The 243550-nt window shown below is 38.7% G+C and overlaps 7 protein-coding genes, 1 long non-coding RNA gene and 1 pseudogene across 11 annotated transcripts; 1 reads left to right on the top strand and 8 right to left on the bottom strand.

Annotated features, from left to right (window-relative positions):
- Nucleotides 1-31481: 31481 nt before the first annotated feature.
- Nucleotides 31482-51321, top strand: syt10 (synaptotagmin X; the record flags this gene model as incomplete). Of its 3 annotated transcripts, XM_084110741.1 has the most annotated exons (8): nt 31482-31788; nt 33404-33860; nt 38111-38672; nt 42805-42925; nt 45714-45885; nt 46470-46599; nt 48374-48486; nt 50000-51321. In XM_084110741.1, the coding sequence occupies 7 exons, from the start codon at nt 31482-31484 to the stop codon at nt 48443-48445; spliced, it is 1821 nt and encodes a 606-aa protein (XP_083966867.1). In that variant the 3' UTR covers nt 48446-48486; nt 50000-51321. The 3 variants fall into 3 exon arrangements, with proteins under 3 accessions (XP_083966867.1, XP_083966866.1, XP_083966868.1); XM_084110740.1 differs by having other exon boundaries at nt 48374-51321; XM_084110742.1 differs by having other exon boundaries at nt 31531-31803; nt 48374-51321.
- Nucleotides 51322-64658: 13337 nt separating this feature from the next.
- LOC311082005 lies at nt 64659-66692 on the bottom strand. Its single transcript, XR_014606081.1, has 4 exons — nt 66601-66692; nt 66031-66087; nt 65876-65920; nt 64659-65540 (listed from the first exon to the last, which is right to left on the bottom strand). It is a non-coding gene; the product is annotated as an uncharacterized lncRNA (long non-coding RNA).
- A 31-nt stretch (nt 66693-66723) lies between these two features.
- On the bottom strand, nt 66724-69524 carry LOC311082266 (scavenger receptor cysteine-rich type 1 protein M130-like; the record flags this gene model as incomplete). Its single annotated transcript, XM_084112996.1, has 8 exons — nt 66724-66998; nt 67108-67338; nt 67499-67570; nt 67721-68023; nt 68191-68508; nt 68546-68908; nt 69119-69433; nt 69518-69524. 8 exons carry the CDS (start codon nt 69522-69524, stop codon nt 66724-66726), a joined length of 1884 nt encoding a protein of 627 aa, XP_083969122.1.
- Nucleotides 69451-71025, bottom strand: LOC311080727 (scavenger receptor cysteine-rich domain-containing group B protein-like). The gene is made up of 3 exons (XM_084110841.1): nt 70731-71025; nt 69988-70296; nt 69451-69863 (listed from the first exon to the last, which is right to left on the bottom strand). Exons 1-3 carry the CDS (start codon nt 70843-70845, stop codon nt 69547-69549), a joined length of 741 nt encoding a protein of 246 aa, XP_083966967.1. The 5' UTR covers nt 70846-71025; the 3' UTR covers nt 69451-69546.
- A 9509-nt stretch (nt 71026-80534) lies between these two features.
- Nucleotides 80535-130033, bottom strand: LOC311082265 (scavenger receptor cysteine-rich domain-containing protein DMBT1-like; the record flags this gene model as incomplete). The annotated part of the gene is made up of 36 exons (XM_084112995.1): nt 80535-80548; nt 80931-81131; nt 81237-81551; nt 81926-82222; nt 82389-82706; nt 82744-83106; nt 83194-83508; nt 83587-83901; nt 85070-85375; nt 85510-85812; nt 94531-94818; nt 96332-96649; nt 96773-97075; nt 97827-98141; nt 98249-98545; nt 100327-100455; nt 107834-107896; nt 110691-110875; nt 111427-111616; nt 113004-113066; nt 113172-113222; nt 113388-113456; nt 113559-113627; nt 113821-113880; nt 114123-114218; nt 114317-114517; nt 114621-114935; nt 115111-115182; nt 115290-115592; nt 121549-121866; nt 121943-122266; nt 122357-122671; nt 122756-123070; nt 124909-125223; nt 127053-127292; nt 129952-130033. 36 exons carry the CDS (start codon nt 130031-130033, stop codon nt 80535-80537), a joined length of 8043 nt encoding a protein of 2680 aa, XP_083969121.1.
- A 634-nt stretch (nt 130034-130667) lies between these two features.
- LOC311082264 (scavenger receptor cysteine-rich type 1 protein M130-like) lies at nt 130668-146802 on the bottom strand (the record flags this gene model as incomplete). The annotated part of the gene is made up of 15 exons (XM_084112994.1): nt 130668-130681; nt 130780-130839; nt 137697-137897; nt 138002-138316; nt 138488-138571; nt 138658-138960; nt 139429-139746; nt 139784-140146; nt 140255-140569; nt 140945-141259; nt 145000-145194; nt 145270-145329; nt 145973-146108; nt 146337-146384; nt 146797-146802. 15 exons carry the CDS (start codon nt 146800-146802, stop codon nt 130668-130670), a joined length of 2733 nt encoding a protein of 910 aa, XP_083969120.1.
- Nucleotides 146803-162706: 15904 nt separating this feature from the next.
- Nucleotides 162707-170466, bottom strand: LOC311082262 (scavenger receptor cysteine-rich type 1 protein M130-like; the record flags this gene model as incomplete). The annotated part of the gene is made up of 17 exons (XM_084112992.1): nt 162707-162753; nt 162933-162995; nt 163105-163155; nt 163316-163384; nt 163487-163555; nt 163754-163813; nt 164024-164119; nt 164218-164727; nt 164919-164987; nt 165215-165511; nt 165753-166070; nt 166147-166470; nt 166582-166797; nt 166879-166947; nt 167051-167365; nt 169844-170158; nt 170349-170466. The coding sequence occupies 17 exons, from the start codon at nt 170464-170466 to the stop codon at nt 162707-162709; spliced, it is 3006 nt and encodes a 1001-aa protein (XP_083969118.1).
- A 143-nt stretch (nt 170467-170609) lies between these two features.
- LOC311082261 (scavenger receptor cysteine-rich type 1 protein M130-like) lies at nt 170610-219870 on the bottom strand (annotated as a pseudogene). Its single transcript has 23 exons — nt 219566-219870; nt 217591-217775; nt 215250-215367; nt 214853-215167; nt 214437-214760; nt 214043-214360; nt 213589-213885; nt 213330-213407; nt 212853-213167; nt 212549-212749; nt 212355-212450; nt 183639-183698; nt 183389-183457; nt 183218-183286; nt 183013-183063; nt 181803-181866; nt 180718-180844; nt 178616-178663; nt 178221-178362; nt 175513-175707; nt 175246-175282; nt 171688-171748; nt 170610-170651 (listed from the first exon to the last, which is right to left on the bottom strand). The product of its transcript is annotated as a scavenger receptor cysteine-rich type 1 protein M130-like (transcript).
- LOC311081443 (scavenger receptor cysteine-rich type 1 protein M130-like) lies at nt 183885-203963 on the bottom strand (the record flags this gene model as incomplete). Its single annotated transcript, XM_084111980.1, has 16 exons — nt 183885-183988; nt 184085-184285; nt 184399-184713; nt 185186-185488; nt 187653-187970; nt 188008-188370; nt 188459-188773; nt 188880-189185; nt 189329-189643; nt 192140-192177; nt 194171-194549; nt 194716-195012; nt 196453-196767; nt 198086-198227; nt 198468-198515; nt 203865-203963. 16 exons carry the CDS (start codon nt 203961-203963, stop codon nt 183885-183887), a joined length of 3858 nt encoding a protein of 1285 aa, XP_083968106.1.
- Nucleotides 219871-243550: the final 23680 nt, after the last annotated feature.

The raw sequence follows: 243550 nt of genomic DNA, 5'->3' as shown, positions 1-243550 counted from the left end.
AATAAACAAAATTACCTGGACCTTTTCCTAATTAGAGCTTTCCTCCCATTTTGTTAGCTAGGCTATTATGCTCACACAAACAATATTCCTGTTAAATCCATTTTATTTACTAAATGTTTCACTTTATAATAATTTTCATAAATAATTCATTAAAAATCATTCAATGCTAGCAATCAAAAAGTTACTTATAAAAGTAAATGAACATTTGTAACTATTTGAATATATAGTACTACACTGTAATGTTTTGTAATGCTAATGAAAGGTTACAAAAAGTTTCCAAAATTATCTGATATCGACACAAAGTAGTCTATGAGCTCCCGACAAAAAGGTGAACTTCGCCCTCTTGTGGATATTGAAGGAGTTGATAATTTTTACTTTTTTCAATAACAATATGTTCAAAAATATAAAACAGCGTATAGAATACAGTGCCACCACAACCATTTCATACCAAGTTGTTTGATGAGGGAAATCAAATCAATTCATTGTAGCGGAATTAAAAAGTCTTTGTGAGATTATGGTAGGCTACGTAATTTTCCTTATTGCTGCCTTCATTATCACAATATGCTATTATTTTCAAACATTTCACACTAGATGGCAGGCAAATGCAAGCTTTTTACAGTTGAAGTTTGATGAAACAGCTGTTTCTTTCTTTCAACTTTACACATATGTGACTGCTATTGTAATACATTGAAACCATTAGCCTATTTACTATATGATCAATTCATAATAAATAAATTTTTTTGTATTTAATTTATCCATGTGGTAGTTATGTCTTGGATGCTAAAACATGCATCCATGTGGTAGTTATGTCTTGGATGCTAAAACATGACCTTTTCATCACCACTGTTCAAATATTGTTCTTCCCAGACAGACTCATGGTTTTAGGATCTAGAGATTTGATGTTCTCTCTTTGCAGTCTGAATCCAATGATTTATTGTCTTAAGTGAAATTACTTCCCTAACCTGTAATATCTGTTCTGTTTTCTCTGCCTTTTGGATCGAGACACTTCTGTGTCCATGGCAACTAGGCTCAGAGGGAATCATTTTTAGTCCTGGTTCCTCAATGGCACAAACATCGCACTTATTTAGCCCACAGGGACAAGAGTTTGTACCCTGTCTGGGTCAAGTTGTCACTTTCGTAACAGGAGAAAATGGACCGTTAAAGCAAAAAGCTAATGAATCTGGAAAGTACGAATAGGGGACCCATATCTTAGCATTCAAAGTAAATCCCATGTGAATCCCAGCAATTTTGAGTAGGCAGAGGTATTGCTGAATTTAGCCAAAGCGAATACTGTAGAGGCAGATACTTATAAAATCCTCAATAACAAAAAAAGAGACATTTTAAATCCATCTCTGAATGAAACCAGCATCTCAGAGGACTCTCATTACAGCAAACATCCCACATCAAAACTGGAACATAAAGGGCTTTTTATGTAATCATCTTTCTATCCTGGTGTCACAGTCACAGATATGACCTTTGTTTATTTCATTCACTGTGTCTAAGGACACAGCATGTTAATTAACGGGAAGGAGAGCAGCAATCTCTTCCTCTCACCTGGACAACTGCACTGCACTCAACGCATGCAAGAATGTCATTTTCACACAAATAGAACACTTGTCCAATGCATGTGATTAAAAATATATGCATAACATCCATGCAGTGCACGAGAATGGAGTGTGCAGAAGTCAAGTATAAGCAATAACTTATTTATTTGTAAAAAAAAAGAAAAAAAAGAAAAAAGCTATTAATAACAATGTATTTATTTATTTTATTATTATGTTATATTAAATTAAATTCTTCAGTGCTGCTAAAACATCATTCTGGAAACAACAACAAATTTATTTGAGCAAAATAAGCAACATAATTATTTAATTATTCATTTTAATGATCCGGGGTTTTTTTTACAAACCTGTCTTTAAGGGATAGTTCACCCAAAAATGAAAATTCTGTCATCATTTACTGACCCTCATGTTGTTCCAAACCTGTATGAAGTTCTTTCTTCAGCAGAACACAAAAGAAGACATTTTGAAGAATGTCAGAAGCCAAACAGTTGATGGACGCCATTGACTTCCATAGTATTTTTTTTTTTCCATACTATGAAAGTCAATGGGGTCTATCAACTGTTTGGTTACCCATATTCTTCAAAATATATTTTGTATTCTGCAGAAGAAAGACATTCAAGAAGAAGGAGGAAAAAAATTGTCATCAATCATCACCCTCGTGTCATTCCAAATCGTTTGTTCAATGTTTATATATGAATAAAAGCCTATTCAATCTGTTCATCATATAAAGCAATCAAGTCTCTTCAGAAAAATTTGGACTAAACCGTCCAATTCATATGGATGTTTTATGATCTCCTTATGACCCTTTTGAAGCGTCAAAGTGGTAATTGCGTGGACTGTCAATGGAGGGACAGAGATCTCTCATCTAAAATATCTTTTTGTGTTTCGAAGATGAACGAAAGTCTTGCGGGTTTGGAACGAGATAAGGGCGAGTAATTGATGATTTTTTTTTTTTTTTCATTTTTGGGTGAACTGAGCCTTTAATAATAATTCACAAAGACATGAATAAATGGCCGATTTATTCAGCAGAAACGTTCTGTCACCATTTACTCATCCTCATGTCATTCCAAACCTGTATGAATGTGGAACATAAAATATGATTTAAAATGTTGTTTTGGACCTCAATGAAGTTCTTTGTCTAAGTTCAGAATATCTCCTTTTGTGTTCCACAGAAGAAAGAAAGTTTGGTACACCATGAGAGGATGAGGCTATATATAGTGATGCATTGTACACAATCACAGAATGTTCTTTTGTGGGTGAACTTTCCCTTTAAAGCCTTAGCGAACAAAAAATGGAGAAGTCTACAAATAGCCTACCGTAGTATGGAAGGCCCTGCGACTTTCAGTAATTATCTGTGGTTGCTGGAAGCAAGAAACAAGGAGTCCATGGGGGAGCCACTTTGTGACACCTAGTAAAGAAATGGCCATAAAGTCGCTCTTAGTCAGATGGATGAGTTGAATATTGGGCTCCATAAGAGAAACACAGTTAGATTGCTCTTTTTGAGTCAAGCTTTTTCATATCCCAGAGGTTTTCAGGTCCATTATTTATTCATGGTCCTGCACACTTTTGTTTTTCCTCTCTAAATATTCTGTAGAAAGTTCTTAGAAAAAGATGTTTTTAACTCATCAATGTTATTTGTTTGTCGTGAGCGTGATGGAGCCGGAATTGCTGATAATAAAGACCGTGTATTGATGGTCATTCAGAGTAGCACTAAGACTTGTTCCAGCTCTGAATGACTCAAGCAGTGACTCATGCATGGACTTGTTTGCACAGGACTTCACCATGGCAAATGTTAAAGCATCAGTATCTCTCTTTTTTACCATTGGGTGGAAATATCATATTTACTTGTTTACTTTTAAATGAAACTATGGAAATTACTATCAATTAATCATGCAAACTGCTCTATGCAACTTTCACAAAGTAGCCCAACATGGAAAAAAAGAGACGATAATGGCAGTATAAATTATATTCAGTCTCTCAGTTTTCATATTTTATTTTTTTGGAGCTATGCCAAGCTAATAATAATGATATAGACATTGCACATCTCTGTTCTAACAGGTCACCACTGACCAAAATGTAAGCTGAAGGATAATGGCAAAGCAGCTAAAGGTGTTTGGATAATGAAATTGAAAAGCTAATCTCTTAATGCTACATGTATGTACCCTTTCGTCTTACTGATGAAATCGAGACAGAAGTGTCCTTGTACAGTACGTGAAAAGCCATTTTATTCTGGGTGCACACAGAACACCTAGCAACAAATATACCAGACAGAGTTGTCTGTTGATAACAATAATAAACACACACTGATAATGGTTTAAAAGAAAGAAGCTGAAGAAAAAAATCTCTCTCTGTCTGTCTATGTATGTTTATATAAACTCAACCTATAACGTGCATGGATTTTAAAAACAAAAAATTAAATGCACAAAATGTGCATGTGAATTTTTCTTCAAAAACGATATGGTTTCTTAGTGATAACAAGCAATGGCACCGTTTCTCCAGTGTCTTTGGTGTTAATTCCGCTGTTCCTTTTTTCATTTTCTTTGTTCATAAGTCTCCTTGACTTCTTTTGCTCAAAACTGCATAATACTTTTGTGATAATAATGATTTGTCCTTTGAAATAAATGAGGTCGACAGACGGCCTCTCAGACGGTCCATCTCCTCTGCTCCGCTACTCTGTGTAATTACATCATTTCTGATGATGTGAAAGAATAAAGAATAAAACTGTCTATATTCTTATGGAACATAAAGCTGTGGGGGCTGGTGAGATTTATAAGTCTGATCCTTTATTCATTATTCGCTTTAATAACTTTCAATCCGTTTGTCTTGAAGTTGCACTGTAATTAAGTAACGCCTGTCTTATAAGAGAAACTCAAATTAAATGCATGAAATATAATCTGTCCCATGAGCTTTCAAACACAATATGCTGCCAACAGGTCATCTCACTTATCTGCCTAATTGCCACATTGAAAACAAAATAAAAATGAAAAATACATACAATATTGACGAATTAATTAATCCAAGTCGTTTTCATGTAAATGAAAGGAATTCGATATCTTTGTACGGTGGAGTTTTCTGCCTCTACATCTGAGGGGAGTATTCATGCCGTCGGGATGGGCTAAATCAAATCACTCCTCATTTTTATTCAGCCTGAGTTATGCAAACTGACAGATCTGCAAGATAAATAGAATTATGCTTACAGAAGGACTCGCATTAGACCACCTGTTCCCGATATTATATCACTCATTAGATCAGTTGTCCAGCACTCCAACAAATGAGACTCTGATAGAATCTGTAAATCATACTGTCTAAGTGGCTGAAGAGCTGAGGGAAATTTACAGAGGTCTCTTTCACGTGGGTATGGGCTCAGATTTGTTTTTATTTTATAGAATTGTGAAGCATTTATTATAAATGATTTATCCGCGCACATCATTTTCTTTTTAATTCATGTGTCCTAGTAAACTTTCATTAAAATGACTTCCCCTCTCCATCTCTTCTCTGATGACGTGTTTACTGGCGTGAGGGCGAGACAACCTGTCAGTCATGTGAGATCACAGCAATAGCAAACCACAACTCAATTCCCGATGGACATAATCAAGTCCCGCCCTACATTTTTTCTTCTTCAAGAAGCCGTTTCACTCAGACATACGTCACAATATGGAAGTAACAGTTAAAAATGTTTACAGTTACCTTAGGTTTCAGACACAGTTTTGTCATTGATGTTGGAGTCCAATCTGTGTATAGATTTGTCATCAATCATTCACAAGCTTCCAAACAAAATGCCTTCTAACATTTGAATGAGTTACGGTACTGTGCTGATGGTTCTTACTCAACTTTGAATTTGAATGGCATGATTAATTACAGTATCTGTAAAAACAGAGCAGCTTTTAATTCTAGTGTCAGCCTGGAAGCAGGCGATATGGGGGCTCAGTTTGATAAGAAATAGACTTGATAGTGATTTTCTGCAGAGAGTGTTTGTAAGCCTAATCCTCTTTAGACATCCCACATCCTCCTAAAGAAAACAATGTGAACAAAAAAACAACATCCGACATGAGGCTCCTGTGCAAACATTTGTAGTGTTTAATGACCGAAGCTGATTATGTAACAGCGTTGGACGCTGTTTGGCTCAGGTGCTGGTGGGGGGTATGGCAAGGAGACGATTGCCTGTCAGTATTATATAATTACTTTAACCAAGATCATTATATCCTGTTCAAATGCTCATTTGAAGTTGTGTCAACATAGCAACCACCTTGAAGGTTAACCGTTGCATAATGATGGTTCTGGCTCACCTGTAAAGGCCACAGATCCAGCTCGCTGCCGCATGCATATGAGCCAGAAACACTGAAATCATTGAAACCATTACATTTCTACCATCTAAAAGGCTTGGGCACAATCCCAAGTTTAAATATCCAATAACTAATGAGCAGAACTGGGAAAAAACACAGACTAAACAAACCTATCAACAAAAGGCCAATGTAAAAGTATGCAATGTAGTTATGCAACACTGAAATTGCAATATGCAAAAAAGTGCATAAGAAATGCACTGATATTACAAATCTGTCTGTAAATGAAATATCTTGTTCAGTCATGAAACTTTAGAAGGTGCAGGTTGATAGGTCCTTCACATGCATCTACAAGCAATCACATCATTAGGCTACCGCATGGCACAAGCTGATTGGCCTCTGCTGATCCTGCAGCCAATAAGACTGTTTGCTCAACATTTAAATAGTCAGGCTCATTGTTTGCTGTAAGCTATTAGTGCAGTGTGCTATCAGAGTTGTTCTGAAAGCCTCCACCTCCCTCAGCTCCACCTGCCTAGATCTGCTACGGGATTCATGTATGTCCATTTATGCAGCAGCAGCCTATGCTCACAGCAGTGTGTCTGTGTATCTATTAGCAGTAGCAAGTTTATATTTGCTCTGCAGCAGCTGCAATCATCAACAGTAGACCAAATACATTAACACTGTCATTTTAAATAGCATGCTAAAACTATCCCAATAGTTGTTATGAATTAACTATTAATACAAACTATTTTTATAATAAATAAACAATTTTTTTTTTATGTTAGTGACTAATAAATATATGCTATTAAATTCCATAATATTTTGTGTAAAAAATGTAAAGTAAAATACAAAAAATACACAGTTCTGTCATGAAACTCTAGATGGTGCAGGCTGATTGGTCCTTAACTCAATCTGCTTGCAGTCACATCATTCTATATGGCACAGCTGATTGGTTCCTGCTGTATCAGTAGCCAATGAGCTCACTGCTCAACCTTCAAATTCTGGTCAGCATTTTCTGTTAGTTGCAGCATGCTTTCAGAAACCCTCCACCTTCCCCAGCTCCACCTGTATAGATCTGCTACGGGTAATTCACGTATGCTATAATGTACAGAAGCAGCATGTCTTACTTGCTCACAGCAGCGTGTTGTGTGTGTATTGGCAGCAGCAAGTCCTGTACTTGCTCTGCAGCAGCAACAACAATATAACAACAGTTGCAATAACAGAAGTGTAGCGATTCTCTTCCGCCAAGATCAAACATATCAACATTGTCATATCCATTACCATGCCAAACACTCAGAGAGCTGTCATGACAGAAATAGTTTTAAATTATGTGACTTTAGGCATCACATAATTTGAATGTGCACTGTACAGTATGAAAATAGAATTACATACTGAGTTTTGCTAAAGATTACATTAAATTATGTCAGTAGATTATTAGTGTTTCTGCAGATTAACTTTAAGTGAGAGTTAGCACAATTAAATATCCAATAATGATCAATTTTCAAAATCAGCTGATAACAAATAAAAAACGCACTGATACTGGCTAATAATCATCTTACTCCCAATATATTATGCAGGCTTATTGACAATTGTCATTAAATATAAAGGCCTGGTTTCACAGACAGAGTTTAAATTAAAACAGGATTAGGCCTTAGTTCAATTAGGACATTTAAGTAACTTTTATAAACATGCCCTGAAAAAAGTAAGAAAAAAACCCTTACTGAGCCAAAATAATGGCACTATTTTAATAAAAAAAAAAGGAAATTTTTTTATTAAAATTGCTGCCCCTGTCATTGCGGCTCCATTAACAGCACTCATTAATCTCTCCATCCATACATCCGAGATTCCACCGGCTTGGAAAGAAGCGGTGGTGCTTCCACTATATAAGGGCGGTAATCAGGCTGATCTAAATAATTACAGGCCAATTTCAATCCTGCCTTGTGTGTCTAAAATTGTGGAGAAACTTGTCAACAAACAACTTATCAATTATCTGAATGCTTACGATATCATATCCGGGGCACAGTCTGGCTTCCGATCAGGGTATGGTTGTGTCACAGCTACCACTAAAGTACTCAATGATATTACATCTGCGTTAGATACCAAACAACACTGCGCTGCTATATTCATTGACCTTGCAAAAGCTTTTGACTCTGTGGTCCACAACATACTCATTGACAGACTCAGCAGCATTGGTGTCACTGATCACTCACTGGTTTGGTTCACAAATTTTCTCTCACACCGGGTTCAAAGTGTAAGATTAGAAAACCTTGTATCCCACTCTCTCCCGATCATCAGGGGTGTGCCCCAAGGTTCTATCCTTGCTCCAACTCTTTTTTTAATTTATATTAATACCATTCCATCGGCAGCTGGCAATTCTTTCATTCACTTATACGCTGATGATACAGTTCTTTATGCCACAGGTCCCTCCCCTGATGCTGTTCAAGCTACCCTGCAAGAAAGCTTTTACCAACTTCAACAATCCTTTACACAACTCAACCTCAGTCTCAATACCTCCAAAACAAAAATCATGTGGTTTCACCGAAAGGGTACTACGCCTCCACCTGCACTTAACATCACCACCTGTAATGGGGCTATTTTAGAACAAGTCACTACATATAAATATTTGGGCATCTGGTTGGACACATCTCTTACTTATTCTACCCACATATCTAAGCTGCAATCTAAGGTTAAAGCCAAGCTTGGTTTTCTTTACAGAAACCGCTCTTCATTCACCACTTCTGCCAAACTTACTCTTATTCAAATGACCATCCTACCCATTTTAGACTACGGAGACACCATTTACAGGGTTGCTTGCAAATCCACCTTGTCTAAACTTGACACTCTTTATCATTCCGCTATCAGGTTTGCCACAAATGCTCCTTCCAACACACACCACTGCGCTCTTTACACATCTGTCAACTGGTCCTCCCTTCACAATCGCCGTAAAATTCACTGGTTCACTTTCATTTACAAGACCCTTCTTGGCCACTCACCACCTTACTTAGGTCACCTGCTGCAGCCAAAGCCCGTCACTTATGATACCCGGGCTTCACTTTATCTTCAATTAATAATCCCCAAATCCAAAACAGCCATTGGTCTAATAACATTTCAATCTGCTGCCGCTCGGGACTGGAATTCGCTCCAAAATACTCTCAAAATTGATAAGCTAATTTCAACTTCATCATTTAAATCTGTTATTTCACACCTGTTCACGGACACATGCAGCTGTTTCTCTTCATAGTCAAAAATAAAAATAATAAGGAGGAAGAGGGGAGAGGAAAAGGGAAAAAGAGAAGGGAAATGAGAAGGGGGATGTGTTTTTTTTTCTTTTTTTCTTTTTTTTTTTTTTCTTCAGCAAATATTTCTTTGTAGCTCCATTCACCATTTCTATATACATATAGCTGGTCAATGTGGTCTGTTGTCTACTGTGTTGAGTTTTCAATTGTATTTATGTAATTGCTTACCTGTAAGTATCTATAATGTTTTGTACCTTTTAACTCTACTTCCCCTTTCCCTAAGTGGTTATTCCACTTGTCAGGCCGCCATTGTAAATAAGAACTTGTTCTTAATGACTTGCCTGTAAAAATAAAGGTTAAAAAAAAAGAAAAAAAAAAAAAGACATATTTTAAGATATCAGTGCAAGTTTCAGTTAAAACAGCTCAAACATGCAATTTAATCTGGGACTATAGGCTTAAACCTTGTCTGTGAAACCGTGGGATAGAGTAGTTTTAATTATCTTTCGACTATCGCTGATGAGCAATGCTCAATAGCTGAAGATCCTGTTTCAAAGGTATGCTATCCTGTAAAAACATTCTGTGAAATGTATTGCAACTCTTAGAAGGGGCAATTTGCATCTTAAAGGTTAGGATTTGATTTGAAAAGGCAACCCTGAAGGAAATTGGTTTGCTTTGATGCACAAATGATCATTTATGCTTTGAATAAAAAACATCAAATTTGTGATTTTGTGAGGAAGCAGAGAAGATCGTACAAAGAAAGGCATATTATAACGCTTGTTGTGTCCGATGAAAGTTATTTCAACATTCAACATAAACCATCACTTTGCAAAATTTGCCAAATGAATATTTTTAATAAATAATATTTATCTACCCATATGGTTGATCTCAAACAGCTGATAGTACTCAAACGATGAGATGTTCTTGTAAGGGTAAGCAAGTTTGTAATCTCAAAGTCAACCATACCACAAGACAAGACTGTTGTCTAGCAGGAAAAGGTCATCCATGTGCACGATCGTCAGCGGCTATGCTAATACTGTGCCAAATGCTTTGAGGTCTAACCCAACAAGAACTTCATAAAGGTCAGGCTGTGTCTAGACATCCTCAGCATTTCGTCGTCTTAACCAAATGCCAGCAAAACAAACTAATTTTTGATAAAAATTATGACAACATCAAAACATACAAATAAAAAAAGGAAGATGAAAATCAAATTACTCTTTGATCATGCAAGACATCTTCACAAAGCAGATAGTCTTCCTGAGCTCAGGACAGTTTCATAAATCCAAAATTATATAATTTATTGATTTAAGGCGAGACACTACAGGTGAATAGGGTAAATTTTTTAACTAGCAGATATCACCATGAAACTTTCCCAGTTGATTACCTACATTAAGATGAGAAAAAAATGTATTACAAGTTTTCTGTAATTTAATGTTTAAATATGCAAATTAGGCTATATCTAATTAAATATGCGCTAATTTGTATATATTTTAAAAAACGAAATCTGAATATTGGATAAAGCCAGATTAAAAATTATTTTTTCATTGTGTTCACATATTAGATGGGGAAAAAATTACAGAGGGATTTATGGATATCTACTTTTGTTATCCTATAAATCAGAATATACTGTCAATAGCCTTAAAAAAATGATTTTCGCCATGTTTTTTGGAATAAAATGTTATATAAATCAGGCTAGGAATAATATATTTACAAATCCCTCTGTAAATGTCTTCATAATATAACTAGGTACAAGACTGGAAAGTTTGGTGTATATAGGTGCTACTGAAGTGGAGATTTCGGACTTGGAGTATGAGAGAAAGGTCATTTTGAGAAAACGGGCTTTAAATATTTATCATCAGCCAATGAGATTGCGCATTCAGCCCTTTTACTTTCGCGATTGGTTGCTGATAAAAAGGAAATGACCATATTTGGATCCGACAGCATTGTACAGTGAAGAGAGAGCTTTCCAGCCGTGCCTGTGATGACAGAGAGCAGACAGAGATCGCGGATCGGCGGGATGATTTACAACGACAACTTTTGTTGAATTTACGCAAAATCTACAGACGCAAACAGACAAAGTGTAATAAAATAAAGACCTAAATGTGTATTTCGGACCTTTTTTCACCACAGTCTGAAAGAAGACATGTTATTGAAGACAGATATCCAAAAATCTCAAAATTGACCAGTAAAAAAAAATATATGTTTTTGCCTGCCGTGTCTCGCCTTAAAATAAAATAATGCTATTCTAGTCTTCTGGGATATTGGATTGATTGATTGATTGAATGAATGAACAAACGAATGAATGAATAAATGAATGAATCAATCAATCAATCAATGAATCAATGAATGAATGAATGAATGAATGAATGAATCAATCAATCAATCAATCAATCAATCAATCAATGAATCAATCAATCAATACTCTGATTCATTATCTAAATTGCTTAAAAGTTTGTCAGGCATTGCCTTTATACTGCAGTAAATCTATTTAGTAGTGCATGCACAGTACTAGCTGAAACTAATGTCAGGGTTTACTTTCCTACAGTGATCATCAAGTGGAAAGTCACTCATTTCCCAAGCAAATGTTCAAGGCTTTAAGCACTTACATCTGCATATGCAACACAAAGAACCACACTTGATTGAAGAGGAGTGACAGAAGGCTTGAAGTGCTTTTGTTCCATGTGTTACTGAAAATGGTAATGACTTCAACCCTCAGTCTGTCCGCCCTGCACTGTAATCTCTGAAAGTCTGCACCATAACTGTTTGAGGAATATGCTATTGACCTCTGAGTGAATTTCAAAACTTGACCTTAATGGCAAGTTGAAATCTTAAGTGTCTCAGTATACTCAATTATACTTAAGAAATCTCAGTATACAGTATATACACTGTATTCTTTGTATATTTGCGTTGTTGGTAAATACTGTAATTGCAAAGGTCAAGCAGCTGCTTCACTTCAGGAAGCAAGTATTCATTTCTGTTTGGGTAAACTGGCAGACTTCTAAGGTGATGTGCGTTTTTTTTTTATGAAAAATACTTTCTTCTATTCTAGATTAATGCCATTGAAATCATTCTTTACAAATTTGGCTGATCATTGACGCGATCGCGGGCAGCAGCGCAACGTTAATTCTGTGCTAATTGGATCTAATATTTTATGGGTTTTTTTAAATTTGGGTTGCAAATGAGAATCTCTAAAATTATTGACTATATTTTGAGACAAAGGTCTTAATGATTTTCAGTTGTGTTCAAGCTAATTAAAGCAAGTTTTTCAATAACAGAAGAATATGCAAAATGATGGTATTTGGGGTAAAAGCGCACCTGCTGTTGAGGCTAAAGGTATAATAATTAACTTTTCCATTTGTTGATATGACATGGTTACAATCATATAAATATCATACAAGACAAAATATCATTTTGAACAAGAATTAACTTAGACATTGTTAAAACGTATTATTTAGCTAAAATATTTGTATAAATAATGCATGCCTTTTGCCCCATGCTGGTGAGACTTTTACTCCGTGTGTGGGGTAAAAGGCCCATCTTTCCACCTCATATATTTATAAGATTTTAAACCATTTATTAAACAAAATAAACCACTTTTTTATTTTCACACAAACTCTGTTGCTCCCGTGTATGAGGACAGAATGTTTTTCAGGGTTTTCATTATACTCGTCAAGTAAAATGTTTGTTTTAATCATCCATGTAAAAAAAAGTTTTTGTAGCCTTTACAACTTTTACGTTTCAGAACTCTAATTAAGTTTTGTAACTAATTATTAATAATGTTGCTTTGTAGCACACACCATGTCAACCACTGAAAATGGTGGAACATCATTTTGTAAACTGTTTTTCACAGAGGAGAACAAAACCCAGCTTTTTGAAGAAAATAATCCATTTCAAGGCCATTAGAAAGACTTTATTAGCTCTGCAGCGTGCAAGCCGTCCTCCGTTTATGAGGAGAGAGAGCACATAGTGACTGCGCCACTTTGAAACCTTTTCAATATCCCTTCTGTCCTTCATTACTCTTAGAAAAACACTCAAACTGACAGACACCAGGACAAATAGACACGCGCACACAGACACACACACACGCACATTTCTTATCTTTTTTTTTGTTCTTTGTAATCTCTCGCCTGCTCCAAGTCCCCTAACACACACACACACACCTCTTTTACTCTCCATCCTCAGGTGTTTTCTACTTTTTTACACTTGGTTTAATCTTTGAAAGGTAGCAAAGTATGATTTTTGTTAACTCATTTCACACTCTTACACTTTTCTCCTATCTTGCCCTTCTGTGTGAGCGAACAGCTCTAACAAGGAAGGTACCATATTAAGTGCACATTCACAGAACCATTCAGGACCTACTGTGCATCTACAGATAAATCCTGGCAAGACACCTAAACCTGCTGAGTCTTAGACAACATATCCCGAGGACAAAGATGGACGTCCGCTCTTGGTTTTCTAAAGGCAGTTGTGGCCATATTGGCACTCTTGCATTTTTATCAAACAATGCAGCTGATACAACAGCAGTTGGAGGAAGCAAACCCTTTAAATCTTAGAGAAATATTGCATAAATTATTTTGCATTCTTTTCTGCACTTAAATGTGGAATGGATTTAAACAGGGTAAAAAGTGGTAGGTGAAAGCTTAATGAAATCAATAAAAAACACACAAAATGGCTGGGAAATGTGAAAAACGGAAGTTCAAGTCCTATGCTTGTAGATTCCCATGCAGGCCTGCCTCAAACACGCATACAAATACAAAGACAAATAAAGAGAAAACAGCAATTAAATGCTGAAACAGAATCCCCGTTTGGCCTGACCAGATGTTTCTCTGCTGGATGTAAGAATTAAGCGCTCGGATCCATCTTAGAGGTCACTTCCAAAAATCCAATCAGAACTATTACATTTTTACCCATAACAGAATGCACACAGACATCTAAGACACATTGTTTAGACATCAGCAATAAGAAAAAATCTTGTATCTAGAAATTAAAGTTGTCACACCAGAGTAGTTTAAACGTCGAAAGTATATTATCCTGTCACATGTTGTATCATTACACAGTCTCATCTGCCCCCTGCTTCTCTTGTGTTGATATTGTAATGTAGATCTCAGCTGCCGTAATGGGTTTCAAAGACATTTCACATATGAGAACTAGTCTGCTATTAACATCTGACCTCAATCAGCTCTAATAGCTCTGAAGGCTGAACTGAAGCTATGCAACAGAGCAGCTCAATGACCAATTAAAACAAAAGTAGAAACCTATTATGTTAGTTACAGGGGTCCAAAGGGGACAATCCTTGCTCCCATAGACCTGCAAAGGCCAGAATTGGTATCTCTGTGGTATAAAAGTGAATAGACCCCATTTACTGTATATACTTAAATGCAGTCAAATCAGAATGAATTGTCCCCTATATGCCACAAACACATTTCTGCCACCTCTAGCCTCACAAACCGGATGGCTGTTTGTCGAGCAATCAGGAAGTGCTGAGGGAGAGGCAGCCAATCATGGAAGGGCTCTGAGAGGAACCATAGGTTATCCGCAAGACGGTCTCAGCAGTGTGAATTGATTTAAGGGTGGACTGGAGGTTAATTAAAAAGGCGAGACAAGGGCAGAGAAAGGAGAGAGAAGGAAGATGTCTGTGTGTGTGTGTATTTGTGTGACTGACATTATGCTGGCAGGACTATCAGACCGGTTGGCAGTGAGAAGGGTACAAACAGACCTACAAAATATTTGCCCAGGCCCATTCTCTGAATGATTCCTTGAAGGCAGAATATTTGGCTTGAAACTCCTGCTGTAGTTAAAAGTGCTTTGATTTTTTAAATAAAATAAAACTATGCATAATTACTCGCATAATTATTAGGCTTTTTAATAGAGTTTGGCCTTTGTATGTCAGATTAATTGTTAAACATACATTAGCTTTGATCTGATTTTTTATTTAATTAGTTTGTTTGACAACAAAAACAAAAAAGATGCATTGTAAATATAGCAATATAGTTTACTATATGTACAATACACACACACACACGGTTTCTCTATCTTTGTGGGGACTATCCATAGGCGTAATGCTTTTTATACTGTACAAACTGTATATTCTCTCCCCTTACACTAACCCTACCCTTAAACCTATCCATCACACAAAACTTTCTGCATTTTTACATTTTCAAAAAAATAATAATTTAGTATGTTTAATAATCCATTTCCCTTGTGCAAACCACTGCATGGTCCCCACAATGTAGGTGATTTCAGGTTTTACCATACTTGTGGGGACATTTGGTCCACAATGTAATATAAACCTACACACACACACACACACACACACACACACACACACACACACACACACACACACACATATATATACACAATTATTCTTTTTACTTTTTAAACCAAACATGTTTGGTTTGGTAGCTTGATCCATGAAAGAATTAACTTTTACATAGATCCTAAAATGTGAGGAAAGTTATAATGAAACGTTTCTAAGAGCCACGAGCCAAACAAAATAATATTAATAGACACAGAAATATTTCCCTAATACCCGAAGCGTTTTGCTAGATGGCTTAAGACGGACCTGAATCATTAGCATGCGCTTACTTCCTGCTGTTTTAATGAGTTTCAACCAATGAACTGAAAAAGAAAAATGTGTTAAAACCATAACAATCATAATGTATTCTTGTCCAAATGCTTTTTTAAACGCTTTGTGTCATCATTATTTTAAGAAACAAATCACATATTGTTCAGTGCCACTAAATGATGACAATGTGGGGCCAAGAACACAATTGTGAATCTGATCTTGGTTTGAATGGCCTCCTGCTCTTGCCATCTGGCCTTGCGCAGAGGGTTGTAACAGTTAAGATCATGTTGTGTGCACGGGCATTGATTTCAGCTGATAGGATCAATTGAATGAAGCCACTGCCACTTTGTCTTCATCGCAGGAGACCCAGAGGGACAGCTGTGTTTGTGTGTTACTCTACAGTAGAAGCTGGCATTCCCTTTTCCAGCATGTCAGTCAAGCTGAATGTCAACATCTGAATGCGGACGTCTCGTGGTTATTGACTCGGGTATCCTGAGCACACCGGAGCGTAACCTCAGACCTCGATACTTATTACCTGTCAGCCAGCGGCTGCTTTCTTCTTCCATGCTTGATTTCGTTTTATTTGGCCCCTCCGGTCAGCTACTAGACTTCTGTTTCCATTCGTCTTTGTTTTCTTCTGCCACTGAACTCTCTGTAGGGTCACTGGATGTTTAAGCCATCTCAGGGCAGAGAGTCTAACGCTGTGAGAGCTTTTAAGCCAAAGTACTGCAATTAAAGTGCAGATATGCTGCCAGGAGGGATGCATTTTTATTTAATTATGGATTTCAAAAACATTTTTGTGGAAAATCATCTGCATATGCCATTTCACAAATAAGGTAGTTAATGTGATGACGACGTAACAAATGTGATTGGGACTATTAAAGGTAAAGTTTAGCATATATCAAAAGTGACAGTAAAGACTTGAACGTTTTTACAAAATCAACCGTAAATGCTGTAAACTTTTGAAGAATCCTGGAAAAGCGGTTTTACGGTTTCCACAAAAATATTAAGCAGCCAAAAAATTTTCAAATTAGAATGATTTCTGAAGGATCATGTGACACTGAAGACTGGAGTAATGATGCTGAAAATTCAGCTTTGCATCACAAGAATAGATTACATTTTAAAATATTTTCAAATTGAAAACAATTCATTTCAATTGCAATAATATGTCAGAATATTACTGTTTTACTGTATTTTTGATCAAATAAATTCATCTGGTGAGCATAAGATACTTTTTTCAAAATCAAAAATTAAACCATGCATTACTTTTTTTCAAAAAATATTGCTTTACCAGTGCGAAAAAAATTCAAAGAATGCTAAAAAAAAATTTTTTAGTGTTAACTTTTCTGGACAGTATTACGTTTTCGAGGCCAGTTCATGCATACATTTTAGATGTTAGGCCATTTTAATAATAAAAAAAGAAAATATAGCAGTTTTCTTTTAAATTAATATCCATGATTTAATAATTCCCGTGTTTTAAAGTGAAGTGAAACTGGCTTGTAGCTTATGAGGTTAAGCAAGGCTAACTCTGTAGCCACCAATGAAGACATGAGGAAAAACAAGACCCTGGTGATGTCAAATGCATCAAAGCATGTCAAAAGGTATTATGCCGCTTTCCACTTCACATTTCCTGTAACCCATGACACCGACCCTGTCTCTGTCAATCTCGCCGGCGGTGGAGCGCTGGCATGTTTCTTCCTGCTGTGCTTGATCATGATGGCAGATCGCTTATGCAACCCATGATGCACGGCCACGCTGCTGCTACTGCTGCTGTCAGCCAGGAAATCAATTTACATTGTGTTTCTGCTAACTAGCCCGTCATCTCATCGCTGCTGCCTTCATTTTGTGTTCCGTTCAAAAACCTCTTTATTGGCTCCCTTCATTTAGATTCAGACTTGATGCTAAAGATTGTTGTGTAGGTGTATTTGATTTGCTAAACCCAGACATTTTGATTCTCTTGAACCGTTCGACACATTTTGTGTGAAAGAGTCACCACAGGCATTAAAGTGACACCAATCGATCTGAGCGGACCCTGCAAGGGGAATGGCATAGATTTGCCCACCTGCTTGCCGACTGACTCAAAGCAGGTGAGAGAAGCACGCAGCAGGTGAGCAAGAGCGTTGCAAGACCAAACACGCAAATAGAAGTCCTCGCTTGAGTTTAGGAACCTTGTTCATGACATTTATTTGACCCCAGGCAGAGTATTACTGGCCATGGTGACCTTTACTTTGTGGTCTGAAGGATAAGATTTTCATCTTTCATTATGTGGCAGCTCCCCGGTGAGATTGAAACCTCTTTTGACGGAAAAAGAACATGCAGTGTCTGCCCTTTACATGTACTCTATATTTGCATAGAACTTGTATATTGCTAAGCTCCCTGAATAATCAGAAAATCACTGCATTCCCACTTCAAAAAGTTTTACTTCTAAAAAATGTAGTAATACTTTTGACCAATAAGTAAAAAATGATGTACTCACGAGACGAAACCTTGAGTCATCAGTGGCTTTCATTCCATTCCCTCATTCGGTGGCCGCCATTTTGAGATCACATACTAAAATAAACAAAAAAACACTTAGGACAAAATGTTCCTGAATTATCATCTTTTTATCACAACAGCCTCTTACAGGAAGATAATCAGCTTTTTGTAACTTCTTGATAAGAGAAATGGCTTAAATGTAAAAAATAAAATAAAAAATAAAGTCTAAAAGTTCAGTTTTTCAAGTAGATATTTTTTCATATTAATTGTTTTTGTTAATTGAAATAAAGCTGAAATAAAATAAAATATAAATATTAGATGAAAAAATGACGTATTAAACATTGCCTTGGCAGCTTACTGAAATAAAATAAGTTTAAGTTGAACTGCTAAAATTATAAAAAGTAAAACTGAAATAAAAATAGAAAGCTAAATAGAATTTTTTTTTTTTTGGGGGGGGACTAATAAAAATGACAAAAGTACATTAAATTTCTAAAATGAAAATGAAAATATAAAAATAAAAGCTAACTGAAAATATTAACAAATACCATAAGTGAGGAATAACTGACGACGGAATGTTGAATTACTGAAAAATAATGTGTGCCCGAGGTGGTAATGCATTATTTTTTAACAGGCCTGGAGCTACTTCATAGCAAAAAGTTTAAACTTTTTTTTCAATAGTCCACTTTAGACATTCTACTAACTAAGTAACTTTGCAACTATATGCCAACTAATTCTCAATAGAGCTTTAGTAGACTGTTAGGTTAGGGTCAGTAGAATAAGTTGACATGTAGGGGAGCATCACAATAAAGTGTTAGTAGATATTAAGCAGACGGTCTACTAATACTCTAATGACTGCTAGTTGACATGTAGTTGCAAAGTTATTTATAGATAGTAGAATATCTAAAGTGGACTATTGAAATAAAGTGTTACACAATAAAATACTAAATGAACATTTATTTAGGTCAAATCATGATTTAGCCAGCATATTGAGGGTTAGAATACTTTTTTCTCCACCCCCTCAGAGGAAACGTCTGTTTTACATGATCTTGACATAATACACAGATGATCTGCACGATTCACCAGGTGTGTCTGCACCATTCACAGTCCTGCTCTATTATTCATGTCAGTGTTCCGGAGTATTCGGTGCTCAAGGGGAGAAATCAATTAACCTTTAGGGCGATAGGAGAGACACCGCCCAGCTTGAGAAATGGGAATTAATCCAAAGGTTAGAGGGGTGAAACCCTCTGGCACAGTCACCGTCATGCTCTTTCATGTTTGCATGTGTTTGTGATTCATCTGTGTGACAAAAACAAAAATGAGTATCGCAAATCATGCCACTCACTAATTTCTATAATTGCTTTCCCTGTGCTTCATCCACATTGCAACACATCATTAAAACATTTTTTTGATGTTAATATGCAATATGTTTTCTTGTAGGAGCAGAAGCTCTATGCATATTGTTCCTGCACTAGACATAAGGCAGCTTGTAAAGTAAAGCTCAAAAACACCTTGAAAAGAGGCCATTTTCTGCTTGGCTGTAATGAATAACATCTGGCTATGGGTCACCGCCACTGTTTTGAATATTAGAGGGTAGCCAAAAGCCAGGACAAAAGCTGTTTATGTAGGTTGATGCAGGATGTATGCAAAAGCAGTTTTGATCCAATAATGAAGGGAACTCGGAGGAGGAGGCTGGCTGATGGAGAGTAAAACTCTGCTAGACTTGGCATGATAACAAAGAAAGTAGAATGTGACCAAGTTAAACACAAGCCAAATGAGAAGAGACCATGATTGCAGCCACCCAAAAATGTATTATACAATGGCCCCCGCAACTACACTATCAGCAAAATGCAGAAAAACAACTTGTCAAAGGGGCAGAACCTTCAGAGGTACACCTTTGTACCTTATTTACCTCTAAAGGGTGCATATTAATACCTTAAAGGAGTAGTTCACTTTCAAATGAAAATTAGCCCATGATTTACTCACCCTCAAGCCATCATACTGTAGGTGTGTATGACTTTCTTCTTTCAGACGAGTACAATCAAAGTTATATTAAAACATATCCTGGCTCTTCCAAGTTTTATAATTGCAGTGGATTGCAACCAACAGATTGAAGCTCAAAAACTTGCATCCATCCATCGTAAACGAACTCCAAATGGCTCCAGGGGGTTAATAAAGGCCTTCTGAAGCAAAACGATGAGTTTGTGTAAGAAAAATATTAATATTTAAAACTTTATAAAGTAAAATAACTAGCTTCTGGCCAAACGAACATACGGATTCCACTTAAGCGTAAAGCACAACTTTTGCGAGTAATGCGACGTACTGCTGATATTTAAGTTGCGCATTAGGGGAAAGTAGACTGCGTATGGCCGTTTGGCCGGAAGCTAGAATTTTACTTTGTTACGTGTTAAATATGAATATTTTTCTTACACAAACTCACCGGTTTGCTTCAGAAGGCCTTTATTAACCCACAGGAGCCGTTTGGAGTTCGTTTACGATGGATGGATGCAAGTTTTTGAGCTTCAATCTGAGGGTGGTCAGATTGGGCTTGATGGTGAGTAAATCATGGGCTAATTTTCATTTGAAAGTGTTGAAAGTTGAAAGTTAGTATTACCTAGTAGCTGATGTACTACTGTGCACACTTTAGGGGTAGATAAGGTACAAGTCTTTGAGGGTACTGCCCTAGGGACAAGTTGTTGTACACCTAAAAGTATATTTTTTACTGACAGCATATTTGGTCACTCAAGCTATATAATATCTTAATAATAATAAATATGATTTAATATAGCAAACAAACAAATAAATAAATTTGAGCCTGGAATGAAATGCAGAGCTAAACTAATTTGTTGTTTTTATAAAGCTCAGCTTTTAAAGTCTGATTTATATAAAGAACAAAAAATAAGAAAGAAAGATTGAGAGTAGATGAAGAACATCAAAACAAGCTCACCTTTCACTTTAAAACAGTACTATTTTTAAAATAATATAATAAATAATAATGAAGCGTTTTACAATTTTACCATGTTTGGGTTAATTGGAGAGGAGTGCAGTGTGATTATTTAATTGTAGTGCTCTACTGTTAAAGACAGTGCTCTATTGTTAGAGAATTTACAGCCAAATTCTTGTTCAACTTTTTGCCTGCAAATGTTTTTTATATTTTATAAATGCCACAGTTTGATATTTCGTTATGCAATCCAATGACAGTCATTTTTAGTGTGGTTTAAGTGGCTTAAAGAATGGAGCATTCACTAAACTGCACGTAAAAGCTTCACTTTGGAAGCATTGTCACAGCATTTTCATATTTTAAAAATAAAATGGCACTTTTGAACAACAAATGGCTCAAGAAATCTGAAGGCGTTATCCAGCTAGTCTCATTCAGGTTTATTCCGTTTCACTATGAGCTTAAGTGTGTGCTCAGGAGCTCTTGACATTATGCCGGATTTGAGAGGGTAATCATACTGTGGATAAATCAGATTACTTTTTGGCACTTCTAAAATAAAGAACTGATGCATTGAGTAGATGTATCTATGAGAATGAATACTAGAGCCCTGTATTTCCCCTCTGACTCACTTCAGCCAAAGACATGACCATGGAAAGGGTTGCTTTACCCACATAGTTTGATAATTTGATTCACAGTTTAATGAGAACAAATAAAGTTTGGGTTTAGTGGCACACTGACAGAATTAATAAATGCAATTGATATCCTATGAAGGCCTTTAGCATGTGAATAGCATTGTGACAGTTACTGTAGCTTGTCATAAATGTCATAAAATCATTTAATAAGAAAAACCTGACCCTTATTCATGAAACCCACTGGATTTAATTCAACTATCTATAAGAACATAAGAAAGTCAAGATACAGAAAGTCATTGCCTTTGTGTTTAAAGGGGCTATATGTAAGAATTTTCACGTATTAATCGCTTTTTTATAGCCAATGTGTGAACAGCTTGTAAAAAACAAGATCTTCCCCGACTTCTTAGGTTGTCTGTGGAAGCCAGATTGATTTTTCACACACACCTAAGAGACTCTTGTCCGTTCTATGACACATGAAACGAATGCTTATACAATGTTCAGAATAATGCTGAATCGTCAATAGAGAGATAAATGCTTTTTGGGCCCAGATGTACCGTAGTTATGACATGCAGGGTCTAACCAGGTCATGCTAACCAGCAAAACTTTGATCTCTTGGTCTACCCTGAATAAGGTCCATAAGCTGTTAGCATCTTACTGTAAATTGACTACATTTTTGGCAGATATCTGACAAATAGGAGTTTGTTCATTATCTTTTGCACAACACTGAGTATTATCTCTTTTAAAAATGGGATTTAGTGTCAAGCCAGGCACTGTAATATGGGCACGTAATACAAATATTCATATTCAAGCTGTGAAACCAGGTCAGCTTTCAGAAACTAGCCTTATTATAATGCATTGGCTCTGAGCATAGAACAATTCTCTGACTCACAATCTTTGCCATTTTAAGCATGTTTCATGACCCAAATATGATTACTGCTTTATCCGTTGGAGCAATTCATAAACAAGACCCCTTAGAGGGGATGAGGCTGAGAAACAAGAGCTCATGAAATTCAAACTTCATCATCATAATGATTCACAGTGCTGATCCGAATCTCAGAAAACCCTGAATGCCTTTTCAAAGACTAGATAGTGGACTCTATGAAAAAACAAAATCACTCAGTCCTGTCTACAAATAAATATTGTTATAACTATTACATAGTAACAAGGTTTGTTGTGTGTTTTATCACATTACGCTGAGTGTCAAGCTCTTGAGTATCCTCTAATCCACTAAATAGTCCAATTAAAGCAGTGAGAAACTCACTGTCGCTAGAGGAAAGAGAGCAAACACTCCATGCTAAAGTGTTTTTTGGAGTAGCGATCAGAGGCCATTATTGATGTCATGCTGGCTGCCTTTTTCAAGTTTGCAATTCTCAGTCGACACACACTTTTGCAGTTTCTCAGAATGCTCTCCTATTGCAAAACCTCCCCAATGCCGGAGGTAAAGTTAGGACTTCTATCGTATCATTTTCTAATCAGTTCTCACAGTATGCTGTTTTCACCAGACACATTGCATTGAATGCTTTTATGAGGCAATGATGCAGTCTTTCCTGTACATATCATGATCCATCTCTTAAAGTACCGTATTTCAAATTGATTTTCACTTAATTGGAGTATTTGCTTTTTATCTCTCTGTTTTCGCTAGAAACCACTTATGTGTAGATAAAACACTATTGATTTTTTGAGCCTATTATGTAGCACATTTTGATTTAAGAGATTAAGGAAATGCAAAAAACAAGGAACCAAAAGAGTAGGCCTAGCGTTAAAAGTTCAGAATAAGCTAAGTTTTAAGCCAAATATGCATATATATAGAAAGTTGTACCAAACAAGTATAGCTCTAAGCCTCTAGCCAAGTCAAGTCTCAAGTCTATGGGGTCCAAATCCAAGTCAAGTCTCAAGTCTTTGAGGTCCAAGTCCAAGTCAAGTCTATGGGGTCCAAGTCAAGTCTCAAGTCCAGGTCAAGTCTAAAGTCTATGGGGTCCAAGTCAAGTCTCAAGTCCAGGTCAAGTCTAAAGTCTTTGTACAATTTTTAGCAACAGTTATTTCATCTAGTTATGCTCATATAGTAACTGTAAATATCAAAACTGATTACTTCTACTTCAAAATTGTTTAATAAAGCACACAAAGTATTACTTAAATCAATAATTTAAAATTTAAATATAATCATTAAAAACCATACCTTTCTAACATATATGTGTTATTTTATGATGATTGTGATTGTTATTATGATGATGATTATGAATAAGTTTGGGTTTGGGTTTTCTTTACTGGGATATACAGAGAAATATATCACAAAAAAGCTTTAGTCTTTCTCCTTCGATTTCCTTCAGAATGATTACTGTATGTTCCTTGCGCATCTCGATGGCCTCTTTGTATCTGCATGTGCTGTTTCTGCATGAACATGGTGTTTCTGTCAAGGGGCACAGAATGAGAACTTCCTGTCCTAGACGTTTTCTGACTGACATTGTCTGTAAATTGAAAGCCTGGTCCATTTATCTCCTGTCACCAAAAACCTTCAAATTTGACCGGACGTGAGTTCAGAGAAAAAGCGACAGCTGAATACACTGACTGTGGGATCACTATCAGATCCAGATATTATTTTTTTATGTTGCATTCTGCCTGAGTGAGGATTGAGAACTTTACCTGAACTGCTGGTACATTCTGAAATGTACCTATAATTTTATTGTATTGATTTTGTGCTGTTGTGCCACTCTGTCTGACTTGGTAGTGATGTTGTTTTGGTGACCTCCTGACATCCAGATACAAACATCAGTACAGCCATCGATCAGCACGACAGCTTATATGATATTTATACAGTGAACCACTAGATATAATATCATGTCTTAATGCACATGTCCAGTCATAGGTGTGGGCACATATTTGTAGACTGATATGAAAATGTAAATTTTCATTTCTGGACTAGATAGTGTTTATGACATTACTATCATTCTAAAGTGTAATGGTAATACATAATAGTAATAGCAATACAAAAAGTGTATATGTGTTAAGTTTACAATAAATGTAAATTTACATTTATTGTAAATATTATTTAATTTAATATTTAATGTATTAAAAATAGTAATGTTAATATTATTCATATATATATATTTATTTCATGTAAATATTACATTTACATTATACATTAAAATGTAAATATTAATATTATATTTCAGTGTCTTCTTTATTATTATTTTTAACATTTTTTCATAAAGATGTCAACAAAAATGATTTTATGTTTTTGCACTAAGATGTCTAATCACAATAAAAACAAGTATTAAACAAATGTGCATTTTAATGCAACCGGCTACGTTTACTCAATCTTTCTCAGCTTCTGTTTTTTTTTTTTTTTCTTGAAGAATCCATCTCAGTGGGAATGTGTGTACAGATAAACCTGTGTGAGCAAACAGATAACGTTAAACAGGAAACCACAAAAGTCAACCATGATAACAGTCTCTGCACACCTTTGGTCTCCAAAGTATTCAAAAGTGTCTCACTGTCAGGTGTGACAGGGCAGGTAGAAGGAAAAGGTCTGATAACATCGACAGTGGACCCAAAAGGGCAGTGAGCACATAAAGGCTTGCGGTGGAACATGTACAGCTGCTGCCAATGGTTATTCTGGTCACAGATCATCCACAGAGAGTATCAGCACAACACATTACACGCATACAAAGAGAAAAGCTCCAGTGTTTGCTACTGCATCTAAAGACAAGAGCATACTGAATGCTGTGTTATTTTTATTTAGTTATTTTGCACGTGGTTTAGAAATCACGACACACATTATGGTTTTGGAATCCATGTTTCTTCATGTTTTAATGGTTTACAATCATGCTAAATGGAATTATCTGTGAATACTTGTAATTGTCAATTATAAAATGGAATTTTATAGCTTCTAAATGGTCAATACAGTGTTTCAGCTGTGCTAAAACCAATAATATATATGATATAAACAGCTGTGAAAAGAAATTGTATTCACAATAAAGCACAGCCTCTCATACCTAATTTAAAAAATATATATATTTAATGAAATAATAATGAAACAAATGATTGAATAAAGAAAGAAAGAAAGAAAGAAAGAATGAATTTGTTGTTTACATTTATTAATCAATTAGATCAACAGCGTCATCTTTTACCTATTTAGTTACTCCCATAAACTACTTATAAATTAAGATGAATACCTGTTGAACCCACTGTTTCATCCAGATGAGGAAAATAGACAGAAAAAGAGCAGAAAGAGCATTCACTATACAGTACATTTCTTAAACCTCAGTGTTTACGAGAGGGATGTGCAATAGAACATTGTGATCGGAGTGTAAATCCTGATCATTCACAGAACACCATTCACTCCTGTCCAGTGATCTTATATAAGCCCCTCTTATATAACCCAGTGCACCTGATTACATAATGTGTAGAGATAACTTTTAAACAGTCTCAGAACCACCATTAAAACATGCACACCTCTGTCACAGACCTGCTCTCACAATCCTCTATTGAAAGGAAATGACTGGGCTGCTTTACATCCATGAATAGACTCTCTTGGTTGAGATGGTGGGTTGGTATCAGCGGAGAATGAATGAAAATCTCTTTTAATATTTCACCCCCGTAAACTGAGGCTGAGTGAAGGTTTTATGTGGTATGGATTTGTTAGTCATGACTCTAGATGCTGTAAAAGCAACACAACCCTCTGATCTGAATCAAGCTTTGTCAAATGTCTCACTGGTGAATGTTTCAGGTAAATGCTTCTGTCAGATATCTTTCTAAGAGAGCTTAATTAATTCACTCAACACTCAAAAATGTGTTCAAGTCATCACTTTATATAACAAAATATCAAACCATAAGCACCCTTTACTTTAAAGATAGACAACACATGGCATGCCTCCAGGAGCTCTGCTGTTTTCGGGAAAGAATCGGTACAGCGTATCGGTCTTTTACAAATCTGATAAAACTAAAGACTCTTCGGAGATATGGAAGATGCTATACTACTCCATAATAAGTACTCAAGATTAACAGGAGCTTGGCAGAAACTGTGTGTGTTATGTACCCTTTAACTCCTTAATCAAGATGAAGTTGTTACTCTTGATTAGCTTTCTTAAAATTCAGATGCTGCGAGGATAATGACTACACTTGCCAGCAACTTTGAAGACTTCTGTCATCTAAGATATTCAAGAGATGCAAAGCCCGTTTCATACAGAACATGACCCAGTGAATGATTCAATATTCTCTGATTTATTACTGTTTCCAGAGTCATATGAGGACACTATTAAGAGAAACATGTGAGAGCGCAAATAAACAATCAAATTTACAAGCTGTTTCTCCAGCATAATAAATATGGTGATGTTTGCCCTCGAGTCAACGATCTGGACAGCAAGCTGTAAGGATGAGGGTTTAATCTCTCACTGACTGAGAGGGCTGAGAGAGCCGCTGGAGAGTTACTGCTCACAGAATTTTTTTTTTTCCATCATGTTGCCTTTAAGCTTCAAGCTAAGCCACTCCATGAAGGTCTCACTTTGCAACCGACTGGCCACATTAATAACCGATTTATATAAAAGCAGCAAATGGCCAATTTCCCCAAATTTCCCAGTTCCTTCTGTAAATATTTCCGTTAACCTATCAGCTGTAGTGCAGGGTGATTGTCGCTAGTTTAATGTGGCGTGCAGGGCTCGTCCACATCCATTAAGCACACTATAGCAGCTGGTCTGCTCATGATGAGACACTCCTTTCTATCTCTGACCACCGCATTGTACAAAAAGTCGGTGGCGGAGATTAGTGGTGGAGGCTTGGTCTAATTTTAGTTTAATTATAGCCTAGCTAGGCGGTAGGGAAGACCTCCACCAGCAGTCCCCAACCAGTATTGACTGGCGACAGGGTTGCCTTGGCAACGGGGCAATCAAAGAGCAAGGCTGATGAATGGTGAATGTCTGTTTCAGAGGAAAGCATGGGGATGCACACATGCACATGCACAAACACACATGCACACATGTTAAGCCTTGTATGTGTTTTGGGAGACTTGTGAGGGTACTTTATATTGACAACATCACTATATGATGTCTTTGGACATCATTTTAAAACACTGATAAGGATATCTTCAAATTTAATACCTACATCTGTTTTTTTGTTTGTTTTCACAAATCTCCAAAATAGACATTTCCAACATAGTTACTATAAAAAGCATCTTACTGTCATTACAATCACATATTGTTAGAACAATCAAGATATTCCAATACACTGTCAAAGATCAACTATTAAACAACCAGACATGGTTGTAACGGTCTGTATGCGGTTTCCAATTTGCTCTGTTTTGACATTTTAATGTCATTTGTTACCATGGTGATCCTTGAAATGATAGCACCAACAAGAGGATGCAAGAATTGATTTTTATTAGTCAAGCTCTCTCCTTTTGATCAAATCCTCTTGGACAATGGCGGAAGCAGGAACGTGTGTAATGAAAATTTAATATTTGAGTATTTTTCTTTGAAAATGGCTAAACAATTAGTGCACTCAGGTAATTATGTCAATTATGAGAATACTATATTGGCTTCTGTAATGGCTGTGCTGTGCTATCGCATTGGCACATTTGCAATAGTAACTGGCTGGAAGGAACGCTTTTAAATGAATCAGGCAAACATGTTGAACATGCTGATAATGGCATGACCATGAATGATCAAAAGAAACTGAAGGCTGCAGGAATGTCAGCCTTCAAATCATTGTTTCAGGGATACTAATAGCTTACAAGAAGCATATTACCAGCTAGTAGCTATTATACATTTTATTTCAGAAAATAACTGATAGACATGCAGCATGTAATGTTATAGTCCTGTGAAAACCGCCTCTTTTATGAATACTGACTTCCCAGGGGGTGTCCGGAGGGTTAGCCATGCAGAGGTAATCACTCAGAACAGCCCAGTATGAGGCTCTCACTAACCATCTTTTGATGTGCGAGTGTGTGTGTGTGCATGAATATGTGATCTGAAATTTTAGAGCGTGTTTGTGAATGTGCACTTCTCTAGGTTCTCCATTGATAGACAAGCAGCAGATATTCTGAGAGGACAACTAACATGCTTTTACTAATGTATTTACAGTACAGTTTTTCAGGAATGTGCATTCAATGTGTAATTGTCCTTTTTTCACTGAATTAGCAACTGTTAGCTAGGGAAACATAAAAATGTCTAAAAGATCATTGTTAGCTGTTACTTCGGTTTAACAGGGATCACTTCGACAATGATTCTTGGGCAGTGAACCATCTCACAGATGAAGAATTAATTTAACCTTTAAAGGAATGAGAAGTGATGAAGCAAATTATACACGTGGCCCTAGGATAGTGTCTGTTAAGCATGTGATTAAAGGAAAACAACAGCTTGTAATTAGTGTTCCATCAGTTGCAGGAGAAACAAGTACTCGCATTTGATTTGGTTAAAGGTCAGCATGAATTTTTTTTTAACCACACACCAATCTAATCTTTTTCCACCTCTTATACTGTACAACAAAAAACACATCATCACATTTCAACATGCCTTTGCTGTATACTTCGTTCAAACACACAATATTATCTTGCTGCTCATTGGCTACAAACACAAAACCCTAAGAGGAAACGTCCTTGTATCTTAATTATGGAGTATGACTGCACAAAGGAGGTCAGAATATTGGCTGTTTTTGCGGAGATGCGAGCCATGGGAGCATCTGTTCTTAATGGCGTGCCATAGGAACCGTGCCACTGAAATGAATGAAAAACATCATAATATATTTATTTAAGAAATGATTTCAAATGATGGAATTGGCACACACGGCAGAGGCTATGATCCATAAATGCAGAAGACAAATTCCGAGTATAGGTTATCATACTTTGCCTTCACGTCGTGTCACTTCACTTAATAATATTCTATTCTACTATTGAGAACAATGGCCATTATTCTTGACTTGACTACCAATGTGGTGAGACACCTGCCATTATCTATGCTGATAGAATAGTAGTAAGTGGTGCATTTATTGCATTGGCTTGTGCACATTAACATTCATCTGAACTTTATGCAGCACAAGAGTGGCTCTCAGCTTTAAGTACAGCCTGTTATAATTACATTTCAACATGGACAGCCCCTATTGCAAGCACACCGAGGAGAATTCACGAGCAAATAACATGCCACTTAAGCCTGAGAGTAAGTAATGTTTGATGGCAATCTTTTTCATGGTTGTCATTCCTGGAAAGAGACATTCCCAACACACTCATGCACCTCTAAGATACTAGCCCTCGGTTTCACAGACAAGGCTTAAACATAGTCCTAGACTAAAATGCATGCTTGAGCTGTTTTATCTGAAAGCAACTTGCACTGATTTATCTTAAAATATGTCACAAGATGCACACCAGTAATGTTTTTTTTTTCTAAGGCAGGTTTATAAAAGCTACTTAAATGTCCAAACTAAACTAAGGCCTAATCCTGGCTTAATCTAAGACCTGTCTGTGAAATCATGTCAGTTGTGTTGCTTCACTTCCATTCATAAATCCTATCCCATGGGCTCATGGGATAGAAAAGTTTCCATCAAATGCGCACTTCAGAATCTCGCTGGAAGTAGCAGGTCACCCGTGAACTTTTCGCCTATTTTTCCCCCGAATACTATGTATTCAGACATACTACTCTTTTGCTGTACTGTTTTTCGCATACTATATAGAAGGGAAGTATTCGAATTCCATGAACATGAAACAGAAACCAAAACTGAACGTGACAACATTAAATTAATGTTAAAATGTACATTATTTAAATGTTAATTACAAGGAGAAGAAAAAGAACAACAACACCAACAACAATAGACTGTACTGACATGTGTGTGAAGATTTACTAAACTGGTAGCCTAATTAATTCAGTTTTTTTTTTTTTTTATGGGACAAAATAGTAAATCTGCCAAGTCCACATGCTGTGTCAATCAGTGTTTGAGGGAACCCATTAACTTTTCTGTATCTGTATTCAGTCTGCCTACATAATCACTCAGGCAAAACTCTGCGCACCTGTTTAGCATGAGACAAACGCATTCTCTAAAGCCAGTGGTTTCACAGGGCAAAGCCACATGCACATGGGTCTGCATGAGGATGATGCCTCAACTGCTCCCCAGTTTGCGTTTGGTTGTCAAGGAGATTGTCAGACTCCATGAACAGCACTGAGCCAAGTACATAGTGTTCTCTCTTTTATCAGACGAACATTCCCCATCCTCTTTTGTTCTATTAAATTCAGTGTCTACTCATTTTTGACTTGTTTTCTACATCTGACAACACAAGTGTACATTTCTGATAATGGAATGATTAAAGGAAACTATTCCAAAGGAATACCAAAAAACTATTCAGCAAAACTTATTTAAAGAGCTTTAAAAGAAGAATGTGTGCACAGATGTTAAGACAGGTACAGTTAATTATCTGACTGTACCTATTTGATTGATAAACAGATATACAATTTTAAACTGCAAGACGTCATAGAAATTACAATCTTCAAAGAGTATAATATATATATATATATATATATATATATATATATATATATATATATATATATATATATATAAACGATATGTGTGTGTTGTAATTCTTGCAGCCATACAGCTTTACGGATTCACCTCAAGTTTGAAAGCCATGGACAAAAACTGTTGACAATACAACATAGTGTAAGTAGTGTACAGCTCAGTCTCTTTGTCATTTTATGATAAAGCAAATCCATGTTCTACTGTATAAGAACTTTGTTTTTTCATAAATAATGAGAAAGTATGATCCTCCCTCTCCAGACAACGCGTGTCTCCTATTGGGCAGTGTAGATGTGCCCCTACAATGTTCCACTGCGCCAAAGAATCTGGTGCGCCTTTGCGCGGAGGACATGGACTTGAACGCGTCACTCTTTCTCCATTCCCTTACGCATCAGCTGCACTCAGCAGCTTACATGGTGCCCCAATGAACCCTCGCCCTCACGCATCGTCCAACATACAATGGATTAACAGGAAAGACATGAATGTCCGCACAGAGGACGGCGTCAGCCTGTGCCAAAGGGCTCTCCAAATAGTGACGGAGCTGTGCCTCGCGGGGCACGTCGACCGGGAAAAATGCGCGGATATATTTCCTCTGGAGAGCAACATACCAGGTAAAGGAAGTTCAGGTAAATTTAACATAAACGACGCTCTATCATCCTCTCACAAACATATTTTCTCCAGGAACTTTGGTTAGCCAGTTAACGAGAAAACTTTTTCAAAGCACGAGTGCAGGAATCCAGAGCACTGAAAGTTTGAATAGTTCGCTCGCAGTCACAGAAACATTCTTAACATTCATTACATTACCTGAAATCAGCCAGCATAACATCAGGAAACGGTTCTACTTGTAGCGTATCATGCGCAACAAGTTTGAAACTCTGTTCGTTTACTCGCTCGTGAGTTTTCCCGATAAAATCACAGTAAACGGATAACTGTACAACAAACTGAGACGTTAGAATAACGCACACATTTAATCGACAGAAACGTGCATACACATTTTGTTACAACGTTTGTAACTTAGGGATTTTGCTCGTATTTGTTGGCAACAAATTAAAGAAGGGTTACGCTTTATTTTAAGGTGTCCTTTTTAAGTAGTACTGAGTAATAATAATTAGGGCTTACTACTTGTACTTACTATGGTTAGGGTTTATTTTAGGGTTGCATATAATTATGCATACTTTATAGTTATTAATACAATAACTACATGTAACGTGTAACAAGAACACTGTAAAATAAAGTGTTAACGAAAGTGTTTTCTAAAACTTAGCCTATCTGTAAACTGTGCAAATTAGAGCAAGTAACACTAACGCAAACTATGGACATTTTGTGCATGAATTCATTGTGGAAATCGGTTTAAATCTGTCAGTATGTTTTGTTTTACATATGTAATCCAGAGAAAATGAAACAAATACAGAAATACCTATGTCATGGGCTAACAACTTTCAAAACATATCAGACAGTACAGGCTGTGCTATATTGTGTGATAATGGCCTTGAGTGCAGCAGAAGCCAGAAATTAATTACATGAAATGACCACATGCTGATGCAGATGATATGTTATCACTGTACAGTCATCTCAAGGGGGCAGTGGTCATGTATGATATTGATTCCATCCCTGTAGCTCATTTCTTATTGGTTAGTATCACCATTAGCAGTGTGGTGTTAAAACTCACTCCATAATACACTGAACAACTATAATTATGTGTTGCATTGCGCAGTGCATTAGGCAGCTGAAACTCTTGCACGTTGAACACGTGACAGTTCAACAGTGCCATTCATTAGGAGACCTTTTTCAGCATTAACACTGTGACATAATTAATGTTTTTATGCAAAAAAGAAAAAAAAGTTGAATGAGGTTAGTTGAGTGCCTGTGAACTTATACTTTTTATGCTCTATTTTTCATTCTATATTAACTTTGGTTGCATGAAAAGGCGAGCAAAATGACTCTGAACTTAATTCACATTTCAGTCTTCTTTTTCTTATACCTTGCCCTCTCTTTCTTTTCTTTTTCTCTCTCCCTCTTTCTCCTGTTTGTCTGTCATGCATCATTTATTGCTGCTGGTGCTCTCTGTCTGCCCGTCTGTTGTTCATTTATCTCTTTACCTATCCTCGTCTCCTTTTTCCCTCACCCTCTGTTCTTTATGATCTCCTCAACACACTCTATCTCTTTCCAATCTTCACATACTTGCCTCTTTTTCTTTGCTCTCTCTCTTCCTCTTGTTGCCTGTAGACATCTCTGTAAGTCTCCTAGCTGTGGTCGTAGGTTTCTGTGGGCTCGCCCTTTTGGTAGTCTCACTCTTTGTCTTTTGGAAGCTGTGCTGGCCCATTTGGAGAAGCAAGGCGCTCTCGTCCAATGCTGACCGCTGCCCGCCGGGGGTGCTGCCTGAGGCCCCCCCGGCCCAACCTCCACTGTCTCGTTCTGTTTCTCCTCATCCTGAGACCAAGGCAATTGCAATGGTGGGAAGACAGCCATCGCAAGTCCAGCAAGAGGATGAGGACGACAAGAGGAGGAAGGTACCAGAAGTGAAGGTCAATGGCCGCAGCTCGGTTAAGATCCTGGAGGCGGCCATGAAGATCAGCCAGACGTCACCAGATATCCCTGCTGAGGTGCAGCAGGCTCTGCGTGGGTGTCTTACCAAACAGGCCAAAATCCAGAGGCAGACCACTGAACCTACCTCGTCCTCCAGGTGATGCACCAATTACATGATGATTTTCATCTACTTTTGATGCTTGATTGCACGTTGAATGACACTACAGACGAGGGATACTCATTTCATTACTAATACTCGAGTTAACTCATATCTAGTTTAGAAAACAGAACATTTACTTAGTGCTTATGAAGGGCTGCCTTTACTGAATGTTAAACACATACTGAATGATTTGTTATCAGTGTGTGCCTTTAAATGCAGGAAATGACAGAGCAGCTGTTGTTTTTTTTTTTTTTTCATTTATAAAATATCCACATTTATGTTTTTCATGGCCGACTTCCAGCTAGAAATAAATCAACCATATCTAAGCCAAGGCACAGCTACAAAGTAGATTAAGGCCCAATCCCAATTCTATTTTATACCCCTTCGCCTACCCCTTACCCTTGCCCCTTGAAACAGAGTGGCAAAGTGTAGGGGTGAAAATATTCCCCTAAGAAATGGGACACCACTATTACACCGTTACACGTCATTATACGTAGTTGCTAGCGCCTACGTCACAGGAGATGCGCCAATGTTTATCACAAACTTCCAAGATGTCGTCGTCAGCTGTAGTCATCTCAATTGCGTGGGTTACAGCTATTTTTTTTGCATTTTTCTTCTGAAGTTCGCAGAAAACAATGGAGATGACGATATCTTCGACGCCTAAGTATTTTTGGACTTCAGGAAACGTTGCTCATTGTCAGTGCGAAAACGAATGAGCCTCCGGGTTTCCTCAGGTGTCCCTGTTTGATAAAGAACATACAAGACTGGTTGATCATGTTGCAAAAAGCACGAAACTGTGTAAGCACTGTTCGTTTATATCGTGTTCACATATAACCACAAGAAAACAATGCGTTCATAGCAGACGTACGGTAAAAGATAAGCCAATTCCCTGCCGCAATTACATTCACCAGTTATCAGACATGAAAATGTGTTGCGGGACTAACGTTAGCGAACTTCATCGATTTTTTTGCAAACGTTTCTTTGAAGAACATGACCGTAAATAGGAACACCAGATTGAATGTGACATAAAGAAAATTATTATTGGCAGCCATGTTGCCTCTGTAACCGGTGTATGCAGGGACATTTCTCATACCCCTTCGTTTGAAGTGTGGTCCTGAAAAATCTTCGTTTCAAGGGCTATCTGGCCCTTCCCCCTACCCCTACCCCTCCAACCAAAAGAGAATCGAGACAATCCTACCCCTTCACGGGAACGCGCAAAACAGAGGGGTAGGGGAAAGTGAAGGGGTAAGGGGTAGAATTGGGATTGGGCCTAAGCCCCACAAACATGTACAATATAGAGGATTTATATATTTATAAAAACAAAAGAAAAATACAGCGTATATACTATATGTTCCCCAAATTTTAACAATTAATATGCACATTTTAAAAAACAAAACAAAAATGTCCATATTTTAAACTATTAAACATAAATACCATAACATAAATACAATTTACCAATAACAATTAATAATAATAATGTCCAGCATTTCAATTAATGGGAATTATTTAGGGCTTCTAATTCTAATTATTCTATATTTCTGGTGTTACTATTATCACAACTCACTTATTTTCACATATTTACCCCACTGACAGGATTATGGCGCATCTCTTGGTTGTTGCATACGCCCATTAATCACTGCAGCCCACCAATCAGAGCCCTAGTGTCACATTGCCATGGCAACAGCATTAAGTTATCTTAGCAATTAAACAATCAGCTCTTCTTCTCTTTGTTTCGCGTGGCACCGTGTTTAAAGTAAGCAGGGATGTAATTAGTGTTGCCACGCAATAGCACTGACATGCTGCGACTGTTTGTCCGACTGGGGAAAGGAGGAACAGCTGTGCTCAATTCCTCATAGAATCCATTATTGACAAGCTACAGAAATATCATTAAAAAACTTCATTGCAGCGTAACAGATGAGGTGTCTTCATGTTAATGAGTTGCACGGAAAGGCCAAATAAAGCTGCTTAAATGTCAGTGTGAAAGACCGTTTAGGTGTACTTGTTGGCACATTTTCTGTTTTCTTTTTCTATTCTTCCGTCATTCCTCTAATATAACTTCCACTATATCACTTTGGAAGTACATCACTCTGACTTGTCTATTTTCACTCTAAGAAGAAATATAGTAATTAAATAATAAATAGGCTAATATGCCATGAGATGATGGCCTTGATCAAAAGTCTTTAAAAAAGGCTCAAATGTGAAGCTAGTTTCTCTGAAATGGTCATTTCATGGTAGGTTGATCACTAAAGTGAGCTGAACTAGACTGAAGAGAGGATAGTTAAACTGTTGCTAACGAGTTAATGCACTACTAAGAGGTTTTTAAATCATTTAGCTTTCTGGGGAAGAAACTGAGAATGTATGAAATGCTATTAATATTATATAACTTTACGGTTTTACAATGCCTCAAGTGAAGATTTCTTAGAAACGATTTGCAGCCACAACCCATTGGGTGCTGTAATAAAGTGCATTATTTTCCACTTATCAAAGTAATATATCTATTTAAATGCCTTTAGTATTTAAGCTGGAATTCAGGTTCGTTTCTATAGTGCTATATCTCAAAAGCTTTTATTGAAGAATGCACAATTTAACTATGCATGAGCATGTGTTATGATACTCGTGCCTGCAAAAATTAACTGCCTTCTGCTGTAATATGATAAAACACTATTGTTAGATAGCTTACATGAACTAAAACCATGATCAACTGAGCTGAGAGGATAGTTTGTAGTTCAGTGTATTCTGCAACAGGTGACTGGCTAATAAGACTTGAATATTTCCACCTCGTCCTTCATCTTCTGTAATCTCTTATATGGGAGAGTAGAAATACAAATTGTGAATTCTGGCATTGACTCACAGACTCATTCATTACGCTTGGCAAGATATTTCAGAACCACTGCCATCAAATACTGGATTTTGAAAGAAATGCTCTTCAAAACGAAAAGACAGCAGTTAATTACTCTCTCTCTTTAATTTATCATCACATTGTTCTAGGACGTTTGTGCAAATTGCAAGGCGTAATGTGCAGGTGACAGACAGAGTTGGACAAAGTAGAAAGAGAGATAGACAGACTGACAGTGATGATAAGAGACCAAGTGAGAAAAATGGTGGAAAGATTCATTTGGAAAAACATATATATTCATCATAGAATTTAGCTAATTTAAATATCACAAGTCAGTTAAATGATACAATCCATGACTTTTTTTTAACACACTGTTATTGTCATATGTTTGTTGTCATCGTCCTAAAGGTGCTAGTTGCTAGGAAACACCAAGGATAAGTAGAGAACTATGATTTCCTCAGGAGTCAAGACGAGTGTTCAAAATAGGTTTTCTAGTAAAAAAAGAAAAAAGATCCAGGCCTAACTATTGTGATATTCTATTGTGAAGTCTACAAAAAGTTGCTAAAAATGGAATAAAAAGTTTGAAGAGGAACACAACAGACCCTTTTTCCACATTTCCGGGGTTTTCAGAAGCGGGAGTCTTCACAGTCAACTTTATTTAGCGGTGAATGATCGAGAGACGACAGCAAAAATAGAGAGACTGATAACAGCGGTCAGAAGAGAGAATGATGAGAAATTTGCCATCACTCCCTCAGCCGTTGTAGTAAAAGCACCCTTGCAGCAGTTATGGAGGCCTATATTCAATTTAATAAAAATGAATATATGAAAAACTTTACTAGATTTGCAATGTTGGTAACTGTGGAAATGTGTCCTCACAGTGTGTGAAAAGGGTTCATAAAGTTCTTATTGTCCACTCCAGTGCTGAGGAGTAACTATAACTAAAAGAAGCATTGCTACTAACTTAACATTTTTCACTAGTGACATCCTCTCTTGCATATAGTATATGCCCATTAATTTTATTGAGTCACTTAATTTAGATGAATCTGTAAATTATTTAATCAAAAAAAATAATCAAATTGATTCACTGATTCAAGTGCCTCAGTGATATTTTTTTTTATTGTGTTTAATCTGTTTAAATGTAATGCTATCACCCTCATTGATGGATTCATTCAATTCATTCAAAATCCCTCATAAATACTGCTTTGATTAAGTTTTAAATGATATAATCTGATATATTTTTAAATGCATTGTTCTTAGCTACTTTTTGATAGTAGCTTGTATTCTAAGTTTTAAAGAGCAGTTTGACTAGTATAGTTTTAGAGTAATTTCCCCAACACAAGGCGCAAGACCAAACTAAAAAATGTTAATACATTTTTTCACAAGTAACTATAAAAGTTCTCCTTCTTCATAGGCACAATTCTTTCCGCCGCCACCTGCCGCGGCAGATGAATGTGACCAGTGTGGACTTCACCATGGACACTCTACCCGTGCGTCAGTCTTCTACAGTCAGTATCGGCCGCATCAAACCTGAGCTGTACAAGCAGAAGTCTGTGGACTCTGAAGAAGGAAACAAGGAGCCGGTGGAGACGTGCGGAAAGCTGAGCTTTGCCCTCAGCTACGACTATGAGGAACAAGCTCTTATGGTTCGCATTCTAAAGGCCCTGGATCTGCCGGCCAAAGACTTCACAGGCACCTCCGACCCTTACGTGAAGATCTACCTGCTTCCAGACCGCAAAAAGAAGTTTCAGACGAGGGTCCACCGCAAGACACTCAACCCCATGTTCGACGAGGCGTTCCGCTTCCCTGTGGAGTACAGTGAGCTGTGCAATCGCAAGTTGCACTTCAGCGTGTACGACTTTGACCGCTTCACAAGCCATGACATGATTGGTGAGGTGGTGGTTGACAACCTGTTTGAGCTGTCTGACCTTTCCCGTGAAGCTGTGGTTTGGAAGGACATCCTCGCAGCAACTACAGTAAGTTCAGTCCTTGTGCATATAGAAAGCATAGTTCATACTTTCCTCAGATACCTCAATAAGACCAGATTCTGGCAGGGTTGTTCGTCATTCAGAGTTGAATTGAGAGTGCCTTTTAAATGAACTTTCTTTAAAGTCAATTTCTGAATTTGAATTGAATTTGGATTTAAGTTGCAAACTGCAGACTTGAAATTCAAATGTGAACGTAAGGAAATAGAATTGAAATTAATTGAAATTCAAAGAAATTCATATAACGTTAAACTGTAAGCTCTGAATGATGGCTTGACAAGAAGAAAGTCTTGTTTGAAAAGCCTTGGAGGTTTAAGAATGAACGATATAATGATAGAACAGCAGATAGAACGATAGAATGATAGATAGAATGGTAGAACAATAGATAGATAGATCATAGAACGATAGAACAAGAGATAGAACGATAGAACAATGGACAGAACGATAGAACAATAGATAGAATGATAGATAGAATGTTGGATAGAATAGATAGAATGATAGAACAATAGATAGAGCGATAGATAGAACGACAGAACAATAGATAGAATGATAGAATGATAAATAGAACGAAAGAACAATAGATAGAACGATAGAACGAGATAGATAGATAGATAGATAGATAGACAGACAGATAGACAGAACAATATATAGAATGACAGACAGACAGATAGATAGATAGATGGATGGATGGATGGATCAAGGTGGAGGAATACTTCAATACTCATTCCAATTCATCTTCCTATGGGCTAAATATTATGGCTTAAGTGTTACTAGTGCCAACAACTGTCTATTATACCATCGAAAGTACAAGGACAGTTGTATTCACATATGTACTAACTGGTCATATACTTCAAACCAAACAGAAAAATTGACTGCATGAGTGTGAAGATCTCATTAACAGATAGATCGATCTGTTATGTAAAGCCAGGTGTGGGGGAGAGCTCATCTCCAAACTGACTCACCCTTTCAGGGCACCCACATACCCCTTCCAAAAATAGATCCAATTGCCAGTTTCCAGACCCACAGGAAGCATGATTATCAAGCCAGAGCCTTCAAACAACAGGTGTGGAATTGAGTTTGTCCTACCGTCCCACTGACTTCAGAATACAATTAAAAAAATGTTACCGGCACTGCATTTCAGGACTATGACAAAAGAACATTAGCAATTTCCGCCCTTTTTTTAGGTTTCTTAGTCAGATTGGCCCTCGTGGTAATGACACCCACTCATTATGCCTCAGTTAATATATCAGAGCTTATGTAACTGCTTCAGTCATGATATTTATGGGGGATTTTTAAGGATAGCACTTCTTAAAGGGATAGTACACCAAAAAATTAATTATTTACTCACTGTCATTCAAAACCTGTATGACTTTCTTCTGCAGAACAAAGAAGATATTTAAAGAATGTTTCAATTGTATCATAGAATGAAAGTCATTTTTGTGTGAACATTGAGCAGTTTATCTTTACGTTGAGAATATACTTCAAGATATCTGATTGGAGGATAAAGAAAAAAAGGTTTGTGTACTTAGTGAAAAAGATATATCTTTGATTTCTCACAGGACCTGGAACATTAAACCCTAGTTTAAGTGGTAATCTGCACACTTGTTCAATAACTAGACGATCTGTAGAGGTTAAAGGCATTGCCCGTCATACCCACGTCCGTACAGTGATTCAGCTGCATTAAGAATGACGTTCCACCGGCTTCCTGCTGCAAAAATAAAAGTGAATGGTGACAGCATTTCATTTTGTTCACCACAGAGATTCTGTGGTGAGTCATTCCTGTTTGGGAAAAGCAATCTCTTCCTCCTACTTGTTTGACGCAATAGTCTCTTTCAGGCTCATTAATTTGATGATTGTGTTGTTTTCAGCATATTCCTGTTGTGTGGTTGACATATCGGCACCTGTTAAGTTACTTGTGTTTTGCTTTAACATTTGGATCACTCTCATGCTATTTCTTACTATGGCTTTCCCTCATAGCTACAATATAAACATATTGATGTGTAGTGTTGGAACAGCAGTGCGAGTTTTCGACCTGTTGTTCTCAGTTATGAGAGTATCACAACTGCCCTTTAATGACAAAAACCAACATTCAGAACCAGACCAGCTGCTCTAAGGCTCCCGACTGTGCAAAGAAGCTAGTAACTCTCAATTCCTAAAATAGTCAGAGCCATAGATTGCAGGCTTGCTCCGTTACACTTCCGACTGCACACTGAAACCCTCTATTTTATCTTACTCTGACGTTTGGAGGTCTAATTTTATTCTCTGTTTTTGGAGCACATTGCTGCAGTGGTAAGGCCATTCAGATCTGGAGGAGGGGAACTTGGACAGTCAATAAAGGAAGGGTATTATAGCCCCAAAAAGATTTGTGAATTGTTTCGGACACGAACGCCAATAGGAGACGTGACTCCTGAACTAGCCCGTGGCTCTCTGTACTCAGCATTTGTGGTGCGGATAACAAGAGACGTGGAAAGGGAGGATAGGATGTGACAGAGAGGGTTTTGGCATCAGACTACACAGAGGCGGTACCACATCGGGGTTAATCTCGTCAACGAAATGTCTGACAAAAATGTAAAACATAAAAACTGAATAAAGAAATGCGCAACATGACTATGAGAATTAAGGTATACTGTTGATGAAAATATGAGAAAAGACCCACTGCACCACAAGATATTAATATCACACTAAAGAATCTTTTTGAAGAAAAAAATCTAGAATTAATGATATTTTTCAAATGAATCAATGAAAAAAATTTAATAAATGTCAGACATTGAACTGCTTGAGCTAAATCTGAACAGTAAATGTAAAGGTGTGAATGTTTTATTGTCTTTTTTTCAAGATTCATCATCAAGTCCTGAAAAAAATTATAATCACGGTTTCCACTAAAATCTAGTTTTCAAATCTAATAAGAAATTATTCTTGAGCACTAAATCAGCATATTAGAATGATCTCTGAAGAATCACGTGGCACTGAAGAAAATTCATATAAAAATATAATAAAATAGAAAACAGTTATTTAAAATTGCAATATTTCACACTATTACAATATTTATACTGTATTTTGATCAAATGAATGCAACCTCTGATGAGCACAAGACACTTCAAAAACAATACTTGAACAGCAGTGTAAGTGTAGAGTAAAATTGAGTAAAATTAATACATCTGATGAAATATGAATTAAATTTAATTAACGGATATTTTAATCCTTCAGAACACAAACACTATGTTTAAAAAAAGAAACTGTGTAAAAATAATATTGTATGTAATTAATGGTATTGAGAAAAGGGATGTGATTTGGAGGGTACATGTGGTACACCTGAAATTTAAACAGTAACTACAGTACGGCAGTGATTAAGTATGTACGTTTCTCTCTATTACGCAATCTGTTTTTAATCTTTACTTGGACAGATTAATCACTATCTTTAGTTGCCTTTGAAAGAATAATGGCCGTCTTATTCCAGTAGTGAGAGGCTGTAAATACCAAAATACACACTGGCCTTTTAGAATAGTCTTTACCGCCTCTGCAAAGCTAATAAAGGTCAGGGAAGCTAGATTTGTCTCATTCAAAACTGAGAAAAAGAACCAGCCACCCAAAACATACGTCCCACAGTAACACTTCCACACAAACACAGCCGTTATGAAAGTCTTCTTGGAAACAGCTCAATTTCTCAGAAGAGCCATATTTCTGTACACAACTTTGTCAACTTTGCAACTTAGTCACTGTTGTTTTTTCCGCTAAAGTTTTTAAAGGAGATATATATCCACTCTCTAGATCTAATAAAGAGTAGATCAGGTTTAGACCTGATGGGCAAACATTAGTCCAATATTTCACATGCTACGAGTTGTTGCCGGCGAGGCAAACAGAAGTCTATCTGGTCAGTAAATAAGGGTTTTGTTTGAAGTCGTATAAGGGCTCTCTGAAGAGACTCTTAAGAGGAAAATCATATTACAATATTTGCTAAAAGGATGATACCTGCAGATCACTTAATCAATATTTTGTAAAGTTATATGCAGACATTGCTTCAGGCATCTCTTGGCATCATACAGTCAAATCTACTTGTTTTCTATTTGTTTTTATATCTAACTTTCCTTCCTTCCTATCTTCCTTCTTTCCTTCCTTCCTTCAGGAGAGTGTGGATCTGGGTGAAATTATGTACTCCCTTTGCTATCTTCCCACGGCTGGACGCATGACCCTCACCGTTATCAAATGTCGCAATCTAAAAGCAATGGACATAACCGGCTACTCTGGTCAGTGTTAACCCTCATAATCTGTTGAGAACGACTTTACCATCTTAATGTTTGGGGACTTAGAGCAGGGGTGTCCAATCTGGCTCTGATAGAGGGCCAATGTCCTGCAGTTTCTCTCCAACCTACCCCAAAACACACTGTAAAACTGAGATTTGCTGCTTGTTAAATTTACTTAAATGTGATTAAAATGAGTTAAAGCAACACAATTGCTAAACGTGTATTTTCTTAGTTTGGTCCAGTCTACTTTTAAGTTTTGTTAATTTACTTAAAGGTGCAGTATGTAATATTGACAGCTAGTGGTTGAAATGGGTACTGCAGTCCAAATTCAAAATATTAGAGAGTTATTTGCCCCGCCCCCTCAAACTCAAACTCAAAGCTCACGCAGGTTGCCAGATTGAGGATATGCAACAGGAATGAGCGCAATTGACAATGGAAGGTGACAAGTATGACAATGTGAGTTAAGTTGATTTATCCACGTTTTAATTTGCCTCTGGTCATAGAGCTTTTTAGATGGATGCCGAGGCTTTTTAGGTCGGGTAGAATCTGCAATCTATGACCCAGTTTGTTGGCTTCCATGGCTGCAATACGTTGTGTTTTCCGCCAACTGGCAACATGGGGTGTCCAACTACTATTGAGTAAATTGGCAGTGGGTGAGATCTCACGGACCAAAACAAAAACAGCCATTCCAACACGGAAAGCACATTCGAAGTAGAATAACTGGCTGTAGAATTGTTTTTCGGAGAAAAAAGAACATGCACTTAGCATGTTTGCTAAAGAACTGCAAACATATTATGGTATTTGTATGCTTTACTACAGTCTAAAAACTACATACAGCACCTTTACATGAATTAAGTTTCTAATGTATGTTGCTCATCTCAATGTAACAAGTAACTTCCTAATTGTTCATTGCAAACATTTGTTATGCTAGTTACAGAAGCTATTTTAAATGTGCAGTAACTATAAAGAGTCAAGCAACTATCAAGTAATATCCATTTTTATCAGTAATTAGTTGCATGATGTAAATGTATTGATAAGCTTTACCTAATTCCTTTAAGTGTGTCACTTTTATTGAGTATATTCTAGGTTTATTTTTACTGTGCACTTGCCTGCAAGTTTTTATTATGGGGCAAAAGTGTATTTAATTAGGATTGAAGGATATAGTGGACCTCCAGGAGCAGGATTGGACACCCCTGACTTAAATGATGATGAAAATAACTGTAATGCTTTAACCCTTTAGAACCTGAAGCTAAAATAGGTGTTTTTCACATAATTTGATTTTTTGACTGTAAAATTCTAAAACAATGTGCTATCTTCATGTGCAAGGTGTCATCTTTTTCAGAAAAAGGTAAGCTTTCAACAAATTACAGTTATTGACCATTATTGTGTGTGGTGAGTTTGTAAATAGAATTTAAATAGACAAAAATAAAAAAACGAGAATAAATTTACTGATTTTTATTTAGAAAAAAAGCAGAAAAAATCATGAACGAAAGAAACTAACACTTTAAAGTTGAAAAATGAACTATAATACATATATACAAGTCTTTTTTGTGACATTGGGTTGCACAGTTTTCATGTAGGACACTTTTTTTCATACACGCACACATACAAATGCAGGCATTCATAGGCATGCACACGCACGCACTGTATGCTTACATGTAGTTTCTTACGAAAGAAACCAACACTTTAAAGTTGAAAAATGAACTATAATACATATATACAAGTGTTTTTTGTGACATTGAGTTGCACAGTTTTCATTTAGGATACTTTTTTTCATACACACACACATACAAATGCACCCATTCAGGCATGCACACGCACGCACTACATGCTTACATACGTGAAAGAGTAACGGCCATCCGCCTCCCAAATTTCATTAAAAATCATCCCAATCCCCTCTTCTGCTGTCTAACACTTCTTTCGCCATGTATTTGTGCGTTTCTTTTATTATTTTATGCAATCCAAAACACTCTAACCTGCCGCGCGTCGAATCTCTCTGTTCAAATCCTTCCATCCCGCGCGGCTGTCATTTGCCGACGGAAACATGATATTACCGTAATAAGCCGTATATTGGCGAAAAGCGCTCGATGTCTACTTTCAGGAACTATTTAAATTATTTTGATAGTGCAAACGGTTGAAGAGTTACAGTGACATGAATACAGCTTGGTTGGCTGTGTCGTCGACGACACATCCGGTTTTAAAGGGTTAACCACTTTTCTCCTCATGTTATATAGACAAAAAATGTTGAAACTTTAACATTGTATCACAAGGTAGAAAAATGTCACTGGTATCCAATATATTAGTATTTTAAATACTAAAATGTATTGTAGAAAAATACAATAAAATAAATCCAATTAGACTATTGGCAAGAGTTTCCTTCTACAGTGTGTACGTAAATCAGAAAATCTCATGTGAAAATTAAGTGCATTTTGTTTTATGCCTAGGGTCTCTGCAACCCCAAAAAGATGTAACATTTGTCATAGAGGACATATGATGCATGTTATTAAGTTAACATTTTGTACATAATCAGTTTGCATAAGAGGAGGCATCAACCTGACACATCAATGCAAATATGTTATTTTGAGATATTAAAACGCCTGTGGGGTCTGTCAGATCGCAAGCAGAACATAAGGGTTAAGACATCTAAAAAGAAAATACATGTAATTCTTCTATGCATAAAATATTACCAAGGTCTAAAAAAAATTTCGGTTGTGGAATATGATATTATTTTTTGAACAGTTTTGAATCTGAAAAGCTCCAAACTGATTCACTTTGCTTTTTTCCCTCACAGATCCATATGTTAAAGTCTCCCTCATATGTGACGGTCGGAGACTGAAGAAGCGGAAGACAACCACCAAGAAGAACACACTCAACCCCGTCTATAATGAGGCCATCATTTTCGACATCCCACCTGAGAACGTGGAGCAGGTCAGCCTGTCAATCACGGTGATGGATTACGACAGGTCAGTCCCTGCCTTTTAAGATAATATCAAAACAATTACCATTCAAATTCAAAACCTCCATCCATTCATCTTCCAAACCGCTTGTCCTATGTAGGGTCACGGCGATACTAGAGCCTATACCAGTGTAAACTCACAACATGCTGAAGATAAATTATTCTGACATGAAAGATGATGATAAATATAATATTAAGTTAGATAACATGCTTGGCAGTTGTTATTCAAATATTTGCAGCAAACATCTTAATTGAGAACATTCAGTGACAGTCTGATTTTGTAAAACTCTGCTGTGCACCTTTATTAAACCAGACAGATAGCGTCTACGCTGTAATTGAAGACAAATTATGCCATTAAAACATTGTTGAGCCATGAAGAGGTGAAATATATGCTGGTGAATGTGGGAGCATTTATGATCAATCCTGTTGATCAAGTATTACAGTTATTAGTTCCACTGTTTTCCTCAGTCTTTGTTTATCCATTATTTTGCATATGGATCTAAAATGTACATCCTTTTCAGGCTAGCAAGCCACTCACCAATGAACGCCACTTTTTCTAAAACAAAGTCTTGCGATCTGTTTCTCTTTCAGAGTTGGACACAATGAAGTGATAGGGGTGTGCAGGACAGGGCCGGATGCGGAGGGTCTTGGAAGGGACCACTGGAACGAAATGCTAGCTTATCCACGCAAGCCCATCACCCACTGGCATGCACTTTGTGAGGTGAGAGACTAGAAATCCGAGGACAAAGCAGGGCGCAAATTAGGGATGCACCGATACCAGTATCGGTATCGGTCCCGATACTGAGCTCATGTACTCGTACTCGTAAAAATGCTCCGATACCAACAACTGATACCAGGCAGCGTTTGTACACTTGTGTCCAGACAAAGAAACACTGACAACAGAGAGTATAATGGGGATAAAAAAAGAAGGCTGTCTAGTGTCTATGAAGTAAATGTATCTTATTAGTGGAATATTATATTAAATATAGCATCACCTATAGCTGTGGTGTGCGAGCTGATAAGAGAAAAATGTGCAGTGGATTGAGCGCACAGTGTCACAGAGCTGGTCAAGCGCATCTCTTTTTCACAGACGTCAGTGGAAAGTTTGTAGTTCAGTCAGATGTCAATGGCAAAGAAAGTAAAACGAGGCATGTAGCTTATTAACGTTATTAACATTAACTGATAGAGAGAGAGAGAGAGAGAGAGAGAGAGAGAGAGAGAGTGAGAGAGAGAGAGCGCACTTGAGCGCACTTCTGTTGAATGCTCTTGATTGCTGATCATTCACTCAGTACGTGTTATTTGGATTAAAACTAAATTGTATATGTAAGTAAAACATGAACCGTTACCTGATTTATGTATAACGAGTGGTTCCCTACATTATTACTTAAAGGATGTTTGCAGGCCAATAAGTGTCACATACAAGAAGTTCCAACACAAACATCCAAAGCGCGTGCCCCGAAAAACCAACGTATCAGACAGTGCGCTAATACTGAATTGAATTGTCCTTTCCGTCTAGCGCTTGAACGGACTAATTCACACAAAATTAGGTAAAAACTTCTGTCTTCGCAAGTATCCTAGTAAACAAAGTCGGTTATATCTCAAGTGAATGTAGACAGTATATTTAAATGTGGTATGTGCGTTCGGTCTTAAAGAGGCAGCAGTTTAATAAACCTGCTGCTGTGTTTTAATGTTCAAACATTGTTTAATGTTCAATCAAACAAAGGACAAATAAATTACTCACTGGTATTGACTAAATAAAAAGATCCATCTATATTTAATTAATACAGTAATGAAAATGCAGTGTTTTTTCACATTTGACTGATTAGCCTACTGTAGTTTTTGTTGTAGTATCAAAATTGGAATAAATAATTGATATTTCACTTGTGTCTAAACATTTGTACAACTGACCCAATCCTCAACACTGAGCCCTTCTGGAGCAGCTCTAAATATGTGCTGTACTGTTAAATGAAAGAATATGAACAGTGAAAGTAACAGAAGTTCATACAAAGCATTTTAGCAGGCTTTATTAAGCATGAAAATAACTTAGCCAACTAAGTTAACTTAGCCAAATAATACGATTACGATGGTTTCTCTACCAATACATTTAAAATACAGGTATCGGTTACGGTATTGACGAGTACCAAAAATGACAGTATCGGTATCGGACTCGTTCTGGAAAAAGTGGTATCGGTGCATCCCTAGTGCAAATACCACTTGCCCATAAGGAAAGTGATGCAATATTATGCTGTTTTTATGCCATGCAAAATGTAAACATTTGGACTTGCAAGTTTTATTAAATGTTAATGATAAGATAACAACTCCATGTAACAGACCAAAACGCATCTTAATACAAGGTGTAAATAGGGCCAATGTTATGTAGATTGAGCCCTGATGTGGTGCTTTGGGCTCATTCGGATCCATATGCCAAGTGCACTCAAGTCTAATATGTCCCAAACTACTCTTCTGTAATATTTTGGTATCATCTGTCCCTGCAGTGGCCAGGAAGAGCATCCAGTTTTGAGAGTCAACGATCATGTCCATCCCCAAAACCCCCATTGACCCCATAATATCCTGGAATCCACACAATCCTAACTGCAAAACACATTTGGTTTGTATAATTAATACGGTATATTTTTCTCTAGTTATAGCCTGTAATGTTGCATTTTAATTTGAAAAAAGGACTAAACAGTACTGGTATTCCTGCTACAGACACAATCACGTATCCAAATCTCACAATTTCTCTGACATTTTGCTTTTACTGGTGCTGAGTTTATGAGCTCCTAAAACAATAGTTTTCAGGTCATTTTGAAGCTGACAGTGAAATAATGTGAAGCTTCTTGCTGTTTGACAGTATAATGATGCTATGACATGTTACAGACACATGAAATGACAGTACTTATCATTTCATATTCTTGAACGTTTCAGTTACATAATCTCCTGTCTGGTGAAAATATTTGACAAATTTGAGGCAGGGTTAGGAGAGTGAAAAGAAGAGGTGTTTGAATATGATATCAATACATTTTTTGGTATGGAGAAACAATCACGTGAAATCATTTGCTTGTTAATTGATGCTTCTAAAGAATATTTATTTGAATAAAACTGTTGTGGTATACTGATTTAAAGACATTCAAATTGAATCAAACTTAATTAAATGATATATTAATACATATTTAATGATATGCTCATTGAACTTGAACGTTTCAATATGTTAAATAAATGGAAAAGAATCAGTTACTCAGCTGTAATACTGTATATGTACACAGGATAATAAGGTATTGACATATAATAAAAGAGATAGGCCTACTGTAAAGGCACTGAAATCTAGCAGGCAAATGTTTTGGAAGGTCACTAAAAGTTAACCTAAATTTTTCTTCTTTTTTTCTTCTGTTTCTAAATTAAAAACTAAATTATGTTCAAAAGGGGCTTACACAGTAGCCAAAGATGTAGCGTGTTTTGTTGTTGTTTAGAAGGATGGTTATCTCAAGTCAAAGTAGCACAAAATTGTTGTTTATGCCCAATATTATCAACATGCAAGATAATATTTATATCAATTCATATCAAATCTTTTTAAATATATGAAACACTTGCCAAACATCAAATTCTCAAATCTAAAATGAATCAATCATCCCTCTTCCACTCCTGTTCTCCCGTCCTAGAGTTATTGATGTATTATTGGACTGTCGGTGCTTACAGGCAAAAATATATATTTCCTTTACAATGATTTCTGAAACTATACTACTAGCGAGAAACATAATTGTGCCTGAAAAACTACACAAAGTAAATTAAAATGTGATGGTGTCTGGCACTGCACACTGTAAGTAAGTTGTGTGTAATTCTTTTAAGGTGCTATAAATAATCAAATCAAGCTAATATACTACAGTATATGCAGATCCATATTTAGATGACGGTCAAAAGGAAATCAAAGTTGATGGATCATTAATGAAAATTTATTTTTTGAAGATGTTTAGCATTCTTCATAGGGGAATTGTGTATAATGTGTATAAACGTCACATGTATAAATTGGTTCAGGGAAAAAAACGTTATTTTTAACCAAATTAATAACATCTAAAGTAATTAAAGCCACTGAAACTTCCTTCTTTCTTTCAACTGTGAAATAACAGGTGAAGCACTGCCAACCACACAAACTACAGGCTCAACTGATACAATATTCACATGTTGTGGTCATTTAAAAAGAAATGGACACTAGAAATTTGCCTGTTGATTAATAGGTGTTGTAGTCGAGTTTTCTTATGTCAGAGAATTAGTATTCATTGAGTGAAATCATCCAGCATCTATTCAGTCAGTATGCAAATAATATGGTATACCATGGTAATTGCACTCCTAACTTTTTAAAGCTGGTATTCTGAGTGTTTTCTGGTGTGTCCATTAAGTAATAATGCAATCATGGCAATTACACAAACGGCTGTGTACTGTTAACTTTGATTTGCACATGAAGACAGTGCTTCTGCCCCAGAGCTCGGTCAGAGTGATAGAACAAAGATTAAGTATTCTTGTAGCATGCTGATACCAGTACATTAAATATGGTTTAGAAATGTAGAATCCTATTATTTCTGAGAGGTAGTATTTTTATTTTATTTAACTTGCCAGTGCTGGCATGTGTGTACATACTTGAATTCTTTGAATTGTTATCTTGTTGAAGTGCATTTCTATGGATCGTTTGGTGGTTGTTTTGTACTATGGGTTTGTGATCTTGAATAACTTTATACACAATTTGCATATATTGTGTAATGGCTTCTAAAAATTGTACAACTGTTTTGATTAGCACTCAACTTCCTGAGATGATTTCTTGTGGAGCTATTGATGAACTGCTTCTCAGTGATTTTTTGTCATATTTGCACCAGACAACTAAAACGATCGCTATGTATGTTGTTATGATGTGTACAGTTTGTGATAACTTTTGTAAAAAAAATATATATATATATAAAAAAAGGAAGAAAAGAAAAAAATGCAGTAAATATTTGAAATATAATTTTACTGGATGTTTCAAATGTTTTTTAATTAAATAAATTCTGAATTGTTAAAGTGTATTTTACAATGTGTTGTATATTGAAGCTGCTTTATTTGTAGCTTAGAGTGTATGCTAAAAAAAAAAATCGACAGATGTTACATCATTTTGCAACCAGTAGTGGCCTTTGCTCTGTTTCACTCGTTTCACTTGAACGGGCCTCGCAACAGAAGGGGTCTCCGCTTGAGCTCGAAAAACATAATTCTGCGCACACACCAGGGAAAGAAATTAAAGGAGGCTTGGAGCAAAAATGCATAGAAATGAAAAAATAATAAAAAATTCACCAAAATTAACAGAAATGTCCCCAAAATTCAAGATATGAGGACAACAATGTCCCCAAAATTCAAAAGTTCTTGTTTTTAATATTTATGACAGGATATACAGTGCTATGCATAAGTTTAGACACCCATGCTAAAGTTGACTAAAAAGAGGAATAAAAAATCATCTTTTGCAAATTGAACTTAATGCCTTAATTAAAAAAATTTGGAAAAATCCAACCTTTAAGGACACCAATTTTCTTTGTGAATGAATAATGTATCGTAAATAAATAAATGTTCTTCCTTAAAATACAGGGTGCATAAGTCTGGACACCCCTATGTTAAATTCCCGTAGAGGCAGGCAGATTTTTATTTTTAAAGGCCAGTTACTTCATGGATCCAGGATACTATGCATCCTGATAAAGTTCCCTTGGCCTTTGGAATTAAAATAGCCCCACATCATCACATAGCCTTCACCATACATAGAGATTGGCATGGAGTACTTTCCATAAGATCATCTCTCAACTGAAATAAAACCATGCCAATCTCTAGGTATTTATTTATTTACGATACATTATTCATTCACAAAGATTGGTGTCCTTAAAGGTTGGATTTTTCCTAATTTTTTTAATTAAGGCATTAAGTTCAATTTCCAAAAGATGATTTTTTATTCCTCTTTTTAGTCAACTTTAGCATGGGTATCTAAACTTATGCATAGCACTATAGTTTAGCAATACCACACAATCAAGTGTGCTGTTTTCCCGAATATGATTGCAAATGTAATAGGCCTATTAATTTTATATAACAGTTCAATAAACAAGAAGTTAATATTAGATTAATTATATTTCTCAGAATATTGTCGATTTTTGCTCTATTTCACCAACGAAAATAGTTCCAAAAAATCCACAGTAGAGCCATTGCATGTCTCAGAGCAACACATTTCATTGCTGAATGAATCTGAGTTTTTGAACAAATTGGTCTAATGAAAGATTCATAGACTCACAAAAATACTTGTTTTGTCCCTGAATGAATCAGTTTTGAACAAATCATTTGAATGAATGATTCAATGACTCACTTGTTAAGACAACTGGTGTCTCCGAAATGTCTGAGTAGGTACAACATTTGAATTTGAATTAACTTCAAAACCTTTAAAATAGTACATTCTATAGTATGAATATGGGTAGTATAAATGAAATTTGCAAGTAATACATCCACCATGTTGTTTCTGTTATGTGACCTAGTAGAGTCATTAAAGTAATTGCAGTCGCATTGCACACAATCTTTTTTGTCTGTCTTTTTTGTTTCTTTGAAATGGGCCTCTGAATTGCAAATGTGGAAAGTGGTCCATTGAGAATGATACTGTATCTTCAGAGAGAAGATGGAAGAAGCTCTGTGCTGTGCTGTACCAATTTTTCAGACAATTTACTTAATGGCGTCACACTGTTCAGATGTAATTAGGCTTTCTCTGATATTTAATAATTAACGACACAGACAGAGTGGGAAAGAGAAAGAGAGCATGAGAAAGAAAGACCTCAAGCCAATTAAGGAGATGAAAGGTAAGATGTTTGTCAAAGCGCCTCATACTTGATCAGTTTAAAGTGAAAAATGCTTCAACAATATGATGATACAGCCCTACTGTGTTTATGGATTTACTATATTTTTTATATACTATATATAAAATTCTCAACATTTAATGGCTGTGAAGGAGACGTTGTGAACAATTCATGTTCAGATACATGTGTTTGACCCACATCAAGGCCCCATTTAACAAGAGACCAGAGCCAAATGGCTAAAAGAGAAGATAGAAGCACTAGTCAAATTATGCACGTATTGAAGAGTACAACACACAAAAGGAGATGCTGCTGAAAGAGGCCATGCTTTCTATCTTACCTTTGAGTCTCGGACTGCTAAAAGGTGCTTCATCAAAAGCCTGGTGCACCTAAGAAAACCTTGATCTGGCTGACAGACAACTGCCATTTCCTTCATCTCTGTGGATATCAAAGAGTCGTCTGCCTCATCGGTCTGCATCCATTCGGTCTGTTGGAGAAAGAGAAGGTAGAAAAAAACAATTGGTCCTAATGTTGAGCTTACATCTTTGTTTGCATGCATGAGCATTTAACTGTGAAGACCCTACGTTCCCAAGACAAGTTTATTTAACACATTTAGGCTGTTGATCGGCCCATTAAAATAGAAGGAATGGCATAAAATCAGCCGGTCATTATCGCAAATAAACCCTGACAGAGCGAGCAAGTGGGGTTTATTATGTTATGCGAAAATGTTCTTGATTACACTGTTAAATGGATTTGAGCTTTTTTATACAAGTAGAAAATGGCATGAGATTGACCACCTGGGTCAAATTTTAGCATCATTATACAACAATTTAAACACAGAATGCCACAACTGACCAATCACAATCAAGTATCCCATTTTACATTCTAAGAAAAGGTCCAATGTAGCGTGTTAATATGAAGACATTTTCCAAATTGATTTTTCACAGGTATTTTGAAATGTCCATAAACTTAATGTCCTTGCAGAGAATGACTAACCCCTTTTCTGTTATGAAGTTTTTCTTACAGTGTAATAATGCATGATAATCCAGTGTTTTGTATCTTTTGTTACAAGACACCATCAGATTGTGCATTATTTGGTTCCGACTGTATATGCTTTACTATCACTTTGAGCTCATTACTTGTATGACAGAGCCTACATAATGCAAGCTTTTAGCTCAAAGAAAATCCTAAGCTAGAGTACAAAACGTGAGAAATATTGCGGTTTTCATTTTTTCCTCTATAATACAATGCCTCTCTTCCAGCAGGTTTGGAAAGGTGGACACATGATATATCTGATTTTGGCCTACAAACTGATTGAAAAAAAACCCCACAAAAACATCTCCATTAACTGCTACACCTCTCCAGACTGAAAATAGCATAATACCGGTCTGCTAAAAAAAAAACAACAATGACCGAAAAACAAGTAATGTTGAATTCGGAACAACATGCTAGCGTTCTACTCTTACTATTTTTGCTATAGAAAGCTATGGTAAAAGTAGTAAGAGTATAGTATACTAGTATGTGATTGCAAATTCAGCATAAAGTCTCCATCAATTATTCTAACAGCAATCAAGAATAAAGTATTACAGGAAGAGTTTCAGGGCACTGTCATTACAATGCACTCTTGGCTCCCATTATAGGAATGATTGGACATCTGAGTGGAAAAAGCCTGCATGCTGTTTGCATCTTGTAAAATCTACAGTGCATTTAGTCTCCTAAGATAGAGGCTGCAGGGCCAGCGTGTGTGAATGTGTTCACCTTGTCAGTTTAATTGTTGAACCGTCACTCAACAAGGCAACAAGGGTCCATTTGTATCCCCTTAGGCTGACGTCTGACATGTTCTCCATTCTAGCCATTTCTGGAAACTAATGGAAGATGTAGACAATGATTGTGAACTACTTGTGCCTTTGTTGGTTTCTGAGAAACTGGTTTAGAGTGAGAGTGAAAGTGTTAAAATGAATTTTCATCATAAGTCCTAAACTTTTTTCTTATTTGCTCAGTTCTTCAAGGGTTACATAACTCTAAAATGAAAATTTTGTCATCATATACACACACAAAAGAAGATATCTTAAAGAATGATAATTATATCATAGAATTTATTAGTATGTTTACCTAGATTTTATTATCCATTTTTATTGTAATTTTAGGTTTTTTTTCTATTTCTTTTTAGCTTAATTTTTTTTTAATCAAAATTTCAGTTTGAGCGATTTCAAACATTTTTTAAGGCATTTGATTTTTTATTTATTTAACTTTTTCATCTAATATTTAGCTTATGTTATACTTTATTTCAGCTTTATTTCAATTACCAAAAATGTTTTTTTTAATAGTTGTAGTTAACAATAACAACACTGAAGTGGACCCCATTAACTTCGATTTGGACAAAAACACTTCAGCAAACATTCTTCAAAATATCTTCTTTTGTGTTCAACAGAAGAAAGTCAGTCAAAAATGTAAAAAAAAATGGTTTCAACTTAAAAAAGTAAGTGTTCGTGCTGCCTTAAATTTTTAAGTTTAGTCAACTTGAAATGTGAAGTTGTACTAAGTGATAACTTGGATATTTGAGTTGACTAAACTTAAAATATTAAGGCAGCACAAACACTTACTTTTAACATGAGTGTGATTAAATGACAGAATTTCCCTTTTTTAGGTAAACTATCCCCTTAAACTCAATAAAACAATGTTGTTTAGGAGAGAGTCACATATAATAGTTGAATTCACTCTATATCATCAGTCTGAACGGTTTGATTAGTTCACTTAAACACAGAGTGATGACGACTGAAAATCTTCAATTCCTTTTAAAATGAGACATGTACTGTGTTTAGGTAGCACTGAAACACAATCAAGACCTATTTAAATGAGTATTGGGCCTGTAATTATGCTTCTATTGCATCTAATAACACATCAGGTGGTGGTAGTCAGCTGCACTGGTTTGGTGTAGGTATGATGAGGACTTCTCACCAATGTCCTTAATACTGAGGTCAAAAAAAGAAAACTTTCTAATGTGCATGTCTGAACAATTTGTTTGTCAGACTGTACATTTTCAGAGCAAGAAAGAACAGCTTCAGTCCTAATTGGTATTTGAGCAGGTCACAAAGACCTCGCACAAACTTCAGCTGCAACGTTTTGTCTCATATGGTTTGAGTTTCTAATGCTTGTTGTCATATTTATACTCCAATTTGCATTTATCCTTTTCACTTTCAAATTTAAACCTGTAGCCCCTTTCTACAAACATTTAGAGCTCGTTTTTGTTGAGTGAAGTAATCCCTGCACAGGATTTGAGCGGACAGCATTTTAGCTCAGCCGAAAACCTATCCTGTGTTGAATCTGTCACGCTGCCCTGTCTTTGATTTTGAATTAGCGCTGTCCCGATCGGTGTGAGCCAGAGGTTATTCTGTGATATATGAGTGTTGTCATGTTGAGGGGACGTAGTGGACAGGGAGCTCATCTCTCATTATGAGGGTCGTTACAGTCATCCTGTAATGCTTCACAGATATTGTGGTTCATGGATCAATCATGGAGCTGCAGATGATTTTAATGCTGAAAACGTGTGGATGGAATAATAAGCGGAAAGATAGGTAGCAATGCTCTACTCATAACACCCCAAGAGAAAATGCGAACACAATGCTTCCATATGCATGTGACTCAAACACTGCATGTCACCTTCTGTAATCGTCAGCTAAGAGCTGTCATGTCATTTGAAGGTTTAATTATTAGAGGGCATCACACTTCTGCTTCATATATTTCACACATTCTGGTTGAGTATTCACTGTCTGTCAACGTGCCTTATCTGACTGCTTGCCTGCACTGACATTCTCCGTCAAAAATGCATTGAATTTCTCAGGATAAACTGCACATCCTATCTATACGCTTCAATCTATATTTTCAAAACATATGCTCACATAAGCATGAAATGACTAAATAACAGGCATGAAAATTTTTGTCAGTATATTATACAGTATATATATATATATATAGGCCTGGCTGTCATACAAAGAAATTATGCACAACACATGCACAAAACTTATTGCGTAATGCCAAGGAAGGAGAACTCCTTGCATGCAAATGTTTGCATAGTTAAATAAAACCAGTATTCCATAAGATGTAGTTTGCCTTGTTTTTTTGCCAAATCATTTTGTCAGATAGATACTTTAACAAAGTCCAGTGTTTTGTTCTTCCCAATATAACATACTCATAATATTTTGATGGTTTAATCAAACTTGTAGGGTCATTAAAAACAAATATCCCAAATATCTCCTATGGACATCACTTTTTGCCATCTGTATACACATATACGTAATATATTTTATACTGAACGTACAGTATATATAATATATTGAATATATACTAAGCTAATTTTACAAATGAAGATGTATTTTTTTTTTCAATTAATAAAGCTATTAACTGTTTTTTCAAGTATTATTTTTCACTACAGGTTTTACCACTATAGTGATTGCTCAGAGAATCTCTATGACTGTTCTCAATGGAGATTCTGCTGTTTGTTGTAAACAACTTAATCCATTACTGTCTTTATTTTTTGAAACTCTGGCAGGAGCTCTTGCACACATAAAATGCAGCGCCTACTTTCCAAGCCACTGACAGAGGAGCCGGAGGTGGATGTGTATTGATATGAGGAACCAGAAATAGACATTTTGCCCCTTGGATCAGAGAGCAGAAATCATCTTTCATTAGAGCTCTCTTGGCTGATGTCCTTTGACACACAAACGCACATACAAACTCATGAATAAACAAGACGGGTTCATTTGTGTGTGTGTGTGCATGGAGGGCGAAAACAGTTCAAATAGGGATCCAGTGCAAACAAAGGGCATGATCAAATATACTGTATAATGGAATCATCATCTAGCTATTTGAAAATGATCGACATATTAAAATGCAAACTTTTTAAAATCCGTTTTCATAACACTGGCACTAAGGCACATTTTAGAGCAACACCTTGTTCAGATCTTATATAGTTTGTTTGGGGCAATGGGTTTAATGTTGAAATATTCAATATTTTTTCTTATCCCTGCATAATATGCAAAGACATCTATAAGTAGCCATTTGTAGGCTGATTTTGCTGCAAAAAATGGTAAACTGTGGCTCAGTGTTGGTTTGAGCATCCCAACTAGCCTTTATTTTTTAATTACATTTAGTGACACACTTCATTTTTAATGATGTTCTAGTCACTGGTGGTGGTTGATTGATTTAGCATGTGCCCTATCCAGGCTACTTCTCCGGGATTTGTGAAGGCATCCACCGTATGTGTTATGACAGCATCCCTATTACTTACAGAGCTCCAGCTCTAATTCCCCGGAATTATACATTTGACTTTGACTTGCAATCACTTCACGTCGGCAGCACTAAAACCGTTTTTTAATCCAAACACGTTGCATTCATTCAGTCAGTATAGTCTTGGATTTAAGCATGGTTGTCTATTCCCGTTACTGAGTCTAATCTGAGAATGCTAGGTCGTAAACTGCAAGCAAGAACAAAGAAACGTGATGGTGAATTTTAATGATGACATTCATTATGTGATCGATGAAGAGTAAGCCATTATGGTAAATACAGCCCCATGTTTCTCTCCTGCTGTCTGCACACACTGTCCTGCTGTCAGAAGCACATAAATGGGCTATTTGTAATACTAAATGGTTTAACGATACCCTCATATCACGATTTGATACATATCACGAAACTGATTACTGAACTCACCATACAATATTATTGTGATACTCCAAGACATATGATAAAAGGTTAACAAAAAAATGTACTGTTGATTAAAATGCTAAATTTGTGGGTGTACATGAATAGGCTTGGACTTGGTGCCGATAACCTAATGCACAGGACAATGTTGACACCAGAATAAAAATATTCATGATTCTTTAGCTGAAAATACAGAATTATTTTAGACAAATATGCGTGCACTCTGTCACAGACTAGATGCATTTAAAATAATGTAGGCCACTTTTTACTGGTAACATAAGACATTTGGAATTATCAGGACCCACAGATATTCCCCCATTGCATTATATTCAACATTATACATAGTAGTTTAATGTAGTACTGACACTAAAACTCTGAAAACTTGATTTTTTTGTCACTATCCACAATATATATTGTTGCATTTTTGTATTATATATGATAAATTTTTGTATCGATATACAGTATTGTGATATATTGTTACACCCCTACTAAATGGGATGGATGGATGGATACAGAACGACAGACAGACAGATTCTAATGAAAAAAAAAAAATGTAATAAATATTACAATCTTTTTTTTTTTTCACATGTCAATTGCCCAGTGGCGCTCAGTAGCTAAGCTCTGACCATAGGCAATGGTATTTCTATGAATGAATGTTCGGACGCCCACTCCACACATCATGAGTCATTGACTGGGACTTGATGTTCTCAGAGTCAGTGTGGGAGCAGCTAACTGTGCACAGTTAGATCACTGTTTGCGAGACATAACCCAAGTTAGCTCTCACAGACATGCACACCAAAACACACACACCCCCCATTAGACAGATGTACCAGAATTTGAAAAAGCTAACATCGATGCTTGAAATTAAAGTAGCATTTATTCTTGATCAGTGTTGGGAACGTTACTTTAAAAAAGTAATTAGTTATAGTTACTCACTACTTGTTCCAAAAAGTAACTGAGTTAGTAACTGAATTACTCTATAATAAAAGTAACTCGTTACCAGGGAAAGTAACTATTTGCGTTACTGTAAAAAAAAAAAAAAGGTTGTTATATGTCAAAGAATTTGGATTTTTTTGAGCAGTTTTCACAAGTCAGTTGAAATGAGTAGAACAGACAGGTATTTGTACATAACTTTAGATATTTATTGCACGTTGACAGACAGCAAGAGGTTTATCCTGCACTTCAAGCATTATCTTTGTAAGAAAAGTAAACAGTTACACCATATAAAGTGCATTTAACTCTGCAAATTAAATCAACATCTCTCAACTTTTTTTTTTTAAAAGTTTTATTAATAAAGTAAAGGCATTGAACCAGTTTATTTGTAGTGCACTGACTGTGCACATTATATAAGATTAATATATTTGTTTTCCTTAAAATTTTAATTAGCAGTAACTTAAACACTTTGCAGTTTGAATGTCCTGTATAAACAAAATTACGGATTATGTTTTTGTTTCCACTGTTCGATCGCGTCCGCGCCTCACACACACACACACGCACACAAATGTAAACACTTTGCGACTTTTCGATCGCGCCCGCGCCTCTCTCTCTCTCTCTCTCACACTCACACACACACACACACACACACACACACACAAATGTAAACACTTTGCAACTTTTCGATCGCGCCCGCGACACTCTCTCTCTCTCTCTCTCTCTCTCGGTTCAATACGAATACATGTACCGTTCCACCCCTAGTTCTTGCCTTTGACCTCAATGAATTTGAAGTAGTGCTTATATCTTCACCTTGAAAATGTCAACTTTTCATCGGATTGCTCCTGACCATAGACTGCTCCTGAGTCCTGACTCTGTTTAGCTGGTGTATGTGTGTGTGTGTGTGGCGCGTGTGCTGGCATGTGTGTAAAAACACTGGCTCTGATTGGCTACCATGAAACACATGACCCTGCCTTAGCCAATCATAATCGCTTACCTCGTTATTAACCCACCTCCTCACTCGCTGTGCGAGCCAGGGGTGCGTTCGGATTACACAGTTTATTCAATCAATGCATAGTAACGCGCCGCATTTAACGTCCAGTAATGTTAACGGCGTTGTAACGACGGGAAAAGTAATTAGTTAGATTACCCCGTTACTGAAAAAATAACGTCGTTACCTAACGCCGTTCTTTTAAACGGCGTTATTCCAAACACTGTTCTTGATTAATCTTAACATTTGGCTGTTTAAAAGTCTGAAATTATTCATTACATATGTAACTATCATATATATATATATATATATATATATATATTCCATAGCCTCCTTTCTCATCCATCGGTGCATGTGACCCATTGCAACAACACTACAGGCCATCACTTTACCTACTCTGCAAACTCCTAATTTTGTCTCTAATCTCATCTAAATAAAAAAGCTGGTGATTCTGGGGCCTTGAAGTATTTAGCAAATATCTTTAGCATAATATGCCCTAAAGTGAGACTGCTAACCATCTGGCACATAATCATCAGGCTTTTAACAGCATGCAAAACATCTGTGGTCAGAGTTTGATGTCCATTACGGGAAGGCAAAGCTCTACTATTGGCTTGAGTGGTGACAGGCTGGGAATCTGAGAATAAGGACCATCAAGGGGGAGGTAGATTGATGCCCTCATGGTCAGGCTAAAGCTGTTTGATACTGTCGGCTAGACACAGGTCCCATCTCAATTTGGTGAGCAGCGGAGATAAGCCTGCCAGTGGCGTGTGCTGAGCCGGTCCATCCGTAGGTGCCAAATAGAACGATAAGAAGGCCAGTGTGAGCTGGAGGGTTACAGGCATATCTTGCCTGCACTGTAAATTTTAGTATATGGTAGCAATGCGCAAAACAACCTTCCAATATAAGACGGCACAACGAACTCCATTTCCAACTCATACAAACATAGACGCACAATTAAGTCTCTCTGCAAATCACTTTGATCTTTGAAATGTCATAAAATGAACAGCTGTTTATAAATCCTCCATTCATCCATCTATTATTTCATTACAGGCTGGGAAGTTTAATGGAATGTTTAAGCCGCGGGGTGTAAAGATAGTTTTGGAGTTGCTTATTGTGGATTTGGCCTCCTGCGGTCTCTATGGAAACCCCCGTCTGCTTCTGCATTCTCTGTAAGAATTTAATAGGTATACCTGCGTTCCCAGGGTGACCAGACGGCAGACGAAGATGGTGTCAGTCACAGCTGTTCTTTGAGAACACATCCTTTATTGCCGGAGCGCACTCATGATTTAATTGCTTGTGAGTAACACTTCACATTACAATATCATCCAGCTGAATTGCAGTGAATAGACCATCACTGATGTTGTAATAATTTGAGCACAATATCTGTATTGCTCTGGTCTATTGACCACAGCAGAGCAACAATGCCATAGTTGTGAACTTCTTTAGCTGTTTTATAGGACAGCAATTGGAGGAATGTGTAGAATTCAATATTCATTTTTGAATAAAATTAAGTTTTACTTGTACAGCATGATAAAGGATGGATAGAGAGAAAGGAGGATTTAGACATCGCAATCACACATTAGTATTTTGATATGCTCAGTCAGTCACATGTTTCCACCTTGTGATCAAAACATGAATTGCAGCTGAAATTGTGCTGCTGTAACTTCATCTATTCATCTGTAGTCACTTTCAAGCATACAGTACAGGTCAAAGGTTTGGAGAAAAAATGTAATATTGTTAAATATTTTTTGAAATTTAAAATAATGGTTTTCTATTTTAATATACTTTAAAATATCATTTATTTCTGTGATGCAAAGCTGAATTTTCAGCATCATTACTCCAGTCTTCAGTGTCACATGATCCTTTAGAAATAATTCTAGTGTGTTGATTTGATACTCAGTTATTATCAAATTATCAATATTATTTTCTGGAACTTGTTATACTTTTTTCAGGATTCACTGATGAATAAAAAGAACAGCATTTATTCAAAATAGAGATCTTTTCTAACAATATAAATCTTTACCATCACTTTTTATTAATTTAACACATCCTTGCTTAAAAAAATTATTAATTTCTTTCAAAAAAGAAAGTGTATAGCCTATTATTACAAACATTTTTATTTTTTTTATTTTAAATAAATGCTGTTCTTTTTTTCTTTTTTTCTTTCTTTTTTTTGTTGCTTTTTATTCATCAAAGAATCCTGAAAAAAAAAAAGTATCACAGGTTATTTAAAAAAAAAAATTAAGCAGCACAACTTTTTCCAACATTAATAATAAATCAGCATATTAGAATGATTTCTGAAGGATCACGTAACACTGAAGACTGGAGAAATGGCTGATGAAAATTCAGCTTTGCATCACAGAAATAAATTATATTTTAAAGCATATTCAAATAAAAAAAGTTACATTATTTTAAATTGTAATAATATTTCATAACATTACTGTTTTTTCTGTATTTTTTGATCAAATAAATGCAGGCTTGATGAGCATGAGACACATATTTAAAAAATAAATAAAATTGTTTCTAAAACCAAATGTTTGACTGGTACTGTAAAATACTTGTAAATTTCATGTTCATTAAACAAATTAAGGTAAGATAAGGTGGAGGAGTAAATGTAGTATTAATTATTAACAGAACACAAGTAGGCCTACAATAATACAACATTCATTGTGTGATAATGACACAAGACAGGCAACTAAATGTTGCAGTTCAACAGCTTAAAACTGAAATCAGACTAAAAGCAGCATCAATTGAACGGCTTTAACAAACATATGGCAGTTATGACAAAATAAATAAGATCTCAAACCTGTAAGATCCAACTGTATTCATATCTGGAGCACTTTTCTTCAGAGACAATACTTGCGCTGAAACAGGGCAACAAAGGCAGTTATAACCATTTTATTCACAACTATAGTCTCAAAACACTAACATTTAACGTTAGCATGATAAACAAACGTTTTTTAACTTTCTTTCAAACATTTTTTAACTTAGAATTGATTACTAATTAAACTGTCAGAACAGTAATTACTTGAGTTAATATCAGTGTGGTCACGGTCATATAATGCGGTCATTTTGCCTCGTCAACATTTAAATGTTTTGTGTTTAGACAGGATATAACTTACATTTGCTTGTATTGAGCATACACGATGTTATAAATCGTTCGAATATTTGTATCTTCCTAAACAGCTAAGAGTTACTACTTTCTGTCGTCCTCGTCTGCAAACTTAACTCGACCAATCAAATACGCCACATGCGTTTCAGCAATTAAAGGGACCGCAGTCATTTCGATCAAAACTAAAATTAACTATATATTTTTTTAGTTCAAATGAATTCTATTAAAAGTTTGCTGCGTCTGTATTGCGAATATGCTATTGCTAATTCAGACTCAATGTCAGGGTGCAAATGCTGGATGCCCCTTACCCTATTGATCATAATTTGTGAAACTTGCGGGGAAATATGTTATAAAATGATAATGGAAACTCAATCATGGACACACACAAAAATGTTTTAATCAATTATCATTACATTTTAAATATTACAATTGAAGGGATACATATACATCATGCACTGCAATATCGTTGTATTGCCAGAAGATGGCAGTAAAGAAAAGAATATACTCGTTATTTTAGTCTTTAGTTTTTTAAGGGGAACTTCTTTGGGAAATTATGCCTAGACCTCAACACACATTATATATACTGTAATATCCCACTTTACTATTTACTGCACTGCAATTACAAATGACAGAACATGATCAAGTATTAATTTCACAGTTGATACTTGATAATGAGGAAAAGATCTTACATTTCATTTTTGTTGTTGTTGTTGGCTAGACAAAGTCTAAATTATGCAATCATATAGCATCATATAGCGCTATGGTTTTAAGCAATAGGCCATCGTATGACTAACTTTATTGATATAATTTAATTAGTTTTTAGTCGGGGCACTATGCACTACCACATATTGTAATAAAATAAAATAATACATTTTAATGATGGCAGTTGGAATGTAGGCTATTGGATGTGACGTAGCTATGTATACTACACAAAGTTTAACATATTCTCTGCTGGTAGGGTCTTTATTTTTGGTTCGTTGGTCACTTATTTCCACGACAACTGCATTAATTAGCCACACTACATTGTGACAATAGACAGTCCTTTCCTCCAGGACCACGGACAGCGCCCGCTACAATTCAGCTCCAATGTAAAGCGCATTCCGGGAGGAAACACTCGCCATTGGAAGGTACTCAAAATACGACAGAATTAATAAAATGATATTTCATAAACTTTCGAGACAGGAAATCGAGACAGGGATTTTTTTTTTTTTTTTTTTGCATTTCTCCTGGTTATATAAAAAGATTTAGGCAATATTTAAAACATGTTGATTATACACTCCTGGGGGGAAAAAATGGCTAAACACTAAGCTATTAATTGTCTTAACCACAAATCATTGGTCAGGAAATTAGCACAAAATTAAGCAAATGCATTACTGAAAGAGCCATTGCTGTCTCAGAAAAAAAAACATGAACGACAGAATTAAGTTTTTTGGCAGAATATGGGAAGTTGTGTGAAGTGGTGATGCTCCAGAGGCGTTGTCTTCTGAAATCTGGTGAGAAATATAATAATAAATGCATCTCTACCACAGTGAAGCACGGAGGAAGAGACTGTGTCATTGTGTGGGGAGCCTTTTTTTCTGCTGGTATTGGTGAGCTGCTTTACTTTGAAAAGTAATTAATGAAGTACAGGAGAATATTGCAGAATATTGAACCCATATTGAATATTGAACCCTATAGTGATCTGGTCTCAGATTAAACTCTTGATGACATTTTCAACTACTCATGAACTGTTCAAAGCCATTAACATTGAATGGAACAACACAGACTCTTCCTGTAATAAACGGTCTGCAAGTTGGGGAAGGCTATTTCGATGCTAAGTTACTTTTATCTACATTATCTGTGCAAGTCTTGCTAATTTCCTGACCAGTGATTTGTGATTAAAATGGTTAAGACCATTAAAAGACCACTTAATATTTTGCCATTTTTGGCTTGTACCTTTTTTTCTTTCTTTCCAGAAGAGTGTATATTACCTGATATAAAAAAGCACCAGGAAGCAAATAATATGAATACAATTATTATAAGAAAAAAACAGTAGAAGCAGTAATTGTAGGCAGTTCACACACAGTCTTTCTGTTCATTTGGCTCCTCTTCAACATTCTCTGTTAAAAAAGAAATAAAATGAATCTCTGTAAATTTTGCAATATCATCAGAATTTACAGTCTAGACATGCACCAGCTGGTGACTACTTGAGCTGACAGCCAATTAAAATAAGTAAGATGGTGAACAAATTATTTATTTTAGATGAAGTTGGTTGCTGGAGGTGAACATTATAAGATGCATCTGATTGAAACCCCCCTCAGACTCTTCCCTTACAACTCCAACATTTCGTTCACAAGAAATGACATCTTCATAATTCTTCAGCGTTTACTCTAAAGATGTACAGCAGATGTAAATATTTGTCATATCAAAACAAAAACTAGACTGTAAAAATCACCTTCTCTCATGGTTGTGGCATCATCATAGGTCTCATTCGTGCTATCTGTGTCAAAATAAAGAGATAACATCACTGTCTCCAAACAAGCACTAAGTGATATCTGCTCTCCTACTTCATATTTATTTTGAAGTAATAATTTATGGAAAAATTCTCACAATTGAGTATATCAGTGATTGCATTATAGTCCTCTGGAGCCTCTTTATCCATTTCGTCTGCATCAATTAAAAATAAAGCATACCAATAAATCATACACTTAGAAAAGTCAGTTAAAACCAGGCACAATATACTGTGTTAAAATCAGTAAATAAAAAATACTGAATTTTTTTTTTTATATATATATATATATATATATTTCTTACAGCGTAGATCCAGTATAACAACCAAAAAGTTGTTAAATGCTAAACTGCATTCAGAAACTGAGTTTAGAAACGCTGACATGGATGTCTCTCCTCACACCAACACCTGTGCGCGCTCTCACTGACTGCAGCACAAACACAGCGCTGTGGTTTTCACTGCTGAATTCAGTGGTTAACGGCAGGAAGCCTAACAGGATTAACATTTCTTAACTTTAACTGTCAAAAAGACCTGTAGAATCATTAAACGTCAGGATGGTAAAATAAAATAAAATTAACAAATACTTTCATCGCTTTGACTATTCACATCTACAGTATAAATAGTTTTGTCATTATTATTAATAATAATGGTGATCATTTTAGCAGCCTCACCCTTCTGAGTGATGAGACTGTGTCTGGGTCTGTAATGGACCTCCTCATAAACGGCCTCAGTCGTCGTTGTGTGTCTCCTCTTAGAGAGAGCTGTGAGTGTAGACAGACAAACCTGCTGTCAGTTCACAACACATGACTGATCACACACTGAATAACACACAATATGACAGTCTCTGGATCTCTCCTACCTCTCCTCATCACTCTGTTCTGCTGAATCAGTATAAGCAGTGGCACTAAGAGCAGTAAGAGCAAAACTCCCAGTACAACCACAAGCACAGAGACAGACACTGGAGGAGTTTGTGGAGGAGTGACTGATGTTGAGCGCACTGTCTGAGAAACTGGAGGAGAAGCTGTTGTTGTCAATGTTGTTGTGGCAGGAGTAGTGGACACTGACAGATCTGGCAAAACAGACAAAAAATCATGCAAGTTCACAAAGTATTTGCAAAGTATTAGCATTAAACTTATGTAAAATAATTTGAATAATATTGTTCAGTGTTTTGCTCTGACCTGCACAGGTGAGTCCAGCGTGCTCTTTGTGGGAGCAGTCAGTGTGGTTCTTCAGGGAGAGAGGACAGTCCCACAGGTGAATCTCATTCCCTCTGCACTCGACTCTGTTCAGCCACACAACACCTTCACCAGCACCAAAGACTGAATTCCCATCAGCCCTCAGTGCTGCTCCACAACCCAGCTGCCTACAGACCACCTGAGCATCGCTGATGTCCCACAGATCAGCACAGACTGAACCCCACACAGCGTTATGATACACCTCCAGCCTCCCAGAGCACCGGCCCAAACCTCCACTCAGTCTGAGAGGAACATGATCTAAAATGTACGTATCAAACCAGATAGATAATTAGCATATATTATTGCTCTCATTAATAGAACATAACCTACTCACTTGAACACTGTCTCTGGTGAGGAGATGCTGAACATGTCAGACGACTCTGAGGAGACTCATCACTCTGTTTCTCTGAGATTACAAAGTGAAACTCAACAATCCTCCAATTTAGATGAAAACTAAAATAACTTTAACAACGTATGATTATAGTTTACTGTAAAATAAACACTCTAAAATACAAACAAAAATTCATCATGATTAAATCATTAAATTAAGACTTACCAAAGCAAGTGATATTGGCCACCTCATTATCATAACAGTTGTTCTGGCCCCAGGGTAAAGATGGACACTGCCACAATGTTTTGTCATGTTTCCGACATTTAAGATGATCCAACCAATTAGGAGCAGATCTCAGACCCACTGAATAACTGGGTTCACTGCCAGATCTTCCACAGTTCAGCTCTTGACAGATCAGACTCGCTGTGTCTCTGTCCATCTGGTTTACACACACATTACCCCAGGATCCATTGTAGAAAACCTCCACATTCCCTTCACAGCCCTCAGTTAACCTGATCTCTTTAAACTCTAGATAAAAGATGTTAAATTCTATTCAGTTATTTTTATTTTTGTAAATTAACTAAAAAACTATTTGATTCCAAATACTACATTAAAATTATTTTCTTGCTGTATACTGAAATTAGCAGCTGCTGGTAAATTTCTTGCAGTGATTCCTAAAATGTTTGAGACTTTACCTGAGCACACGACTCCTACATCCTCCTTGTGTTGACAGTCATGTTTCCCCCAGCCTGGAGAAGAGCAGTTCCACAGGGACGTCTCATTCCCCTCACACTCCACCTCATCCAGCCATATGGGTCCAGAACCAGGACCAAACCAGGCTGGTACCTGCTGGTTACTGAGGGCCACTCCACACTGCAGCTGTCTGCACACCACATGGGCATCTTTAATATCCCAGGAGTCATCACACACTGTCCCCCATGAGCCGCTGTGAAAAACCTCCAGCCTCCCTGCACAGTCTCCCCCAGAACCCACCAGCCTGATGGACCCGCGACCTGATATTCAGAGAGAGAAAAACACATTATTGATCACTAACAACTGAAGAATCTGCCCAGATGTTGTTGTTCTCACCAAGGCAGGTGATTGACAGCTGTTGTGTGGAGCTGCAGTTGAGAGTTTGTGGAGAGCTGCAGTTCCCCAGATGAGCTTCACTCCCAGAGCACTGGAAGCCCGTCACACACTCATGACTGTGTTCAGGACTGGATGAAGAGGAGCCGGAGAAGTTCAGCACAGAGCCACAGCCCAGCTGTCTGCAGACCACAGAGGATTCAGTGAGACTCCAGGAGTCCAGCAGAACTCTCCTCCAGACCTGATGGATGGAAACTTCCAGCTCCCCCTCACACTGTCTCTCTCCAGACAACCGCACCAGACCGTCATGAACAGCCAGAGAGGAACCTGAAATATGTGGCATTTTATTAACATATTGCAAGTTTGATAATATGCTTTACAATAATAATAAATTTTACATAATAATAAATTCAGAAATTAAGGGTCTGAAATGAACATGTGAAATACAGTACATGGAAAGAAATTAAATATTTTATTTATACTATAAAGTCTTTCAACTGCATGAAATCAATAATTCTTCCAGTTATATGGACTCACCAGAGCAGACGACTCCAACATCTCGTCCATGAGAACATTCAGCTCGACTCCATGAAGTGACGGAACATTCTGAGAGTTTTGTTTCATTCCCGTCACAATCAAACACATCAGCCCAGATTTCACCACTTCCCTCTCCAAACCAGTCTGATCCCACAACAGACACAGCAATCCCACAATTCAGCTGTCTACAGAGGACACTGGCAGCTCTCATATCCCAGCATGCATCACACACTGTGCCCCATTCATTGAGGAACCGAAGCTCCACTCTTCCAGAACAAGAGTCTGAGCTGTTTACCAGTCTGAGATCAGTGTAACCTGCACAAAATGTATTGAAACAAAACAAAAGTTTAAGGATACTTACTGCTCTTTAGAAAAGAGATTTAATCTCTTTATGTTTGCAATACATGTAAAGAGAGGTCAAATATAACTTAACCAGAGCATATTACTCCTACAGCATTGTCATGGGAACAGTGTGTATTTGAAGAGTTGGATGTAGGACAGAACACAAAGTGTGATTCATTTCCTCTGCACTGAATCTCTTGTGTCCACATCTGAGCGTCTCCTTTTCCAAAAGCATCTTCTCCCAGCACCTGTACAGGAGCCCCACAGTCCAGCTCTCTACACACAACCTCTGCATCCTGCTGGTCAAAGGCAGCGTCACACACTGGAACCCACGTCTTTACTTTAAGTATCTCTAATCTCCCAGCGCACAGATGAGATCCATTAATGAGTCTGGGGAGGCGACCTGTGTGTTTAAATTATATAAATAAACAACATTATAACTTTTTCAAAATTAAGATAAGGAAATTAATTCTGTTCAGTTTCTTTTGGTAACAAAACATTTACAGTAGGAAGATTGGACGTCTTACCTGAGCAAATGACTCCAGCATCTTCATCATGACCACAGTTATTTACACCCCATCGTTTTGATTTACAGTTCTTCAATGTTGACTCTGATCCAGTACACTTCACTTGATCCATCCATACTGGACCTGATCCTTGTCCAAAGTGAGCATCACCGACTGCACGCAATGCTTTATCACAGTTAATCTCTCTACACACCACTTCAGCATCAGTCATATCCCAGCCATCATCACACACTGTTCCCCACTGACCTCTATGAAGAACCTCCACTCTACCAGCACAGGGACGGTTACCACCAACCAGCCTCACGTTGCCTGTACACAAGAGTCGTTTATCTATGAAAGTCCATTCATTTTTTTTAAATTATGCTGCTTTTTTGCAGTTCACTTAAATAGTCCTGTGGTGTGAAAATCGTTTGGCATTTTACTCAATATGAAGTCATAGAAACTGCATGTATAATATTAAAACTCATCAAACCTGATGCAGGCCATTTAATGCAATTACAAAAAAAGAAAAAATAATCAGTGAAAATCTAATTTATTGCTTCCATGAGCAAATTCTTTAAAATAAAATAAATCAATATCAGTAAGCGAATATAAACAATATTCTATATAAATGAAACTAAGAGAAATTAAACATTACAAAACTTATTGATAGTACACAGGAAGATCCTTGTGTTAAATATAAAACTGCTTTCATTTAATATGTTGAAAGGAACTGTTTGGCCCTTTAATTCAAGGTAAAATACCTGCACTGGTGAGTGTGATGACTGTGGACATCAGAAAGATTGTCAGACAGCTCTTCATCTTCCTCTTCCTCTGCTCTGCACTTAAGAACAAACTTTTTATCTGCTCTCTTAGCATTTCTGGAGAAAAAGAGACTCTAGTCTGCTCTCGTGAGAAAGATAAAGGTAGAGAGAGGGGAGCATAGGGAGGGGAGGGGCTTCTGACGACCACCAATCACACTCAGAGTTAAACTTCAAGAGAACAGAGACAATGACAAATCAGCCAATAAATCTCCATATATATATCAAGAGAACGCCACTGTTGATGAACGGGACTCCTCCTCCACCTTACAGACACTTTACTGAAGAGACACACACATGATGATAAAGTGCTGACAAAGTCACCCAGCTGTCATGAGAGTGAACGTGGGAAACACTTCAGTGTACATACAGCGCCAGAGTCTGACACCTGCAGAGAAGAGATACAGGCACTGATAACTAACTGCTGACCACAAACACTGAGAAGACAGAGAGACATACAGTATCAAAGCACTATTCCAGAATAACAGTATACAATAATTAAATTTTATTGAACTTTTGCATTTTGTGTGCAAAAAACATTGAAATAAAATGTGTTACAACATTCCCCAATTTCACAATAACAATAATAATAATGTTGGGACTGTCCTCTATCAGAATGTCAAACCAATACAACTTTCCCGCGATCGGTTCTATGAGCTGCCATAGACTCCCAGTCGGAAGAAGGAAGAATAATAATAATAATAATAATAATAATAATAATAAGAAGAAGAAGAACGGCAACGAAAACAATATGTGCCTCCGCACCTTCGGTGCTTGGCCCCTAATAATGGCATAATATCCATGCACATAGTCAGCCTGATTTTAATTGCTAAACAGAAAACATTAAAATAAATTAAAAACAATAAAATTGGACAGAAATATACAACAAATGTATGCATGCTGGGTATGACTGATTGTCAAAAAACCCTCTGCAGGACATAAAGTGAACAACATGCTCTTCTGCTCAGTTCAAAGAGTCATTACATTATTTTGAGGGAAAGATCCTTGATCACAGTTGCTGTTTGTAAACTTATTTCCCAAAGTACATTCCAACGTTCTTTAGCAAAATACTGTATACTGTACATGTTCACCACCAGTATTTAAACATTCAATAGGAATATTATATTTGTATAAGTTGCTGTGACATGTTAAAGACTGGAGCAGTGGAAGTTAAATGGTGAAGCATCTGAAATCATAACAATTATATATAAATGGATTGAATGTTGGGATTTTTTTTTTTTTTTTTTTCACTCAAATTGTCATGTCTATATCATATAAATGTTTTAAAGGAGAAGTTCACTTTCAAAAAAACTTTTGCTGATAATTTACTCACCCCCATGTCATCCAAGATGTCCATGTCTTTCTTTCTTCAGTCGCAAAGAAATTAAGGTTTTTGATGAAAACATTCCAGGATTTCCCCCCATGTAATGGATTCTATTGGGACCCAAACGGTAGAAGGTCCAAATGACAGTTTAAGTGCAGCTTCAAAGGGCTTTAAACGATACCAGACGATGAATAAGGGTCTTATCTAGCGAAACGATCGGTCATTTCCAAAATAAATAAAAAAGTTTAAGTTTTATAAGCACAAACGCTCGCCTTGCTCTGTTCTGTGATGCGCGTTCGTGACGTCACGTAATACGCAATTACGTTGAAAAGGTCACGCTTGACGTGTTTACAAATGTGCGGAAGGAGGACCATATACACATTTTCAAATGTATTTGTGTCAGTTTATCGTTTAAAATGCCCATTTCGTGTGCGTATCCTCGGTGTTTTAATATTAAAAAGCCAAAAAGAACATTTTCTTCAGGACAGAAATTTTTCAAGCGTGACCTTTTCAACGTAATTGCGTATTGCGTGACGTCACGAACGCGCATCACAGAACAGAGCAAGGCGAACATTTGTGCTTATAAAACTTAAACTTTTTTATTTATTTTGGAAATGACCGATCGTTTCGCTAGATAAGACCCTTATTCATCGTCTGGTATCGTTTAAAGCCCTTTGAAGCTGCACTTAAACTGTCATTTGGACCTTCTACCGTTTGGGTCCCAATAGAATCCATTACATGGGGGGAAATCCTGGAATGTTTTCATCAAAAACCTTAATTTCTTTGCGACTGAAGAAAGAAAGACATGGACATCTTGGATGACATGGGGGTGAGTAAATTATCAGCAAAAGTTTTTTTGAAAGTGAACTTCTCCTTTAAGTGCAATGGGATCACAAAAACGTGTTTTGTAAAAAAAACTTCTGTAAAGAGAAGTTTAAACTAAGCATTTTATCCTGACAAACACTGATTACATGTAATTGATTTAGTAAATTCCAATACAAAATATAAGATGTGGTTACATATGGTGGATAGCAGTTAAAACATTTCTGTCAGGACCACTACCGTCAAATATGATTGACAATTAGCATACAGTTTGGATTGGCGGTATGGTTCCGTTCTGGGGGAGAACTCCCTGCGCATCCATGCAGCCTAGCATGGATAAGAGCAGGGAAAGCAGCAATAATCCCCCTTGGGGTAAACCGAACAGAACCAACATTAAAATCTTGGATTAAATATATTTGCAAATTTTTAAGTAAAACATAATTCGATAATTATTCTGATTCAAGGGGAATCAGAATGTCAAATCCTGACTGGGCGAGAGGAGGAGCTGGGGATGGAGGAGGGTAATTAGCTCCTGAGAAACGCGATAGCTGCTGATAATACTGAAGGAGCTTATGGTGATAGGCATCGTATTCCTATAGGTAGATGTGGATCAGCTGAGGGTCAGCTGATGCGAGCTTGACTAACGTGACCTGCCAGAACTAACGCTACCCTTGATATATGCAGCGCCAGGTGCAACGCAAGTGTGTTTTGCTAGCTTCAGCCTGACGCAGTTATCATTTTCATGTCCTGCACCACGTTGTTTAAATAGCAAATGCATTTGTGCCCATTTGTGCGCTAAAACGAGGTGTGTTCAGGCGCATTGCTATTTTGAGGCAACTGAAATAGACTGCGCCATTGACCGACAAAAACCTAGTCTAAAGTCAATGGCGCAATATATTTTTTGTTATTTAAAGAGCACGTTAGTAATGTGCGCCTATAGGCGGGTCCACAACGCACTTCCACTCTGCTTATTACACAGAAAGGGATGCGCAGCAGCACACAAACATGGCAAATATTACAAATAAAAGGATAATAATGTAAAAGATTAATATTGTGTACATAAAGATAAGGAATCCGGCTTGTCCCGTAGATGGTCTGCTTGTGCGTATAACCTCGCTAAATTCTGTCATGTAAATAGAAATCCGCCATGGCGCGAGCGCAATTGGCTTTTAAAGGGAATGGGAGATGAGACTCTGGTTGGTTTATTTCACGTTACGCCCAAAACACACCCATTACTCATTAAAAGAATAGTGACAACCGTTTTAGACCGCACGCACCGACCATTTTTCCATCCTTAAACTAGCAAAAGTGGATTCAGACACGCCTTAAAGGGACACTCCACTTTAAAATGAAAATTCTGTCATCATATACTCACCCTCATGTTGTTTCAAACCTGTATGAATTTCTTTCTTCTGCTGAACAGAAAGGACGATATTTAGAAGAATGTCAGTTATCAGGCAGTTTTTGGTACCATTGACTTCCATAGTAGGAAAAAAAATATACTATGGAAGTCAATGGGACCAGAAACTGTCTGGTTACTGACATTCTTCTAAATATCCTCCTTTCTGTTCAGCAGAAGAAAGAAGTTCATACAGGTTTGAAACAAAATGATGGTGAGTAAATGATGACAGAATTTTCATTTTAAAGTGGAGTATCCCTTTAAGTGAACTTGCGCCTTGTGCTTTAGACCATGCGCTAAGATCGTTAAAATAGGGCCCTTAAACTTTGCAGAAAACTTAAAAGCTTTGAAAGGATTTGAGGCAGTGGGTGTGGTTTCAGTTATAAAGTCCTTCCCTGTTTTCCTGGCTCCTCCCCCACATCGTCATAGTCTGTTATTATAAAACAAAAGCAAAATAATTGATCAATATATGCTTTAAAAAGTATTATAAATGAACACATCAATATTGCCAATCAAGTTAAATGAGCTATCATAATCACAGATATCGATATTATAAAGTGATTATAAAAATTAAATGTAAATTCAGTGTAAGGTAAAAAGGTGTCAGTAACGTACCAAACATGTCACTCATATATTCCCTGAAATTCTTCATATCATCATACTCCTCCTGAACACCCTCTGATATAAATGTGTCCATTATTAATTACATTTGTAATTTAATAATAAACATAAGATTATTTGCCACAATAATTTGAAGACAAACAAACAAACCAAAATATTTTAATTTGAGAGAGTAATTTGAATTCCACACCTGCTTTATCATTGGAGAATTGTCTTACAATGATGACATCATCATAGTTTTCTGGCAAGTCAAAATGGACAAATAGACCAAATTAAATTAAATGCATCCATTAAATGTGCAAGATTTTGGATTTTGAAACAGTGCATATGTATAATTAAAATGCAAATAAATCTATATTGTTAAAACCTGTAGAAATGATAATAAGAAATAAACCTGTATCACGAGATCTCAGTCCAACAGTGATTATATCATCATAATTCTCAGGTGTGATTTGCTGCTCTTCTAAATGAGTTAACAGCAAGGAGGAAATAAACAAAAACTGCTTTAACTATTCAGAGGTCCAATAGTTCATTTAATTTAGTGAAATAAGTCACTGACCTTTATTTGACCCTTCAGTGGTGGTGATGTCATTATAGTAGTCAGGTGCGGCTCCTCCTGCAGAATTTGCTTTAAAAAAAAAAAAAAAAAAAAAAAAAAAAAACCTTTAAGAAATCCTTATCTGAATTATTACGTGCTGAATGGTTTACATAATTTCAACCCAGTTAAGATAACCTGCTAAGTGAGTGTTTTTGTTTGAGTCCTCTAACCTGAAAGAAGCTCATCAGCATCTTCATACCCAGAATGGTGTTCTTCAGAGAGGACACTTCCTATTATGGAGAAGTAGATTCATCAGACACACGTTCACAACCGTAAATCAGCCAATATCTCCACTTCCATCGAATCACAACTCTAATACTGTATCAGTCTTAAATTTTGACAGCAAACTTTTATTTCATTTTTGTCAGTCTAAAAAGGTCATTTGTTTTAGTCATATTTCAGTCACCTGATTTTTTTTAAAGTTTTAGTCGACTAACTTACAGTAGATTTAATCAACTAAAATCTAATGGGTTTGGCAAAATTGTAATGCATCAATTAAGCATCTCTTAAATTTCCACAGTCATCAAAATACTCCTGGAGAAAACATTAATCTGTTAAAATAAATGATATTAAGGTTTGAACGTGCAATGCAGACACAGATTTAACTGCTGTGACATATAACATGTCTTTATTTGTCTTAGAATTAAATAAAACCACTTCTCATAAAGAAACAAGAACATGGTCTTCTTTTTAATTAATGATGCATTCTTTATAACAACTTGCATACAACATACATTCTTTCAAGCAGACATATTTATTTGTATAAATTAAATATAGATTAATCCTTATTAATGCTAAAGTTATTCAGTCAAGAGCATTGAGTGATTTTCTTTTGTTGTTTGATTAACATTAATGACGGACAGCAGCAGCAGGTTATTAGGCTGCTGTCACTTTAAGGCTGAATGCATGAATCCAATACACTGAAACACAGCCGGTATTCTCCAAACTTTTTACTTAAGACATACCCGACAGTGTGTATGTGAATACTCAAGACGGACATTTTAACATAATTTTGTGTGTATTTGTCCGCTCAAGCGCAAAAAGGCGCGAAAGAAAGCACAATTCTCAATACTCGTGCGCTGTGTCTGAGAGACACTTTCGGTGTACGCATAGAAAACCGGACTGAACTGATCTCACTTTCGCATTGTCACCACTGATCTATTCACTGCTTGCTGTGAGTTTAGAATGTATTTTTTAGATTTATCCATATGTCTGGCCTGCTCTTTCTCTAAAAAGTTTAAATTTTTGAACGTTTTATGAGATGTTTAAGTGTATGCCATTGCCAACTTATGTCCCGCTGGATCAGCACATTACAATTCAAATGTGCGCATCTACCACACGACATAAGTTATGACTGGATCTCTTTCCATGTTGTCCCTCTGTAACATTTTTGTCTAATATTTATTAATTGACGAAAATGTCAATAGGTTTTTTGTCATAGTTTTTGTGATTCAGAACTGAATTTTATTTAATAGCTAGGATGCAATTCATGAAAATTGGGCACTTCTGGAAAAGTTTTTGATTTTTGGCAGGGTGTTAGGTATGGGCCTAAGGTTTTCAAAAATCCATGGATACAAGTTGGGGTGGCCCCCCTAGTGGCAGTTATCCATAAAATCCAAATTGGCCCCCGCCGAAAAGAGAAAAGGTTATATCTCAGCTTCCTTTAGTCTTAAATTGTTGTATACTGTAATTTTTTCTGCTTTGTTTGATACAAGGAATCCAATTCTGATATATTCTTCTTATTTTAAGTCCATTTCCATGTTAAATCTATTATCATAGTCATATTTAGCTCAAATAAACTGTCAATATCTCTGAAAAAGTCACATTGAAATATTACTCAGGGCCCTAGACCCATATTTTTACCTCCAAGGTATGCTTTTCTTTGTTGATTGGACAGGTCACTATCACTATAGTGTCAAAAATCACATGTTGTGACCAAAAGGACCTAGCCTGGATGATAAAACTTTATAAATGAAAATAACTGGCTTCCGGTAGCGGTCGACGCGCGTTCACAGAGATGGATGCGTCGTGACGTAGAACGAACGTGACAGCGCAGCCAGAGAGCAGAGCAAAACAAAACTCGACGTTCGTTCTACGTCACGGCGCTTCCTACGCTACGTCCTACGTCATACGCCAGCATCCATCTCTGTGAACGCGCGTCGACCTCTACCGGAAGCCAGTTATTTTCGTTTATAAAGTTTTAAATATGTATATTTTTACGACAAAACCGCACGGATTACCCTCAGAAGGCCTTGGTTTATCCCCCTGGAGCCGGATGGATTACTTTTGTGAAGGATGCATGCTCATTTTGGGACTTGGAGGAGCTGGACCCCATTGCTTCACATTATAACCACTGAAAGATCTAAGACATTTTCTAAAATAACTGAAAATGTGTTCGTCTGAAAAAAGATTGACATATGGATCTCGAACGGCTTGAGGGTGAGTAAATCATGGGTTAAATATCATTTTTGGCCGAACTATCCCTTTAAATTAACACAACTTCAGAACTAGGCTATGCCACAGTGAAAAGTTATATTAGGATTTTCACCATGTTAAGGATCAATATAACATTTTAGTCAAATAACACACACACACAAAAAAAAACAATACATACTTAAACATGTATTTATTCAAAAAAATTATAATTCACTCTTCATCATTATTAGTACAGCCTCCCTCACACTTGCACAATGTGGTACAGCGAAGTCCAGCTCGTTGGCACTTACCGTTGCCCTTACAGGCAACCACACAGCCACAGTTGAGGAGGAGTGAGCATCCCTTGCTGACATCTTCCAGATCTGTCCAATATGGCACCCAGACTTTGGTTCTGTCATTCCATTCCCAACCCCACTCACTGGGGTCTGGAATCTCTGGAGTTTTGGAGAGGGACTGCTTCCAGACAAAAGCTGCAGTGTGCAGGGCACGCTTCCCATGCTGGAGTAAGGCATGCTGGGTCAGGGGGGATTGAATCCAGGGACTTGAGGCCATGAGTGAAAAGAAGCTTCCGGGCTTCATTGACTGACTTGACACCGCAGTTCTTACTATACATGAGTACAGTCCAGCGTTCGAGAACTCGCATGTGCACTGATTCCAGTGTGAGGCTGATTGGGTCTTGGGTGATCACAATGAGGGTGTCGGTGACTTCTGGGTAAGCTGCCCACGCATTCCATGCAGTTTTTTTTTCCAATTCCATACACTGCTGATACAACGTCACATCCTGTGAACGCGTGGAAGAGGGGCAGTGCTGGGCAGTGCTTGGCTTCCCAACATTTCTGAGATGTGGTGGATTGGAATATCTTTATATGCCTTCCCTGATCCAAATCTAATCCACAGCTCTGAGAGACCTAACTCCTGGAACAGATTGATGGCCAGTACAACCACATCACTATCTACTGTCCATAGGTAAGCCTTGGTGTGACCCTGTTCGGCAGCATGACGTAAATGTAGCATCATTTGTGTGTCTGCTTCCTCTTGCTGACATGGTGACAATGCTTATAGATCAGTAGGTTTGTTGCTCAGGACCAAGTTAGCCTTTGTTGTGAGGAGGAGGTACTTTGAGCCAGTTGTGGTCTTCAGAAGTTTGTCACTGATGTACTGATATTCCTGATGTACTGATTTCTATCAGGACCGTTTGGAGTTGGTCTAGCCATGATATATGCAGCGCCACCCTCATTGTGATCACCCAAGACCCAATCCCAAGACCCAATCAGCCTCACACTGGAATCAGTGCACATGCGAGTTCTCGAACGCTGGACTGTACTCATGTATAGTAAGAACTGCGGTGTCAAGTCAGTCAATGAAGCCCGGAAGCTTCTTTTCACTCATGGCCTCAAGTCCCTGGATTCAATCCCCCCGACCCAGCATGCCTTACTCCAGCATGGGAAGCGTGCCCTGCACACTGCAGCTTTTGTCTGGAAGCAGTCCCTCTCCAAAACTCCAGAGATTCCAGACCCCAGTGAGTGGGGTTGGGAATGGAATGACAGAACCAAAGTCTGGGTGCCATATTGGACAGATCTGGAAGATGTCAGCAAGGGATGCTCACTCCTCCTCAACTGTGGCTGTGTGGTTGCCTGTAAGGGCAACGGTAAGTGCCAACGAGCTGGACTTCGCTGTACCACATTGTGCAAGTGTGAGGGAGGCTGTACTAATAATGATGAAGAGTGATTTTTTTTTATTTTATTTTTTTATAAATACATGATGTTTAAGTATGTATTTTTTTTTTTTTGTGTGTTATTTGACTAAAATGTAATATTGATCCTTAACATGGTGAAAAGCCTAATATAACTTTTCACTGTGGCATAGTTCTGAAGTTAATTTAAAGCCTCAACAATGGTCCTTTTGGTCACAACATGTGATTTTTGACACTATAGTGATAGTGACCTGTCCAATCAACAAAGAAAAGCATACCTTGGAGGTAAAAATATGGGTCTAGGGCCCTGAGTAATCAATTCAATGTAATTCAATGTGACTTTTTCAGAGATATTGACAGTTTATTTGAGCTAAATATGACTATGATTAGGGCTGTCACGATGTTAGATTTTTCACACCACGGTTATTGTGGCCAAAAGATTTCACGATATCGATATATCGCAATATCTATAGAATCTATGGGGCGGGGGGGGCGGGGGGGGGCGGGGGGCGGGGGGGGGGGTAAAAATTCTTGTATAATTGACAAAAATAACCAAGGACATAAGTCTCTCAAGATAATCAAGTCTCCGTCTAAACTGGCATCAAATCATGAATTTTAGTTTTGGTGGTTTAATCTTGCGAGGACTCATTTCACATAGTGTATGTGTTGCTTCGAGTTCTGGAGCAAGAAAAACCTGAGTATGTTTGTTTTATTTGCTCACCAAAGCAGTTTTTTTGTCACATTCGGTACATGGGCTGTGTTAATTTTGCTGCTCAGTGAAATAGTTTAAAGAAAAAGCGTAGATTTGTTGTGTTATCTCCTCCCCGCTAATGTCTCTGACCGTGTTGTCGACTCTACTCTGAGCATGCTGAGGAGATAATGGTAGCACAGCGTGGAAGAGTTTAATGCACAACTTCACAAGCCCGCATCTTCTAGCCGCGCACACTCAAAGCAAAGCATCAATAACAAAACTATAACAGCATAGTGAAAACTTTTTAAAATGGGTAAATAAATGTAAAATTTAAATGTTCAATTATATATATTTTCCAGCATTACTTGGGCCCTCCCCCAGCCTGGGCCCAGGTAAGCCCATGCATTAATGTGGCCCTGCCAATAAATAAAGTGATCACACTTTATTGAGCTCCACAAATCAGACACACACATTTACTCACCCCTCTGAGTGAAAAAAATCTGTCCATTAGTGGGTCTGTGATGAAGCTCCTCATAAACAGCCTCAGTCGTCGTCCTACCTCTCCTCATCACTCTGTTCTGCTGAATCAGTATAAGCAGTGGCACTAAGAGCAGTAAGAGTAAAACTCCTAGTATAACCACAAGCACAGAGAGAGACACTGGAGGAGTTTGTGGAGGAGTGACTGATGTTGAGCGCACTGTCTGAGAAACTGGAGGAGAAGCTGATTCTGTTGTGGCAGGAGTAGTGGACACTGACAAATCTGGCAAAACAGACACAAACACATTCAAAATCATGAAATACACAAATAATATTAGCACTAAAAATATTTAAAAATCACTAATATTGCTCAGTGTTTTGCTCTGACCTGCACAGGTGAGTCCAGCGTGCTCTTTGTGGGAGCAGTCAGTGTGGTTCTTCAGGGAGAGAGGACAGTCCCACAGGTGAATCTCATTCCCTCTGCACTCGACTCTGTTCAGCCACACAACACCTTCACCAGCACCAAAGACTGAATTCCCATCAGCCCTCAGTGCTGCTCCACAACCCAGCTGCCTGCAGACCACCTGAGCATCGCTGATGTCCCACAGATCAGCACAGACTGAACCCCACACAGCGTTATGATACACCTCCAGCCTCCCAGAGCACCGGCCCAAACCTCCACTCAGTCTGAGAGGAACATGATCTAAATCACACACAGCAACATCACTGACCAGCAATACATTTACAATGCATTTTATGACTATTTAAAGTTGTGACAAATTATGAATGTGGAATGTGGATTCAGTGTACAAGTGCTCAGATATTAATAATTCAATACTGTGAATAAAGAAAATACATCCTTTTAATTACCGGTATCTTACTTGAACACTGTCTCTGGTGAGGAGATTCTGAGGTAGAACAAGTCAGACGACTCCGAGGAGATTCACCAGTCTGCTCCTCTAAAATTAAAACATTAAAATTTGATTAAATGCTGAATAGAAAAATTATTAATAATAATAATACTGAAACAAACATAATGTTTTCCAACTATATTAATTCAGTTAAATATCTTCTTACCTGAGCAGGTGATCTTGGCCATTTCATTATCACAGTCTTTCTGTCCCCAGGGTGAAGATGGACACTGCCATAGAGTGGAATCATGACGTCGACATTTTAAATAATCAAGCCAATTATGAGACTTCAGTCCCGTTGAATAACTGGGTTCACTGCCAGATCTTCCACAGTTCAGCTCTTGACAGATCAGACTCGCTGTGTCTCTGTCCATCTGGTTGTAACACACATTTCCCCAGGATCCATTGTAGAAAACCTCCACATTCCCTTCACAGCCCTCAGTTAACCTGATCTCTTTAAACTCTATACATGCAAAAGGATGAGAATCAACTTTAACTTTCATCCAACCCCAATACATTTCTACCACTGAATGGTACATATATATGGGTGATTGAAATGAAAACTGAAAAAACATTTTTGATTTTAAATGTTACTGAATAACAGATTTTCACTCTAGTTTACCGTTTACCTGAGCACACGACTCCTACATCCTCCTTGTGTTGACAGTCATGTTTCCCCCAGCCTGGAGAAGAGCAGTTCCACAGGGACGTCTCATTCCCCTCACACTCCACCTCATCCAGCCATATGGGTCCAGAACCACGACCAAACCAGGCTGGTACCTGCTGGTTACTGAGGGCCACTCCACACTGCAGCTGTCTGCACACCACATGGGCATCTTTAATATCCCAGGAGTCATCACACACTGTCCCCCATGAGCCGCTGTGAAAAACCTCCAGCCTCCCTGCACAGTCTCCCCCAGAACCCACCAGCCTGATGGACCCGCGACCTGATATTCAGAGAGAGAAAAACACATTATTGATCACTAACAACTGAAGAATCTGCCCAGATGTTGTTGTTCTCACCAAGGCAGGTGATTGACAGCTGTTGTGTGGAGCTGCAGTTGAGAGTTTGTGGAGAGCTGCAGTTCCCCAGATGAGCTTCACTCCCAGAGCACTGGAAGCCCATCACACACTCATGACTGTGTTCAGGACTGGATGAAGAGGAGCCGGAGAAGTTCAGCACAGAGCCACAGCCCAGCTGTCTGCAGACCACAGAGGATTCAGTGAGACTCCAGGAGTCCAGCAGAACTCTCCTCCAGACCTGATGGATGGAAACTTCCAGCTCCCCCTCACACTGTCTCTCTCCAGACAACCGCACCAGACCGTCATGAACAGCCAGAGAGGAACCTGAGGAGAAGATCTCATGTTTTACTAAAATAAGAATTGTGTTAGAACGTGAAATAGTTCAGTGGTCTCAGTGTCAAATAAGTTTACCAGAGCAGATGACTCCAACATCTCGTCCATGAGAACATTCAGCCCGACTCCATGAAGAGACGGAACATTCTGAGAGTTTTGTTTCATTCCCGTCACAATCAAACACATCAGCCCAGATTTCACCACTTCCCTCTCCAAACCAGTCTGATCCCAGAACAGACACAGCAATCCCACAATTCAGCTGTCTACAGAGGACACTGGCAGCTCTCATATCCCAGCATGCATCACATACTGTGCCCCACTCATTAGGGGACCGAAGCTCCACTCTTCCAGAACAGGAGTCTGAACCGTTCATCAGTTTGGCCTCAGTGTAACCTGAATAAAGAACAGAAGTTTATAATAGTGTATAATGCAGCTGACAGAGAAAAATGAGACAGAATATTGATAATTTACCAGAACAGATCAGTCCCACATTATTCTCACTGGTGCAGTTGTGTTGGTGTGATGGTGATGTTGGACAGAAGTAAGTATGAGACTCATTTCGTCTGCACTGAATCTCTTGTGTCCACATCTGAGCATCTCCTTTTCCAAAAGCATCTTCTCCCAGCACCTGTACAGGAGCCCCACAGTCCAGCTCTCTACACACAACCTCTGCATCCTGCTGGTCAAAGGCAGCGTCACACACTGTGTACCAGGTGTCCCCATGAATCACCTCTAATCTCCCAGAACACAGGTGAGACCCATCAGAAAGTCTGGGATATTTATGATCTGTTAATATTAAATAAAACCATACAAAATAGATTTATTCAGAGTGGCAGGTTTAAGAGTGTGTTTAATAGTAACAACATCTAAATTTAACTAAATAAGGTTTATTATGCCAATTAGTAGGAAATTTAACGTATTGCAAAATACATCCAATTACCAAAATAATAAGAGTGGAATTCACTAAGAATCAACTGTGCATGTTGTTTGAATGATTAGCACAACCACACAGAAAGGTACAAAATCAGTGCTGAAGGCAATTTGCACAGTCCAGTTTGGATCTCATGGGCCGAGTCTGAGTTCTGTATTGTGGCGGATTTGCTGCTGTCATGAAAACTAGGATCTAATGAGTCATGAATTGAGAAATAAAAATGTCCTTGATCTTTTGACATATAAGAGGTCTTTTCACTATAGAAATATCCTGTAAGTTTCAGAACTCAAAACTTCAAAAACAGCTTTTATTAAAACCAAGCTCAGAAAATGATTAGTTTCAGATTTTGTCACATTATTATGTATATACTGATAAAAACATTCAACACATGACGAAAGACCGCCTCTGCAGAAGACCAACGCCTCCACACTGATTCACGCATGTCGTGTAGTAGTAAATGTGAGACAGATGCAAACAAAAACAAAACAATAGAGAAAACTCTGAGGATTACATTTGCAATTACAATTGCATTGCCATCTTTGTGAGCCTAACTTTAAAAAAGTGTGGATGAACTTTATTTTTAACAAAGTTTCAGTCAGATTGAGTCTGTAAAACACTGTGTTTGTTCACTTCATTTTACAGCTGATTCATTTTTAAATAAGACACAGTTTGACCAGCTTCGATGCAGGCTTTTCAGAGAGACTGAAAATAAAAGATGATGCAGTGCCAACTACATTGTATGGTAAAATGGTAATAGTGTGATTTAAACTGCACCGGGCAAACAGCACAGAGTTTTGTGGAAAGCCATCAGTAATGAGCCTTATTTAGACAGAAAGGAGGCATGTTTGCATGGAAAAGAACAACGACTCAATTAAACAAGTCAAAACATAGTGCCATTTTGGCAATGAATGTAACCGTTTAATTAGTTTGTGGATGGTTAGTAAATGAGACGCCGCTTTTTGCACTGATTGCACACGCATATGTGCCGCAACTGTAAGTGTTTTGAAGATCAATCTCACTGACCTGAGCAGATGACTCCAGCATCATTACTATGATCACATGGATCACTTAATGATCCACAGTTCTTCAGTGTAGACTCTGATCCAGTACACATGACACCACTCATCCAGATTGATCCTGATCCTGGTCCAAAATGAGCATCACTCAGAGCATCTACAGGTTCTCCACAGTCCAGCTCTCTACACACCACTGCAGCATCAGCCATATCCCAGTCATCTCCACACACTGTTCCCCACTGACCTCTATGAAGAACCTCCACTCTACCAGCACAGGGACTGTTGCCACCAACCAACCTCACATTCATTACATCTATGAGAGGGTAATAAAATGGAGAGAGAAAAGCATTTATCAAACTTAAAATAATATAATAGTCAAGCTTGTTGCTTTGTGATGGGTTCATATACAGTATGTGTATCATCTCAGTCTTTTAATTCAGCTCTTACCAGCACACACCAGTTCAGCATTGTTATTATGTGAACAGTTGTTTTCATATGATAGTGATTTTGAACAGAAGTGAATCTGAGACTCATTTCCTCTGCACTGAATCTCTTGTGTCCACATCTGAGCATCTCCTTTGCCAAAAGCATCTTCTCCCAGCACCTGTACAGGAGCCCCACAGTCCAGCTCTCTACACACAACCTCTGCATCCTGCTGGTCAAAGGCAGCGTCACACACCGAAACCCACGACTGATCATCAAGTATCTCTAACCTCCCAGAGCAGCGAGAACCGCCAACCAGCCGGACTCCTGAAAGAAGAGAATACACACATAAAAACATTTACTTCCAAGTCTTGAATGTGAAAACCTATCAAAATGAAGTGTTTGAAAGAGGTGGTCAAAAACAGGATAGAAAATAGCTTTTTACTTCTAAATTAGAATGTTTTTTGATGTAAAAATCTTGATAACATAATAAGTGGACCTCAAAGGACATTAGAAATGTTTTAAAAAAATGCAATTCATAACCCCTTCAACACAAATATCTAATTTAAATAAAGATTAATTTACTGTTGTCTTTCAAAGATAATAGTGTGATTTAAACTGCACCGGGCAAAAAGTACAAAAGTTTTGTGAAAAGCCATCAGTAATGAGCCTTATTTAGACAGAAAGGAGGCATGTTTGCATGGATAAGAACAACGACTCAATTAAACATGTTCTGACTCCTATCAGTGTCAGTGCTTTGTTAATGTTATTTAGCGACATCTAGTGGTATTTGGAGTCATTGCGCTTGTAAGGGGATCGTCAACAGGTGTACATGCAGAAAAATGCTCCACCACCAGCGTTATTTGTCTATCCTTGGAATAGATCCATCAGTGAGTATGGTCGCTCAGTCGTTTAGGCAGTTAAAACATGTGTAGACGTTCTACTACTGTAGTTTAAAGGCATTTATTTTCAGTGAAAATCGGGTTAATGCTAATCGTAATGCTAACCGCTAGCTTGGATTTAGCTGGGCTATATATACACAGAGTTAGCAGGCTGTTAAGCCTCATTTATGATTATAACTCATTTGCCTGTGTTTTTATTTAGCCCATTTACTTATGTTCTTTGAGTGAATCATATTGTAATATGTGCTGTGGTTATTATTAGGGGCCAAGCACCGAAGGTGCGGAGGCACCTATTGTATCTGTTCCCGTTCTTATTATTATTCTTCTTCTTCTTCTTCTTCTTCTTCTTCTTCCGCCATGGGAGTCTATGGCAGCCCATAGAACCGATTGCGGGAAAGTTGTTTTGGTTTGACATTCTGATAGAGGACCGTCTCAACATTAAATACACCAATTTTGGTGTTTCTAAGTCATTCCCTCTAGCGCCACCACCTGTCCAAAGTTTCACTTTTATTTTGCTAATAACTTTTGAACCGTAAGGCCAATCAGCGAAATTCTTTTTTCCTCTGATTCCTGAGCTCATGGCGATTCGATTGCACCCTATGACGTCATTTGCCGTCATACAAATATGGCCACCATCTTGAATTTTCAAAAAAAGCTACTTTTTCGAACTCGTCCTAGACGGTTTGTCCGATTTGCACGAAAATTGAACCAGATCATCTTCAGGTAGTGCTGACAAAAAGTTATGGAATTCAAATGGATTCGTCAAACCGTTTTCGATAAACGCACGAATACATTTTACGTAGCGCTAGCAAAAACAGTCGTAAGGCCGTATCTCCGCAACGGTTTATCGTATTCAGACCAAACTTGGTACTTGTACTCACAAGCATGACCTGAGGCTACATGCTGTGTTTCGGCGCAGCGCCACCTACTGGTCCGGAGATATGAAAAATGGCTATTTTTGCTTATAACTTCTGAACAGTTTGTCCAAAAATCATACAATTGGTCTCGTTAGATTCAGAGCAACATGCCGAGTCGACTGATATCCAATTTTGCCATATCGGTCATTTTGGCTGTCGGCCATTTTGAATTTTGTGCTAAAATTCTGTATTTTATGAACGCATGAACGGATTGTTACGAAACGTGGTATGGGTCATCAGCACGATGCCCTGAATGAGCCTGAGAAGTTTCGAAACAGCGCCACCTAGTGGTGAATTTTTTTTTTCAAATGCTTATAACTTTGGGTGTGGTCGACTTATTTTCACGAAACTCATCTTTGTAGACTCCTGAATCGTTGCCGAGTCCTACGATACCAAACATGCTAGGTTTCGCCTTACGGTTTGTGTAGCGTTGTGATTTAGCGCTTAAAAAACATTTGGCTATATCTTTGAAACCGCTAGTCCGATCGAGACGAAACCACCGTCAGAAGTTTGGAAACATAGGTCGATAGCTATACGCCAATGCCCAAATGCGAAAATATTGATGTTTAGGGGTACTAATTTCCAATCAAAGTCATGTGTCAGTCATTTTTTTCGTGTTTTTTCATATAAATGTCTATAACTCCGAAGCGAATTGAGATATTTTCACCAAAATTGACACACATATGTATGGGCTCACTCTGAGGACACGTAAAAAAAATTGTGGGACTGAGCCTCTTGGTGGCGCTATAATTGAACAAAATATGAAATTCCCATTGACTTCAATACAGTTTTGTGAAATAAAATGCTATACTAAACAAATGCATTGGTGTAATATTACGAAACTCAGATTGTGTCATCAGCACCATCCCCTGAAGGCAACCAAAATATTTCAAGACAGCGCCACCTAGTGGTCAAAAGTTATAATAAAATTTCCAAAAAGGCTAATAACTTTTGAATACATCTGGCTATTGAAATGCCACTGGTCTTAATAGATTCCTTGGGTCAAGCCGAGAACATAGATACCAAGTTTTCCTTATTTGGCCAAACTTCCTGTCCGCCATCTTGATTTTCATTCAAAACCTACTTTTTCGAACTCCTCCTAGACCGTTTGTCCGATTTTCACCAAAATCGAATCGTATCATCTCCAGACTGTGCCGACAAAAAGTTATGGATTTCGTGTCGATTGATGAAACCGTTTTCGTATAGCACAGCAGCAAAGTTGAGGCATGATGCCAAAATGACTATTCAGGCTTTATATCTGCAATGCCTCGACATATTGACACAAAACTTTGTATGTGTCACTGTCTCCTTACTCTGACCACACCACATCAATTTCGTAACAGCGCCACCTTTTGGTCAAAAGTGACAATCCATTAAATCATATTTTGAATCACTTTTTACATGATTTTTCAGCCATTTCGCCTAAAATCCTCTTTAAATGTCTTTAATTGCTCATTGTTGCAGTTGGTCTGACACTTTCAGACATGTTGGCATGTCTTGTCGTCTTATTCTGCTTGGCCCCGGTAATTGCTGCTTGCAGCTATATTATTTATGTTGATGTTGCACATATTTGACTGTAACATAGTGTTTATTTTATACTGTATTGCAGTTTTACAAAAAAGAAAACAACCAAGATTTCAGTAAAGAAAACACTCAACCTGGAGTCAAGCCTACTGAGTCTTATTGTTGATGTTCGCTATCTGTCTAACAATACAGTGACGTATCTGCCAGGACAGAATAGTAAAATGATGAACCACACAGCGGGAATAGACAACAAATAACTTTGTTTTTGGGGGGTCCCCTATTTTTAGATAATTGACTTCTGTGTATATGACATTGCATGTTAACAATCCTAGAGCAGGCGTGTATATGATATGGCAGCGCTTGGAAGAGATGTATGGAATCCCAGAGGTTATTGAAAATGCCCTACTGAGAAGACTAGAGACCTTTCCAGTCATCTCTAACAGAGACATACACAAGCTTGTGGAATTAGGTGACTTGCTAAGAGAGCTAGAAGCTGCTAAAGCGGAGGGATACTTGCCTGGACTCGCATATCTAGACACATCAAGGGGTGTTAATCCAATAGTGGAGAAGCTTCCTTTCTCCCTCCGGGACTGCTAGATAGGGCAGGGATCAAAATACAAGGAGGATTTTCATGTCCTCTTCCCACCATTAAGTTTTTTTTGTCAACTTCGTATGTTCCCAGGCAAAGACCCGTAACGACCCCAGTTTTGCATATAGTCTCTCCTCTACCCCAAGCCACGCCAAAGTCGAAAGGTCACCAAAATACCTCCCCAGAACAACAGTGACAGTCAGGAAAACGCCAGTCACTGCTACAACTACCTCTCCACAGGCTAATGCAGCTGTCAATGATAAACCGGATAAGCAGTGTCCCATACATAATAAACCACACCCGCTATCAAAATGTTGTGGGTTTCATGGGAAACATACTTGAAGGAGAATTCAATCTGTTTTCGATGTTGTGCCAGCACCAAGCATATGGCCAAAGATTGCAGGACAACACTTAAATGTAATGAGTGTGAAAGCGACAGACACATATCGGCGATGCATCCTAGAACTGCCCCTTGGTCGCTTGGTGAGCAGCTACAGCACGCTGCTGAGGACGAGCAAAGCGGGGAGTGTGAACCAGGGTGGGAATTATACCGCGGCCACGCGGCCATGGCCGCCGTTGCCCTACACTTTGGCCTTCATGCCCCGTGAAAAAAAAATCATCGTACGGCCACAGTGGCCTGTGTGCCCTGGCCCTGTCCAAGTTCCACCCAAGTAGTCTCTGAACTTCAATTAGTTTGACGATTCGCGCAGGTGCAGTGTCATAATCACATCGATGATCTCACGCATCAAAACAGCAGTGCAAGAAGCATGTAACGTCAGCACCAACAGAAGAACGACACTCTGTTGTCTACACTGGTGCATAGATATATACACTAGATTTCGCCTTGGCTACGGCATTCGTTCATGAACTGCCGTAGCCAAGGCGAAATCTATATGTCTATCTATGCACCAGTCTGCGCACACGTCACACAGCAGGAAGCGCGGGCGCCCTCAGATCACTTGGACGTCGCTGTGTTATAAGAGGTAAAAACGATATAAATACTGTTCGTTTTCTCACACAAACCGCTCGTTTCGTGTCTTAGGCCATCAATGTGTACTTACGATGGGGAATTGTTTTAATTTGGACTCTGTGGATGGCTGCTCTTTGAGACCGTGACCATAGACCTGCATTATATGACTGACAGACAAGAACGGTTTGACCTAAAAATATCAAAATCTATTTGCTAGTAACTTAGATAAGTGCCCTTTTCAGAAAAGGGCCCTATGCAAGGTTCCAGAGGTAACGGCGTCGGCGCACTGAAGCGTTTTTTTTTTTTTTTTAATAGTTCAAAGTTACTATAAGATTTAATGTTATTACCTTGACAAACTATAACTTACATCATTAAAAAGATATAAGACTCACGTTTCAGTATTTGACCACTATTGTATTCTGAGAAATTTATATTGACAGTTATGTCTTAATTTGTGTCAGGAGTTATGAAATGCAAAAATGAGTCGATACCTTTAATATGAATTATGAGCGTCAGACGCTCCCATTTATAAAAAACTCCTGTGCTGTCGTCATGAAAGCGATTCACAAAACAACGTCCCTCACGGCTCTTAGCTCAAAAGTGTGCAGATTTGGAGAAATATTGATATATTCTCAGTTTACATCAGATTTCTATTGACAGGAATAATATTTTATTGAATTTATAGCCAAATGCGTCGATGTAATCATTATGAGCGCTGTATACTGATGTGCTGTTTCAATTCATACCAGCAGCCTGAGGGCGCTCTACTGAACATTATAGTCCATATTTGAAACGCATGAAGAAGAGCGTTCGACAATGCAGGAAATTATTAATTTATTGGCATTTGTGTTGTTTCTGAATGCTTTTATTGGCATTTGTGGTGTTTCTGAATGCTTTTATTGGCATTTATGGTGTTTCTATTGTTGTGTGAGGGTGTATACCTTCTGGATGTAATGGCGCTCTCTCTCTCTCATTAAAAAATGTTTGTTTTTTTTATTAAAAAAGTCATAATCCATGTCTTATTCCAAATTAGGATGTTATGGTATCAATCTGAATGGGAAAACCATCGAATTGTACGATGGCCTTTGTGCCCTGTCATATGGCCTTGGTGCCCCTAAAAAAAAAAAAAAGGTGGAGGCCAAATGGCCTTGCCCCTAAAATTACATAATTCCCACCCTGGTGTGAACCACGAACACCTCCTATAGTCACATCCAAGTGTACAGAAATATGTGGTGGCTCTAACAAGGCCAGATCCTGCTCAAAAATCTGCTTGGTTAATCTGCTTGGCGAGTTATACTTGAGTGGGTGCTCACAAGAATGAAGAAGTTAATGTCTACAAGACACATGTCCTTCAAAATGGACGCTCCTCTTTCCTTGAGCCATGTACCAACAAGATTCACATAAACGAGAGAGAGTACAGGGTCCAGTGCAGCCTAGTCTTCAAACATCATCTAACACCCAGGAGATCTTTCAGGAGACCTTTCGAGATGGGGGAAAGTGTGTTTCAAAAAACACCCGAAGATGAGAAACTAGCCATGTCAGTAGATGATAACAATTTTCTCAGAATAATGGAAAGCGAAGTGTACATGGATGACCAAAATCACTGGGTGGCACCCCTACCTTTTCATTCGCCTCGCAAGCCCCTTACAAATAACAGAGGACAGGCCACCCAGAGACTCTCCACTCTCCAACGCTCATTCAGAAGGAGATCTGAAATGAAAGAGCACTTCTTTGACTTCATACAGAAAGTCCTCGACAACCAGCAGGCAGAACTGGCTCCTCCATTGCAACCAGGGCAAGAATGCTGGTATTTACCTACCTTCGGTGTCTATCACCCGCAGAAGCCTGGGAAAATCAGGGTGGTTTTTAATTCCAGCGCAGTGTTTAAGGGAACGTCATTGAATGACATGCTCCTCAGCGGACCTAACCTCAACAACACTCTAGTTGGAGTCCTACTAAGGTTCAGGAGGGAGAAAATAGCCATCACAGCCGATATTGAACAAATGTTCTATGGGTTCAAGGTCAGAGAGGACCATCGCAATTTCTTGCGATTTCTGTGGCACGAGATAATGATCCTGATAAGGAGATAATTGACTTCTGGATGACGGTACACATGTTCGGGAACAGCCCGTCACCCGCTGTAGCAACGTATGGGCTGAGGAAAGCTGCAGAGCAAGGAGAAAATGAACACGGCAAGGATGTGAAGGATTTCGTCTACAGAAATTTTTACGTTGATGATGGTCTCATCTCAGTGTCAAAGGAGGTTGACGCCATTGATCTCCTGCAATGCACCAGGGCCCTACTAGCTGAGTCCAACTTACGACTTCACAAAATAGCCTCAAATAGTACAAAGGTCATGGAGGCCTTTCCTCCAGAAGAACGAGCAAGTGACTTTAACAATCTAGATTTAGGAGCAGACCCCTTGCCCTCCCAACGCAGTCTGGGTGTGTCACGAGGACACACAGGAAAGTAGGTAGATCCAAATGCAGTATGAAAATAGTTGTTTATTGAAGTGTAATCCATCTCGTAGTCATCCAGGCAAGTGTTCAAAATCCATGATAGCAATCCAAAATACACAAGAAACAAAACAAGAAACAGGTAGAACGCAGACCAGAAGTGTAGTGACAATATATGACGACTCCGTGACAAGGACTAAAACAGACAGGGTATTTATACACAGAAACTAAACAATGTAATGGAAAACAGCTGCTTGCAATGATGAGTGATGAGAACAGACAAAGGATCGTGGGAAATGCAGTTCTAGAATGAATGGTGACAGTAAGGGAGAGAGACCTCTGGTGGACACCCAGGGAAACACAAACCAGACACTGTGACAGGGTGTAAGCTGGGAACTCCAGACTGACAGTTTTACTTTCAGAGTGTTTAGAGATGTGAAATCATTCACTCGGAGAGGCATTCTGTCAACTGTAAATAGTCTTTATGATCCTCTTGGATTTGCTTCCCCCATTACAGTGAAAGGCAAGGCACTTGTAAGAGACCTTTCCTTCGAGCAGTATGAATGGGACACACCTCTTCCAAAGCAGAAAGAGGCACAGTGGAAAGCATGGACTGACTCCTTAACTGAGCTGGAACAAATTCACATCCAGCGAACATACGTTCCAGTCTCCATGTCATGTTGTAAAACTATAGACTTATGCGTTTTCTCAGACGCTTCTACTATGGCAATAGCGGCTGTAGGCTATCTGCGTGTCTTAGACTCTGATGGAAAATGGCATGTAGGGTTTGTAATGGGAAAAACAAAGCTGGCTCCTTACCCCATGCAAACTGTGCCACGCCTGGAGTTGTGCGCCGCAGTCTTGGCTGTTGAACTGGCAGAACTGATCCAATCTGAAATAGATAGGTTCTATACAGACAGTCGTGTCGTGCTGGGCTACATTCACAACAGATCAAGAAGGTTCTATACCTATGTAGCTAACCGAGTAACTCGCATTCGGAGCTCCACCAAACCAACACAGTGGCAGTACATGCAAACCGATGAGAACCCTGCAGACCATGAAACCAGGCCGATTCCAGCGGCTTACCTGGCCTCATCCAGTTGGTTGCTTGGCCCTCAATTTCTCTGCCAGCCAAACACACGTCAAGAGGATGAGGCAGAATCGTTCGAGCTAGTGCAGCCAGATACAGACAAAGACATTCGGCCTGAAGTCACCTCTCTTGCAACCAAAGTCATAGAGCAGTCTCTTGGATCAAAAAGATTCGAAAACTTCTCTACCTGGAAGAGTCTAGTCAGAGGCATGACAAGTCTCATTCATGTAGCAAAGTCATTCTCCGGTGAGATTAAGAATGAAGAATGTAAGGGATGGCATCAATGTCAGCAGCCACACACCACAGAGCTCCAGGCCAAGCCAAGACAAATATCCTCAAGGCAGTGCAAGAGGATGTGTATCAGGAGGAGCTAAAATGTCTAACTCAGGGCATCGCAGTTCACCACCAAGGCCCTCTTGCAAAGATGAATCCTTTCCTTGACGAGAATGAACTGCTTAGAGTGGGAGGGTGAATACACAAAGCAGATCTGGAAGATCAAGAGAAACACCCAGTAATCCTTCCAGCTGGACATCATGTAACCACTCTCTTAGTCAGGCACTATCATGATAAAGTGGCACACCAAGGTCGCTACTTTACCGAGGGTGCTGGAGTCTGGATAGTAGGAGGGAAGAGACTCATATCCAGCATCATATTCAAATGTGTCATCTGTATGAAGTTGAGGGGCAAGCCTGAAGTTCAAAAGATGTCTGATCTGCCCACTGACAGGTTGGCTGTTGACCCGCCTTTCACCCATGTAGGACTTGATGTTTTTGGTCCGTGGAATGTTGAAACCCGGCGGACACGAGGTGGTGCTGCTGAGAGCAAAAGGTGGGCCGACCTCAAGCTTCATCAACGCCTTAAGGCGCTTCCTGTCCATACGGGGACCTGTCAGACACCTCAGGTCAGATAGAGGCACCAATTTTATTGGTGCATGCAGAGAGCTTCAGTTTAACACTGGCGACCCTGAGGTCAAGAACTACTTGCAAGACCAGGGCTGTACATGGACCTTTATGGCACCTCATTCTACACACATGGGAGGAGCTTGGGAGAGATTGATAGGAGTGGTTAGACAAATTCTAGATGCGCTGCTGGCGAAGGATGGAGCTACCAGACTTACCCATGAAGTCCTAACAACTTTGATGGCTGAGGTTATGGCCATTATGAATTCCAGACCACTGGTCCCAATCTCGTATGATGCAGAGATACCTGAAATACTCTCGCCTGCCATGTTACTAACCCAAAAGTCAAGTGTTACTCCCGCTCCCCCAGGGGATTTCAAATTGGACCACCTATGCAAGGGACAGTGGCGCCGGGTCCAGAGCTTGGCGGACTCCTTCTGGAAAAGGTGGAGGCTGGAGTACTTAGCAACTCTTCAGCCGCGGAGAAAGTGGACCAAGGAGAAGCATAATCTCCAGGACGGTGACGTTGTACTGATAAAGTATGTTCAAGCAAGACGCAATCAGTGGCCTCTCGGATTGATAGTTGAGGCCATTCCCAGCTCTGACAGCAGAATCCGCAAGGTTATGGTGAAGACCTTTAGCCAAGGAACAATTAAGGAGTATCTTAGGCCAATTAGTGATGTTGTGTTACTGATACCAAAAGGAAAAGAGTAGATGGTGGTATAACATAATTAAACAAAGCGGGGAGTGTTCTGACTCCTATCAGTGTCAGTGCTTTGTTAATGTTATTTAGTGACATCTAGTGGTATTTGGAGTCATTGCGCTTGTAAAGAGATCGTCAACAGGTGTGCATGCAGACTGAATGCTCCACCACCAGCGTTATTTGTCTATCCTTGGAATAGATCCATCAGTGAGTATGGTCGCTCAGCCGTTTAGGTAGTTAAAACGTGTAGACGTTCTACTACTGTTGTTTAAAGGCATTTATTTTCAGTGAAAATCGGGTTAATGCTAATCGTAATGCTAACCGCTAGCATGGATTTAGCTGGCCTATATATACAGAGTTAGCAGGCTGTTAAGCCTCATTTATGATTATTCATTTGCCTGTGTTTTTATTGTAATATGTGCTGTGGTTATTATATTTATGTTGATGTTGCACATATTTGACTGTAACATAGTGTTTATTTTATACTGTATTGCAGTTTTACAAAAAAGAAAACAACCAAGATTTCAATAAAGAAAACACTCAACCTGGAGTCAAGCCTACTGAGTCTTATTGTTGATGTTCGCTATCTGTCTAACAATACAGTGACGTATCTGCCAGGACAGAATAAAACAAGTCAAAACATAGTGCCATTTTGGCAATGAATGTAACCGTTTAATTAGTTTGTGGATGGTTAGTAAATGAGATGCAGCTTTTTGCACTGATAGCACACGCATATGTGCCACAACTGTTTAGGGAACTGTTTACTGTAAGTGTTTTGAAGATCAATCTCACTGACCTGAGCAGATGACTCCAGCATCTTTACTATGATCACATGGACCACTAAATGATCCACTTAATGATCCACAGTTCTTCAGTGTTGACTCTGATCCAGTACACATGACTCTGCTCATCCAGATTTGTCCTAAACCTGGTCCAAAATGAGCATCACCCAGAGCATCTACAGGTTCTCCACAGTCCAGCTCTCTACACACCACTGCAGCATCAGCCAAATTCCAGCCAGCTCCACACACTGTTCCCCACTGACCTCTATGAAGAACCTCCACTCTACCAGCACACCGACTGCTACCATTTACCAGTCTCACATTCATTACATCTATGAGAGGGTAAAAGAAATGGAGAGAGAAAAGCATTTATCCAACTTGACCAGCGTGTTGCTTTGAGATGGGTTTATATACAGTATTTGTGTATCTTTTTAGTCTTTTAATTCAGATCTTACCAGCACACACCAGTTCAACATTGCTGTCATGAGAACAGTTGTTTTCATATGATAGTGATTTTGAACAGAGGTGAATCTGAGACTCATTTCCTCTGCACTGAATCTCTCGTGTCCACATCTGAGCGTCTCCTTTGCCAAAAGCATCTTCTCCCAGCACCTGTACAGGAGCCCCACAGTCCAGCTCTCTACACACAACCTCTGCATCCTGCTGGTCAAAGGCAGCGTCACACACTGAAACCCACGACTGATCATCAAGTATCTCTAACCTCCCAGAGCAACGAGAACCGCCAACCAGCCGGACTCCTGAAGAAGAGAATACACACACAAAAACACGAGACACTTATTTTATTGGTGGAATTTAAAAAAAGTCAGGCTGTAATAATTGAGAATTTGATGTTTTGTGTTGATTATCTCTGGATTGATTATTGACCATAAACAGTTTACAATTAACTCAGCTTCTCTCATTCATGAGCCTCAGTAATGTTCTTATCCTGCTCAGAGAATTGCAGTAACAATCAGACTCTTCACAATTTACTGGAAATAATGATTTCTTCTTGGATCTCCACTAAATCATTATTTGCAGTAAATTGTGAAGTCTGATTGTTACAACTATTGTCTGTAGCAGTAGGCACATGATCTGAGACCAGCTACTGGTCCATCAAAATCCATCTCTGGGCCAATATGTTGAAAGTACACATAGAAAGAAACATAAACCTATTAATGTTGTCTGGTTCTTTATCAGTTCATGGAACCTGATGCATTAACTAATGTTAGCAAATTGAACCTCATTGTTATGTGTTACAAAACATTAAATATAGGCTATGTTATGTACATTTGGTTTGTTTTAGACCAGGAGATTATTTCTCTCATGAAAAAAAAAAAAAAAAAACTGTTACACTATCTGACAACATAAATCTTTTTGTTGGTCAATCATTAAGCACAATTTATAAAAGCTAAAAGTAAACCAGTTTTAAAATATGGAAGTCAAAACAGATTAAAAAAATTCATTTAAGGCAGGTGACTCATTATTGAGGTTAGGTTTGAAGCAGTTTACCTGAGCAGATGACTCCAGCGTTTCCACTAGGACCACAGCCAGGTCTAAGCCCTAATGATCCCCCACAGTTCTTCAGTGTAGACTCTGATCCAGTACATAACACAATACTCATCCATGTTGGTCCTGATCCTGGTCCAAAATGAGCATCACTCAGAGCATCTACAGGTTCTCCACAGTCCAGCTCTCTACACACCACTGCAGCATCAGCCATATCCCATGTCTCACCACACACTGTTCCCCACTGACCTCTATGAAGAACCTCCACTCTACCAGCACAGCGACTGGTACCATTTACCAGTCTCACATTCACACCATCTAGATATTGAACAGAGAAAATGAGAGACAAACACAAGTAAAGGACAGAAAAAAAAATGAGAGAAAAACAACTTACAGGAAATTTGGAAATTTGGTCAAACCTGCACACACCAGTCCAACATCACTGTCATGTGAACAGTTGTGTTGGTGTGATGGTGATGTTGGACAGAGGTGAATCTGAGACTCATTTCCTCTGCACTGAATCTCTTGTGTCCACATCTGAGCGTCTCCTTTGCCAAAAGCATCTTCTCCCAGCACCTGTACAGGAGCCCCACAGTCCAGCTCTCTACACACAACCTCTGCATCCTGCTGGTCAAAGGCAGCGTCACACACTGAAACCCACGACTGATCATCAAGTATCTCTAACCTCCCAGAGCAGCGAGAACCTCCAACCAGCCGGACTCCTGAAGAAGAGAATACACACATAAAAACATGAGACACTTATTTTATAGGTGGAATAAAATAAAATAAAAAGGCTATAATAGTTGAGAATTTGATGTTTTGCGTTGATGATCTCTGGATTGATTATTGACCATAAACAGTTTACAATTAACTCCTCAGCTTCTCTTATGAGCCTCAGTAATGTTCTTATCCTGCTCAGACAATTGCAGTAACAATCAGACTCTTCACAATTTACTGGAAATAATGATTGATTTCTTCTTGGATCTCCACTAAATCATTATTTCCAGTAAATTGTGAAGTCTGATTGTTACAACTATTGTCTGTAGCAGTAGGCACATGATCTGAGACCAGCTACTCTATTAAAATCCATCTCTGGGCCAATATGTGGAAAGTACACATAGAAAGTAGATTCTATGTAGATCTTCTGTGTTTTTGGGAGGGGAGGAATTGGAGTTGGTAGCCCAGTTCAAGTATCTTGGGATTATACTAGATTAAAAACTCACTTTCAAAAAACACATACAAAAGGTAACCAATGCTATAAAATATAATCTATAAAATTACAAACAGGTCCTACATTACAACAGAGGCTGGTAAATCCTATCTCCATTGTATGATTTTTTCCCACATTGAATACTGCTTCACAGTTTGGTCTTTTGCTGGAGTTACTGCATTAAAACCCATTGATCAACTATATAAAAATGCAGTTAAGGTATTTGACAGGAAACCACAGTCGTTTCACCTTTGACCAATTCTTGAGAAGCATCAACTTCTAAATTTTGAAAATCTTAAAATTTTTAAAAGTAGCTGTCTTATTTATAAATCAATGAATGGAATCGCCCCACCACCCCTGGGGGATTTTATCAAAAAGAGAAATAGCGAGACTAGGACTGGATCATTTACTCGAGGGGATTGTGAAGTAGAAAATCTTCGTTTGCACAAAATGTCCTCTCTATTAAAGGCTGCACAAACTGGAACAGTATGCCAATGCCAACGGAAATTAGAGATAGCCCCAGTTTTGTTTCATTTAAGAAACATCTTAAAAGATGGCTGAATAACAATAAAAAATGTAATCATTAAGTAAGAAGGTAGAATTTGATAGGTAGATTTATTTATACATTTATAATAAGCACTTTGGGATGTCTATGCACTTATGCACTTTAAAAAAATACTACAATAAGAACTCTATAAGGTATCGGACCTTTTAATGTTTTTAAGCTCTATATGTATATTTGTTTATATGTATGTTGTTTGTTTGTTTTTTGGTTTGTAATTGTATATGTCTGGGACTACGGATGGAAATTAGCATTGTGCTAAATCCGGCGTATTTACGTTCAACTTTGTACGTTCATGACTATGCACTGTCCCATCTAAATAAAGAAAGAAAGAAAGAAAAAAAGAAAAAAAAGAAAGTAACATAAACCTATTAATGTTGTCTGGTTCTTTATCAGTTCATGGAACCTGATGCAGTAACTAATGTTAGCAAATTGAACCTCATTGTTATGTGTTACAAAACATTAAATATAGGCTATTGTATGTACATTTGGTTTGTTTTAGACCAGGAGATTATTTCTCTCATGAAAAAAAAAAAAAAAAAAAAACTGTTACACTATCTGACAACATAAATCTTTTTGTTGGTCAACCATTAAGCACAATTTATAAAAGCTAAAAGTAAACCAGTTTTAAAATATGGAAGTCAAAACAGCTTTAAAAAAATCTAATTATGAATAAGAGGTTAATTTAAGGCAGGTGACTCATTAGTGAGGTTAGGTTTGAAGCCGTTTACCTGAGCAGATGACTCCAGCATTTCCACTAGAACCACAGCCAGGTCTAAACTCTAATGATCCCCCACAGTTCTTCAGTGTAGACTCTGATCCAGTACACAACACAATACTCATCCATGTTGGTCCTGATCCTGGTCCAAAATGAGCATCACGCAGAGCATCTACAGGTTCTCCACAGTCCAGCTCTCTACACACCACTGCAGCATCAGCCATATCCCAGAAATCACCACACACTGTTCCCCACTGACCTCTATGAAGAACCTCCACTCTACCAGCACAGCGACTGTGACCATCAACCAACCTCACATTTCCACTGTCTGTACAGTAAATAGAACAGAGAGAAACAAGACATGAAGAAACAAAGGGAAAAACAGAGAAAGAGGGTGACTTCACACTTTTTGCAACAGGTGAATGACAAACAAGAGAGAGCGAGAAATGTCTGTGAACATTCTGTGTCAACTCAACGGTCCTGCCGCCGGCTCTGACTCAACCAGAGGTCCACAGCTAAAAAAAATATTTTGATCTTGATATATTTACTGAGTAATCCACTATTTTGTACAGGGGGGTCAAAATAAGAGGGATCACAATAGAAAGATGGCACCATTATGATTTTTTATTTACACAGAGATTGGAACAAAATAGTGGATTACTCAGTAAATATTCATCCATGGAATTTTATATTTTGACTTTCATCACCATTTAAGTATGTCTTCGTTCAGAAAAAAAAAAATATGAACAAGTTGAAACATTTAATCAAGTATGTTAGAGAAATTAGTTTGATTTGACACGGAATGACCCAAAAGGGAAAGAGCTATTAGAAAAAGAACAGTAAGACAGAAGAAACCACAACACAAAAAAACCACAACACAAAACTTAAATAATTTTTTTTTTTTTTGCCAAAAAAATAAAAAATAATAATAATCTAAATAAACCTACCAGCGGTGATGAGTTTTAGCAGAAATATCAGCATCAAATATCCCCCCATCATCTCCTTCAGCTCTAGTTCATCAGCTCAGAGAACGCAGCACAAGTTTCTCCTCTGCTCCCTCAAACACACTGAAGAAACTGGGAACTGTCAGTCCCCTAAAGAGAGAGAGCAAGCTGCAAAACTTTCCAATCAGGTTCATCATTACCTTATTAGACACAACAGAGGAAATCATCAAACAACTTCAGTGACAAATCAGAGGAGGCATTTCTGATTTACACCATATTTATCTAAAGCGTGTCAGCAGAGAAAAGAACTCCTCCTCCATATCGAGACACTTCAGTGAGGATGCACAGACACACACACACACACACACACACACAGACACACACACCTGCCAGAGGCAAAAAATAGTCACATCATACAGGAGACATTAAAGAGTTCAGAGAGGAAGCAGCCCAGGATATTTACAGCATTAGACCCAAACACCTGCTGATACAGATACTGATAACTGCTTAAAAGTATATAAAGTTTATACATTCTGCATTCAATAAAATGTTAACTGTCAAAAAAAACTGTAAAAAAAAAAAAATCAAAATCACAAGTTTAAACTGTTTAAAAAATATTCACTATCGCATGATATACATAATCACTAGCAAGTACTGTAGGCCTATACAGCAAATCAGCAGCAATGGGTATCTGAGTTAAAGGGGGCAATGCGTTACTCACACACAAGATGGCAGCAAAACACTTCTTATTCTAAAGACAGGCGGACAATGCCCACTTTCACTGCAATGCGATGGCAGTAAAAACACTTAGGCCTATTGCAAAAACGAGAGATACAGTCTTGATGTTTTACGACTCTGTTAACTGCCATAATACAGAAAGTGATAAACCACTGATTTATTAATAATAAATCAAGAGAAGGCATTTTTAAATATCTGCATAATGACAATAGATTTTAAGTAATTAAGGAAAATAAAATCTTCAGCTTATGTCTGTGGACAAACACACACATTACTAGAACCTGTAAGTTGTTATGAAAATGGTTATGCATAAATACATGATAAAAATAAAAATAGTAATAATTATTAAAATAACAATGCAACTATAAGTATTTGAAATACTTAAAAATAAGTATAACATACTTAAAATAAGTATTTGACAATAACAACAGCAACGCAACATTATCAAATATTTTGTGTTCATGATTAAAACATTAATTTGACCCCTATAATTAAATAATTATACATATTATGCATCAATAAATACATTATTAACAACAACAAGTATGTGATGATAACTGGCCCATGATTTAAATAAATAAAAACATTAATTTGACTGTTTGATATAGATTACTTTTAGCCTTTCTGTCATGCTTGATTAAGATTGAATAATCATGGCATTAATTATGTTCTAGTATTGCTAATGAGTGTTGGCCCAAAGAGAGTGAGAGTGGACGATGGGGGATGAGTCGGAGGACATGGCAAAAATTAATAATAGGTGTTTTTCACATTTGCAATTCTATCAACTACAATTTAAGTGAAACATATGATGTTTTTTGTAAATTGACCATATTGCAGCCGTGAAAGAGACCTACAGCAGCAGCAAACAGACTGGAGCAGTTTGAGCTCAGAAAGACTCTTGACAGGATTTCTGAAGACGACACTTTTAGCTCACAATAAATGATTTCAATTCCCATTAAAAGTTTTGAAAGTAACATGCGAGCCATGACATTTAAGACAGGTAAAGTCAAGTCAAATAATCTGTATTAGCGCTTAACAGGTTGTTTCACAGAATTACCGTGATAAACAGGAAATGATGATTCAATGATGCAGTAAAGCAGCTCTAAAAGACAACAGTTCAATGTTGATTTAGTTCGGTTCAATAATTGTGTAAAGTTCATCAGTTATGGAATGAGTTCAGTTCTGATGTCATCATCCAGCTCAGTTCAGACCGATATTGTCAGTGCAGTCAGATCAATAATATTGTTGAATATTACAGTTTTTGACGATTGCTATGACAGATTTTTCAATACTTTTAACAATTTTCCAAAACTCTTAACACAGTTAGCACTACATCCGTCTGTGTAAGCTATACTATTACACATTTCTTGTTGCTTTAACACAAAATGCATACAATTAACACAAATTTAAAATGCTTGAACTTCTTTTACACACAAGCTCAAACAAGAACAAAACAATGGATTTTTACTGCCATATTTACCAATGCTTTAACACTGTATGTCAGAACAGATAACCCCATGTTCTAAACCTAACCTTACAGGCTAAAGTCAAGGTAAACAGCTGCTTATATTGTGAATTGAAACACAAATATATCCCCTGTATTTTATTCTATTCTTACTGAGAAACAGTTGATTGAATTATGCAAATAATTAGAAGATGACTCTTTTTTTTCTTCTTTTTTTTATACTTCTGGTGCTTTTTCTGTTTGTATATTTTGTATTTTCACATTATTCCATTGCTAGTGAGAAACAGCTGATTGAAGTTATGCAAATATGGGACAATGTCGCATTCCACCATTCCCGTCTAGTCACAGCTTGGTTTGACGCCCATCAGAGGATGATGTCTATTTTCCTTGCCCCTTACTTCCTTTTCCTCAACCCCTTTGAGGAGTTTTCTCAGCCTGGAGATGAAAGGTTTTTGACCATAGTCCACAGGACCAAATGTCCCTCCTGTATGCAAAAGATGCTGCATACCAAGACATCACAGCTGAACACTGCCAGGGGTGGATAAGGCATGTTACTGTAAAAGATTCTTCCCAAGATGCCTTGCCAGGGAAGGGAAGATATCAGGTGTGATGTGGATGAGAACATGTGGACAAATGCAGAAGACCGGGCAGATTAGAAGATGGCCTTTTCTGTTTGTATATTTTGTATTTTCACATACAGTACTGTAATACTGTAAATGGCAGCTATATTGCATATTTTTGTTATCTTGCAGAAATGTCCTGTTGCAAATAAAGCCGTTACTGCAGCAATTCTGTCTCTGTCTTCTTTTTTTCACAAACCATACATTCTATAAAGCTACTCTAAGAAGGGTCATTTATTTTGTTGTATTGAATTTCTGCTGCAAAAAACAACAAAACAAAATGCATGCATTTACATTACAAACAAAACAAAAATATAGAGACTTCAAAAAAAAAAAAAAACTGCAGTGCAAAACACAATCTATGATCAATACAATATACTGTCTATTGTATAAGGGCAGACCTGACACACATAAAATAATGCAGTTTCTGTAATTTCAGCTGATGATAGTGTTTTTTTGTCATTGTGTTATGATTGACTAAATGTTCCTGTTGGAAGAGAACATATGTTAGTGTTTTGAATAATTATTTGATTTTGAAACATGTTTGCAGTGTTTTGTTAGACATTGTGTATTGTGTTAGTGTATTATTGTATTTTGAAAATTAGTTTTGGAGTTTAGTTTACAATGTGTGATTTTGAGCATGAAATTAACCGTTTTGCCAATTGTGTGTTTTAGGTGTGTTGGTGCGTTAAGAGTTTAGGAAATTTGTTAAAAGTATTGAAAAAAACTGTCATAGCGATTGTAAAAAACTGTAAGTGTCCCCAACTAAGCAAACCAAAAGGTGACAGTGTCAAGGAACCCAAACTACACTGGTGACAGAAATGGAGAAAGAAAAGTATTGGGGGAAACCAGGCTCAGTCGGGGGAAGAACGAACATGGTGTAGTTATGATTCCAGACTGCACCACAAATCAACCTGTGGATTGATCATTCAGGATATTTTATACAGTTCCTTCTGCTTGAAGTTCGAGTACATCTCACTCACTCACTCACACACACACACACACACACACACACACTTTGTGTTTGAGGACTCTCCATGGACAACGATTTTTATATTGTACAAACTTTACATTCTATCCCCTAACTCATATAAAAACATTCAGCATTTTATATTTTCACACACACAAAAAAATTGCTATTATGATTTAAACTGAATCTTCAATGACTGAAATTATATTACTGTAACTCATCTATATCCACAAGATGGCAGTAAAAGACTGTAAAATTCAACTGAAATGTGCTGGATCTGTCATTAGGGGCCAAGGTCATTTTATCTGTCTATATAAATCAAAGCATTTAAAGTCTCCGACATGTTTAAATACAAACATGCATGAATTGTTTCAAGTTATATTTTGTCAGTGTAATACTTAGACTGCATATGTTTTGAAGTTTTTTGGGGTTTTTTTGAGTTAAGAGAAAACAGTTTTGATAACATAGGAAAATCACAATAGAGATGAAATTAAGTCAACCATATTTAAAAGAATTACAACAAAGACAAACAACAGAATAATCATGATAATGAATCAGATATTCTTAAAAGAGTCTTTAATTAACATTGTTTATATATTCAGAACAATTCAGAAAACGGGAGTAGAAGAGCATTATGATCTCTCAAATAATGAGAAAGATATTTCTCTCTTCAAAAATGCTGTTAGCTTAAATATTCAGTACACACAATTGGTAATATTTAGTCATCTTTTCTGGGTGAGATATGTTATTGCATCCTACAATGTAATGCAGTTGAGTTCTCATTAGGACAGTTGTTTGGAGTAAATGTACAACTTCACAACAACAACACAGACACTGAATATCATGTATGCAAACATCATATTTCAGGTTATTTAGGAATGTTTTCTAACATATATTCAAAAATGTTCAGAAAAATTATTTTTGTATTGTAACTATCATGTTTTATCACTGGAAGAGGAAATAAATGTTTAAATGTCAAAAGATTTAACCCTGACTCTGATTCATAACCCTGAACTGTGGCAATCATGGCAATAAACAATGCTTACAAGAAATTATCAAAGGGAACTCTAAAAGTATCATTTCAAAATGTTGCCAAATATTTCAGGTATTTTATTTAAAAAAAATTTAAATAAAAAAAAATCCAGAAGCTGATATGAACAGTGGCAGTGGGTGTGGCCATCGGGTCAAACAGCTTCTCTGTCATCGTTTGACTCCTCCCCCACATCATCATAGTCTGCATTAAAGGAACACTCCACCGTTTTTTGAAATAGGGCTTATTCACCTTCTTTCCTACATTTAGATAGGTGGGCAAATGCATTTTTGTCTCCGTGCATGCATTGTTTTAGTTTGACAGGGTCGGCGCTAGCTTAGCTTAGCATAATGAATGGAATCCTTAGTTGCCAGCTAGCATGTCCTGAGTAAAAGTGATATAAAAAATAAATAAAAAACACCTAATTACTTCTTGTGGCCTGCGTATTCACAACGAGTACAAATAGCGATGCAGATTAACACTAGGCGACTTCCTAGGCAGATTTTGACTTATATATTAAGGACTATATTAGGGGGAAGCACAGGCGAAGCACTGCTACTTGGACGTGATATCTCTGCGCCCAAGTAGCAGTGCTTCGCCTATGCTTCCCCCTAATATAGTCCCAAGTCAATATCTGCCTAGGAAATCGCCTAGTGTTAATCTGCATCACTATTTGTACTTGTTGTGAATACGCAGGCCACAAGAAGTAATTAGGTGGGGGTTTTTTATTTTTTATATCACTTTTACTCAGGACATGCTAGCTGGCAACAAAGGATTCCATTCATTATGCTAAGCTAAGCTAGCGCCAACCCTGTCAAACTAAAACAATGCATGCACTGAGACAAAAATGCATTTGCCCACCTATCTAAATGTAGGAAAGAAGGTGAATAAGCCCTATTTCAAAAAACGGTGGAGTGTTCCTTTAAAGCAGCACTCAGTAGCTTCGGGATTTCTTCGCTGTATTCTCGCTTTTTGCTCGCAGGTTTCTCTCTAGAGCTCCCCCCACAGCTTCGGAATAGATATTTGACAACACTTGTAAAAACTCGTTGGTGATTCTAAGACACCAGAGGCTATAGATCAACGACATCAAAGCAGATGGGACATTCTTTAAAACGTCTTCTTCATTCGGGTTCGGACAGCGTGAGGGAGAGCAATAATGACAGCATTTTAGCAGATTTGTTTTGGCCGTAAAGCAATTGTTTACATCGCGATACCTGATATCACGCGAGACTTCCTGACGCGGCGGCCGGCGGCCCGCCGGCTCAAAGTTGCAAGTGCGTATTTTCCGCTCACGGGCACCAGGGGGGTGCGAAACGACCACCATTCAACCCGAAATAAGTAAAATAACCATTCCAATGACTCCGAAGCTGTTCAGTTAAGGTAAAAAAAGTTACTTAGTTCACCTTTAAAGAAAGAGCAACAGTTCAATTTTGTGATTGCATCAGTTTTTCAAAATGAGTTTATTTTTAAAATCAGCAAATTACTATTCAAATTATTTTATAATTGTGTCTTTAATATATTCCAAAATATGTATTAAATAATGAGGTATGTTAAAACTTTGACAGTATATATACAGTATATATATATATACAGTGCATATATATGTGTGTGTGTGTGTGTAATAAGATGTAAAATTCAGTTTCAATTCAGTTGTAAACTGATGAAGTGGTAAATTCGTAAATTGTGAATCTTTAACATGAAAGATATTCCAATATATTTAATAAGTGTAGGAATCATAAGACATAAAGCTTACCTAACAAGTTTCTCAAATCTTCAGTGATACTCCACACATCATCATACTCATCCTGATCTCCCTCTTTACACAAAAAAAACAAACAAAACAAAAAACGCATGTTCACTATATCTTGTAGATTAATGTAGATTAAAAATGAAGTTGTGTGACTCACCCATTACACATTGAGAGCACTGTCCATTAATGATGACATCATCATAATCCTCTGGTGTGTCCACTACATACAAACACACACACACACACACACACACACACACACACACACACACACACACACACTCTTAAATACAACATAATATGGGTGGAAAAATTTGTAAATTTATATATATATATACAGTGAGGAAAATAAGTATTTGAACACCCTGCTATTTTGCAAGTTCTCCCACTTGGAAATCATGGAGGGGTCTGAAATTGTCATCGTAGGTGCATGTCCACTGTGAGAGACATAATCTAAAAAAAAATATATATGATTTTTTAACTATTTATTTGTATGATACAGCTGTAAATAAGTATTTGAACACCTGTCTATCAGCTAGAATTCTGACCCTCAAAGACCTGTTAGTCTGCCTTTAAAATGTCCACCTCCACTCCATTTATTATCCTAAATTAGATGCACCTGTTTGAGGTCGTTAGCTGCATAAAGACACCTGTCCACCCCATACAATCAGTAAGAATCCAACTACTAACATGGCCAAGACCAAAGAGCTGTCCAAAGACACTAGAGACAAAATTGTACACCTCCACAAGGCTGGAAAGGGCTACGGGGAAATTGCCAAGCAGCTTGGTGAAAAAAGGTCCACTGTTGGAGCAATCATTAGAAAATGGAAGAAGCTAAACATGACTGTCAATCTCCCTCGGACTGGGGCTCCATGCAAGATCTCACCTCGTGGGGTCTCAAGAAAGGTGAGAAATCAGCCCAGAACTACACGGGAGGAGCTGGTCAATGACCTGAAAAGAGCTGGGACCACCGTTTCCAAGGTTACTGTTGGTAATACACTAAGACGTCATGGTTTGAAATCATGCATGGCACGGAAGGTTCCCCTGCTTAAACCAGCACATGTCAAGGCCCGTCTTAAGTTTGCCAATGACCATTTGGATGATCCAGAGGAGTCATGGGAGAAAGTCATGTGGTCAGATGAGACCAAAATAGAACTTTTTGGTCATAATTCCACTAAACGTGTTTGGAGGAAGAAGAATGATGAGTACCATCCCAAGAACACCATCCTTACTGTGAAGCATGGGGGTGGTAGCATCATGCTTTGGGGGTGTTTTTCTGCATATGGGACAGGGCGACTGCACTGTATTAAGGAGAGGATGACCGGGGCCATGTATTGTGAGATTTTGGGGAACAACCTCCTTCCCTCAGTTAGAGCATTGAAGATGGGTCGAGGCTGGGTCTTCCAACATGACAATGACCCGAAGCACACAGCCAGGATAACCAAGGAGTGGCTCTGTAAGAAGCATATCAAGGTTCTGGCGTGGCCTAGCCAGTCTCCAGACCTAAACCCAATAGAGAATCTTTGGAGGGAGCTCAAACTCCGTGTTTCTCAGCGACAGCCCATAACCTGACTGATCTAGAGAAGATCTGTGTGGAGGAGTGGGCCAAAATCCCTCCTGCAGTGTGTGCAAACCTGGTGAAAAACTACAGGAAACGTTTGACCTCTGTAATTGCAAACAAAGGCTACTGTACCAAATATTAACATTGATTTTCTCAGGTGTTCAAATACTTATTTGCAGCTGTATCATACAAATAAATAGTTAAAAAATCATACATTGTGATTTCTGAATTTTTTTAGATTATGTCTCTCACAGTGGACATGCACCTACGATGACAATTTCATTGTCAAGTGGGAGAACTTGCAAAATAGCAGGGTGTTCAAATACTTATTTTCCTCACTGTATATATATATATATACTCCTTATTAATAGTTAGTAAGGTAGTTGTTAAGTTTAGGTATTAGGAAAAAAACACCTTTTCCAGGATCATAGGTCTGTCCACTAATTACTTCAAGTACTGTGGTGGGGATGCACAATGACTGGTGGGTAAATTTCTGGTGGGTGAAGTTGATGAACCCTTATTCCCTATAGTATTTGCAGTGCCATTCACCAGTTCCCTCTCCAAACCAGTCTGATCCCACAACAGACACAGCAATCCCCCAATTCAGCTGTCTACAGAGGACACTGGCAGCTCTGGCATATCCCAGCATGCATCACACACTGAGCCCCATTTACTGAAGTACTGACGCTCAACTTGACCAGAACAAGAGTCTGAGCTGTTTACCAGTCTGAGATCAGTGTAACCTGGACAAAATGTATTGAAACAAAACAAAAGTTCAAGGACACTTACTGCTCTTATAGAAAAGAGATTGAATCTCTTTATGTTTGCAATACATGTAAATAGAGGTCAAATATGACTTAACCAGAGCATATTACTCCTACAGCATTGTCATGGGAACAGTGTGTATTTGAAGAGTTGGATGTAGGACAGAACACAAAGTGTGATTCATTTCCTCTGCACTGAATCTCTTGTGTCCACATCGGAGCGTCTCCTTTTCCAAAAGCATCTTCTCCCAGCACCTGTACAGGAGCCCCACAGTCCAGCTCTCTACACACAACCTCTGCATCCTGCTGGTCAAAGGCAGCGTCACACACTGAAACCCACTTCTTAATTTGAAGTATCTCTAATCTCCCAGCGCACAGATGAGATCCATTAATGAGTCTGGGGAGGCGACCTGTGTGTTTAAATTATATAAATAAACAACATTATAACTTTTTCAAAATTAAGATAAGGAAATTAATTCTGTTCAGTTTCTTTTGGTAACAAAACATTTACAGTAGGAAGATTGGACAGTCTTACCCGAGCAAATGACTCCAGCATCTTCATCATGACCACAGTTATTTACACCCCATCGTTTTGATTTACAGTTCTTCAGTGTTGACTCTGATCCAGTACACTTCACTTGATCCATCCATACTGGACCTGATCCTTTTCCAAAGTGAGCATCACCAACTGCACGTAATGCTTTATCACAGTCCAGCTCTCTACACACCACTCCAGCAGATTTTATATCCCAGCCATCATCACACACTGTTCCCCACTGACCATGAAGAACCTCCACTCTACCAGCACAGAGACGGTTACCACCAACCAACGTCACGTTGCCTGTACACAAGAGTCGTTTATCTATGAAAGTCCATTCATTTTTTTTAATTATGCTGCTTTTTTACAGTTCACTTAAATAGTCCTGTGGTGTGAAAATCGTTTTGCATTTTACTCAATATGAAGTCATAAAAACTGCATGTATAATATTAAAACACATCAAACCACAAGGCAATTTAATGCAATTACAGAAAAAGAAAAAATAATCAGTGAAAATCTAATTTATTTCTTCCATGAGCAAATTCTTTAAAATAAAATAAATCAATATCAGTAAGTGAATATAAACAATAATCTATATAAATGAAACTAAGAGAAATTAAACATTACAAAACTTATTGATAGGACACAGGAAGATCCTTGTGTTAAATATAAAACTTCTTTCATTTAATATGTTGAAAGGAACTGTTTGGCCCTTTAATTCAAGGTAAAATACCTGCACTGGTGAGTGTGACGACTGTGGACATCAGAAAGATTGTCAGACAGCTCTTCATCTTCCTCTTCCTCTGCTCTGCACTTCAGGACTAACTTTTCATCTGCTCTCTTTACAATTCTGAAGAAAAAGAGACTCTTGTCTGCTCTGGTGAGAAAGATAAAGGTAGAGAGAGGGGAGGGGCTTCTGACGACTGCCAATCACACTCAGAGTTAAACTTCAAGAGAACAGAGACAAGACAAATCAGCCAATAAATCTACATATATATCAAGAGAACGCCACTGTTGATGAACGGGACTCCTCCTCCACCTTACAGACACTTTACTGAGGAGACACACACATGATAAAGTGCTGACAAAGTCACCCAGCTGTCATGAGAGTGAATGTGGGAAACACTTCAGTGTACATACAGCGCCAGAGTCTGACACCTGCAGAGAAGAGATACAAGCACTGATAACTAACTGCTGACCACAAACACTGAGAAGACAGAGAGACATACAGTATCAAAGCACTATTCCAGAATAACAGTATACAATATTTCATTTAATTTTATTGAACTGTTGCATTTTGTGTGCAAAAAACACTGAAAATTTCACAAAAATTTCCCCAATTTCACAATAACAATAATAATAATGGCATAATATCCATGCACATAGTCAGCCTGATTTTAATTGCTAAACAAAAAACATTAAAATCAATTAAAAACAATAAAATTGGACAGAAATATACAACAAATGTATGCATGCTGGGTATGACTGATTGTCAAAAAACCCTCTGCAGGACATAAAGTGAACAACATGCTCTTCTGCTCAGTTCAAAGAGTCATTACATTCTTTTGAGGGAAAGATCCTTGATCACAGCTGCTGTTTGTAAACTTATTTCCCAAAGTACATTCCAACGTTCTTTAGCAAAATATATGCTGTATATGTTCACCATCAGTGGGTCTACATTCAATAGGAATATTATATTTGTATAGTAGTTGCTGTGAAATGTTAAAGACTGGAGCAGTGGAAGTTAAATGGTGAAGCATCTGAAATCATAACAATTATATACAAATGGATTGAATGTTGGGATTTTTTTTTTCTTTTTTTTTTTGTTCTCTCAAATTGCCATGTCTACATCATGTTTCAATGAGATCACAAAAATGTATTTTGTAAAAAAAACTTCTGGAAAGAGAAGTTTAAACTAAGCATTTTTTCCTGTTAAACACTGATTAAATGTAACTGATTAAGTAGATTTCAATGCAAAATATTACATGTGGTTACATATGGTGGATAGCAGTTAAAACGTATTTAGTATCTAAGACACTTAAACTGCAGAAAACTTAAAAGCTTTGAAAAGATTTGATGCAGTGATTGTGGTTTCATTTATAAAGTCCCTCCCTGTTTTCCTGGCTCCTCTTCCACATCATCATAGTCTGTTATTAGAAAATAAGAGCAAATTAATGTATAAATATATGCAACACATCAATATTGACAATCAAGTTAAATGAGCTATCATAATCACAGAAATTGATATTATAAAGCGATTATAAAAATTAAACAAATTCAGTGTAAGGTAAAAAGGTGTCAGTAACATACCAAACATGTCACTCATATATTCCCTGATATTCTTCACATCATCATACTCCTCCTGAACACCATCTGATATAAATGTGTCCATTATTAATTACATGAGTTTAAATGCAACTATAATTTGAAGACAAACAAAAAAACATGAAATTTAAGAGAGTAATTTGAATCCCACACCTGCTTTATCCTTGGATAATTGTCGTACAATGATGACATCATCATAGTTTTCTGGCAAGTCAAAAGAGACAAATAGACAATAATGAAAAATTTAATGCATCCATTAAATGTGCAAAATTTGGGATTTTGAAACAGTGACTATGTATAATTAACTAAACCCTTATTGAATAAAATATAATTGAATAAAACCTGTAGAAATGATAATAAGAAATAAACCTGTATCATGAGATCTCAGTCCAACAGTGATTATATCATCATAATTGTCAGGTGTGATTTGCTGCTCTTCTAAATGAGTTAACAGCAAGGAGGAAATAAACAAAAACTGCTTTTACTGTACAGAGGCCCAATAGTTCATTTAATTTAGTGAAATGAGTTCAAGTCACTGACCTTTATTTGACCCTTCAGTGGTGGTGATGTCATTATAGTAGTCAGGTGCAGCTCCTCCTGCAAAATTCGCTTTAAAAAGAGTAGATGAAAGAAACAAAAGATTCAGTAAATCCTTATCTGAATTATTATGTGCAGAAGAGTTTATATAATTTTAACTCTGTAACCTGCTGAGTGAATATTTTTAATTCATTTAACATCCATTAATTTCTGTATGTAGAAGATAAGATTTGAGTTATGTTGATTTATATTTGAGTCCTCTAACCTGAAAGAAGCTCATCAGCATCTTCATACCCAGAATGCTGTTCTTCAGAAAGGACACTTCCTATTATGGAGAAGTAATTTCCATAATTTTGCCTGAATTTTGGCTGATTTACAATTGTGAACGTGTGTGTCTTCACAATCGTAAATCAATCAAAATCCCCACTTCCTTTGAATCACAACACTGTATATCTTTCAGATAACACACAAAAGTCCCACAAATGGATCTATGTGATTTATTCTACTCTCCGCTATGAATAAAGTGATTATGATCTCCTCAAATCAGACTCTATGACATTTACTCACCTCTCTGAGTGAAGAAACTCTGTCTATTACTGGGTCTGTGATGAATCTCCTCATAAACGGCCTCAGTCGTCGTCCTGTGTCTCCTCTTAGAGAGAGCTGTGAGTGTAGATAGACAAACCTGCTGTCAGTTCACAACACATGACTGATCACACACTGAATAAGACACAATATGACAGTCTCTGGATCTCTCCTACCTCTCCTCATCACTCTGTTCTGCTGAATCAGTATAAGCAGTGGCACTAAGAGCAGTAAGAGCAAAACTCCCAGTACAACCACAAGCACAGAGAGAGACACTGGAGGAGTTTGTGGAGGAGTGACTGATGTTGAGCGCACTGTCTGAGAAACTGGAGGAGAAGCTGATGTTGTTGTGGCAGGAGTAGTGGACACTGACAAATCTGGCAAAACAGACACAAACACATTGGAAAAGCAAATACACACATATTATAAACACTAAAATTATGTAAAAATGACCACAATTGCTCAGTGTTTTCCAGTGACCTGCACAGGTGAGTCCAGCATGCTCTTTGTGGGAGCAGTCAGTGTGGTTCTTCAGGGAGAGAGGACAGTCCCACAGGTGAATCTCATTCCCTCTGCACTCGACTCTGTTCAGCCACACAACACCTTCACCAGCACCAAAGACTGAATTCCCATCAGCCCTCTTTGCTGCTCCACAACCCAGCTGCCTGCAGACCACCTGAGCATCGCTGATGTCCCACAGATCAGCACAGACTGAACCCCACACAGCGTTATGATACACCTCCAGCCTCCCAGAGCACCGGCCCAAACCTCCACTCAGTCTGAGAGGAACATGATCTAAATCACAGACAAGTGGATACATTATTGGCCAACAGAGTTCTGTCAGAACTGAAACACCTACAGTGGGGCATGTCTGTGATTAAATCCTCTTGGTTCCCCAGAACTAAATCACATACATATATCACATATGGCTGTTATGATTTTTATGTTCTTCAAAATCAAATTAACTTACCTGAACACTGTCTCTGATGTGGAGATGTGGAGCATGACAAATAGCTTCTAGGGGACTCATGACTCTCCTGTTCTGTAATCACAAGTTGATTCAATATTATATAGACACATTTTGTTTATATACTCAATAATGTCAACTGATTACTGTATTTTTAGAGATGGAAATTGCATCAGTCTTACCTGAGCAGGTGACCTTGGCCACTTCATCATTATTACAGTAGTTCTGTCCCCAGGGTGAAGATGGACACTGCCACAGATTTGAATCATGTGGTCGACATTTCACTTCATCCAGCCAGTTACGAGCTGATTCAAGCCTTGGTGTAGAATCAGACAAAACACCAGATCTTCCACAGTTCAGTTCTTGACAGATCAGACTCACTGTGTCTCTGTTCATCTGGTTCCAGCACACATTACCCCAGGATCCATTGTAGAAAACCTCAACATTCCCTTCACAGCCCTCGGTTAACCTGATCTCTTTAAACTCTTGATAGAAACATGAACACAAACTCAGATTTTATCCAACCGCATTAATTTCAACCACAAAAACATAACATGACATATACTACATATATGTATATGATGTAAGAGGAATGGCTTGTATATATATGATGGCCAATTGAAGAATAACAAATTTTAAGAATCAATTTCAAATATGCTTCCATACATAACATCATGGTAAAGAATATTGTATTTAGCTTTTAAGGTTAAGATAATGATTCTGCTCAGCAAAGTTGCAATTCCTGTTTTCTCCTGAAAACTCTTAATGGCTCTTGGAGCTTGTGTTTTAGCAAGAGAGTCCTGCCAGTCCTGTACTCGAGTCTCAGCATTTGAATAGATATGCTGAGTGGATTAGGAGTGGCAACACTCTCAGTCTAGAACAGGTTCCTAAACCTGTCTCATCACAAAGTTTTGGTTCCTGCCCCTAAATGTATATAAATTGTAAGAGAACGTTCCCTTAGTCAGACTTTGGTGACTGCAGCTACCGACAGCTCGTGTTCTCAATAAAGAATCCTGCTGAAGAAAGAACCAAGTCTCCTGGTCTTCGATTCTGAGTTTCCAACAGTTTTGGTGCCGTGACCCGGATGGAGAAAAAGGAAACTCAAAGAAATTCAAGCTCAAAGATCTGAATCAACAAAGATCTGACTAAGTTCCAGACTGAATCACCTGAATCCAGATTGAAAACTTCAAGCTCCAAAAAGATCTCAAAGAATGAACTTTTCTGACTGAGTTCCAGACTGAATCTTGAAACTTCAAGCTCAAAGATCTCAACAAAAAATGAACTTTTCTGACTGAGTTCCAGACGAAGTTTTTCTGTACAACCAACGATTCGGCGAGTTTCACTCTATTCAAAAGAACCTTTAAAGACCAGTAAAATTTTGTCATCCTCTGCGCCGTCAGAGAAGAGTTAACAGACAGCTGCAGGGTTTTGTTAACCAAGTTATCCTCTAAAAGTTTGCTTTTAGAGATGAAAGATGTCCTCTGCCAGGCAGGGAAGATTTAGCATTACATGTTAATATTGTTTATCCTCTGCTTTGCCAGGGAAGTGTTTTATCCTCTATAAAGTTAGTGAAGATTTTATCCTCTGCTTTATCAGGGACGGTTAGCAGCATGTGCTAATATTTTGTATCCTTTGCTTTAGGCAGAGAAGGATTAGCTTTATGTGCTAGTTATTTCTGTTTATCCTCTGTTCTTGTCGGCAGGGAAGTTAAGTGTGAAGTGTTGGTAAACTGGAAAGTTTACAAGTGTACCATCTGTTGAACAGATAAGTTTAGTGTTTGTTTGTGTGGTAACAAAGAAATTCACAAAATGTTTAGGAAAAGTGCTAGACTAATTCCCACAACTGAAAAAGGTGGTCTTGCGACTCCTTTATGGACAGACAGTGAGTTCAAGTCATTGTTAGGACAGCACATGTTCTCCATAGTGACCGAGTCGGTCAAATTGGATTTGACCAAGAAATTTGGCATTCATCCAGACAAAGTATGGTCAATTGAAGATTGTAAAAAGAAACTAGGAGCAAGTATTCGCAAGAACAATGTGAAAGCCATTATCTGTTGTCACAGATAATTTAGCTTATCCATTGCACAAGAACAAGCTCAGTTAAAAGAACAGAACAAACAATTGCACACTCAAGTGTCCTGTCTCAAGAAAAAGATGGGCCATAAGGCCTCATCCAAATGTGACTCAGAAAACCAACAGTCAGATGAAAGCTATCCTGATTTACAGTCCTTTGATAGAATAGAGGACAATGTCAATGCTGGATTGATGAAAGATGTAAATGCAGTTGAAGTGTGTGGAGCAAGACAAAAGGCTCAGAGAAGGGGAAAAGGGGTTGATACAGTTCCATCTGCAACCCCCATACTGAAGCTACAAGCAGTCAAAACATCTTTAGGTCCTAAAGATATTGAGAGACTTGTTGAAAGTTTGCCATCAGTGCAAATAAATTTTTCTGAGTTTAGGAGAGAATTGTCCAAAAAGATGCGGAATTCAATGATTTTGAAAGTGCTGTAAACAATTCTGAGTTTCAAAATGCCAGAAAAGATGAATTGAGAGAGGGAGTTCTGAGAGTGTTAAAGAACATTGTTGGACCGAACGTGGACTGGTCGAAGCTCACTAGTTGTGTACAGAAGACGGGTGAAACTGTATGTGAGTACAAAGAAAGATTTTGCCAGACCGCTGCAGCTTACAGCGGAATTGTTGACACTTCAGAGAAGGTGTTAGATGATAATGGTCCCCTAGTTCGAGCATGGTTTGATTGTCTTTTGTCAGAACATAAAAATGCATTGCCTTACTTAGAATTAACATGGTCCAGTAGAACCCTGCAAAACAACTTGGACAGGTTAGCTACTTGGGAAAGAGACTCTGATGTCAAGGCAAGAGTAAAAATTGCAGCAGCATCCTTTAAGGTCAACACAGAGAATCAATTGAAACGCAAATGTCCTAAGAGAGAGGGCAGCTGTAATTACTGTGGTAAACCTGGGCATTGGATGAAAGAGTGTAGGAAAAACAAAAAGAACTTTAAAGAAGTTAACAAGGTTACTCAGCTTCTGCTCAGCCTGCTTGCTACTCTGAAGCAGCCCCTCCCCTCGTGGGGCAACTTGATAATGTGTTAACCATTTGGGCTGTGAGTGCTTAATTTCCCCAGAAACAACAACAAAGATGAAAGACTGATTTTTGTTTAATAGAACAAAAGGAAAGTGACTGTCTCAGCCTTCCTTTGGGGGACCCTGGTTAAGTAGACTCGCAGCCTTAAATGTTATGCCACAGAATATTCCAGTCAGACACCCATCCTCTATTATGATGTCTACTATGACTGATGTTTCACTGGAGAATGGAAATGTGCCAATTTTCTCACACACTGTACAGTTGTTCCCCCCCTACAGGGATAGGATAGGACACAGACCAGTGAGGAGCCCAGGGAAGAACCGAATGCAACAGGCTTCGGGGGCCAATCCTGCGGTGAAGACTCCCTCATAGGCCTTCCCCATCCACTAGTCCCATCCTTACCTCACTGTTCCTTTTAGGTGTCAAATCAATTAAGAAATAGGGAAAGAATGAAACAACAACAGCAGACTCTGAAAACGATACAACCCGTGTTTAAACAAATACTGCTACAACCCTAGTGTTTGAACAAATACTGCTCTGTCGTCTTTTGTTTTCTTTCTTCCTCTGCGCAGATACCACTTGTTGGCTGTTCCGAGATCCATATGCAACGACCGTCTCACCTGCATATGAAGCCACAACCTCAAGAAGACAACTAGACCCACTGCTGAACGAACTATCACAAAAGAAAAAGAAAAATACACAACGCAGAGACTCACCTACGGGAACTTCAGTCATCCATCAGAGAACTTGAACAAAATACAACAAGACATTCTTGATCTTTCAACAAAATTACACCAGATGACTGAAGATAACTTTTCACAGTTCGGAAACCTGTTAGTATCAAATGTGTCAACCACGTCCAGCACAAGGAAATAACAGTTTCAACCAGAAAAGACTATTACTCGTAAGGACTTCACGGACCCTAATTGCATGTTTGTTTCTGTGTCAGCATGCAATTACAGAAAATCAACACAGATCATGCTATGTGCCTGTAACTATCACACGCTACAAGAATGAACTTGCTATGTGCCTGTAACTTACACAAGTTACAAGAATTGTATTTTGTGAGAGTTTTTAAGAACTCTCAAACGGGGGACTGAAGAATAACAAATTTTAAGAATCTATTTCAAATATGCTTCCATACATAACAACACGGAATAAAGAATAAAGAATATTGTATTTAGCTTTTAAGGTTAAGATAATGATTCTGCTCAGCAAAGTTGCAATTCCTGTTTTCTCCTGAAAACTCTTAATGGCTCTTGGAGCTTGTGTTTTAGCAAGAGAGTCCTGCCAGTCCTGTACTCGAGTCTCAGCATTTGAATAGATATGCTGAGTGGATTAGGAGTGGCAACACTCTCAGTCTAGAACAGGTTCCTAAACCTGTCTCATCACAAAGTTTTGGTTCCTGCCCCTAAATGAATATAAATTGTAAGAGAACGTTCCCTTAGTCAGACTTGACTGCAGCTACCGACAGCTCGTGTTCTCAATAAAGAATCCTGCTGAAGAAAGAACCAAGTCTCCTGGTCTTCGATTCTGAGTTTCCAACACAGTCTTCACTGATTTTACATTCCATCAGTAAGAGCAGAATGTGAGGAGGTTGAATTAGCAGAAACATAAAACCTTAAAGGGATACTTCACCTCTGGAAAGATTAGTGTTTATTTAAAATGGGTCATTCATGTAGTAGAAATGTGAAATTATTTTTGAATTTGGAGCCTTCTAGACTGAGAAAAGCCAGAAAATGTATTTTTGGCTCATGTGGATGAAAGACAACAAATCCCAGAACGCACTTGCTTCGCTGCCCTACGAGGCCACTCCCAAGCCACGCTTACCGGTAAGAGAGCGCAGTTAAACAACTAGGCTAGGCAACTAGTTAACTCAAAACTTAAAAGACGCCATTTTATCGTGAGTCTCTGTGACGAGTCTGCCCGGGATTTCGAGATCACCCAAAATGTCCGGGATTCGGCTTTTGCGTTCTACAGTCGCCATTCATTATGTTTACTGTGGCGAGCAGGACGAGGCTGAGGGCGTGAGAGAACGGCACGAGGCCGGTGGTGTGATTACTGATGAGCAACACCTGTGAGACGCACCGGTCTTGTAGGCACATCAACCGAACACTTGTTTAGCATTCATGTAAACACTACATTCTGATTTACCAATGGGAATGAATTCAGTTAGATTGAAACAAAATGTGTGCATGTAAACAATGAATGGCGACTGTAGTAAGCAAAAGCCGAATCCCGGACATTTTGGACGATCTCGACGGTCAGACATGTCCGGGAAAAAGAGGATGGTAACCCCTACTACTAATCTTTCTCCACAGTGCAAGAGCCTGTTAGCTTAGCTTCCAAAAAAAGATGGCTGACATTATTTGTACATTCTGTGAGTGAGATCCCACCCCCTATGGGCGGGTTGAAAACATGCGGAACTAGCTCCTACTACTGGCTGTGGTTTCTAGCCTCTGGCCCAAAAAATCCTCTGATGACGCAAAATGACGATTTTTGCGTCATCGGAGGATTTTTTACAGACAAAAAATACATAAATCTCTAGTCTCAGGGGGATATGAGGGAGGGAAGCACGGTAATTCGAAAATACTACAGGTTTTCTACTGATACAAAGCTTAATGCTAAATGCTAAAAAAAAAGGGTTTTATCCCTTTAAAACATAAAACCACAGCTGCCCAACTCACTGCAGAATTAAATGTGCATCTCAACTCTACTGTTTCCACCAAAACTGTTCATCAGGAACAGTTTTCCTGTGGACAATGTCCTGTGGACATTCCCTACTGTGCTTGATGGGCAAGTCACTGCCAAAGACAACGGAACCATTCTGGAGGACCATGTGCACCTAATGGTTCAAGCATTGAACCCTGAAGCACATTGTGCCATGTTTTAGCATAATAACGCTACACACAGAAAGACTTGTGACAGAATAAATTGATGAACACGAAAGTGAAGTTGAACACAGCCTGAACAACCACCAGATCTAAATATTTTTGAGCCACTTTGGGGTATTTTGGAGGAGCAAGTCAGAAAACGTTTTCCTCCACCAGCATCACATAGTGACTGGTGACATAGTGAGGAATGGCTCAAAATCCCTCTGGCCACTATGAAAGACTTCTATCTGTCATTCCCAAGATGAATTGATGCTGCAAAAGGAGTCCCTACACCATACTAATAAATTATTGTGGTCTCAAACCAGGTGTTTCAGTTCCACTGTAGAACCCCTGTACAGTATGTGTAACTGAAAAATGTTAGATATTCCCTAAAAAGATATTTTAGATTTAAATGAATAACTAAATAACAATTTTTCACAAGTTCACAACACTGAAATGTTCACCTGAGCACACGACTCCTACATCCTCCTTGTGTTGACAGTCATGTTTCCCCCAGCCTGGAGAAGAGCAGTTCCACAGGGACGTCTCATTCCCCTCACACTCCACCTCATCCAGCCATATGGGTCCAGAACCAGGACCAAACCAGGCTGGTACCTGCTGGTTACTGAGGGCCACTCCACACTGCAGCTGTCTGCACACCACATGGGCATCTTTAATATCCCAGGAGTCATCACACACTGTCCCCCATGAGCCGCTGTGAAAAACCTCCAGCCTCCCTGCACAGTCTCCCCCAGAACCCACCAGCCTGATGGACCCGCGACCTGATATTCAGAGAGAGAAAAACACATTATTGATCACTAACAACTGAAGAATCTGCCCAGATGTTGTTGTTCTCACCAAGGCAGGTGATTGACAGCTGTTGTGTGGAGCTGCAGTTGAGAGTTTGTGGAGAGCTGCAGTTCCCCAGATGAGCTTCACTCCCAGAGCACTGGAAGCCCGTCACACACTCATGACTGTGTTCAGGACTGGATGAAGAGGAGCCGGAGAAGTTCAGCACAGAGCCACAGCCCAGCTGTCTGCACACCACAGAGGATTCAGTGAGACTCCAGGAGTCCAGCAGAACTCTCCTCCAGACCTGATGGATGGAAACTTCCAGCTCCCCCTCACACTGTCTCTCTCCAGACAACCGCACCAGACCATCATGAACAGCCAGAGAGGAACCTGAGGAGAAGATCTCGTTTTACTAAAATAAGAATTGCGTTAAAACATAGTGAAAAAGAGCATAATGCTCTCAGTGTCAAATAATTTTACCAGAGCAAATGACTCCCACATCTCGTCTATGAGAACATTCAGCTCGACTCCATGAAGAGACGGAACATTCTGAGAGTTTTGTTTCATTCCCGTCACAATCAAACACATCAACCCAGATTTCACCACTTCCCTCTCCAAACCAGTCTGATCCCACAACAGACACAGCAATCCCACAATTCAGCTGTCTACAGAGGACACTGGCAGCTCTCATATCCCAGCATGCATCACACACTGTGCCCCATTTACTGAAGTACTGAGGCTCCACTCGACCAGAACACGAGTCTGAACCGTTCATGAGTTTAGCATCTGTGTAACCTGAATAAAGAACATAGAGGTTAAAATAAAGTATAATGCAGCTGACAGAGGAGAATGAAGAGAGACAGAATATTGATAATTTACCAGAGCAGATCAGGCCCACATTATAGTCACTGGTACAGCTTTGTTTGTGTGATAATGAAATTGAGCAAAATGAAATATGAGACTCATTTCCTCTGCACTGAATCTCTTGTGTCCACATCTGAGCGTCTCCTTTTCCAAAAGCATCTTCTCCCAGCACCTGTACAGGAGCCCCACAGTCCAGCTCTCTGCACACAACCTCTGCATCCTGCTGGTCAAAGGCAGCGTCACACACTGAAACCCACGACTGATCATCAAGTATCTCTAACCTCCCAGAGCACAGGTGAGATCCATTAACGAGTCTGGAAGCTTGATGACCTGTTAATATTACAGGAATGACAGTGCACAGTAGACAAAAACAAATGCTTGATAGTTAAATACAATAAACATACAAACAGTTTTTCAAACAAACTTTTTTTTATGTCACAACAAATTAATGGGCAATGTTAAATTATTCACCCGAACAGATGACACCGGCATCTGAACTGTGAGTACAGGCATGTACGCCCCATCCTCCTGACCCACAGTTCTTCAGTGTTGACTCTGATCCAGCACATAATATAACATCCATCCAGATTGGTCCTGATCCTTGTCCAAAATGAGCATCACCCAGAGCATCTACAGGTTCTCCACAGTCCAGCTCTCTACACACCACTGCAGCTTCAGTCATATCCCAGGCATGATGACACACTGTTCCCCACTGACCTCTATGAAGAACCTCCACTCTACCAGCACAGCGACTGTTACCACCAACCAACCGCACATTCTTTTTATCTAAGTGAAAGAAAAATACAGATAGAGACTGTGATTGCATCACTGTAAGCACACTAGTTCGCGTATCAGTATATTGTGTGCAAAAATTCTGCACTGGTAAAGCACACTGGCTCACTACACATTTGGACACTGATTTTTCAATTCCCGGTGATATGAGGTGATTGTGTCATAAAACGTCACCACAGGTATTTATTAACAACACACACAACATCTTTCTGACATTTTTTATGCTGATTAAAGTATGTTATGAAATATACTTTGATTGTTGTTATATATATATATATATCTGAAACATTTTAGCCAAATTATAAATATAAATATTTACTACACTGTTCACTACCTATCTACTGATGTTTATACTGACATATAATTAAATAACGATTTGTCTTTTCAAATCTTCTATCGTATGTCATGATGATATTGTGTTGATATTGTGTTGGTTTGTGCAATTTGTTTTGCACCTAACAGAATTTCCATTAAGGAGAACGTAGTGAGCATCTAGTTTTTGGAGTGCATTGTGGGATTTTTAGGGAGTGAACATTCCAGTGAACTTGAAGGATTTTGTGATTGAGACAGACCTTAAAATTGCTGGCTCCTTGGTCAGTGTTCTGACTGTGAAATATGAAGCTGACTGAGATGCATCCCTATTAGTAAAAGGTATGATATTACTATATTCTTTTAACTCACCAGCACAGATCAGCCCCTGGTAATTATCATGTGAACAGCTGTTTTTGTATAAAGATGTTGGACAGAGGTGAATCTGAGACTCATTTCTTCTGCACTGAATCTCTTGTGTCCACATCTGAGCGTCTCCTTTGCCAAAAGCATCTTCTCCCAGCACCTGTACAGGAGCCCCACAGTCCAGCTCTCTACACACAACCTCTGCATCCTGCTGGTCAAAGGCAGCGTCACACACTGAAACCCACGACTGATCATCAAGTATCTCTAACCTCCCAGAGCAACTCGAGTTTCCAATAAGCCTGACACCTGAAGTAGCAAGAGATAAGAAACGTTTCAATTTTGTTTATCTAAAGGTGTGTAATTCTTGTCATTATTGTTCTACCATAAAGCACCACTTATTAATGTGAAAGGAGTAAAACAGTCAAATTACTCAATCTCTCATGTCAATCCATATCATCTGACTTTCTTTTTTATGGAACATAAAAGGGGAATTTTACAAAATATCCTGGTACTCTTTTCAATATAATGAGAGTAAAATAAGAAAAGAAAAAAACATTATGTGCTCTACAGAACAAAGTCATAGAGGTTTGAAAAGACACAAAGTAAATGATGACTGATTTTTCATTTTTGGTTGAACTTTCCCTTTAAAGCAGTTGAAATAGCAGTAATGTAAAAACAGTGCAGGGTTTGGAGCAGTTTACCTGAGCAGATTACTCCTGCATCTTTACTATGATCACATTCATAATTCCCCCAATTTACTGTTCCACAGTTCTTCAGTGTAGATTCTGATCCCGAACATATCTTGCGATTTGTCCAGATTGGTCCTGATCCTGGTCCAAAATGAGCATCACCCAGAGCATCTACAGGTTCTCCACAGTCCAGCTCTCTACACACCACTGCAGCTTCAGTCATATCCCAGTCATCTCCACACACTGTTCCCCACTGACCTCTATGAAGAACCTCCACTCTACCAGCACAGCGACTGTGACCACCAACCAGCCTTACTCTAAAATTGTCTATAAAATAAATAAAGAGGGAGTGAAGACATATGGACAACACGAAAGAATGAGGAAAAAAGTCTCACAATAAGAGAAAAAACCATGATAAAATTAACTAATATTTAGTGTAGAATTTGGGAACAAATTCTACAACGATTTGATTTCAGTTTATTTAAAAAAGGCTCAAACCTGCACACACCAGTCCAACATCATTTTCATATGAACAGTTGTTTTCATGTGATGGTGATGTTGGACAGAGGTGAATCTGAGACTCATTTCCTCTGCACTGAATCTCTTGTGTCCACATCTGAGCGTCTCCTTTGCCAAAAGCATCTTCTCCCAGCACCTGTACAGGAGCCCCACAGTCCAGCTCTCTACACACAACCTCTGCATCCTGCTGGTCAAAGGCAGCGTCACACACTGAAACCCACGACTGATCATCAAGTATCTCTAACCTCCCAGAGCAGCGAGAACCTCCAACCAGCCGGACTTCTGAAAGAACAACACAGGAAAAAACTAAATTTAAAGTTAAAGAACTTCAATAATGAGTCAGTCATATAATCAATATATCAATCAACGAGAAATCATATTTTCCTTAATCTTCTGAAATAAAATATATTTATTATGAAAACATATTATATATGTCAGCAAAACTTTTTCCCAGTCCAAAAGGACTTGAAAGTAACCTACAAAAACAGCTCATATACAAAACAGTGTATAGTTATTTTTACTGTAAAAATCTAAATGCATTACATGACTGGCCACATTTTAACATTTTCATGTCAACAATGTCTATGAATGAATCCTATATCAGGGAATTACATTAGAATGTAGAGTTAGAAACAAGCTTCTACATTTTATTTTTAACAAGGTCTCTGATTATTACAATCTGATCTTAACAGTTTGTGCTGTCAAAAAGAAGCTGGAAAATGGTCACAAAAAAATGAAATTATGACTGCTTTTGGTGCGATTGTTTTGTACATCAAGACAGGATTTTTAGTTTTAGCTTACCTGAACAAATGACTTGAGCGCTCTTATCATGACACACATCAAGATCAATTGGTTGTATGAATCCACATTTCTTAAGTGTAGATTCTGATCCAGTACACATTGCATTTTTCATCCAAAACGGTTTTGATCCCAGTCCAAAATGAGCATCACCCAGAGCATCTACAGGTTCTCCACAGTCCAGCTCTCTACACACAACTGCAGCATCAGCCAAATCCCAACCATCACCACACACTGTTCCCCACCGACCTCTATGAAGAACCTCCACTCTACCAGCACAGCGACTGCTACCATTTACCAGTCTCACATTTATTATGTCTATGAATGTAAGAGAAAAGGTTATTGTAAATTTAAATTGTTATAATAAAATGAAATGTGCTTTGTTGTACTTTGAACTATTACCAGTACACAGCAAACCAATGTTGTGCTCATGTGAACAGTTGTTTTCATCTAATGGTGATGTTGGACAGAGGTGAATCTGAGACTCATTTCCTCTGCACTGAATCTCTTGTGTCCACATCGGAGCGTCTCCTTTGCCAAAAGCATCTTCTCCCAGCACCTGTACAGGAGCCCCACAGTCCAGCTCTCTACACACAACCTCTGCATCCTGCTGGTCAAAGGCAGCGTCACACACTGAAACCCACTTCTTAATTTGAAGTATCTCTAATCTCCCAGCGCACAGATGAGATCCATTAATGAGTCTGGGGAGGCGACCTGTGTGTTTAAATTATATAAATAAACAACATTATAACTTTTTCAAAATTAAGATAAGGAAATTAATTCTGTTCAGTTTCTTTTGGTAACAAAACATTTACAGTAGGAAGATTGGACAGTCTTACCCGAGCAAATGACTCCAGCATCTTCATCATGACCACAGTTATTTACACCCCATCGTTTTGATTTACAGTTCTTCAATGTTGACTCTGATCCAGTACACTTCACTTGATCCATCCATACTGGACCTGATCCTTTTCCAAAGTGAGCATCACCAACTGCACGTAATGCTTTATCACAGTCCAGCTCTCTACACACCACTCTACCAGCACAGGGACGGTTACCACCAACCAGCCTCACGTTGCCTGTACACAAGAGTCGTTTATCTATGAAAGTCCATTCATTTATTTTAATTATGCTGCTTTTTTGCAGTTCACTTAAATAGTCCTGTGGTGTGAAAATCGTTTTGCATTTTACTCAACATGAAGTCATAAAAACTGCATATAATATTAAAACACATCAAACCACAAGGCAATTTAATGCAATTACAGAAAAAGAAAAAATAATCAGTGAAAATCTAATTTATTGCTTCCATGAGCAAATTATTTAAAATAAAATAAATCAATATCAGTAAGCGAATATAAACAATAATCTATATAAGTGAAACTAAGAGAAATTAAACATTACAAAACTTATTGATAGGACACAGGAAGATCCTTGTGTTAAATATAAAACTTCTTTCATTTAATATGTTGAAAGGAACTGTTTGGCCCTTTAATTCAAGGTAAAATACCTGCACTGGTGAGTGTGACGACTGTGGACATCAGAAAGATTGTCAGACAGCTCTTCATCTTCCTCTTCCTCTGCTCTGCACTTCAGTACAAACTTTTCATCTGCTCTCTTTACAATTCTGAAGAAAAAGAGACTCTTGTCTGCTCTGGTGAGAAAGATAAAGGTAGAGAGAGGGGAGGGGCTTCTGACGACCACCAATCACACTCAGAGTTAAACTTCAAGAGAACAGAGACAAGACAAATCAGCCAATAAATCTATATATATATCAAGAGAACGCCACTGTTGATGAACGGGACTCCTCCTCCACCTTACAGACACTTTACTGAAGAGACACACACATGATAAAGTGCTGACAAAGTCACCCAGCTGTCATGAGAGTGAATGTGGGAAACACTTCAGTGTACATACAGCGCCAGAGTCTGACACCTGCAGAGAAGAGATACAAGCACTGATAACTAACTGCTGACCACAAACACTGAGAAGACAGAGAGACATACAGTATCAAAGCACTATTCCAGAATAACAGTATACAATATTTCATTGAATTTTATTGAACTTTTGCACTTTGTGTGCAAAAAACATTGAAATAAAATGTGTTACAACATTCCCCAATTTCACAATAACAATAATAATAATGGCATAATATCCATGCACATAGTCCGCCTGATTTTAATTGCTAAACAGAAAACATTAAAATAAATTAAAAACAATAAAATTGGACAGAAATATACAACAAATGTATGCATGCTGGGTATGACTGATTGTCAAAAAACCCTCTGCAGGACATAAAGTGAACAACATGCTCTTCTGCTCAGTTCAAAGAGTCATTACATTCTTTTGAGGGAAAGATCCTTGATCACAGCTGCTGTTTGTAAACTTATTTCCCAAAGTACATTCCAACGTTCTTTAGCAAAATATATGCTGTATATGTTCATCATCAGTGGGTCAACATTCAATAGGAATATTATATTTTTATAAGTTGCTGTGAAATGTTAAAGACTGGAGCAGTGGAAGTTAAATGGTGAAGCATCTGAAATCATAACAATTATATACAAATGGATTGAATGTTGGGAATTTGTTTTTTTTGTTTTGTTTTTTCACTCAAATTGTCATGTCTACATCATATAAATGTTTCAGTGCAATGGGATCACAAAAACATGTTTTGTAAAAAACTTCTGTAAAGAGAAGTTTAAACTAAGCATTTTATCCTGACAAACACTGATTACATGTGATTTAGTACATTTCAATACAAAATATTACATGTGGTTACATATTGTGGATAGCAGTTAAAACATATTTGCAGCGCCAGGTGCAACGCAAGTGTGTTTTGCTAGTTTCAGCCTGACGCAGTTATCATTTTCATGTCCTGCACCACGTTGTTTAAATAGCAAATGCATTTGCACCCATTTGTGCGCCCATGGGCGTAAAAATTTTGACCTAGTCTAAAGTCAATGGCGCAATATATTTTTTGTTAATTAAAGAGCGCGTTAGTAATGTGCGCCTATAGGCGGGTCCACAACGCACGTCCACTCTGCTTATTACACAAAGGGATGCGCAACAGCACACAAACATAGCAAATATTAAAAATAAAAGGATTATAATGTAAAAGATTAATATTGTGTACATAAAGATAAGGAATCCCGCTTGTCCCGTAGATGGTCTGCTTGTGCGTATAACCTCGCTAAATTCTGTCATGTAAATAGCAATCCGCCATGGCGCGAGCGCAATTGGCTTTTAAAGGGAATGGGAGATGAGACTCTGGTTGGTTTATCTCACGTTACGCCCAAAACACACCCATTACTCATTAAAAGAATAGTGACAACCGTTTTAGGCCGCGTGCACCGACCATTTTTCCCATCGTTAAACTAGCAAAAGTGGATTCAGACACGCCTTAAGTGAACTTGTGCCTTGTGCTTAGATCTTTAAAATAGGGCCCTTAAACTTTGCAGAAAACTTAAAAGCTTTGAAAGGATTTGAGGCAGTGGGTGTGGTTTCAGTTATAAAGTCCCTCCCTGTTTTCCTGGCTCCTCCTCCACATCGTCATAGTCTGTTATTATAAAACAAAAGCAAAATAATTTATCAATATATGCTTTAAAAAGTATTATAAATGAACACATCAATATTGCCAATCAAGTTAAATGAGCTATCATAATCACAGATATCGATATTATAAAGCGATTATAAAAATTAAATGTAAATTCAGTGTAAGGTAAAAAGGTGTCAGTAACATACCAAACATGTCACTCATATATTCCCTGATATTCTTCACATCATCATACTCCTCCTGAACACCCTCTGATATAAATGTGTCCATTATTAATTACATTTGTAATTTAATAATAAACAAGATTATTTGCCACAATAATTTGAAGACAAACAAACAAACCAAAAATGTTTTAATTTAAGAGAGTAATTTGAATTCCACACCTGCTTTATCATTGGAGAATTGTCGTACAATGATGACATCATCATAGTTTTCTGGCAAGTCAAAATGGACAAATAGACCAAATTAAATTAAATGCATCCATTAAATGTGCAAGATTTTGGATTTTGAAACAGTGCATAATTAAAATGCATATAAATCTATATTGTTAAAACCTGTAAATGATAATAAGAAATAAACCTGTATCACGAGATCTCAGTCCAACAGTGATTATATCATCATAATTCTCAGGTGTGATTTGCTGCTCTTCTAAATGAGTTAACAGCAAGGAGGAAATAAACAAAAACTGCTTTAACTATTCAGAGGTCCAATAGTTCATTTAATTTAGTGAAATGAGTTCAAGTCACTGACCTTTATTTGACCCTTCAGTGGTGGTGATGTCATTATAGTAGTCAGGTGCGGCTCCTCCTGCAAAATTCGCTTTAAAAAGAGTAGATGAAAGAAAAATAAATAAAAATAAATAAATCCTTATCTGAATTATTATGTGCAGAAGAGTTTATATAATTTAAACTCCGTAACCTGTTAAGAGAATGTTTTTAATTAATTTAACATCCATTCATTTCTGTATGTAGAAGATAAGACTTGAGTTATATTGATTTATAGTTGAGTCCTCTAACCTGAAAGAAGCTCATCAGCATCTTCATACCCAGAATACTGTTCTTCAGAGAGGACACTTCCTGTTATGGAGAAGTAGATTCATCAGACACAGGTTCACAGGTGTAAATCAACCAAAATCTAACAATATCTCTAACACTGTATCAGTCTTAATTTTGACAGCAAATTTAGATTTAATTTTATTTTAGTCATCTGAATTTTTTAGTTTTAGTCGACTAAATATTAAAAGATTTTAGTTGACTTAACAGTAGATTTAATCAACTAAAATCTAATGGGTTTGGTAAAATTGTAATGCATCAATTAAGCATCTCTTAAATTTCCACACTCATTATAATACTCCTGGAGAAAACATTAATCTGTTAAAATAAGTAACTCCGCTTCGCGTCGTGACCGCATTACCACCGCATTACCACCTCGGGTGTGCATTATTTTTCTAATAATTCAACGGCCTGAAGTCAATTATTCCGCTTATACTACAGTTACCACACCTCGAAACATTGTTCAGATTATGTATTTCAAGACGTTTGTAAAGTTTTTGTCATTAAAATGCTCTTGTATGTAGGACTAATTTCTTACGCATCTAATCCCATGCCTCCGTTGCTAATTCCAAAACGTCATTTTATTTTAGAGATAGTAATGGAGGTTTGAGCCACTGATAGCAGACTAATGCTGGGGACACACGACTAGCTGACACAATCTCTGACTGTTTTCATCGACTGCAGCAGATTTTAAACACCGACTTTGAACACGCTGAACACGCGTTTGGGCATGATCAGTCATAAGTATCAAATTACATTCATAACCGGCCTTAAAGTGTGCCCCCGGCTTTATGCAGTTATTAATGCAGTTATTAGAGAGAGATGTTGCAATAATGAGACAGAAAAGCATGTGCGTCATTATTATTTTTTATTTATTAATTCAATTCGTTTTAATTAATTCGTTCATTCTTTTTTTTTCTATTATTGCTGACAGTAGACTAGCCAAATAAATGAAACACAAAGCCCTTTTAACAAGTAGGCCTATCAATAATTATTTATTTGTTAAATTATCTGCAATAAAAATCCGTGCTGCAGGACTATCCATTTATTTAGCCTACATTCAGTTTAATTTTCTATCGATTATATAGGACTATATACTTTATTTATTAAAATTAAACTGCATGTTTCCATTGATTGTGAAGCTAGACATTGAAAATTGCAGATCAAGCGTATGGGGCTAAATGTTTTTTCTTGTTATGAATTGTATCCTATTTTCCGTTATTACGGTTGACTATGCGAAGTGATATGGAACTGTAATGCGGTCAAGACCTGCCTGGAACTATTTTAGCCGTGCGTTTCCCTGAAAATAATACACACCTTAGAACGTTCGTCAACCAATCAGATTCAAGCATTCAACGGCCCTGTAGTATAAATTATATTAAGGTTTGAACATGCAATGCAGACACAGATTTAACTGCTGTGACATATAACATGTCTTTATTTGTCTTAAAATTAAATAAAACCACTTCTCATAAAGAAACAAGAACATGGTCTTCTTTTTAATTAATGATGCATTCTTTATAACAACTTGCATACAACATACATTCTTTCAAGCAGACATATTTATTGGTATACGTTAAATATAGATTAATCCTTATTAATTCTAAAGTTATTCAGTCAAGAGCACTGAGTGATTTTCTGTTTTTCTTTTGTTGTTTGATTAACATATTAACATTAATGACGGACAGCAACAGCAGGTTATTAGGCTGCTGTCACTTTAAGGCTGAATGCATGAATCCAATACACTGATATACAGCCGGTATTCTCCAAACTTTTCACTTAAGACATACCCGACAGTGTGTATGTGAATACTCAAAACAGACATTTTAACATAATTTTGTGTGTATTTTTCCGCTCAAGCGCAAAAATGCGCGAAAGAAAGCACAATTCTCAATACTCGTGCGCTGTGTCTGAGAGGCACTTTCGGTGTATGCATAGAAAACCGGACTGAACTGAGCTCACTTTCACATTGTCACCACTGATCTATTCACTGCTTGCTGTGAGTTTAGAATGCAATGAGCAATCCAGTCATTTATATAGATCAGTGGTCATCACGCTTTTTTAGATTTATCCATATGTCTGGCCTGCTCTTTCTCTAAAAAGTTGACATTTTTGAACGTTTTATGAGATGTTTAAGTGTATGCCATCGCCAACTTATGTCCCGCCGGATCAGCACGTTACAATTCAAATGTGCGCATCTTCCACACGACATAAGTTCTGACTGGATCTCTTCCCATATTGTCCCTCTGTAACATTTTTGTCTAATATTTAGATTTTCATAATAGTTTTTGTGATTCAGAACTGAATTTTATTTAATAATGACGAAAATTATTTGTCAACAAAATTAACTCTGCAATTAAAATTAGCACCTGTATCATTTTAGATAACACACAAAACTCCCACAAATGGATCCACAAATTATTTATTCTACTGACCACTATGCACAGGGCCGCATGAACACAATCAGAGGCCCTGAAGCTTTAACTCTCAGGAGCCCCACACTGCATGCACACCCATACATTCCTCAAAAATGCATAATATTATCTGTATGTAGACCCATGAGTGTGGATCATTTTTACCTCGAAATTAACAGTGGTTTGGAGCAAAAATGGATAAAAATGCCCTCAAAGCTCAAGATATGGGTGCAAAAAATGCCCCTGAATGAGTTTTCTTGTTCTTGTTTTTTATATTTTTTAGTTACGCAATATCACATCAGCAAGAATGCTGTTTTATCAAATATCAGCATGATTACAAATGTGATATTGACTTTATACAGCAGTTATACAGTTTTGCTCGCAAATGAACATAGTTCCGAACAAAGCCACAGCAGAACCTTTGTGCGTTTCCGAGCAACACAAAGTGGTGTTTTGTTCCTGAAAGAATTCACATTTCGAAAGAATCGGTTGAGCGATTGATTCAATGACCCATACATAAAGTCAGTCACTTGCTCTGTTCATGAATAAATAAGCCGTTTTGAACTAATCGATTTATAAAGGATTCAATGCTGCCCCCTACTGGCGGTTTTAGTTTTATATGCCTGTTTAAAAATATCATTTCTATTTTTCCATCATTTCATATTTCTATATTCAAAATTGTCTACATGTTTATGAATATATATACATTCTTTTAAACTTTTATACACGTGATTTTTTATTGTTTTGGCCTTTTTTTTTTTTTTTTCAAAGACCATGAATTATTCAGCAAAACAGAGAGGGATTAATTTTACTGTCAGTCTTTTATCTTCTTGCATGATTTTTCCACAACAAAACAAAGTCATCACACCATACATCACCGTACTACGGAGCCCGGGAAGTCACCTGTGGGAGAAAAAAAAACAATCCGTGGCGACGGTTTTGCAATCCGTCCGCTCAGTTTATAAACCGTACTCACGAATTCTCAAACTGTTCCCTTGGTTTAACAAATCGTGCCCACGGATTAATAAACCGTACCCACGAGTTTCTAATCCGCGCTCTCAGATTTGTAAACCGTGCCTTCAGTTTTTGCAATATGTACCCACAAATTCATAAACCGTGCCCACGCTTTCGCAATCCGTTCCCACGGGTTTGTAATCTGTACTCACGGATTTGTGGCTCACTCTCATTTTAGAAGAACACGTTGTTAACGAATCTTATTGTATATTGTTTTATTGAATATTAAGTGGAATACATCAGATTGACATACATCTGCATGCTTAGTGATTCTCAATTGTAGCATACGATTTAATATGAATGACGTGCATCAAAATCTTTTGTTTATTTCTGATAATCTTAGCACTTAGCCTGTATTATGACTGATATTTGACGAATTGCAATTATAATAATAGTAATAATAATTATTATAATTATTATTATTTGAGTTAATAACTATAAATGAGTTCACTTAAGACAGTAATATGTTTATCATAAAATAATTTATGAATGCTTTATTTTTAAGCAAAAATTATGCAAAAAATGTAGGCCTATTTTATCCAAAACTGTAAAAGGTTAGGTTATAGCCTATAATAATAAAACATTGATAAATTATTTGATGACAAACATATTACTGTATTACTAAGTGAACTCGTTTATAGTTCATTTATAACTCAAATAATAATAATAATAATTATTATTATTATTATTATTACATTTTAGGCTACATATTTAAAAGACGCTTTTGTCCAAAACTTACAAAAAAATGAACAAAGCAATTCGTCAAATATCAGTCATAATGCAGGTTAGAAAATAATAATAAAGTGCTAAGATTATCACAAATAAACAAAAGATTTTGATGCATGTCATTCATATTAAATCGTATTCCACCCCGCTGTTGAGAATCACTTTAAGCATGCAGACATATGTCAATTTGATGTATTCCACTTAATATTCAATAAAACAATATACAATAAGATTCGTTAACAACGTGTTCTTCTAAAATGAGGGCGAGTCACAAATCCGTGAGTACAGATTACAAACCCGTGGGAACGGATTGCGAAAGCGTGGGCACGGTTTATGAATTTGTGGGTACAGATTGCAAAAACTGAAGGCACGGTTTACAAATCTGAGAGCGCGGATTAGAAACTCGTGGGTACGGTTTATTAATCCGTGGGCACAAATTGTTAAACCGAGGGAACAGTTTGAGAATTCGTGAGTATGGTTTATAAACTGAGCGGACGGATTGCAAAACCGTCGCCACGGATTGTTTGTTTTTTTTCCTACAGGTGACTTCCCGGGCTCCGTACTAACCAAATGTATCTAGCTCTGCTGAATATTAAATCTGCTATTTAAATATATAGTTTTAAGCTATTATGTATCCCTATGAGCCCATGTGTCCCCTGTTTTTTTTCTTGTATAATTGAGAAAAATAACAAAGGACATAAGTCTCTCAAGATGATCAAGTCTCCGTCTAAACTGCCATCAAATCATGAATTTTAGTTTTGGTGGTTTAATCCTGCGAGGACTCATTTCACATAGTGTATGTGTTGCTTCTTTGAGTTCTGGAGCAAGAAAAACCTGAATATGTTTGTTTTATTTGCTCGCCAAAGCCAGTGCCGGCCCGAGCCTTTTGGGGGCCTTAAGCAGAATTTGATTTGGGGGCCCCCTCCCACCACGCGGAGTCACCTGTTTGACGATTATTGACACAAATGTCACGCTATAATGTTACATTATAAATTAATACAATGAGGTTATGTATTAATACAAAATAAATACTTAATAAAAAATAGATAGGCCTACTTAAATAATTTTTTTTAACTTTTTACTCTTTTACTTTTACTCTTTGAAACTTCTGAAAACAAACTGTCACAAAACACATTAAATAAATTATTTGCAAAATATCCTCCAACGTGTTGCAACACTTTGCAGTTTGAATGATGTCTTGTATGAACATGACGGAGAACGTTTTTATGTTTCCACTGATAGATCGCGCCCGCGCCTTACACACACGCGCGCGCGCGCACACACACACACACACATACAACATATTCCAGCATTGTAATCTTGACATCGCAGCCTGTTCAGTATAGCCGTAATAAAATAGTCAACCTAACATATAAAAATTACGCTGCTCTGTTTAAATGATCAGTAATACAATTTGTACCATTCAGCGTAAGCACCGCTCCACTGCGATGTTTCCAAGCACTTTTTTGCGTGTGTGAAGAGGATGCTTTTTTTCCCGTCGATATTGGAACACGAGTGAAGTACAAAGGCTATAATAAAGAATAGTTTACCATCCAAATACATTGCGAATGTTGAAACATTTTGATTCTAATGAGAGAGCTACGTGAGCCCAACGCCGCTTACTTTCACTTTCGCTTTAAATTATTTCGTTTTGGCTTGTTTATAGTTTTTTTTATTTTTTTATTCTTGTTCTGTTCTGAATATTATTAAATTTAAAGGATAAATCATTGATTTAAATGTCAATCATCAATCATTGATCAAATAAAAATTTTGTGACATAGCTTAACATTACCGTGACTTTGCGCACGAATTGTCTATGCACACGAGGTTATGCGCATGACTCAAACACTGGCAGACACAGCAGCAGTTGTAGGCAGGTATATTGATCATGAAATCAGAATTTTCTTGTCTTGAATTAGTCATTAATTCATTCATGTCACTTGTTTAAGTTAATTAATATGTAAAAAAAAAAAAAAAAAAATCTTGAAAAAAAAAAAAAAAAAACTTGATTGGGGGCCCCCTGGTGGCCAGGGTTCGCTTAGTTCGCTTATGCCTTGGGCCGGCTCTGGCCAAAGCAGATTTTTTTGTGACATTCAGTACATGGGCTGTGTTAATTTTAAGGGTATTTTGCTGCTCAGTGAAATAGTTTAAAGAAAAAACGTAGATTTGTTGTGTTATCTCCTCCCCGCTAATGTCTCTGACCGTGTTGTCGACTCTACTCTGAGCATGCTGAGGAGATAATGATAGCATAGCGTGGAAGAGTTCAATGCACAACTTCACAAGCCTGCATCTTCTAGCCGCGCACACTCAAAGCAAAGCATCAATAACAAAACTATAACAGCATAGTCAAAACTTTTTAAAATGGGTAAATAAATGTAAAATTTAAATGTTCAATTATATATATTTTTCCAGCATTACTTGGGCCCTCCCCCGGCCTGGGCCCAGGTAAGCCCATGCATTAATGTGGCCCTGCCAATAAATAAAGTGATTACACTTTTTGAGCTCCACAAATCAGACACACACATTTACTCACCCCTCTGAGTGAAAAAAATCTGTCTATTAGTGGGTCTGTGAAGAAGCTCCTCATAAACGGCCTCAGTCGTCATCCTGTGTCTCCTCTTAGAGAGAGCTGTGAGTGTAGTCAGACAAACCTGCCGTCAGTTCACAACACATGACTGATCACACACTAAATAACATACAATATGACAGTCTCTGGATTTCTACTACCTCTCCTCATCACTCTGTTCTGCTGAATCAGTATAAGCAGTGGCACTAAGAGCAGTAAGAGCAAAACTCCCAGTACAACCACAAGCACAGAGAGAGACACTGGAGGAGTTTGTGGAGGAGTGACTGATGTTGAGCGCACTGTCTGAGAAACTGGAGGAGAAGCTGATGTTGTTGTAGCAGGAGTAGTGGACACTGACAAATCTGGCAAAACACACACAAACACATTCAAAATCATGAAATACAAAAATAATATTAGAAAAAAAATATTTAAAAATGACTAATATTGCTCAGTGTTTTGCTCTGACCTGCACAGGTGAGTCCAGCGTGCTCTTTGTGGGAGCAGTCAGTGTGGTTCTTCAGGGAGAGAGGACAGTCCCACAGGTGAATCTCATTCCCTCTGCACTCGACTCTGTTCAGCCACACAACACCTTCACCAGCACCAAAGACTGAATTCCCATCAGCCCTCAGTGCTGCTCCACAACCCAGCTGCCTGCAGACCACCTGAGCATCGCTGATGTCCCACAGATCAGCACAGACTGAACCCCACACAGCGTTATGATACACCTCCAGCCTCCCAGAGCACCGGCCCAAACCTCCACTCAGTCTGAGAGGAACATGATCTAAATCACAGACAAGTAGACACATTACTGGCCAACAGAGTTCTGTCAGAACAGCGAAACATAGTGTGTGGTGTGATTTTAAATCCTGTTGCATACCCAGAACAAAATCACATACATACATCACATATTGCTGTTATGATTTTTATGTTCTTGTACATCAAATTAACTTACTGTTCACTACAGTAGGAGCCGTACACTGTCTCTGATGTGGAGATGTGGAGCAAGACAAATGAGGGGACTCATGACTCTCCTGTTCTATAATCACAATCACAATATTATATGCACAATTCATAAAAAGGATTACTGCTGTTTTTTAGTGATGGAAATTGCATCAGTCTTACCTGAGCAGGTGATTTGGGCCACTTCATCATTATCACAGTAATTCTGTCCCCAGGGTGAAGATGGACAATGCCACAGATTTGAATCATGTGGTCGACATTTCACTTCATCCAGCCAGTTACGAGCTGATTCCAGTCCTGATGTAGAATCAGACACAACGCCAGATCTTCCACAGTTCAGCTCTTGACAGATCAGACTCGCTGTGTCTCTGTCCATCTTATGGTAACACACATTACCCCAGGATCCATTGTAAAAAACCTCCACATTCCCTTCACAGCCCTCAGTTAACCTGATCTCTTTAAACTCTAGATAGAAGTGGAAAATGAGTACGTTTTAAAAGTGTGGGTTTTATGGATGCATAAATGTGTTTTTAAAGTTGGTAACACTTTACAATAGGGTTCATTAGTTAACATTAGTTAATGTATTAACTAACATGAACTAACAATAAGCAATACATGTGTTACAGTATTTATTCATCTTTGTTAATGTTGGTTAATAAACACAGCTGTTCGTTCGTTGTTTGTTCATGTTAGTTCACAGTGCATTAACTAATGTTAACAAATACAACCTTTGATTTTAATAATGTATTAATGTTGAAATTAATAAATTAATTAATGAATTAATAAATGCTGTAGAAGTATAGTTCATTCTTAGTTTAGGTTAACTAAGGTAGTTAACTAATGTACCTTATTGGAAAGTGTTAACTTGAAGTTTCTTAAAATGTTATATTCATTATAAGTTTAATTTAAACACATATATAGAAGCATGTTTACCTGAGCACACGACTCCTACATCCTCCTTGTGTTGACAGTCATGTTTCCCCCAGCCTGGAGAAGAGCAGTTCCACAGGGACGTCTCATACCCCTCACACTCCACCTCATCCAGCCATATGGGTCCAGAACCAGGACCAAACCAGGCTGGTACCTGCTGGTTACTGAGGGCCACTCCACACTGCAGCTGTCTGCACACCACATGGGCATCTTTAATATCCCAGGAGTCATCACACACTGTCCCCCATGAGCCGCTGTGAAAAACCTCCAGCCTCCCTGCACAGTCTCCCCCAGAACCCACCAGCCTGATGGACCCGCGACCTGATATTCAGAGAGAGAAAAACACATTATTGATCACTAACAACTGAAGAATCTGCCCAGATGTTGTTGTTCTCACCAAGGCAGGTGATTGACAGCTGTTGTGTGGAGCTGCAGTGGAGAGTTTGTGGAGAGCTGCAGTTCCCCAGATGAGCTTCACTCCCAGAGCACTGGAAGCCCGTCACACACTCATGACTGTGTTCAGGACTGGATGAAGAGGAGCCGGAGAAGTTCAGCACAGAGCCACAGCCCAGCTGTCTGCAGACCACAGAGGATTCAGTGAGACTCCAGGAGTCCAGCAGAACTCTCCTCCAGACCTGATGGATGGAAACTTCCAGCTCCCCCTCACACTGTCTCTCTCCAGACAACCGCACCAGACCGTCATGAACAGCCAGAGAGGAATCTGAGGAGAAGATCTCATGTTTTACTAAAATAAGAATATTATAACAGATTAATGATTATAACATGGTGAAAAAGAGCACAATGCTCTGAGTGTCAAATATCATTTTACCAGAGCAAATGACTCCAACATCTCGTCTATGAGAACATTCAGCTCGACTCCATGAAGAGACGGAACATTCTGAGAGTTTTGTTTCATTCCCGTCACAATCAAACACATCAGCCCAGATTTCACCACTTCCCTCTCCAAACCAGTCTGATCCCACAACAGACACAGCAATCCCACAATTCAGCTGTCTACAGAGGACACTGGCAGCTCTCATATCCCAGCATGCATCACACACTGTGCCCCATTCATTGAGAAACCGAAGCTCCACTCTTCCAGAACAAGAGTCTGAGCCATTTACCAGTCTGAGATCAGTGTAACCTGTGCAAAAAACTTTTGTCATTACAAGCACCAAAAAACAACATATCTTGACTGAGAAAAATCTTCTCGTTATGTGTGTGATGTAAAGAGGTCAAATAATTCTTAAAGATGCACTAGCAGTTTGTAGCTGTATGCATTTGTTTTGGTGGGCACCCACAGGCAGAAACATTAATCGGCGCCAATGAATCAGGGTGAGACAAAAACCCGGTTTGGAAGATGGATTTATAATGTAATCATCACTCATTATTTAAATTTAGTTAATTCTGAACAAAAAGTTACATAGTGTACTTTAACTATTCAGTAACAATACAAAAAATAAACAACTTGGGGGAATACATTTTTGTAATATAGACACAGTGAATATTGATTCTTTACCAGAACAGATCAGGCCAACATTATTGTCACTGGTGCAGTTGTGTTTCTGTGATGATGATATTAAACAGAATGAAATCTGAATCTCATTTCCTCTGCACTGAATCTCTCGTGTCCACATCTGAGCGTCTCCTTTGCCAAAAGCTTCTTCTCCCAGCACCTGTACAGGAGCCCCACAGTCCAGCTCTCTACACACAACCTCTGCATCCTGCTGGTCAAAGGCAGCGTCACACACTGAAACCCACGACTGATCATGAAGTATCTCTAACCTCCCAGAGCAAAGATGAGGCCCAGCAGCAAGTCTGGAAGGTTTATGACCTGTTTGTGTTACATGAACAGTAGAAAAAACATATAATACAGAAATAGTGTAACAATACAGATTTGTTAACAAAGTTTTCCACAAAATCATTACTTGTGTAAACATAAATCCATTGGCAACAAGTAGAAAAGCAAGAGTGGAATGCTTTTAAGTCCAGCATTATTTACCTGAACAGATGACCCCGGCATTTGAATGCTGACTACAGACATTTATGCTCCATCCTGACGCCCAGCAGTTCTTCAGTGTTGACTCTGATCCAGCACATAACACACTACTCATCCATATTGGTTCTGATCCTTGTCCAAACTGAGAATCACTCAGAGCATCTACAGGTTCTCCACAGTCCAGCTCTCTACACACCACTGTAGCATCAGTCATATCCCAAAAATTGCCACACACTGTTCCCCACTGACCTCTATGAAGAACCTCCACTCTACCAGCACAGCGACTTCTACCACCAACCAGCCTCACATTCTTTCTATCTAAGTGACAGAAGAATAAAGAGAGAGACTAGGCATTAAGGTAAAAAAACTAAATAATAATAATAATCTCATAATTTTTCTTACCAGCACAGATCAGCCCCTGGTAATTATGTGAACAACTGTTTTTATGAAAAGATGTTGGACAGAAGTGAATCTGAGACTCATTTCCTCTGCACTGAATCTCTTGTGTCCACATCTGAGCGTCTCCTTTGCCAAAAGCATCTTCTCCCAGCACCTGTACAGGAGCCCCACAGTCCAGCTCTCTACACACAACCTCTGCATCCTGCTGGTCAAAGGCAGCGTCACACACTGAAACCCACGACTGATTGTGAAGTATCTCTAACCTCCCAGAGCAACTGGAGTTTCCGATAAGCCTGACACCTGAAGTAGCAAGAGATAAATAACCGTTTTTTGTTTGTTATCTAAATGTCATTCATTTCTACCACACAGAAACATTCATTAATGTAAAAAGGAATCAATGGAAATTAATGAAAAGCTTTATGAAAGGTTCATTTAAATGGATAGTTCATTCAAAAATTTAAACTCTGCCATTATTTACTAATCCATCCATCCGCCAAACTGCTCGTCCTGTGTAGGGTTGCAGGGATGCTGGAGCCTATCACGTCTCAAGGCAAAGGTAGGGAAATACCCATGATGAATGGCAAGCCCATCACAGAACTAACACACACAGACATACACATGCTCACTAATACCTACAGACAATTTACTGTCTCCAATTTACCTATCCTACATGTCAATCCAAATTCATATGACCTTCTTTTCTTCCATGGAACACAAAAAACAAATTTTTGAAGAATATCCTGGCCAGTGTTTTGAACATAATGGAAGCGAGTTAAGACAGGCTATCGAAGCACCAACATGACAAAGAATAATAATAAAGTTTGTTCTGTTGCTCACAAAAAAGCTACTGAATGTGATTTTATAAAACACTGCACAAACCTCATTTACCACTTTATGGTGTTTCTTATTTTGGATCCTTAAAAAAAAAACATCTTTTGTGCTCCACAGAAGAAAGTGATTCTGATTTGGCCTGACTTGAGGGCGAGTAAAATAATGAAATAATTTTCATTTTTGGTGAACTATCCCTTTAAGGCAGGTGGATCTTGAGTAATATAAAAACAGAATTGAGGTTTGGAGCAGCTTACCTGAACAAATGACTCCCACATCATTAGTATGATCACACTGATATAAACCCCATTGTACTGATCCACAGTTCTTCAGAGTAGATTCTGATCCAGTACATAACTTGCGATTTGGCCAGATTGGTCCTGATCCAGATCCAAAAAAAGCATCACCCAGAACATCTACAGGTTCTCCACAGTCCAGCTCTCTACACACCACTGCAGCATCAGCCATATCAAAGTCAATACCACACACTGTTCCCCACTGACCTCTATGAAGAACCTCCACTCTACCAGCACAGCGACTGTGACCACCAACCAGCCTTACTCTCATAATGTCTATAAATGATTAATGAAAATAGTGAGAGATAAGATAAAGATACAAACAAATAGAAAGAAAAAAGTATCACACAATAGGAAAAATATATTATGGAACTAATATGTATTCTAGATTTAGTGGACATTCAATTTAATTTCAGTTTATTAAAAAACAATCCTCTAACCTGCACACACCAGATCAACACTGGTGTTATCAGAACAGTTGTTTTCAAGTGATAGTGATGTTGGGCAGTTGTGAATCTGAGACTCATTTCCGTTGCACTGAATCTCTCGTGTCCACATCTGAGTGTCTCCTTTGCCAAAAGCATCTTCTCCCAGCACCTGTACAGGAGCCCCACAGTCCAGCTCTCTACACACAACCTCTGCATCCTGCTGGTCAAAGGCAGCGTCACACACTGAAACCCACGACTGATCATCAAGTATCTCTAACCTCCCAGAGCAGCGAGAACCTCCAACCAGCCTGACTTCTAAATAAAACAACACAGATCAACAAAATTATGGCTTATTTTAAAAGTATATAGCAGGACAGATTTCCACCTACAAGGCCCTGTCCCGAATGGAGCACTTGAGGTGCATTTGAGGTCTTGCAGAATAGTAATGGCTGCTGCTTGTGAATGCCTGTGAGTTCCACAGGTCTATCTGGGACACAACCTCAGATTTTCATAACTGTACACTGTATTTAGTTTCCTCTTTAACTATATGTGTACGTATATGTAAGTATGTGCTACAGTAAGCAAATCTAGGAAATGTTGTGACAGTTCAAATTAAAATTGTACAATTATAATTAATAGAGTATATCTATTTTATATAAAATTAATTTTAACAGAAGAGAAAGGTAGAAAATATTCATGGAAAATAAAAATAATGACTGCTTCTGACAAGTGTTTTGTATAATAATAATATGAAACTTTTAACTTACCTGAACAAATGACTTGAGCGCTCTTATGAAGACACTCGTCAGGAACATTCAATTTTATGGATCCACATTTCTTAAGTGTAGACTCTGATCCACTACAAATTGCAATTTTCATTAAGACTGGCCTTGATCCCAGTCCAAACTGAGCATCACCCAGAGCATCTACAGGTTCTCCACAGTCCAGCTCTCTACACACCACTGCAGCGTCAGCCAAATCCCAGCCAACTCCACACACTGTTCCCCACTGACCTCTATGAAGAACCTCCACTCTACCAGCACAGCGACTGTGACCACCAACCAGCCTCACATTTCTTATGTCTTGGAATGAAAGAAAGAGAGAAAGGCAATAGAAAAAAAGTGAGTTGACATGTAAAATGTCAAAATAAAATTAAATAAAACTGCTCTGTTACATTTTGAACTCTTACCAGTACACAGCAACCCAATGTTGTGCTCATGTGAACAGTTGTTTTCATCTAACGGGGATGTTGGACAGAGGTGAATCTGAGACTCATTTCCTCTGCACTGAATCTCTTGTGTCCACATCTGAGCGTCTCCTTTGCCAAAAGCATCTTCTCCCAGCACCTGTACAGGAGCCCCACAGTCCAGCTCTCTACACACAACCTCTGCATCCTGCTGGTCAAAGGCAGCGTCACACACTGAAACCCACGACTGATCATCAAGTATCTCTAACCTCCCAGAGCAGCGAGAACCTCCAACCAGCCGGACTTCTAAATAGGACAACATAGATCAACAAAAATGATTTGTTGATTTGCTTTTGAATGACTGAATAATTAAACATTTTAACAATTAAAATCAATGAGAAACCAATAAGGAAGTACAAAACGTTATACATATATTACCTGAGCAGATGACTCCAGCATCTTTACTATGATCACAGTTGTGTTTTTCCCATCCTCCTGATCCACACTTCTCCACTGTTGACTCTGATCCTTTACACATGACATAACTCATCCAGATTGGTCCTGATCCTGGTCCAAAATGAGCATCACCCAGAGCATCTACAGGTTCTCCACAGTCCAGCTCTCTACACACCACTGCAGCATCAGCCAAATCCCAGTCATAGTGACACACTGTTCCCCACTGACCTCTATGAAGAACCTCCACTCTACCAGCACAGCGACTGTGACCACCAACCAACCTCACATTCACATGGACTGATGCTGAGAGAGCTGACACAATGAGAGAAAGATAAAGGGAGAGCGGAAAAGAGGAAGAGAAAAATACATACACAGGGTAAAAAAAGAGACAACAAAGTTGTGTAAATTAATATTTCTTCCTTTTTTTCTCTGTATGGTGCAGTGGACCTGTTTAGCTGTTGACATGATAATGGTGCAATATGGAAGCCATAAGGTGCCATGTATTATTCTTTTTCTTTCTTGGTTTTTCACAAAAATGTTTGATCACAGCTTAATTTTCTTTAGGATCTCAAACTATCAAAAGTAAAAATAAATGGTATGGATGTAACGAAAGCCATTTCTGTACTGTATATACAGTATATATACACTGCTTAATCATAGATAAGTAAATATTTTTAACTTTTGTAAAATTATGTTTGACAAATGCGATTAAATAATTTGCAGCTTACAAGAGAAATTGTGTACAGTTTTTTGTCATGTGAAAATTAAGCAGAGATCTAATAATCTGATGATCTGTAAATAACAAATGCATTCATTATTATTATTATTATTATTATTATTATTATTATATTATCATCTGAGGCACCACATTACAGTCAAACTTAATTTTGAGTTTTTGAACAATACAATACTGAATTTCTGAAAATAACATCACTTTCATTCATTGTCTACTTACCAGCTGTGATAAGTATTATAATTGAATGCCAAGGTGTCAGGCATCTCTCCATCTCTCTCTGCTTGATTAATTCAACATCCAGTACAAGCTTCTCCGCACTGATGATACAGAAGTACAGGCGTCCTCTCTCAGCCCCCTTAATGAGAAAGAAAGAGGTTCAAAACCCTCCAATCACACTCACTGTTACCTTATTAGACAGAACAGAGGAAATCATCAAACAACTTCAGTGACAAATCAGACCAGGCTTTTATGACTTTCTCCATATATATCTAACAGTCAGTGCTGATGAACTCCTCCTCCCCACCCATCAAGACTGAGGGGATGCAGAAACACACACACACACACACGTATTTCACTGACTTACAGGAGACAGGAAACTCTCCAGTTTATTTACAGCATCAAAGCCCAACACCTGCAGAGAAGAGATAAAAGCACTGATAACCAACTGTGAATGTCCTACACACTGTCTATTAATGTATACATTATGTTAGCATGATATTAACATGTAATAAACTCAACTATGTAAAATGGATACTATTGTAAAATGGCATTAAAAACATTAAGTTAATAAATGCTTGCAAGGACACAGTGCAAAAGTTAGCTCTAATTACACAGAGGGGTGGAAAAACTTAATTGTGTGACACCTTCCTTCAGTGTATGTCAAATAATTCCTTTGACTAATGTGAAATTGACCTAATTCCACAAAAGTGGTTTCAGATGGCCCACAAAAACCATAACCATAGTAAAAATAAGCCTGTTGTTCACATTGTGACCAGCAGAGAGAGCCAGTACTACAGTATCTGCCAAAGCACCCTGTACTGTACCCTCATATTTTTCAGTATTTTACAGTTTGGATGAGAGCTTTTTAAGTAATTTCTCTTGTGAAATGGCAAGTATAAAAAAATAAAAATAAAAATAAAAATAAAAGACAGGATTTCTGAAGAAGACACTTTTAGCTCATAACAAATGATATCAATAACCTATAAAAGTTTGGAAGTAATATGCGAGTAATGCCATAAGATTTATAAGCTGTTTCCCTCATGGGAACCAAAAAATGTCCCCACAAGGACAAGGATAAAGGATATTGCATAAATGCATAAATGCATACTTTCATATACATGCAGTAGCTCCCCGTCACAGACCGTTCTTGAGATTTGCATTCGAAGGGGTGTCTTACCAAGATACAGTCCCACCATTTGGACTGGCCCTAGCTCCGTGCACCTTCACGAAATGCGTGGATGCGGCCCTCTCCCGCTGAAATGGATTGGAGTACGCATCCTGAATTACCTTGATGATTAGTTGTTCTTAGCCCAATCGAAAGAGGAGCTATGTGCGCGCAGATCTCTGCTTCTCAGCCATTTGGAAAGTCTGGGGTTCAGGATCAAGCTGAGCAAAAGCTTGCTGTCCCCCAGCCAGCGGATCTCGTTCCTGGGGGTAGTATTCGATTCGTCCCAGATGCCTGGATTTTGCCGGAATGCTCCCTGAAAATTCAGGGACTAGTGGTGTCATTCAAAGTTGGGGACAACCTCCCCCTGAAAATGTTTCAGACCCTACTGGGCCTCATGGAAGTAGCCTCCTCAATATTTCCTTGGGCCTGTTACATATGTGGCAACTACAACACTGGTTGAATGACCACGTCCTACCTCGAGCGTGGCGTGAGGGCTGCCTCACTCTCAGGGTGACCCTCGGCTGTACCAAAGCCCTGGTCCCCTGGAAATCGCTCCATCTGTATCAGTTAGGAGTAGAACTGGGCTCGGTTTCATCATAGGGCGCCCCAACCAGTCTTGGAAAGCATCCGTCACGACTACTTTCCTTCTAGTAGTCGTGATGGTTTCCTCCAAGACTGGTTGGGGAAATTATGGCAGTACTTCTGGCCGGACAGCATGACAGTGGTAGTCTATATAAATCATCAAGGGGGTCTCTGGTCTTGTCCGATAAACAGGCTGGCACACCGCCGCCTTCTGTAGGCACAGTACAATCTTCACTCAGTAAGAGCGATACATGTCCCGGGATCCATGAACATGGGAGCAGATATTCTGATATTTGCATCGAAGGAGAACGCCCACAGCCAAATAGTCTTCCCAAAGAAGAAGGATGTATTTGCCCGCAGGTGGCCCTCTCTGTGCCTTTATGCCTTCCCTCCAGTAGCCCTGCTCCCTCAGGTCATCAACCGAATCAGGGAGGACAGATGCTTGGTTTTACTTGTGGCATCACTAGCAGAACCAGCAGTGGTTCCCGGGAATAGTTCAGCTGCTATCAGCAGCTCCAATCAGCAGCTCTATGGCCAATCCCGCTGAGGAGGGACCTCCTTTCCCAAGCGGAGGGGTCAATTTGGCATCCCCAACCCAAGTTGTGGAGCCTCCATCTGTGGCCTCTCGACGGGAGCCTTCACGTCTCTCCAGGGAGGTCTTGAACACTATCTCTGAGGCTAGGGCATATTCTACAAGGCACTTTTATGCCCAGAAATGGCCTATGTTTTCCGGCTGGTGCTCAGCTCAGAATGTAGATCCTCTGTCTTTTGAGGTCGACCTTCGACCTCTCTCGCTAAAGATCATCCTCCTGCTGGCTCTATTATCAAGCGAGCTGGTGATCTGCAGGCTCTTTCAGTGGACGCCTCCTGTCTTGAGTTTGGACCCAACGACAGTAGGCCCAGATGAGGCTAGTCGTCCGTAGGCCCAGATGAGGCTAAATGCCTAAGGTGCTTTCCACGCCCTTTAGAGCACAAGTCATTTTACTCTCTGCTCTCCCCTCTGCTGAGGGCGAGCAGATGCTACACTCACTTTGCCCAGTTCGGGCCCTTACGGTGTTGAGCGCTCTAGCCAGTTCAGGCAGTCAGAGCAGCTGTTTGTGTGCTTCGGAGGCCACTCAAAGGGGCTGCAAGTTACGAAGCAGAGACTATCCCACTGGATAGTGGATGCAATAGTGCTAGCTTACAAGTCCTTGGACTTGAAGTGCCCTATTGGGGTGAGGGCCCACTCTACCAGGTGAATGGTTTCTTGGGCTTAGTCTAGCGGAGTGTTTATTGCTGATATCTATGCGGTGGCCGGTTGGAGCTGGGAATCTGAAGGATCTGGAGAGATTCTGTATGGAGGAATGGTCTCTGATCTCCTGTCAGGTGTTCTCCAAACTCATCAGGCATTATATGAGAAAACTCAGAGCGGTTATCTTGGCAAAAGGAGGTTGCAAAAAGTGCTTAATAAAAGGGTGCCAATAATTATGGTCAACGTGTTTTTGGAGAAAAACATTTATTTTATAATGTTATTTCGCCCCCAATTTCAATTATTTTACTTAAATGAAAGGTTAGATTTTTGTGATTTTTTTTTGTGAAAGATCAAAATGATAAACAATATAGATTTATTTTTACAGCCATCTTTGATCATATCGTGCCAATAATTCTGACTACAACTATATACACACACCCAACTCACCTACCTCAACAGTTTTCTGCATCCCTCTGCAGTTCCTATTCCTATTTTTTAAATATTTATTTTTGCCGTTTTTACCTTTTTATTATTATAGGAGAGTGAGTAGAAAGCGAAGTGGCAGAGAGAAAGTGGGGGAAGGGATTGGGAAAGGTCCACGAGCCGAAACTCAAACTCAGGTCACCCGAACTGCCCACAAGACTATCAGCGCAGATGATGGAAGATTATTTTCAACTTGACTGCAATGTTTTATTCTCTATCATTCAATGCATATTGCCGAATGAACCTTTATGTCATTGAAGACTAAAATCTTTAAATTAAAATATTTCTTGCATTTATGAAGAAATGGCTCGGCACCCAATGCTCTATCGCAGGGATAGGCAACTCCGGTCCTGGAGGGCCACTGTCCTGCAGAGTTTAGCTCCAACCCTAATTAAACACACCTGAACAAGGCAATCAATGTTTTCAGGATTACTAGATAGATACAGGCAGGTGAGTTTTTATCAGGGCTGAAGCTAAACTCTGCAGGACAGCGGCCCTCCAGGACCGGAGTTGCCTATCCCTGCTCTATCGCCTATTGCCTAAATAGTGTACAGTGTCTTTGGGCAGATTGCTGAGGCACATTGCCAGCAACAGCCATTTTAGGATTGTTTGTGATTTGGTCTTAGTGACTTTAAAGTCCTCTTTACTGAACTTTTCACAGATATGAGCTGGTTTTAGTGCTAAAATGCTTTGTGAATTACATAGAGCAAAAATGTTGTCCTATAATTAGGACTAACATGCTAATTATTTTTAGAGTTTCTCCTAAATGGGCAAGATATGAGCTACTTTTAGCCTTAAGATGTTTTATGAATACGGCCGATGTTTTGTGAATACGGCCCCTGATTTCTTTAAACTCTAGAATTAGATAAAATATGTTAAATTCAATTAAGTTATTTTTATTTTTGTAAATGAACTAAAAAAATAATTTGATTACAAATACTACATTAATATTACTTTCTTGTTGTATATTGAAAGTTGCAGCTGCTGGTAAATTATTTGCAATGATTCTTAAAATGTGTGTGATACCTGTGGTGAACCTCCACTCTACCAGCACAGGAAACGTCACCCCCAACCAACCTCACTTTGCCTGTACACAAGAGTTGTTATCTATGAAAGTTAAATTATGAAAGATCAATTATGCTACTTTTTTTGCAGTTAAATAATCATGTGGTGTGAAAAAGAAAATCACTTTTGCATTTCACTCAATTAATAAATTATAAAAACTGCATGTATAATATGACAACACATCAAAGCACAAGGCAATATAATGCAATTGATTATTTATAAAAAATAATCAGTGAGATTGTGAGAATCTAATTCTTTGCTACCATAAGCTATTTTTTTAATAAAAGAAATAAATATCAGTAAGGAAATACAAACAATAGTGTATATAAATTAAACTAAGAGAAATTTAATATTACACAAGTCATTGATGGTACGCTGTAAGATCCTTATGTTAAATATTAAACTTTCATATAATATGTTGAAAGGAACTGTTTGGCCCTTTAACTGAGGGATAAAATACCTGCACTGGTGAGTGTGACATCAGAAAGATTGTCAGACAGCTCTTCATCTTCCTCTGCTCTGCACTTCAGTACAAACTATTCGGTAACAATTAGTTAATAGTCATGTGCCTCAACAAGTAAAGTCATAACATAATGGTACATTTGCAAATCATTAGCTAATGATTAATTAAAGCAGATAAGTTGAAGTACATTGCTTTGACCAATTGTAGTAATTAACACATTAATTTACACTTTTAGTTTTTAAAATATGTTAAGAAATTAATACATATGACACATTTAATTAATAACAATTCATATATTACTTAATATAATAACCATATAGAATCTTTATTAGTTGCTGATGCAGTAATCCTTAATTAATGGTTTAGTTCTTAATGAGTCATACATTAACAAATGATTATCTGTGCATTAGTTAAGCATGAATTAATGCAGATTAGTGCACCCGTATTGTAAAGTGTTACCAACTTTTCATCAGCTCTCTAGCAATTCTGAAGAAAAAGAGACTGTTGTCTGCTCTGGGGAGAAAGATAAAGGTAGAGAGAGGGGAGGGGCTTCTGACGACCACTAATCATATACAGAGTTAAACTTAGAGAACAGTTACAACAACAAATCAGCCAATAAATCTCCATATATATCAAGAGAATGCCAATATATCTCCATATATATCTAATGCCAATATATCTCCATAAATATCAAGAGAATGCTTCTGTTGATGAACGGTACTCCTCCACCTTTCAGACAATTTACTGAAGATACACACATGATAAACTCACCCAGCTGTCATGACAGTGAGTGTGGGAAACACTTCAGTGTACATACAGCGCCAGAGTCTGACACCTGCAGAGATACAAGCACTGATAACTAACTGCTGACAACAAACACTGAGAAGACAGAAATGCATATCAAAGGTCTATTCCTGAATAAAAGTATATAACATTTCATAGAATTGTATTGAACTTTTGCATTTTGTGTACAGAAAACTGTTTGTTGAAACAAAATTCACAATAATGATAATAATAATAATGACATAATATCCATGCACATAGTCAGTCTGATTTAAATTCCTAAACAGAAAAAAAAAAAAAAAAAAAAAAAAAAATTCACAACAACAGTAAAATTGGACAGAAATATGAAACAAGTACATAAAATGCATGCTGTAGGCACCCCGTGTATGTTTCTCAAAAAACCCTCTGCAGGACATAAAGTGAACAACATGCTCTTCTGCTCAGTTAGAGAGTCATTACATTCTTTTGAGGGAAAGATCCTTGATCACAGCTGCTGTTTGTAAACTTATTTCCCAAAGTACATTCCAACGTTCTTTAGCTAAATATATATTTCCACCATCAGTGGGTCTACATTCAAAAGAAAAATTATATATATATTTTTTTATATTTTTAAGAGGCTGTGAAATATTAAAGACTGGAGCAGTGGAAGTTAAAGCATCTGATATTATAACAATTATAAACAAATTTTTAAAAATGTTTTAGTGCAATGGGATCACAAAAACAATGAGATTTGTATGGAAGCTTGTTTCCGCCACTGAATAATAAATAAATAATAATAATTGCGACAATTTTTTTCTCAGAATTGCGAGATATGAAGTCAGAATTGTGAGAAATAAAGTCGCAATTCTGAGAAATAAAGTCGCAATTGCGAGATATAAAGTCACAATTGCGGGATATAAAGTCACAATTCTGAGAAATAAAGTCGCAATTGCGAGATATAAAGTCGCAATTCTGAGAAATAAAGTCGCAGTTGCGAGATATAAAGTCGCAATTGCGGGATATAAAGTCACAATTCTGAGAAATAAAGTCGCAATTGCGAGATATAAAGTCAGAATTGCACGATATAAAGTCGCAATTGCGTGTTATAAAGTCAGAATTGTGAGATATAAACTATTTTGTGGTAAAAAAAAAAAAAAGTCTGTCTTTTCTCCTTAGAATTGGACTTTATATCTCACAATTGTGAGTTTATATCTCACAATTCTGAGAAAAGATGTCAGAATTGCGAGATATAAAGTCGCAATTGCGTGTTATAAAGTCAGAATTGCGAGATATAAAGTCGCAATTGCGTGTTATAAAGTCAGAATTGCGTGATATAAAGTCGCAATTGCGTTTATATCTCGCAATTCTGACTTTATAACACGCAATTGCGACTTTATTTCACGCAATTCTGACTTTATATCGCAATTCTGACTTTATAACACGCAATTGCGACTTTATTTCACGCAATTCTGACTTTATATCTCGCAATTCTGAGAAATAAAGTCAGAATTGCGAGATGTAAACTCGCAATTGTGAGATAAAAAGTCGCAATTATTATTATTTATTTATTATTCAGTGGCGGAAACAAGCTTCCATAGATTTGTAAAAACCTCTGGAAAGAGAAATTTTAACTTTTTGAAAAAGCCATGAAAGCAAAGCATTTTTTTCAGTCAAAACCTGATTAAACGTAATTGATTTAGTAGATTTCAATACAAAATGTTACATAAAAGATTGGCGAACAGCACTTGTATAGCATCAAAGACACTTAACTCCACAGAAAACGTAAAAGCTTTGAAAGGATTTGAGGCAGTGGGTGTGGTTTCAGTTATAAAGTCCCTCCCTGTTTTCCTGGCTCCTCCTCCACATCATCATAGTCTGTTATTAGAAAACAAGAGCAAATTAATGTATCAAAATATGCTTTAAAAAGTATTATAAATCAATATTATATAACAATATATCAATATTGGCAGTCAAGTTAAATTAGCTATATGATCACAGAAATTTATATTATAAAACGATTATAAAAAACAAAACGTAAATTCAAGGTAAAAGGTGTCAGTAACGTACCAAACATGTCACTCATATATTCCCTGATATTCTTCACATCATCATACTCCTCCTGAACACCCTCTAATATAAATATCTCTATTATTAATTACATGAGTTTATATGCCACTATAATTTGAAGACAGACAAACAAACAAAGAAATCTTTATGAAATTTAAGAGAGTAATTTGAATCCCACACCTGCTTTATCATTGGAGAATTGTCGTACAATGATGACATCATCATAGTTTTCTGGCAAGTCAAAAGAGACAAATAGACAAAATAATGAAAAATTAAATGCATCCATTAAATGTGCAAGATTTTGGATTTTGAAACAGTACATATTATGTATAATTAAAATGCATATAAATCTATATTGTTAAAACCTGTAGAAATGATAATAAGAAATAAACCTGTATCATGAGATCTCAGTCCAACAGTGATTATATCATCATAATTCTCAGGTGTGATTTGCTGCTCTTCTAAATGAGTTAACAGCAAGGAGGAAATAAACAAAAACTGCTTTTACTATTCAGAGGTCCAATAGTTAATTTAATTTAGTGAAATGAGTTCAAGTCACTGACCTTTGTTTGACCCTTCAGTGGTGGTGATGTCATTATAGTAGTCAGGTGCGGCTCCTCCTGCAGAACTTGCTTTAACCCTAAAACCGAATTCTGGACAAATGTGGGCAAAATAATTTTGATTTATTTTTAAAAAATACTTCCCTTGATCTGAGTGGTACAAGACTTGGCTAATTTTCCTAAGTTTGCCTCCTGAACACACAATTTTTTTGACTCAATTCTACAATGTTAAGTGGGTGAAAAAAAAAAAAACTCCTTAATCTTGTATTTGGGTAAAAAATGGGCACCCATAGAAATGAATGGGAAAAACTGTAATTTAGAGCATTCTTCTTGTTTTTTTGTAAAAATAAATCAATAGATCCAATACAATGCATATCTAACATACACACAAATGAAGGGCTGATCCTGTACAACATTCTCATCATGGCAAAAACTCACAATCAAAAAAACATAAGCATAATTTACATAGAAAATATGGTACTTTTTGAAGTAAATAAATTCAAAAATACCCCCAAAATAAAAAAACACACCATAAATGGATAGACAAAATTTTATCGAAGACAGTGATATAACATTTATAATAAATAAAAAATAGGATCACATCTGAGTCCTCTGTGCCCACATTTGTCCACAATTACAGAATTAAGGGCTATAAAGTGAATATGGTTTGAGGGCTAAAAAAAAAAAAAAAAAAAAAGGTTTAATAAATCCTTATCTGAATTATTACGTGCTGGATGGTTTATATAATTTAAACTCAGTTAAGATAACCAGCTAAGAGAATGTTTTTAATTAATTCAACATTCATTCATTTCTGTATGTAGAAGATAAGATTTGAGTTATATTGATTTATAGTTGAGTCCTCTAACCTGAAAGAAGCTCATCAGCATCTTCATACCCAGAATGCTGTACTTCTGAAAGGACACTTCCTATTATTGAGAAGTAGATTCATTAGACACACACGTTCACAATCGAAAATCAGCCAAAATCCCCAAATCCTTTGAATCACAACACTAACCCTGTATCATTTCAGATAACACAACTGGATCTATGTGATTTATTCCACTCTCCGCTATGAATAAAGTGATTATGATCTCCTCAAATCAGACTCTATGACATTTACTCACCCCTCTGAGTGAATATCTGTCTATTAGTGGGTCTGTGATGAAGCTCCTCATAAACGGCCTCAGTCTTCGTCTTGTGTCTCCTCTTAGAGAGAACTGTGAGTGTAGACAGACAAACCTGCTGTCAGTTCACAACACATGACTGATCACACACTGAATAAGACACAATATGACAGTCTCTGGATCTCTGTGGGAGCAGTCAGTGTGGTTCTTCAGGGAGAGAGGACAGTCCCACAGGTGAATCTCATTCCCTCTGCACTCGACTCTGTTCAGCCACACAACACCTTCGCCAGCACCAAAGACTGAATTCCCATCAGCCCTCAGTGCTGCTCCACAACCCAGCTGCCTGCAGACCACCTGAGCATCGCTGATGTCCCACAGATCAGCACAGACTGAACCCCACACAGCGTTATGATACACCTCCAGCCTCCCAGAGCACCGGCCCAAACCTCCACTCAGTCTGAGAGGAAGGCGTTCTAAATTGCACATAGAAGACAACATATTAATATCCAGAAGAGTACTATTCTGGTCACATGACTGTTATGATGTTCTTTGCCATCAAATGAACAAATGCCATCATACCTGAACACTGTCTCTGGTAGGGAGATGTAGACCATGTCAAATAGCTTCGAGGGGATTCAAGACTTTTATGTTCTGGATTCACAAGTTAGAGCATTATAAACATTATTCATTTTTGTTAATGTTTATTAATAAACATGCTAATGTTAACTAATGAAACCTTTTTGTAAAGTGTTACCAAAAAAAGGATGTGTCTCCATAATGCTGACAATTTACAGAGTCTTTACAATGACTGTCTTTTGGCAGTGCCGCAGCTGTCAAGTGTTCAATGTGAGTAGATGACATGAAGCGGCCTGAGTTAAACTACACTGATAACAGGTGGGCGTTAATTTCCCAATACAGTTGCAGATCGCAGGGAAGTTCAGTGGGATTTTTGTCCACAAAATAATAAGCAGCAGTCATCTACCTTATTTGGGGAGTATTTTAACTTATGGTGCTGCAAGCCATGCTCCTTTTGTCTCATCAGTATTTGGCACAGAATATACTCTGAACAGATACACAGAATATACTCTGAACACTGTCTATTAGATATGTTAGTATGACATTAACAAGTAACAAAAAAGCCATTAAAAATGTAAATGTTAACCAAGAGCACAGTGCTAACTAACTGTGAATGTCCTACACACTGTCTATTAATGTATACATCATGTTAGCATGATATTAACACGTAATAAACTCAACTCTATAAAATGGATACTATTGTAAAATGGCATTTAAAAAAATAAGTTAATCAATGCTTGCAAGAGCACATGGCAAAAGTTAGCTCTAATTACACAGAGGGATGAAAAACATCACAAAATTTATTTTGTGACACCTTCCTTCAGTGTATGTCAAATAATTGCTTTGACTAATGTGAAATTGACCTAATTCCACAAAAGTGGTTTCAGATGGCCCACAAAAACCATAACCATAGTAAAGATAAGCATGTTGTTCACATTGTGACCAGCAGAGAGAGCCAGTACTACAGTACATATCTGACAAAGCACCCTGTACTGTACCCTCATATATTGAGTATTTTACAGTTTGGATGAGAGCTTTTTAGGTAATTTCTCTAGTGAAATGGTAGAAATGGAAGTATATAAAAAAAAAAGTTAAAACAAAAAAAGTCAGAATTTCTGAAGAAGACACTTTTAACTCACAACAAATGATATCAATAACCTATAAAAAGTTTGGAAGTAACATGCAAGTGATGCCATTATGATTTATAAGCTGTTTTCCTCATGGGGACCAAAAAATGTCCCCACAAGGACAAGGATACAAAGGATATTGCATAGATGCATACTTTCATATACATGTAGCTCCCCATCACAGACCGTTCTAGAGATTTGCATTCGAAGGGGTGTCTTACCAATACACAGTCCCACCATTTGGACTGACCCAAATGACTGCTCCGTGCACCTTCATGAAATGCGCCCCTCTCCCCCTGAGACGGATGGGAGTACTTCTCCTGAATTACCTCAATGATTGATTGCTCTTAGCCCAATCGAAGGAGGAACTATGCGCGCACAGATCTATGCTCCTCAGCCACTTGAAGAGTCTGGGGTTCAGGATCAAGCAGAGCAAAAACTTGCTGCCCCGTATCCCAGAGCCAGCGCATCTGGCGCTTTCAGGCGAACGCACCCCATCCGAGTTCAAGGTATACACGGCAGCTTTCACAGCGTACCATGCTCCTATAGCTGGCCAGTAAGTTGTAAAGCCCTGCATTTCAGCCCGAGCCCGACAGGCCCCGACTTATTTACGCCCCTAGGGCCGGGCTTCAGGGCAATTTTCATGTCATAGTTTGCACACTGGCCGGGCCTCAGGCCTGTTTTAGGCTAATCCTTCTTTTTATATTTTAGACATTAATTAAAAGAAAATATGAGAAGTTGGCGATGGAAAAACAAACATAGAAAGACATTTTACAACCTATCACACTGACAAATGACTGACACATGACAGTCTGCTCATGCAAACGCACACAGAAAGTTTCCCGGTGGCTTGACCCACGATTCACATTAGACTGGCTCGCTCTGTGTTTAGTGTTGCCGCCAGCAGCAGTAGTAGCGAGTGTGTCTTCAGCGCAGCTGGAAGAGTTATAGAAGAAAGGAGGACTGGATTCAAACCTTCCACTGTGGATGCTGTGCTTTTTCTCCACGATGCTCTGTAAGCGACTGTTCTTAGCCATGTTAGGAGGCTGTCTTGTTGTTTTTCGTTTGATTGGACTTTATTTTCATTAGTCTAACTGTTAGAAACTATTGGAAATAAGAATGGCCATGTTCTGTAGTGAAGACTTGATTTTTGAGGTGAGATAACCTGCATGTTTGTTTTTTATTTTATTTATTTTATTTTATTTGTTTAGATTATATAGCTCATTTTGTTTGCAAGCGCTGTTGCAACTGCGAGCAGCAGAGAAGCCTGCCTCAGCTTTTCAAAAATGTCGTTTTACTGTGGTTGTGATAACAAACGTTTAAACTAACTGTCTGTGTGATATGCTTGAATTGTTTTATATCTATGGATTTTATTGTAGCCAAGTAAAAGTGTTGATTTGAGAGGCTAAATTGATCAAACATGTTTAACTCGCTGTCGGCTGCTTGGTTGTCATAAAAAAAAACAAAAAAACACTTTAGATAAATCTAGGGCCTAGATTTGAGGCCCGTGCAGGACTTTAGTCAGTTGAGAACCACAACCTGGTGGTCAGATTTCTCAGAGGGGCCAGGGGGCTAAATCCGCTTCTGGGACCTGTCCATTGTCTTAAAGGCACTTTGTGGCCCTCCATTTGAGCCACTCACGACAGCCGACCTTCGGCCAGGCTGGTTGGCTCTGGCATCGTTCAAGCGAGTTGGTGAGCTGGCTCTTTCAGTGGACGCGTCTTGTCTCGAGTTTGGGCTCAACGGCAGTAAAGTATAGCATTGTCCATGTGTCCATTGTTGATATCTGTGCGGCGACTGGTTGGTCCTAACCATCCACCTTTGCCAGTTTTTATAACCTAAAAGTCCCTGCTCTACAGGCATGGATTTTGTCTGCCTATTCGCTTCCCACCCTCTGGGGTTTTCTCTAAGTGGCATTATGACCCATGGGCTCAAAACTAAAAAAAATTCAAAAAGAAAATTGCTTTCAGGGCAGCTTAAATAGGCAGTCAGCCCTGCCTGTTTTGGTGGGCTGAAAAGCCATTTGTCTGTGTAGGTGCACAGACGTGAACCAATCAGGCTTCAGTATTCAGAGAAAAACTCAGTTCCCTTTCAAGGGAACTCGAGCTGCGTCGAGAAGCTGTGGGAACGCCTCTGTGTGATTGCGCCATGAAGCACGTATGAAATCAGTCCAATGGCCTGACGGAACGTCATGTGACGTTAATTGGAAACTATAAAGCATACCTGAAACAAATCTCTCTTCAGTGCCCTCGGGGGCCATTCTGCCAACCCCACAACCTCGTGTGCTTTGGGGCGCAGCGGTCTCCAGCAAGTTCTAGTCTTAGTGTCTGACTCGCAGTAGGAGGGTTTAAGAGGGGTCAGTTTGGTTGTTTCCTGCCGGTCATCCGTTTCAGGAAACTGGATTGACTTCTCGAGCTATACTAGAGACCAGTCTCGAGAGGCTGGTTCCTTTAGTAGTCTCAGCCGTAGTCGTCTTGGGATAAGACAGATCTGAGGACAGTCATTATCTCGAAGAAGGCTTCGACAAAGAAGTCCATCTAGTAACGTTTCCTTCGTGGCACAGTGGCACTTCGTGGCATTGCCAGCAACAGCCATTTTATGATTGTTTATGGTTTGGTCTTAGTGACTTAGAAGTCCTCTTGACTACCCCTAACTTTTCAAAGATTTAGGAGCTGGTTTTAGTTCTAAAATGCTTTGTGATTTACTCTCAGAGCAACATTTTGTCCAAAATTTAGGACTAACACGCTAATCATTTTTAAGCGTTTCTCCTAAAAAGTAGGAGCTACTTTTAGCCTAAAGATGTTTTGTGAATACGGCCCCTGATCTCTTTAAACTCTAGAATTAGATAAAAGATGTTAAATTCAATTCAGTTATTTTTACTTTTGTAAATGAACTATAAAACGATTTGATTACATATACTACATTAATATTAATTTCTTGTTGCATATTGAAAGTTGCAGCTGCTGGTAAATTATTTGCAATGATTCTTAAAATGTGTGTGACATTACCTGTGATGAACCTCTACCAGCACAAGGACCATCACCTCCAACCAATCTCACTTTGCCTGTACACAAGAGTCATTTATCTATGAAAGTTAAATTATGAAAGATAAATTATGCTGCTTTTTTTTGCAGTTAAATCACTTTGCATTTCACTCAATTGATAAGATCTAAACACTGCATGCGTAATAACACGTCAAACCACAAGACCATTTAATGCAATTACAAAAAAAATAAGAAATCAGAGAGAATCTACTTTTTTGCTACCATAAGCTATTTTTAAAAATAAAAATATAAATAAATAATTATCAGTATGGAATTACAAACAAAAGTCTATATAAATGAAACTAAGATAACTGTCATTGATGGTACGCTGTAAGATCCTTGTGTTAAATATTAAACTACTTTCATTTAATATGTTGAAAAGAACTGTTTGGCCCTTTAATAGGATAAAATACCTGCACTGGTGAGTGTGACGACTGTGGACATCAGAAAGATTGTCAGACAGCTCTTCATCTTCCTCTTCCTCTGCTCTTCAGGACTAACTTTTCATCTGCTCTCTTACTGTAGCAATTCTGAAGAAAAAGAGACTCTTGTCTGCTCTGGTGAGAAAGATAAAGGTAGAGAGAAGGGAGGGGCTTCTGACGACCACCAATCACACTCAGAGTTAAACTTCAAGAGAACAGAGACAACGACAAATCAGCCAATAAATATCCATATATAATATCAAGAGAACGCTTCTGTTGATGAACGGGACTCCTCCTCCACCTTACAGACACTTTACTGAGGAGACACACACATGATAAACTCACCCAGCTGTCATGAGAGTGAATGTGGGAAACACTTCAGTGTGCATACAGTGGCAAAGTCTGACACCTGCAGAGAAGAGATACAAGCACTGATAACTAACTGCTGACAACAAACACTAAGACAGAGAGGCATATCAAAGTACTACAACAGAATAACAGTATACAATAATTCATAGAACTTTATTGAATTTTGCATTTTGTGTAAAAAAAAAAAAAAAAAACAGTTTGTTGAAAAAGAAATGTTGCAACATTCCCCAATTACACAATATGATAATGATGACATAATATCCATGCACATAGTCAGTCTGAAACAGAAAACATAAAAATAAAATTGACAGAAATATGAAACAAGTATATAAAACATGTAAGCAAGCATGCTGTGTATGTCTGACTGTAAAAAACCCTCTGCAGGACATAAAGTGAACAACATGCTCTTCTGCTCAGTTCAAAGAGTCATTACATTCTTTTGAGGGTAAGATCCTTGATCACAGCTGCTGTTTGTAAACTTATTTCCTAAAGTACATTCCAACGTTTTTTAGCAAAATATATGCTGTATATGTTCACCATCAGTGGGTCTACATTCAATAGGAATATTATATTTTTATAAGTTGCTGTGAAAAGTTAAAGACTGGAGCAGTGGAAGTTAAATGGTGAAGCATCTGAAATCATAACAATTATATACAAACGGATTGAATGTTGGGATTTTTTTGTTCTCTTAAATTGCCATGTCTACATCATGTTTCTACGGTGGCCGAGAGAGCTCAACACGCTGCAACTGAAGAAAACGCATGCAAATAGAAAAAAACACCCGCAAATTAAGAAAACATCTTCATCAGTTTCACAACACACGTGTGCTCCAAATACTCACAACAATCAAATACAGAAACTCGCTGCAAAAGTTCACAACACAACCAAATTCAGAAACGCGCTGCAAATAACACAGACCACAACAGACGAACCCGGCTGGGACGTGCTTATTTTACTGTCTATGCGTGCTTACAGCTCAAAAGTCTACTTTATTTTATTTATTTCATTTTATTTTATTTCTTTTAACTTTTTTTTTTTTTTTTTTTGCAAAATATACAGAGATTACATTTTTATGACATACAACTTGTATACAATACAAAATGTATTAACAATATGTTCATTGTCATCAGAATACAAATGAGAAAAGATCAATGAGCCGAAAGCTAAAATAAATAAAAAAGATAGAGGAAAAAGATCATGAGGGAAAGATATGAATCTATACATCAGTTACACTGTTAAAAAATGTTCATGTTATGTTTAAATTTTCATAAAGAAAAGTTTCATAAGAAATGTTAGATAATGTAGGGTCCAAAGTTTTAAAGTTGAGACACTCACACACAGATATATAACGCATATTTTAAAAGCTTTTTTTGTAAAAAAAAAATATATATATATATTATATAGATCACAAAAATGTGTTTTGAAAAATACTTCAGGAAAGAGAAGTTTAAACTAAGCATTTTTTCCTGTTAAACACAGTATTTAATTACTATTAATTACTATTAATTACTATTACTATTAATTACTATTATTAAATGTAATTAATTAAGTAGATTTCAATGCAAACTATTACATGTGGTTACATGGTATGGTGGATAGCAGTTAAAACGTATTTAGTATCTAAGACACTTAAACTGCAGACCACTTAAAAGCTTTGAAAAGATTTGATGCAGTGATTGTGGTTTCAGTTATTAAGTCCCTCCCTGTTTTCCTGGCTCCTCTTCCACATCATCATAGTCTGTTATTAGAAAATAAGAGCAAATTAATGTATCAATATATGCTTTAAAAAGTATTATAAATGAAAACATCAATATTGACAATCAAGTTAAATGAGCTATTTCACAGAAATTGATATTATAAAGCAATTATAAAAATTAAACAAATTCAGTGTAAGGTAAAAAGGTGTCAGTAACATACCAAACATGTCACTCATATATTCCCTGATATTCTTCACATCATCATACTCCTCCTGAACACCATCTGATATAAATGTGTCCATTATTAATTACATAAGTTAAAATGCAACTATAATTTGAAGACAAACAAACAAAAAAACATTAAATTTAAGAGAGTGATTTGAATCCCACACCTGCTTTATCATTGGAGAATTGTCTTACAATGATGACATCATCATAGTTTTCTGGCAAGTCAAAAGAGACAAATAGACAAAATAATAAATTGCATCCATTAAATGTGCAAAATTTGGGATTTTGAAACAGTGCCTATGTATAATTAACTAAACCCTTATTAAATAAAATGTAATTAAATAAAACCTGTAAAAATTATAATAAGAAATAAACCTGTATCACAAGATCTCAGTCCAACAGTGATTATATCATCATAATTGTCAGGTGTGATTTGCTGCTCTTCTAAATGAGTTAACAGCAAGGAGGAAATAAACAAAAACTGCTTTTACTATTCAGAGGTCCAATAGTTCATTTAATTTAGTGAAATCAGTTAAAGTCACTGACCTTTATTTGACCCTTCAGTGGTGGTGATGTCATTATAGTAGTCAGGTGCGGCTCCTCCTGCAAAATTTGCTTTAAAAAGCATCGATAAAAAAAAGAGAGATTCAATAAATCCTTATCTGAATTATTACGTGCTGGATGGTTTATATAATTTAAACTCAGTTAAGATAACCAGCTAAGAGAATGTTTTTAATTAATTCAACATTCATTCATTTCTGTATATAGAAGATAAGATTTGAGTTATATTGATTTATATTTGCGTCCTCTAACCTGAAAGAAGCTCATCAGCATCTTCATACCCAGAATGCTGTTCTTCAGAAAGGACACTTCCTATTATGGAGAAGTAGATTCATCAGACACACATTCACAATCGTAAATCAGCCAAAATCCCCACTTCCTTTGAATCTCAACACTAACACTGTATATCTTTCAGATAACATACAAAAGTCTCACAAATGGATATATGTGATTTATTCTACTCTCCACTATGAATAAAGTGATTATGATCTCCTCAAATCAGACTCTATGACATTTACTCACCCCTCTGAGTGAAGAAACTCTGTCTATTAGTGGGTCTGTGATGAAGCTCCTCATAAACGGCCTCAGTCGTCGTCCTGTGTCTCCTCTTAGAGAGAACTGTGAGTGTAGACAGACAAACCTGCTGTCAGTTCACAACACATGACTGATCACACACTGAATAACACACAATATGACAGTCTCTGGATCTCTCCTACCTCTCCTCATCACTCTGTTCTGCTGAATCAGTATAAGCAGTGGCACTAAGAGCAGTAAGAGCAAAACTCCCAGTACAACCACAAGCACAGAGAGAGACACTGGAGGAGTTTGTGGAGGAGTGACTGATGTTGAGCGCACTGTCTGAGAAACTGGAGGAGAAGCTGATGTTGTTGTGCTCAGTGTTTTGCTCTGACTTGCACAGGTGAGTCCAGCGTGCTCTTTGTGGGAGCAGTCAGTGTGGTTCTTCAGGGAGAGAGGACAGTCCCACAGGTGAATCTCATTCCCTCTGCACTCGACTCTGTTCAGCCACACAACACCTTCACCAGCACCAAAGACTGAATTCCCATCAGCCCTCAGTGCTGCTCCACAACCCAGCTGCCTGCAGACCACCTGAGCATCGCTGATGTCCCACAGATCAGCACAGACTGAACCCCACACAGCGTTATGATACACCTCCAGCCTCCCAGAGCACCGGCCCAAACCTCCACTCAGTCTGAGAGGAACATGATCTAAATCACACACAGAAACATCACTGACCAGCTTCAACACAACATTTACAACAAAACACATTATGGGCAATTAAAAAATGTGTCATTTAAATAATTAAAATGAAGACCATGATAATAATATTGAAAACAGTAAATACAGGCTTAAAATAATACACATTTACGATAACCTGTTTGTTGTCAAATGTACTAACTTGAACACTGTCTCTGGAGAGATGTTGAACATGTCAGACGACTCTGAGGAGACTCGTGACTCTCCTCCTCTAGATTAAAACAATTTCATTTACCGTTTAACAAAACATACAATATCAGATTTATGAAATCTCTCAGTGCATGTCTATCATTTTATGTTTTTAAAAATAGTTTATTCAATTTTTCTAAATCATTAATCTACATACTTCTTTGCACATGCAAATTATACAGTATTTATAGAAACATGATTACTAAATAGCATCTTAAATAGTTACTAATTACCAAGTTAAAAACTTACCAAAGCAGGTGATTTTAGCCACATCATTATCACAATCATTTTGCCCCCAGGGTGAAGATGGACACTGCCATAGAGTGGAATCATGACGTCGACATTTTAAATAATCAAGCCAATTATGAGACTTCAGTCCCTCTGAATAACTGGGTTCACTGCCAGATCTTCCACAGTTCAGCTCTTGACAGATCAGACTCGCTGTGTCTCTGTCCATCTGGTTTACACACACATTACCCCAGGATCCATTGTAGAAAACCTCCACATTCCCTTCACAGCCCTCAGTTAATCTGATCTCTTTAAACTCTAGATGGAAAAGTGTTAAATTCAGTTGTATTTATTTAAAATTGTAAATTAGTTAAAACTACAATTAAAAAAAATGTTTTGTGTATAATATAAAATAATAATAAAAAACTATTTTATCCCAATGGCACAAACAATAATTTGTAATATTTTAAAATTTAAAATTTGCTTTGCAGAAAAAAATAGTGGTTGCTGACAAATTACTTGCAATGGTTACTTAAAATGTGAGTGAAAACCACTTTACCTGAGCACACGACTCCTACATCCTCCTTGTGTTGACAGTCATGTTTCCCCCAGGCTGGAGAAGAGCAGTTCCACAGGGACGTCTCATTCCCCTCACACTCCACCTCATCCAGCCATATGGGCCCAGAACCAGGACCAAACCAGGCTGGTACCTGCTGGTTACTGAGGGCCACTCCACACTGCAGCTGTCTGCACACCACATGGGCATCTTTAATATCCCAGGAGTCATCACACACTGTCCCCCATGAGCCGCTGTGAAAAACCTCCAGCCTCCCTGCACAGTCTCCCCCAGAACCCACCAGCCTGATGGACCCGCGACCTGATATTCAGAGAGAGAAAAACACATTATTGATCACTAACAACTGAAGAATCTGCCCAGATGTTGTTGTTCTCACCAAAGCAGGTGATTGACAGCTGTTGTGTGAAGCTGCAGTTGAGAGTTTGTGGAGAGCTGCAGTTCCCCAGATGAGCTTCACTCCCAGAGCACTGGAAGCCCGTCACACACTCATGACTGTGTTCAGGACTGGATGAAGAGGAGCCGGAGAAGTTCAGCACAGAGCCACAGCCCAGCTGTCTGCAGACCACAGAGGATTCAGTGAGACTCCAAGAGTCCAGCAGAACTCTCCTCCAGACCTGATGGATGGAAACTTCCAGCTCCCCCTCACACTGTCTCTCTCCAGACAACCGCACCAGACCATCATGAACAGCCAGAGAGGAACCTGAGGAGAAGATCTCATGTTTTACTAAAGTAAGACTTGTGTTTCAACAATATAAAATAGTGTTTATATATTATATAGAGAGTTTTTCAGTAGTGTGTCAAATAAGTTTACCAGAGCAAATGACTCCAACATCTCGTCTATGAGAACATTCAGCTCGACTCCATGAAGAGACGGAACATTCTGAGAGTTTTGTTTCATTCCCGTCACAATCAAACACATCAGCCCAGATTTCACCACTTCCCTCTCCAAACCAGTCTGATCCCACAACAGACACAGCAATCCCACAATTCAGCTGTCTACAGAGGACACTGGCAGCTCTCATATCCCAGCATCAAAGAGTATAGAAGTACCAGTATAGTTACTTCTATACTCTTTGCCAGCATGCATCACACACTGAGCCCCATTTACTGAGGAACCGAAGCTCCACTCTTCCAGAACAAGAGTCTGAACCATTCATCAGTTTAGCATCTGTGTAACCTGAATAAAGAACATGGAGGTTAAAATAAAGCATAATGCAGCTGACAGAGAACATATACTGTTTTAAATACAAACAAAGAGACACTGAGTATTTATAATTTACCAGAACAGATCAGGCCCACATTATTGTTACTGGTACAGCTTTGTTTGTGTGATGATGATACTGAGCAAAATGAAATCAGAGACTCATTTCCTCTGCACTGAATCTCTTGTGTCCACATTTGAGCGTCTCCTTTTCCAAAAGCATCTTCTCCCAGCACCTGTACAGGAGCCCCACAGTCCAGCTCTCTACACACAACCTCTGCATCCTGCTGGTCAAAGGCAGCGTCACACACTGAAACCCACGACTGATCATGAAGTATCTCTAACCTTCCAGAGCACAGGTGAGATCCATTAACGAGTCTGGAAGCTTGATGATCTGTTAATATTACAGGAATGAGAGTGCACAGTAGACAAAAACAAATGCTTGATAGTTAAATACAATAACCATGCAAACATTTACAGTTTTCCAAACAAAAAATTCTTTATGTCACAACAAATGAATGGGCAATCAGTAAAATTACTCACCCGAACAGATGACACCGGCATCATAAATGTGAGAATATGAATGTACGTTCCATCCTGCTGACCCACAGTTCTTCAGTGTAGACTCCGATCCAGTACATAACACACTACCCATCCAGACTGGTCCTGATCCTTGACCAAACTGAGCATCACTCAGAGCATCTACAGGTTCTCCACAGTCCAGCTCTCTACACACCACTGCAGCATCAGGCAAATCCCAGGCATGATGACACACTGTTCCCCACTGACCTCTATGATGAACCTCCACTCTACCAGCACAGCGACTGCTACCACCAACCAGCCTCACATTCTTTTTATCTAAGTGAAAGAAAAATACAGATAGAGACTGTGATTGCATCTCCGTAAGCACACTATTGTGTTCGTGTATCAGTATATTGTGTACACAAATTCGGCACTGGTAAAGCACACTGGCTCACTACATATTCGGACACTGATTACTCAATTTCTGGTGATATGACTAGGTGCTTGTGTCATTGAACGTCACCATGTTGACACATGCAGAGGGAGAATGTGAAACCCGAGGGCGCGGTTCTAGCAGACCAATCACAGCGCTTGCGGTCCACGTAGAATTGACGCGTCGTTACATTTTTGGAGAGGTGCAACATCAGGGTACACCGAAGGGTACGCGTGCTACACACTGCCTGTCACGTCTACGGCGTGAGTTCGACGCAGAAGTATAAATTGGGCTTGACTGAGATACACCCTTTAAGTAAAAGGTATGATATTAATATCATATTCTTTTAACTCACCAGCACAGATCAGCCCCTGGTGAATATCATGTGAACAGTTGTTTTTGTGTAAGGATGTTGGACAGAGGTGAATCTGAGACTCATTTCCTCTGCACTGAATCTCTTGTGTCCACATCTGAGCGTCTCCTTTGCCAAAAGCATCTTCTCCCAGCACCTGTACAGGAGCCCCACAGTCCAGCTCTCTACACACAACCTCTGCATCCTGCTGGTCAAAGGCAGCGTCACACACTGAAACCCACGTCTGATCATGAAGAACTTCAATTCTGCCAGAGCAACTGGAGTTTCCAATAAGCCTGACACCTGAAGTACCAAGAGATAAGAAACGTTTAAATTTTGTTTCTAAATGTGTAATTCTTTTCATTATTGGTCTACCACAAAGCACCACTTATATGGAAGTAAAATAATGCCAAATGTTCTTGAAACAAAAAAGCCTGTTGAATTGCACTACTTGTAAAAATATGCATTGCATTAACCATGCTTGCATTTTAACGCTACGCTTGATATAGTAGCCTACAGCCTACATCCCCAATAAGGTGCGAGTTTGGTATTTTATATCACTGTATTAGTCCATTAAGCTACGTTAAGCATTTTGTCCCGACGGAAGGGGAATTCTTGAGTATGAGGTATTGAGGGAAACCGATTATAATCCCGTTCATGGTAGAGAAAGCTGATAACATGTAGGCTACTCAGGGAAAGTAACAATGAAGTTATTGAATAAAACATAAACACAGCTTTTGTGTCTTTATCATCTTTTCCACATATATACTGACACAGATAATCATTTTCATTTTATGAATGAATGGCTTGCTCTAACTGTTGCTGGTCTTCGTCAACAACACGCGTTTTTGCAGCACCTGCTGGTGAGGTTAACTAACAGCAGATGAAGAGTATGCTCGGCAATCTACTGCTTTTCCTGCAGTTCCTGGATGTCAAAGTTGAATTTACTGTGAAATTTGAACCACTGAATTTGTGGAAGCGAATTTGCAAAGCGAAATAAAATAGACCGAAAATTGCCTGTTGAACATTATAGGTTGTATTTTTAAACAGTTTCAATATTTTGGAAATTAAATATGAAAGGTGAATATGGATTATTGAATTTTTAAAAATGAAAATGTGTTTGCAATGTTTTTAATTGAAATATTCACAGCTTAAATATTCAACCATGTTGAATTTCAGCCCATAAAAATGCAAGCCCTAAATGCAAGCATGGTTAATGCAATGCATATTTTTTTTCAAGTAGGTGCAATTCAACAGGCTTTTTTGTTTCAAAAATATTTGGCATTATTTTACTTCCATACTCTTATTAATGTGAAAGCATTAAAATAATCAAATTACTCAATCTCATGTCAATCCAAACCAAACTCATCTGACTTTCTTTCATGGAACATACAAGGGGAATTTTACAGAATATGAAATAATGAAAGTAAAATAAAAAAACATTTTCTGCTCCACAGAAATAAGTCACAGAGGTTTTGAAAAGACAAAAAGGTTCATTTTTGGTTGAACTTTCCCTTTAAGTCAGTTGAATTATCAGTGATAGTGCAGGGTTTGGAGCAGTTTACCTGAGCAGATTACTCCTGCATCTTTAGTATGATCACAGCCATGAACCACCCAATGTATTGTTCCACAGTTCTTCAGTGTAGATTCTGATCCCGAACATAATGTGCGATTTGTCCAGATTGTTCCTATTCCTGGTCCAAAATGAGCATCACCAAGAGCATCTACAGGTTCTCCACAGTCCAGCTCTCTACACACCACTGCAGCTTCAGTCATATCCCAGAGATCTCCACACACTGTTCCCCACTGACCTCTATGAAGAACCTCCACTCTACCAGCACAGCGACTGCTGCCATTAACCAACCTCACTTTCAAATTGCCTATAAAATAAATAAAGAGGGAGTGAAGACAAAAGGACAAAAATGGGACAAAATGGACAAAAGGACAGAATGAGGAAAAAAGTATCACACAAAGAGAAAAAAACTATGAAAAAAATTAACTTAGTGTAGATTTTTGAGAACATTAAATTTGATTTCAGTTTATATATTTAAAAAAAAAAAAATCTCAAACCTTCACACTCCAAATCAACAACATTTTCATATGAGCAGTTGTTTTCATGTGATGGTGATTTTGAACAGAGGTGAATCTGAGACTCATTTCCTCTGCACTGAATCTCTTGTGTCCACATTTGAGTGTCTCCTTTTCCAAAAGCATCTTCTCCCAGCACCTGTACAGGAGCCCCACAGTCCAGCTCTCTACACACAACCTCTGCATCCTGCTGGTCAAAGGCAGCGTCACACACTGAAACCCACGACTGATCATCAAGTATCTCTAACCTCCCAGAGCAGCGAGAACCTCCAATAAGCCTGACTTCTGAAAGGACAACACAGAAAAGTACAAAATGTAAAGTAAGAGAACTTCAATAATGAGTTAGTCATAATCAATTTATCAATCATATAATGAGAAATCATATTTTCCTTTATCTTCTGAAATAAAAGATATTTAATAAGAAAACATATAATACATGTCAACAAAGCTTTTTCCCAGTCCAAAAAGGCCTTGAAAGGAAGATACAAAATGGCTCATAGAAAACAATGTATAGTTATTGTTACTGTAAAAATCTGAATACATTACATGACCGCCCACATTTTCATGTCAACAGTGTCTATGAATTAATCCTTTCAGGGCATCACATTAGAATGTAGAGTTAGAAACAAGCTTGAACTACAGTCTGAACTTGAACTGGTCAAGTCATGAACTGGATTATTTTATTATTTTATAATGTTTCCTGGGGTGCCCTTATAATGTTAGTATGATTTTTACATCAAAAATGGTCATAATTTAGAAATAAAAGGCATTTTTCCTAGCCTGATTTTAGCCTCTGATTTGAACGCTCTGTTTGAAGGGGTGTGTCTGCTGTGAGACTTCAGTGTAAACGCCCACTGCTGTGATTGGCTGACATGTTTGCATATGAAATAGCTAGCATTACATCTGTCTTTTCAGCGCTCCAGTGAAGTTCACTTAATTTATTCGAATTTAGTGTCACTATTACTTTAGCTCTATGCTTAATCTGACTCCAATTTCAAATGATAATCAAATGTAGATCGTGTTTCTTATTAGAAAAGAATCGTAAATATTGATTATGAATTAATTTAGATCTTTGATTATTCTGGGTATCCCTTATTTCCAATTATTCATTCATTAAGGACCCGGTATCGCTTTGAGACGTCACGTCGCGAATGTGCGCTCACGATCACAAACGTAACCAGTTCTGAAATAGTCAGAGGATGCAGTGCAAATTATTTTACCCTTAAGCGGTCGCCCTATGCTTCCCAAAAGGTGTAATGTTTTGTAATAGTCGCAAGATGCAACGTGCTAAGTCAGTAATATTCAGAAATCGGAAGGTCACCTTAATGACGTGCTCCATACTCCATTCATTAGTGCCTTCGGTTTGATCTACCCTGGAGTAGCTTTGCGGAAACACCAGATTACACATTAATCTACTAGGCGAATAATGATTTCAGAATAGGCCTACTTCAGAATAAATCAAGATGTAACATTTATTTGTCAGGTAAAAATATATCATGCCAATTACACAAGGAAATTGTTAAAAGCCAATTCAGAAATAATAAATAGGCTACATGACATCAATTACTCAAAGATGACTCTAAAAGTAAGCATGCATTTGTAAGCTGCTCATCCCAAATAAGGGGAGTGGAGATACTAACGTCCACCGTGTTTTCCTCATAACGTGGTGGGAGAGAGAAACCCCCAGAGATAATCAGAGATTAAAACTATAAAGGTATGATGTATGTGTGACATACACATATAAATACGCATATAAATAATAGGCTATAAAATTCATTAATAGGCTAATATAAAAATTACAGTAGTCCATGTTTGTTCTGGATTTTAACCCGTGTCATCTAAATGATCGAAACGTAAGTTCTACCACTCGGCCATGAATTTACTCACTGAGAAATGCCCAAACGTTCGTTTGTCCAGCAGTGTGTGTTCGCTCACATGAGCGACAAGCGCTCTTAATTCGTCTCATTCCTCAACAGAATAGTAAAAATAATCAGCTTCATTGCACCTAATTTATTTTTGTTATTCATTTTTTGTTTTTGTTATCGCGCTGCTCCCCCGGGGAATAGCTTATGTCGCCCACCGACGTCTACAATATGAAATATGCTATATTGTTCTCGTCAATATTTTTAACTTTTGATTAAAATTTTCTGTCCTAAAAATTGTTCTATTCTGTTTACCATAGTTGTAGTATTTCATCCTTACTGTTAATTGACATTAACCCCACTTACATTTCAAAATGCGGCAATTGCTGCTGTTTTGCACAATATCCCTTTGCGCCACCAGGCGGTCATTTCGCGAATGACTTTGAAATGCGACTGGTTTATTTTTGCCGCGGTGGCTGGTGCGGCGGAAATAGGCATTCTGGTTGACTGACTACCTAGCATATGGCTACTGTAAGTGAACTCAATCAGAGGCCCACACAGAAGAAAAAGAATAGTTGAATAAAGTCGTTATTTTTGGGGGGGGTTTTGCGCACAAAAAGTATTCTCGGCGCTTGATAAACTTAAGGTTGAGCCACTGTAGTCACTTGGACTACTTTAACAATGTCTTTACTAACTTTTCTGGGATGGCAGATATCGATTACCTAGCAGCCTATGAAGCAGTGAGCCAGCTCTCAGATTTCATCAAAAATATCTTAATTTGTGTTCCGAAGATGAACGAAAGTCTTACAGGGTTGCAACAACATGAGGGTAAGTAATTATTACTGACAGAATTTTCATTTCTGGGTGAACTACGTTAACCCTTTAAGTGAAGTATGAAATATGTTAAAGAAAATGGGTGGTAAGTATAATGGACACATTAACAAAATTTAGTAATGATATAGAAAAGGCATTTGTCCTAAAAGAGAATATGATAACAGTATACTTCGACATTGAAAAAGCTTATGATACAGTGTGGAAAGAAGGATTATTAATCAAGTTACAAAAAAATGCGGATACAAGGAAGGATGTTTAAATGGCTACAGCAGTTTTTTTACTAAGAGATCATTTATAGTTAAGGTGGGAAATGAAGTGTCAGAATCATACAAAATAGAGTGTGGTGTAGGCTATTTAGTCCAATACTTTTTAACATTATGATTAATGATATTTTTAATGTCACCTACTGTTTTTATTCGTACATGGATAGTCACGTCTCTATTCATATTCTTTCTTTCTTTATATAAATAAATACTGTAAATAAATAAATAAATAAATAAATATACACATATTATTATTATTATTTTATTTATTTATTTATTTTATTTTTTTTCTGTATTTCTAAGCTGTAGGCTAATTCTGGCTGAAAAATAAAGTTGGCTTCTTTCTGTGGCCACGAAAAATATCCTTTCTGAAGAGTTGAATACTATCAATACTGAGTGTTTGCTGTACGAACAGATTAATTGATGGTAATATTAAGTAAGTTACATGAATTTAATTCAATTAACTGATCCAAATATTCATAATGATTAAGAGTTATGATTAATTATTCATATTTCCCTTGTTGAGCTAATTTGCTACACTGCTCTCTCACAAATGCTTTTACCAAATAACAATGCAAACACGATGTAAATACAGTAAGAGCTTCATTGTGCAGTGTAAAAGCGTCATTAGTGTTAGCAAGTGTCCAGATAAACTCGCACTGTGTGATTGACAGCTTGGGCGATTGGAATAAACATGGTTACTTGCATGCTTGTGGCATTGCTGGCAGATCCTTATCGTAAAAGTCTGTTTGCAAAATCTAAATTGGTTTACCAAATAATCCACAGTGAAATGCATCAAATACAAACAAATAACGCACTGCTGAGACATTCACATTGCTGAAAAAACAAACAAACAAACAAACAAAAAAACAACACTTTCCTAGCATTAGGATCGCTTAGAAGGTAACAGTATTGATCAGGTGTCGATCTTTTCTCGTTCTCATGTAATGATTCACTAATGCGCCAGTGGGCGGGGCCAAAGACCCGGTGATGTAGGCTGCAAAGGCGGTCTTTCGCTGCTATGTGGTCATAAGTCTCCACTTTTTAGATCCTGTCGTTTCCTGGCCTTGGATTTTAATAAAAGTTTTGAGTTTAGTATAACAACCTCTTAACTGTCAAAAGATCTCAGTTCATGACCCCTTTATCAATTTGTGTGGTCACAAAGAAGGTGGAAAATGGTCACGAAAATGAAATTATGACTGATTTTGGTGCAATTGTTTTGTAAATTAAGACATTTTTTTTTATCTTTAGCTTACCTGAACAAATGACTTGAGCATTCTTATCAAGACACACATCAAGATCAGTTGGTTGTATGAATCCACATTTCTTAAGTGTTGACTCTGATCCAGTACACATCACATCTTTCATCCAAATCTGTTTTGATCCCAGTCCAAAATGAGCATCACGCAGAGCATCTACAGGTTCTCCACAGTCCAGCTCTCTACACACCACTGCAGCATCAGCCAAATCCCAACCAGCTCCACACACTGTTCCCCACTGACCTCTATGAAGAACCTCCACTCTACCAGCACAGCGACTGTGACCACCAACCAGCCTCACATTTATTATGTCTGTGATTGTAAGAGAGTGAAAAAGCTAGTGTAAATTAAAAATGTTATAATAAAATGTTCTTTATTGTACTTTGAACTCTTACCAGTACACAGCAAACCAATGTTGTGCTCATGTGAACAGTTGTTTTCATCTAACGGTGATGTTGGGCAGAAGTGAATCTGAGACTCATTTCCTCTGCACTGAATCTCTTGTGTCCACATCTGAGCGTCTCCTTTGCCAAAAGCATCTTCTCTCAGCACCTGTACAGGAGCCCCACAGTCCAGCTCTCTACACACAACCTCTGCATCCTGCTGGTCAAAGGCAGCGTCACACACTGAAACCCACGACTGATCATCAAGTATCTCTAACCTCCCAGAGCAGCGAGAACCTCCAACCAGCCGGACTTCTAAATAAAACAACACAGATCAACAAATGCATGGCTTATTTATGGGGCTTCAAGATAATGATTTGTACACAGAAGCCATTTTATTTTTGGTCTTAATGAATAAATAAATAACAAATATAAAATTTACATTTATTTATTATTGAAGTCAACATTTTAAAATCAACTTCTTTAAAAGGAAGCACAAAAAAAATCTTACAAAGATATTAATTTGAATATGTAAAATACTTCACCTGAGCAGATGACTCCAGCATCTCTACTATGATCACAATTGCTTTGACCCCATCCTGATGATCCACAGTTCTTCAGTGTTGACTCTGATCCAGTGCACAAGACAAAACTCAACCAGTTTGGTCCTGATCCAGGTCCAAAATGAGCATCACTCAGAGCATCTACAGGTTCTCCACAGTCCAGCTCTCTACACACCACTGCAGCATCAGCCAAATCCCAGAAATCATCACACACTGTTCCCCACTGACCTCTATGAAGAACCTCCACTCTACCAGCACAGCGACTGTGACCACCAACCAGCCTCACATTCACACGTTCTATATTTTAAACGGAGTGAGAGATGAAAAAATATTAAAGAAACATTGAGTAAAGAAAGAAACAATGAGAGATGAGAGATGAAGGGATGATAGTTTAATTTAAAGCATTACAAAGTGGGACAACTGGCAAAATGGGACACTTACGTCTCTATATTTAAAATTAATATTCAGAGTTCAATACAAGCTCAATCAACCTCATAGGTATGTTGATTAACAAAAAAAAAAATCATGCTGACTCCCTCCTTTTTTTAAAATAATTGAGGGTTTAAAAACAGAAATGTGAAGCTTATAATTTTATAAAAGCACTTAAATCAATTATGCAAAAATGCATGTATTATTTCAGCTGTAAATGGTTTAAAACATTTAAAGTTTACGGACTGGCCCCATTTTTTCCATTGTAAATGTCTCACTGTAACCCAGATTTTATTTTTTAAATTTTTTTTTAAAATGAGGGACAAGTAGAAATGTATTTTTGTGGTAAACAAATTATGCCACAAATGATGTCGATTGAACTTAAACTAAACTTAAATCTGGTTTGTTCCTTTTATATTTATTTTTTCCCCGTCTATAAGGCCTTTAAGTTTTTTTTCTTTTTGTTTGTTTTTTGTTTGTCATGATCACAAAACATACACGTAATATAGCATTTATGCTGCTGGATTGTGAATGAGCGATTCATTTTTCCTTTTTTTGTCAAGTCAAGTCACCTTTATTTATATAGCGCTTTTAACAATACAGATTGTTTCAAAGTAGCTTTACAGTGATAATAGGAAATGAATGGAACAGAGATTGTTCTGGTTTTACAGCAGCTCTAGAAAGAAGTTATTGTCTAAGTTAGTTTTTTGATTGATTCACTTGGAAAAATTATTACTTATTAATTTAGGGGCCGCTTACATGCCACAGTTTTAAAGAAAACAGAAAACTTTTAATGCATTCTGGCTGTTCATTTGCATGACAACAGTGTTTGGTGGCTCGAGAATGCAAACTTTGAAATAGGTTCCAAGGTGCAAGTTTTAAAAAAATTGAAAACGTCATCATCTCCGTGTTAACTTCAAAAACGTGAATCTGTGAAAACGGTGACGGCGTACACGGGCAAATTACGCGTTTTTAGTCTATAGGTATGCGTGTTTGAATATATATGTGGCACGTAGTCTGTCTTTACAAAGTGACATCGCCAAATTACTTGTCTGGCCTGCATAATAGAGAATTTTTTGTCGTTTCCGCGGATCCATGCGAACTAGAAATAATTTTTATAACGTTTTATCTGTACAGAGGTAAAGGGAAGGGAAGGAGGCCTTCGCAAGGGAGAGTCTAGTTGACACTTCAGGGCTGCTTTTTCGTCTTGTCTAGGTGCAGGTCCTTCATCAGGTCTGAATACGGCCTGGATCCGGCGGACTACGGTAAACCTCGGGATAAACAGAGAGGCTAATGTTGCCGTACCCATAGACGCCATTCTTCTTATGATGTAACCAGTACATCAGGATTTATGGGAAGTGTTCCCGGTTCAGGCTGACCTAATTTATGCAGCCTAACATTTTACATGATTTGAATTATAGAAGTTGATAATGTGTTATGTGTATGCTAGGTTAAAGAGATGTGTTTTTATGTGTTTTAAGAGATGTGTTAGCCAGCTTAAAAGTTTTCGGTATGTATCCTAATGACAAAGATGAATTAATGATATTTAGAAGAGGATGTATGACCTCTGCAAGCATCTTTCAATAACTTAGTCAGCATATAGGGTCTAATATCCATGTTGATTTAGATGATTTAGTTTAGACAATTCTTCCTCTCCTATAGCAATGAATGAATGGAATTGTTCCTCAGGGAGACTACAATGCATTGCCTGATACGATACTGTAGCAGACGGTTGCATAGTTATAATTTTCTCTCTAATATTATCAATCTTGTAAGTAAAGAAGTTCATAAAGACATTACTGCTGTGCTATTTGGAAACACTGGGGTTGAAGCTTTATTGCCTCATTAACATACTATTCATACAGTAAAGACTATGCCGTTTGATTTGATTATTATTTAATTACATTTCTTACTTGAATGCTGCTGTTAAACCTTTACTGTATACCTGAAAAAATTAAAGCAGGTTTTTAATTTGTATCTTTCTTATGTATTTGTCCATGTTTTTTCTATGCTGATGTCGTCATTGCCTTGTACAATAAATACACATGATTCAAGGAAAACAATTCAAAATTGTTCATTTAAAATCAGTACTCAGTCAACAGAAGTAATGTTGTTTTATGAAATATTATTAATAATGTTCTTTACAAATAAAAATCTTAGTTACAGTGAGACCAAATCTAAGTGGGAAAAAAAACCTAGAAAACCTCTGACCCCTTCATTTCTAAAAACAACTTAATCTCTTTCATTTCATGTGTACTTACCAGCTGTGATGAGTATTATAACTGAAGACAGTAAAATGAGTGTCAGGCATCTCTCCATCTCTCTCTGCTTGATTAATTCAACATCCAGTACAAGCTTCTCCGCACTGATGATACAGAAGTACAGGCGTCCTCTCTCAGCCCCCTTAATGAGAGAGAAAGAGGTTCAAAACCCTCCAATCACACTCGCTGTTACCTTATTAGACAGAACAGAGGAAATCATCAAACAACTTCAGTGACAAATCAGAGGAGGCATTTATGATCTTCTCCATATATATATATATATAACTGTGAATGAACTCCTCCTCCCCACCCATCAAGACTGAGGGGATGCAGAAACACACACACACACACACACACACACACACACACACACACACTCTTGAGTCTTGACTTACAGGATACAGGAAACTCTCCAGTTTATTTACAGCATCAAAGCCCAACACCTGCAGAGAAGAGATAAAAGCACTGATAACTAACTGTGATATTAGTGTATAGGCTACATATGTTAGCATGATATTAACACGTAATAAACTCAACTCTTTAAATTAAATACTATTGCAAAATAGCAATTTAAAAAAAAATAAAAAGGCAGAAAAGACATTCTCCTTAAAATGTATTGTGTGAAACATCTCATCACTTTCTCAAGATAATTCTCATATTGCACAAAAGTGGTTTGTTTCAAATGGCCCACAAAAACCATAATCGTCAAAGTGAAGGTGAGCTTGTAGTTCATCTTGTTTCCAGCAGAGTGAGCCTGTGTGCTTCATTTCTGCTAAGCGCCCTTGTATAGAGTGGTGCAGGGAAGATGTAGACTGGGTAAACCCATAGACATAATAGAGAGTAGATGCCGCATCGACCGCTACTGCCTACTGGCACTGACGCGCCATGGGGCCGCCATCTTGGACCGGTCACCCGCTCCATTCAGTGTAATCTGTTTGGCAGGTGCAATGAGCTGTCAGCGCATTTAATTAATCATACCTCACTGAATACCGAACTGATTTTCACCGGCCGGTGCAGTAAACAGCCTAGCTAGCTGGCTACGATTTCAGTACAGTAATATCAAAGATCCTTGCTCCTTCTCAACTCTCTGGTAATATTCTATTCACAAAATACAACCAATAGTAAGTTAAATCTTACTTGTGAAAAGTAATCCCCAGAGCCCTGTTTGCGATGGTCGGCCGATTTGAGCAGGAATATGCTGCACAGTGCTCGGCATCTTGTTTCTTCTGCTGCTAAGCAACTAGGAGTATGACCGGTTCAAGATGGCGGCCGCATTTCTTGCGCCCAGCGGCCAATAGGGCGTCTACTCTCTATTATGTCTATGGTTGAAAATACATAGCAGACTCCCCAGACCAATGTTCAATCTTAAAAGATTGAGCTTGGTCTGGTGATAGCCAGACTAGGGATGATGTATTTTTGTAGGCCAAACAGGTAGACACAGAAACATATTAGCATTTTAGCACTTTCGGTTCCATCAGCCTGAAGTCAATGAGTTTTTTGAATAGGTTTTTGGTTAAATGCTTGAAATAAGGCCTGTGGTTAACACAAGCTCAAGATATTTTCACGTTTCATTCAACAATATAAAATACATCAGTAATACGCTCTTGTGATCTTTTAAAAGCTTTTACTTGTCTTTTAAAATGCTGTTGCTAACAAGTGGCTAAATGGGACTACAGAGGTTGTCAGGGACATTAAAGACTTAAAGGACGCACTATGTCAGGAGCCAATTCTTCAGAGTCCTGATTTTGGGAAACTGTTCACAGTACAGACTGATGCCTCACAACATGGCATTGGTGCTGTAGCCTAGTCCTTCAAGAGGAACAAGGTCAACTCAAGCCAGTTATATACATCAGTAGGAAACTCCTGCCCAGAGAGGTAAACTAAATCCACTGTTGAAAAGGAGTGCCTTGCTGTTAAGTGGGCCCTGGACTCTTTAAGGTATTATTTGCTTGGATGAAAATTCCGGTTGGAAACTGATCACTGAGCATTGGCCTGGTTAGGCCGCATGAAAGACACAAATGCTCGCAGTGGTTTCTGGCCATGCAACCGTTTGATTTTGAGGTGCTGCACAAGTCAGGGTCACAAAATTACTCTGCAGACTTTCTCTCGAGGACACCACAGGCGGTGTCTGGAGAGGGAGGGGGAAATGTCACAGTGAGGCTCTGTGACTAGAGACTCTTATTTTGTAAAATGACTCTTATTATGACCATGCTCTCAGAAGATACATGCATACATACAGTTTTCATACTAACATAACACATTATCTGTTTTGCGCAAATTTTAACACCAGTTAACACAGATATGTGTGTGTGACTGATTATGTATTTAGTGTTGTTCCTGTCCTCACCATGCCCTTTTTCTTTAGTTTAACATTTACTGAGTCATTAATTTCACTATGTTGATTTATGTATTGTGTTAAGAAATCAAACAAGACCGGTAACCATGTTAAATGTTTGTTGTTTTCAATTAACCACTTGCATAATATAAATTGTCATACTTGCGTACTGGAACATTTTCCCATACCAGCAGACAAAACCCGGTCACAGTAACTGCCACCATTTTTGAAGATCTCTTTCCCGCCAATAGAAGGCACAGTGTGGGGGAGATTTGTGTTCTGTTTGATCCTTCGTTAAACATTGTTAAACATTAATAATTAATTGAGTTTGTTTTGTTTCCAATGTTTATATATTTTTGTATTATTCTAACAGTTTATCTCTTTGTTACTGTTAAATCTATTTTTTTGTCTTTCTTATATTTCTTTATTACCTTTAATCACTAAATGGTTTAGTCCAAGTAAGAGGGGCTTAGCCTTTTTAAGAGGGCCTCTCAGTGTTGTTAGTGTGAGTTGGTTTGTAGTTGTTGCTCTGTTTTGGGTCAATTTATTGGCATAGCCAAAAGTTTGTTTGCGAATAACTTTGAACAGTTTATTTTATTTTTGTTTCGTCTTTTTGGGATTTTCACTGTAAATACCACTTGCACTCTATTGGAATAAACACCGAAATTTTGACTTCATTTTTACGCCTCCATCTGCCGGTACATTCAGAGCAGTGGTGCTGCTACTGTTTGAAACATCTTTGGGGCCTCTTTGTGGCAGTTGGCACACCTGTCTCTGTTACAAGGTCTGTAGCTAGTGACTCTGCAGAAAGTTAGCGACTTCTCCGCACTGTACGTCTGACCTCGCTCTGATTTTACCTGGCCTACCACTTGAGTTGCTGTTGTTCCCAATTGCTTCTACTTTGTTATAATACCACTAACAGTTGACCATGGAATATTTAGTAGTGATGAAATTTCACAAATGGACTTATTGCACAGGTGGAAAGCTACCACGGTATGCTTGAATTCACTGAGCTCCTGAGAGCGACCCATTCTTTCACAAATGTTTGTAGAAGCAGTCTGGATGCCTAGGTGCTTGATTTTATACAACTGTGGCCATGGAAGTGATTGGAACACCTGAATTCAATGATTTGGAGGGGTGCCCCAATACTTTTGGCAATATAGTGTAACCCCACTGCTGATGAACGGGACTCCTCCTCCACCTTACAGAGACACTTTACTGAGGAGACACACACATCATAAACTCACCCAGCCGTCATGAGAGTGAATGTGGGAAACACTTCAGTGTACATACAGCGCCAAAGTCTGACACCTGCAGAGAAGAGATACAAGCACTGATAACTAACTGCTGACCACAAACACTGAGACAGAGAGACATATCAAAGTACTGCTACAGAATAACAGTTTACAATATTTCATAGAACTTTATTGAATTTAGCATTTTGTGTACAAAAAAAGTTTGCAACATTCCCCAATTTCACAATATAATAATAATGACATAATATCCATGCACATAACCAGTCTGATTTTAATTGCTAATTAGAAAACATTAAAATTAATAAATAAAATAAAAACATTAAAATTGGATTCAAATATAAAACAAGTACATAAAACAAATGAACAAGTACAAATGTACATGCTGTGTATGTCTGACTGTAAAAAACCCTCTGCGGGACATAAAGTGAACGACATGCTCTTCTGCTCAGTTCAAAGAGTCATTACATTCTTTTGAGGGAAAGATCCTTGATCACAGTTGCTGTTTGTAAACTTATTTCCCAAAGTACATTCCAACGTTCTTTAGCTAAATATATATTTCCACCATCAGTGGGTCTACATTCAAAAGAAATATGATATTTTTTATAGGTTGAAGATGCTGTGAAATATTAAAGACTGGAGCAGTGGAAGTTAAAGCATCCAAAATGTTACATAAAAGATTGGTGGACAGCAGTGGAAACTTGTATCTAAGACACTTAAACTCTGCAGAAAACTTAAATGCTTTAAAAGATTTGATGCAGTGATTGTGGTTTCAGTTATAAAGTCCCTCCCTGTTTTCCTGGCTCCTCCCCCACATCATCATAGTCTGTTGGTAGAAAACAAGAGCAAAATAATTTATCAATATATGCTTTAAAAAGCATTACAAATGAACACATCAAAATTGGCAGTCAAGTTAAATGAACTATCATGATCGCAGAAATTTATATTTAAAAGTGATTATAAAAAACTAAACGTAAACGTTCAGTATAAGGTAAAAAGGTGTCAGTAACGTACCAAACATGTTACTCATATATTCCCTGATATTCTTCACATCATCATACTCCTCCTGAACACCCTCTAATATAAATGTTTCTATTATTAATTACATGAGTATAAATGCCACTATAATTTGACAATAAGACAATCAAATAAATAAACAAAGAAAAAAAAAATTTAATTTGAGAGAGTGATTTGAATCCCACACCTGCTTTATCATTGGAGAATTGTCGTACAATGATGACATCATCATAATTTTCTGGCAAATCAAAAGAGACAAATAAACAAAATAATGAAAAAATTAAATGCATCCATTAAATGTGCACAATTTGGGATTTTGAAACAGTGCAAATGTATAATTATGCATATAAATCTATATTGTTAAAACCTGTAAATGATAATAAGAAATAAACCTGTATCACGAGATCTCAGTCCAACAGTGATTATATCATCATAATTCTCAGGTGTGATTTGCTGCTCTTCTAAATGAGTTAACAGCAAGGAGGAAATAAACAAAAACTGCTTTAACTATTCAGAGGCCCAATAGTTCATTTAATTTAGTGAAATGAGTTCAAGTCACTGACCTTTATTTGACCCTTCAGTGGTGGTGATGTCATTATAGTAGTCAGGTGTGGCTCCTCCTGCAGAATTTGCTTTAAAAAGAGTAGATGAAAGAATTATCTGAATTATTACATGATGCTGAATGGTTTATATAATTTAAACTTAGTAACCTGGTAAGTGAATGTTTTTAATTAATTTACTGTAACATTCATTCATTTCTGTATGTAGAAGATAAGATTTGAGTTATATTGATTTATATTTGAGTCCTCTAACCTGAAAGAAGCTCATCAGCATCTTCATACCCAGAATGCTGTTCTTCTGAAAGGACACTTCCTATTATGGAGAAGTAGATTCATCGGACACACACGTTCACAATCGAAAATCAGCCAAAATCTCCACACTAACACTGTATAATTTCAGATAACATACAAAAGTCCCTCAAATGGATCTATGTGATTAACTCTACTCTCCGCTATGAATAAAGTGATTATCATCTCCTAAAATCAGACTCTATGACATTTACTCACCCCTCTGAGTGAAGAAAATCTGTCTATTAGTGGGTCTGTGATGAAGCTCCTCATAAACGGCCTCAGTCGTCGTCCTGTGTCTCCTCTTAGAGAGAGCTGTGAGTGTAGACAGACAAACCTGCTGTCAGTTCACAACACATGACTGATCACAAACTGAACAAGACAATATGACAGTCTCTGGATTTCTCCTACCTCTCCTCATCACTCTGTTCTGCTGAATCAGTATAAGCAGTGGCACTAAGAGCAGTAAGAGTAAAACTCCCAGTACAACCACAAGCACAGAGAGAGACACTGGAGGAGTTTGTGGAGGAGTGACTGATGTTGAGCGCACTGTCTGAGAAACTGGAGGAGAAGCTGATGTTGTTGTGGCAGGAGTAGTGGACACTGACAAATCTGGCAAAACAGACAAAATCATGCAAGTTCACAAAGTATTTGCAAAGTATTAGTTTTAGCATTAAACTTATGTAAAATAATTTGACTAATATTGCTCAGTGTTTTGCTCTGACTTGCACAGGTGAGTCCAGCGTGCTCTTTGTGGGAGCAGTCAGTGTGGTTCTTCAGGGAGAGAGGACAGTCCCACAGGTGAATCTCATTCCCTCTGCACTCGACTCTGTTCAGCCACACAACACCTTCACCAGCACCAAAGACTGAATTCCCATCAGCCCTCAGTGCTGCTCCACAACCCAGCTGCCTGCAGACCACCTGAGCATCGCTGATGTCCCACAGATCAGCACAGACTGAACCCCACACAGCGTTATGATACACCTCCAGCCTCCCAGAGCACCGGCCCAAACCTCCACTCAGTCTGAGAGGAACATGATCTAAATCACACACAGCAACATCACTGACCAGCTTCAGCATACCATTCACAACAAAACACATGGAAGCTTAACTAAGACAGCTTTAAATGTATTATTAGTGGATTACATTTATAAACTTGATTATGATTTTTAAATGTAAATAAATTGTTTAAATGCACATTTTAATGGAAAACAGTCTTAATTTAAAAATCTTACTTGAACACTGTCTCTGGTGAGGAGATGGAGAGGTAGAACATGTCAGACGACTGAGAGGAGACTCACGACTTTCATCCTCTGAGATTAAATATTAACAGAACTTCTCTCAGTGAAACATATCAATGTGAAAACAAAATTTAAGCCTCATAAATGATTGTGGCTCTGTCCATCAAGTTAGTTTAGTCTTTCAGAAACAGTTTATTCACCACATTATATACAAACGTGTTTAAAGAAACATAACTACTGACCATCTTACATTATTTAAACATAATCTCACCTGAGCAGGTGATTTTGGCCACTTCATTATTATTACAGTAGTTCTGTCCCCAGGGTGAAGATGGACACTGCCACAGATTGGAATCATGTGGTCGACATTTCACTTTATCCAGCCAGTTACGAGCTGATTCCAGTCTTGGTGTAGAATCAGACACAACACCAGATCTTCCACAGTTTAGCTCTTGACAGATCAGACTCACTGTGTCTGTGTTCATCTGGTTCCAGCACACATTACCCCAGGATCCATTGTAGAAAACCTCCACATTCCCTTCACAGCCCTCAGTTAACCTGATCTCTTTAAACTCTAGATGGCAACATGAACACAACCTCTGATTTCATCCAACCCCATTCATTTCAACCACAAACACATACAGGTAACATTACATATATACAGAGGTTGGACAATGAAACTGAAACACTGGCCAATAAAGTGTTGGAGGTTTAATGCCTATATATGCCTATATGTTTATATATCTGGTGGCCAATCTTCACTGATTTTACATTCCATCAGCAAGAGCAGAATGTGAGAAGGTTGAATTAGCAGAGCAACAGCACAGCTGTACATAAAATATTGCAATCCACACAACATAATGGGAGACATATCAGAGTTCAAAAGAGGACAAATTGTTGGTGCGCATCTCGCTGGCTCATCTGTGATTAGAACAACAAGTCTTTGTGGTGTATCGAGAGCTATAGTATCCAGGGTAATGTCGGCATACCACCATGTAGGACGAACAGCATCCAACAGGATTAACTGTCGACACATGAGGAAGCTACTATGAGGATATCCAGGTACTAACCCGGATTGTAACAAAAAAACATAAAACCACAGCTGCCCAACTCACCGCAGAATTAAATCCGCACCTTTACTCTCCTGTTTCCAACTAAACTGTTAGTCGGGAGTTCCACATGGAACACATGGTCGGGCTGCTATAGCCAAACCTTTGGTCACTCGTGACAATGCCAAATGTCAGTTTCATCATTGGACTGTGGACAATGTGAAACATGTTACAGTGTGGAGAAGCCCTAAAGAGGCTTAACACCCGGACTGTTGCGTTCCCACAGTAAAGCACAGAGGTGGATCAGTGATGGTTTGGGCTGCAATATCATGGCATTCCCTACTGTGCTTGATGGGCATGTAAGGCCCGCTATATTGGTCCAATCTCGGTTCGCCAATACACGGGGAAGGTTATCACGTGTTACTGTCCTTTTCTCGAGGCAAAGTATTTTGTGATTAAATGCAATATATTCATCATATATTTACTCGTTTATTTAATCTGACTCCATAAATGAAAAGGTTTTAATGATATCTGTGGACCATTGAGTGAATGTTTGACTATTCAGTTTAACTCTTCAATGAAAATAATATCAAAGTCAGTTAGAATAATCAAATATAACAATTTATTATGTCAGGTAAATTTATCATGCCAATTTCATAATCAATTCAAAGATAATCGATACAAAACATCAAATCCTTTGGAATAGAGAGAAGATGCAAACCCAACTTTAAGAAATACATGAGGCTGAGAGATCTCACTCTCAGCCGCACGGACCAATCTGAAGTACAGAAAAGGCCCGATCTCCCTGCTGCATTTCATTAAATAGTCAGACCTCTTTCACATGGAAACGTGCTAACAAAAGAAATTTGCATTCAGAGGTAGCACCTCTGGGTGTAGGGAGACCATTTGTCTAGATGCCAACCCCTCCTTGTGTGCTAGTTATCCATATACTTTCAAGAACCTTATTACCTTTTGTTTCACTTATTTGGAAATAGGACATTTGTACCAGTCATTTTACCAGATGTACCAGACATTTTAAATGATACCAAACATGAAAATACTCTGTGATAATCATTCAACATTAAACTATACATTTTCTTGGGTGATCTTCAGGTGATCATCTGAGCATGAGAGAGAGGGGGTGAGGGGAGAGGGATAGAGATGTAGATTCGGATGACTCGGAGGTGAGACTTTCGTCTTGATGGTGCATGAGGGGGCCATTTCAAATGGTAATCTCCAGAGAGGTCCTTTTGTCCTCTCAGGGTCTGGTCATCCCCCGAAACAGACTGTCTGGAATTTCCTAATTTATCAATTCTTACAGGCACGTCACTGCCAAAGACTACCAAACCATTCTGGAGAACCATGTGCACCTAATGGTTCAAGCATTGTACCCTGAAGCACATTGTGCCGTGTATCAGCATAATAATGCTACACACAGCAAGACTTGTGACCACATCTGGCCACTATAAAGGACTTATATCTGTCATTCCCAAGACAAATTGATGCTGCAAAAGGAGTCTACTAATAAACTACACCATACTAATAAATTATTGTGGTCTCAAACCACAGTTTCAGTTTCGCTGTAGAACCCCAGTATGTGTAACTGAAAATTTTTAGATATTCCCAAAAGATATTTTAGATTTAAATGAATAACTGAATAACAATTTTTCACAACACTGAAATGTTTACCTGAGCACACGACTCCTACATCCTCCTTGTGTTGACAGTCATGTTTCCCCCAGCCTGGAGAAGAGCAGTTCCACAGGGACGTCTCATTCCCCTCACACTCCACCTCATCCAGCCATATGGGTCCAGAACCAGGACCAAACCAGGCTGGTACCTGCTGGTTACTGAGGGCCACTCCACACTGCAGCTGTCTGCACACCACATGGGCATCTTTAATATCCCAGGAGTCATCACACACTGTCCCCCATGAGCCGCTGTGAAAAACCTCCAGCCTCCCTGCACAGTCTCCCCCAGAACCCACCAGCCTGATGGACCCGCGACCTGATATTCAGAGAGAGAAAAACACATTATTGATCACTAACAACTGAAGAATCTGCCCAGATGTTGTTGTTCTCACCAAGGCAGGTGATTGACAGCTGTTGTGTGGAGCTGCAGTTGAGAGTTTGTGGAGAGCTGCAGTTCCCCAGATGAGCTTCACTCCCAGAGCACTGGAAGCCCGTCACACACTCATGACTGTGTTCAGGACTGGATGAAGAGGAGCCGGAGAAGTTCAGCACAGAGCCACAGCCCAGCTGTCTGCAGACCACAGAGGATTCAGTGAGACTCCAAGAGTCCAGCAGAACTCTCCTCCAGACCTGATGGATGGAAACTTCCAGCTCCCCCTCACACTGTCTCTCTCCAGACAACCGCACCAGACCATCATGAACAGCCAGAGAGGAATCTGAGTGAAAGATGTGGCATTTAATTAAGTCATTGCAAGATTTATATAGGTAATTTATAACTGTTTTTCTTAAATAAAATCCCCTCACTAGAGCAAATTACTCCAACATCTCGTCTATAAGAACATTCAGCTCGACTCCATGAAGAGACGGAACATTCTGAGAGTTTTGTTTCATTCCCGTCACAATCAAACACATCAGCCCAGATTTCACCACTTCCCTCTCCAAACCAGTCTGATCCCACAACAGACACAGCAATCCCACAATTCAGCTGTCTACAGAGCACACTGGCAGCTCTCATATCCCAGCATGCATCACACACTGTGCCCCATTTACTGAAGTACTGACGTTCAACTCGACCAGAACAGACGTCAGGACCGTTGACCAGTCTGAGGTCAGTGTAACCTGGACAAAGAACAGAGAGTTTAGTTAAACAGTATATTCAAATAAATGTTTAAAAAAAGCTTCTTTGTGATTATCTCAATAAGTTGAAATCTTTCTGCTTCATTACCAGAACATAACAGTCCAATGTCATTCTCATGGGTACAGTTGTATTTGAGAGAAGATGATGTTGGACAGAAAGATATATAAGACTCATTTCCTCTGCACTGAATCTCTTGTGTCCACATCTGAGCGTCTCCTTTTCCAAAAGCATCTTCTCCCAGCACCTGTACAGGAGCCCCACAGTCCAGCTCTCTACACAAAACCTCTGCATCCTGCTGGTCAAAGGCAGCGTCACACACTGAGACCCACGACTGATCATCAAGTATCTCTAACCTCCCAGAGCACAGGTGAGATCCATTAACGAGTCTGAAAGCTTGATGACCTGTTAATATGACAGTGCACAGCAGACAAAGACAAATGCTTGATAGTTAAATACAATAAACATATAAACAGTTTTCCAAAAAAAATATTATTTATGTCACAACAAATTAATGGTCAATCAGTTAAATTATTCACCCGAACAGATGACACCGGCATCATAATTGTGAGTACAGTCATGTACGCCCCATCCTGTTGACCCACAGTTCTTCAGTGTAGACTCTGATCCAGCACATAACACAATAGTCATCCAGATTGGTCCTGATCCTTGTCCAAAATGAGCATCACTCAGAGCATCTACAGGTTCTCCACAGTCCAGCTCTCTACACACCACTGCAGCTTCAGTCATATCCCAGCCAAGATCACACACTGTTCCCCACTGACCTCTATGAAGAACCTCAACCCTACCAGCACAGCGACTGCTGCCACCAACCAGCCTCACATTCTTTTCATCTAAGTGACAGAAAAATACAGATAGAGACTGTAGGTGCACTGGTAAAGCACACTGGCTCACTACACATTTAGACACTGATTTTTCAATTCACGGTGATAGGTGCTTGTGTCATAAAATTTCACCACTGGTATTTTAACAACACACAACATCTTTCAGACATTTTTTATGCTGTTTAAAATATGTTATGAAATATACTTTGATTGTTGTTATATATATATATATATATATATATATATATATATATATCACTGATTCTTGGGAATTTGGATAAAACAGGTTTTAATTTTGAAAATAAAAAGTTAGTAAAATTACAAAATCTGAAGATATATTATTATAGACCAAGGTCTTGGCTGTTCAGCAATATATCGGTGCAACCTCCTCATTTTGTATTTTTTTCATAAAATAGGCGTTTTTCCAGTTATTACTTTGTTTTTGTCAACACCGTCAGACACAATAAAAAGCAAATAATTTTTTATTTATTTGGTCTAATATGTATTTAGAGTTTTTAAATCATTATCTGGAATTCTTAGTACACATATTTGCTGTTAAGTGTTAAATATTCACTTTTTTTCATGTTTTATACTGTTTCACGTGTACTCCTTTAAAAGATCTAACATCATACAACGTTTACTTTAAGCCTAAATAGAAAAAGTTATGTTTTTTTATTTAACAAACATATTTTTTGTATTAAAAGATACCATTACTTTAATAACTCAACAGCACTGAAGAAACATATTGTAAGCATATTCATTTAAAACAAATAAAACTCCCTCTGACGGTGGTGACACTAATCTGACGGTGGTGACAGTGTCCTCATTACAACATACAATTCCAAAATTTATACAACTCAAGTCAATGGCTTCTTGCTTAACAACTTTATTTAACTATTTGGTCCAAAAAATAACAATCCTGAGCACTGTGATAAACATTTAGCCTGCCTACTCCGAGCTGGATCGTGTATGGCCTGATCCACCGGACTGTTTGGGGGAGTTTCTAGGTGATCTGAGCCCTTTCTCTTACGTTCTCTTGATACTTGTTGTCTATGTTTCCAAGCCTTTCTCTGACTTCTCTTTTCCCTTTCATTCAAGTCATTGCAATTTTTTTAGCTTCCCTTCCTCCACCCTCTTCTTCCATCTTTGCCTTTCCGTTCTGAGGTATTCCTCCTTTAAAGGAGAACTTGGCAACTTTTTTAACTTAATAAAACTGTCTAGAAATAATTTGGATGGTTAAACAACCTGTTCTGGTGATATTGGTGACTTTCCCCGCTCCCCCCAGCGTTCCCATGCGGAAAACCAACCTTGCAACTTGGGGACTACCGTCCCGGCAAGATAGAAATTGGAAGTCTTGTGAGAAGCGAGAACGAGAAGCGAGAAACACGAACTGCTTTACAGCAATTCGACATAAACACATGCCATATGATACTGTGTATGATGTATTACCCACCTCGGCCGGCTACGATAATAACATATGCACATGAGCAGTGGTAGAAAGGGGGAGGAGGGTGCCTCAAGTGAGTTTTTTTTATGACTGTGTTGTGAAATATACGGCCCACAGCTGTAGGGGGAGCTCTTTGAGAAAACACGCGACAAAAAAAGTGAAGATCAGTGAAGAAATTACTAGAGTTGCCGAGTTCTGCTTTAACTCTTCCTCACTGTGTATTATCTCTCTCCGCTTCTTTTGATATTCCCTGTTTCTTCTCCTCCACAGATAGCTGCTACCTAGCCATAACTTCCTAAAATACATAAAGTCAAAGTTGACCTAAAGTAATGACTATGAAATTGGGGGGGAATTACAGTGAATGTTAGATTTAATTAAATGTTGTCATGCCATTTTCATTTGGCTTTAGTCATGGGAGATGCATAGCCTACAAGGGATATTGTATGTGCTATATAGGTAGGTAGTAGGTGCACTATGTGCATTCCAAATGACGTAAGCCAAATGAACATGGCATAATAGTGAATTGAAAGAATGGTTACCAATGGTTATACTGCAGTTAGGTCCGGTCTAATTACACTGAACAAAATTATAAACGCAACACTTTTGTTTTTGCCCCCATTTTTCATGAGCTGAACTCAAAGATCTCAGACTTTTTCTATGTACACAAAAAGCCTGTTTCTCTCAAATATTGTTCACAAATCTGTCTAAATCTGTGTTAGTGAGCACTTCTCCTTTGCCGAGATAATCCATCCACCTCACAGGTGTGGCATATCAAGATGCTGATTAGACAGCATGATTATTGCACAGGTGTACCTTAGGCTGGCCAAAATAAAAGGCCACTCTAAAATGTGCAGTTTCATCGCACAGCACATTCCAACAGATGTCGCAAGTTTTGAGGGAGCCTGCAATTGGCATGCTGACTGCAGGAATGTCCAGCAGAGCTGTTTCCCATGAATTTAATGTTCATTTCTCTACCATAAGCAGTCTCCAAAGGCGTTTCAGAGAAACTCGTGTTCGTGAGGATGTTCATGGATATCCACGAACATCCTCACTCTCACTCGTGCTATATTGCTTAATAGTAGCATGCTGTGTAGGCCTGTATGGAAGAAATATAGGGAGAATTACATAAATACAAATATAAAACAGGTTAATGAAACATTACAGGCCATATTGGTATTTATTGTGATCAACAATTATATTCTAGCCTTCGTTGAGGACCATTTGGAGGTTTTTGTCACCACCGTCAGACTGTACGTCACCACCGTCAGACAGAAAACCTGACGGTGGTGACGTATGACGGTGGTGACAAAATCTACTCTTTCACATGATATGCATGAGTTGTTCACATTAGCCATCTTTTTTTCCCTCTGTTGCTATCTACTTCAGACCTCTTCTTAAAAAGTATACATTTATGTCATAATCTAATCTAATATTTTTTTATACAAAAGAGACGGTGTTGACATGTTATGGTTGTGACAGTAGCAGTGTCCAAAAATATGAACAAGTCTAAGAGAAATTAGCAAACTTACAGGAGCTTGAGTGATCTTGAAGCATGCAGAAGAGTTGAAGGTTTGAAAATGGGGTCCCCAGGAATTAAGTTGACCTTGTAGTTGCCTGATTTTATTGCTTTTTATAAATATCTGACGGTGGTGACGGATATGTGGGACACATTTTGAGCAACCACAAAATAATTGTAATATGTATTAAAAACTACAAACAGTGAGTTTTGAACAATATTTACTATGTACTCTTTCATGTGGTAAAGATATTTTTCAATTTAATTATTACGTTTTGTTTTTTTAATCAAGTTGAAATGATTATCTCCTATCCGAGGACAACTGATTTTGTAGGCAATGGGCCAGCATATAATCATTAAATTAATACAAATTAAAAATAAACCTATAAAATAACCTTACATATGTGCAAAGGACCCCCTGATTATAACCTTGATTCTTTTTATTCATTAAAATGTTATTAATTTCCAACAGAATTAGCACTTTTCTTCGTGGGACATGTTTTATCCAAATTCCCAAGAATCAGTGATATATATATATATATATATATATATTAAACATTTTAGCCAAATTATAATTATAAACAATTACTACACTGTTCACTACCTATCTACTGATGTTTATACTGACATATAATTAAATAATGATTTTTCTTTTCAAATCTTCTATCACATATCATGATGATATTGTGTTGGTTTGTGCGATTTGTTTTGAACCTAACAGAATTTCCATTAAGGGGAACGTAGTGAGCATCTAGTTTTTGGAGTGCATTGTGGGATTTTTAGGGAGTGAACATTCCAGTGAACTTGAAGGATTTTGTGATTGAGACAGACCTTAAAATGGCTGGATCCTTGGTCAGTGTTCTGACTGTGAAATATGAAGCTGACTGAGATGTGCCCTATTAGTAAAAGGTATGATATTACTATATTCTTTTAACTCACCAGCACAGATCAGCCCCTGGTAATGATCATGTGAACAGCTGTTTTTGTGTAAGGATGTTGGACAGAGGTGAATCTGAGACTCATTTCCTCTGCACTGAATCTCTTGTGTCCACATCTGAGCGTCTCCTTTGCCAAAAGCATCTTCTCCCAGCACCTGTACAGGAGCCCCACAGTCCAGCTCTCTACACACAACCTCTGCATCCTGCTGGTCAAAGGCAGCGTCACACACTGAAACCCACGACTGATCATCAAGTATCTCTAACTTCCCAGAGCAACTTGAGTTTCCAATAAGCCTGACACCTGAAGTAGCAAGAGATAAGAAACGTTTCTATTTTGTTTATCTAAAGGTGTGTAATTCTTGTCATTATTGTTCTACCATAAAGCACCACTTATTAATGTGAAAGGAATAAAATAGTCAAATTACTCAATTTCTCATGTCAATCCATATCATCTGACTTTAATTTTTATGGAACATAAAAGGGGAATTTTACAGAATATCCTGGTACTCTTTTCAATATAATGAGAGTAAAATAAGAAAAAGAAAAAAAAACATTGTGTGCTCTACAGAACAAAGTCATAGAGTTTTGAAAAGACACAAAGTAAATGATGACTGATTTTTCATTTTTGTTTGAACTTTCCCTTTAAGGCAGTTGAATTATCAGTGATGTAAAAACAGTGCAGGGTTTGGAGCAGTTTACCTGAGCAGATTACTCCTGCATATTTAGTATGATCACAGTTATAAAAACCCCAATTTACTGTTCCACAGTTCTTCAGTGTAGATTCTGATCCTAAACATATCTTGCGATTTGTCCAGATTGGTCCTGATCCTGGTCCAAAATGAGCATCACCAAGAGCATCTACAGGTTCTCCACAGTCCAGCTCTCTACACACCACTGCAGCATCAGCCATATCCCAGCCAACATCACACACTGTTCCCCACTGACCTCTATGAAGAACCTCCACTCTACCAGCACAGCGACTGCTACCATTTACCAGCCTCACTCTCAAATTGTCTATAAAATAAATAAAGAGGGAGTGAAGACATATGGACAAAAGGAAATGAGGAAAAAAGCCTCACAATAAGAGAAAAAACTATGATAAAATTTACTAATATTTACTATAGAATTTGGGAACATTAAATATGATTTCAGTTTATTTAAAAAAGGCTCAAACCTGCACACACCAGTCCAACATCATTTTCATGTGAACAGTTGTTTTCATGTGATGGTGATGTTGGACAGAGGTGAATCTGAGACTCATTTCCTCTGCACTGAATCTCTTGTGTCCACATCTGAGCGTCTCCTTTGCCAAAAGCATGTTCTCCCAGCACCTGTACAGGAGCCCCACAGTCCAGCTCTCTACACACAACCTCTGCATCCTGCTGGTCAAAGGCAGCGTCACACACTGAAACCCACGACTGATCATCAAGTATCTCTAACCTCCCAGAGCAGCGAGAACCTCCAACCAGCCGGACTTCTGAAAGAACAACACAGGAAAAAAAAAAAAAATTAAAGTTAAAGAACTTCAATAATGAGTCAGTCATATAATCAATATATCAATCAACGAGAAATCATATTTTCCTTTATCTTCTGAAATAAAATATATATTATGAAAACATATTATAAATGTCAGCAAAACTTTTTCCTAGTCCAAAAGGACTTGAAAGTAACCTACAAAAACAGCTCATATACAAAACAGTGAATAGTTATTGTTACTGTAAATGCATTACATGACTGCCCACATTTCAACATTTTCATGTCAACAATGTTTATGAATGAATCATATCAGGGAATTACATTAGAATGTTAGAAGCAAGTTAGAAACAAGCTTCTAAATGTTATTTTTAACAAGGTCTCTGATTATTTCAGTCTGACCTTAACAGTTTGTGCTGTCAAAAAGAAGCTGGAAAATGGTCACAAAAAATGAAATTATGACTGCTTTTGGTGCAATTGTTTTGTACATCAAGACAGGATTTTTAGCTTTAGCTTACCTGAACAAATGACTTGAGCGCTCTTATCAAGACACACATCAAGATCAGTTGGTTGTATGAATCCACATTTCTTAAGTGTAGACTCTGATCCAGTACACATTGCATTTTTCATCCGAAATGGTTTTGATCCCAGTCCAAAATGAGCATCACCCAGAGCATCTACAGGTTCTCCACAGTCCAGCTCTCTACACACCACTGCAGCATCAGCCATATCCCAACCAGCTCCACACACTGTTCCCCACTGACCTCTATGAAGAACCTCCACTCTACCAGCACAGCGACTGCTGCCATTTACCAGCCTCACATTTATTATGTCTATGAATGTAAGAGAAAAGGCTATTGTAAATTTAAATTGTTATAATAAAATGAAATGAAATGTGCTTTGTTGTAATTTGAACTGTTACCAGCACACAGCAAACCAATGTTGTGCTCATGTGAACAGTTGTTTTCATCTAACGGTGATGTTGGACAGAAGTGAATCTGAGACTCATTTCCTCTGCACTGAATCTCTTGTGTCCACATCTGAGCGTCTCCTTTGCCAAAAGCATCTTCTCCCAGCACCTGTACAGGAGCCCCACAGTCCAGCTCTCTACACACAACCTCTGCATCCTGCTGGTCAAAGGCAGCGTCACACACTGAAACCCACGACTGATCATCAAGTATCTCTAACCTCCCAGAGCAGCGAGAACCTCCAACCAGCCGGACTTCTAAATAAGACAACACAGATCAACAAAAGCATGGCTTATTTATGGGGCTTCAAGATAATGATTTGTACATCAAAGCCATTTTATTTTTAGTCTTATAATGAATAAAGTAAAAACACAAAATAAAAACATAACAAATATAAATTAGAATACCCTGAATATTCTTTAAAAATTAGAAGCCAATCAGGAAGTGCATATGAATTTTAATGTAAAATACTTTACCTGAGCAAATGACTCCAGCATCTCTTCTATGATCACAGTTGCTTTGACCCCATCCAAATGATCCACAGTTCTTCAGTGTAGACTCTGATCCAGTACACGTGACACCACTCAACCAGATTGGTCCTGATCCTGGTCCAAAATGAGCATCACTCAGAGCATCTACAGGTTCTCCACAGTCCAGCTCTCTACACACCACTGCAGCATCAGCCGAATCCCAGTAATCATCACACACTGTTCCCCACTGACCTCTATGAAGAACCTCCACTGTACCAGCACAGCGACTGTGACCACCAACCAGCCTCACATTCACACTGTCTAAATATTAAGCAGTAACAAATGAGAGATGAAAGATGAAGGGATGAGAGTTCAATTTACAGCATTACAAAGTGGGTCAACTGGGAAAATGGGACACATACGTCTGAATATTTAAAATGAATATTCAGAGTTCAATACAAGTTTAGCTCAATCAACATCATAGATATGTTTAACAAAAAAAATAATTATGCTGACTCCCTTTTATTAAAAAGAAAATTAGGGTTTAAATATTATAATTTTATAAATCAATTATCCTAAAATGCATTATTGTTTCAGCTGTTAAGAAGTAAAAACAATTACTGGGTTTATACCATTATGTTGTCATGGAAACAAAGTTTAAAACTGGAAATAACTTTGCCCAGAAAAGGTTAGTAATAATTTTTTTCCACACTATAATCATGTTAACACATATTTGTTTACGTCTTGTTTCTATATTATTAAGACAGTAAAGTTTACGTTGATTTATGTTAATTTTGATAACAAAATTATGTTGATTGAGCTTAAACTATATTGTATTTTTTTAATATATATTTTCCCTCTATATAGTTCTTCTGTAGCTGAGGTCTTGGCATTGTTTAAGACACTAACATTGTAACCCTATAAAAGGCCTTGTTTGTTGTTGTCTTGATTGTCATGATCACAACTTCTTGACATAACATCATACAGCATTTATCCTGCTGGATTATGAATGAGTGATTGTTTTTCTTTTTTTATGAAAATGTTAATGGGACTTGCTCAAGCTAACATGTCTGTCACTAATATTTCCAAATCAATGTTTATCAAATCAGAACTCCAAATGTGTGATCAATTTTACGGCCACCCAACTCGAGGGACAGAGACGCCTGCATGGTTATAGAATAATGTTTGACACATGGCGATTAAATCGTTTTCAACCAGAGAAAAGGTGATCAATGTATGATTTTTTAGATAACAGAAGATTGAGACAACATTTACAATGTTGATATCACATGACAAATTTAATTGCAATCAAAAGACAACAAGACAAAAAAACTACAATAATGACCTCTTAGGGTTTCAATTAATAAACATTAATATTGTTTTGATAATGATATATTATATTGAATAAAAAAGAAGACACTCATGTAAAACTTATTTATAGCTCTTTATAAATTGACAGAGAGAGAAAGAGAAAGAGATAAACTGCCTGTTAAACACAGGAGCACATTCAATATATTGTGACGATGTGATTACACGGGCATCTAAAAAAAACACATTACAGTATAGTTTAATTTTAAGATCTTAAATAACATAGCATTTAACCCATCATTTAAAAAAATAATAATTCATGTGTACTTACCAGCTGTGATGAGTATTATAACTGAAGACAGTAAAATGAGTGTCAGGCATCTCTCCATCTCTCTCTGCTTGATTAATTCAACATCCAGTACAAGCTTCTCCGCACTGATGATACAGAAGTACAGGCGTCCTCTCTCAGCCCCCTTAATGAGAGAGAAAGAGGTTCAAAACCCTCCAATCACACTCGCTGTTACCTTATTAGACAGAACAGAGGAAATCATCAAACAACTTCAGTGACAAATCAGACCAGGCTTTTATGACTTTCTCCATATATATATATATATAACTGTGAACTCCTCCTCCCCACCCATCAAGACTGAGGGGATGCAGAAATACACACACACACACACACACACACACACACACACACACACTTGACTTACAGGAGACAGGAAACTCTCCAGTTTATTTACAGCATCAAAGCCCAACACCTGCAGAGAAGAGATAAAAGCACTGATAAATAACTGTGATATTATGTTAGCATGATATTAACACGTAATAAACTAAACTATTTAATTTAAATACCATTGCCAAATAGCATTTTTTTTAAGTTAAAAAGAGGCAGAAAAGACAATCTCCTTAAAATGTATATTTGTGAAACATCTCATCACTTTCTCATATTGCACCAAAGTGGTTTGTTTCAAATGGCCCACAAAAACCCTCTTCATTTTGTGTCCAGCAGAGTGAGCCTGTGTGCTTCATTACTAAAGCGCACTTGTAGGGGGAGACCAGGGACAGTTGCAACATGGGGATGGTTGTCCCCAACATGTAATTTTTCTCCAATCAGAAACAAGCTAGAGTGATGACACTCATACTGTACATGCACAGTTAGACCCTCCCCCCACTAAGAAGACAGAAGACATATTCAACATCTGCTGCTGCATTTATTGAACAAAACTTGTTTTGGAGGTATGAAAGTACATTTTTTCATGAGATATATTTTTGTCATACTGTCCCTGACATTTTGTATGAATTAATCAAAACTTACTTAGTTTGAATTATTGTTCTGTTGACTTCTAAGTGACATGGTTAGCATGTGTCAAAGTCAGTGTGTCTAGCAGGAATATGATGTTCTGTCATGGCTGATAGGTTTGGGGACGGCTGCAACAAGTTATAAATTGCATGTTTAATAAAGGTTTGTTGCATTGCAAATTGTTCAATTCTTCGTGTCTAACACTGAAATATGGAGAGATTGAATAGCATCTGTAACACCTGCACACTGAATCTATGTAGGACTATGTTCTACACATAAACAAAAAAAAACCTCAATAACTGTTATTTGATAAATATGACTAAATAAATAACTTATAGGCTACAATAATATTATTGAAATAAAATAATACTATAATATTATAGTAGGCCTAAAACAGTTAATATTTTCAGAATTATATGCTCATTGAGACAAAAAGCTAAAATTAATTAGAGAAATTTAAGGTATTTTTAATGTGTTGCAACCGTCCCATGGTTGTGTTGCTACTGTTCCCTGGGTCGGGGTCAGTTGCAACATCTGACTTCTTCCATTCAAATAAATACTGTGAACGATATGTCATATAATCATCTTTAAATGGTATGGGTAATTAGCAGACAGATGCAAGTTTAATATATACAAATTTGGTTGGTCTAGTCCAAATAGTCTCTGAGTAACTGAGAGAAATGCAAAAAGTGTTGCAACTGTCCCCGGTCTCCCCTATAGAGTGGTGAAGGGATGATGTATTTTTGTAGGCCAAAACCTACGGGTGACGTCACGGACACTACGTCCATATTTTTTTACAGTCTATGGCCAAAACCCAGAAACATATTAAGTCAATGTTTTTTTTTTTTTTAAATATGTTTCTGGTTAAATGCTTGAAATAAGGCCTGTGGTTAAAACAAGCTCAAGATATTTTCACGTTTTATTTAACAATATAAAATACATCAGTAATATGCTCTTGTGATTTAAAAAAAAAAAGCTTTTGTCTTTTAAAATGCTGTTGCTAACAAGTGGCTAAATGGGAGTAAATAACGGTTCTGTCTCTTTGGTTTATATTGTTCTTGGTTTTGTGATAGAGCCTGACACTCCTGTATTTTCTTGTCTTTGCCTTTTGCTCAGCACTCATGTCATGTTTGGTATCGCTTCTGTGTCGGGATTCGGACATTCATGCTGTGTGTCATTCATTCAGTGTTTGACTTCTGTTGTGAGTTCATGGAATGAGCATTCGCTCATCCTCGTGCTGCTGTCCGTGTGTTTTGTGCTTGTGAAAAACGCCACAACTGCTTTTTCGCAACTTTCAAAAAGAGTAAAAAATTAGAGAGAGATTGATAATGGCGGTCAGAAGAGAGAAATATGTCAACTTTACTGTCATAGTCGCTGTATTAGAAACACACTCACAGCAGTATTAACAAGAATATAATAGGCTACAAATAGGGCCCTTTTTTAAGGATCTAAGCGCATGGTCTAAAGTGCATGGCGCAAGCGCACTTAGTGTGTGTCCGAACCCACTTTTGCTAGTTTAACAACGGGAAAAATGGTCGATGCAACCGGTCCATGGTGTAAAAGGGTCTTCCCAATTCTCTTAATGAGTAATGTTTTACACTTGACGCCGCATTGCGCCGGGTATATAGGGCCCATAGTGTTATATGTAGCCTACATACATTTAAAGGGATAGTTCACCCAAAAATGAAAATTCTATCATCGTTTACTCACCCTCAAGTTGTTCCAAACCTGTATGAGTTTCTTTGTTCTGCTGAACACAAAGGAAGATATTTGGAAGAATGTTTGTAACCAAACAGATCTCGGTCCCCATTGACTACCATAGTATATTTTTTTCCTACTATGGAAGTCAATGGGGACCGAGATCTGTAGCAGAACAAAGAAACTAGAAACGTGTAGGCTATCTAACTCCACAGTTACTCTCGCACTTCAAATGATTGTAGCCTACTTTTTTTGTATTTTTGTATTTTCAAATTACTTGTATTTTAATTAAATACTTTTTTCACAGCAGTATTTTGTATGTTTTTTAAATACATTTGATGAGTAAGTAGGCCTATTTGTAATTTGTAATTAAATACTTTTTGATGTATTTGTGTCCATCTCTGCGTGCCGTGTAGCAAGCAGCTTGTGTTTTAGACTAGCTGTGTGTGTTCATGTTGTCATGTTTTGTGTGAACACGTGGCTTATGAGTGTTAGCTGCCTGTTCATGTCTTGTTTTGTTTGGGCACATGGCTGGTGATTGTGGGGGGTGATATTTTGAAGCCCAAAAAAATGCATCCATCCATCATAAAAGTAATCCATACGTCTTCGTACAGATACTGTAAAAAGAAATTCCAGAGAAAAGGTCTGATGGGGGTTGATCAGATGGGCTGCAGTGTTAATTTTGTGTGAAATTGCATTTGTGTTTTTTCTGAAAAATTAAATTTCATATTGTATTTAAGTCAAGCACTTTTCAAGTACCTCTTCGTAAATATGGCTATTTTCAAGGGTTTTCCAGGACTCCAAAAAGTCAAATTCAAGTATCAGTACTTTAAGCACCTTGTACGAACCCTGGAAGGAGTATCGTAAGCTGTCCTATGCGCTTCCACATTCGTCATTGTGTCATGAGTTGGGTCAGGGGTTCCTCTTCCACCGCAAATCGCTGCATACAGCCATCTTCTTACAAAAACCCATTGCTTCGCTTCAGAAGACCTTTATTAAACCCCTGGGGCCATATGGATTATTTTTTTATGATGAATGGATGCATTTGTGGGGGGCTTTAAAATCTTGTTCCCCTTTCACTACCATTATAAAGCTTGGAAGAGCCAGGGTGTCTGAAAGAAGATAGTCATATACACCTTGGATGGCTTGAGGGTGAGTAAATCATGCTATCATATTCATTTTTGGTGAACTATTCCTTTAAATCAAACGGAGGCATGATTAACAGACTAATGTTGTGTTTCAAAGAAGACACATGGTTTACTCGGATTAAGTCAATGAAGATCAATACACACACACACACACTATAATTGCAACTCATCTTTATCCATAAAATGGCTGTAAAATTAGAAAAGATAGAATGGCTGTAAAATTGTGCATCAATAAAAAAAAAATAACCATGTCATTCATTTAAAATAATTGTATAACATTATAATTTGAAGACTGTTTTTGAAACACGGTATCAGACCATCTAAAACAGTAAAATTTGAAACCCACATATTATTGGAACACATATTGTTAATGAAGCCGGAGAGGTCTGCCCCTCAGTTTAACAGTTACAGGTAATCAAAACAATCAAAAAGGTAATTAACGCAAAGTAAAATTAATTTATCTAATTAATCTAAACTAATCTAATTGAGAGGTTTAATTCAAGTCTTTTGAGAAAAAACTCACAACTGCAAATGTATAGGCTGCCTATCTCCCAACTCGGACTTTATAACTCGCAATTCTGAGTAAAAAAGGGCAGGATACGAGTTTATATCTCGCAATTCCAATTTTCTTCTCAGAATTGTGAAATATAAACTCCTAATTGCGAGGGGAAAAGTCATAACTGTGAGGTATAAACTCAAAATTATTATTCTAATATTTTATATAATTATTATTATTATTATTATTTCATTCCGCGGCTTCCACTGTCATCATCACTTCCACACAGAACTGTCTTTTTCTACCACCAGGTAGACTCCGCCCACAAAGCACGTCATTGCTGCTTGCAAACACTTTCAAAATAATAAATACATTAAAAATAATAATAATATATATAAATTTTACCCTGTTAAATATTTTATGATTAAATATAAAATTAATATAGACACAAGATGCGCATTTTGCCATGAAACTGTTTATCATTTATTTTGGTCATGTTTCTAAATACAACTGAACAACTATTGAAAAATATAGACACATTTTTTTAAAGATTATCTTCAGCAAGATATATCTAACCTTTAAAGACATTATTTTTTAATACTTTGAGTTTGACCCCACTAAAAACAAAGCTTGCTTTGTGATAAATTAAAAAAAAATTCTAGGCCAATTTTTTATACATAGGCTGAATGTAAATTCACCAACAACAAACCAGTTTTTCTTGTTTTTTGAAAGAATTTAAAATATACCTTAACACTATGTCATAGCCAGTTAATAAGAAAGAAAGTAAAACAACCTCAATTTGTAATTACTTTAATTTGTACACTCTAATTGATGTATAAAACAATATACCCTCATGGTCTTTTTTTCTATCTTCTCCTATTTTTCCTTTATTTTTTTAGCAAATCATTGTTAACTTTCTTTCCGGTGTTTCAATTTTGTGTATAGTATACAAAGTTGTATATCATTAATTTAATCTATGTACGGTTTGCAATTATATATATATATATATATATATATATATATATATTTTTTTTTTTTAAAGGTCTATTTCTATTTGCTAACACCTTCTGAGGGGGGGGGGGGGGGTTACAGAGTATTAACTCAGTATAGGTATGTTGTTGTTGTAAGTTTGTAACTCTGAAGCTCTAAAAGAGAAACAAAGGAAGTTCTGCAAGAAGGGAATTTTCTAAACGGCAACAACATCCAAGGGTGTTTAAAATGAACACGGATCATACTTTACCACCAGGGTTATCAATTAATCCTATTTATAAGCTGCCTTTTCACACTGTACATTCCTATACTGTATATAGGCTAAAAAAAAAAAAAAAACAGTGCTTTTTTCCAGCAAATTTTTCTTATGTATAAATATTTGTATGAACATAAAAGATTGAGAAATAACATGAACTAATACAAAAGTAGCAGTCAGTATCTGGTGTGGCCAGCGGCTGCTTCAAGAGCATCTCACCCTCAACGACTGAGCCAGATTTGCCAGTTCTTGTTGTGAGATGTTACTCTGCTCTTCCACCAAGGAATTTACAAGTTTTAGGACACATCTGGGGGACATTGTGTCACACGTGGTTTGGCCTTGCAAGGCCCATCAGCTGTCCTTCCTGTCTCCCTATAGCACTGTCTTAGGCGTCTTAAATGACTGACATTGCAGTTTATTGCTCTGTTCACATCTGCAGTCCTCAAGCCTCCTGCAGCTGGTCTATGTTCACGCAGGTGACCAGAGACCCTGGGCATGTTTCTCCTGGAGTCAATGGAATGGCCTCTTTAGTGTCCTAAGTTATTGTAACTGTCACCTTAATTTTCAGTTGTGTAGTTTGTAATGTGATGATTAGCCTCATAGCTTGGTTGGCTTGGTTCAAACAGACTTTAAGTGCAGTGTGTAAAGCCCTCATGTTGTTTGCACAGTAGTTTCAGCATTTGAGGGGGAAAATGTCAAATGGTGAGAAAAAACAAGAAGAGACTGTTTTATTTTTACTTTTATAGTCCGAAAAGTCCATTCAGGATGCTAGAGGTAAAGTATGAGCAATGTGAAATGTTAATCATGATTCACTTCACTCAGGGTTCAGACTGACCCTGGGATAACCATTTAAAGTGTGAAAAGCACTATTGAGTTCTGACAGGACAACAGGATTTCTGAAGAAAAACATTTTTACCTCACAACAAATAATGCGTTATATGAATTAATAAATAATTATAAAATATAAAAAGACAACATCATATTTGATATAAAGTATATTTCTCACTCTTTCACTAGCACTGCTTTAAAAACTGTTTTCATGTTACTGTTAAACACATGTACAAAAGAATTTGCTTTTATATGTAGTTGCCTAATTATTTGGACGTGATAACGAGGGTTGCTACAATGTCCTTTTCAACGTACCTTTACTATTACTGCAGCATTTTACCCACAAAATAGCTGTAAAACACTGATTAATCTGAAGAAGAACAGCTATTGTTCACTTTCTTAGCAGCACCTGCCTGAAATCACACAACTAAAAGTGCTGAAATGTAAATATGGGGTTCACATTCAGTACTGTGACTCATACAGTATCTTTTGGGTAAGACATGCAATATTTCTATTCTACCAAGCATGTAATGCAATTGTGTCAATATTCATTTATTAAAGGAGAACTCCAGTCAATTTTAACATTGAGCTCATTTTTTTGTAAATTTGGAGTGCTGTCAGTACAGAGAACAACGACAAAAATCGGTGTTGCCTACACCGTGTTATCCTCTTTTTAAAATTTGCACCCTGTTGACTTCAATGGGGCAAGTTTTAAACCTGCTTTTAGCCTCTTAACATCATTGATGTGTCATTACAAGTGCCCAGCCAATGCCCGGCCAATTTACATCCTGTTTTTGGTCTAAGTCCATAGTAGTCGATTGTCGAGTTCACGCGCGTGATCATACTAAACCTATGCGCGTGAACTCAACAATTGATTACTATGGACTTCGACCGAAAACAGGATGTAAATACAGATATGTGCGCTGGCTGAAATATCATTTTTATTCATATCTTTCACATCTACTGCAGTCAGATTCACCGTGTTCACTCTGAAGGAATCACTCACATTGGCTGGGCACTTGTAATGACACATCAAGGATGTTAAGAGCCTAAAAGCAGGTTTAAAACTTGCCCCATTGAAGTCCACAGGGTGCACATTTTAAAAAGAGGATAACACGGTGTAGGCAACACCGATTTTTGTCGTTGTTCTCTGTATTGACAGCACTCCAAATTTACAAAAAAATGAGCTCAATGTTAAAATTGACCTGGAGTTCTCCTTTAATAGCATCAATATTTGCTTAAGCATCCTGTTTCGGGTTGGATACAATGTTTTGATTCTTAAATAGCCAAATGATTAAGGCTTGGGGAAAAAAACCCCAAAACAATAAATGTTAAATAAGCATTAAAAAAGACCATTGTATTTCTTTATTTGTTTTAATTAGATACAGTTGTTCTCAAAAGTGTACATACCCCTTGCAGTATCTGCAAAAATGTTAATAATTTTAACAAAATAAGAGTATTATAAAGTATTATAAAACTTGCTGTCCTGATTAAGCTATTTCACATAACAGATGTTTAATAGCAGAATCTATTAAAATGTCCCCGTTCAAAACTTTACATACCCATGAATCTTAATACTAGCTGTTGTTACCTGAGTGAACCAGTGTTCACCTGAGTGTTTTTTCCATCATTCCCTTGCATGTCAATTGAACAATTAAACTGCCCACTGCTCTTCGGAAAAATCCTTCAGGTCCTGCACATTTACTTTTCCAGCATCTTCTGTATATTTGAACCCTTTCCAGCTGTGGCTGTATGATTTTGAGATCCATCTTTTCACACTGAGGACAATTCACAACTATTACTAACGCTGCAAACATTCACTGATGCTCCAGAAGTAAACAATGCATTAAGTTCTAACTTTTGAAAAGGGGGATAATGTGTAAGTTTTTCTTATTTTGTTTAAAGGTAATATTTAATTTAGTACTGCATGCCTCCAGAAGCTATGCACAAGAGATACTTACATGTTTCCCAGAAGACAAAAATACAATTTACCCTGATCATAAAATTCTAAAAGTTTACATCCCCCAGCTGTTAATGCATCATGTTGCGTTCTTGAACATCAGTGAATGTTTTCACCTTTGTATGAGTCCCTCAGTTGTTCTCTCTCTTATGTTTTACCTTAGGTTGACTGCCCTTTTTAACGCTGTGCTCATTGTTTTCTGTCTTCCAGTTTGTATTTCCACAGCATGAAGGTAAGATTTTTTATTTTAAAATCTTCTGGTTCTATTGACATTTGTTATGACACCCGCTTCAAACATTATAATGCCCATGATAACTTTCGTTAACTCTACAAAAAGAAAATCCACTTCACCAGAAAAGTTCAATATTCTGATGGCTGGGTGCTTGTTTCTCTGGCACATAAGGTCTATAAACATCTGTTATGTGAAATAGCTTATTTAGGACAGTACTACATAAAAACAACAATACGTTTTTATGATCCCTGTTATTTTGTTAAACATATTAACATTTTTACAGATTCTGCAAGGGGTATGCAAACTTTTGAGCACAACTGTAAAACAGAACAGGGAAATGGCTCCAACTTCAAGTAAGGAATAAGGCACAAAATTAACAATGTTCAGAGAAACAAATTACATTAGCATTATTTTATGCATTTATCATGTTTGTTTTTAAGATTGTTAACATGTGTTTGTTAAAGAAAAGCAAAAAAATAAATCTAAATTTCAATCTCTATACCTCTAAATTTCAAAGCAATCCTTTTTACAAAATGCAAGCTCATCAATACAAACTAATTTAAAACCTAAAGTAGCGATTCAACCCAACTCTAGAAGCTGTAAAATGTCATGAACCGAGGCAGTGTCTGTGGCCATTGAGTCATACAGTCATGCCGTCATTTTTTGACAACTCCCCCACATCATCATAGTCTGTTATTAAAGAAAAAAGCAAATATATCATGTTTAATGTTGTATTTAACATCTAAAACTGAGCCTATTAAAATCAGCAAATAATTAGTCAAAGATTAAAAAAGAGACGAACACTAACCCAAACAGGTTTCTCTCTTCTTCATTACTGTTCTTCACATCTGTCACAGTGTCTGGTGGTTCCCTGGTTAAACACTAGAGGTCCTCAGTTTTCACGGTGTCTATGCATTCTCACTACAATTCCCATGATCCTGTCTGTCACTGATTGTTCATTGCCTTACAGCTGTTTCTCGTCACCTTGTTAGCACTTGTGTGTATATATACCCTGTCTGTTTCAGTGTTTGTCACGGAGTCCTTGTATATTGTCCCCACACTTCTGTTGTTAGTTCGAGCCTGTTTCTTGTGTTTATCTTTTATGTTTTTGGAATGCCTTTTTGGATTATGACCTTTGCCTGGACTGGTTGTGAGTAGTGATGGCCAAATGAAGCGTTTCAAAGCATTATTGCTTTCTGATACAATTGTGTCGAAAATGGTTCATTACTCGAAGCTTCATTCAGATAGAAATTACAGCACCATCTCCTGGTGAAGTAAATGTAATGCAACAAAGCTGACAACCATAAAATGCAAAGGCTTATATGTTAACGCCCCGTTTATGACGTGTTTACCGAGGCGATCAAAGCTGAACCAGTGTTAGTGCTGTGAAACTCATTTATGTAGGTGAATTTTACAGATACTGATGAATTTCATGTGTTCACCTTGATAATAAAACATTAAGCATGATGTGTATGTGTAATTATTTCTTTAGACAAGGACAGAAGATCAGACCCGCTTAAAAAAAGTTGGAAACCATCACATAAATTCTAATGGTTTCTATTAAAATACCAGTAGGAACCATTGGCTTTTACCATTTAAACCACTAAAGAATTATTTTTTGTAGTGTATTTGGGATATATTCCATTAGGATTTAATGCCCCCACCAATAGAACCCAAATCAGTAGAGACCCACAGAGACCACTATAAATCCCATTACAACCAATAAAATTCCCATGAAAACCATTAAATCCATTAGAATTTCTATAATGGTTTCTATAGTTTTTTTTTTTTTTTTTTTTTTTTTTTAGCAGGGCAGTATCATGTGTGAAAGCTTTATCTTGTTTAGCTGTGGGAAGCAGTACTCTATAACTTGTTAACTGGTGGGACTGATATTTTTATATGTTGAAAAGGATGTGCTTGTGTTGTACTTGTATAATGTAGCAGAGGGTTTTTGAAGTTTCTGTCTTTGATGCATGTTTTTATGTAACAATGTTCATATGTTCTCTAATTAATAATAATAAAAAAATGTGTCAGAGGCTGTGCTTTGGGTACATGCAGAAGGCTTAGACAAAGTGTTCATTAAATGGTATGGTTTTTATTCAGAAATATTATTTATTTTTATTTTCTTTCTCGCTGGCACAACACTGAAATAAACTCAATCCACTCTCCTCAACAATAACGCCAATCCAAACACCGACTACAACCCACGGTGTTGCCATGGTTTGGCTTCACTTTTATAAGAAATACATCCGCCAGGTTTCAAACCTGTCAACACTGGATTGGGCAAATCAAAGCAGTCAGGTGGTTCACTACAAGAATGAAGCAGTGTGTTTGCTTCAGAAGTCATTTTCACGTGACTAGTGACGTAATGATACAAGCTCCGAAGCAGTGGTTCATTGCAAGGACCGTTCGAGTTTGAAGCAAGCTTCGGAGCGTCGGTGCCAGGCGTAACATCACTAGTTGTGAGTACGGATTACCCTTTAATAAAACACTGCTTTTGGATCTTACCTTTTCCCTGTGTGTATCGTGACAGAAGGACTCCGTCATGCAGAGATCCAGCGGTATGTGGTCTCCAAAATCTCCAGCCACTGAGAAGGGGAGGAAACAGCAGAGGGGGAATTCTCAACCTAAAGAGATTCCTCCTCGTATGAACATCTTCGAGTGTTTTGCACTGTGGGGCCGATTGACTGAGGAAGCTGATTTGAAGAAAGCTTCCACACCCCCTTCAGATCATCCCAGAGAGTCGTTCGAGGGAACCCGGCTGGCAAAATTTTCTGGGACCTGCGGAGGTCATAGGAGAGGAGGTACTAGAGGGGAGTCCAGGTATCACTCTCCATCTCGATCCTTCATGGAACCTGAGGTGGTGAGATCCAGCCCAGACTTCCATCCGCCGCCGATCCCATCCAGTCCAGAGCCTGCCTGTCGCTATCAGAGGCGGCAGAGGAGAAGGAGAGGGAGAGCTTCCTGCACTCCTGACGTCCCCGAACGGCCCGCTGTCTCCCTGGAGGTCGTCCCCGAACGGCCCGCTGTCTCCCTGGAGGTCGTCCCCGAATGGCCCGCTGTCGTCCCGGAGGCCGTCCCCTCCGAGCAGCCCGCTGTCGTCCTGGAGGCCGTCCCCTCTGAGCAGCCCGCTGTCATCCCTGAGATCGTCTCGGAGCCGCCCACCATCAGTCCTGCCACGGCCAAGAGAGCGGTCTTCCTCTTTTATGCAGTGGCGGTACTGCATGCGTGGAGGAAGCACAGCACGTCTGCCGAGCCTGTGTCTTCGGACAAGATGGCCGCCACCGAGCCTGTTCACGTCACGCCTGCCGAGCATGGGTCTTCGGACAAGATGGCCGCCGCCGAGAGTGTTCACGTCACGTCTGCCGAGCCTGTGTCTTCCGACAAGATGGCCGCCGCCGAGCCTGTTCACGTCATGCCTGCCGAGCCTGTGTCTTCGGACAAGATGGCCGCCGCCGAGCCTGTTCACGTCACGCCTGCCGAGCCTGTGTCTTCGGACAAGATGGCCGCCGCAGAGCCTGTTCACGTCACGTCTGCCGAGCCTGTGTCTTTGGAGAAGATTACCGACGCCAAACCTGTGTCTTCAGACAAGATGGCCGCCTCCGAGCCGGTGGTGCCAGTTCCTGAGCCGGTGGTGTCTGTGCCAGTTCCTGAGCCGGTGGTTCCTGTCCCTGAACCGGTGTCTGTTCCTGTCCCTGAGCCGGTGGTGTCTGTTCCTGTCCCTGAGCCGGTGGTGTCTGTTCCTGTTCCTGAGCCGGTGGTGTCTGTTCCTGTCCCTGAGCCGGTGGTGTCTGTTCCTGTTCCTGAGCCGGTGTCTGTTCCTGTGCCCTGGCCGCCCGAGGGGTCGTCTCCGCCCTGGCCGCCCGAGGGGTCGTCTCCACCCTGGCCGCCCGAGGGGTCGTCTCCGCCCTGGCCGCCCGAGGGGTCGTCTCCGCCGTGGCCGCCCGAGGGGTCGTCTCCGCCGTGGCCGCCCGAGGGAGAGTCTCCGCCGTGGCCGCCCGAGGGAGAGTCTCCGCCGTGGCCGCCTGATGGGTCGTCTTCGCCGTGGTCGCTCGAGGGGAAGTCTCCGCCCTGGCCGCCCGATGGACTACCTGCTCCACCCTGGTCGCCTGAAGGGTCGTCGCCGCCCGATGAACTGTCATCCCCTGTGTCCATTCCCTCCCATGGTCCTGGCCCTCCGTCCCTCCCCCTAATCCCCCACAGTTCCACCTCCCTCCTGGACTTTTGTCGAGTTTTGTTTTCTGTCGTGGAGCGTCTGGTAGCCGCTCCGTAGAGGGGGGGTTATGTCACAGTGTCTGGTGGTTCCCTGGGTTAAACACTAGAGGTCCTCAGTTTTCACGGTGTCTATGCATTCTCACTACAATTCCCATGATCCTGTCTGTCACTGATTGTTCATTGCCTTACAGCTGTTTCTCGTCACCTTGTTAGCACTTGTGTATATATATATACCCTGTCTGTTTCAGTGTTTGTCACGGAGTCCTTGTATATTGTCCCCACACTTCCGTTGTTAGTTCGAGCCTGTTTCTTGTGTTTATCTTTTGTTTTTGGATTGCCTTTTGGATTATGACCTTTGCCTGGACTGGTTGTGAGTACGGATTACCCTTTAATAAAACACTGCTTTTGGATCTTACCTTTTCCCTGTGTGTATCGTGACAACATCATCATACTCCTCCTGATCTCCCTCTGATTCACATGTGAAATAAAACCTTACACTGTAATTTGTAATACAGCTTGTGTCACTGATGATGTCATTGATCTCTTTCCCTCATTACTGTGTGAGATTATTAGATTTACTCCAGATAAAGTCATGATGATTAATTAATGGTAAACTATAAACGCATGCTCAATATATTGTTCTGTAACTTACCCGTTACACCTTGAGAGTCCTGTCCATTAATGATGACATCATCATAATTTTCTGGCGTACACAGACACAGACACACAGAAACATAGACAGATTAAATGTTGCATTTTATCGGTACTGAGCATCAATTTAAAGGGTAAATTTACCTTCACCTTCTTTAATACCAGAGTTCTGTTCACTGGTGATGACATCATCATAGCTCCCAGGTGTGTCTTCTAAATTTAACATGAATCAGCCATCACACTAAAAACAAACTTGTATATGTATATTTTCTTAATTATATATATATATATAATGTGTGTGTGTGTGTATGTCTCACGTTCTGGTTTCAGTCCATCAGTAATGACATCATCATAGTAACCCAGTGCGATTTCATTCGTCTTGTCTTCAAAAATCAAAACAGAATATTTTTAGGACTTAAGACTCTTGTTGGCCATGAGGACATTGCCATTTTGATCAATGAATGAATGATGCGACCAGTTTACAAGACAAAAGTGGGTGTAAATGTAACATCAATTAAAGGATTTTAGAGACAAATACACACAGAAACATACCCTACAACTATATGATCCTTTACCTCCCAAAACGTGTGTGTGTGTGTGTATAAAAACAGAGCTGCAGGTGCATGTCTGTTATCTGACACGTTCACATTTACAAATCAGCCAAAATATCCACATTCTTTGGATCATACAACACTTAACCAATCATATAAAATAACGCACAAAAGGTCCCACAAATATGACTCAATGTGACTTACTCCACTCAACCCTCTAAATAAAGTGATTTCTCTGTTGATTTCCACAAATCAGAACCTATGACACTCACCCCTCTGAGTGAAGAAACTCTGTCTATTTGTTGGTTTGTGATGAATCTCCTCATAAACGGCCTCAGTCGTCGTCCTGTGTCTCCTCTTAGAGAGAGCTGTGAGTGTAGACAGACAAACCTGCTGTCAGTTCACAACACATGACTGATCACACACTGAATAAGACACAATATGACAGTCTCTGGATCTCTCCTACCTCTCCTCATCACTCTGTTCTGCTGAATCAGTATAAGCAGTGGCACTAAGAGCAGAACTCCCAGTACAACCACAAGCACAGAGAGAGACACTGGAGGAGTTTGTGGAGGAGTGACTGATGTTGAGCGCACTGTCTGAGAAACTGGAGGAGAAGCTGTTGTTGTCAATGTTGTTGTGGCAGGAGTAGTGGACACTGACAAATCTGGCAAAACAGACACAGACAGATTAAAAATGATGCAAATATATAATTAGTAGCATTAACATGATGTAAAAATGACTACTATTGTTCAGTGTTTTGCAGTGACCTGCACAGGTGAGTCCAGCGTGCTCTTTGTGGGAGCAGTCAGTGTGCTTCTTCAGGGAGAGAGGACAGTCCCACAGGTGAATCTCATTCCCTCTGCACTCGACTCTGTTCAGCCACACAACACCTTCACCAGCACCAAAGACTGAATTCCCATCAGCCCTCAGTGCTGCTCCACAACCCAGCTGCCTGCAGACCACCTGAGCATCGCTGATGTCCCACAGATCAGCACAGACTGAACCCCACACAGCGTTATGATACACCTCCAGCCTCCCAGAGCACCGGCCCAAACCTCCACTCAGTCTGAGAGGAACATGATCTAAATCACACACAGCAACATCACTCACCAGCTTCAGCACACCAGTCACAACAAAACACACTGCAACTGTGTGGGATTTTTTAATGTGGAATAAAAAATTATTTTGTGTTGAAATATAAACAATTTAAGATGAAAAAAAAAATACACAAATATCACACTTACTTGAACACTGTCTCTGGTGAGGAGATGGTGAGGTAGAACAAGTCAGATGACTCCGAATAGATTCAGAATTCTCATCCTCTGAGATAAAAACAATGATAATAATATAAAATGACAACATTAAAAGATTTTATATTGTATAAAATTTAAGGTGTTTAAGAACATTTTGGAGAAAAAATATAATCTATGAGACATAAAATAATCATATTTAAATAAACATGACCACTTCAGACCATATTAAATCAGTTACATATAATTTTACCTGAGCAGGTGATTTTGGCCACTTCATCATCACAGTCATTCTGTCCCCAGGGTGAAGATGGACACTGCCATAGAGTGGAATCATGACGTCGACATTTAAAATAATCAAGCCAATTATGAGACTTCAGTCCCTCTGAATAACTGGGTTCACTGCCAGATCTTCCACAGTTCAGCTCTTGACAGATCAGACTCGCTGTGTCTCTGTTCATCTGGTTCCAGCACACATTACCCCAGGATCCATTGTAGAAAACCTCCACATTCCCTTCACAGCCCTCAGTTAACCTGATCTCTTTAAACTCTATACATGGAAAAGTATGAGAATCAACTTTAACTTTCATCCAACCCCAATACATTTCTACCACTGAATGGTACATATATATGGCTGATTGAAATTTCTGGAAAAAACATTTTTGATTTTAAATGTTACTGAATTTTCACACTAGTGTACCTTTTACCTGAGCACACGACTCCTACATCCTCCTTGTGTTGACAGTCATGTTTCCCCCAGCCTGGAGAAGAGCAGTTCCACAGGGACGTCTCATTCCCCTCACACTCCACCTCATCCAGCCATATGGGTCCAGAACCAGGACCAAACCAGGCTGGTACCTGCTGGTTACTGAGGGCCACTCCACACTGCAGCTGTCTGCACACCACATGGGCATCTTTAATATCCCAGGAGTCATCACACACTGTCCCCCATGAGCCGCTGTGAAAAACCTCCAGCCTCCCTGCACAGTCTCCCCCAGAACCCACCAGCCTGATGGACCCGCGACCTGATATTCAGAGAGAGAAAAACACATTATTGATCACTAACAACTGAAGAATCTGCCCAGATGTTGTTGTTCTCACCAAGGCAGGTGATTGACAGCTGTTGTGTGGAGCTGCAGTTGAGAGTTTGTGGAGAGCTGCAGTTCCCCAGATGAGCTTCACTCCCAGAGCACTGGAAGCCCGTCACACACTCATGACTGTGTTCAGGACTGGATGAAGAGGAGCCGGAGAAGTTCAGCACAGAGCCACAGCCCAGCTGTCTGCAGACCACAGAGGATTCAGTGAGACTCCAGGGGTCCAGCAGAACTCTCCTCCAGACCTGATGGATGGAAACTTCCAGCTCCCCCTCACACTGTCTCTCTCCAGACAACCGCACCAGACCGTCATGAACAGCCAGAGAGGAATCTGAGGAGAAGATCTCATGTTTTACTAAAATAAGAATTGTGTCATAACATGGTGAAAAAGAGAATAATGCTCTCAGTGTCAAATAAGTTTACCAGAGCAGACGACTCCAACATCTTGTCTATGAGAACATTCAGCTCGACTCCATGAAGAGACGGAACATTCTGAGAGTTTTGTTTCATTCCCGTCACAATCAAACACATCAGCCCAGATTTCACCACTTCCCTCTCCAAACCAGTCTGATCCCACAACAGACACAGCAATCCCACAATTCAGCTGTCTACAGAGGACACTGGCAGCTCTCATATCCCAGCATGCATCACACACTGTTCCCCATTCATTGAGGAACCGAAGCTCCACTCTTCCAGAACAGGAGTCTGAACCATTCATCAGTTTGGCCTCTGTGTAACCTGAATAAAGAACAGAAGTTAAAACAGTGTATAATGCAGCTGACAGAGGAGAATGAAGAGAGACTGAATATTGATAATTCACCAGAACAGATCAGGCCCACATTATTCTCACTGGTGCAGTTGTGTTGGTGTGATGGTGATGTTGGACAGAAGTAAATCTGAGATTCATTTCCTCTGCACTGAATCTCTTGTGTCCACATCTGAGCGTCTCCAGGCATCAAAGGCAGCGTCACACACTGTGTACCAGGTGTCCCCATGAATCACCTCTAATCTCCCAGAACACAGGTGAGACCCATCAGAAAGTCTGGGATGTTTATGATCTGTAAATATTAAATAAAACCATACAAAAAAGATTTATCCAGAGTGGCAGGTTTAAGAGTGTGTTTAACAACATCTAAATTTAACTAAATAACATGTTTATTATGCCAATTTGTAGGAAAATGGCAAAATAAATAACATATTTGGGGTAGATTTTCGCCCAATAACGTATTGCAAAATACATCCAATTACCAAAATAATAAGAGTGGAATTCACTAAGAATCAACTGTGCATGTTGTTTGAACAGGTTAGCTGATTAGCACAACCACACAGAAACATGTACAAAATCAGTGCTGAAGGCAATTTGCACGTTTGGATCTCATGGGCCGAGTCTGAGTTCTTTATTGTGGCGGATTTGCTGCTGTCATGAAAACTAGGATCTAATGAGTCATGAATTGAGAAATAAAAATGTCCTTGATCTTTTGACATATAAGATGTCATTGTACTATAGAAATATCCTGTAAGTTTCAGAACTCAAAACTTCAAAAACAGCTTTTATTAAAACCAAGCTCAGAAAATGATTAGTTTAAGATTTTGTCACATTATTATGTATATACTGATAAAAACATTCAACACATGACGAAAGACCGCCTCTGCAGAAGACCAACGCCTACTTCTACATCATTGCCTCTTTAGCCCCGCCCACTGATTCACGCATGTCGTGTAGTAGTAAATGTGAGACAGATGCAAACAAAAACAAAACAATAGAGAAATCTCTGAGGATTACATTTGCAATTACAATTGCATTGCCATCTTTGTGAGCCTAACTTTAAAAAAGTGTGGATGAACTTTATTTTTAACAAAGTTTCAGTCAGATTGAGTCTGTAAAACACTGTGTTTGTTCACTTCATTTTACAGCTGATTCGTTTTTAAACAAGACACAGTTTGACCAACTTCGATGCAGGCTTTTCAGAGAGACTGAAAATAAAAGCTGATGCAGTGCCAACTACATTGTATCCGACATAAATGTTGCAAAACAGAGGACAAGAGTTACTTAACTCTTGAAGTGTTCTTATAACTCTTGTATGTGGCATGTCTATCAAAACAGTGTTCGAAAGAGAGGGTCAAAAACAGGATAGAAAACAGAATAGCTTATTACTTAATAATTAGAATGTTTTTTAATGTAAGAATCTTGATAACATTATAAGTTGACCTCAGAGAACGTTGTAAAATTAAAAATTAAATAAAATTCATAACCCCTTTAACACAAATATATATTTTATATAAAGATTAATTTGCCATCTTCTTTCAATGGTAATAGTGTGATTTAAACTGCACCGGGCAAACAGCACAGAGTTTTGTGGAAAGTCATCAGTAATGAGCCTTATTTAGACAGAAAGGAGGCATGTTTGCATGGAAAAGAACAACGACTCAGTTAAACAAGTCAAAACATAGTGCCATTTTGGCAATGAATGTAACTGTTTAATTAGTTTGTGGATGGTTAGCAAATGAGACGCAGCTTTTTGCACTGATAACACACGCATATGTGCCACAACTGTTTAGGGAACTGTTTACTGTAAGTGTTTTGAAGATCAATCTCACTGACCTGAGCAGATGACTCCAGCATCTTTACTATGATCACATGGACCACTTAATGATCCACAGTTCTTCAGTGTTGACTCTGATCCAGTACACATGACACCACTCATCCAGATTGGTCCTGATCCTTGTCCAAAATGAGCATCACCCAGAGCATCTACAGGTTCTCCACAGTCCAGCTCTCTACACACCACTGCAGCATCAGCCAAATCCCAGAGATTACCACACACTGTTCCCCACTGACCTCTATGAAGAACCTCCACTCTACCAGCACAGCGACTGTGACCACCAACCAGCCTCACATTCATTACATCTATGAGAGGGTAATAGAAATCGAGAGAGAAAAGCATTTATCAAACTTAAAATAATATAATAGACAAGCGTGTTGCTTTGTGATGGGTTCATATACAGTATGTGTATCATCTCAGTCTTTTAATTCAGCTCTTACCAGAACACACCAGTTTAACATTGTTGTCATGTGAACAGTTGTTTTCATATGATAGTGATTTTGAACAGAGGTGAATCTGAGACTCATTTCCTCTGCACTGAATCTCTTGTGTCCACATCTGAGCGTCTCCTTTGCCAAAAGCATCTTCTCCCAGCACCTGTACAGGAGCCCCACAGTCCAGCTCTCTACACACAACCTCTGCATCCTGCTGGTCAAAGGCAGCGTCACACACTGAAACCCACGACTGATCATCAAGTATCTCTAACCTCCCAGAGCAGCGAGAACCGCCAACCAGCCGGACTCCTGAAAGAAGAGAATATCAAATCAAATCAAATCAAATCAAGTATATTTGTATAGCGCTTTTCACAATACAGATTGTATCAAAGCAGCTTCACAGTATTAAAATAAAATAATACAACAAAGTTTGTTTCTAGTGGAATTTATTGATTGATAGAATAAAATTAAATATCCCCAAAATATCCCCAACTGAGCAAGCCAAAGGCAACAGTGGCAAGGAACCGAAAAAACTCCATCAAGCGGCCTAATGGTGTCCTAAAACTCCATCAGGTGACCTAATGGAGAAAAAAAAAACCTTGGGAGAACCCAGGCTCAGTCGGGGGCCAGTTCTCCTCTGGCATTTATGAACTAGAGGCCGGATTGTAGTTTGAAACTGTGAGATTAACAATATTATATGAATGCCTGGCTGAAAAGATGCGTCTTTAATCTAGTTTTAAACTGGGAGAGTGAGTCCGAGCAACGAACAGTATCAGGAAGGCTATTCCAGAGTTTTGGAGCCAAATGTGAAAATGCTCTCCCTCCTTTGGTGGATCTGGATATCCTAGGTATGACCAAAAGCCTTGAATTTATTGATCTTAAAGAGCGCGATGGATTATAGGGTGATAGAAGATCCGTTAAATAGACTGGAGCTAAGCCGTTTAGGGCTTTATAAGTCAGTAGCAATACCTTGTAATTAATACGGAACTTTATAGGTAACCAATGTAGTGATGATAAAATCGGTGTTATATGATCATATTTTCTTGATCTAGTAAGAACTCTAGCGGCTGCATTTTGGACTAACTGTAGCTTGTTTATTGAGGATGCAGGACAACCGGCTAATAAAGCATTACAGTAATCTAGTCTCGAGGTCATGAATGCATGAACTAACTTTTCTGCATCAGAAACTGATAGCATATTACGTAGCTTAGCAATGTTTCTAAGGTGGAAAAAGGCTGTTTTTGTAACATACGAAATATGATTTTCAAAAGACAGGTTACAATCGAGTATAACACCCAGGTCTTTTACTGTAGAGGATAAAGTAACAGGACATCCTACGATGTCAAAGTTGTATTGTGAGAGGTTCTGTGGGCGGTTTTTTGAACCGATAAGTATTACCTCTGTCTTGTCTGGATTTAATAATAGAAAATTACGCGTCATCCAATCTTTTATATCTTTAACACACTCTGTCAATTTGGATAATTTAGCGTTTTCATCCGGCCGTGATGAAATATATATTTGAGTGTCGAATATATATTTGAGTGTTTGAATACACACATAAAAACATTTACTTCCAAGTCTTGAATGTGGCATACCTATCAAAATGAAGTGTTTGAAAGAGGTGGTCAAAAACAGGATAGAAAATAGCTTTTTACTTCTAAATTAGAATGTTTTTTGATGTAAAAATCTTGATAACATTATAAGTGGACCTCAAAGAACATTATAAATGTTTTAAAAAAATTCAATTCATGTCCCCTTCAACACAAATATCTCTTTTAAATAAAGATTAATTTACTGTCGTCTTTCAAAGATAATAGTGTGATTTAAACTGCACCGGGCAAAAAGTACAAAAGTTTTGTGAAAAGCCATCAGTAATGAGCCTTATTTAGACAGAAAGGAGGCATGTTTGCATGGAAAAGAACAACGACTCAGTTAAACAAGTCAAAACATAGTGCCATTTTGGCAATGAATGTAACTGTTTAATTAGTTTGTGGATGGTTAGTAAATGAGACGCAGCTGTTTGCACTGATAGCACACGCAAATGTGCCGCAACTGTTTAGGGAACTGTTTACTGTAAGTGTTTTGAAGATCAATCTCACTGACCTGAGCAGATGACTCCAGCATCTTTACTATGATCACATGGACCACTTAATGACCCACAGTTCTTCAGTGTTGACTCTGATCCAGTACACATGACTCTACTCATCCAGATTTGTCCTGATCCTTGTCCAAAATGAGCATCACCCAGAACATCTACAGGTTCTCCACAGTCCAGCTCTCTACACACCACTGCAGCATCAGCCAAATCCCAGACAGCACCACACACTGTTCCCCACTGACCTCTATGAAGAACCTCCACTCTACCAGCACAGCGACTGCTACCATTTACCAGTCTCACATTCATTACATCTATGAGAGTGTGATAGAAATGGAGAGAGAAAAGCATTTATTAAACTTTAAAATAATATAATAGACCAGCGTGTTGCTTTTTAGATGGGTTTATATACAGTATATGTGTATCTTTTTAGTCTTTTAATTCAGCTCTTACCAGCACACACCAGTTCAACATTGCTGTCATGTGAGCAGTTGTTTTCATGTGATGGTGATGTTGGACAGAGGTGAATCTGAGACTCATTTCCTCTGCACTGAATCTCTTGTGTCCACATCTGAGCGTCTCCTTTTCCAAAAGCATCTTCTCCCAGCACCTGTACAGGAGCCCCACAGTCCAGCTCTCTACACACAACCTCTGCATCCTGCTGGTCAAAGGCAGCGTCACACACTGAAACCCACTTCTTAATTTGAAGTATCTCTAATCTCCCAGCGCACAGATGAGATCCATTAATGAGTCTGGGGAGGCGACCTGTGTGTTTAAATTATATAAATAAACAACATTATAACTTTTTCTAAATTAAGATAATGAAATTAATTCTGTTCAGTTTCTTTTGGTAACAAAACATTTACAGTAGGAAGATTGGATGTCTTACTTAAGCAAATGACTCCAGCATCTTCATCATGACCACAGTTATTTACACCCCATCGTTTTGATTTACACTTCTTCAATGTTGACTCTGATCCAGTACACTTCACTTCATCCATCCATACTGGACCTGATCCTTTTCCAAAGTGAGCATCACCAACTGCACGTAATGCTCTATCACAGTTAATCTCTCTACACACCACTGCAGCATCAGTCATATCCCAGCCATCATCACACACTTTTCCCCACTGACCTCTATGAAGAACCTCCACTCTACCAGCACAGCGACTGTTACCACCAACCAGCCTCACATTGCCTGTACACAAGAGTCGTTTATCTATGAAAGTCCATTCATTTTTTTTTTATTATGCTGCTTTTTTGCAGTTCACTTAAATAGTCCTGTGGTGTGAAAATCGTTTTGCATTTTACTCAACATGAAGTCATAAAAACTGCATATAATATTAAAACACATCAAACCACAAGGCCATTTAATGCAATTACAAAAAAAAAAAGAACAAATAATCAGTGAAAATCTTATTTATTGCTTCCATGAGCAAATTCTTTAAACTAAAATAAATCAATATCAGTAAGTGAATATAAACAATAATCTATATAAATGAAACTAAGAGAAATTAAACATTACAAAACTTATTGATAGTACACAGGAAGATCCTTGTGTTAAATATAAAACTTCTTTCATTTAATATGTTGAAAGGAACTGTTTGGCCCTTTAATTCAAGGTAAAATACCTGCACTGGTGAGTGTGACGACTGTGGACATCAGAAAGATTGTCAGACAGCTCTTCATCTTCCTCTTCCTCTGCTCTGCTCTTCAGGACTAACTTTTCATCTGCTCTCTTAGCAATTCTGAAGAAAAAGAGATTCTAGTCTACTCTGGTGAGAAAGATAAAGGTAGAGGGAGGGGCTTCTGACGACCACCAATCACACTCAGAGTTAAACTTCAAGAGAACAGAGACAACGACAAATCAAACAAATCATTTATCCTACCATGCTACTGTAAAAGTTGCGGCAGCATGTGAGTTATGCTTAACAATCATAAAAGTATAACTCAATTTCAGCCGCATTCTGAGTCTGACAATGTCATTCGTTTTTATCCAAGGCCATAGCAAGTGTTATTAGCTTGGGGAAATACATCTAGTGAAAGGAAATTTTAAGTCCATGTCCAGCTCTAAATTGTATAGTACACTTTACAATAAGGTTCATTTGTTTATTATTTATATTAACTAACATTAACTAATCATGAGCAAAACATTTGTTAGGCTACTGTAGGCCTATTTGTTAATCTTATTAAATAATAATACAACTTTTAATTGTTTGTTCATGTTATGTCACAGTCAGTGCATTAACTAATGTTAACAAATACAACTTTTGATTTTAATAATGTTTTAGTAAATGCTGAAATTAATATTAACTAAGATTAATAAAATGTAGAAGTGCAGAAGTGTAGAAGTGTAGAAGTGCAGTTCATCATTAGTTCATGTTAACAAATTTAACTAATGAAACTTTCATCATTAGTTGATGACTAGTTGACTGATTTCATCGAGCGAGATATTCCAAATAATTGTGAGGAAGTCATTAAAATATATAAAAACACAACAGACAGACGGGTACTGCTTTAAATACATATACATATATAAAAAATAAACGTTTTTTTAAAAAGTGCCCTTTTTGGTCCTTCCGCCCCTGCCCCAGAGGAGGTCTGTGCACGCCACTGAGACACACACATGATGATAAAGTGCTGACAAAGTCACCCAGCTGTCATGACAGTGAGTGTGGGAAACACTTCAGTGTACATACAGCGCCAGAGTCTGACACCTGCAGAGAAGAGATACAAGCACTGATAACTAACTGCTGACCACAAACACTGAGAAGACAGAGAGACATACAGTATCAAAGCACTATTCCAGAATAACAGTATACAATATTTTGTTAATTTTATTGAACTTTTGCATTTTGTGTGCAAAAAACATTTAAATAAAATGTGTTACAACATTCCCCAATTTCACAATAACAATAATAATAATGGCATAATATCCATGCACATAGTCAGCCTGATTTTAATTGCTAAACAGAAAACGTTCAAATAAATTAAAAACAATAAAATTGGACAGACATATACAACAAATGTATGCATACTGGGTATGACTGATTGTCAAAAAACCCTCTGCAGGACATAAAGTGAACAACATGCTCTTCTGCTCAGTTCAAAGAGTCATTACATTCTTTTGAGGGAAAGATCCTTTATCACAGCTGCTGTTTGTAAACTTATTTCCCAAAGTACATTCCAACGTTCTTTAGCAAAATATACTGTACATGTTCACCATCAGTGGGTCTACATTCAATAGGAATATTATATTTGTATAAGTTGCTGTGAAATGTTAAAGACATAAAGGCACAATTATATACAAATGGATTGAATGTTGGGAATTTTTTTTGCGTTTTTTTTTTTTTTTTTTTACTCAAATTGTCATGTCTATATCATATAAATGTTTCAGTGCAGTGGGATCACAAAAAACGTGTTTTGTAAAAAACTTATGTAAAGAGAAGTTTAAACTAAGCATTTTATCCTGACAAACACTGATTATATGCAATTGATTTTGTACATTTCAATACAAAATATTACATGTGACAACCGATTATAAAAATTAAATGTAAATTCAGTGTAAGGTAAAAAGGTGTCAGTAACATACCAAACATGTCACTCATATATTCCCTGAAATTCTTCACATCATCATATTCCTTCTGAACACCCTCTGAAATAAATGTGTCCATTATTAATTATTAGACAAACAAACAAACCAAAAAAAAAAAGTAATTTGAGAGAGTAATTTGAATCCCACACCTGCTTTATCATTGGAGAATTGTCGTACAATGATGACATCATCATAGTTTTCTGGCAAGTCAAAATGGACAAATAGACCAAATTAAATTAAATGCATCCATTAAATGTGCAAGATTTTGGATTTTGGATCATTTCAATACAAAATATTACATGTGGTTACATATGGTGGATAGCAGTTAAAACATATATGCAGTGCCAGGTGCAACGCAAGTGTGTTTTGCTAGTTTCAGCCTGACGCAGTTATCATTTTCATGTCCTGCACCACGTTGTTTAAATAGCAAATGCATTTGCGCCCATTTGTGCGCCCATGGGCATTAAAACGATGTGTGTTCAGGCGCATTGCTATTTTGAGGCAACTGAAATAGACTGCGCCATTGACCGACAAAAACCTAGTCTAAAGTCAATGGCGCAATATATTTTTTGTTATTTAAAGAGCACGTTAGTAATGTGCGCCTATAGGCGGGTCCACAACGCACGTCCACTCTGCTTATTACACACACAGGGATGCGCAACAGCACACAAACATGGCAAAAATTAAAAATAAAAGGATTATAATGTAAAAGATTAATATTGTGTACATAAAGATAAGGAATCCCGCTTGTCCCGTAGATGGTCTGCTTGTGCGTATAACCTCGCTAAATTCTGTCATGTAAATAGCAATCCGCCATGGCGCGAGCGCAATTGGCTTTTAAAGGGAATGGGAGATGAGACTCTGGTTGGTTTATTTCACGTTACGCCCAAAACACACCCATTACTCATTAAAAGAATAGTGACAACCGTTTTAGGCCGCGTGCACCGACCATTTTTCCCATTGTTAAACTAGCAAAAGTGGATTCAGATACACCTTAATTGAACTTGTGCCTTGTGCTTTAGACCATGCTCTTAGATCGTTAAAATAGGGCCCTTAAACTTTGCAGAAAACTTAAAAGCTTTGAAAGGATTTGAGGCAGTGGGTGTGGTTTCAGTAATAAAGTCCCTCCCTGTTTTCCTGGCTCCTCCCCCACATCGTCATAGTCTGTTATTATAAAACAAAAGCAAAATAATTTATCAATATATGCTTTAAAAAGTATTATAAATGAACACATCAATATTGCCAATCAAGTTAAATGAGCTATCATAATCACAGATATCGATATTATAAACCGATTATAAAAATTAAATGTAAATTCAGTGTAAGGTAAAAAGGTGTCAGTAACATACCAAACACTCATATATTCCCTGAAATTCTTCACATCATCATATTCCTTCTGAACACCCTCTGAAATAAATGTGTCCATTATTAATTATTAGACAAACAAACAAACCAAAAAAAAAAAGTAATTTGAGAGAGTAATTTGAATCCCACACCTGCTTTATCATTGGAGAATTGTCGTACAATGATGACATCATCATAGTTTTCTGGCAAGTCAAAATGGACAAATAGACCAAATTAAATTAAATGCATCCATTAAATGTGCAAGATTTTGGATTTTGACAAAACAGTGCATATGTACAGTATAATTCAAATGCATATAAATCTATATTGTTAAAACCTGTAGAAATGATAATAAGAAATAAACCTGTATCACGAGATCTCAGTCCAACAGTGATTATATCATCATAATTCTCAGGTGTGATTTGCTGCTCTTCTAAATGAGTTAACAGCAAGGAGGAAATAAACAAAAACTGCTTTTACTATTCAGAGGTCCAATAGTTCATTTAATTTAGTGAAATAAGTCACTGACCTTTATTTGACCCTTCAGTGGTGGTGATGTCATTATAGTAGTCAGGTGCGGCTCCTCCTGCAAAATTTGCTTTAAAAAGAGTAGATGAAAGAAACAAAAGATTCAATAAATCCTTATCTGAATTATTACGTGCTGGATGGTTTACATAATTTCAACCTAGTTAAGATAACCTGCTAAGTGAATGTTTTTGTTTGAGTCCTCTAACCTGAAAGAAGCTCATCAGCATCTTCATACCCAGAATGGTGTTCTTCAGAGAGGACACTTCCTATTATGGAGTAGATTCATCAGACACGTTCACAACCGTAAATCAGCCAATATCTAACAATATCTCTAACACTGTATCAGTCTTAATTTTGACAGCAAATTTAGATTTAATTTTATTTTAGTCATCTGAATTTTTTTAGTTTTAGTCGACTAAATATTAAAATATTTTAGTTGACTAAATCTACAGTAGATTTAATCAACTAAAATCTAATGGGTTTGGTAAAACTGTAATACATCAATTAAGCATCTCTTAAATTTCCACAGTCATCAAAATACTCCTGCAGAAAACATTAATCTGTTAAAATAAATGATATTAAGGTTTGAACATGCAATGCAGACACAGATTTAACTGCTGTGACATATAACATGTCTTTATTTGTCTTAGAATTAAATAAAACCACTTCTCATAAAGAAACAAGAACATGGTCTTCTTTTTAATTAATGATGCATTCTTTATAACAACTTGCATACAACATACATTCTTTCAAGCAGACATATTTATTTGTATAAATTAAATATAGATTAATCCTTATTAATGCTAAAGTTATTCAGTCAAGAGCATTGAGTGATTTTCTGTTTTTCTTTTGTTGTTTGATTAACATTAATGACGGACAGCAGCAGCAGGTTATTAGGCTGCTGTCACTTTAAGGCTGAATGCATGAATCCAATACACTGATATACAGCCAGTATTCTCCAAACTTTTTATGTTCAAGACATACCGGACAGTGTGTATGTGAATATTCAAAACGGACATTTTAACATAATTTTGTGTGTATTTGTCCGCTCAATCGCAAAAATGCGCGAAATAAAGCACAATTCTCAATACTCGTGCGCTGTGTCTGAGAGGCACTTTCGGTGTATGCATAGAAAACCGGACTTAACTGAGCTCACTTTCGCATTGTCACCACTGATCTATTCACTGCTTGCTGTGAGTTTAGAATGCAATGAGCAATCCAGTCATTTATATAGATCAGTGGTCATCATGCTTTTTTAGATTTATCCATATGTCTGGCCTGCTCTTTCTCTAAAAAGTTGACATTTTTGAACGTTTTATGAGATGTTTAAGTGTATGCCATCGCCAACTTATGTCCCGCCGGATCACCACGTTACAATTCAAATGTGCGCATCTTTCACACGACATAAGTTCTGACTGGATCTCTTCCCATATTGTCCCTCTGTAACATTTTTGTCTAATATTTAGATTTTCGTAATAGTTTTTGTGATTCAGAACTGAATTTTATTTAATAATGACGAAAATTATTCGTCAACAAAATTAACTCAATTAACTCAAAATTAAATTAGCACCTGTATCATTTTAGATAACACACAAAACTCCCACAAATGGATCCACAAATTATTTATTCTACTCACCACTATGCACAGGGCCGCATTAACACCATCAGAGGCCCTGAAGCTTTAACTCTCAGGAGCCCCACACTGCATGCACACCCATACATTCCTCAAAAATGCATAATATTATCTGTATATAGACCCATGAGTGTGAATCATTTTTACCTCGAAATTAACAGTGGTTTGGAGCAAAAATGGATAAAAATGCCCTCAAAGCTCAAGATATGGGTGCAAAAAATGCCCCTGAATGAGTTTTCTTGGTCTCGTTTTTTATATTTTTTAGTTACACAATATCACATCAGCAAAAATGCTGTTTTATCAAATATCAGCATGATTACAAATGTGATATTGACTTTATACAGCAGTTATACAGTTTTGCTCGCAAATGAACATAGTTCGGAACAAAGCCACAGCAGAACCTTTGTGCGTTTCCGAGCAACACAAAGTGGTGTTTTGTTCCTGAAAGAATTCACGTTTCGAAAGAATCGGTTGAGCGATTGATTCAATGACCCATACACAAAGTCAGTCACTTGCTTCGTTCATGAATAAATAAGCCGTTTTGAACTAATCGATTTATAAAGGATTCAATGCTGCCCCCTACTGGCAGTTTTAGTTTTATATGCCTGTTTAAAAATACTATTTTCTATTTTTCCATCATTTCATATTTATATATTCAAAATTGTCTACATGTTTATGAATATGTATACATTCTTTTAAACTTTTATAAACGTGATTTTTTATTGGTTTGGCTTCTTTTTTTTTCTTCTTTTTTTTAAGACCATGAATTAGCAAGCAAGCAAGCAAGCAGATTTTATTTATATAGCACTTTTCCAGACAAGTCAATGCAGTTCAAAGTGCTTTACAGACACACCAAAAATACAAGTACAAGTAAAATAATAAAAATAAAAATGTATGAAAATGTATTAAAATGAAGAAAAGAAGAAGAAAAGGAAATTATAGGTTTTATAGGAAGGCCAGGCTAAAAAGATATGTTTTTAATTTTGACTTAAAACTATTTATATTTCTAGCACGTCTTACTTCTTCTGGATTATTCCAGAGGCGAGGAGCGTAGCGACTAAAGGCAGTATCACCAAATCTTTTAGTTTTACTGAGTGGTGTTAAAAATAAAGAATCCGATGATCTAAGAGTCCTTATAGGTTCATATATTATAAGCATTTTTAAAAGATAGTCTGGAGCAAGTCCATGCAGTGCTTTATAAACTAATAAAAGGTTTTTAAAATCAATACGAAAACTAACAGGTAACCAATGTAATGATTTTAGTATAGGTGTGATGTGTTCTCTCTTCTTGGTCTTTGTCATTACTCGAGCAGCTGAGTTTTGTATTAATTGTAATTTATTAATTGTAGTCTTTGGTAGACCAGAAAGGAGGGCATTACAATAGTCAAGTCTGCTAGTTATAAATGTATGCATTATTTTTTCTGTATTGCTCAAAGAGAGAAATGGTCTTATTTTAGCAATGTTCTTTAAATGATAAAATGCAATTTTTGTAATATTACTCACATGCGCTTTAAAATTAAAATCAGAAACACAAAAACATTTTTTGCCACTCTGCTTGGGTTTAATCCCAGGATATTTAGTTCAGGGGTCAATTTTTCTCTCTGAGCTTTTGATCCAATTATCAAAACTTCTGTTTTGTCTTTGTTTAGTTGTAGGAAATTTTGCGACATCCAGTCATTTATGTCTTGAATGCAATTTGCAAGTGAATCAATTTGACCAATGTCATTAGGAGATACGGCTACATATAACTGTGTATCATCAGCATAGCTGTGAAAAGATATACCATGTCTCCTGATGATACGACCGAGAGGTAACATATATAGATTAAAAAGTAGTGGTCCTAAAATTGATCCCTGAGGAACACCACACATTACCTCATAATGTTCAGACAAGGTATTATTAATAGATGTTCTTCCGCTCTTAAATAGATTAAGTGAGTACGTTGGCCTATCTGAAACCGTTTTTAATTGGTTTTCAATGAAAACCAATTAAAAACGGTTTCAGATAGGCCAACGTACTCAATCTATTTAAGAGAATCTGGTGATCAACAGTATCAAACGCAGCGCTCAAATCAAGCAGCACCAGAACTGAAGGCCAATTTCTATCTAAGTTTATTCTTATGTCATTTACTACTTTTATAAGAGCGGTTTCTGTGCTATGATGTTTTCTAAAACCTGACTGAAACATCTCTAATATTGAATGAGTATTTAAAAATGTATTTAACTGATTAAAAACAATTTTCTCTAATATTTTACTTAAAAATGTGAGATTTGAAATGGGTCTATAATTACTATGAATTAACATATCTGAGTTCCCCTTTTTATGTTCAGGTTTCACTAGGGCCAATTTAAGATCAGAGGGAAAAATGCCAAGCTGTAGGGAGTGATTTACTATCTCAAGAATATCATTAGATAGTGAGTTAAAGATACATTTAAAAAGAGAGGTATAGGAATTGGATCAAGAGAACAAGTGGACGGTTTCAGTTCTGTTACTACCTTTCTTAGGGTCTCAAGTACATCAACCAAAGTAAACCTTTCCATTTGGATAGTGTTATGTGCGCTAGATAAAGGAGAGAGCATCGTAATCTTGTTTTTGTTTACAGAGCAGATTCCTGATCTAATATTTATAACTTTATCTCTGAAGTAGCCAGCAAACTCTTCACATTTGGAACTTGGTAACGCAGAATTGTAATCAATTTTGTGATTTATTAGTGAATCTATGGTAGGCTACTAAATAGGAATTGTGGGTTACTAATATTTTCATTTATAAGATTTGAAAAATAAGCTTGCCATGATTTTTGAACTTCTTTGTTATAGTTTTTAAGATTTTCAGTGAGTAGCCTATATTAAGGTGTATCTAATTTTGTTTTTCGCCATCTTCGTTCAGCTCTTCTACAGTTTCTTTTCATTTTCATGGTCAGATCTGTCTTCCAAGGAATAACTCTTTTATTAGTGTCCCGTTTTGTTTTCAATGGAGCAACTGCATCAAGAGCTGTTCTCAATTTATTATTAAACTCATCAACTAAGACATCACAGGACGATGGTAAAGTATTCCTTTCATAAGTCGTATAAAGCATTGTGAAATTTTTTGCTACTTCAGAGGTAATAAAACGTTTTTTAACAATACGTTCAGTTGTGTAAGGCACAGAAGGATGAGTAGCTACTATTAAAGAAAACACAAAAATGATCGGATAATGCCAAATCAACAACAGAAGTTATATTGATATTTAAACCATATGATATGACTAAATCCAATGTGTGACCATGTTTGTAGGTTGGTATGTTTACATGCTGTTTAAACGATATGCATTCTAGCAGTTCCAAGAATTCATTTGCTCTGATATCCGACAGATTATCAACATGTATATTAAAATCCCCAGTTAAAACACAGTTGTCATAATTCATATGAATAACAGATAGCATGTCAGAGAAATCCTTAATGAAAGGAGATATAGGTAATTTTGGAGATCTATATAGTGTCACTGCAAGAAGACGTGGTTGGAAATTTAAAAGAATAGCATTATATTCAAAGGTAGTAAATGTACCAAGGTCTATGTCCCTTCCCTTTAGGGTTTCTCTGTAGATTGCTGCAGTCCCTCCGCCTATTTTTCCATTTCTAGTTGAAAATGAATAAGTAAAGTCAGGAGGACAGGTCTCAATCAGTGTGGCCGGTGCATCTGTACCAAGCCATGTCTCAGTAAGAAAAAGACAGTCCAAATTAAAATCACTAATGAGGTCATTAATACAAAATGATTTGTTTGTTAATGCCCTTACATTAAAAAGAGCCATGTTAATTTCTGTTTGTTTTGTTTCCATAAGTGATAATATGCTGGAAGTGGGAATTTTCAGTAAATTGTTCATATTTTTTCCCACTGTGTTTTTCTTAACAGTAGTGTGACAAACTGATATAATAGGTTTTATAAAATCAACAGAGGTACATTTGATAGGTAGTCATGTTAAAATATGTTGCTCAATATGATGTGCAAGCATGTGGGAGCCTCTATGATTTGGGTGCAGGCCAATTATTCAGCAAAACAGCAACCCTGTTTTTTTTCTTGTATAATTGAGAAAAATAACAAAGGACATAAGTCTCTCAAGATGATCAAGTCTCCGTCTAAACTGGCATCAAATCATGAATTTTAGTTTTGGTGGTTTAATCCTGCAAGGACTCATTTCACATAGTGTATGTGTTGCTTCTTTGAGTTCTGGAGCAAGAAAAACCTGAGTATGTTTGTTTTATTTGCTCGCCAAAGCAGATTTTTTTTGTCACATTCGGTACATGGGCTGTGTTAATTTTGCTGCTCAGTGAAATAGTTTAAAGAAAAAGCGTAGATTTGTTGTGTTATCTCCTCCCCGCTTGGTTATCTCCTTGTCGACTCTACTCTGAGGATGCTGAGGAGATAATGGTAGCATAGCGTGGAAGAGTTTAATGCACAACTTCACAAGCCCGCATCTTCTAGCCGCGCACACTCAAAGCAAAGCATCAATAACAAAACTATAACAGCATAGTCAAAACTGTTTAAAATGGGTAAATAAATGTAAAATTTAAATGTTCAATTATATATATTTTTCTAGCATTACTTGGGCCCTCCCCCAGCCTGGGCCCAGGTAAGCCCATGCATTAATGTGGCCCTGCCAATAAATAAAGTGATTACACTTTTTGAGCTCCACAAATCAGACACACACATTTACTCACCCCTCTGAGTGAAAAAAATATGTCTATTAGTGGGTCTGTGATGAAGTTCCTCATAAACGGCCTCAGTCGTCGTCCTGTGTCTCCTCTTAGAGAGAGCTGTGAGTGTAGACAGACAAACCTGCTGTCAGTTCACAACACATGACTGATCACACACTGAATAACACACAATATGTCTCTGGATTTCTACTACCTCTCCTCATCACTCTGTTCTGCTGAATCAGTATAAGCAGTGGCACTAAGAGCAGTAAGAGCAAAACTCCCAGTACAACCACAAGCACAGAGAGAGACACTGGAGGAGTTTGTGGAGTAGTGACTGATGTTGAGCGCACTGTCTGAGAAACTGGAGGAGAAGCTGATGTTGTTATGGCAGGAGAAGTGGACACTGACAAATCTGGCAAAACACACACAAACACATTCAAAATCATGAAATACACAAATAATATTAGCACTAAAAATATTTTAAAATGATTAATATTGCTCAGTGTTTTGCAGTGACCTGCACAGGTGAGTCCAGCGTGCTCTTTGTGGGAGCAGTCAGTGTGGTTCTTCAGGGAGAGAGGACAGTCCCACAGGTGAATCTCATTCCCTCTGCACTCGACTCTGTTCAGCCACACAACACCTTCACCAGCACCAAAGACTGAATTCCCATCAGCCCTCAGTGCTGCTCCACAACCCAGCTGCCTGCAGACCACCTGAGCATCGCTGATGTCCCACAGATCAGCACAGACTGAACCCCACACAGCGTTATGATACACCTCCAGCCTCCCAGAGCACCGGCCCAAACCTCCACTCAGTCTGAGAGGAACATGATCTAAAATGTACGTATCATACCAGATAGATAATTCACAAGTATACATCTGTTCAAAGATAAAGCAATTAGGCAAGCATATATTATTGCTCTCATTAACAGAACATAACCTACTCACTTGAACACTGTCTCTGGTGAGGAGATGCTGAACATGTCAGACGACTCTGAGGAGACTCATCACTCTGTTTCTCTGAGATTACAAAGTGAAACTCAACAATCCTCCAATTTAGATGAAAACTAAAATAACTTTAACAACGTATGATTATAGTTTACTGTAAAATAAACACCCTAAAATAAACAAAAATTCATCATGATTAAATCATTCAATTAAGACTTACCAAAGCAAGTGATATTGGCCACCTCATTATCATAACAGTTGTTCTGGCCCCAGGGTAAAGATGGACACTGCCACAATATTTTGTCATGTTTTCGACATTTAAGATGATCCAACCAATTAGGAGCAGATCTCAGACCCACTGAATAACTGGGTTCACTTCCAGATCTTCCACAGTTCAGCTCTTGACAGATCAGACTCGCTGTGTCTCTGTCCATCTGGTTTACACACACATTACCCCAGGATCCATTGTAGAAAACCTCCACATTCCCTTCACAGCCCTCAGTTAACCTGATCTCTTTAAACTCTAGATAGAAGATGTTAAATTCAATTAAGTTATTTTTATTTTTGTAAATTAACTAAAAAACTATTTGATTCCAAATACTAAATTAAAATTATTTTCTTGTTGTATATTGAAATTAGCAGCTGCTGGTCAATTTCTTGCAATGATTCCTAAAATGTTTGAGACTTTACCTGAGCACACGACTCCTACATCCTCCTTGTGTTGACAGTCATGTTTCCCCCAGCCTGGAGAAGAGCAGTTCCACAGGGACGTCTCATTCCCCTCACACTCCACCTCATCCAGCCATATGGGTCCAGAACCAGGACCAAACCAGGCTGGTACCTGCTGGTTACTGAGGGCCACTCCACACTGCAGCTGTCTGCACACCACATGGGCATCTTTAATATCCCAGGAGTCATCACACACTGTCCCCCATGAGCCACTGTGAAAAACCTCCAGCCTCCCTGCACAGTCTCCCCCAGAACCCACCAGCCTGATGGACCCGCGACCTGATATTCAGAGAGAGAAAAACACATTATTGATCACTAACAACTGAAGAATCTGCCCAGATGTTGCTCTTCTCACCAAGGCAGGTGATTGACAGCTGTTGTGTGGAGCTGCAGTTGAGAATTTGTGGAGAGCTGCAGTTCCCCAGATGAGCTTCACTCCCAGAGCACTGGAAGCCCGTCACACACTCATGACTGTGTTCAGGACTGGATGAAGAGGAGCCAGAGAAGTTCAGCACAGAGCCACAGCCCAGCTGTCTGCAGACCACAGAGGATTCAGTGAGACTCCAGGAGTCCAGCGGAACTCTCTTCCAGACCTGATGGATGGAAACTTCCAGCTCCCCCTCACACTGTCTCTCTCCAAACAACCGCACCAGACCGCCATGAACAGCCAGAGAGGAACCTGAGGAGAAGATCTCATGTTTTACTAAAGTAAGACTTGTGTTTCAACAATATAAAATAGTGTTTATATATTATATAGAGAGTTTTTCAGTAGTGTGTCAAATAAGTTTACCAGAGCAGATGACTCCTACATCTCGTCTATGAGAACATTCAGCTCGACTCCATGAAGAGATGGAACATTCTGAGAGTTTTGTTTCATTCCCGTCACAATCAAACACATCAGCCCAGATTTCACCACTTCCCTCTCCAAACCAGTCTGATCCCACAACAGACACAGCAATCCCACAATTCAGCTGTCTACAGAGGACACTGGCAGCTCTCATATCCCAGCATGCATCACACACTGTTCCCCATTCATTGAGGAACCGAAGCTCCACTCTTCCAGAACAAGAGTCTGAGCCGTTTACCAGTCTGAGATCTGTGTAACCTGTGCAAAAAACTTTTGTCATTACAAGCACCAAAAAACAACATATCTTGACTGAGAAAAATCTTCTCGTTATGTGTGTGATGTAAAGAGGTCAAATAATTCTTAAAGATGCACTATGTAGCTTTTGGCCCATAGCAGTTTGTAGCTGTATGCATTTGTTTTGGTGGGCACCCACAGGCAGAAACATTCATCGGCGCCAATGAATCAGGGTGAGACAAAAACCCGGTTTGGAAGATGGATTTATGATGTAATCATCACTCATTATTTAAATTTAGTTAATTCTGAACAAAAAGTTACATAGTGTACTTTAACTATTCAGTAACAATACAAAAAATAAACAACTTGGGGGAATACATTTTTGTAATATAGACAGTGAATATTGATTCTTTACCAGAACAGATCAGGCCAACATTATTGTCACTGGTGCAGTTGTGTTTCTGTGATGATGATATTGAACAGAATGAAATCTGAGACTCGTTTCCTCTGCACTGAATCTCTTGTGTCCACATCTGAGTGTCTCCTTTGCCAAAAGCATCTTCTCCCAGCACCTGTACAGGAGCCCCACAGTCCAGCTCTCTACACACAACCTCTGCATCCTGCTGGTCAAAGGCAGTGTCACATACTGAAACCCACGACTGATCATCAAGTATCTCTAACCTCCCAGAGCAAAGATGAGGCCCAGCAGCAAGTCTGGAAGGTTTATGACCTGTTTGTGTTACATGAACAGTAGAAAAAACGATACTTGGTTACTCACGTAACCTCGGTTCTCTCTAGAGAGGGAACGAGTATTGCGTAAGCTTGCTTACGCTGCGGGAAAGTCTTCTTTTCTCGAGATACTGAAGCCAAAATTATCCTTAATTCATATTTTGTCAACGCAGTGCAGCTGCGGGCAGCTGAGCTAGAGCGGCATACTGCACGCTCATTGGCTGCCGCGCGGCAACTGCTTAAGCCTACCAGTGAGCCTGGCGTGACGTCACGCCCAATGAGGGCGCGCGCGCCCTCGCGCGTCACAGCCCGCCAGAATGGGCGGCGTCAGAGCGTATATAAGGAAGGCTCGTAGGCTATATTCTCTGTTTTCTGTCGAATGAAGCGACACGAGCTATAGGCTTTAAGCACGGCAGGGAACGCAATACTCGTTCCCTCTCTAGAGAGAACCGAGGTTACGTGAGTAACCAAGTATCGTTCTCTTACGAGAGGTTCTCTCGTATTGCGTAAGCTTGCTTACGCTGCGGGAACCCCTTGTCCACGCCGTGCGCGCCTAACGATCACATATGACTCTTTATGAAAAGCATAGAGGTGAAATGACAGGTGGCCAGCGGTGCGGGCCAACACATGTTCATAAGCACACCCAGGGAACACAAGAACGGCACGGCCGGTCTATGCATACTGATACCCTGAGCATGCAGCTCAACAGACAAGCTAATCGATAATACAGCCTGCGCACATGAGCAGGACATGAACACGACTAGACTGACAGAAGTTTAGCCTGCAGGGCGGGAACTTCCAGGTTATAAAACCTAACAAATGTAGAGGGGGACGCCCAGCCCGCCGCCATACAAATGTCATGAATGGAAATCCCGCTGGACCATGCCCACGATGAGGCCATGCCTCTGGTGGAATGAGCCCGTATGCCCAACGGACATTGCAGGTCTTTTGATGCATATGCTGCTGCAATAGCATCCACTATCCATCTGGATAGCGTCTGTTTCGAGGCGGCGCGACCCTTAGCGCGCCCTCCAAACGAGACAAAAAGCTGCTCTGAGAGCCTGAAGGCTGCAGAACGCATGACATAACACCTTAACGCCCTGACCGGGCAAAGGCGGTTAACACCCTCCTCGCTGCCGGATGACGGCAGGGCCGATAGGGTAATGACTTGAGCCCTAAAGGGAGTACCTAACACTTTGGGGACATAACCGTGCTTGGGTTTGAGAATGGCTAACGAGTCGTTAGGTCCAAACTCGAGGCACGACGCGCTGACGGACAGCGCATGCAAATCACCCACTCGTTTGACTGAAGCCAGAGCTAGCAGAAAAACGGTTTTAAGCGTCAAGTATTTCAACTCCACAGAGTCCAAAGGCTCGAAGGGATGCACTTTTAGGGACTCTAGGACCAGAGACAGGTCCCAAATAGGGACTGACGGGGGCCGAGGAGGGTTCATCCTCCTGGCCCCGCGCAGAAAGCGGGTAACAAGTTCGTTCCTGCCCAGCGAGCGGCCGCGCGCCGATTCGGCGAACGCTGCTATGGCCGCGACGTACACCTTGAGCGTGGAGGGGGACCTGCCCGCGTCCAACATCTCTTGAAGGAAGTTTAACACCTGTGGGACTCCACAGGACTGAGCATTAGAACCCTTTTCCACACACCATCTGCTAAACACCGACCATTTAGACGCATAGAGCCGCCTCGTCGAGGGGGCTCTGCACTGCGTGATCGTGTTAATTACCCCTTCTGGCAGATCAACGAATATCCGTTGATCTCCCACGCATGCAGAGACCAGTGCTCTGGATGGGGATGCAGAATCGATCCTCGGGCTTGAGAGAGAAGGTCTCTCCTCACCGGAATCGGCCATGGGGCTGTGTCTGCCAGTCTCATTAGCTCGGGGAACCACGGCTGGTTTTCCCAGCGCGGAGCTATGAGGAGCACCGCGCAGTTCGCCTCCCTGATCCTCGCTAGCACTTGAGGCAGCATCGAGATCGGTGGGAACGCATACAGCGGAACGCTGGGCCAGGTCTGGGCCAGCGCGTCCTCGTGTTTTGAGAAAAACCTCTGGCACTGAGCGTTCTCGCTCGCGGCGAAGAGGTCGATCTCCGCTTCGCCGAAACGACGCCAAAGCGTTTGTACCGTCTGGCGGTGTAGAGACCATTCCCCTGGGGGAACGTTGTCCCTGGACAGTCTGTCCGGGCCGTCGTTCAGACGACCGGGTACATGAGCTGCCCTTAGGGAGCGCAGCGGGCCCTGAGCCCAGGATAGGAGGCGCTCTGTGAGAGCGCGCAGGGTTCTGGATCTGATTCCGCCCTGGCGGTTCACGTAAGACACCACTGACATGTTGTCCGAGCGAACTAGCACATGGTGTCCCCGTAGAAGCGGTAGAAAGTGCTTCAGCGCTTTCTCGACCGCCAGCATCTCTAGACAGTTTATGTGAAGGCTTTTCTCCGTGTTCGACCATGGGCCGCAAATCGGACTGCCCTCGTGAGTCACTCCCCAACCCATGTTGGACGCGTCTGTCGAGACCACTTTGCGGTGTGCGATGACCCCCATCGTCACTCCCCGCTGATACCATTCGGCCGCCAGCCAGGGCTGCAGGGCTGAGACACAGCGCTGAGTCACTCTGACTGGTGCACGGCCCGAAAACCATGCATTGCGGGGCACTTCCGACTTTAGCCAGCATTGAAGCGGGCGCATTCGAAGTAAGCCCAGCTGCAGGACCGCTGCGGCTGACGCCATGTGGCCCAAAAGCCTCTGAAAAGTTTTCAGGGGAAAAACTTTCCCCACTTGAATGGAAGCGGCGAGGTGTCGAACACAGCGCGCGCGCTGAGTTGACAATCTGGCCGTCATCGCCGCCGAGTCCAGATCTATACCCAGAAAAGTGATAGACTGGCTGGGGGTTAGAGAGCTCTTGTCCCAGTTTACGGAAAGACCCAGGCTTTCCAAATGACTGAGAAGCGCTGTCTTGTGAGAAACTAGTTCCTCTGTTGAGTGCGCTATAATGAGCCAATCGTCCAGATAGTTCAGAATTCGCATTCCCTTTGATCTCAGGGGTGCGAGAGCCGCATCCATGCACTTCGTAAATGTACGGGGTGCCAGGGACAGGCCGAACGGCAGGACGGTGTACTGATATACCTGACCGTCGAAGGCGAATCTCAAGAATGGCCTGTGACGGGGAATAATCTGAATCTGAAAATACGCGTCTTTCAGATCGAGAGAGATGAACCAGTTCCCCGGGCGAATCTGCGCGAGGATTTGACTGGTCGTGAGCATTCTGAACGGTCGTTTCATGAGCGCTTTGTTCAAATGTCTCAGATCTAATATAGGTCTGAGCGCTCCGCCTTTCTTGGGTACGAGGAAATAACGGCTGTATAAGCCTGCCTCGGTAACCGGCGGGTGAACTCGCTCTATCGCCCCTTTGTGCAACAAATTCGCTATTTCTGCGTGAAGCAGATGAGCTGCATCCGCCTTCACTTGAGTCTCGACCCGGGCACGAAAGCGCGGCGAGCGAATTGAAGCGAATAGCCCTTTATCACTGTGTTTAGTATCCACTTCGACACTCCCGGAATAGCTTTCCATGCATTCGCACTCATAGCTAGGGGTCGAATCGCCTCCGGGTCCCGCCCGCCGTACAGCGTGGGACAAGGAGCCTGTGGCGGTATGTGCGCGAGTCGCGCAGTGGCAGTGATGGGAGACGGGGGCTCGCTGATAGCGGCAGCCGGCTGAGTGACGCTGTGAGAGAGCGTTGTGTGTGACGGCTCGCGGCGCGGAAGCGGGGCGGGCTCGTGAGTGTTCACATGAGAGTGTGCGTGCTGTGTAGCGGGCACAGGGCTCTTTATTAACACACAGTCGGTGACGGGCTGCTCTGGACCCCGAATGTGTGAGACAGAGCGAGCACTGTGTAGGTGTGAGCACTGGGGCGCGGGCACGTGACCTACAACTAACACTCGAGCGGCCGTAGCGCGCTTTATGTGAGTGCACTCTGTGGGGTACACAGGGGAGATTGTGCTTGTGTGTAGCAATGAACACTGGGGCGTGGGCATGTTTACTACACTCATAACACTGACGGCGTGAGCCGAATGACCAGATTTTACACTCTTTAATTGACTTATCTGGGTCGCCGTAAAAACGGCGTTTGTGTGCAGGCGAGAGAGTTGAGAAACTGGCTCGTTGGCTGCGGTGGACACTACTGCAGTAGCCTTTATCAAGGGGACTGGCAGAGGGATACAAGTTAGCTTTGACGGCGGTCCGGCCGCGGCGGGACTCAACCGTCTTTTCCTCTCGACGAGTGCTAGGAGGACTTCGCAGGCTCGGGTTTCAGCGAAACTCTAGGCCGGGGACCCCGCGGGGGTAGCGGCCTGTGCTGGCTGGTGGAGCGGGACCTAGGTCGGCCGCGCTGGCGCTGCTGCGAAACTGGAGGTCGAGACGGGCGCTGCGTGGAGCTGCGTGCAGGAGGCTGAGTGTTAGAGCGGCCTGCAGCGGAGCTCGAGCGGCGAGGCAGAAAGAGGTTCATGGCCTGTGACGCCTTCTGTACTTCAGAGAAGCGGTCCACGAGGCCACTCACCGCAGGGCCGAAGAGACCGGTGGGTGAGAGCGGGGCGTTGAGAAACAGGGACCGCTCTTGATCCCCCATGTCGGCTAGCGTTAGCCAGAGGTGGCGCTCTATGACGGTCAGCGAAGCCATGGAACGCCCGATAGCTTGGGCCGCTGTCTTCGTCGTGCGAAGGGAGAGATCCGTCGCACTGCGCAGGTCGGTCAAGGCAGACTTATCCAGTTCTCCCTCGTCGAGCTGGCGGAGGAGGTCGGCTTGGAGAACCTGAAGGACCGCCATTGTGTGCAGGGCTGAGGCGGCTTGCCCAGCGGCGGAGAAAGCGCGGCTGACAAACGCCGAAGTAGTCCTGCAGGCCTTAGACGGGAGGGCAGTCTTTGAACGCCATCTAGCAGATGGGGGGCAAAGATGCGCTGCAACCGCCTGTTCGACCGGTGGGATCCGGTCATACCCCTTCTCCGTGGCTCCATCCACGCGGGAAAGAGCTGCTGAGGCCGGAGAGCGGAGTCTGGCCGAAACCGGAGCATTCCACGATTTAGCAAGCTCCTCGTGAAGCTCCGGTAAAAAAGGCGCTGGTCTGGACGCTGGAGCTTGTCGACTGGCGGGCAGGAAGCATCCGTCGAGCCTGTTGGGCGGGGACACCGCTGGCGGAGACCATTCGAGGCCCAGGCGCTCGACTGCCAAAGTGAGGAGGCGGAGAAGCTCGGCGTCCACACTGGCGTGAGTCCTGCTGGACGCTCTGGTGGAGGAGGCGGAGCGGACAGAACCGGACCATCCCTCGCTGTCCGACGCCATTAACGAGCACGTGTCCAGTAGCGCGTTATCATCCGCTTCATCCCCTGAGGCGACGGCATCGAGGGCGAGAGCCGTCGGCTGCGCGTCGGGAAGCGGGGGCGGAGAAGGAGAGAGCGAGGCTCGCGGGAGAGGCTCCGGCGAGGCCCTGGCTCGAGTCTCGGGCTCCGGTGGTCGTTGAGAGCGGCGTTTCTTCTTACGCGGCCCGACGACAGTTGGAGCAGGCTCTGTGAAGAGGGCGAGTCGAGCCCGCAGGGTCGACATCGGTAGCTCTTCACAGAAGGTGCAGCCGCCCGAGGAAAGCGCGACGGCTGCGTGATCCCGGCCCAGGCAGAGAGCGCAGATAAGATGGCGGTCTCTGTCGCTGAGCGTAGAGCGGCATGAGCCGCACGTGGTGCGAGGCATTTGCAACAACGCCTCCGCTCTTTTAGAAAGTGCTGCGGAAGCAAAACACACAGAAAGAGCTTAACAAAAGGATATCGCCGGATAGCTGAGCTGGCACGGCAGGCTGAAGGCGGCGAAGATTCGACCGGCTTCCTCAGGCTGTCCTAAGCTGGCTCGTTAGCTGTTCCTTGCAGGACAACGGCGACGGCTTCCTCTCCGAGTTCAGCGATGCGAGTGCTTCGCTGAAAAGACAGAAATCAGAGAATATAGCCTACGAGCCTTCCTTATATACGCTCTGACGCCGCCCATTCTGGCGGGCTGTGACGCGCGAGGGCGCGCGCGCCCTCATTGGAAACGACGCCAAAGCGTTTGTACCGTCTGGCGGTGTAGAGACCATTCCCCTGGGGGAACGTTGTCCCTGGACAGTCTGTCCGGGCCGTCGTTCAGACGACCGGGTACATGAGCTGCCCTTAGGGAGCGCAGCGGGCCCTGAGCCCAGGATAGGAGGCGCTCTGTGAGAGCGCGCAGGGTTCTGGATCTGATTCCGCCCTGGCGGTTCACGTAAGACACCACTGACATGTTGTCCGAGCGAACTAGCACATGGTGTCCCCGTAGAAGCGGTAGAAAGTGCTTCAGCGCTTTCTCGACCGCCAGCATCTCTAGACAGTTTATGTGAAGGCTTTTCTCCGTGTTCGACCATGGGCCGCAAATCGGACTGCCCTCGTGAGTCACTCCCCAACCCATGTTGGACGCGTCTGTCGAGACCACTTTGCGGTGTGCGATGACCCCCATCGTCACTCCCCGCTGATACCATTCGGCCGCCAGCCAGGGCTGCAGGGCTGAGACACAGCGCTGAGTCACTCTGACTGGTGCACGGCCCGAAAACCATGCATTGCGGGGCACTTCCGACTTTAGCCAGCATTGAAGCGGGCGCATTCGAAGTAAGCCCAGCTGCAGGACCGCTGCGGCTGACGCCATGTGGCCCAAAAGCCTCTGAAAAGTTTTCAGGGGAAAAACTTTCCCCACTTGAATGGAAGCGGCGAGGTGTCGAACACAGCGCGCGCGCTGAGTTGACAATCTGGCCGTCATCGCCGCCGAGTCCAGATCTATACCCAGAAAAGTGATAGACTGGCTGGGGGTTAGAGAGCTCTTGTCCCAGTTTACGGAAAGACCCAGGCTTTCCAAATGACTGAGAAGCGCTGTCTTGTGAGAAACTAGTTCCTCTGTTGAGTGCGCTATAATGAGCCAATCGTCCAGATAGTTCAGAATTCGCATTCCCTTTGATCTCAGGGGTGCGAGAGCCGCATCCATGCACTTCGTAAATGTACGGGGTGCCAGGGACAGGCCGAACGGCAGGACGGTGTACTGATATACCTGACCGTCGAAGGCGAATCTCAAGAATGGCCTGTGACGGGGAATAATCTGAATCTGAAAATACGCGTCTTTCAGATCGAGAGAGATGAACCAGTTCCCCGGGCGAATCTGCGCGAGGATTTGACTGGTCGTGAGCATTCTGAACGGTCGTTTCATGAGCGCTTTGTTCAAATGTCTCAGATCTAATATAGGTCTGAGCGCTCCGCCTTTCTTGGGTACGAGGAAATAACGGCTGTATAAGCCTGCCTCGGTAACCGGCGGGTGAACTCGCTCTATCGCCCCTTTGTGCAACAAATTCGCTATTTCTGCGTGAAGCAGATGAGCTGCATCCGCCTTCACTTGAGTCTCGACCCGGGCACGAAAGCGCGGGGGGCGGCGAGCGAATTGAAGCGAATAGCCCTTTATCACTGTGTTTAGTATCCACTTCGACACTCCCGGAATAGCTTTCCATGCATTCGCACTCATAGCTAGGGGTCGAATCGCCTCCGGGTCCCGCCCGCCGTACAGCGTGGGACAAGGAGCCTGTGGCGGTATGTGCGCGAGTCGCGCAGTGGCAGTGATGGGAGACGGGGGCTCGCTGATAGCGGCAGCCGGCTGAGTGACGCTGTGAGAGAGCGTTGTGTGTGACGGCTCGCGGCGCGGAAGCGGGGCGGGCTCGTGAGTGTTCACATGAGAGTGTGCGTGCTGTGTAGCGGGCACAGGGCTCTTTATTAACACACAGTCGGTGACGGGCTGCTCTGGACCCCGAATGTGTGAGACAGAGCGAGCACTGTGTAGGTGTGAGCACTGGGGCGCGGGCACGTGACCTACAACTAACACTCGAGCGGCCGTAGCGCGCTTTATGTGAGTGCACTCTGTGGGGTACACAGGGGAGATTGTGCTTGTGTGTAGCAATGAACACTGGGGCGTGGGCATGTTTACTACACTCATAACACTGACGGCGTGAGCCGAATGACCAGATTTTACACTCTTTAATTGACTTATCTGGGTCGCCGTAAAAACGGCGTTTGTGTGCAGGCGAGAGAGTTGAGAAACTGGCTCGTTGGCTGCGGTGGACACTACTGCAGTAGCCTTTATCAAGGGGACTGGCAGAGGGATACAAGTTAGCTTTGACGGCGGTCCGGCCGCGGCGGGACTCAACCGTCTTTTCCTCTCGACGAGTGCTAGGAGGACTTCGCAGGCTCGGGTTTCAGCGAAACTCTAGGCCGGGGACCCCGCGGGGGTAGCGGCCTGTGCTGGCTGGTGGAGCGGGACCTAGGTCGGCCGCGCTGGCGCTGCTGCGAAACTGGAGGTCGAGACGGGCGCTGCGTGGAGCTGCGTGCAGGAGGCTGAGTGTTAGAGCGGCCTGCAGCGGAGCTCGAGCGGCGAGGCAGAAAGAGGTTCATGGCCTGTGACGCCTTCTGTACTTCAGAGAAGCGGTCCACGAGGCCACTCACCGCAGGGCCGAAGAGACCGGTGGGTGAGAGCGGGGCGTTGAGAAACACGGACCGCTCTTGATCCCCCATGTCGGCTAGCGTTAGCCAGAGGTGGCGCTCTATGACGGTCAGCGAAGCCATGGAACGCCCGATAGCTTGGGCCGCTGTCTTCGTCGTGCGAAGGGAGAGATCCGTCGCACTGCGCAGGTCGGTCAAGG

The sequence above is a fragment of the Abramis brama genome (assembly GCF_963993115.1).
Source record: "Abramis brama genome assembly, chromosome: 4".
Taxonomy (NCBI): domain Eukaryota; kingdom Metazoa; phylum Chordata; class Actinopteri; order Cypriniformes; family Leuciscidae; genus Abramis; species Abramis brama.
The sequence above is the reverse complement of the archived record's forward strand: the minus strand, read 5'-3'. Positions and strand labels throughout refer to the sequence as shown.

Coding starts and splice junctions, on each gene's coding strand:
- LOC311080727 (XM_084110841.1), bottom strand. CDS start 70,845: ATGCTAAGAGAGCAGATAAAAAGTTTGTTCTTAAGTGCAGAGCAGAGG. Junction 70,297..70,730: donor CATCACACTCACCAGTGCAG/GTATTTTACCTT, acceptor TCTTGTGTACAG/GCAACGTGAGGCTGGTTGGT. Junction 69,864..69,987: donor TGCTGGAGTCATTTGCTCAG/GTAAGACGTCCA, acceptor TTAAACACACAG/GTCGCCTCCCCAGACTCATT.